Source organism: Schistocerca piceifrons, chromosome X (genome assembly GCF_021461385.2).
Source record: "Schistocerca piceifrons isolate TAMUIC-IGC-003096 chromosome X, iqSchPice1.1, whole genome shotgun sequence".
Taxonomy (NCBI): Eukaryota; Metazoa; Arthropoda; class Insecta; order Orthoptera; family Acrididae; genus Schistocerca; species Schistocerca piceifrons.
Window position 1 is genome coordinate 759,440,499 of NC_060149.1, and position 247,715 is coordinate 759,688,213.

General features: G+C 43.3%; 1 protein-coding gene across 1 annotated transcript; it reads left to right on the forward strand.

The window, feature by feature from the left end:
* Positions 1–118,516: 118,516 nt before the first annotated feature.
* On the forward strand, positions 118,517–235,397 carry LOC124722697 (heat shock 70 kDa protein 14-like). Its single transcript, XM_047247835.1, has 3 exons — positions 118,517–118,740; positions 188,769–188,967; positions 235,232–235,397. Exons 1-3 carry the CDS (start codon positions 118,713–118,715, stop codon positions 235,395–235,397), a joined length of 393 nt encoding a protein of 130 aa, XP_047103791.1. The 5' UTR covers positions 118,517–118,712.
* The last annotated feature ends 12,318 nt before the right edge of the window (positions 235,398–247,715 follow it).

A 247,715-nucleotide genomic window follows, 5' to 3' on the forward strand; every position in this document is an offset into this window, starting at 1 on the left:
TTGCAAGAAGTGCTATTTGACAATTTTTCTCTTCCCAGTTTTTCTACTTTCTTTAATGTGGCTCCTGAACTATCTACTGGTACAGCGTTATTTTACATACAGAAAAACCCATGACTGACTGATTTCTAAGTTCTTTATATTGGACGAAGAATAAGCTGCATTTCTTGTGACCTTAATTTAATTTTTTATTCCCCTTAGGAATATGATAGTTCCACAGATCACGCTCGTTTTCATAAAAAGGATATACTTCATTTATTTCGTAAAACTCCGCAGAAACTTCTGTTACGCGAAGATTTTGTTTTGCGTCCTGTGGATGAGACCCACAATTTTAATTTCAGGAAAGTAGACGATTTGGTCCGTTCTTCGCTAATACGAAACGGGTGGATCGGTCAACATTCCACTCTCGTGTACGCACTTTACAGCTACTTCCCGCAGCCGATTCGATGGCTTTTATATTTCTGACACTTCATGTGGACAGCTGTTAGCGATAGACGTGATACAAGCTTGTTTCACTGATCACTGTGCCGAAGCTGCAACTTTAAATAATGTGCTGCAACCAGTAAAACTATATGGCCTGCTGTTGATGCTGAACACATCCCTCATAAAGGCCCCTTCCATCGAGATCATCGTTAGAGGTTTGAGCTCGTAGCTTTCGTTCGCAGGACCGTTACCCTTGTCTTACGGAATGGCGGTCATGGCATGCCAAACTTTTGCTCCGGAAAGCATTAATGCATTACGGCGCTGAGAGAGCGAGGTATCTCCGTCGGACGCAGGAATTTTATTACTCCGTCTTGCGTCAACTTTGACGGTGCCAGACAAACTCCCTTACGGGTTATGAAAGTCCATGTTAAGGCGAAGCATTTTCGGTTAAATAGGCAACAACTGGAAGGACTCGGGGTGCGATCAAAATCCCGCTCCTTCCCACAGGATGAGCTGACCACCTTATATCACCTTACCCGGTGGCGGAAGCGTCGAAAACGAGCAGGTATCACATCCTTTACAAAAATTGTCACATACTGACATCCCGATGTTACATTTCTAAAGCGATCTATAATTACTTAAGACCTTTACGATATCCGTGCTACTGATGAGTTTCTCCCTGATGGATTTAGTCCTCTCCTGGACTGTGGGGTTACTATCGCATTAAATGATGACTTTCTAAGTAATTTTACTTGTGTGGTGTCCAAAATTAAAGCGACAAACGGAAATAATTATGAGCTTCACTTCACAAGGCAAATCACAGAACCTTAAAAATAATATCTACTTGCGAGCCTAAGAGACCGAAAAGACTAAATCTGGTCATTTAGAATTCCAGACTGTCGCTATTTGACAATTTTTCAGAAAATTGTCACGTAAATACTTTACGAAGTCTGGAAGCCTCTCTGTCTCCGATATTTCGTTCGTTTTAATGTTACGTAGAAAAAAGTGACTTCTTGCAAACCTTTACGATTTTCTCTTTTCGTTCAGCGATGGTATTCTACACGCTGCAGTTGCAGCCGATAATTGTCTGTTACACTTAAAACGTTCCTTTCGGCCGTGCCTCGTAGTTTCCGCAGCGTCGCGCTGACTCTCACGCAGTCGTGTGAAGTTAGCACCCCTTTTTCGAGAAATATACATTTTTTTCAGAGTTCTTGATAGATATGGAATAGTTCTAGAGTTCTTTGTACAAAATTTCAATAGTTCTGCAGAATTTAGCGAAGAAAACAACAATATTTGAAAAAATTTTCGTATCGAAAACGTTCTTTGGCAATTTCCGCAAAATGTAAATAAGTACAAGAGGTCTGAGCACAGTTCTGAACAGAGCTCCAAGAGTTCTTTCGAAAATCCAAGTAACGTTTTTTTGTGCAGCTAATAGTTTACGAGATAATTGCATTTTAATGAGAAAATCTTTTCACTTACTGTGAAGTTGGCACCCTTTTTTTCACAAATGTATACTTTTTTCAGATTTCTTGATAGATATGCCATAGTTCTAGAGTTCTTTGTACAAAATTTCAATAGTTCTGCAAAATTTAGCGACGAAAACAATATTCGAAAAAATTTTCGTATCGAAGACATTCTTCGTCAATTTTCGCAAATTGTAAATAAGTACAACAGTTCTGAGCACAGTTCTGAACAGAACTCCAAGAGTTCTATCGAAAACCCAATTAACATTTTTTTGTGCAGCTAATAGTTTACGAAATAATTGCAATTTAAGGAGAAAATCTTTTCATTTACTGTGAAGTTGGCACCCTTTTCTTCAGAAATGTATATTTCTTTCACAGTTCTTGACAGGTATGCCATAGTTCGAGTTCTTTGTACAAAATTTCAATAGTTCTGCAGAATTTAGGGAAGAAAACAACAATACTCGAAAAAATTTTTCTATCGAAATCATTTTTTGTCAATTTTCGCAAAAATTAAACTGGTACAACAGTTCTGAGGACAGTTCTGAACAGGACCCCAAGAGCTCTATCGAAAATCCTAATGACATTGTTCTATGGCGATAATAGTTTGTGATAAATTGATTTAATGTGGGACACACTTTCTCTACAGAAAATATAAATATATTCGTACAACAGTTCTGATGACAGTTCTGGACACCACGTGAAGAGTTCTATCGAAATTCCTAGTAGAATTTTTTAGTGCAGGTAATAGTTTAAGAGGTAATCGCAACTTAATTAAGAACCCCATTAGAGCTCCTACTGTGAAGCTGGCACCCTTTTTTTCAGAAATATACATTTTTTTCAGAGTTGTTGATAGATAAGTCATAGTTATAGAGTTCTCGGTACAAAATTTCAATAGTTATGCAGAATTTAGCGAAGAAAACAACATTGTATAACAAAGCTGATTCAGGAACCCTTTCCTTTTGATACAATTCTTCCTGTTGCCACAGTAAATCACTTGTGCATAGATTCCAACTGTACTGATCATTACAAAAATACAACCATTGACCAGCGGCGCACATTTCTTGCAGCGTTGTACAAAGCATTCGGCTTATCCGCTGTGAAAATACTACACTTAACGCTATTTTAAAATTTACGGTGGATGGCTTCCGTTTATCTACAATGTCAGCATCTATCGAATTATCTTCATGCAAACGTGATGCCTGGATCACTCACTTCCCCTTTTAGGTACGGAGGAAACTAGAGTTCAGTCTTGTGGAAGTCAAAAAAGGAAATGTGGGCAGCCCTTCTTTTACTGATAGCAAACTCTAGAGAAATCTCCACACTTGTTTTTCTTCATCATGCCAACAAAACAAAAACTCTCCCTTCATAGCTCTATTATCATTCCAGGACTAGTAAACCATTTGTCCGCTTTCACATTTCGACCTGACTGATATATAGGTTTACACAGTCACAGAACAACATCAAATTGTTTATTGCTCAGTTGGTAAATCCTTCTGGTTGCAACACAGCGTATATTTCCAAATTGTACAGGTAAAATACTTAAGAATCCACACTTAAGAATCCATACTCGTTTGTTTTGATTGATACATATTGGCGAAAACTGTACCTTCCACAGAATCCTTCCAGCTTCTTGCCTACTGTAACATTTTCTCCAAGGGTGTAAGATTTGTGGTAGTTGCGTACAAACACAGTAAATATTTCCCGAATAGCTGTTAGCTTGTCTAATTGTCTCCTTTCATCACGAATGGCGCGACTGTAAAATCTAAGGCTCTCCAGAATAAATTTGAAACGTTTTATGTTCGTTTGCGAGGTGAAATTTTTCAATGCCATCGCCATCAGTTCCACACAGATCTTCCAGGCTTTATCTGTTACTTTTGTTAACAACAATTAAAAACAAGAGACTGATGAAGGCTTTCAATTCAATATCATCTATTGATTTTACCCCTCTCTCACGCTGAAATGAGGCTTTGATGCTCTCAAAATTCTGATTGGAATACAAAACTACAGTAGACAAATATCGTTATCTATGAGGTAATTACAGCATCACAAATGCTGCTTTGGCTGCACCTATTGGTACAGGTAAATTTCGAATAATATTATGCTCTTCGAACAATATGCTTCGAATTTCTTCAACATTATCTAGTACTTCCCACTTAAAATAATAAAATTCCTATAAAATAACGCAACCAGGCGCAGTGTATTAATCTGATATTTGACGTTCACACCGGACACTGACTATTAAACAGTTCAAACAGAATTTAAGTGCAGTTTACATTCTGGATTAGTTTTGTACTACTTACTACGTTGATAAACAAATAAACTAATCGCTGAAATGAAATACGAAAGGGCACAGTGGATAAAAACGAGCAATCGGCTCATATCTCATCAAGAGAGCATTAGCGTCGATACTGAATCATACATACAACAATGAAAGGCACACATGAAGTGTATATTTTTAGAATCAGGAAGAACCAGATGAATTTTATCACGTAAAACAGTAATTGTTTTGAACTCTCATGACATCCAGGACCCACTAACAGCTAAAAATATGCCCAGGACCCTCATGGATGAAAGTTATATTGCAACATCACCAGCCGCTAGGATACATAAAAACATGTGCTGTGTGTAACGAATAAATTTGAAATTGATGTCGTTAATATTGTTGCAAACATTTGTTCTAGTTAGAAAGGAAGTGTGGAAGTTTGATGAGTTACACTACAGCGAGAGTTAAAAGTCTTTACAATGTATAGAAATGTAAGTATATTTACTGAATATATCGTACAAACGAACTAAGTAGTATGTTTAAATCCTAATTCAATACATGACTGATAGAGGTGTTATAATGTTGAGGGGATACAGTATTAAAGTTAATAAGAAGTTCGAAATTTGTAAATAAGAACCTCGTTTATTTGGTCCTCAATAATCCGGATTTCCGGTTTATCCGGATTCATATTTTGTGTCCCTTGGTATTTTTCTCTTTTTTTTCTTATAACACGAAGATGTGTAGTCGGTGAGGTACATAGGCTGCTTATCACCAGGCCGGTAATTTGGTCTAGTACTGAGTGATAAGGAACTCGGAGTGTGTGAATGACATTGTTTCTCAAGTATTGTACATTAATATAACGGTGCATTGATGCCCATCAAGTAAGTTGCATAGTAACCACGCCAACAGCACTCCACCACAGCTCATTGTACCTCTGGTGCGATTCTCGACAGGTGTGACACCATCTGGTTAGTGGCGCGTGTGAATGTATCTGCTCTCTCAGCCATCTGTTTGTTTTGCACTGACGAGCCTTCTCTCCTTGAATCATCTAAGCGTGCACATCCCACGCTTCCACCTACAGTTACTACAGTCAGTCTTAAGAAGGTGTACTGGCATTTGTATAGTGCTGAACATTTAGACTTTTTGTATTTAGTAGAATATACATCCGGTTTTCGATTTTCGGTTTTCCAAAATAAAAGTGAGAATTTACGATCGTACTCATAGCTGTACTTCCAGCAGTACTTCATCTCCTGCGTTCCCAATTTCGTAGAAGTTGTCCTACGAAAATTGCAGAAGAAGCGCTCCTGGACGAAAGGATATTGTGACGATATTCTTTGGTCACAGCCTGGGGTTAGAGACCCGGTCCGGCACACAGTTTTTATCTGCCAGTAAGTTTCACATCGGCGCACACCCACTGCAGAGAGAACACACAATCTATTTCATAATCTACTGGCACCATAAAAATGTTATGAGGGTTTTTAAAAGAACTCTTTCGGTGCTATCCAGAACTGGCAGCAAAAGGGTTGTGCCAATTTATTATAATGTAGACCAAGTGGGTCTCTCGAAAATGCTATTATCTCATTAACTGTTATCGCCACAAAAAATGTTATTACAGTTGTCGGTAGAACTCTTAGGGTCGTATTAAGAAATGCCGTCAGATCTTTTGTACGAATTTATTACTTTTACATGACAAAAGTGAGTCCCACATTAATTATCTCATATAATGTCATCGTCACAAATAATGTTATTATAGTTTTTGGTAGAACTCTGTGGGTGATATTCAGAACTGTCATCAGAACTATTCTACGAATTTTGCTATATTAGATAAAGTGAGTATCAGATTAAAACAATTATTGTATAAACTATTATCGCCACAAAAATGTTCTTATCATTTTCAATGCAACTCTTCCGGTGCTATCCAGAACTGCCAACAGAACTGTTATACAAATTTATTTTTTCCAAACTGACAAATAATTTTTTACCATACCAAAATTTTGCCGTGTTATTGTTTTCTTCCCGAAATTCTGTAGAACTATTCGTGTTTTGAGCAGGGAAATCTAGAACTATTGCATATATATCAAGAACTGTGAAAAAAATTTATATTTATCGTAAAAGGGGTTCAAACTTCGCGGAAAATGCTCATAAGCATTCCTTAATAATGGCAGTTACTACGTAAACAATTACCTGCACAGAATATGTTACTAGTTTTTTCGATAGAACTCTTACAATGCTATCCAGAGCTGGCATCAGAGCATACGAACAGACATAATTTTTTTTTTGAGTAAGAGTGCTCCACAATTAATCAATTACCATACAAACTATTACAACCACAAAAAATGTTATTATGATTATAGATAGAAGTCTTGACGTGTTAACCAGAACTTTTCATCAAAACTGTTGAACGAATTTACTTTTTCTGTGGAGAAAGTGGGTCTAACATCAAAGCAGTTGCCATATAAACTATCATCGCCACAAAAAGATGTTATTAGGATTTTCGATAGAGCTCTTGGTGTTCTGTTCAGAACTGTTGTACGAATTTACTTTTTGCGAAAATTGACAAAGAATGTATTCGATACGAAAAATTTTTCGAGTATTGTTGTTTTTTTCGCTAAATTATGCAGGACTATTCAAATTTTGTACAAATAACTCTAGAACTATGACATTTCTATCAAGAACTCTGAAAATATATATATATATATTTCTGAAGAAAAGGATTCAAACTTCACAGTAAGTGAAGAGGTTCCCTAATTAAATTGCAATTATATCGTAACGTGTTAGCTGCACAAAAAATTGTAATTAGGATATTCTATAGAACTATTGGGGTTCTGTTCAGAACTGCCCTCAGAACTGTTGTCCGAATTTACTTTTTGCGAAAATTAATAACGAATGTTTGCTATACGAAATTTTTTTCGAGTATTGTTGTTTTCTTCGTTAAATTCTGCAGAACTATTGAAATTTTGTACAAAGAACTCTAGAACTATGCCATATCTATCAAGAAATCTGAAAAAAGTATACATTTGTGAAAAAAAGGGTGCCAGCTTCACAGTAGGAGCTCTTATGGAATTCTTAATTAAGTTGCAATTACCTCTTAAACTATTACCTGCACAAAAAAATTTCACTAGGATTTTCGATAGAACTCTTCACGTGGTGTCCAGAACTGTCATCAGAACTGTTGTACGAATATATTTATATTTTCCGTAAAGAAAGTGTGTCCCATATTAAATCAATTTATCTCAAACCATTATCGCCATAGAAAAATGTTGTTGGGATTTTCGATAGAGCTCTTGGGGTTCTGTTCAGAACTGTACTCAGAACTGTTGTACAAGTTTAATTTTTACGAAAATTGACAAAAAATGTTTTCGATACGAAAATTTTTTAGAATTTTGTTGTTTTCTTATCTAAATTCTGCAGAAGTATTGAAATTTTGTACAAAGAACTCCAGAACTATGCCATATCTATCAAGAACTCTGAAAAAAATATATATTTCTAAAAAAAAGGGTGCCAACTTCACAGTAAGTGAAAATATTTTCTCATTGAAATGCAATTATCTCGTAAACTATTAGCTGCACAAAAAAATGTTACTTGGATTTTCGAAAGAACTCTTGGAGCTCTATTCAGAACTGTGCTCAGAAGTCTTGTACTTATTTACATTTTGCGGAAATTGCCAATGAACGTTTTCGATACGAAAATTTTTTCGAATATTGTTGTTTTCTTCGTTAAATTCTGCAGAACTATTGAAATTTTGTACATAGAACTCTAGAACTATCCCATATCTATCAAGAACTCTGAAAAAAATGTATATTTCTCGAAAAAGGGGTGCTAACTTCACACGACTCTCTCACGCACGGCCGCTGCCAGGATACCCGCGCTCATAACGTACAGCGCGCGGAGTAAGTTACGCGATGCACAGAGTGCCAGAATCCTGGAAACTTAGCCAAAAGTTTAAAATCTGGTCCAATATGGGCATGATGGGGTTTTGACCCTTCTGATAACGATTTTTATATCAAAATTGAAAAATTCAAAATAGCGTATCCAATATGACGAAAATAATCTGGAATAAATTAATGGACAGGCCATGTAAGCGCCAAACGGAAAGCGCCACCGCAAACACTAGATGGGAAGCGAAAGCACTCTGCCTGGCGCGCTTTTCGAAGAGCCGGACACAACTACACCTCAACCTCCCTCCCACCCCCCTCCCCCACCAACCCCCGGCCAAAGGTGACCACGCACTGGTAACCGAAAGCAAACTTAACCGGACTTAACCTGCCGCCGATTGCGATTACATCTCAATGCCTGTCTACCACGAGCGGCAGCAATATTTCGGCGCGCCCCATTCCAATTCCTCTTAATCAGACATTGGGTTACCCGCTCGGGGATTAGGTCTTGAATCGGCCACAAGTTCGACAAGCGGGAATTGACCAGATAGGCGAACAATAAAGAAGCTGAAGAAACTTTCAACGCCTCGTGTACCGCCCTATTAAGTGCGAAAAGTTGATCTGCGGTAAATTGGAGTCCCACCTACTCGGACTACCTTGATGGTAAATTATGAGGGCAGATTTCAAGTTCCTACTCACCCGCGCTTTAAAAGATCCCTGAGGGTAGTATGGGGTAGTGGTTCACCATACGAATGAACTTTGCCACTGCCCGCTTATCCTCATGAGGGGGACAAGGCGCGCAAGGCTTTCGTGCGATCCTGATCGATCCGGAATGACTGCCCCGAGACGATATGGCCCAAAAAGGAAATTTGTGGTTTCGCCTGCGTAACCTTAGGTGGTTTGACTGTTAGACCGGCCGTCTGGAGCCTAGCCAGGACCTGAAGCAAATGTTCTTCAAATGACCTACTATAACTAGATCGCCTAAATAATTGCAGACGCAACGTAACTTTAAATCGCCCAACAATAAACGGGTCAAAACAGCAGCCCCAGTACCAAGACCGAATGGAACGCGATTGAATTCATACAGATACCAATCGGTACAGAAGGCAGTAACATGCTTACAATTTTCAGTCAAAGGAATCTGATAATTGGCCTGATTCAAGTCAAGTACAGTAAACCAATTCGCGCCAGCAAACCAACTAAAGGAGTTGTGGAGGTCGGGAAAGGGTACTGATTCCAAAATGACTTTCTCATTATAACGTCGGTAGTCTACTACTGGCCTGAAATCTCCCCCCCCCCCCTTTTTATGTTTGGGGACCAGAAATATCGGGGAGGCATACGGAGATGTGGAGGGACGAATAACCCCCTGGTCTAACATTTTACGTACCTTCCCTCGTAGTATTTTCATTTTGGGAGGAGACAACCGGTACGGGGACTGCCTAACAAACGTCATCGGTCAAACGAATGTCATATTCCAGAATGTTAGTCACCCCCAGTTTATCTCTCAGTAAATCCGGAAGCTCTCCTAATAACTCACGCACCTGCCGACCTTGCTGGGGCGAAAGGTGGCTAATATCCCCTTCATCAACAGAAGCTACCGGAAAGGCAGGGACCACCGACGACAACGCCTCCCAACATTCACAGAGACCAAACTTCTGCAGAGGAGCAAACTTACAAATGAAAAGCCCACCAAAATAACCCAACACCAGCTGCGTTTTAGAACTAAAGTCACAGCCAAGTACCAGGTTCACTTGCAAAAGAGTCACGAGAGCGAAGGTAATTGGCCAAGAAAACTGCCCTACCGAAACACTACCCTTGTAAGTAGGCTGTTTGTTTCCTTATTGGCAACGTTACGTAGCAGTCTGTGGCTGCTTTGCATTGTTGTAATACTCGCCATTGTAGTGTTAGGCAGCTGGATGCAAACAGCGCGTAGCGTTGCACAGTTGGAGGTGAGCCGCCAGCAGTGGTGGATGTGGGGAGAGAGATGGCGGAGTTTTGTACTTTGTCATGAACTGCTATATATATTAGGACTTTTGATGATATTAAGGTAAATACATTGTTTGTTCTCTATTAATATCTTTCACTTGCTAACTATCCCTATCAGTAGTTAGTGCCTTCCGTAGTTTGAATCTTTTATTTAGCTGGCAGTAGTGGCGCTCGCTGTACTGCAGTAGTTAGAGTAATGAAGATTTTTGTGAGGTAAGCGATTTTGAAATGCATAGGTTGTTAGTCAGTGCCATTCTTTTGTAGGGATTTCTGAAAGTCAGATTGCGTTGCGCTAAAAATATTGTCAGGTTAAGCACAGTCCTGTACAATTGTTCTAAGGGGACGTTTCATATGTCTACCCTTAGCTGAGGATACCTCACTGGAATCTTCTGATTTTTTCTTGTAGTTTGTGTAATTAGTGTAGCTATTGTTTATTGCTAGCGCGTAATTGTAGAGAGAATCTCCTTTGTAGTTGCAGTCTTTCGTTGTTGTGCAGTAAAACAGTTGTGGCATGCATGTGGATTTGCACCAAGTATTTCGCAGCTGCAATTATCTAGATATTATTTTCAGTGCTATGTTAATGTGTTCCCCTATTTTTGCTCTTCAAATTGTGTTTGTGTTGTCGTGTGAAATATTGTGACAATAATGGCGTGTGAAAAACGTAACACTAGGCTCCAAAGTAAACTGAGAAATAATAGTGACGACGAGCGTAGTTTATCAGCACCACTGTGTAGTGAATTAACAGACATTCGAAGTAGTAATTTGGTAATTGTGCATAGGGAAATGGAGCGGGCGGCAAATAATGTAGACAGTGAAACAGGTAGTGAACAAGGAAGCATTATCGATCGATCGGTCGGCAACAGCTCGCCTCAGGAATCCGAAATTACAGAACACAATATTGCAAAAACTGTAGACTTAGGTTTTGGGTCCTCACCGTTTTCTCAAATGAGTCGAGAGACATTTTCTGCTTGTCAAAGTGTGCATGTTGCCGGTGAAAATGCACTGCCAAAAAGCATAGAGAAACAGATTCCAGACACTAATACATTATTATTGCAATTAATGCAACAAATGCAACAAAATCAGAGACAAACACAGCAAAAGCTTCAAAAGTTACACACAGTGGAACAAAATCTTAAAAAGTTAGACACCACGCTTGAACACACACGTGAAGATTTAACTACTGAGTTACATAACATCGAATCGAAATGTCAAAAAGTCTGTAATGACGTAAAAACACAAATTTGTGAGGATTTCCAACCTATTTTTTCGCGTCACGAAAATGCATTACAGAGTCACGAAGCAGCCATAAAAGAACTGCAAACTATTGTTCATGAAAATCACGACACCTTGCAAGCTAAATTTGACTCGGTTGCATCTACCGATTCGGCTACGCAACTTGCAAAAACTCAAGAAAACTTAAAGGACACAGTAGATTAGATTTCAACACAAATGGACACTCTGAAACTTGGTTCAGAAAAACACACTGAGGAAATGTGTTCACTATCGGAGAAAGTAGCCGAACATTCGGATCAGGTCACTAATTTATCTACGAAGGTAGATGATAATCTGAATGACACAGAAGAGTGCAAACAAATAAGGAAATTCAAACAAAATCAGAATCAGATTAATACGCAACACCAAAGAGAAATCCGGGAAGTAAAAGATCAGCTGACACAGTTAATACAAGAATTACGTATTTCAGAGGACACTCGCACCCCAATACAGAAAGAGGGACATAGAAATACGGAACAGCCACAAAATAACACAGCGCATTTCGGAAATTATGAAAGAAATTGGCAAGGTGCACCGAGTTTTGAAATGGAACCGCCGAAACGACGTAACAATGACCGATATGCGACTCGCCGACATGATGACTTTGACTATAAGCTGTTCATTACTACACGTAAATTCAAAACATTTAAGAATTCTGCCAATGACATTCATCCAGAAGCGTGGCTCCATCAATTCTCTCATTGTTTTCCTCCCAACTGGTCATTAGAGCACAGATTAGAATTTGTGTGGCTACTTAGAGAATGAACCAGCTGTAAGAATGCGATCGGTCATTCACGATTGCCACAGTGAAGGAGAGTTTTACCATGCCTTCCTCTCAGCATATTGGTCTCAAGCCACACAAGACTGAGTAAAACATGGCATCATAATGATGAAACATTTCGAACAATCTGAATTTTCCAGTCTTGTGAAATATTTTGAAGACATGCTGCACAAGAATCAGTACCTGTCAAACCCATACAGCCCCTCAGAACTCATCCGCATTTGCTTAATCAAATTACCTGAACATTTACGACATATTATTTTGGCAGGACGTTGCAAAGACGACATTGAAGCTTTTCAGGGACTCTTACAAGAATTAGAAAGTGACACGCAGTTGCGGGATGCGAAAACAGGAAAACAATCACTACAGGTCACATCCGTCGCAATTCCGTGACGACAGAAACGATAACTGGACGCGACAAGGCTATTCTCACCACACAAATCCTGACCAAAACAGACACCACCCGTATGACAATCGGTGGCAGAGTAGTAATAATTACAGGGAAAGATCACCTCTCTGCGGTAATGACTATCACAGAGACAATCAGAGAAACAGACAATATGGGAACCAAAACAATTATTATTACGGGAGACAGAATAACTTTAGACGCAACGGTCCACCGTGCAGTGATAATTCAGGGAGAAATTCTCCACCACTTAACCGAGAAGAAAGAAACTACAGGAACTACCGACATGACGACAGACGATATGATCGTAACGACAGACCTGAATTGCATCAGAACTGGCGGGATTCAAACAGAGCAGGGCCCTCTCGACAAAGTGAATTTGTAGAAGTTAGGTCTCCAAACCCCAATAACGACGCGCGCCAACAAAGAGACAATAGGCAATGACTCATACCGCCGGCAGCCACAAAACGTACGTATGAAACTAACGACGCAGCTGCCGTAGCTAGTAATTACGTAAAAATGGAGGACATTAGGGACATCTTACGCCAGGAACACGACATAAAACATAACATTGCATATCCTGTGATTCACATTACTGTAAATAACGTAAAATTTACGGCAGTACTTGACTCTGGCAGTCCCATTTCAGTAATTAGTGAAACAGCTTTTAGCAAATGCAACAAATCGAACGATTGCCCCACACTTCCGGTATGTAAGATTAAATTACAAGGTGCAATCTTTGGAAAAAGTGTAGATGTACCCCAACAAACCAATTTAGAATTCCTTTGCCAAAGCCACAGCTTCTCTATGAACTTTCTTATTGTTCCATTATTGTCGACGGAAATTATATTGGGAGTAGACTTTTTGAATGAATACAAAGCAATCTTAAACTTTCACAATGCGGAAATAAGTTTAGAGAAGGAAGGTAAGTCAATAGCTTTGAAATTTGAAGATTGGCTCTCAAACCATGACGAGGAAATTAATCGGCTTTACCTTCTGTTAGACAACAGTTCGGAATTTTCTACGGAACTAGACACCAACAATCACTCTGCAAGTACTGACAGGGATGATATCGACGGAATATTTGAAATTAATGAGTTAATTCAGAATAAAATTCAAACAATTGAGAATTGTAATGACACTCATAGGCAGGACCTTTTTGAGATTTTACAAGCACATTCCACTGTTTTTACTCATAAAACAGGAACAATCAAGGGATTTCGATACCAATTTCGTGTTCGTGAGCATACTAAATTTTGTTAGACCATATGTAATTCCAGCACATTATAGGGACCGTGTTAGAACAGAAATACAATCTATGCTTGACGAGGGTATTATTGAGCCTGCAGTAAGCTCATACAACAATCCATTACATGTTGTTGAGAAGAAAAATGGATCGATCAGGCTTCTTAGATTCGAGACAAATCAATACTATCATTATTCCTGAAACAGACAGGCCGCAAACGTTGGAAGAACTTCTTCAAAATTTTAATGGTGTAAAAGTGTCTTCCATTGATCTCAGATCCAGCTTTTATCAGATCGAACTTCATCCAGAATGTAGAAAATACACGGCTTTCCTTTGTTTTGGCGTCTATCAGTTTCGGAAACGTCCCTTTGGTTTGAACATTTCTTCAGCCGCATTCATTCGTGGGCTAAATTCCATATTACCTGAGTTCTTAAAACGTCACATCACCTTATATGTGGACGATATTCTAATAGCAGAAGCTTCATGGGAACAACATAATCGCATCCTCAACAATTTGTTACGTATTTTTGCAGAATCTGGAATTAAAGTTAACTTGGAAAAGTCTGAATTCGGCAGGTCAAAGGTGAGGTTTTTGGGACATATTTCTTCTGAAGGCATTCAGCCGGATCCTGAAAAGTTAGAAGCAATCAGAGCCATTCCAGTTCCATCCACAAAAAACAAGTCCGCAGTTTTCTAGGTCTCGTAAATTTTTACTGTCGTTTTCTGAATATGCAAATTCTTGTTACACCAAAACTTTGTTCTCTCACTGGAAAAAAATACTATTTGGAACTGGGACGGACAAGCACAGTTGGAATTCAATTCTTTGAAAGAATCGCTACTTAATGCGCCAATACTAGCACATCCAGATCTGTCACAAGATTTCTGCCTTAGCACGGATTCTTCTAAAGTCGGTCTTGGTGCCCATTTATTTCAAGAAGCCATAGAAAATGACACTACCGTTCAGAAAACCATTGCTTTTGCTAGCCGAGTGCTAACAAAATCTGAAAAAATTATTCCGTTACTGAATTAGAAGCTTTAGCTATCGTTTGGGCATTTAACAAATTCCGTTTCTTTCTTTCTGGTAAGCACGTAAAGGTATACAGTGATCATCGTGCATTACAATTTCTTATGTCTTCAAAATTAAATCACGACAGGTTAAAACGTTGGGCATTGTTTCTGCAAGAATTCCACTTCACAATAGTCTACATTCCCGGGAAGGAGAATATTGTTGCGGACGCACTGTCAGGCGCACCGGCTGGGCTTGAGAAAAGTAACACAGAAGGCAACCTCGAGAAAAATTTCAGTATTCTTTACATTCAGAAAGTCGCCTTTGAAAACTTAATCACCACATCTTTAAAGGACATTGCTCATGAACAAGATAAAGATCCGATTTGGAAAGACATCAAAAGCAAATGGCATGAAAAGACACACACACACATTCGGCATTATTATCTGGTTAGAAACAACATACTGTTCAAACGCTACACTGTTGATGACAAGCTATGGGTACTTTGCATTCCTGGCGATTTTGTTAATAAGCTCATTTGGTACATTCATTTCAGCTACGCACATTTTGGTCCACGAAAATGTTATCATATTCTTCGAACGACTTGTTACTTTAACAATATGGAAAAGAGAATTCGAAGAGTCCTGTCTATTTGTAAACTTTGTCAAAAGGCTAAACCATCTACTATCTCACATCCTGCTCCGTCCCCCTGTGGGTCCGGGGTAAGAATAGGCCCGAGGTATTCCTGCCTGTCGTAAGAGGCGACTAAAAGGAGTTTCAACCGTTTCGGCCTTCCATGTGATGGTCCCCCTTGGGGTTTGACCTCCATTTTTCAAAATTCTACAGAAGTACGAGCCTTTTGGGGAAGGACACCTTACGTGGTGTACCACTGGTCCTAAGTGCACTAAGACCTTGGCACTCAGCATTGTACCGGCATTGTAACCATGCCCGCTATTCCTCAAATTGGGCCTAAACGCCTGATGGGTTGTACAAGTTACGCCGATAGTGCGTCCCCATCTGCACCAGCGATCATGATGGACTTTCCATGGCACCAGAAATCCAGCACGGTAGCCAGCCCGTTGTGGTGGGGTCGTCATGTACCCTCTAGGTTGTAGCCCCCTGACAACACAGGGATCGTACTGCCGATACCTGAGCTGCACCCTCCCCACGTCGGCCAAGGAGTAGATGCCCGTCCCCTTGGGGCATCAGGACTCCTGGCAACGGTCATCCTGCCAGGTGGCCCTTGCTGAGGCTGGGTGGCGCCCGTGGGGAGAGCCCCTGGTCGGAGTGGGTGGTATCGGGGCGGACGTTTCGCAGATGAAACGTCAACACGTATCAGGTCGCTCTGCGGCCGAGTCTTTCAAAAGCAAAGATACCGTTTCTAGTTGTGGTTCTCCTGCCCTTTCCCCCTTGGCCACTCCCTGGGAGGAGGGACAGGCCCGCCGGCTTGGGGCAAAGTATTTCCCTCGCTATTTGGTCTGTTCCCGAACCGATGGGGGGACGTTCGCCACCTCCAAGCCCATGTTCTTTGTTCAGCACTTTGAGGACATCTTCGGGGAAATTGAGGCTCTCAGCAAGATGCGTTCAGGGTCCGTTCTTATCAAGACCACCTCTGCCACACAGTCGGCAGGCAGCGCTCCAGGCGTGCGACCGCCTAGGGGAAATCCCAGTGTCCATTGTCCCGCATCTGGCACTAAATCGGACGCAGGGGGTTATTTTTCATCGTGGCCTCCTGCTACAATCTGATGAGGAGCTCAGGGCCAACCTGGAGTGCCGAGGCGTGCATTTTGTCCGGCGAGTCCAGCGCGGCCCCAAAGACCGTCGCATCAACACCGGGGCCTTTATCCTCGCCTTCGAGGGGGACGTTCTCCTGGAGAAGGTAAAGGTGATGTGCTACCGGTGCGACGTGCGACCTTACGTCCAGCCTCCTATGCGCTGTTTTCAGTGTTTGCGCTTTGGGCACATGTCGTCACGGTGTGAGGCTGAGCCCCTTTGTAGCGATTGCGGATGTCCTCTTCGTGAGGAACATACATGCACCCCACCACTTCGGTGCATTAATTGCCCTGGCCTCCACTCGCCTAGATTCTCAGACTGCCCCGCATATCAGAAGGAGAAGAAGATACAGGAACTCAAAACTTTGGATCGGCTCTCTTATTCTGAGGCCAGGAAGAAGTATGACCACCTCCATCCCGTGCCGTTGACCACTTCGTTTGCCTCCGTTGTGTCCACTCCTTCCGCGGTATCCTCACCCCTATCCTGCCCCCCTCCCCCGCCTCCTCTGCCCATCAGGGGGCTCTGCCTCCGCCTCCCAAATCCCTCCCTTCCAAATCATCCTCCCTCGTGGCCCCCGCCCCCTCTGCCCCAGGGGCCACCCTTCCTCCTCCTCCTCCTCCTCCTCTCCCCCTGCCACATGAGAAGCGATCCTCTTCTCAGGCGTCCATTGGGGAAACGTTCCGGACCCCAGCTTCCGAGGTCCGGCGTTCCAAAACGGACCCCACGCGTGGGGACCTTCTTCGGGTCCAGCCCACCATCCCTGTGCCTCCTCGGCCTTTGAAGAAGGCCTCAAAGAAGAAGTCTCTATCCCCCTCTCCACCCCGGCGCGTTTCGTCTGACGCTCCATCCGTGAGGCGCTGCTCCCGGCCGTCCTCAGTTTCGCCGGGACGCTCTGCTGCCAGGTGCTCAGCTGGCCTCTCGTCGGCAAATGATGCTGCCCCTCCTACACAACCAGGGACAGCGGCCGCAGCTGGCGACGAGTCGATGGAACCGGATCCGCGTCCCGTCGGTTGTAGCGTTGTTCCCTCGCAACCTGGCCCTCCGCGGCCGTCGAGGTGACCAGCTCTTCCCCGTCTCGTTCCCCCAACTTTTTGACTAGCGGTGGCGTTGTTTCATTGGAACATAAGAGGTATTCGATCTAATCGGGAGGAATTACAACTGCTCCTCCGCCTGCACTGTCCGCTCGTCCTTGGTCTCCAGGAAACCAAGTTGCGCCCGACTGACCGTATTGCCTTTACCCACTATACCTCAAAGCGGTATGACCTCACCCCTGTGGACGGTATCCCAGCTCATGGTGGGGTCATGTTGCTCGTTCGGGACGATGTCTATTACCATCCCATCCCATTGACCACCCCACTCCAAGCAATAGCTGTCCGCATTACTCTTTCTGCTTTTACTTTTTCAGTTTGTACCATCTACACTGTCATCTGCTGTTAGTCGGGCTGACATGATGCACCTGATCGTTCAACTTCCCTCGCCGTTTTTATTGTTCGGTGACTTCAATGCCCATCATTGCCTTTGGGGCTCTCCTGCATCCTGTCAAAGAGGCTCACTCTTGGCGAATGTCTTCAACCATCTCCATCTTGTCTGCCTCAATACCGGCGCCCCGACTTTCCTCTTGGACTCTACTCATACCTACTCCCACTTGGACCTCTCGATCTGTTCTACCACTCTTGCCCGTCGGGTCGAGTGGTATGTCCTTTCTGACACCTATTAGAGCGACCACTTCCCCTGTGTCGTTCGTCTCCTGCACCACACCCCATCCCCACGTCCTTCGAGCTGGAACACACCGAAAGCTGACTGGGGACTTTACTCCTCCCTGGCGACGTTTCCGGACCACGAACTTCTCAGTCGTGACAGTCAGGTCGAATACCTCACGGCTGTTATCATCAATGCTGCCGAACGTTCCATTCCTCGTACTACCTCTTTTTCACGTCGCGTTTCCGTCCCCCTGTGGAACGAGGCTTGTAGGGACGCTATCCGTGCTCGACGACGTGCTTTACGCACCTTTCGCCGCCATCCTACGTTGGCGAATTGTATTGAATACAAAAGACTCCGAGCGCAATGCCGTAGAGTCATCAAAGAACGCAAAAAAGCTTGTTGGGCCTCTTTCACCAGCTCCTTTAACAGTTTTACTCCCTCTTCCGTCGTTTGGGGTGGCCTGCGCCGGCTGTCGGGCATTAAGGCCCACTCCTCGGTACCTGCCTTACCTCAGGTAATGAGGTCTTTGTTGATCCTGTGGCTGTCTCCAACGCCTTTGGCCGCTTTTTCACGGAGGTTTCAAGCTCCGCCCATTACCACCCTGCCTTCCTTCCCAGGAAAGAGGCAGAAGAGGCTCGGCGACCTTCCTTCCACTCGCTGAATCTGGAAACTTATAATGCCCCCTTTACTATGCGGGAACTCGAACGTGCGCTTGCACTGTCCCGGTCCTCTGCTCCGGGGCCAGATGCCATTCACGTTCAGATGCTGGCACACCTTTCTCCGGCGGGCAAAAGCTTCCTTCTTCGTACCTACAATTGCGTCTGGACCGAAGGTCAGGTCCCCACGTGTTGGCGTGATGCCGTCGTTCCTATACCCAAACCCGGGAAGGATAGAAACATGCCTTCTAGTTACCGCCCCATTTCTCTTACAAGCTGTGTCTGTAAGGTGATGGAGCGCATGGTTAATGCCTGGTTAGTCTGGATTCTTGAATCTCGATGGCTACTTACTAATGTCCAATGCGGCTTTCGTCGCCGCCGCTCTGCTGTTGACCACCTTGTGACCTTGTCGACGTTCTTCATGAACAACTTTTTGCGAAGGCGCCAAACAGTAGCCGTGTTCTTCGACTTGGAGAAGGCTTATGATACCTGTTGGAGAGGAGGTATCCTCCGCACTATGCACAGGTGGGGTCTACGCGGTCGCCTGCCCCTTTTTATTGATTCCTTTTTAACGGATCGAAAGTTTAGGGTACGTGTGGGTTCCGTATTGTCAGACGTCTTCCTCCAGGAGAACGGAGTGCCTTAGGGCTCCATCTTGAGCGTAGCCCTTTTTGCCATCGCGATCAATCCAATTATGGATTGCATTCCACCTAATGTCTCAGGCTCTCTCTTTGTCCATGACTTCGCGATCTACTGCAGTGCCCAGAGAACATGCCTCCTGGAGCGCTGCCTTCAGCGTTGTCTAGACAGCCTCTACTCATGGAGCGTGGCAAATGGCTTCTGGTTCTCTGAAGAGAAGACGGTTTGTATCAACTTTTGGCGATATAAAGCGTTTCTTCCGCCATCCTTACATCTCGGTCCCGTTGTTCTCCCATTCGTGGACACAACTAAGTTTCTAGGGCTCACACTGGACAGGAAACTTTGTTGGTCTCTGCACATCTTTTATTTGGCTGCCTTTGTACACGTTCCCTTAATGACCTTAGAGTTCTTATTAGTTCATCTTGGGGAGCGGATCGCACTGTCCTGCTTGACTTGTATCGGTCCATAGTCCGATCGAAGCTGGATTATGGGAGCTTCGTCTACTCGTCCGCTCGGCCATCCCTCTTATGCCGGCTCAACTCCATCCACCATCGGGGGATACATCTTGCGACTGGAGCCTTCTACACTAGTCCTGTTGAGAGTCTTTATGCTGAAGCTGCCGAGTTACCATTGACCTACCGGCGCGACGTACTGCTGTGTCGGTATGCCTGCCGGTTGTTGTCTATGCCCGACCACCCCGCTTACCAGTCCTTCTTCGCCGATTCTCTCGACCGTCAGTACGGGTTGTATGTCTCTGCCCTGCTGCCCCCCGGAGTCCGCTTCCGTCGCCTGCTTCGACAATTGGATTTTGCCCTCCCTACCACCTTCAGAGAGGGTGAGAGCCCGACACCACATTGGCTCCAGGCTCCGGTTCATATTTATCTTGACCTCAGCTCACTCCCGAAGGAGGGTAGTCCGGCTGCAGTGTATTGCTCACGGTTTGTCGAACTTCGTGCTCGACTTGCCGATCACACCTTTATTTACACCGATGGCTCCAAAACTGACGATGGTGTCGGACGTGCCTTTGTCGTCGGGGCCGCCACCTTTAAATACCGGCTCCTCGACCAATGTTCGAGCTTTACGGCTGAGCTTTTTGCTCTCCATCAGGCCGTTCAGTATGCCCGCCGCCACCGCCATTCATCGTACGTACTCTGCTCTGACTCACTCAGTGCTCTTCAGAGCCTTGGAGCTCCCTATCCGGTCCATCCCTTGATTCAACGGATACAGCAGTCCCTCCATTCTTTCGCCGCTAATGGTTCTCCTGTCAGCTTTCTGTGGGTTCCCAGACATGTAGGAGTGCCTGGGAATGAGGCTGCGGATGCTGCAGCCAAGGCTGCAGTCCTCCTGCCTCGGCCAGCCTCCCATTGTGTCCCGTCATCTGACGTTCGTGGGGATGTAAGAGGCTTGTGTCGTTGTGGTGGGATGCTTGGTCATCCCTCCAAGGAAACAAGCGCCGGGCAGTAAAACTGCTCCCAACTGCTTGGACAACCTCCTCCTGACCATCTCGGCGAGAGGAGGTCCTTCTGACCAGGTTGCGGATTGGGCATTGCCGGGTTAGCCACCGCTACCTGCTCTCCGGTGACCCAGCCCCGCAGTGCCCTTGTGGTCAGGCATTAACAGTGTGCCATGTTTTATTGTCGTGTCCCCGTTTTAGTGTTGTCCTGTCCCTGCCATCTACTTTACCAGATGTTTTAGCTGATGACGCTCGAGCAGCTGCTCGTATTCTGCGTTTTATAACTTTAACTGGCTTGTCCAAAGACATTTAACCTTTTTACTTATTTTATCTGCATCCTTGTCAGGTCCTTCTGGTGTCCCCCCCCCCTTCCCCTTGAGTTTTACTAGATTCCATGTGCTCTAACAACAGTGACTGGGCGCTAATGACCTCAGCAGTTGAGCGCCTGTAAACCCCACAAAAAAAAAAAATCGTGCTCTGTTGTTTCCTATCATTCCTTCTGAATTAAAAGAATTTGCTGCAGTTGATCTATCGGGACCCCTTGTCAGAACATCGAATGGATTTTCGTACGTTCTAGTCGCTGTTGACCTTACTTCAAAATTTGTTTCTTTCACTCCGTTACGTAAAGCCACTGGACGATCTGTATCCAACGCCTTTGTTAAAAATTTCTTACGTGAAGTTGGCCACGTTGCTAAAGTCATTTCAGATAACGGACCGCAATTTAGATCTGCTGTTTGGTCACGCATGCTTCGGAATCATAAAATCAAACCTGTTTTTATTTCATTGTACTCACCACATTGCAACCCGTCTGAAAGGATTATGAAAGAAATCAATAAGCTTTGCAGACTGTCACAGAAAGTATCAGCATTGGGACACATATTTACAATTATTTCAAAATGTGCTGAATGAAATGCCTCATGATTCCACTGCTTTACCACCTATTCTTGTACTGAAGAATGAAGAACCACCGAACAGAATCAGAGAGTTTGTATCTTTCCCGAATACCCGTAAACTTCGACACAAAGACATAATTGATTTGGCTCTTAAAAATATAAAATCTGCAGCAGACAAAAGGAGAAAACTACACGGTAAAGCAAATGCAAAGAAATTGTATATTAGTCAGAAAGTTCTCATTAAAGCTCATTCGTTGCCACATAAGAAGAAACACTTGAGTCACAAATTCTTTCTAGTTTACTATGGACCTTACAGAATCCGACGTATACCACATAATTGCGTTGAAGTTGAAACTCTGCGTACTAGGAAGAGTAAAGGTTTACACCACATTTCACATGTAAAACAGTTTATTGAAAGATAATTTGCTTTTTAACTTTGTCTTTGCCATATAACTTTTCACTTTACATTACTAGTATGCTTTGTCAGACTTAGAATCTGTTAATATGCAACAATGTTTGAAGTTAAATATCCAGTCAAGAACCAAGAGAACTTATTTAAACAGAAATTACGAATGCATTGTGAACAGACGACACAGTGTTACTGTTTGTGTACATTCTTGCTTGTTAGTTCCACGTTTACGTAACGACTATAAGGCTCACATACTTAGAACATTTACCAGTACTGCTAATGAGATTTTAATGCAACATTTTCGTTTACTTGAAAATACATTATGGATTCAAGGTGCTTTCTGAGAGATACCAGGTGACAGTGGTTAGTTTATTTGACAGCTACACGACTATATCCCCCTCAGGGGACTCAGCATTTCTGTGCTGGGTACGGGCTTGGCGAACCCGGGATCCCCAAGCAGGGGACTGTTGTGTGCCGCCAGTCCTCTGACACCGTAAGCTCTGGGCATGCTTCAGCGACCACCGTGTGGCGCAACGGTGGAACGTTGTGTGTCGCAGGGACCGGGGATCTTCGCTTGATTGCCTGGATCGCGAGGATGGTACATACCTCTCTAAAAAACCCTTCAATCTTAAGCTGTGCTGCGCGCCGATAAGATGCATGGCTGTTGAGGTGGAACAGTCGCTAGCGGGCGACCTCTGAGGAACCTGCCGCACCTCAGTTGTATAAGGCTTACCCAGGCATGCGGGGCTCTGTCTGGGCTGACGTTTCGTTCCCTAGCTGCTCGTGGGACGCACATGGCAACCACGTATTTCCCTTCACCAACTTCGCAATCAGTCAAGCGCATGAGGGAGGCTAGTCCTCCAGATATGCAGATGGAAAAGAGTAACAGGGCTCATGGAGTCGTAAATGACAATGTTTTCATCGTGATTAAGAGGAAGGAGAGCTCATTTGAAAAAGTGTCTCCTTTCTACATACATAAAGGTTTAGGACTCGCAGGTACACTGAAATCTATCAAACGCCTGAGGAATGGTACCCTGTTAGTTGAGACTACTAGGGCATCGCAAGTGGAGCTGCTTCGGAAGTCACCCAAGTTAGGCGAGTATGATGTTACTGTCGAGTTGCACAATTCCCTCAACTCCAGTAAAGGCGTTGTCACCTGCCGTGATTTAATGGATATCGATGTCGACGAGCTGAAGCAAGAATGGGCAACACAGGGGATTGTAGACGTGGAACAAAGCACACGTAGAAATAATGGAGTCACTGAGAAATCTGCCACTTTCATTGTGACTTTCAATTCGCCTGTCTTACCTGAATACGTTCTGGCTGGTTTCCTCAGACTTAGGGTTCGGCCTTATATACCTAACCCTATGCGCTGTTTCAAATGTCAGCGATTTGGCCATACGACAATGAGTTGTGGGGGTGAACCAACCTGCGGTATCTGGCAAGGCAGCTCATGAAGCTGGGACCAACTGCACATCTCCAGCGCTGTGTATAAACTGCTCTGGGAGCCATCCCGTCTGGAGCAGAGACTGCCCCGTCTTTGCGGAAGAACGAAAAATTCAGGAGATCAAGGTGACAGAGGCTACCTTATGTGGAAGCCAAAAAAGAGTATAGGGCTACAAAACCCCCTGTCTTTGCCACATCCTATGCCTCCTTGGTGCACCACCGTGCGTCGCGAGCAGACGCTTCGACGCAGACCATGTCCAGCGTCGCAGTATCCTCCACAAATACCTGTACCTGTGTTTGTACCTGCCAGAGCACCCCCACTAACGATATAGCTATTCAAGCTGCTCCGCCTGCACCCACCGCTATTGCAGAGAAAGCTCCAGTGAAGCCTTCGAAGGCCCTCCAGAAACAGAGTGCCTCTCCACTTCCCCCAATCCCAGCTTCCACAAAGAAAACGGGACCAGGGAAAGGGGCACGGCGTTTGACGTCACACATGCCAAAGGCACCATCGGATGTCATGGCATCCCTGACTGATGAGGACATTGTCATGGATTTTGATACCTCTTCCCCAGAACCTGGCAGCCCCTCTGCTGCCACTCGCTCTAAAAGTGCCTCACCAGCGCGGCGCAAAGACAGGGGGAAATCTAAACCGAAACGCTGATATGGCTCCCATACTTCAGTGGAATCTGAATGGAGTCAGACCTCGCCTTGCAGAATTGCGGCTGTTAGTACAGGCAAACCCCATTTGCATCTCTTTGCAAGAGACACATTTTAAAGAGACTGACACGCCTGTACTTACGGGATATCACATGTACAGGAAAGACGACCTGACTGGTAATAGGGCTCAGGGTGGGGTGGCAGTGTTCATTAAGGACACATTCCACTCCTCACCTGTGACCTTAACCAAGACGCTACAAGCGATTGCAGCTCGGATCCTGGCCCAGGTTCATGTTACAGTGTGCTCCTTGTATTTACCACCTGCTGAGCTCATTGACAGTGAAGCCCTCGCACGGCTCATTGATCAGCTACCCCGTCCCTTTCTAATTTTAGGAGACTTTAATGCTCATAATGCATTATGGGGTTCCAACAAAACCTGCCCCAGAGGCCAGATGATTGAGCAGTTGCTCAGGACTTCCGACGTCATACTGCTGAACACAGGTCAGGCCACGCATTTTAGCACCGCTTCAGGTTCGTCTTCTGCCATAGACCTCTCTATTTGTTCGCCTGTGCTTGCGGACATTGCTCAGTGGGTCGTCGACAACGACCTTCATGGCAGCGACCATTACCCTATCTGGCTCCATCTGCCAGTTGAAATGGGTCGTGTCGCACAGCCGCCGAAATGGTTGTTCCGGAAGGGAAACTGGACGCTCTACCGGCAGTTGGCTGTTTTTGAACGGTGTGAAGGCGTCCAGGATTGGGTGGATCACATTACGGCGGTGATGCACAATGCCGCTGATGTATCCATACCAAAGTCAAAGGGAACACCTGTGAGGCAGCCTGTCCCTTGGTGGAATGACGACTGTCGTACCGCCATCAGAGACAGGCGGGCGGCTTTGAGGAGATTCCGTCGGTGCCCCACTGCTGCGCGTCTGACAACTTTCCGGATAGCACGGGCGCGGGCGAGGAAAATCGTTAGGGAGAGTAAACGGAGGTCTTGGCGTGAGTTCCTGAACTCCATCAATAGGTCAACATCTTCAAGCAAAGTATGGGAAGCCATTAGGAGGACCTCAAGGCGATACTCTTGACCGCCACTAGCCGCTATACGTGAGCGGGGGTGTCTCCTAACATCTCCGAGAGACATCGCCCGGGCGTTGGCAGAATCTTTTCAAACTATTACGGCCGATTCTAGCCAGGACCCAGAATTTCTGCGCTATCGGGGTACACAAGAGAGGGCTGGTTTTGATTTCCGTTCACAGAAGACTGAGGAATACAACCAGCCTTTCTCTTTGTGGGAGTTGGACTCTGCACTGTCCATATCTCGGGATACCGCACCTGGTCCAGACCTGATATCGTATAGCATGCTGCAGCAGTTGGATCTGCGGTCAAAGGAAGTCCTCCTTCAACTTTTTAATGAAATTTGGAAGACAGGCGACTTTCCTAGTTCGTGGAAAGAATCGATTTTTAATTCCGCTTTTAAAACCAGGGAAGGGTCGGACCGAACCCAGTAGCTACCGTAGCATTAGTCTCAAGAGCTGCGTCGGAAAGACATTTGAGCGTATGGTCAATAGGCGCCTGGTGTGGGTTCTCGAATCTAGATCCTTACTTACCCGCTGCCAGTGTGGATTCAGGAGGTATCATTCCACCCTAGATAACCTGATCCTACTCGAAACAGCGATACAAGATGCTTTCCTACGTAAGCAACACCTTATCGGGGTTTTCTTCGACCTGGAGAAGGCGTACGATACTACCTGGAGGCATACCATTTTGCGGCAGCTTTATGAGTGAGGTTTCGGTGGGCGTTTACCCACACTCATCCGATCCTTTCTGTCAGACAGGTATTTTACGTATAAGGTTGGGAATGTCCTGTCTGACCGTTTTAAGCAGGAGAACGGTGTCCCTCAAGGAAGTGTCCTCAGTGTGACAGCTTTCGCAATTGCCATCAATAGTATTGCGTCCACAGTACGACGGCCCGTGCAGTGCTCCTTGTTTGTGGACGATTTCTCCATTTTCTGTGCGTCTTCCTCAGTCACAGCTGCTACACGCCAATTACAGCTGACACTCGTGCGATTGGAGAAATGGTCTAAGACCACGGGCTTTAAATTCTCTTTGGAGAAGACCGTTTGTGTAGATTTTAACCGTTCCCGTTCTCTTTTTAATCTCCCTGTTTTAAAACTAGGAGACACTATTCTCCCCTTTATGGAAAAAGTGAAATATCTCGGGCTTATTTTTGATGAGAAGCTCACATGGTTGCCACACTTAAAGGATCTAAAGGTCCGCTGTTTCAAGGCTTTAAACGTCCTTAGATGCGTCAGTCATAGATCCTGGGGCGCTGACAGGGCACGTCTGCTCCAACTTTATAAGGCCTTTGTGCGACCTCGACTGGAATACGGATGTCAAGCTTATGGCTCTGCAAGACCTTCATACCTCCAAATGTTGGATGTGATTCACCATGAGGGTATTAGGCTTTCAACGGGGGCTTATCGCACGAGTCCGGTTGCTAGTCTGTGTGTCGAGGCGGGAGAGCCTCCGCTGTCCTTTCGGCGTCTTCTTCTCGTGGTACGGCACGCGTACAGGACCAAGTCCACTCCTCTTTCATTGGCGTCCGACACTTTTTCCCAGCCGGCACTGGCACGTCTCTTCCGCCACCGTCCGGCGGCAACAAAGCCGTTTGGCAGCTGTGCAAAGGAGTCTCGAGTCGGTACACCTGGAGGGCATTAAGGTCCTCCACCAGGGATGGAGTAGGGGATCTCCCTGGCGACTACAAAGGCCAAGATTACTTCTTGATCTGGCTGCTTACAGGAAGTATTGTACCCCGGACCGCCTTTTTAAAATTAAACTTACTGAGATTTTAGAACGCCATTCCGATTTTACTACTGTTTACACGGATGGTTCTAAACAGGGGGATTTTATGGGCTGCTCTGCTGTGTTTCCCGATACTGTCCATCGGATAGGGCTCCCAGAGCAGTTCTCAGTTTACTATGCAGAACTGTTTGCCATTCTGCAAGCATTAGAGCATATGCGCCGACATCGTGGCACGAAATTCATCATCTGCTCCGATTCCCAAAGTGCTCTACACGCTCTTCAACAAATGTACCCAGCAGATCGGATGGTGCAAGAGGTGCAGGACGCACTCCTGCTCTTGCAACAGCAGGGTAAGGATGTGATTTTCTGCTGGGTTCCAGGGCACATAGGGATTCCTGGAAATGAACTTGCAGATGCGGCTGCCAAGGAGGCTTGCTCCATCCCACCTCCTGCTCGCTGTTCCGTCCCCCTGCAGGCCATTATGTCTTTCGTGACTCGGAAGGCCATGCGTTGGTGGGAGGCTCAGTGGCTGGACGTGAGGGATAAGAAGTTGCGAGCGGTGAAGGGTTCTGTCCGACCGTGGCTCACCTCCTTCCGACAACGACGCGCTGAGGAAGTAGCCCTTACACGGCTTAGAATAGGACATTGTCCTTTGACACATGGTTTTCTGTTATGTCGTGAGGAGCCACCAACGTGTCAGACATGTGGGACACAGTTGTCGATACGGCATATTTTAACTGAGTGTGTTTTACATGCAGGTTTGAGGGAAGATTTCAGTTTCCCACCAGACCTACCCTCTCTTTTAACTAATAATGAGGCGAGTGTCACTAGAGTTGTACGTTTTTGTGTGATGTCTGGCCTTCTTCCCAAAATATTGGGATTGAAGTCTTAATGTGCTGTCCAGTGGTTTGGTCACCCATTATTTGTAAGTGGTCACTCAGCCACCGTTACTTATTTTTCCCTGTTTGTACTGCTATTTTATTTTTAGTTTTATCTCCGTTTTGATGTGCTGTGTCCAATCTTGCAATTTGAACAATACCACTTCTCTCACGATTCGGCTCTGATTTGAACTTTTGGGAACGGGCGCTGATAACCTCGCTGTTGTGCGCCCTAAAACACTAATAACAATAATAATAATCATAATCATCATCATCATCATCGACTATATCACGACGCTACTAATGTGTGACATAATTTACCTTGTTGCTTTTGCGGTGTATCTGTTTTATATCTGCACAGTTTTTCTGAATTCTTCTGGGAAGTAAAACATGTTTTAGTAGTACCTTTGTGGTATAGCAACAATGAGACAGCCTTTTTCGTGGCACAACAATACGTTACTGTACAGTACTTTCTTCATCACGCCAATAAACATAATAACTAAGATACCTATTCGCAAAGCATTTCACTTTCGTTTATGATGAGGTAAGTACATTGACTTCAGCAGAACTTTGCTTACAGAGGACGATAACTATGACACTTCCACAGAATTATCTTACAGCAAGACGCACATTTAGCGCTACAGGACATGCATTTGAGTGATCAATTTTGTACTTAAGCCATTTATTTTTCAAGATTTTTGAATTACAAAGAAAGTTTTCCGTGATACATTTCATTCCATTGCTGTAATCTGTAACACTTGAGGATATAATTACATTTATCCTCAGGGGTTACATGCGTACTTTGTGTACCATGCGTTTGGCAAGCACAAGGAGCCCAAGCTAATATGGTATTTGCTCATACAACTTTACACATCGGTACCATATTTCTCTAACACAGAATTACACAGCTATCTGATCATTTAACTGAGAGATAAACATTTTTTTTTACTACATCAGTGACACATGTTTACGCAATTACACAATTGGGTAACTTCACACTTATGAAATTGTATTTTGTCTGTACTTTGTAAACTGTTCATATTTTTTCGGAATCATTGTGATACTATGAGAGCTTTGAATGATATATTTGGTAAGGGAGCATGATTTTAAAGTACGTTTGAGGTAGATGACACTATTGAAATGAGCAGAGAATTTTTTTTAGGTTTTGAAATTATTGCATAAAGCTACGACGTTTTTGAGATGTGACTGAGGTGTTTTGGTGTTATTTTTACGACGACGAATATGTATATGTGTAATACGGTAAGGAATAATGAGTAGTGGTTAGGGACTCTGACTTGTGAAAAAGGATGTTGGAAACCAAGAATTGTACTTTAAGAGTTATGAAATGTGTGTAAATGCTTGAATGTACCACAATGCCGACGAAAATTATTCGGACACTGTTATATTTACAGGATTTTGTTTCTACACATTTGTAACGTAAATTTTCGACCTGTGAAATTTCTATGAGACGGTCACTGTAGCGGAAACTGGTGTAAACATAGCGTTTTGTCATTTGTTTTCATAATGACGTAATGACAGATCGTCACATTGGCCGCTTTGCTCTCGGAAACATATACATTTATCGTCTGGCAATTAATGCCGGCTGCTGAGGTATGCAGTCGCACCACTCTGTACGAAATAGAAGCTTCTAAGTTTATGCAGTCGACATGTAAGGAGTAGTAAAAGTCATGTTTTAGCTATCGAAAATACAATTATTGGCCACATTAGGTGCCTTGCAGTTGACCTACGACCTTAAGATTTAGCATGAACCGAGGTATCTCGGCCAAAATACACGAGGAAATGCGAGAAGTGTTACTGTGTAGTAAAAACCGAAGTAAACAAAGCGTTTTGGTCATTTGTTTTCATAAAGCTATGGATCGTAACACATCTGAAATGTAACGTCCACTGTTCAAAGTGCCGTCAATGCAAACAAGAGGTGACAGACGTGTAACCAATGGCACCAAATACCATCACGCCGGGTGATACTCCAGTATGGCGATGACGAATACACGCTTCCAAAGTGCGTTCAGCGCGCTGTCGCCAGACACGGATGCGACCATCATGATGCTGTAAACATAGCCGGGATTCATCCGAAAAAATGACGTTTTGCCATTCGTGCACGCAGGTTCGACGACGAGTACACCATCGCAGGCGCTCCTGTCTGTGATGCAGCGTCAAGGGTAACCGCAACCGTGGTCTAAGAGCTGATAGCCCGTGCTGCTGCAAACGTCGTCGAACTGTTCGTGCAGATGGTTGTTGTCTTGCAAACGTCCCCACCTGTTGACTCAAGGATCGAGACGTGGCTGCACGATCGGTTACAGCCATGCGGATAAGATGCCTGTCATCTAGACTGCTAGTGATACGAGGTCGTTGGGATCCAGCATGACGTTCCGTATTACCGTCATGAACCCACCGATTCCATATTCTGCTAACAGTCATTGGATCTCGACCAACGCGAGCTGCAATGACGCGCTCCGATAAACCGCAATTGCGATAGGCTACAATCTGACCTTTATCAAAGTCAGAAACGTGATGGTACGCATTTCTCCTCCTTACACGAGGCATCACAACGACGTTTCACCACGCAACGCCGGTCAACTGCTGTTTATGTATGAGAAATCTGTTGGAAACTTTCCTCATGTCAGCACGTTGTAGGTGTCGCCACCGGCGCCGATGTTGAGTGAATGTTCTGGGAATCTAATCATTTGTAAATCACAGCATCTTCTTCCTGTCGGTTAAATTTAGCGTTTGTAGCACGTCATCTTCGTAGAGTAGCAATCTTAATGGCCAGTAGTGTATATAGGAGTCACTTTTTTCCAGTCACTTGGGACTTTGCGTTAGGCGAGAGATTCGCGATAAATGCAATCTAAGTAAGGGGCCCATGCCGTAGAGTACTGTTTCTGAAACCGAATCGGTATTCCGTCAGGACCTGGCGACTAATTTGTTACCAAATCTTCCAGCTGCTTCTCTAGGCCATAATGTCCATTACCATGGTGTCGACACGAGAGTTGAACGACTGTATGTTTCTACGATCCTCCTGCGTGAAATATTTCTTAAACATGAAATAAAACTGCGGCATTCGTTTTGTTGTTTTCTACTAGCACACCAGGCTGGTCGACGACTGGGCAAAAGCTTCGCCCTACTTAGCAGTTTTACGTAGGACCAGAGTAGTCTCGCGATCTCTTCAAGATAATTTGTTAAGGTATAACGGTGACAGCTTTATGCTCGAGCATCGATCATTCCACAGACGCTCGAATCTGTACTAACCTTTACTTGTCGTTAGCCCGCTCTATTTTGAACTGAGAGTGCAACAGTCTTTGTTTCCTCATCATTTTCCGCAATGTATCTTTTCCATCCTTCATTCACTTACTAGGCACATACTTTTCCACAGTACGATTTACAATCTGTTCAAACTTGACCTATAATTACTCTTCATCCATCATACTGGAACTAAATAATGTCCATTCGCTGTCTGAGATTCTAACAACCGCTTTTCTGCTCTTTCTAGCAAAACTACTCTCCTAGCTTTCTTGATTGATTTAATAACTTAAGTAACCATCGTCGCTATGATGATGTCATTATCACTAACGCCTGTCTCTGTAGTGACACCGTCGGTGAGTCCAGGCATCTTTGTAGCTACATGCTCTAAAATACTTACTTCAAAAAAAAGTTTTGCATCATCTCGGTTCTTGGAGTTCCGGAACCTGCACAGAAAATTGGAATGTAGATCAACATAAACATAGTTTCCACCCTTTTTATTGCTCATAAAAACCACACATTGCATGTTGTACCACCATACAGCGAGACCTTCAGAGGTGGTTGCCCAGATTGGTGTACACACATGAACCTCTAATACCCACTACCACATCCTCTTGAATTAATACAGGCCTGTATTCGTCGTGGAATACTATCCACAAGTTCATCAAGGTAGATCGCCCCACTCCTAACGGCGATTCAGCGTAGATCACTGTGTGGTTGGAGGGTCACGTCGACCATGAGCAGCCTTCTTCAGTCTATCCCAGGTATGTTCGATAGGGTACATGTCTGGAGAAAAATGGTTCAAATGGCTCTGAGCACAATGGGACTTGACTTCTGAGGTCGTGAGTCGCCTAGAACTTAGAACTAATTAAACCTAACTAACCTAAGGACATCACACACATCCATGGCCAAGGCAGGATTCGAACCTGCGACCGTAACAGTCGCCCGGCTCCAGACTGTAGCGCCTAGAACCGCACGGCCACTCCGGCCGGCACATGTCTGGAGAACATTCTGGCCACACTAGTCGAGCGATGTCGTTATCCTGAAGGAAGTCAGCCACAAGACGATGGGGCCGCGAATTGTCGTCCATGAAGACGAATGCGTCGCCAGTATGCTGCCGATATCGTTGTACTAAAAATTAAAAAAATTAAAAAAATCGGTCGGAGGATGGCATTCACGTATCGTACAGCCGCTGCGGCGCCTTCCATGACCACCAGAGAATACATTGGCCCCACATAATGCCACCCCAAAACAGCAGGGAACCTCCATCTTGCTGCACTCGCTGGACAGTGTGTTTAAAGGGTTGAGCTTGACCGGGTTGCCTCCAAGCACGTCACCGACGATTGTCTGGTTGAAGGTATATATGAGACTCATCGGTGAAGAGAACGTGATGCCAATGCTGAGAGGTCCATCCGTCATGTTGTTGGGCCCATCTGTACCGCGCTGCACGGTGTCGTGGTTGCAAAGATGGACCTCGCCACGGACGTTGGGAGTGAGGACGTGCAGGTTATTGTGCACAGTTTGAGTCGTAACACGACATCCTGTGGCTGCTCGAAAAGCATTATTCAACATGTTGGCGTTGCTGTCGGGCTTCCTCCGAGCCGTAGTAGCCCCCGGGCAGCTTGAGCGAGATATGTCATCGACAGTTCCCGTGTCTCTGTATCTACTCTGTCCGAACAACATCGCTTTCGTTTACTCCGAGTCGCCTCGACACTTCCCTTGCTGAGAGCCCTTCCTGGCACAAACTAACAATGCGGACCGCTGTATTGAAGGTCTAGGCACGGTTGAACTACAGACAACACGAGCCGTGTACCTACTTTGTGGTGGAATGACTGGAACGGATCGGCTGTCGGACCCCGTCTGTGTAATAGGCGCTGCTCATACACGGTTGCTCACATCTTTGGTCGGGTTTAGTGACATCTTTAAACAGTCAAAGGGACTGTGTGTGTGATACGATATCCACAGTCAACGTTTATCTTCCCGAGTTCTGGGAACAGGGGCCATGCAGATTTTTTTGTGTGTGTATTTGCATTGTATGTGCACTCTAGAACTAGCTGCTCAAGACACGTTTTCGAAAAAACGTGTTCAACGGTACTTCGCAAGGCTACTTATGTGGAAACCTTGTAACGAATCCATAGGTGTCCTAGTCTGCACGATTTGGGTACTTCCGCACTACTGAGCGTAGACCTTCTTTGAATAACTCTGTCTCGACGGAATCGGGAGGCCGGTAATAACATCCAACATTACCTTCTTTTCACCTAGACCTGTCATACATTACCAGATAACTTCACAGCCACACTCAAATCCGACTGGAGTAGAAACAACGTTTTTGTCGCAATCGGTAAACGCTTCCCCCACAGTGGCATTGAATATGTCTTTTCGATACACGTTTCACGAATCGGTAAACATTTCAGAGCTTTATACTTGGAGTCTGACAGCTCTCGGTCCCGAGAATAATTTGAGTGTGACTAATTTCCGAGAGGGTAGTAAAGGCGAAATATTAGGGATACGCGATGTCTGTTCTTTCTGACATGTTTGAATAAACAGACAACACGCTTTCATATAGCTGATTCGCCTCTACGAGCAATGAATCTACCACATTGAGTGCGGACGCACAGTTGCGTTCTCAGAGTAGGGAGAGTGGAGGGCACAGCCGGTAGGGGGTGTAGGCGGGCTCGGGGGGGGGGGGGGGGGGTGCCGAGGCAGCACTCGGCGCCGTGTCCGGCTGCCACAGTGGTTCACGCGACGGCTTGTCAGCAGGAGACCCCGGGTTCGAGTCCCAGTGTGGCATACATTTTCCCGCATTGCCGCTGATTCCGCGTAAGGTCCCAGGGCAGCTTACCTTAATAGTTCCTTCCGTTTCGTTTCTCCTCACTTCACCTTCAGTCTACATAAAAAGGCGAAATAGCGTGCGGCTGTTTGGCGTAGCGAAGATGAGCCGGAAGACACAGACGACCTCCTTATACAGGTTGCACGAGAAATATTAGGCACTGACATAGGTAAAGTAGACATTGGTAGGAGTTATTGGATGGTGCGTAGATTATAAGGTGCTTCGAAATCTCGTCTAATAATTGTCAAGTTTGTCTCACACCGAAAAAGGACGCAGATCTTCAGCCACAAGAAGAAAAAGATAGCAAGAACAGGGCTTGCAATAAGACAAGATCTTACAAAGTACCGTCTAAGGATTTAAAACAGCGCCACACCCTATTTCGGCCTTCAGAATGTACGGACTCTGGACGGCAGCGTAATTAAGACAGCCCCTGAAAAGAATGCATTTACAAACGTGTCAGGACTGAACAGCATTAAGAGAAACTAACGCGAGCCAAAGCGAAAACGTAACACCTCTCACCTTAATTTAAGACTAATCTTTTGCAACATCTCTCCTTCTCTGAATACTATCTTGAAATTATCAACTCTGCAACTATCTCTGTTTCTGTGCCTTTACCTATTGTTCTTGTAACTGTAACTCCGCAATTGTCTTCCTACTAGTGTCTTCGACTGTTACCATCAACTGTAGTATTACTTAATCTGACACTATCTGCCTGAAATTCTTTACATTGTATGCTATGGCACAACTGCAGTTATTTTCCTGGTTACCTTACTCGCTCACCTACTTGGTTTAAACTGCCGACAGAAATATCGCAATCACTATTATTGTAGTAATTTCCAACTTGTTAACATTCTTCGTTAATTTTATACCGAACTGCTTTTCATCCCCTGTCACAGAGGACACGTCGTATCTGTAGTCGTCGTTATTCTCAACGGTACCCCTTCACGACGAATACTCTCTGCTCCCCGCTACTCCGTATTGTGACTGGGTTTTCTCTGTTGGCGCTGGTCAACTGTCAGGAAGAGAATTACTGGAAAGGGCATTTGATTCTAAAGCATTATGTCAGTGTGAAAAACACTAAATAAATTACTTTTCCTCTCTTAACAACATTTGTGCAGGGTGGGTTCTCCCTTGGCTCAGGTATGAGATAGAATCAAAAAGCATTTTTACATAAGATAACTTTTATGGAAAGTTTTGTACAATGGTTTCCTTACTGGATTGTTTTGGCTGTGAGAGCGGCAGCTGTGTCGTTTGCAAAGCCTTCTGCTTGCGTGAGCGGCGGAGTCTGATTACACACGGTGGTGTGTATCTCGTGTCGCCGTTTCGCCCAGTTGACTGGAGACGCGCATCGCGAGGTGGCCCGTTTAATTATTGAGGACGAAGTTGTGAATCGGACGGTGATACCTCGGATGTGGCGTCCCAGTGTTTCTCTTCTCTAAGCGGCCGCGTGTGTCGTGTGTCGGCCAGCGGAGCGGCGCGAGAAGGCCAGTGTCCCTGACTCGAACGACGGACTCCCGCTTGCCAGTCTTCGGCTGTCAGATCTTCGTCCGAGGTCACACGTGACTGCTGATGTGAGGCAGTCTCCTTCCCGTCCTCAAGAGTCACTCGGGTACATAAAAATCAAGCCTCAAATACCTTCTAACTTCTGTCTTCTGGCGCCGAGGCTGCTGCTCGCTATTCCATTACAGCGGCGGACTCGGTGCTTCTGTGTACGATGTAGTCTCTTCCTGCATGACGGTCTTCAGCACCGACTGTACCGGAACTGAACTGAAAGTTACTACTGTCGGGCCCACTGCGTCTCGCGTATTCATTCACTTCAGTTCACTGGAGGTGAACGACTTCACGGTCATTGCCTCTTCTGTCACGCCGAAAAGCTTCGCGAAGAATCTTCTTAACGTCGGTCATTGGCTCTCGGAATGTAGGCGAGGGCCTTTGATCACATGTGACAACTGAGAAACACGTGAGCCGGACGGGCGACAGTTTCCGCTTCTGTGGGGAGGGCGATGGCTTCTCCTGAACGTGCTGACTTCACGGTCATTGCCTCTGCTGCTCTGCCCGCTGTTTGCCAGTGTGTAACTCTTCTAAGCTAAACTAAGTTTTTCATTTATTTTCTAATTTCCACTTCACATTGATTTCACTAATTTATTTACCTGTAGTATCTGTGGACGTGTTATAAGGCAGAAAGAGAAGTGTTAAGTCCAGTCAGAAAGGACATCAGCTTCTAAAAGTTCGGTAACAAATAGCGCGATTAAAAGTCTTATTTTACAACCGTTCCTATTCAACAGCAGAATCTTCACAACATGTGAAATAAGAAAACTTATAACAAGAGTGTGAAATATCTTACTGCAAGTAGTGCAATCTGTCTTGTAGATTAAACCATTCGAACAAACTCCTTCCTCAGATGGAACGTACTTATACTTATGTAACATCGAATATTAGAGAATATACTTTTATTGCACTGAAGAGAAAGTATCAGATCCTAATAGAAAAAGGAAGACTAGTAATAAAAATATTCGGATCCGCTGAGGCGCAAACAAGAATCACATTACCAGCTACCTCGGCGCGCGCTTTAAATCGGTGGCGACCCCGTGTACATATACGGCCCGGCAGAGTTAATTTTTAGACAAATGTTTTAATACCGTAAAGAATACAAAAGACGATAGCTTCTTCCGAAACACAACGCTATAGAGTAAATAATAACATATGAACGTAAGTCAGGGTTCTTCTGCAAACATGGGAACCGAATGCCTGTTCATGTGAATGTATGTTCCTCTACTGCTACCCCATAAAGCGCAATGAATCTGTAGAATTTAAGAATTATTCTCACTTTGTGTTTCTACTAAAGGATAGAAGTTTTCTTTAAGGACTGCGTTGAAACTTAACAAGTCTTGCAACACGATCAATGTTTAAAAAGTAACAAGAAATTTACAATTTCGTGTGTTGTACTAGTCCGATTTGCACTACAATTTTTGTCACTGCCTTCGTAAACGTGTCTGAAAAGTATGTGTACAACGTTATACACATTGGCTATTTGCTCTATTGTCTGCTGTCAAAAAGTATACATGTGTTTTGGTAGCATCAACGATTGTTTTGTCTAAAAAAAGATTAGAAAGTCTTTAATAAAGTTTGTTTTAAGAATAAAGTGTATGGAATTTTAGGAAAGTTAAATACTCCTTTTGGTGAGTCTATTATGAGTAAAACTGGTTTAAACACGGAAAATGGATTTTTTGTTTCACGGCAATAAGTAGTTTCCGCAATGTCGGCACTATTTTTTGGTTTATGTAAAAGTCCTCCATCGTTTGTGGAAGGATCGATTTTATGAAATTGTCTACGACGACGGGTTTCCTCCCAAAATTACTAGTTTTCCTTCGTGGCGATCCCTGTAAACCACGCGGTTTTTCGCGTTCCGTCCTTAAGCGTCCTATTGTGGCGAGGCTGACGTTTCCATAAATTGGAGCACTTTGCTTGGAACGGTTAACAGTAGCCAACAGTTCTTTTCGTGTCACCTCCTTAACACACGCTGTAACATAACATTACAGACGATCGAACGCTCGTTAAATCTACACCTACATCCATACTCCGCAAGCCACCTGGCGGTGTGTGGCGGAGGGTACCTTGAGTACCTCTACCAGTTCTCCCTTCTATTACAGTCTCGTATTGTTCGTGGAAAGGATTGTCGGTATGCCTCTGTGTGGGCTCTAATCTCTCTGATTTTATCCTCACGGTCTCTTCGCGAGATATGCGTAGGAAGGAGCAATATACTGCTTGACTCGTCGGTGAAGGTATGTTCTCGAAACTTCAACAAAAGCCCGTACCAAGCTACTGAGTGTCTCTCCTGCAGAGTCTTCCACTGCAGTTTATCTATCATCTCCGTAACGCTTTCGCGATTACTAAACCATCCTGTAACGAAGCGCGCTGCTCTCCGTTGGATCTTCTCTCTCTGTCTCCTATCAACCCTATCTGGTACGGATCCCACACTGCTGAGCAGTATTCAAGCAGTGGGCGAACAAGCGTACTGTAACCTACTTTCTTTGTTTTCGGATTGCATTTTCTTAGGATTCTTCCAATGAATCTGTCTAGCATCTGTTTTACCGACGATTAACTTTATATGATCATTCCATTTTAAATCACTCCTAATGCGTACTCCCAGATATTTTATGGAATTAACTGCTTCCAGTTGCTGACCTGCTATTTTGTAGCTAAATAAGGGATCTATCTTTCTATGCAGCACATTACACTTGTCTACATTGAGATTCAATTGCCATTCCCTGCACAATGCTTAAATTCGCTGCAGATCCTCCGGCATTTCAGTACAACTTTCCATTGTTACAACCTCTCGATATACCACAGCATCATCCGGAAAAAGCCTCAGTGAACTTCCGGTGTCATCCACAAGGTCATTTATGTATATTGTGAATAGCAACGGTTCTACGACACTCCCTTGCGGCACAACTGAAATCACTCTTACTTCTGAAGACTTCTCTCCATTGAGAATGACATGCTGCGTTATGTTACCTAGAAACTCTTCAATCCAATCACACAATTGGTCTGATAGTCCATATGCTCTTACTTTGTTCATTAAACGACTGTAGGGAACTGTATCGAACACCTTGCGGAAGTCAAGAAACACGGCATCTACCTGGGAACCCGTGTCTATGGCCCTCTGAGTCTCGTGGACGAATAGCGCGAGCTGGGTTTCACACGATCGTCTTTTTCGAAACCCATGCTGATTCCTGCAGAGTAGATTTCTAGTCTCCAGAAACGTCATTACACTCGAACATGATACGTGTTCCAAAATTCAACTGATCGACGTTAAAGATATAGGTCTATAGTTCTGCACATCTGTTCGACGTCCATTCTTGAAAACGTGGATGACCTGTGCCCTTTTCCAATCGTTTGGAACGCTACGCTCTTCTAGAGACCTACGGTACACCGCTGCAAGAAGGGGGGCAAGTTCCTTCGCGTACCATGTGTAAAATCGAACTGGTATCCCATCAGGTCCAGCGACCTTTCCTCTTTTGAGCGATTTTAATTGTTTCTCTATCCCTCTGTCGTTTTTTCGATATTTACCATTTTGTCATCTGTGCGACAGTCTAGAGAAGGAACTAAAATGCAGTCATCCTCTGTGAAACAGCTTTGGAAAAAGACATTTAGTATTTCGGCCCTTAGTCTGTCATCCTCTATTTCAGTACCGTTTTGGTCACAGAGTGTCTGGACATTTTGTTTTGATCCACCTACCGCTTTGATATAAGACCAAAATTAGGATTTTCTGCCAATTCAGAACATAGAACTTTAGTTTCGAATTCATTGAACGCCTCTCGCATAGCCCTCCCTTCTCACACTACATTTCGTTTCGCGTAATTTTTGTTTGTCTGCAAGGCTTTGGCTATGTTTGTTTGCTTCCGCAGCAGTTGCGGTACCATGGTGGCTCTTTTCCATCTCTTAGTATCTTCTTTGGCACATACTCATCTAACGCATATTGTACGATGGTTTTGAACTTTTTCCACTGATCGTCAACACTATCTGTACTTGAGACAAACCGAGCGAGGTGGCGCAGTGGTTAGCACACTGGACTCGCATTCGGGAGGACGACGGTTCAATCCCGTCTCCAGCCATCCTGATTTAGGTTTTCCGTGATTTCCCTAAATCGTTTCAGGTAAATGCCGGGATGGTTCCTTTGAAAGGGCACGGCCGATTTCCTTCCCAATCCTTCCCTAACCCGAGCTTGCGCTCCGTCTCTAATGACCTCGTTGTCGACGGGACGTTAAACACTAACCACCACCACCACTTGAGACAAAACTTTTGTGTTGAGCCGTCAGGTACTCTGAAATCTGATTTTTGTCACTTTTGCTAAACAGAAAAATCTTCCTACCTTTTTAATTTTTCTATTTACGGCAGAAATCATCGATGCAGTAACCGCTTTATGAACGCTGATTCCCTGTTCTGCGTTAACTGTTTCAAATAGTTCGGGTCTGTTTGTCACCAGAAGGTCTAATATGTTATCGCCACGAGTCGGTTCTCTGTTTAACTGCTCAAGGTAGTTTTCAGATAAAGCACTTAAAAAAATTTCACTGGATTCTTTGACCCTGCCACCCGTTATGAATGTTTGTCTACCGGGTGATCAAAAAGTCAGTATAAATTTGAAAACGTAATAAACCACGGAATAATGTAGATAGAGGTAAAAATTGACACACATGCTTGGAATGACATGGTGTTTAATTAGAACAAAAAAAACGAAGCTCACATAATGTCCGACAGATCTCTTGCGCGCGTCGTTTGGTGACGATCGTGTGCTCAGCCACCACTTTCGTCATGCTTGGCCTCCCAGGTCCCCAGACCTCAGTCCGTGCAACTATTAGCTTTGGGGTTACCTGAAGTCGCAAGTGTATCGTGATCGGCCGACATCTCTAGGGATGCTGAAAGACAACATCCGACGGCAATTCCTCGCAATAAACTCAGGACATGCTTTACAGTGCTGTCCACAACATTATTCCTTGATTACAGCTATTGTTGAGTAATGATGGTGGACATATTGAGCATTTCCTGTAAAGAACATCATCTTTGCTTTGTTATGCTAATTATTGCTATTCTGATCAGATGAAGCGCCATCTGTCGGACATTTTTTGAACTTTTTTTTTGTTCTAATGAAATCCCATATCATTCTAAGCATGTGTGTCAATTTGTGCCTCCCTATCTACATTATTCCGTGATTTATTCAGTTCTCAAATTTATACTGACTTCTTGATCAAATGTCTCTGAGCACTATGGGACTTAACAGCTGAGGTCATCAGTCCCCTAGAACTTAGAACTACTTAAACCTAACATCACACACATCCATGCCCAAGGCAGGATTCGAACCTGCGACCGTAGCGGTCGCGCGGTTCCAGACTGTAGCGCCTAGAACCGCTCGGCCACCTCGGCCGGCTGACTTCTTGATCACCCGGTATATCTGGCAAATGAAAATCTCCACCCAGAACTATAACATGGTGGGGAAATGTAGTCCGCAAATAGCTCCTCTTCGTTTTCTGCAATTTTCTTGCAATGCAACATGGTTGTCCAGCACTTCCGGATACCGAAGTATGTCAGTGAGTAGGGCCTACACAACGTTAACTGACTGACACTGGCAATTAAGACCTCACGAACAGAAACGACGTATTGTACATCACTGCACGCCGATCTGCGCCGCTAGACAGGTAACGGGCAACTGATTTTGGGTGCCCCTGTAGGCCAGTGGCAGGGTTCTTCCGGAAAATGCCACTTGCACCACGAAAAGCGCTGTTCGCTCTCGAGTTTACAGACAGACTATACCTTGAAACCAACATGAACTGAAAGCCAGTATGGCGTATGGCGAGTCTGTACTGAAGAAAGATGGCGTGCATGTGACGTACGCGGCGTTCTTCCATCTCGTTGGTCGACATTCACACACACTTTCAGAATATCTGTCTTGCTAGATATTGCTCCGCACGTTTGGAAAGACTCCCCAGCGTGCGTTTTCCATGCTATGACGGTAGAAACTCGGCATTCTGAATGCTCTACGTTCGAATGAACAGTCTGTGTGCCGACGGCATAACCGACACGTGCCCTTAGTGCCAGGATTTCACCCGGATTAAGTCCGGCCCAAAGGGCCTCCCCTAAACAGCCGCCAGTTCCGCAAACTGGAAGCTGTATCAAAGTTGTTACCGTATCGTCACAGTCCAACACATGTTAGACTGTGTTGAAATTCAGTAATGATAAGAAATTAAAGTTTTTCTGGATATTAATATAATATGAATGTGCCTGAAGGTCTCTCGGGCATGCAGTTATGATTAAGTTATGCTCTGTGCAAAATTCTACCAGGCGGCTTCCTCTTTCATTTCTTAACCCCAATCCATATTCACCTACTACGTTTCCTTCTCTTCCTTTTCCTACTATCGTGTTCCAGTCACGGCGTAGCGTGCCATCATCGTCAGGTTACTCCTGTTGACGGACGTCCTAGGCTGGCGGGTGGTGTGGTATATATACCAGTCGCCTCTCCGCTCCACTGACTCCGCGTATGGACCAAGGGATGTGCAGGCTGCGGTGGTCTTTCAAATTTCAAAGCTTTTTGGTTCAGCTTTCATCAAAAGTGCAACAATGAAAACCGCTATCAAAGGTTTCGAAGCTACTGGAGTATGGCCCACGGACCCGTCCGTATTCACCGATGCAGACTTCCTCCTGGCAGACAAAACTGACATCGGACTCGATACAAATCCTGCTGTAACCGGTAAAGTTAGGATTGATCAAGACGATAGTATTAACCGACAAAATACCGCTAATATAGGTCATAGAAAAAAAGAGGGAAGTACGGATAAGTACACCTGATCAAAAGTTCGACAAGCTACAAGATCTACTAAAATCCTTCCACAAAACTTTGTAAGACAAGCAGAAAGTGTCTGAGGCATTGTGGGTAGAGGGAATCGAACAAAACCGGGAAGAACAAGTCGATAATGGAGAGGAAAATAAGAGCCAATATTTCGTCTGGATCGGAAAACGAACAAGATAGTAAAGTATGTGGTCTGATAACTCAGATCCAAATGTATACAATTTTGGGACATATGAGGACATAGTACGGTAGTATTACCCAGACTATGTAATCACCACACCAGACATAGAAAACAGCGTCGTAATAAATGACAACACAGCTGAAAATATGAATCTGCAACTCACAGTGGCCGATAACAAATATAACGAGTAGAATCAGGGTGCGAGTACACATACACTTAATATACAATGAGACGACTCCCCAGAATCTCAGCGTGAAGTACTGTCACACTTAAAGAATACTTGCCAAGTTCTAAAATCCAAATTAAACACGATTACACAGATGTGTGACGAGGAGACAAACCTAAAGGAAGTAGCAGGGTGGATGTTAATCTTGCAAGAGTATGATTTCTATGTAAAATACGTCCAGGGCCGACAAACACCTTAGCAAATCCTTTTGCCCGGTGTCCACATGGTGCAAACCCAAGTAAAACGAAGTTCGGGGCAGATGAAGACCAAATTGGTATGTACTACATAAGAGGACTTCCTTTTGAAAACTACATAAAACAGCTTTCTCAAACATTTCAAACGAACAGAACAAAGACCCAGAGGTGTTAAGGGTCAAACATAAGTGGAAAGATAAAAACTCGGTTAACATTTGTCACCATTATTTGCTGAAGAATGACGTGATGTTCTACAGACGAGAGCTAAGTACAAGTTTATGGACATCATGTAGTCCAGAGGTTCCCAAACTTTTGTTTGTCATGCCCCCTTCTGCTGAAAAGAAAACTTCCCTGCCCCCCGCCCCCCCCCCAAAAAGAGATTTTTATTAATTATCAAGAAACTATTGAAAAATTTGTGATGGTGACGTCAAGTAACATGGTGGGCTGTTAATGTATCGAGTCACAGTTATTACGTCATCAGTCTAGTCTAGTGATTATAAGCCACTCCTAAAGCAAAGAAAGTCCTTGGTAAACAAGGAAAAATAGTTGCGACCTTTGCAGACTAGTGGATGCGGGCCGTTATTTTAAGTTGAGTGTAGCTTATTACTTTCACTCATTATCAAAAATAGTCACTCAGTCACAGTGTTAACGAACATCACTGATTTGTACGCCTATAGCGCTCCCCATTGTCATTGCGCATAGGTTGGCATTTATGTCAACGACGACAGTTACCGAACAGCGACAAAGGCTCAGTTCCCAGAACCAAAAAAAAAAATAAAAACAATATAAAAATAAGTTTTACGAAATAATTTTGCAGACTACACAACTTCAAAAAATACGAATATAACAACTTCCTTACCTTGATTATATTCCCTTGCTGCACACCATTTCTTCACCAGTATACGATTTTAGGACTACGCTTGCTATATCTAGGATAAACTTTCGCTGTGTCTTCATCCAGAAGAAATAGTATTATTAGTTGAAATAATATACCACACGTTACATCAGAATCCATAGGGATGATACGCAGTATCTATATTTAAATCAGAATCACTATGTTTATTTTATATTGTTTCTTCGAAATAGTTTTTTGTAATTTTACAGTATTACCTGCTTGTAAGGATAGTTAGGAGGAAAATAACAAGTTCTCTTATGTGACGTATTTATTATAAAAATATTATTTCCACACACATATGGCAAGAAACAAACAAATAAATCAATGTGAAGGATGAGCTTGCATATTTTTGACAAGATTTTGAATTCTTGGCTGAATAGCAGAAACTGCGCAACGTAAATCATTGGCAATACTGAGTTTGCTTCTAAGCTCATTTTTTATCGCCACTATCTCTGAAAATGCTCTTTTGCACAAATAAGTGCTTCAAAATGGTAAATACAGTTTCAGTGCTTGTTCTGCTGTGCTGGGATACACCGTGAGATATTTCACCCAAAATAAAGGCTTATCCATCTTATTAGTCATACTTCGCTGTGGAATCATTTTTAATTTCTAAGACTTCCTCTTGTAGTCTGTCGGGCAACACATCCACATCCACGTCAACGTGAAATGGATCTGTCGCTAACCTATAATAAATTTTATCATCACAACTGTTATGGAAGAGGTTTATTATATCTGGAGCTGAACGATTGGAATTGCCTTCACCTAGCACACCAGCTAAAGACCACGCCAACAGGTTGGATGATCAAGCTGGCAGGTTTCAGAAAATTGTAACAATGAACTGCCGCCTAAGAATGACCAAGTTATTGAGGCTAATTTTTCTAGTCCTGCAACCGCTAGATCGTACATTTATGGGTGCACTTAAGACTCACTACAGCGAGAATGTTTGGCAGTGGATGCTCCATGAAAGCAAACATGTTGGATCCTATGATATAGTGTCTCTCTTTGGCAAGGGAAGGAAATACAGTAGAAGAAGAATGGGTAGCTTTGAAGGATGAAGTAGTGAAGGCAGCAGAGGGTCAAATAGGTAAAAAGGCAAGGGCCATTAGAAATCCTTGGGTAACAGAAGAGATATTGAATTTAATTGATAAAAGGAGAAAATATAAAAATGCAGTAAATGAAGCAGGCAACAAGGAACACAGACGTCTCAAACATGAGATCGACATGAAGTGCAAAATGGCTAAGCAGGCATGGCTAGAGGACAAATGTAAGGATGTAGAGGCTTATCTCACTAGGGGGTCTTTGGCAAAGTTCTTTTCCTCTTTTTTCTTAATAATGGCTTCTAACTCTTTTATTGTACAGCAAATCAGTTGAAACAATGGTCTCGCCCCCCCTCTTCCGTTCTCGGGAATATGAACATCAGGGCAACATAAGGACCTCCTGCACTCAGCAAACAGATATCAGATGACCATTACTAGAGACCCACACTCTGCAGCTGTCAGAGAACAAATTTGGCGTTTACCTCTGCTCGCAATTACTTGTGGTATCTTAGTCTGAACTACACTAAGGCCTGTTTTGTCAACGTTCCATACACGATCTTCTGGATATTTGTTTCCAGTATTCAGCTTATAGCAAGTCGTAGAATGGGAAAAGCCTTTTGCTCGAGCATATGATGTTCCAGTTGGCTTTCTAATTGAAAGCTTATCTTGATGACGTCGAAGAAAATGGTCAAGACAAGCCCTTCCAGCAATTTCATTTCTGAGGTTTGTTGCAATTCCATTCCTAACTGCAAGTTGGTAGGCCATTTTTCTAACATCCATACTAGTAAAAGCATAGAATTTTCGTCTCTATATACTGTAAGTAAACCACTAGTTCACTTTCTAGGGCTGCTGATAGAGCTGGTTTTCTTCCAAGCTATTTGGTTTCAACATCTGCCATCTGTGAGGTATTAGCCTCATACACATACTGGCGCAGAGTTGTTTTTGGGACAGCAAAATGTTTCGATGCTTGCTTTTTTAACTCCCATCGTTTTTCCTACAACAGCAGACACTGCCTCTCACATTTTTTCATCCCACACCTGCCTTGTGGGGGTTCATTTAGGTGCCAGATTTAACGGTCTGCTTATAATATGGACCCTGGGGTCCATATTACAGTCACTTACACCTTGTAAACTAGTGTAAACAGCTTAAAAATGCAATAATACCACACCTTCTACTCTATTTGAAACTGATGCCAATACTTACTAGGTTGTATGCATGGTGCTTGCATCTAAGTATTAACCAATAATGGTTCATTAATAAAGTGAAATTCACATACCTCTCAATTTTGAACAGGAGCTTGAAAAATATAACCTCAGTCACTCAACCACTGTACTGACCTGCTTCCAGTGCTCCTACAGGCTAGTGAGCATACTAGTACACTAGTTCCAGCTATCAACACTACAGTTCAGCTAAATGTTATTAAGATATTAAGGGGGGCATATTTGTTGCAGGGTCCATTTTACCACCAGTTCCTCTACATGGTAATGCAAAGCCGGTGAATCATTTGGATAAAGGTATATTTGCATTCACGTTGCTTGTAACAGCAAATCTGTTTGACAGGCTCATTGTCATTGTGAAAGAAAAACTAACAAGTAAAATGAAAATCATTCACCATAAGCACAAATTCAGTATTTTGATGAACAAGGACTCAACTAGAAAGGTAGGCAGAGGTTGGGAAGCACCAGCCACAAAATCACTTGAAGTTTGCCTTTTGGAAGAAAATATTATCCACTGTAAGCCAAATTAGTGGGCACTGACTGTAAAGTAAGCATTCATAGATATTACTACGCATGTATTGATTATAGCATTAAGTTAAATATGTCCAAGCATATACATAATGTTTGCCATGTAGAGAGTACAGAAGAAAATCCGTTTGAAATTTCTGAATTACCAGATGTACTAGTTACAAATGTTGGAGGCATTTCTTTCATTAATGAGAGAGAAGAAAATTCTGAAGCCAGTCAGTTCCTGTGACACAGAGGTACTGGCAGAAATTGTTTCTGGTATGTTAGTTACTCAAGTTCAGCTGGCCAACAAAATGGTAACTTCATTGAAGGCTAGTGTAGATGCTGTTCATGCCAATAGTAGTATCTCTTTCATTAGCACACAAAGGAGTCACAAGAGAAAACGTGCACCACAGAGGACTGTTTTCGGCAAAGAAAACAAATTCCTCAAGCTGCCTACCCATGGCAGTTCCTGATACAGAATAAACAAAGTTACTGAGAACACTTCTGGATGAAGGTTTACACCACATTATTCAGGAACATGATGGCTTTATTCCGTGTCCTGCCATCCAGTTTTAGGTTTTCCATTATTTCCCTAAATCAATCAAGGCAAATGCTGGAATGGTTCCTTTGAAAGGCAAAGGCCGATTTTCTTCCCCATCCTTGAAACCATCAGACCTTTTGCTCTGTCTCTGACGACCTCACCATTGACAGAATGTCAAATGTCGATATTCCTTCCTTCTTCACCAGCCTCTGATACGGCAGTTCTGCTGACACGTGGGATCACCAGAAACTGATGGGGCTTGTGCCACCAACCTAGAATGCTAGCATCGCTGGGTCAATCCCCTCCCAAGCCGTTATCACTGTGATTGAGGCTCAGTGCACTGCTGGTGATGGCCACACATTTGACAACCATCCCAAAATTACAACAGAGTGAGTTGCAATCATCAACTTGTTATATGTATTTATTTTTGATCTAGTAACACTAGTACAACTGTTAAACAGATTAAATATTTTCATATTCTAGCAAGGAATATACTAACACCTGATTGTTCACAATAAATTTTCCTGATAATGTAACTCATTTACCAAAAAATAAATTTTGCGAATAAATAATAATTTCAGTATCAGTATAAACACATGCAGTTGGAATTAGTAATGAGTAATTCTGAATGTAGCAATATAACTCAACTGAAAGCCTTTTTTGTTCCAATTTGCAGTATAATTTTACTTTTTTTTTTAAAATCCCCCTATTTCAAAAGTTATCTGTAACCAAATAACTCTTATTCCAGAATGTTCTGTTTTTAACTGGTCATTATTTCCTAAATTTAGGCATATAGTTTTGTAGTTCTAATTTATCAGGGAACAAAAATGCCTATTTGTATTTGGAAACACGTAATAATTTCAAACTTTTCATTAATGCTAGTAACACCCTGACACAGACGCTAACAGATCAGATACCTAGTCTGCTTGCCTGCTGGCTGCAGATGCTGATTGATTGTCTGAATGAGGAGAGGGACCAAACAGTGACATCATTAGTCCCAAGATCCAAAGTGACAGACTGTGGGAGCAGCAAACCAACAGCACAATCTAGTCGATGGCAAAGCAAAACAGGCAAATGAAGATGCTGACGGAACACTTGGGTGGCAGGAAGAGTAAAGAACTGGAGGGCGGAAGGGGAAGATTATAAGACACCCCAATGGCGCTGTGTGTGACATGGTGCTGGAATCGCTGCTAACCCACCCCAGTTCCCACTTCACACCATGACTGCGACACAATGGGGACAACACGAGGGGGAGACGACACAAGAAGAGTGGGCGGGGATGAAACAACTCAAAATGGAGAGGAAAACCTGACCAGCATGAAAGCAATGATGAAGGCCTTCCAAACTGAGGGCCTCCAATTGTGGAAGAGAATTCATGTACTTAAATCTAGGGGACAAACCACTTTTATGATGAAAACCAAAGACAGATGTAAGTATGTAAGGTTGTCGGCTACCATCTGTGACAATGGAGAATGGAAGAGCGTATTTAGTGCAAAAGGCGAAATGATAATGGAGTTTCGTAAAATATGGTTGACAGTGAGGGGTGGGGGAACAGATCATTATGGAGTAAGAGGCTATGATTCAACCTTGTATGACCAATACGAAGATAGCAGAGGATGGTAGATCCCCAGTGGGCCGTGCGGCGAGTCCCCTTATCGCAATAAGTTTATTGGGCAGGAGGTTGGCCTCCAAGAATCAGCTCAAGGCTGAGCAAAAAGGAATCTGACAGGAATCTGACATGAAGCTGCAAACCCAGCACCAGAGAGGTCACAGAAAAGGGCTACACCCCCAAGCCACAGGATCATCAGCTCATTACCTGGGATACCCACATGAGTGGGAACCCAAAGAAAGTCAATTGAACAACCAGCATGGTCAAGATGTCATAGACCAAGAAGAGGGAGGGAAAACCACTGTCTGATAGCCTCAAGGGCACTTGTTGAGTCTGCACATAACGTGGGTGAGAGGGGACTGTTTAACATACTGAAGAGTCTGGTAAATGGTCATTAACTATGCAGTACACATGCAACATGTGGCAGGTAAGAAATGGTGTTACTTGCCAGCAGAAGGCATGAAGGCACATCCCTTGCGATTAGCAGATTTAGAGCCTAGAGCCATTACATTAAAACACAACAGCAGCCTGAAACTCCCATAAAATCTGGCAGAACAACAATGAAACAAAGACCCCCCCCAGGAGAGATCCCTCTGAATCTGGGATCAAGGAACTAACCAAGGGGAAGGAAGTGTTTGGAGAGAATGGAGAACAGGACAAAGAGGGAAGATAAAAATCGTGGCAAAGAGCAGCAAGGTGGAGCCCAATTGCTAAACTCACCTGAAGGGTGGGCAATGTCCTGGAGCTGCTAAAATATAAAATAGAAGGGGTGTGAGGGGAAAGAGAAGATGATGGCATAGGAAACAAGAAGCTTAGACTGTTGAACCAAAAGGGCAGCGAGTGGGGGATATCGAGGGAGGGGAAAGCTGTAGGTTGAAGAGGGGTACCATGAAAAGTAATTCCTGACTAAAGGGGCAGCCATAGAATGGCAGTTTTAAGTCTGATGCGTTTGATACACAGTGTACACCCTGATAGCACCAAAAGCAATAAGGGGCTATCCCCTTGTGCACTACTCAGCCACACCAAGGGCCACGTGGCATAGGGGCTGTTGCTGGGAGTTCCAATGCTCCAGAATGACAAGCCACTACTCCTAGGCATACACAGGGAGGTAGCAGCTCATGTATCAGAACTATCATCCCTGTGTTTTCAGAGGACTCTATCAAAAGAGTACATAACACCCCAAGCACACGAAATGACTACTATGCTTAGCACAAAAAGGACAATGGCGTCAGGTAAAAAATGGAAGAGGTGGTAAGCCCACATGCCAAAGACTTCATGTATGGTGGTGTTCCCCAGCTGGCTCACACCATGGAGACAAAATTTAGAGGAGTTGAATCCACAAAGAGGGACCAAAAACTCCAAAAAGGAAAGTGTAAAGCAAGAAGAATAATACTGTAAGGGATAGAAAATAAGATAGCCAGGCCAATGTAAGCAAGGAAACAGAGATCTAAAGAAGGGGAAGAGGGGAAGGATTGAGGACAGGGATGGACGAGCACGGGAAAGTTAATGCAGATAGGATCCAATTACTAGAAGCCTCATGTGCTGCATACACAAACTCACAAAATAATTGTGACCCCCTTCCACTGGGGAGTGGGGAGGGGGTATGGAGCATATATAGAAACATGATTCCGTGATGTCAAAGATAAACAAATCTTCATATCTGAGTATTAATGGATTTGCTCCAAATACCCACTGGCCAACATGCAAACCTGCGGTACTGAGGTCAGACTGGCCATCGTGACAACTCTCTTTCTCATGCACCACCATCCAGTGAAGTAGATAACACCACCCAGTGCTGTTGACACCGTTACAGTCGCATGTTGTATTGCCATGCTAGGCGTCACGACAATGGACCATAGTGCACACAACTACACACTGCTTACTCTAGAACCTTGCAAATTAATATTAAACTGACTGAGCATATACTAATTCAGAGATGACTCTCAATGCATTTCAATAATGTGCATAACAGAGAATCAGTTTCATACCTAGCGTGAAATGAAATGACAGTATGGCATTTCTGGCCAGGAGATCGTATGCAGGAGCAATCGGCCGCCTACTGCAAGTCTACATCAGTTGATACTGCTTTTTTTTTTTGCATCTAAACAAAAGGTAAAATGGTGATAAGCGCAACACAACACCCAACGTCTGAGAGGATAAATTCTCCAAATCGGCCAGGAATTGCCCAAAGAACTTATTTGAGAGGAAATAGTGTCAAATTTAAATTTCCTTTGTTTCGTATATTTGCTATAGTGTCTATTCTTGTCACACAACCGAAAATTTGCGTCCCCATAGAGCTTATTCTTGAAAAAAAAAAAGAAAAGCACCTTCGTGTAATCTGAAGTCCCGATAATTGCAACATAACGTGAAATTTTGCATGCCAAAACACAAAAAATTCTATTCAAGTTTTCTTGATAGTGCAAAATTCGTTTAAGAAAGACAGCTACTAGTTTCATCAGTGTCTATTGTCACAATAAAAGAATAATTAAAAGTTTTTAAATTGTATTTAACTAACACATTTCATATTGTTAACTAGTTAGAGGTGATCAAGGCATACATTTTTGGAGTTATAAACATTTAAAGCCTGACCAAACACTAAAGTAAATTCTCTAACAGCAACGTAATTACTAATACATTCTTCTGTCATTGTATCTCTAAATCAGTACAAAAACAACAATAACGGCACGTAAGACCTTCGTGTTGTTTTTGTTTACATATAGCCAATCTAGTGTCCTTGACAAATTTAAAACTTAATTATTCTTCCGAAACTGATCACGAGTGAGAAATGTCGAAGCTGTTATAGTGTTGAGAGTAGAGGGATTTGTTGCTAATCTTGTAGGAAATATTTTCACTGGGGGAGGGAGAGGTGGGGGGAGATGTAGTGCGGAGAATGTTGGGAGAACAGAAGAGGCTCTCTCCTGGAACAGCAGAGTATGCAAGGAACATATTGATTGGGGTACACGAAAGGAAAATCTGTGCCCTTGAGGCACAGTTGAAGGAAGCAAGGATGGAACTGATAAAGATCAAGAGAGATAGGGAGGAGGAGGGTGGTTGCGAGCTGGCAGCTTGTAGGAGGATAGGAAGAAAGAGAAAGTGATCTGATAGTTTTATCATCAACCCCAAAAACATGCAGTCTACCACTGCCAGAGCCTCTGGTAGAAAGAGGAGCAAGAAATGTGCAGCACACTTCAAATGAGGCCAAGAAGCTTAGAAATATACAAAATGTTAGGAAGAAGAAAGTGCTGCTGCTAGGTAGTAGCCATGGGTGAGTTGTAGGCCCCGAGTTACAGGAAAGTTTAGGGACAGCATACCAGACCACCAGTATCTTCCAGCCAAATGCAGGGCTAAGTCATGCAATAGAGGACTTAGGGTCTTTATGTAAGGACTTTACAAAAGAAGACCATGTAGTGATAGTGGGTGGGGTGGGAAACAGTCTGGACAGGGATGGGGCATGTGACATAGGTGGTGACCTGGGAAAGATAGCTTCCCTGACTCGTGGCACCAACGTACACTTTGTTGAGCTGTTCCGGTGTCACAGTTGGCCACACCTTGATGGAGATGTGAGGCGAATCAATGTGGGGTTGGGGATTGCTCTGAGGGTAGCCAACTTTGCTCACATTTCTCTGGTGCCTGTCGGGACTATCGCCAGACGGGGTTTCACTAGGCGTGGCCTATACCTAAACAGGACTGGCAAGGAAAGATTGGTACAGCTGATTCGTGAAAGTATAGGGGGTGGATCTCAGGCCACACATGGTCAAATACCTGTTGACATCAGTATGAGGAGTAGGACTTTTTTAGGATAAATCCAGACAACAGGTTCCCCTGCCTAAAGAGTATCTCCAGCAGTTTGAATTAACAGGGCTTGATATCACCTAGATATTAATAATTTTGTGTGTGTATAGATCTCCCAGTGATAGTGTGGACACTGTTTTTCAATAAATTAATAGAATTTCTAAATAGTCTCAAGTACAAAGCTCAGTACAATTCTGTGTGGGGACATTAAAATCAACACGAATATCATAAATGAATCCAGCAGCACCCTCATAAATATACTTCAAAGTTTTGGCCTGTCCCTATTGGTCAATAGTGCAACAAGGGTTACTACAATGACTTCATCAGTAATTGACCATGTGGCCACAAATATGGACAGGGAAAAATGTGATGTAGCTGTAAAAGATCTCGGATTATCAGACCATCTCTGTCAAATAACAACAGTAAAATGAGACATCAAATCATTCCCTAAACTAAAAGCCTACAAACGACATCCATCAGAAATGAAAATAAAAGATTTTTCAAAGGAACTAGCAAAACAATGCTGGGATGAAGTGTATAAGGAAACCAATGTGAATAAGAATCCACATTATTTAAATTGAACTTTGAAAAGGCATTTCCAAAAGTGTGCATGTCTGTATCAATGTCACACAAAAGTAGATGGATAACAGCAGGTATTAAGAAGTCCTCCCAAACACTTAAATACCTCACTTCCATGAAAAAGTCACAATGATCCAGAATTCTTCAATTTCTATCATAGATACAAAAAGATCTATAGGAAGGTGCTGATAGCTGCAAAAAGTCGTTTAATGAAACAGTAATATATAATGCAGGGAATAAAAGCAAGGCAGTCTGGGATGTTATAAAAATAGGAATGGGGAGAGGCAAGGAAACACAGAATAACATACTGCTAAGGGAGGGGGATAAGGTAATAAATAAGCCACAACACTTATCAAACTATGTAAATGAGCATTTTTCAAGTATGGCAGGGAAGTTACAACAAAAATTCCCCAAAACAAATATAACCCCTGTAAATAATGTTGCACTAAATACAATGATGTTACTTCAAATCAGAAATAATGAAGCCAGTAAAACTGTTCAAAAATTAAAAAATAAAGTCAGTAGGCTTAGATGAAGTACCAATGTGTGTACTAAAACAATGCATAGACGTTATACAAGGTCCCTTAACACACATAATAAATGAATCATTTACATCAGGGACATTTCCAGAGCAGTTAAAACAGGCAAGAGTTGTGCCTTTGGTTAAGAAAGGTAATGCAGAAAATTACCAGCCGGTTTTCCTGTTGTCACCATTCTCAAAAATAATAGAAGCAATTATGAAAAACAGATTAATGAATTACCTGAATAAATACAATCTTTTAAGTGAATCAGTTTCATTTCTAATGTGGCAAACATATGGAGTCCGCTGTGGTAGAATGCACAAAAGTTGTACTTGATGCTCTTGATAAAGAAGAGTCTGTCAGAAGGTTCCTTCATGATCTTTCTAAGTCCTTTGATACAGTCGACCACAAGATTCCATTAAATAAATTAGAAGCATTAGGAATAAGAGTGGTAGCTAAGGACTGGTTTTGATCATACCTAGCAGATAGGGTACAAAGAATAGTGATAACACATACTTCAAATAGATCTAAACATTTAGTAAAACACTTATCAGAACAAACCTAAGGACATCACACACATCCATGCCCGAGGCAGGATTCGAAACTGCAACCGTAGCAGTCGTGCGGTTCCAGACTGAAGTGCCTAGAACCGCTCGGCCACAACGGCTGGCCAAAAATACTTTAATATGCGATTTCCGCAAGGTATCAAATTATGACCAATACTATTCCTGATATACATCAATGACTTTCCCAGTAGTGTTTCTCATGGCGAAAAAATTCTCTTCGCTGATGACAGCAATATTATAGTCACTGAGAAAACAAGAGAACTACTCTCAGAAAAAGCAAATGAAACTCTCACGGAAGTTTACAATCGATTGATTTTTATTGTCATAGAGACCTCAGAGGGCATTACAAAAGTCAATATTAGATAGTATAAATGTTACACAAATAATTACAAAAACAAGAAAATGCTACACAAATAATTATGGTACCTTCACACAAAAACAAAACAGAGAAACTTCCGGTACAAATTGATATTGCATAGTAAATTTAGCCAATTACAGACTTACTCATATATAGAAGCATATAAAAACTGATCACAAAGTGTAGTCATACCATATTCTTTGCCTCCCTTAAAAATTCATCAGTTTCATAAATGCTGAGCTCAAGAAGAAATTCTTTATTTTGGTTGACACAAAGGGAATTAGCTTTACACCAATTTTCAACTTTGACAGTGCTCTGGTCTGCTTCATATTTCACCTTCTGTGCTGTTTCTGCAGTTATACAGACTGCAAGATCATCTGCAAATAAGTACGTCCTAGTTGACGGCCCAACTATGTTACATGGTAAGTCATTTATATAAATAATAAATAGAATTGGGCCAAGTACAGAACATGCCCACAGGTAAGTAATCTGATTCTGCACCATTAAAAACCACCTTCTGCACTCTATTACTTAGATAAGATTTTATCAATTCCAGAGCACTTCCTGTAAAGCCATAGAATTGCAGTTTGTTCAATAAGATTTCATGAGACACAGTGTCAAAAGCTTTTGATAAATCAAAGAGTTTATTCTGAACCACTAGCTTGCTTTCTAGTTGCTTCACACACTGTGTTAAAAGTGATAAGGCAGATTTAACAGTTCCTAACCCTGATCTGGAGCCAAATTGACTGTCAGTGAAGATTTTGTTTTCTTCAAAGTATTTTACTATTTAATTATTTAATATAGCTTCTATCACTTTAGAAAAGATTGGCACAATTGAAACAGGCCTAAAATTATCACAACTTGAGAGGCTGCATTTTTTGTGTATTGGAGTGACTTTAACAAACTTTAGTGCCTTTGGGAACTGAGCCTCCAAAATACATGTATTTACTACATGTGTTATCAATTCTGGCAGTTGAACTGAATCACACTTTAACATGGCTGAACTTAAACCATAAAAGTCATTACTAAAACTGTTCATTTTCCTCAGTATATTAGTAACATCCTGTACCTTGACCAGTTTAAAGCTAAATATACTTTCAGGCTTTGTGGTGTTTCTCAGGTAGTATTTATGGCCAGTGGCTATATTGGAAGTGCCAATCACCTTTATTATATCCTGCACCTTCTCAGTGAAGAATGTATTATGTATTTAACTGTGCAGCATTCAGATTACTGCCTTCAGCCTGTGAAGTCATTTTCCTGTTGCACTGACTGTTAATGATATTCCACATTCCACGTGTCTTATTTTCAGATGTTAGTATTATATCTTCATTTTTTTACACCTAGCTTCCCTTAAAGCCTGTCTTGATCTTTTCTTTTTCACTGTGAGCATGTCTTTAAATACTTCAGAACCTATACTTCTATACCAGTCACAATATTCATCACACTCCCTCTTGATCTTCAACACCTTTTCATTCTTGACCTTATTTACTCTTAGTGCCTTTTTATTATTTAGTAACTTAATGGGAAAGGACATCTTAGCATATACAGAAAGAGTAGATACGAGTTCTTCCACCTTTCTATCTATTGCATGTTCTCGATAAACCTGCAACCAATTACTTTTATCAATATGAGACTTAAACATATTTAGATTATCATAATTGACCACACATACTTTCTTTCCTGCCATGTGCACTGAGTCAGTGTTACAATTTCTTGTTATATCTGTTCTAAGAAGTAGTGGCCAGTGGTCAGATACTCAGGTCTTAATTATCTCTGACTTCAGATGCATTAACTAATTTGATACAAATATATTGTCAATACAGGTACTAGTACCTTTATAATGTGGCCTTGTTATTTCAGTGGTTGGAATATAAAGACCAAAAGAATTTAATAAATTATTTGCATATGAGTTATAGATAGTGGACAACTGAAAATTCAAATTGAAATCTCCACAGATTACTTTCCTACACTTATACTTACAGACTGTCTCACATAAAGACACTAACTTGTTAATAAAATCATCTGTTGAATTGCCTCCAGTCTTAGTTGAGTACAAAGCTACAACTATTAAATTTAAATCTGTTAACCTAACAGCTGCAATTTCACATAACATTTCTGTAGATAATGCTTTAACTTTTGCTGTTGGTTCATATTTAATCCCTTTTTTAGAAATATCACACCCACCATGATTTTTTAGTTCTACGATATTTGTCAGCTAGGGTGTAGCCCTCAGGCCAGTATAGATCTATTTCATCAAGCTTTAACCAGTGTTCTACGAGACAGACTACATCTAAGTGATAAGTCTCTATGACATCTTCCACTACTTCCAACTTATTAGATAAACACTGTACATTCCAGTGAAGGACATTACAATTGTCTAATCTGTGCCTTGGTCAATGAGCAACAAAGTGACATTTAACATAACGAAAATGAATGCCATGAATTTCAGTTTGAAGAGGGAAAATGACAACGTTAAATTAAATGTAGATTTCACTTCTATAGACTGTCTAACAAATGCAAGATTTCTAGGAATGAATATTGATTCTCAGTTGAAGTGATGAGAACACACAAAGATACTTGCAAACAAAAGTCATCAGCATGTTATGCCCTTAGAATCCCATCATCAGTGTATAACATGCCAAGTCTTCTAGTTACATACTATTCATAAGTACAGTCAGTTATTAGCTATGGCATTCTGTTTTGAGGAAAAAATGCACAAAATATGAACACAATTTTTGAACTTCAGAAAAGAGCCACAAGAATGATAACCAAAAATAGTAGTTGTCATTGCAAAGATCTGTTCTAAATACTGTGGATTCTAACTGCACCATGTGAACACCTTTACCAGCCAGTTGTACATATCAAAAATAACATTGGTAATTACTGCGCAAACCTTTCTGTCCATGACGATGGAACAAGAGCAAGACTCAAGTTGTATTTACCAAGAAAATATAAACATAAAACAAAAAATAGCATTCAATTAAACTTAAATCAAAATGCAGTCATTGTGAATTGGAACAGAAAAGTGACAATGAGGATATTTGAATTCGTAGACGTATCACAAGGCATTTCAGTTTTGTGCATAACACAGAATTAATCTCATACCTAGTGGGCTGTGTGGAAGCTCTTGCTGTCATGCTATGTCAAAAGCTTGCCCCTCTTACTCAGTGACAGCCACTGTGAGTAAGCAATTAAACATTAAATCAAAATACAGGCATTGGGCATTGGCACAGAAAAGTAACATTGAGTGTATTTAAATTCATTGATGTCTCACAAGGAATTTCACTACTGTGCATAAGGCAGAAATAATCGCATACCTGGTGTGATGTGTGGGAGCTGTTGCTGCCTTGGTTGGCTCAGTTTGTTGCCCACATGTACTGACACTTACAGGCTTTTAAATCATGTTCCATACATAGAACAGAAACATGGCATTGAGTATGTGTGAAATAAAAGATAAATCACATGCAGTGTGGTCCACTTCACAGAATTACATTCACATACCAGGTGATAAACGTTGCATATCTCACTGCCATGTATGCCACTGAGTTTTCACCCAGTAATTCTATCAGTTCTGCTGGAACCTGCAAATACTTAATCTGCCATACTTAGAAAGCACTGGATTCTCCAAGCATTCACTCAATATGCTGAGTTGTGATAGGCACAACAAAAAGGATTCACACAATTATAGCTTTCGGCCAATGAGGCCTTTGTCAGCAGAGGATATATATACACGCACACGCACACGCGCACGCGTGCGCGCCTGCAGTCTCAGCAAACTGAAACCACACTGCGAGCAGCTGCACCAGTGGCAACTGGGTGGTGGTAAGGAGGAGGCTGGGGTGGGGAGGTGGAAGGATATTATGGTGGGAGTGGCAGACAGTAAAGTGTTGCAGTTTAGACAGAGAGCAGAAAAGAAGGTGAAGCGGGTAAGTACGGGAAAGGAGAGAAATTAAGAGAGACTGTCAAAGAGCTTTGCTGTTACAAGCAACATGTATGCAGGTATACCTTTATCCAAATGTTTTACCTGCTTTGCGTTACCATGTATGTATTTCAGTGTCTTATGCATACTAACCAGGTGCATGTCTGTGTTGAGCCGGTTTGCATCCTATGACAATATGCCCAACACTTCACATCTTTTTCATAATACATCTGGAAGTAGTAACTATATTGTGATGTTTCTGAATCGCTGTTGAGTTTCTGAAGTGCTTTTATCAACGATACCTGAAACACGGCAATGTCTCTTACCTGCATTAACGTCTTAAGGAGTTTGTACACCTCATTTCTCTTGTCAAAATTTTGAATTTTGCTCTTAATATTGGTTCTCCAAGCTCTGTCGACATGCCAGGTACAGAAAAGTCTCATTTCAGGAGATCCCATTGATTTGTTCCAAGCAATACTATACGATTCAGCCAGAACTGTCATGAATACTTTCGGGGAAATATGTTCAAACTGAAACTTGACACAATTGAAAAATATACTCAAAACATCAGTCATTCCTGTTAGATATGAGGAAAGCACACAGAAATCCTTGCCTCATATCACCCAGTACAAGTAATGTTGTAACTTCAAAATCGTAGCCATTTAGGCTAGGAGTTCCATCAACACAAATACAATCACTTCTATATTTTGCTTATGTCATTCATTATAATTAACACAGTCTTCACTTCTCAGTGCAGGGTGTAGATCATTGTTTCTTGAGGCTTATAGAACAATACACATGGATTATCACTTTGCTGCACTTCTTGCACCCAAGCTTCAACACTGATCACATCATTTGTATGTCTGACTGACTTTGAAGACAGTTTATATGCAGCTGCAAATTATGCAAATCCTGCATCATTGCAAGATGCACTTTCTCCAAATTTGAATTGTGCACTATTTCTTCAATTGTTTGGAGGACAGTAGGAAATGAGATTCATGCAGCAATGTCTTCAGCTATCTTCATCCATTCTTTTTCTGTCAGATTCAGATGACCTAGGTCCAGATCGTGACCAACATGAGTTGACACAAAAGTAACATGGCATTTTGTTTCCTTGTATTAGATTTTAATGTTTGCAGGGCACTTTTCACTGATTTTGTTGCTCCCTGTCAATTTTAGATGTCTGCTCCCATCACCTTTGGAGATTGACCTGAGCGATGGCAAACATGACAACATTTGGTGCCATCATTGTAAAATTTAGTGCCACAGCTTTTAATGAATTTGGAATGTGTAGCACATTCCATTTCTTCTTTCCATTTTAAAAATTCTTCTTCACTGGAGAATTCTAAAGCTTCTGGTTTCACATATAAGGCATGTGCAGACTAGAAATGATCCATCCAGTACTTTTTAGAATCGGTTTCATAATGTACACATCATGCTGTACAGTGGTTCCACTCATATCTTACATGCCATCAGTAATGTGTAATGACTGAAACAGAGAAGTCACAGAGAAAGAGCTTAGTGTCAAGGGACCCACAAGGATCTGTATTGGGCCCATTACTTTCCTCGTTATATATTAATGATGTGTCGAGTATTGTCTCCCACTGTGAATATGATTTATATGCTGATGACCTGCAGTTATACGTAAGTGCAAGCCAAACAAATCTTCGCTCAGCCATCCAGAAAGTAAATGCTGACCTACTTGCCTTATCATGATGGATGCAGAACACTTCATTCACTACAGAAATACAAAAAGATATTTCCTCTCGAACTTAAAAAGAAACTTGTAGAATCACTAACACTCCCCTCGTTGTTTACGGTGATCCTATTCTCTGAGGATTTTCGTGTGAGACCTCATGTCAGTTGAAACTGACGAGAAATGCTTCTGTGATACATTTGTGACTTACACTATTTTTACCATATCACTCCTATGAACAATTGCCATGCCTGTGTGCTGATAGACATACACTGTGTTGGCTGCATCGTTCAGATGTTCAAATGTGTGGGAATTCCTAAGGGACCAAACCTGTGAGTCATCAGTCCTTAGACTTACACACTACTTAAACTAACAATACACACACCCATGCCCAAGGGAGGACTCGCCCCTCCTGTGGGAGGGGTGTGCAAACCATGCCACGGCGCCTCAAACTGTGTGGCCACTCCACGCGGTTTGCTGCATCATCTTCTCAATCATTGCACTCCTGCCTATTTATCTTCAAGTCTTACACTGCTGTCTGAATAGCACAGCAGATATACTCATTCTCAATAAAATAAACTCCTCTCTGCGTCACAACACAGCACTGCCATTTTCTGTAAATCATTTTCTGTATGAGGATCCTGACTTTGGAACAATCTTTCTCAAAAGATTAGAGAAATAAAATCATTTCAAACTTCAGAAGAGAGCTAATGACTCGCTTTATATCACAACAGTGAAGTATCTCTTCTTGTAACTCACTGTCGTCAACCCTCCCTCCCCCTCCACTTTTCCCTCCTCTTTTTTACAGAGTTCTTTGTTCATATTACCTTCTTTCCCACAAGCCATTGTCACTTTAATTTCAACCCTTTCCTCCTCCATTATTTCTTCCACTTCTTCTAATACCAAGGAAGGCTTCAAACTAATCAATATCATTCATAATGCCTCTGTTATTTTATTGTTCTTATTACTATATCTTTATTATTTCTTTTTTCCTTTCTCAGACGTTATGTCTGGTTAAAAACGGAAAGTGACATGGACCTTGATCAACTGTGACTTCCTTTTAACTGTATGGTATATGTTACATTGCGTTTATGAACTTTTGGGTAATTGAACATGTATCAGTAATTACAGATTTCTGTAGTTGTATATATACGTTTGGATGTAGCTGTATTGCATTGATGTACTGGTGGATATTGTGTGGTATGACTCCTGTAGTTGACAGTATAATGTCAACTATATCATGATGCCACATGTCCTTGACTTCCTCAGTCAGTTGGATGTATTTTTCAATTTTTTTCCCTGTTATCTTGTGTATTTGTTGTATTGGGTATGGATATTTCAATTAGTTGTGTTAATTTCTTCTTTTTATTGGTGAGTATGATGTCAGGTTTGTTATGTGGTGTTGTTTTGTCTGTTCTAATGGTTCTGTTCCAGTAAAGTGTATGTTGTATGGCAAGTTGTTGATGTATTATTTTTGCTACATTGTCATGTCTTCTGCTGTATTCTGTATTTGCTAGTATTGTACATCCACTTGTGATGTGATCTACTGTTTCTATTTGTTGTTTGCAAAGTCTGCATTTATCTGTTGTGGTATTGGGATCTTTAATAATATGCTTGCTGTAATATCTGGTGTTTATTGTTTGATCCTGTATTGCAATCATGAATCCTTCCATCTCTATATATATTGCCTATTCTTAGCCATGTGTTGGATGAATCTTGATCGATGTGTGGCTGTGTCAGATGATACGGGTGCTTGCCATGTAGTGTTTCCAATTTACTTTCCTTGTATCTGTTGATGTTATGTGATCTAAAGGGTTGTAGAAGTGGTTATGAAATTGCAGTGGTGTAGCCGATGTATTTATATGAGTGATCGCTTTGTGTATTTTGCTAGTTTCTGCTTGTTCTATAAAGAATTTCCTTAAATTGTCTACCTGTCCATAATGTAGGTTTTTTATATCGATAAATCCCCTTCCTCCTTCCTTTCTGCTTAATGTGAATCTTTCTGTTGCTGAATATATATGATATATTCTATATTTGTGGTGTTGTGATTGTGTAAGTGTATTGAGTGCTTCTAAGTCTGTGTTACTCAATTTCACTACTCCAAATGAGTAGGTCAATATTGGTATACCATAAGTATTTATAGCTTTTGTCTTGTTTCTTGCTGTCAATTCTGTTTTCAGTATTTTTGTTAGTCTTTGTCTATATTTTTCTTTTAGTTCTTCTTTAATATTTGTATTATCTATTCCTATTTTTTGTCTGTATCCTAGATATTTATAGGCATCTGTTTTTTCCATCGCTTCTATGCAGTCGCTGTGGTTATCCAACACGTAATCTTCTTGTTTGGTGTGTTTTCCCTTGACAATGCTATTTTTCTTACATTTGTCTGTTCCAAAAGCCATATTTATGTCATTGCTGAATACTTCTGTTATCTTTAGTAATTGCTTGAGTTGTTTATTTGTTGCTGCGAGTAGTTTTACATCATCCATGTACAGCAAATGTGTTATTTTGTATGGGTATGTTCCAGTAATATTATATCCATAATTTGTATTATTTAGCATGTTGGATAGTGGGTTCAGAGCAAGGCAGAACGAGAAAGGACTTAATGAGTCTCCTTGGTATACTCCACGCTTAATCTGTATTGGCTGTGATGTGATGTTATCTGAATTTGTTTGGATATTAAGTGTGGTTTTCCAGTTTTTCATTACTATGTTTAGGAACTGTATCAATTTAGGGTCTACTTTGTATATTTCCAATACTTGTAGTAACCATGAGTGGGGTACACTATCAAAAGCTTTTTGGTAATCAATGTACGCATAGTGTAGTGACCTTTGTTTAGTTTTAGCTTGATATGTCACCTCTGCATCTATTATCAGTTGCTCTTTACAACCTCGTGCTCCTTTTCAGCAGCCTTTTTGTTCTTCATTTATAATTTTGTTCTGTGTTGTATGTGTCATTAATTTCTGTGTAATGACTGAAGTTAATATTTTGCATATTGGTAGGCATGTTAATGCTGGGTTTGCTGTGTGTGCTTTATCTTTAGGTTTCAGATAAGTTATTCCTTGTGTAAGTGTATCAGGGAATATGTATGGGTCTGCAATGTAATTGTTAAATAATTTAGTTAGATGTGAATGTGCTGAGGTGGACTTCTTCAGCCAGAAATTTGCTATTTAACTTTTCCAAGGGCTTTCCAGTTGTGCATAGAATTAATTGCTCGGGTGACTTCATGTTGCAACATGATCACTTCAGGCATTTGTGGTATCACCTTGTATGTGTCTGTTTCTGCTTGTGTCCACCATGCATGTCTGTTATGTTGTAGCGGGTTTGACCATATGTTGCTCCAGAAGTGTTCCATGTCTGTTATGTTTGGTGGATTGTGTATTTTAATTTGTGTGTTATCTGGTAAAATTTCTTTTGGTTTGTGTTGAATGTTTGGTTTTGTTTCATTCTATTTTCACTCTTTTTGTATCTTCTAAGTCGTTTGACCAATGCTTGTAATTTCTGCTTATTTTCATCTAATTGCTCTATCGCTTCTTGTGAGATTTTACCTAACCCTTTTCGTTATTTCATTTCTTATAAATTGTGTTAGCTGTCCGATGTCTTTTCTCAGTTTTTTTATTCTGATCTGTAGTCGGTGTTGCCATGCTGGTTTTGTGGGTTTATTGGTTCTGATGTCTGCCTAGTGTGTATATTTAGTGTAGTGAGTGCTCCTATATAAACCAGTAGTTGTAACTCTTCCATAGTTGTATTTTCATTTATTTTGTTGTGTATGATTGTGTTGATAGTTGTTATTGTTGGTTTGACTTGTGGGTTATTTGGTGGTCTATGCAAGAATGGTCTAATGTCTGTATTTGTATTCTATATATGTCAGCTGAAATTTTTCTTCTATATCTAACATGTGTGTTACTTTGTGTTCTATTTGTGCTTGTTCTGGTGGCTGTCTTATTATGTTTCCCTCTGATTGTTTAATTGATGCGTGTTGTTCTTCGTTTGTTTGCTCTGGGATGTTTGAGTCCATTACTGTATTTTCTTCTTCTTCTTCTGATTGCACATTATTTTGTTCCAATATTTGTTGTACTTGTTGTTTGATGTTTTCTAATTCTGACTGGGGTAGCCTCTTATTTTTGATTATTACAAGGATCTGATCAGCTAGTCTTTGTTATGTTAAAAATTGTAATTCTGGGTATCTGGTAACAAATGTTGTGTATACTTGTGGTCTGTATCCAGTTGTGTTGTTTCCTAGGTTTGTTGCTTGGTAATAACAGAACATGAGGTGTCGATTAACTTCATCTGACCATCTCATCCTCTGTCTTCGTTTTCCGTCTAGGGTGGTTGCAGGAAGCATATCCTGCAAAACACCTCTATTTGGATTTAAATCATTTTCCAGTTGCCTAGCAGTGTCGTTACCATTGTGGGCGGGGATATGGTTCAAGCGTCGTCCCCGACCATGACGGCACTTGTCCAAGGCTTCTTTAGTTCTGTCCTGAACCAAGTAATCACACTAAAAGGGGGGTTAGCCATATTAGTGGTTTGTTCTTTTTGTCATCTTTTACGACTGGCGGAACATACCGGAGGCCTATTCTTTTCCCGGACCTCCACGGGGTTTATTATTATTATAACTTTTTATTGTTGTTGTTGTGGTCTTCAGTCCTGAGACTGGTTTGATGCAGCTCTCCATGCTACTCTATCCTGTGCAAGCTTCTTCATCTCCCAGTACCTACTGCAACTTAGATCCTTCTGAATCTACTTAGTGTATTCATCTCTTGGTCTCCCTCTACGATTTTTACCCTCCACGGTGCCCTCCAATACTAAATTGGTGATCCCTTGATGTCTCAGAACATGTCCTACAAACCGATCCCTTCTTCTAGTCAAGTTGTGCCACAAGCTCCTCTTCTCCCCAATTCTATTCAATACCTCCTCATTAGATATGTGATCTACCCATCTAATCTTCAGCATTCTTCTGTAGCACCACATTTCAAAAGCTTCTATTCTCTTCTTGTCCAAACTATTTATCGTTCATGTTTCACGTCCATACATGGCTACACTCCATACAAATACTTTCAGAAACGACTTCCTGACACTTGAATCTATACTCGATGTTAACAAATTTCTCTTCTATAGAAACACTTTCCTTCCCATTGCCAGTCTACATTTCATACCCTCTCTACTTCGACCATCATCAGTTATTTTGCTCCCCAAATAGCAAAACTCCTATACTACTTCAAGCGTCTCATTTCCTAATCTAATACCCTCAGCATCACCCGACTTAATTCGACTACATTCCATTATCCTCGTTTTGCTTTTGTTGATGTTCATCTTATATCCTCCTTTCAAGACACCGTCCATTCCGTTCAACTGCTCTTCCAAGTTCTTTGCTGTCTCTGACAGAATTAAAATGTCATCGGTGAACCTCAAAGTTTTTATTTCTTCTCCATGGATTTTAATTCCTACTCCAAACTTTTCTTTTGTTTCCTTTACTGCTTGCTCAATATACAGACTGAATAACATCGAAGAGAGGCTACAACCCTGTCTCACTCCCTTCCCAACCACTGCTTCCCTTTCATGTCCCTCAGCTCTTATAACTGCCATCTGGTTTCTGTACAAATTGTAAATAGCCTTTCGCTCCCTGTATTTTACCCCTGCCACCTTCAGGATTTGAAAGAGTATTCCACTCAACATTGTCAAAAGCTTTCTCTAAGTCCACAAATGCTAGAAACATAGGTTTGCCTTTCCTTAATCTAGCTTCTAAGATAAGTCGTAGGGTCAGTATTGCCTCACGTGTTCCAGTATTTCTATGGAATCCAAACTGATCTTCCCCAAGGTCAGCTTCTACTAGTTTCCCCATTCGTCTGTAAAGAATTCACGTTAGTATTTTGCTGCAGTGACTTATTAAACTGATAGTTTGGTAATTTTCACATCTGTCAACACCTGCTTTCTTTGGGATTGGAATTATTATATTCTTCTTGAAGTCTGAGGGTATTTTGCCTGTCTCGTACATCTTGCTCACCAGGTGGTAGAGTTTTGTCAGGACGAGCTCTCCCAAGGCTGTCAGTAGTTCTAATGGAATGTTGTCTACTCCGGGGGGCCTTGTTTCGACTCGGGTCTTTCACTACTCTGTTAAACTCTTCACGCAGTATCGTATCTCCCATTTCATCTTCATCTACATCCGCTTCCATTTCCATAATATTGTCCTCAAGTAGACCCTCCATATACTCCTTCTACCTTTCTGCTTTCCCTTCTTTGCTTAGAACTGGGTTTCCATCTGAGCTCTTGATATTCATACAAGTGGTTCTCTTTTCTCCAAAGGTCTCTTTAATTTTCCTGTAGGCAGTATCTATCTTACCCATGGTGATATGTGCCTCTACATCCTTACATTTGTCCTCTAGCCATCCTTACATTTGTCCTCTAGCCATCCCTGCTTAGCAATTTTGCACTTCCTGTCGATCTCGTTTTTGAGACGTTTGTATTCCTGTTTGCCTGCTTCATTTACTGCATTTTTGTATTTTCACATTTCAGCAATTAAGTTAAATATTTCTTCTGTTACCCAAGGATTTCTAGCAGCCCTCGTCTTTTTACCTACTTGATCCTGTGCTGCCTTCACTACTTCATCCCTCAAAGCTACCCATTCTTCTTCTACTGTATTTCTTTCCCCCTTTTGTGACAATTGTTCCCTTATGCTCTCCCTAAAACTCTAAACCAGAGGTTGTACAATCAGTTCATCCAGGTCCCATCTCCTTAAATTCCCACCTTTTTGCAGTTTTTTCAGTTTTAATCTACAGTTCATAACTAATAGATTGTGGTCAAAGTCCACATCTGCCCCTGGAAATGCCTTACAATTTAAAACCTGGTTCCTAAATCTCTGTCTTACCATTATATAATCTATCTGAAATATGTCAGTTTCTCCAGGCTTCTTCCATGTATACAACCTTCTTTTATGATTCTTGAACCAAGTGTTAGCTCCAATTAAGTTGTGCTCAGTGCAAAATTCTACCAGGTGGCTTCCTCTTTCATTCCTTACCCCCCATCCATTGTCACCCACTATATTTCCTCCGGAATATTTTAACCAAGAGGATGCTATCATCATTTAACCATTTGGTAAAGCTGCATGCCCTCAGGAAAATTTACGGCTGTAGTTTCCCCTTGCTTTCAACAGTTCACAGTACCAGCACAGCAGGGCCATTTTGGTTACAAGGCCAGATCAGTTGCCCCTGCAACTACTGAAAAGGCTGCTGCCCCTCTTCAGGAACCACACGTTCGTCGGGCCTCTCAACAGATACCACACCATTGTGGTTACACCTACGGTACGGCTATCTGTATTGCTGAGGCACGCAAGCCTCCCCACCAACGGCAAGGCCCATGGGGGGGAGGGGGGTTGCTTTTTATTAATAATCCAAATTATTAGCATTGAGTTTTTTGTGTCTTAACTTATTGCTATAATATATTATTTTATCATCATTATTAATGTTACTGTTATTATCAGTTATTATTTTTCATTAATAATGCAAATTATTATTATTGTGTTTTCTGTGTAATATTGTTTGTATGTGTTGTTCCTGGTCATACACAAGTTAGGGCCTTGAGAATCTAATCTAGTCAGGCTAAATAAGCCATAAGTAAATAAATAAATAAATTTGGGAATTTTCTTGCAAATACTTCAACAATTAACTGATAAAATTTTTCAAAGTGTCTTCACTCTGAATGCAGTCTGATTTTGTTATCTGCATGTCAACTGATGAGTGTTCATCAGAGTATCTCAGACTACCATCTAGCCTAAAAACCACCATTTGCACCCCGCAAGTACTTACCTGAGTAGCTGCTCCCTTTGTGTAGTGCACCCTGACCTGTCAAGGAGAATCCTACAATTATCCACCCAATAATGCAGGTCCAGCCAAGACTGTCAGACTCAACAAAGCCTCTGGCAGAGATTGTCCACTCGGCTCCAGACCGTAGGACCCCAGTCAACTCTGGAAACAATACTGCACATCATGAGCTGTGCTTGCACTCCATATGTGAGGCTAGCAGCCTCCACCACCTACACCAGTCATCTGTACGAACCGAGGATGACCTCGGAACCCTTGCAAAAGGCATTGTCGGAACTGATGCCACTCCTCGCAGATGACTGCACCCTGCAAGCACGATAGCCACAGGCAAAGCCACCTCATCTCGTATGACGCTCCCTGACAGACATACCGAGTGCATATTGGCTATCTTTCTGGCTCTGAACAATATTTCCCTAAGGATCGCCCTAATGTGTCCAACACTAGTGGTCCCAATAAGTAGTAAACCCCTCCCCCTGTGTGCTTGCTCAGATGCCGTCGGAGGAGTGACTCACAGAGGAATGGGCGAGGCCGGACAGCCAGCCTCCACATTGACGGTCCACATGCCTAACCGAGCAGTGTAGTTAGTCGTTCAAGAGAAATGATTACTTTGCTACACACTGCCTGAATTTACACTTTAAAGTTACGAAAATGTGAGACTGCACCTCTTAAATAGAAGAAAACTAATGGAATTTAAGAATTAATCTACGAAGAAAACAGAACAATCTAAAGACATAACTAGCTGTTCTCATCATCTTTCACAGGTGACATTTGTAACCTGTATGTAACTCAGCTTGGTATGGCGGCCACAATACAGGAGAAAATGCGAAAAGTGTTACTGTGTAGTAAAAACCGAAGTAAACATAGCGTTTTGTCATTTGTTTTCATAATGACGTATTGACAGATCGTCACATTGGCCGCTTTTCTCTCTGAAACATTTACATTTATCGCCTGGCAATTAATGTCGCCTGCTGAGGTATGCAGCCGCACCACTCTGAACGAAATAGAAGCTTCTAAGTTTATGCAGTCGACATGTAAGGAGTAGTACAAGTCATGTTTTAGTTATCGAAAATACAATTATTGGCCACATTAGGTGCCTTGCAGTTGACCTAGGACCTTAACATTTAGCATGAACCGAGGTATGGCGGCCACAATACAGGAGAAAATTCGAGAAGTGTTCTTTTCTCTTCATGATCTTTACTGTGTGCAGTAAAGTTGTTCTGTGGTCTGTCACAGGGGCTTATTCTCTAATTTTTTTCAATAGGTGTTTCATGACAAGAACATAATCTTCCCTCCAGAAAATTGCCAGCACTGAGGATATGAATTCCAAAAGTCATTGGAAGTCACATGCAGAAATACTGAGCCATCCTGCCTCTATACCCATTCTTAATAGTAAAAGAGTTGCTGATGCAGGATTTTTGTACGTGAACTGACCTCTCAATTACGTCCCATAAATGTTTGACAGGATTCATGTCAGGCAGTCTGGGTGGCCAAATCATTTGGTCATATCATCCAGAATGTTCTTAAAATACAAACTACTGTGGCCCAGTGACATGGTGCATTTTCATCCATAAAAATTTTATCATTGTTTGGGAACATGAACTCCATTTATGGCTGCAAATGGTCTCCAAATAGCAAAAAAAACCATTTACATTCAATAATTCGTTCAGTTGTACCAGAGGACCCAGTTCGTTCCATGTATGCCGAGCCCACACCATTATGGAGCCGCCAACAGCTTGCACAGTGGCTTGTTGACAACATGGTCCATGGCTTCGAGGGGTCTGTGACACACTCGATCCCTACCATCAGCTCTTCCAAAGTGAAATTAGGACTCATCTGACCAAGCCTTGGTTTTCCAGCCATCTAGTGTCGAAAGGATATGATTATGAGCTCAGAAGAGGCAATGCAGGTGATTTAGTGCTGTCAGCAAAGGTATTCACATTGGTCATCTCTCCCACAGCCCAATAATAGCAAATTTCATCACACTGTCCTAACAGATATGTTCGTCATATATTCCACATTGATTTCTGCGGTTTTTTTAATGCAGTTTTGCTTGTCTGATTAGCACTGACACTCTACACAAACGCCACTGCTCTCCATCATTAAGTGAAGGCCATTGGAAACTGTATTGTCTGTCATGAAAGGTGATGCCTGAAATTTGGTATTGCCAGAAAACGCTTGACATTGTGGATCTTGGAATATTGGAGTTCACAATGATTTCTGAAATGGAATATCCCATGAGTCCAGCTCCAACTACTGTTCTATGTTCAGTCCCTTAAATCCAGTCATTCAGCCATAATCATGTCGGAACCTTTTCATTTGAATTACATATGACAGCTCCATCAATACACTGCCCTTTTATAACTTGTGTACACAATTCTACTGCCATCTTTACATTTTCATATATTACTATCCCATGACTTTAGTCACCTCAATGTACAACACAATATATTCACTGATCTAACACAAACTGTTATCTACTACCCACAATATGCTCAGATGTTGTGATATGAATGTACACCTACATCATATTTTTTACATGATGTTCTTACTGCTCATATTTCATTAATTTTAATGTTATTACGGCAATGTCAAAGAGAAACTCCCTGTCAGTTAATAAGATGAAATAAGTATGATTATGTGAATTTGCAGCTGCAGAATTTTTCAGCGTGAGCAGTAGAAAGATTTCCACCCTGGAGCATTAATTAAAAGTTAGTCTCACTTTTTCTTTGTGTTAAATTCAAGCAGCAAAAAGTAATATCTCTTACAAAAATTTCACATAAAAACTTTTGTAGATTAATGGTATTCCTAAATTTTTCTCTCAGTTCTTGATCTACTTTGAGGGGTATCCAAAGTTCATTCTAGAACCACTACAGAGCTCCAAGTGTGCCATCATGAGAAATATTGCAGTGTGCAGAGTAGCCTGATAGGCACTGGAAATCACAGGTTTTGTGTGTAGGTCTATTCCATAATGTACGGTGGGTATGTTTCAAAAATTTGGCCTGACAAGATTTATAATTTAACGGAACATCGAGTTCTCAAATGTTGTTAAATTAAGTGTTACTCATGAATGTAATACAATGCCGTAAGAAAAGAAAATGTTTACATTTTTTTTATAGTAGGGAAGAGGGAGTGGTGCGTAAGCTACTATTATTACCATCAAATAATTTGATTTCCAATTCCATGAAAATAAGGATAAATTTGAAGAATTCCATATGAACTAGGAGATAAGTGATAGTTCTACTGCGGTTCTCCCTCATGCTTGCTCCTTATGTGACACCTTTGACTATTCTTGTCAGCTCTCTCAACAGACTGATAATGCTACTGATCTGGTCCAACCAAACCAGAAGATGAATAACAGCTATTCTCCAGGAATGTTTTTCAGTCCAAACCACTATTTTTTAGACTGTGCCTTACATGCTGCCCTGCAAGACAGGCATGTTGTGTAGGGGTAATTTTGGCATGTGTTATGAAGATAATTTTCATGGCAGGCTATAAGTAAGAGGCAAGAAAAGGTTTCCCAAGCCTCAGATATGTAGGCTGCCTCACTCACACATGATACGTGTGTTGTGGGAGTAGTATTGACCTGCTCTTTTGACCTGTTATACAGCAGCCATACATGCGGATGGGACCACATACGGGAATGTCGAAATGAATAGAGGAGGAGATGGACAGAGATAGATAGCAGGAGAGAATAGGTAAGGACAGAGGGAGCAGGAAGGGAGAATGAGGTGGACACAAAGACAGGACGACGAAAAGTTAGAGATGGGAAGGGGGATGGAGGAAATGTATGCAATATATGTGTAAAATGCGAACATGTTGAAAGCCACAGGGGAAAGCCTATTCATAAAATACTTTCATTATATTGCTGCAGCTAAAAATCTAAATTTTTAGCAAGTATTGAGTGCAAATGGTGCACCAGAGTAACGTTTACATATCCTTAACACTGATTAGCCAGAACATTGTGACCAATAACCCACCATCGATATAAACCCTTCCAGGTGACAGCAGAGTGACGTGTGTGGAATGACTACTAGTCAGTCATATACATGGTGCATGTAGTGTCAGTGAGTGTGCTGTCCATGTGCAGAATGAGTAAGGCACACCACCTGTCTGAGTTTGACCAAGGGCAGATTGTGATAGCCTGGAAGCTCAGCATGAGCATTTCAGAAACTGCATAACTTTCAGGTGTTTGAGGAGTGCTGTGGTGAGAGTCTTCAACATGTTGCAAAACCAAGGTAAAACCACATCCAGACACTGTGCAGTTGTGCGACCACCCCTCATTACAGGTGTCAGATGTCATAGGCTGGGCATACTGGTAAAATAGGACACATGGTGGACTGTGGCAGAAGTAACATCAGACTTTAATACTGGGCAGAATACAAGTGTGACTGAACACGCAGTGCACTGGATGCTCCTTATGATGGGAGTCTGCACCTGACAACACATACATGTGCTAATGTTAACATCATGATGTCGACAACTGAAACTGAAATAGATACGTGATCATTGGTACTGGAAGGTGGGACAGTGTCAGAGTGGCACAAGGTCTGATGCTGATGAATCCTGATACCTTCTTCATCATGCCAATGGGAGGGCGCAAATCAGTCATCTTCCAGGAGAACAGCTTCTTGACAGCTGTACCGCAGAATCAAGACAGGGCGGTGACAGCTCCATTATGCTCTGGGGAACATTCACGTGGGCATCCATGGGTCCAGTTGAGCTGGTGCAAATCATCAAGATGGCCGAGGATTATCGTACACTGGTTGCAGACCGTGCACACTGCTTGATGAGGATAATGTTTGCAGACAGCAGTGGCATTTTCCAGCAAGATAATGTACCATGTCACAATGCCAGAAGTGTGACAGAGTTGTCTGAAGAACACAGTAGCAATTTCCAGTTAGCACACTGGCCCCCCCAACTTGCCAGATGTGAGCCCGTACAAACACATCCAGGATGTGATTGAACGTGGCGTCGGAGGACATCGCCCCACCCCATCCCAGTAATTTACGGGAATTAGGTGACTTGCGTGTGCAGATGTGGTGCCAGCTCCCTCCAGCGATCTAGCAAGGCCCCACTGATTCCATACCATAACGCATCATTGTTGTTATCAATGCCAAAGGTGGACATACAGGCTTTTAGGTAGGTGGTCATAATGTTCTGACTGATCAGTATATGTCAGTAATGTCAATTTACTTCCAAAATGGGTGCCTAACAAAATTCACCACTGTAAAAGTAACTTCCATCATAGGGTGCACTTCAACTGAACACTTCATAAAAGTGACTCTCAATTTGGAGTACCAATAAAAACGAAATAACTTACTTTAAGTTGACACATAAAGTTGGTTTTCTAAGTTCAGTCACAGTTAAAAGAAATGATTAAAACCTATGCACTTGTGAAAGTTTGCAAGAATCTACAGCAATTTCTACACTCTCAAATTAGTCATGTTCGTATCAAAAGATGCAAAGCAGTTTTCATTTACTTTAACATCTTTCATTAGAAAAATTTCTAAGGAAATGATGATAAAGCCTCTACCAGATTAATGCACTGTGTACATTGTATCCACATGAGGCTGATAATGGATAGATGAAATGGGAAACAAGGTTGTTTTAGTGGTGATGCTTTTGTCTCCCTGCAAAAAAAATCATGTCTAGTAGTAGAGGCATGAAAATGTAATTATGTCTATAATAAATCTGTTTTAGTAAATTTAAAAAATAATTTTCACTCAATATGCCAAGAACATACTAAAGTTCCTCACATTACACATCATTGGGGGATGCGAACATAAAATTATTTCAATTAAACTTTGAACTGATGCGTATTATCATTCATTCCTTTCATAATCTGCCCTAGGCTGGATAAAGGAGGACATGTATCGTTAGGAAGATATTCAGATGTCATAATTCATACAGTGAAGTGTTGAAATCCACACCAATAAAAGAACAATGCCACACCCATATGTAAACAGCACATAACTGTGTCACAGCAATAGTTTATTTAGAAAGGACCACTTAAGGAACATGTATCAGCATGAATGTAACATAACTGCAGTGAAATCTCTATTTACAGGGTTTAATTAATCTGTCTCATCAAAAATAAATAAGTGAAAACTGTTGATAATCAAATAAACTGACAGAGATTCTGAACATTTCCTTGGGCAGTGTCATCAACACATTGCATTACTTGCTTGAGCAGCACCTACACTAGGTCAGAAGTGCACTTGTTCAATAGTAGATAAGAATGGGGTTTGATTACACGCTACTTACAGTTGAAATTGGTTAGAATTCTCTCACTCCCACTCCTATTAGTGTTGAAAGTAGCCTTTATCATTAACATTAGGCCAATAAAATCAATTATGAAGACACAGATTAGACAGCATCTGATTTTCCATCAGCTTTGAGTGGCATAAAATGGCATTTCTAGCATTCATTTTCCCACATCCATAGGTTAAAATAGGACTGAACATGTAACTGTGGCAAAACTTAGTGGGAAACTTCTATGTCAGTATCTCACACTGAGAAATCTTTCATCCAAGCTATAGTTGATCTCTTTCTCCACGCTTTTACAACTAAGCTGACTCCTTTTCTAATGAACTCGATGACAGTGTGATGCTAAATTAGCTTCTCAGTGTTAGCTGAAATGCTGTTGAAGATGATTTTAGCAATGTTTTGAAGTAAATGACAAATATCAGATTATTAAAATGGAGAGTTAAGAGTCTGCAAGGTATGGTGCTGCATATTAGAGATGGTGTCTGCCAGGGAGTTACCACGTAAAAGTGTATTTCTTAAACAGAAATGAATAAGTGTGTTTGTAAGTGTGTGGGACTGTATTGTTCAAAAATAGTTCAAATGGTTCTGAGCACTATGGGACTTAACATATGAGGCCATCAGTCCCCTAAACTTAGAACTACTTAAATCTAACTAACCTAAAGACATTACACACATCCATGCCCGAGACCGGATTTGAGCCTGTGACCGTAGCAGCATCGCGGTTCCGGGTGGAAGTGCTTAGAACCGCTCGGCAGCAGCTGCCAGCTGGGACAGGGTGAGTGGTGGTAGTATGTGGTGAGAGAAAACTTTATATGCCATTTATCCCCTCACTGAAGGTAGATTCTCATGATATTAAAATAACTCATAAATTGATCTGGATGATCCATATTTGCTCTAACTCCATTGGCTACCTCTGTAAAGCTCACACACTGCTTGGAGAGTAAATAAGTGACGAAATATCATAACAGATATTGGACACCAATAATAAATTAATACTTTTCAAGGCAGTTAAAGTAAATCATAACTTTAAATAATCATGGCAGCAGAATCCTGGTTTGTTGGTATCAGTACTATTATGACAAGAAGTGGCTATTGACATGATCAAATAGTATTAACTTCCATGTCAGAGACAGTAATGAAAAGAATTTTTTTATATTACTGAACAATTAAACAAATATGTTTAAAAACATCTGCATGATGTTCTCTCCTGCTTTTGATGCACTGCAGCTTACTGGCTGTGAGCCTGGTGTTGCATAGTATTTAATATCTGTAGTTAGATTAAAATTTGCGCCTATATATGGGCAGTGGAATTATATGGTACTAAAATCTATATTCATTCTCTGTAAACCACTGCTAACTGCATGGCAAAGGGTATGTCCCATCATACCAACACCAGTTACTAGGGCTTTTGACTGTTCCACTCACACATGTAATGTGGGAAGAATGACTCTTGAAATGCCACTGTGTGTGCCGTACTTAATCGATAAGTTTGTCCTCACGATCACTATATGAGTGATAAGCAAGAGATTGTAGTATATTCTTCAGTCCATCATTTAAAGCCTCTTCTCAAAACTTTGTAAGCAGACTTCTGTGGGCTAGTTGATGTCTATCCTCAAGGATCTGCCAGTTCAGTTCTTTCAACATCTCTGTGACATTCATTCAGAGATAAAACAAATCTGTGACCATTCCTGCTGCCATCAGCTGTATACATTCATTACTGCCTGTTAGTCCCATTTGGTATACAGGCTCCATACACATGAGTAATATTCTATGATGGGCTACACAAGTGATTCATAAGCTATTAGTGTCTCTTTAGTAGACTGACTGCATTTCCCTAGTATTCTACCAATAACCAAAAGTCTGCCACCCTCTTTGCCCATGATTGAGCTTATGTGATCGTTTAATTTCATGTACCTACAAAGAGTTACACCCAACTATTTGTATGATTTCACGGATTCCAACTTTGACTCATGAATGTTAGTGTCATAAACAGTTTCCAAGATCATGATGAATACATGATGAGACTACACATAAACATCTGCAGTAAACAGAGATCCCATAAACACATATCCTTGACGCTTCTGCAACTAGGTGAACTTACCTGGCCCTATTACAAATAGGAAGAGTACTTGAATGTGGGTGAGAAGTACAGCAGAGAATGCTTTACTGACAGGACTGTGTGAATTGTGCGGTTTTTTATAGACATACGTACCTTGCATAGCATAGTAAAAGAAACTCATTCCCTTTTTTTTTTTTTTTCTTCATTTGGATGTGTCTTCTTGAGGCTTTTGGTCCCTTGGCTGACCCAAGAAATATTGGAGAATGATTTTAAATCTTCTGCACGAAAAGAAAACTCCCCAAGCAGTGACAAACAAAGCCATTGCGTACATAGTTATTTCCATAAACATCATTCTACGTTACGTAAGTAGCACCTGTCCCAGCACGAGTACCTTAAGCCTACCACTGGAGTGGTGAATGTCGGTTGGAATTTTGAAACAGTTGACAGCAGTCTGCGATAGTGAAGGGTCAGAGAAGTAAAAACATTTTGCGCGATCGTTGGACTCGAAAGAAAATACTGTTTTCTTATTCATTTAATGAAAAGCACTCCAGATGCTGTTCGAAACTACTGCGTCCACGTTGTCCCTCTGCACAGAATTTTTCCGAAGAACTTAAAAATGGACTGATGCAAAATACGAAACCGGTAGTGGACGCAATAAAGTTCTCAATGCCAACTTGAGCGATATTCATTAAAAAAGGAAGAGGGTTGCGGATTCAGCACATCTTCCGAACATGGAGCACATAATTATTTTATTAGTGTAGACGTTTATTAGTGCAAACTTTTGATGTACCGGTAACATAGTAATTGTAGCCATCTTCCTGAAGCAGCTGTTTCGTCCATACAGCTTGCTTCCATGGCTATTCAGCTCGAGTTCATGCACAATTGTCCCACATGAATATGATTCAAATGTCACATACAGCACTGTAGCCGTAATTCATGAAACAAGAATAGTCACAAACGTATAAGTACATGGTATAACATAACAATCCACCAGTGTGAACGGTATTTGCTTCGTCATACATTACCCGCGTTGAAATGGACCGTTTACCAATTGCAGAAAAGGTCGATATCGTGTTGGTGTATGGCTATTCTGAACAAAATGCCCAACGGGTGTGTGCTATGTATACTGCTCAGTATCCTGGACGACTTCATCCAAGTGTCCGGAGCGTTCGCCGGATAGTTACGTTATTTAAGGATACAGGAAGTGTTCAGCCACATGTGAAACGTCAGTCACGACCTGCAATAAATGATGATGCCCAAGTAGGTGTTTTAGCTGCTGTTGTGGCTAATCCGCGCCGGCCGGAGTGGCAGAGAGGTTCTAGGCGCTACAGTCTGGAGCCGCGCAACCGCTACGGTTGCAGCTTCGAATCCTGCTTCAGGCATGGATACGTGTGGTGTCCTTAGGTTAGTTAGGTTTAAGTAGTTCTAAGTTCCAGGAGACTGATAACCTCAGAAGTTAAGTCCCATAGTGCTCAGAGCCATTTTGCTAATCCGCACATCAGCAGCAGACAAATTGCACGAGAATCGGGAATCTCAAAAACGTCGGTGTTGAGAATGCTACATCAACATCGATTGCACCCGTACCATATTTCTACGCACCAGGAGTTGCATGGTGACGACTTTGAACTTCGTGTACAGTTTTGCCACTGGGCAGAAGAGAAATTACAGGACGATGACAGATTTTTTGCACGCGTTCTGTTTAGCGACGAAGCGTCATTCACCAACAGCGGTAACGTAAATCGCCATAATATACACTATTGGGCAACGGAAAATCCACATTGGCTGCGACAAGTGGAACATCAGTGACCTTGGCGGGTTTATGTATGGTGCAGCATTATGGGAGGAAGGACAATTGGCCCCTATTTTATCGATGGCAATCTAAATGGTGCAATGTATGCTGATTTCCTACACAATGTTCTACCGATGTTACTACAAGTTGTTTCACTGCATGACAGAATGACGATGTACTTCCAACACGATGGATGTCTGGCAGATAGCTTGCGTGCGGTTGAAGCGGTATTCAGTAGCATATTTCATGACAGGTGAATTGGTCGTTGAAGCACCATACCATGGCCCGCACGTTCAACGGTTCTGATGGCCCCTGATTTCTTTCTGTGGGGAAAGTTGAAGGATATTTACTATCGTGAACTACCGACAACGCCAGACAACATGCGTCAGCACATTGTCAATGCATGTGCGAAAATTACGGAAGGCGAACTACTCGCTGTTGAGAGGAATGTCGTTACACGTATTGCCAAGTGCATTGAGGTTGGTGGACACCATTTTGAGCATTTATTGCATTAATCTGGTATTTACAGGTAATCACGCTGCAACAGCATGCATTCTCAGAAATAAGTTCACAAAGGTACATGGATCACATTGGAACACTCGAAATAAAATGTTCAAACGTACCTATGTTCTGTATTTTAATTTAAAAAACCTTCCTGTTATCATCTTCAGCTTTTGTAGTCCTGTCTTCCTCAGTTGCATGTAATATTACGGTATATCGGTAATTTTTACTTATGGACCGTCTGACAGCTATGTCAAGCATTCCCTGTCAACGTGCACAACAGGTTCAAGAAAATACATCTGAAACTCCATAAGACGATACAGCACATAAAATTCAACAAAACATCCAAAAAGAACGATTTAATTCCAAGTTACATTAATTTAAAGGTTAAAAACAGTTCTACAGTGGCACAAAAGTCGAAATCATTTGCAGGACGATATTGGTTACTACATGAAATTAAGATGCTCTATTCGAAAAAACAGCACATAAACATGATGCTCTGTGAGACTCATCTAGAATTGGCAAAAAACGTAGCTAACGCCGCAGTTTTCATGACACTAGTAGAAAAAACTGAACACAACACATACACAGCAATGAAACATTTACAAAACAAACATAAACAGAAGATAATGAAACTAACAGTAAAAAAGACGCAAAAATACATTAACATTTTAAATGTGAAACCACGTGAACACCAACACACATTCCATCCACGCTTAGTTAACCTAACAGAGACAGAATTACACGAAAATGAAAAAAATGCTCTTGGAAAAAGGTTTGAAACACTGCACAAATAGCAAAGTGAACAATCATTACATAGAAAATCTCATAGTAGAAACTGAACACATCCTTACACGTGAAGAACAACAAAATAATTATGAAATAAACATAGGACTGACAAGAGAACTAGTAAAAGAAGAAATAAAATGCGTAATGAAACAAACACAGCAGACACACAATAAGAACAACCAAACAGAAGCAGCCACTATGAAAAGGTTAAAACAAAAGTTAACAAACGATAACATATTAATAACAAGAGCAGACAAGGGAAATGTAACAGTACTCATGGATAAAGAGCAATTCATCACAAAAACCAAGGAATACATAAATACCAATGCCATACAAAAACTGAAGTCAGATCCAACTGAACGATTCCAGGCAAATGTGAAACGAACACTGAAAACCATTGAACACACACTCAAGGACAAACAGAAATACTACTTAACACAGAAAAACCCACAAGCACCAATACTCCGCAGTCAACTGAAAGTACATAAAGACAGAATGCCAATGAGCTGTTGTCAACTTCAAGAAAGTCCTAACATACCGCATAGCCACACCTCCAAAAGTTAGTTACAGAACACTATAAAGTAGAAAACAACAGAACAGTGATAAACACAGGAAACCTAGTAGAAAACATACAGAACATACAGGTACCACATACAGCATCACTGATTTCATTCGATATAGAAAATATGTATACCTCCATCCCTATCACAGAAACAATAGAAATCATAGAACAAAATCTCTCATCCCACAGCAACCTCACCACAGACGCAATAAAGAAAATAACAGATATGCTCAGACTGACAACTGAACAAAACTACTCTCAGTTTGAGAAAGAATATTATCTACAAACTGATGGACTGCCCATGGGATCCCCAATATCGGGAACACTAGCAAACATTTTCATCAGTCACCTAGAAAATCAGATAGGGTGATACCACCAATAGTTGATCGATTAACAATTTGAGTTAACGTTTATATTTTTTATAGAACATCTACTTGGAGTAAGTTGGTAACAACACATATTACAGAGAAAAGTTTCCTGTAGAGAATGACATACATACAATTAACCTTGAAATGCTTATTCCCTACATTTTCTGAATTTCAGTTACAGTGGTCAGAAATTACCAATAGTTGATCATACAGTTCCACAAAATGATCGCCCATAGTCCAGTAGTTGATCAATATGCAAAAATAAAATCATCTGACATTAAATTGATAATTACATCTGGGAACTTAATTTTAACACACTTACATGAATGATTAACATATTGAACAATTTATTTCAATGAAATAAAACAATATAACACAGTAGCCTACACACAACAATAGACTATACACAAGTCTGCTCAGTTTCATTCCAGTTTTCCAATATCAACGGGACGTTGAAACTTGTAACGCAGCCTGCCTCCTGTAGAGATAATAGAGGGTTCTGGAAGTATTGCTAAAATCTGTGAAGAGTGAACAGTGCTTACATCATCATCAGTCTTAAACAGTGTATTTCTTTCATCACAGCTTTTCAAACCCATTACCTCAATGTCCTCTTCTGTGGTAACTCTTTGAACAGTGCACAGAAATTTATACTTATTATTCTTTTGGCCTGGAAACAAGATCAAAGCAAAATCTCCTCCTTTGAATGCAGGCCTTCCAATGTCATGCCTCTTCTCTGTGGTAGCAAGGTTTTTATTACAGTCAGGCTCATTTTCTGATGTGTCTTCACGAGGGCTCCATTCATCACTGGTGGATTCTGACTCTGAACTGTCTTTTCTTACAGGTTTCTTTTTTGGTGGTTTTTCCTTCTCAGCCTCTGGAAACAGTTTCCTTCCTTTTCTTTTTTTCTCATTTGTCTGTTTTGCCATTTTACGTTGTTCTATTCTGGCTCGTTTGGCAGCTTCTGTGTTGGCTTTTAGTTCTTCCTTTGATTTGTTCCAGTCTAGCCACTGTTTGGATGTTGTTGCATATGGTATGTACTCTCTTTTCCTTCCAGCCTTTATAGGGGATTCAGTAGGCCAAGTAATATGATTAGCAAAATGTGGACTGATTCTGTTTTTCTGAGATGATTGGGATGAATGGCGTTTTGGAGTGTCTGCTTCAGGTTTGACTGGATGTGAAGAGGGCTGAGGAGGACCTGAACTGTCATTATCTTGTACTGAGTCTTGATCTCCAGACTTTTCATTATGACATGTGGATGATTCATCTTTTGAGTCACAAGATATTTTGCTGTTAATACACACTTGAGGATCTCCTGCTGGATTTTCTGATGTAGGGATGGATTGTTCTGTACTACACAAATGCAGAGATAGCATGTTAGCGTCTGTAATTTTATTTGTTGAAGGTGATTTACAAGTAGCACGAATTTTACACCAAACCTGAAACAGTTCTTCTGCTCCTGGATCACCTTCCTATCCATTTTTCTCTGCTGCACGGAATTCTTCTGCTCTACCTCTCTTCATTAAAGATTCAAAATGCAAAAGATGTTCAACACCAAATGATGATGGTTTTATTGCATTACCACACGTTATAGCAGGTGCACAATGTCTAGATTTGCTGGACATACATCTAGCATAGTCCACTGCATCAGGATCATAAGGGAAAAGACCACACTTCCTGAAACCATTTTTCACTGTTTCAGGAGTAGCCTTTTCATTGAAAACGGTCTCAAGCAATGGGCCAAATACAGTTTTTGTTACAACTTTGTTCCCAGTTTTGTGTTTCCAATTATATACAGCATCTCTCCATCCAGATTTCAGGGGACGAAATATTGCCACATCAGCTGGTTGAAGCACATGAGTCGCATTTGGGTACAATGCAAATTGTATTATCCCATTGTCGGCACAAAACTTAGCAACTTTATATGATGTATGAGATTTGTGCCCATCTACCAATAAAATAACAGGAAATTTGACTCTCTTTCTTCAGCCATGGAAGGAAAATGTTGGCAATGTATTCAAAGTAGAGGGCTCCTGTCATCCAGCCTTTTTTTGACCGCCCAATGCCCCATTCACTGTTCAAATTCTCGGATATGTCCCTTGAAATTTTCTGAAGTGGAAATACGACCATTGGGGGTACAGTGTCTCCAGCAGCATTGAAATTTGCCATTACAGTAATGGCCTCCTTTTCATTGCCACTTTTGACTTCATACAGATTGTCAAAAGAAATTTGACCCAGAACTTTCCCAGTTTTAGGACATGTTTCAAATCCTGTTTCATCTGCATTATAAATTCTTTTTGGTTCATTTAAAATGTCCAAATTATTACCCTGCTGAAGATGCTGATGAAGTTCATTGAACCACTGCCTGATATTTTCCTCAGTAACAGCTGCTCTGGCAGTATTTATGCTCTCAGCATACCGTTCTGATACATCAGGGTGACGTCTCATGAATGACTTAAACCATTTTTCACCAGGCCTTCCATCTTTGAATGGTGTAGGTCTTCCATCTGCCAAAACTATGTCACTCACAGTTTCATACAGCGTCCTTCGCTTTATTGGAAAGCCTTTTTTAGCGTTGGCATGGATCCAGCTAACCAATAAATTTTCTTCAGCCTCTGTCAAAACTGAACTTGGTCCCATCTTACGCTGCATAGGTACTTTTCCTTTAATTTTGTTATTTAGCGTACTAAATGGGATACCAAAATGTTTTGCAGCTTTCCTCATACTACTGCAACCCGCTTGAACTGCTTCTACTGCACATTGTAAGTCTTCCTCAGAATACTTAAAAAATTCTTTTTTCGACTTATCTTCTTTTGGAGCCATTTATTAATTCAGTCTGCAGATTTCAATCCTGTAAATAGAGGGATGAAACTAATGACTGATAAAAATTTTATCTGTATGCCTCAATACTTGTTGGTTGATCATATGTAAACCAGTAGATGATCACCCCGATCAACTACTGGAAGCCATATAAATTTCACATTTCCATCAGTATGGGACAGAAGAAAGGAAGGCCTACTTGGTCTATGGTTAAAAGCAACTCTTTGAGAGAACATTCTAAAAATTACCAGTAATTGATCATTATGACCAACTACTGGAAAATATGCTTTCATGCACTCCAGTAGTTGATATCCCCCCTTAAAGAAGACTGAAGCAATAATTTACACTTCTTTTATGGTAAATGATAAAATCAATCATTCATAATGAGTTATCTGTTAACACAGTTCATCATATTTCAGTATTTAGTACTTGTGTCAATAAATATCTGTATCACTGTAACCTACCTTACAATTAGTCTAGACGCCCTGACACTCCACTTCTCAGCACAGCACACAAGGAAAGATTTTCTCAAAGCTATCAGTTCCCTCCAATTGTTGTAACAATAGAAGAAATAAGTTTGCCAACATATGTTCTTTATATGCTCTTACATTTTTAAAAGTGTCAGTACTGCCAACTCTTACAATTTAAAGATTAGAGTGAAACTGACCAACTACTGGGTGGTGATCAACTACTGGCTGGGGCACCCTATTTGAAAAGATAACCACAAATGAAAGTTTCAAAATCACATATTGGTACAGATATGTGGATGACATTGTCTGGTAGATGAGCCAAGTGAAAAAATAAATGAACTCCATTCAGAAATAAACAAATCTCATCAGAACATAAAATTCACACTTGAAAAAGAAAATCAAATAAATTTTCTTGACATTACAATTAAAAAAATAAAATGGCAAACATACATTGAACATCTTTAGAAAACCAACAGCCACAGACACAATAATACATTCCACATCCAACCACCCCCACAGCCAAAAACTTGCAGCACTAAGACACATGTTACATAGATTACACAGAATCCCACTCAGCAAGAGAAACTATGAACAAGATGTGAGTATAATCATACAAATAGCTAGGAACAACGGGTATAACACACATGTGGTACACACGATCAATCAAAAAATAAAAACACAAATACAAAACTAACACAACATTTCCAGAATACAAATGAACTCAGAAGCTGAAAACTTACGAACACACTCAACAAACACACACAATGACAACACCACACGGAAAAGAACCAGATGATACACCATGACCTACACACACAAACTAACACACAGAGGTGCAAACATCCTAAAGAGACAGGGTTTCAAAATAGCATATAAGCCTGGGCAAACCCTTCAATCACACCTATGCCAGCCAGCTACCAAGAGGCACAAATTCCAACAATCAGGAATATATAAACTTGACTGTCAAAGTTGTGATGCAGTATACATAGGCATGACATGCAGGAATTTTGAAACAAGATACAAAGAACATATCAGAGGTTGGAAGTATGAAACAAACCATTCCACTTTTGCAGAGCATTTAAAACATTATAACCATAATCCTACAAACATGGAACAAGAAATGAAAATAATGAGAATAAGCAACCATGACAAACATTTTATACAAATGCAAGAAAACTTCCACATCCAGAAAGCCATAGCAGAAAACAAACATGTGATAAATGAACAAATTCACATCAGCACAGGCTCCCTACTATACTTAGTAAAGGAAATAACATAAAACAAAAAAGCTCTTCCCCCCACACACACACAGCCAATAAAAAATAAATAAAATAAATTATATCACACACACACACACACACACACACACACACACACACACACACACACACACACAGATACTTCAGTAGTTACACTCAAAGGGTTGGCAATAACATTCGATCTTTAGCAAAAACATTTGACAGTCGGCAACAGAAACTAAAACATTGGATTAAAACAAGCGTTCAGTTCACAGTGCTGTGGAATGTGGGAAAAAACCGCAAATTGGCGTTCATAAGAAGAACAACAACGCACAAAATGCAACTGGAGCGTAATATGTAAGAAATTGTCCACGCAACCTGTAAGTACAGTTCAAAACATTACTACTTAATAGGAAATACCAACCACCAGAACTGTTTATAACCTATAGGCACAGTGACAAAAATGTAAATTAAATAGCTAACATATGTACATATTCCAGGCCACTGATGATGCCTTGCAGAAAATAAAGGCGAATCGCGTATGGCACTAAAATTGTTTTATTCAGTTGCTGTCAGACGGTCCATAAGTAAAAATTACCAATATACCGTAACTTCCTGTTATCAACTTGTGACTATTACAGCACCATCTATCACAAAGCGAAAAAAGTGGTCCAACTAAAACATTCATATTTCTTTACATACTACACGAATATGTAATAAAAAATGGGGGTTCCTATTTTTAAAAACACGCAGTTGAGATCCTTTTGACCTGTGGCAGCGCCACCTAGTGGGCCAACCATAGTGCCATCTGGCTTTCCCCTTCCAGCTAGACAAGTTTCGTACTTTGTAGTTTTCTTCGTTTGACGCTTATTTCGTGAGATATTTTGACAGGTCACGATCAGTGGAACACCCTGTATATATATTTTTATTTTCTTTCACTTATTTACTTTCTTAATTTTTAAATTTTTAAAATTAAATTAGTCTATGTACCAGAATTCCAGGAGTCAATAACGCCTCTGATTGGCGGAACGTCCAAATGTGTCTTCTTGAAAATTTAACGGAGATTCTGTTTGTAGTGGCTTCAGAATATCATGTCGAGAAAAAGGTATCGGCATCTCATGGCTTGGACGTTTCCGCTGGAAGGCGGGTCATGAAAGGCGCATTGTGCCTTTAGTATTCCATCCCGATGCAATTTCTCTGTTTCAAGGTCAATGTGAAACTCCAAAGGTTACAGTAAGCCTGCAGTGATACATCGGAATATACTAACGGACTCCCAATAAAGGTTCAAGGCACAGGCTGTTTGAAGCGTTACTCTACCTGGACAGAACTCGGTATTGTGCCTTTTGTATTCAATCCCGAAGCAATTCCTGTGTTTTACCGTCAATGGGAACGTCAAAGGATTACAGTAAGCCTGCAGTGGTGCATCTGAATCTACTCCTGGACTCTCAGGTAAGGTTCATGGCACAGACTATTTGAAGCGTTACTCCTCCTGGACAAAAGTTTTCATTGTGCCTTTTGTATATATTCTCGATGCAGTTTCTGTGGTTCATCATAAATGTGAAATTTCAAGGGTTGCAGTAAGCTTGCAGTTTTGCAGCGCAATGTAGGCTAGTACTGGACTCCCAATAAATGTTGAAAACACACTGTTTGAAGTGTTACTCCTTCTGGACAAATGTTGGCATTGTGCCTTTTGTATTCAATCCGGGTGCGGTTTGAGTGTTTCATCGTCAATGTGAAGATCCAAGAGTAACAGTAAAGCTGCAGTGGTGCATCGGAATCTAATACTGGACACCCAGGAACGTTTCAAAGCATGGACTATTTCCAGAGTTACTCCCTCTGGACAGAAGTCGGCATTGTGCTTTTTGCATTCAAATCCGAAACAATTTCTGTGTTACATCGTCAGTGTGAAGGTCCAAGGGCTACAGTAAGTCTGCAGTGGTGCATAAGAATATACTACTGGATTCCCAATAAGTGTTCTATGCACAGACAGTTTGAAAAGTTACTCCCCCTGGAGAGAAATCGACATTTTGACTTTTGTATTTAATCCAGATGCAAATTCTGTGTTTCATCGTCAATGTGAAGTTACAAGGATTACTGTAAACCTGTAGTGGTGCATCGAAATCTACTACTGGACTCCTAGGTAACGCTCAATGCACAAACTGTTTGAAGCGTTACTCCCCCTGGACAAAAGTTGGCATTGTGCCTCTTGTATTCAATCCGGATGCAGTTTGTGTGTTTCATCGTCAATGTGAAGGTCCAATTGATACAGAAATGCTGCAGAAGTTCATCAGAATCTAATTCTGAACTCCCGGAAAAGGTTCAAAGCAAAGACTGTTACAAGAGTTACTCTTCAGGACAGAACTTGGCATTGTGCCTTTTCCATCCAATGCAACGGAATCTACTATTGTACTCAAAGGGAAGGTTCAAAGCAACGACAGCTTGAAGTGTTCCTATTTTAAAAAACGCAGTTGAGGTCCTTTTGACCTATGGCAGCGCCATCTAGCGGGCCAACCATATTGCCATCTGGTTTTCCCCTTCAAGCTAGACAAGTTTCGTTCTTTGTAGTTTTCTTCGTTTGACGCTTATTTCGTGAGATATTTGGCCCGGTTACGATCAATGGACCATCCTGTATATGAGTATCTGTTAGTACTGACTTAAGGGTTAACGACCATATAAACTCGAGCCTTGGGAAGAAAGATGCAAGACTGGTATTTAAAGGAAGAGTTTCATCGATGCATGGGCGTCCGTAGAAATTTACCTAAGTATGAATGTAACGGGGGACGAGTTCAATTAATAGACGTTTCAGTTTAGAAGCGAAGAATACCATCTTCTCTGTGAGAAAATACCGGTAATGAGAGAGTCGAAACAAGGCACTCGATTGTGGAGGGCTGATTTCTTTCCTTTGAGGATCTTTTCTCTTCATTGTTTTTAAACTGACTGCTGTTTATCTTAAGGCTAAGGGTAAGGCTATATGGGCGTTTTTCACTGTAGCAGTTTCAGGAAAAATGCCGCAACGTTTTCTTACCGCAGATACGTGGCTATACCATACGTTAAATAACGAGTTTTGTGCAATAAAGGACACAGGTTAGGGAGCATACCGGCTACACCATGTATTGTTGACGTACCGGGTGGTTATAATTAAACTTTCCCTACTTAAAACGTTATAACACGGAACTAACTATCAATCTTGGCAGCGTTAATGTCAAGTACATGGGAAAGAGAAATAATACAGATTCACTTCAACTGAAACACTTTTAATGTGCATTCGGGAGGACGACGGTTCAATCCCGCGTCCGGCCATCCTGATTTAGGTTTTCCGTGATTTCCCTAAATCGCTCCAGGCAAATGCCGGGATGGTTCCTCTGAAAGGGCACGGCCGACTTCCTTCCCTGTCCTTCCCTAATCCGATGAGACCGATGACCACGCTATTTGGTCTCTTTCCCAAAAACCAACCAACCAACTTTTAATGTGCTGCTATCTTTACATAGCAGCATAACATTCGTACCTGTACCATTACTGCTACAAAAGGATCTCAATATTTCACTATTTCACTGTCACACTTCCCACAATTTGCATTTTTTACGACAAAACTGTAACTTTTTTCGCTTGATCACTATGAACAACCACAGTAGACGCCATCTTGCCTGAGTATGTTGTCAACTAATTTCCAAGTGATTTATTTAATTATTCTGGAGTTTGAGATAAAATATCTCTCAAGTTCATTGTCTATTATATATAAAACTTTATCATATACTAAATATTTGAAACCAGTTGGTTATACAGGTTCCAGACTATATTTATTCAGCAAATCACAAACCTATTAATCACGGTGTTTTGGCAGCTTTCGAATTCTACCAAGAAAAGCAGAGTCTTTGGGAGTATCAGCACCTAGTTTTGTTGCCATATCTACTCTCTCTTTCCATACACAAGTGAAACCTAAGCCTGATCTATGCATTTGGTTGAAATGATCACCTGTAGCTTCTACTAAGTTCATTGCAGCAACAATATCACAGTCTTTGCCCTGAAGGAAACCATATACTGATGCACTTTTCTAGCAAACTTGAGAACAGACATAAAAGAAAAAGAAAATAAAAATTGAACTTTGCACAAAACCCTAATGCTTCTAAATCTCGTTCTGAATTTTCTGCCAGAATGTGTATTAGGGTTACAATGGTACCTTCAACTGTCTTATTCGTAGCCAAACATAAGCCATAGTAACAAGTCCATCTAGTGTCACAAACTTTTTAATTTCATTTCTCCCCTCTTCAGTTTTCTTGTGCGTCAATAAACATTTTCTGCACTGCTCCCCTACTCATAAAAGTTCCTGCAGTGTCATACAAAAAAAATCTGCTGTGTCTTGATCCCTCCACATGTTGCTACTATGATGAAATTCAACTTATGGTTCATACAGCATGTATATATGGCTTGTGTGACTTCCCTGCTTAAGAGCTTGAACAACTACACAAGAACCACTCAGAACTGTAGTTTGTGCAACACAGTAATTTAAATTATCTTCACAGTGTGCTACTTTTTTTTATATGCAGACTATCAAAGGAGACGCGTGTAGTTATTTTGATGGTTCAAAGCCTAGATACCTTCGAGCGTGTTACCATGTAAATACACTCCTGGAAATGGAAAAAAGAACACATTGACACCGGTGTGTCAGACACACCATACTTGCTCCGGACACTGCGAGAGGGCTGTACAAGCAATGATCACACGCACGGCACAGCAGACACACCAGGAACCGCGGTGTTGGCCATCGAATGGCGCTAGCTGCGGAGCATTTGTGCACCGCCGCCGTCAGTGTCAGCCAGTTTGCCGTGGCATACGGAGCTCCATCGCAGTCTTTAACACTGGTAGCATGCCGCGACAGCGTGGACGTGAACCGTATGTGCAGTTGACGGACTTTGAGCGAGGGCGTATAGTGGGCATGCGGGAGGCCGGGTGGACGTACCGCCGAATTGCTCAACACGTGGGGCGTGAGGTCTCCACAGTACATCGATGTTGTCGCCAGTGGTCGGCGGAAGGTGCACGTGCCCGTCGACCTGGGACCGGACCGCGGCGATGCACGGATGCATGCCAAGACCGTAGGATCCTACGCAGTGCCGTAGGGGACCGCACTGCCACTTCCCAGCAAATTAGGGACACTGTTGCTCCTGGGGTATCGGCGAGGACCATTCGCAACCGTTTCCATGAAGCTGGGCTACGGTCCCGCACACCGTTAGGCCGTCTTCCGCTCACGCCCCAACATCGTGCAGCCCGCCTCCAGTGGTGTCGCGACAGGCGTGAATGGAGGGACGAATGGAGACGTGTCGTCTTCACCGATGAGAGTCGCTTCTGCCTTGGTGCCAATGATGGTCGTATGCGTGTTTGGCACCGTGCAGGTGAGCGCCACAATCAGGACTGCATACGACCGAGGCACACAGGGCCAAAACCCGGCATCATGGTGTGGGGAGCGATCTCCTACACTGGCCGTACACCACTGGTGATCGTCGAGGGGACACTGAATAGTGCACGGTACATCCAAACCGTCATCGAACCCATCGTTCTACCATTCCTAGACCGGCAAGGGAACTTGCTGTTCCAACAGGACAATGCACGTCCGCATGTATCCCGTGCCACCCAACGTGCTCTAGAAGGTGTAAGTCAACTACCCTGGCCAGCAAGATCTCCGGATCTGTCCCCCATTGAGCATGTTTGGGACTGGATGAAGCGTCGTCTCACGCGGTCTGCACGTCCAGCACGAACGCTGGTCCAACTGAGGCGCCAGGTGGAAATGGCATGGCAAGCCGTTCCACAGGACTACATCCAGCATCTCTACGATCGTCTCCATGGGAGAATAGCAGCCTGCATTGCTGCGAAAGGTGGATATACACTGTACTAGTGCCGACATTGTGCATGCTCTGTTGCCTGTGTCTATGTGCCTGTGGTTCTGTCAGTGTGATCATGTGATGTATCTGACCCCAGGAATGTGTCAATAAAGTTTCCCCTTCCTGGGACAATGAATTCACGGTGTTCTTATTTCAATTTCCAGGAGTGCAGTATTCAAAAATTGTTCAAATGGCTCTGAGCGCTATAGGACTCATTATCTGAGGTCATAAGTCCCCTAGAACTTAGAACTCCTTACACCTAACTAACCTAAGGACATCACACACATCCATGCCCGAGGCAGGATTCGAACCTGCGACCGTAGCAGTTGCGCGGTTCTGCACTGAAGCACCTAGAACCGCTCAGCCACCGCGGCTGGCAAACATTATTCAATTACAGTTGATAGTTACTCAGTTTTTGAACAGTCTTTTGACTCATCAACTCAGAATACTGGGCTTGTTTTGCTTCATCTGGGATACGTTCTAGCACGATCATGATTATGGTGCTAAGAATTTCATTTTGTAATACGATGACCGGAGCGAGTGTCGTGGTTGGGGTTGTAAGGCGTGGCTGGGTAGGTGACTGTTATTAGCTACCTTCCTCTTTATTGTTGGTTCTCCCAATACATTTTCCGGTAGCTCAACCCCACCGCTCGTGTCGTGGTGGAGACATGCTGATGCGCGCAGTCCGGGGAATGCGACGCCGCGCTCGGTCAGTGGCTGCGCAGGCGTTCTCATGCTACTTATAGGGAGAATTAGACCCAGTTGCTCTTTTGCAATTACTGAAACACTCACTCATAAAACTAACCAATTCTGTTTTTCTGTCTTCAGTTTGGGCATGCAATAATCGATACATACAACAAAATGCAGCATCACGTATGATACTATATTCCAGTCATGGGCGAATTTCGTACCAACCTGGCTGGAATTTTCATTTGTCTCAGTACAAGTGAAAAGGAAAATGCCATAATAGAGGTTTTTTTGATTCATCAGTAGGTTTTGTGGATGTATCACAAACTCAAGCAGATGCTGGGGCTATTGCTAGGAATAGAAAATAAATCGTTAATTTTATTTTCATTCAGATTTTCATTTTACAACTGTTTTAATTCTTCTGCTACTGTTTCATGATCATAAAAAGGTTTCTATATACTTCATTTCCTGGATCGTGAAATTTAAACTCTTCAGTTACAGACAAAGAGATTGTAAGTCCTAATTTGGTTTAGTAACTTTTCGTTGGCGACTCAAGAAAACTGATATGCTAAGCTGTTCTGTCATGTTACTATGATCACATACAATTCACTACAATAAACAAATCACACACCATGATGATACTAAATATGATTATATTGTTCACAATTAATGCAAACTATAAAACTTACGTGCCAATAGAAAACAAAAACTGGGGAAGAACTGTTGGTTCGATAGATCGATCGACTGGTTTGTTAACTTGTAGCTCAGCATGTAGGCATCAATATATAGGTTGACGTTAGCTTTTTTCATAAAATTCACTTCAAATATATTTGTTTCGGTTTACAGCTATAATACGGGACAATACAAATCTGTTTGACAAATTGATGGAGTGCTTTACCTGATGCCTATAAATATGAAGGGCTCGGAGAGATATAGTCATAAGCCACAACTTTCACAAAATTGAGTTTTTCATGTTGCGGCATGTTAACAACGTCTTCTTCACAATGTGTTGAAAAAGTTCTGTGTTACTGCAACAGATGGTAGGCTATGGTGGAGTGCAGTTCCATGCTGTGCCATCTGGTGGTATTTTCAGAAGATACATAGTCACAAGCCGCGGCTAAATGGCAGGTGGGTCAGGAACGTCTGAAGCGTCTTCGGGTCTTCAACGCATATTTGACACAGAGATTAGAGGAAGTGAAGAGCTTTACCCTTTGGATCCTAACAGTGATGAATCTTGGCATCCATCAACCAGCTGTTCCAGCTCAGATGATGTTTCGGTAAGTATATAAAACGGGATATTTCTGGTGATTAATTTCCTGTGGCTTGTGACTTTGTTTCTCACAACATTGCCAACGCATTTGACAGCCATCCTGTGCGTTAATGATGAAACTTGTTGGGCACATTTATATTACTGCTTAATGGTGCAATAATGTAGTTTTAAAGGCAAAAGATGTGTAAAAAATATTTTCTCATTAATGTGATTTTAGCGAAATTTAGCATTTTGTGTGGCTTATCACTATATCTCACGCAAATTCTTAGACTATTTTGCTCTTCATATTATAGCTTGAAATAAGTGGAATAAATGAAGAATCACCCGAAAAACCAAAGCCTTCACGAAAAAGAAAGCGAAATATTGATCAGTGGAAGAAAAATAAAGCAAAGCGTCGACAAAATGCTGGTCAGCGATGTAAGTCTTTAAAAACCCCCAAGACTGTTCAGGCTGCTACTATAGGAAGTCCCTGTACTTGTTTAAATAAATGCTTCACAAAACTGCTTGGAGAGGAAGAAAACATTGTTCATTCATTTTGGGACATAAGAACCTTTAATGCCCAGAATACTTACCTCATGAGCTGTATGAAAGTGGAACCCAAAAAGCGGATGTTTGTTCACTATTTAAATACAAATTGTTTAATATTTTGTATATTTATTTCATTTTGTTATATTTGTCATAATTTCTTTCAAAGCTATCCAAAAAAGACTTCCAAGAAAATATCATCCAGGGATGTTACATTTTCTTATAATGTGAGGGTATGCAGAATAGAAATCATGATCTGCAAGGAAGCTTTCCTAAGGGTTCATGGCTTACAGATACAAGCACGAAGAATGAGGAATTTGCAACATCAAATGAAGCAGGGATTTTCAGTGCCAAAAGAAGATGGAAGAGGTTTTCATGTTCCTCTGTGCTATAAGTTAGGAATGTACTCAAACTGAGTGCTATACGAATATTTCTGTTGGGAAGAGGATATAAGCTCATCTTTTTTCTCTTTCAGGAAAACATGGAAACTACCCACATAAATTTCAAGACGAGGCTGTACAAAGTGTTAGAGAATTTCTCAACGCCATACCGAAATACACTCCTGGAAATTGAAATAAGAACACCGTGAATTCATTGTCCCAGGAAGGGGAAACTTCATTGACACATTCCTGGGGTCAGATACATCACATGATCACACTGACAGAACCACAGGCACATAGACGCAGGCAACAGAGCATGCACAATGTCGGCACTAGTACAGTGTATATCCACCTTTCGCAGCAATGCAGGCTGCTATTCTCCCATGGAGACGATCGTAGAGATGCTGGATGTAGTCCTGTGGAACGGCTTGCCATGCCATTTCCACCTGGCGCCTCAGTTGGACCAGCGTTCGTGCTGGACGTGCAGACCGCGTGAGACGACGCTTCATCCAGTCCCAAACATGCTCAATGGGGGACAGATCCGGAGATCTTGCTGGCCAGGGTAGTTGACTTACACCTTCTAGAGCACGTTGGGTGGCATGGGATACATGCGGACGTGCATTGTCCTGTTGGAACAGCAAGTTCCCTTGCCGGTCTAGGAATGGTAGAACGATGGGTTTGATGACGGTTTGGATGTACCGTGCACTATTCAGTGTCCCCTCAACGATCACCAGTGGTGTACGGCCAGTGTAGGAGATCGCTCCCCACACCATGATGCCGGGTGTTGGCCCTGTGTGCCTCGGTCGTATGCAGTCCTGATTGTGGCGCTCACCTGCACGGCGCCAAACACGCATACGACCATCATTGGCACCAAGGCAGAAGCGACTCTCATCGCTGAAGACGACACGTCTCCATTCGTCCCTCCATTCACGCCTGTCGCGACACCACTGGAGGCAGGCTGCACGATGTTGGGGCGTGAGCGGAAGACGGCCTAACGGTGTGCGGGACCGTAGCCCAGCTTCATGGAGACGGTTGCGAATGGTCCTCGCCGATACCCCAGGAGCAACAGTGTCCCTAATTTGCTGGGAAGTGGCGGTGCGGTCCCCTACGGCACTGCGTAGGATCCTACGGTCTTGGCGTGCATCCGTGCGTCGCTGCGGTCCGGTCCCAGGTCGACGGGCACGTGCACCTTCCGCCGACCACTGGCGACAACATCGATGTACTGTGGAGACCTCACGCCCCACGTGTTGAGCAATTCGGCGGTACGTCCACCCGGCCTCCCGCATGCCCACTATACGCCCTCGCTCAAAGTCCGTCAACTGCACATACGGTTCACGTCCACGCTGTCGCGGCATGCTACCAGTGTTAAAGACTGCGATGGAGCTCCGTATGCCACGGCAAACTGGCTGACACTGACGGCGGCGGTGAACAAATGCTGCGCAGCTAGCGCCATTCGACGGCCAACACCGCGGTTCCTGGTGTGTCCGCTGTGCCGTGCGTGTGATCATTGCTTGTACAGCCCTCTCGCAGTGTCCGGAGCAAGTATGGTGGGTCTGACACACCGGTGTCAATGTGTTCTTTTTTCCATTTCCAGGCGTGTATAACAGTCATTACAGTAGGCAACAGAACCTCAATAAAGTGTATTTGAGAACCTTCAACATCGCAGCGCGTCAGCAATCGTTGATTAATATATTAAAAAACTAGAAACCCGCCTCGAGGTGCTATTTTCGCAATCGAGGTGGGTCTCTAGTTTTTTAATAAAGTGTATTTGGATTGTGATTTCACAATTGCTTCCTTATTTCGAGATAAATACTCAGAATGCTGCAAGGAAAAGCAGGTTCCTGCAGTATCTGAAAGTAAATTCAGAGAAACTATCGTATCTGAATCTAACATTGGCTTCAAACTACCAAAAAGTGACACCTGTTCAGAATTCATGGATTTCTAATTGCAATAAATAACCCAGAACTATGTGCCGAAGAAGTCACAGAAAAGAAACAACAATATGAGCTGCATCTCAAAAAGGCTGACAGAGGACAGAATATGATTGCATTTTTAACTGCTCTGGCTAAAGAAAATTCGAAAGAGCATCATGTGATAGCAATGGACATGCAGCAAACGTTCCCCACACCTAAACTAACAGTTGGTCGAGCATTTTACAAGAGGAAAATATGGACATACGATTATGGTATCAACGACTGTGGATCAAATAAGGTTATACGTTTCTGTGGAGCGAGAAAGATGGAGGACGAGGTTCAGATGAGGCTGGGAGCTGCTTATTGAAGTACTTGAAGATAACTAATCATCAGACAAAACATCTCCACATAATCACAGACAACTGCAAGGGTCAGGCAAAGAACTGGATTATTATTGCTTTGCAAAGATCCCTTGTCGCTACCAAAAGATTTGATTCTCTACAGCATTACTTCCCTGTGGTAGGTCACACCATGCTACCTTGCGGTCGTGATTTTGGTCGCATTGAACGGTATGCAAGAAACAGACGTCCAACAGTGTACACTCCAGATGAATGGGCAGACGTAATAAAATCTGCGAGTCCAAAACTTTTCATTGTAACTAAAATGGAAATAGAAGACTTCAGAAGTTTGGAAAGCCTGGAGACATTGATCTCAAAACGTACAGAATCGACGTCTGTAGATCCCAACCATTACTGTGAAGCTACTCACTTTAAGTTTGAGTCTGAAGATCCCTTCAAGCTAAGTGTAAAGCACTCTTATTCAGACATAGGAGCTTTCATGTCAGTGGATATTCGTGTCAAAAAGAAAGGAAGGCTAGTTGAACCAAATCCATATCAGCTGCCAATAAAGTACAGAAAGTCACTACCAATTAACCAGAAAAAAATTGGTGATGTACTGTCTCTTATGATATACATACCTGCAGCAAATCAAGATTTCTTTCCTTCATCTGCTGGAAATAACGAGTACAATGATGAGGTAGAGGAACTTCCTTGATGTAACTGTATTAAGGAAAAAGTAATTTATACATCTCAGATGCCTGATACGTGTATATTAATGTGTAAAAATTATATATTCTGCTTGCTGTGTAAGAGCAGTTAAAATAAATCCTTACAAATTCATACTTTATGTTTTAAACAATTTTTTGGGAGATATAGTCATAAGCCACCGTTGACTAAATCTTAATTAGAATCATTCTAAAATTAATATTTTATAGCATGTAGAGAGTTGACTATTTAACAACATGCTTCGCAATTATTAAGCAAGTGTTTGCAGTAGAAATAAGGTTTCTATTTTGTATCAAACATTTTCAGACCTCCGTGGAACTTTAAATTCGCTGTATCTCAAAACTAGTTCGATGTGGCTTGTGACTATCTCTCCGACCCCTTCATATATACAGTTTATTTTAATTTTAGCTTTAGTCTTTTATTCTGAAATTTGACCATCTTTTTTGTGTACATCAGAAGGTGGGCCAAGAATATTATTAGTGAGCCTGGGCCCACCCTGTTTAAAGTCCAAACAACACAAATCATCACTTGGGGCACCATCATGAGAGAGGTGCCAATGTGGAAGGGGCATCAGAGGCGTCACAACCAAATATTTCTATACACGAAATATCACAATTAGTCCTTTCGCTGTTGCAGACATGCTCTCTCCATTATATGGCGAGGGTGGCTTTTTTATGGCTCTACTACTCACTAAATGTTGGAATGCCCGTGCTGAGAGGTAGCGTTCTGGCCGATACGAAATAGTTACTCTGGTGTCACGGCCAGACGCCACAGTTGCTAGGTGGTAGCCTTTAAATCGGCCGCGGTCCGTTAGTATACGTCGGACTCGCGTGTCGCCACTATCAGTGATTGAAGACCGAGCGCCGCCACACGGCTGGTCTAGTCTAGAGACCCCTTAGCACTCGCCCCAGTTGTACAGCCGACTTTGCTAGCGACGGTTCACTGACTACATACGCTCTCATTTGCAGAGACGATAGTTTAGCACAGCCTTCAGTTACGTCATTTGCTACGACCTAGCAAGGCGCCATATTCGGTCACTATAATTACTGTCTTCAAGTATGTATTCTGAACAGATCATATTGTGAATCATGTAAGTCAAGAGCGACGTTCATCATTAATGGATTAAAGTATCAAACTAATTACGTCCGCTTTCTGGATTCTCATTCCTTGTCATGTTCCAGACCTCACGTCAGTATAGTTCTTACCTCATCACGCCAGCCTGCGGGAGCTAAAACGCGTGCATTTCGGCCTCCACTCGTAACACGGTGTTGGCTCTTCTGCTAACACAAAAGTTACCATTCGATATTTCGAAAACAATCAGATGAAAAAAATTGATATTTGCGCATCTTATAGTCGGATATCTTCACTCAATAAGGATCTGAATTTCTTTTCGCTATCCATCATACTTACTGCGCGACGTCAAATTAAGTAAAACATTGCACAAAGTTTTTAAGAGTCTGCAGAGGTAAAAGTGCATTGCGTCAACGTTGTATGTGGTTAATTTTAGCCCTAAAATTGCTGAGAATGAAATGTATGTAGGATATCGAAATTTTATTTAAAATTGAGAGGAGAACAATATCTCATTTCGTACACTAGTTATTGGGTTTTATATCCGACGGACGGTCGGGAGCAATGAACTCATTCACATCCTTGCACATCGGGAATCACGTGGTCATAACAATAGTCATACCTCATAAACGATACAAGATAGCGAAACGACGTTTTTTGCGAATGATAACACGCACTAAGGCACATACGTTGTATAATAAATACACCAAACATTTTTATTCAGCAAGACGTGTAAATAACTCGTCCACAGCAGCGGGAACTCAACAGGTCAGGACGCAGAAGTCCACAGCGCAATAGGAAAGCCCAAACGGCGAGCTTATACACGTCCACAGCACCTCGAGATCGGCATAGCAGGATGTGTATACACGTCCTCAGCAGAGAACGGGTTAGTAACGAAAACTAACATGGTCAGATGAGTATGAGAAAAAGGGGAAGTGAGGTGGGGCACCATATCATGAGTCACTTGTGTGAAAAAATATTCTCAAACCAGAGATGGGTGAGACACACTCATCACGAAGTATCACTACAAGTAAGAATTTTCGAATTACTAACATATGATAAATATCATAGCATTTATGAGTAAATGATTTCTATTCGAAATATTGGTCTTTTATCAATGTGACTGACTCCGTACATATTTTTGTAGTTTATCAACAAAACATTCGTTTCCAGACTAAGTTGTCCAGGTCTCACTACCTTCCTACAAAATTGACAGGTGCAATTCTCTAATACAAGACAGCGATTGTTGAACACTGACACTGTATTGAGCTAATAGTGCTAGGGACATCAAAAGTGGAAGTAGGTCACTGCATCCACATTCCTGCTCCCCATAGTGGGAATGCAAATTTTGACAGGGACAGGGATTCCGAACAAGGCAACTGCAGTATGTAAAGAGGCATCTCACACCCTCTTGGTAGGAAGTTCAAAATAATCTTATAGACCAAATTAGCAACTGTGGATAAAATTTTGGCAGGGGCAGGAAAACTCGAAACTAGTTCATGCGTACTTAGTTACAATGGAAGATGACCAATCTCACCAAAACTTATGCCAATGCCTGGGAGGCCCTTGTTCAGTATTAGGTGATAGTATTTTTAAAAATTTTAATTTTTCCTCTATTACCCTATTTCTGGTATTTAACGAATCGTTACGAATGTCGTCTTATCTCTAACCTATCAGGATTGTTTCTCAAATGATAGATTAGAGTCTCAGTAATGGTATTCTACCTAAATGCTATTGGTGGTCTTAAATTGTAGAGCAAAACAATTTCTGGGACAAAATTTTTCTTTGTATGTTACATCACGGTCCAAGAAATTGCTAAGCCACGTCCTCTTCCTAAGCCATGTCCAGCTCCCTCCCCCCTCCAATCCCTATCCTTCTCCTCCAACCACTGCCCAGTATTATACTGGATATTAAAATGGAACAGCCAATGATATTCTAGTATTTTACCAACCATTGTAACGAAATAGCTAGTCCTTATCTTTATTCCCTGTACCTCACAGTGGTCAGTGAGCGTAGTTCGATCTTTATACTACTCTTGGTGCAGGGTATACTGAATGCTAAAGTTAAATATTCTCACATCTAAAATATCTTTATAATATATCAAAATGCTTCTGACACTACCACTGATCAAACTTGCAGATTAAGCTACACTTCTCAAAGACCATATTTCGATCACTGCACCTCACTTGGTGTAAGGCACAATGGACCCCCAAATTAAATATTTACACAACTAAATTGTCACCAAATGAGGTAGCGCAGTGGTTAGCACACTGGATTCACATTCGGGAGGATGATGGTTCAAACCTGTTTAAGGCCATTCTGATATAGGTTCTTCATGATTTCCCTAAATCGCTTCAGGAAAATGCCGGAATTTTTCCTTTGAAAGGGCACAGCCAACTTCCTTCCCCATTCTTCCCCAATTTGATGGGTCTGATGACCTCGTTCTTTAGTCCCTTCTCACCAAATCAAACAACCAATCTAAATTGTCAGTATTATTATTCTGTAGCTGTACAAAGCACATGTTAGATAAAATAATATGCCTATCAAAGGTCATAATGTTAATTTCAAGTCTAAAATATATCTCAAAAGTACATAAGCTTCATTAGCAACATAATGTTTATGATAATGTTATTTCCATATCCAAAATGTCTGTCAAAAATACATAAAGTGTGTAACTTGCAGTACTTCCATGTCTTGTAGTATTTATCAATAATTTCTAAGCACAAACAATGATAATGTCAATATTGTTTCCACGTTTATATCATCTGTATTATTGATCTATAAACACATGCTAGTTAAAATGATGTGTCAGCTACTGCAAGAGCGCAGTTACTGAGTAACTTGGACCTGACGCATAAAACACGACTGTTGGCTCTAAAATTAAGTTTGCAATGCTATTTCTATGTCTAAATTTTTCGATAATAGTACAAAACACATGTGGCTGAAAATAGAATGCTGCAGTAGCCGTTGACGCTTCATCCTACACCTAATTGAGGCTGTGTTGCAAGTATAAACTGAGCAAGCATCAGTTTAGGAGAAAAGAAAATGATGCACCAAGAAAAATATAATTAATGTTATTACCTGGCTACTATAGCTTTTTCAATTACTTTAGCTTTTCAATTACTTTTGATCTGGGATCTATCTTTGGTAGCATGTTTAGCCACCATTACGTTTTCTGACCCTTGAACATACCATACTGTATCAAAAATGGCACAGTTTAATGAGCTCTTTAATGCATTATATAGCTTAAACTGCAACACAAATATAACTATGAAAACTAGATAAGGTTCCATACAGAGCGGAAATTTCGATAACCCAAAAATTCGATTATTGCACCAAAATAAAATGACTTATGAAAATATGTAAAGATTTTTTTGTACATAACAGACACGGACTGTATATCATAATATGCAAGTATAAGTGCAGGTCACTGAGCATGGTCGAAAATTCAGTCTTTGGACCAAAATAAAATCGTCTGTTTTATTTATCAAAATATGTAAAGGATTCACTTACCAAACATACATGTCAGTACTGTCAAACTTTAATTGTTCTATAACATTTTAAAATATCACATGGTTCACTTATTTGGACTACTGACATAAGTTATAGGCAAAACTGCGCTAGGCAATGAGACTAAATCGATTGTTGTATCACACTTTAAAAACATTAAAAATTGTCTATATTATTTATCAAAAATACTAGGGTTTGTTCCATAATATTACAAAACACACTGTCACTGTTGCTGATCTAACTTATAGCTTAAAGTGTGTACTTGTTGAAAACTGCTGTCTCACAGTGGAAAATACATGACACTTTGATGAACTAGCACACTGAACAGACATTCATATAGGTAAAAAAATGAGGGTTGTTAAGCTGTTGACTACCCACTTTCAACAACTTTTGAGTCATCCAAATATTATAGTGACTCCAAGTTAGTGTATCAACTTCATTTTGCAGTACAAAATGTTTGGCATCTTCTGCTGATAATGCTAACTTATGATACTGCACAATGGAGAGTATATGACAATTTGCCCCATACATCGCCATTTTACAGTAAAATAGTAACAAATTGACCCCCTACACTGCTGCGCAGTCGAGGGCGTCTTGCCATGGTTTGCACTGCTCCCTCCGTTGCAGGTTCGAGTCCTCCCTCGGGCATGGGTTCATGTGTTGTCCTTAGCATAAGTTAGAGTAAGTAGTGTGTAAGGCTAGGGACTCCCCACATGAACCATAGACCTTGCCGTTGGTGGGGAAGCTTGTGTGCCTCAGCGACACAGATAGCCGTACTGTAGGTGCAACCGCAACGGAAGGGTACCTGTTGAGAGGCCAGACAAACGTATGGTTCCTGAAGAGGGCAACAGCCTTTTCAGTAGTTGCAGGGGCGGCAGTCTGGATGATTGACTGATCTGGCCTTGTAACTTGCTGTGCTGGTACTGCGAACGGCTGAAAGCAAGGGGAAACTACGGCCGTAATTTTTCCCGAGGGCATGCAGCTCTACTGTATGATTAAATGATGATGGCGTCCTCTTGGGTAAAATATTCCGGCGGTAAAATAGTCCCCCATTCGGATCTCCGGGCGGGGACTACTCAGGAGGACGTCGTTATCAGGAGAAAGAAAACTGGCGTTCTACGGATCGGAGTGTCGAATGTCAGATCCCTTAATCAGGCAGGTAGATTAGAAAATTTAAAAAGGGAAATGGATAGGTTAAAGTTAGATATAGTGGGAATTAGTCAAGTTCGGTGGCAGGAGGAACAAGATTTTTGGTCAGGTGAATACAGGGTTATAAATACAAAATCAAATATGGGTAATGCAGGAGTAGGTTTAATAATGAATAAAAAAATAGGAGTTCGGGTAAGCTACTACAAACAGCATAGTGAACGCATTATTGTGGCCAAGATAGACACGAAGCCCACACCTAAAACAGTAGTACAAGTTTATATGCCAACTAGCTCTGCAGATGATGAAGAAATTGATGAAATGTATGATGAGATAAAAGAAATCATTCAGGTAGTGAAGGAAGATGAAAATTTAATAGTCATGGGTGATTGGAATTCGAGAGTAGGAAAAGGGAGAGAAGGAAACATAGTAGGTGAATATGGATTGGGGCTAAGAAATGAAAAAGGAAGCCGCCTGGTAGAATTTTGCACAGAGCATAACTTAATCATAGCTAACACTTGGTTCAAGAATCATGAAAGAAGGTTGTATACATGGAAGAACCCTGGAGATACTAGAAGATATCAGATAGATTATATAATGGTAAGACAGAGATTTAGGCAACAGGTTTTAAATTGTAAGACATTTCCAGGGGCAGATGTGGACTCTGACCACAATCTATTGGTTATGAACTGTAGATTAAAACTGATGAAACTGCAAAAAGGTGGGAATTTGAGGAGATGGGATCTGGATAAAATGAAAGAACCAGACGTTGTAGAGAGTTTCAGGAAGAGCACAAAGGAACAATTGACAAGAATGGGGGAAAGAAATACAGTAGACAAAGAATGGATAGCTTTGAGGGATGAAGTGGTGAAGGCAGCAGAGGATCAAGTCGGTAAAAAGACGAGGGCTAGTAGAAATCCTTGGGTGACAGAAGAAATACTAAATTTAATTGATGAAAGGAGAAAATATAAAAATGCAGTAAATGAACCAGGAAAAAAGGAATACAAACGTCTCAAAAATGAGATCGACAGGAAGTGCAAAATGGCTAAGCAGGCATGGCTAGATGACAAATGTAAGGATGTAGAGGCTTACCTCACTAGGGGTAAGATTGATACTGCCTACAGGAAAATTAAAGAGACCTTTGGAGAAAAGAGAACCACTTGTATGAATATCAAGGGCTCAGATGGAAACCCAGTTCTAAGCAAAGAAGGGAAAGCAGAAAGGTGGAAGGAGTATATAGAGGGTCTATACAAGGGCGATGTACTTGAGGACAATATTATGGAAATCCCCCTGCGGGTCCGGGGTAAGAATAGGCCCGAGGTATTCCTGCCTGTCGTAAGAGGCGACTAAAAGGAGTTTCAACCGTTTCGGCCTTTCATGCAATGGTCCCCCTTGGGGTTTGACATCCATTTTCCAAAATTCTACGGAAGTACGAGCCTTTTGGGGAAGGACACCTTACATGGTGTCTCACTGGTCCTCAGTGCACTAAGACCTTGGCACTCAGCATTGTAACGGCGTAGCAACCACACCCACTATCCCTCAAATTGGGCCTAAACGCCTGATGGGTTGCATAAGTTACGCCCATAGTGCGTCCCCATCTGCACCTACGATCATGATGGACTTTCCATGGCACCCGAAATCCAGCACGGTAGCCAGCCCGTTGTGGTGGGGTCGTCATGTACCCTCTAGGTTGTAGCCCCCTGACGACACAGGGATCGTACTGCCGATAACTGAGCTGCACCCTCCCCACGTCAGCCAAGGAGTAGATGCCAGTTCCCTTGGGGCATCAGGACTCCCGGCAACGGTCATCCTGCCAGGTGGCCCTTGCTGAGGCTGGCTGGCGCCCGTGGGGAGAGCCCCGGGTCAGAGTGGGTGGTATCGGGGCGGACGTTTCGCAGATGAAACGACAACATGTATCAGGTCGCTCTGCGGCTGAGTCTTTTAAAAAGAAAGGTACTGTCTCTGGTTCTGGTTCTCCTGCCCTTTCCCCCTAGGCCACTCCCTGGGAGGAAGGACAGGCCTGCCAGCTTGGGGGGAAGTACTTCCCCTGCTATTTAGTCTGTTCTCGGACCGATGGGGGGACGTTCGCCACCTCCAAGCCCATGTTCTTTGTCCAGCACATCGAGAACATCTTCGGGGAAATCGAGGCTCTCAGTAAAATGCGTTCGGGGTCCGTTCTTATAAAGACCACCTCCGCCACTCAGTCGGCGGCGCTCCAGGCGTGCGACCGACTAGGGGACATCCCAGTGTCCATTGTCCCGCATCTGGCACTGAATAGGATGCAGGGGGTTATTTTTCATCGGGACCTCCTGCTGCAATCTGATGAGGAGCTCAGGGCCAACCTGGAGCGCCGAGGCGTGCATTTCTTCCGGCGAGTCCAGCGCGGCCCCAAAGACCGTCGCATCGACACCGGGGCCTTTATCCTCGCCTTCGAGGGGGACGTTCTCCCGGAGAAGGTAAAAGTGATGTGCTACCGGTGCGATGTGCGACCTTACGTCCCGCCTCCTATGCGCTGCTTTCGGTGTTTGCGCTTTGGTCACATGTCGTCACGGTGTGGGGCTGAGCCCCTTTGTGGCGATTGTGGACGTCCTCTTCGTGAGGAACATACATGCACCCCAACACCTTGGTGCGTCAATTGTCCTGGCAACCACTCGCCTAGATCTTTAGACTGCCCTGCGTATCAGATCGAGAAGAAGATTCAGGAATTAAAAACTTTGGATCGCCTCTCTTATTCTGAGGCCAGGAAGAAGTATGACTGCCTCCATCCCATGACGTTGACAACTTCGTTTGCCTCAGTCGCGTCCACTCCTTTCACAGTATCCTCACCCCTATCCTGCTCCCGGCCGTCCTCAGTTTCGCCGGGACGCTCTGCTGCCAGGCGCTTAGCTGACCTCACGTCGGCGAATGATGCTGCCCCTCCTACGCAACCCGGGAAAGTGGCCACAGCTGGCGATGACTCGATGGAACAGGATCTGCCTCCCGCCGGTTGTAGCGTTGTTCCCTCGAAACCTGGCCCTCTGTGGCCATCGAGGTGACCAGCTCTTCACCCGTTTTGTTCCCCCTTTTTTCTGACTAGCGATGGCTTTGTTACATTGGAACATAATAGGTATTCGATCTAATCGGGAGGAATTACAACTGCTCCTCTGCCTGCAGTGTCCGCTCGTCCTTGGTCTCCAGGAAACCAAGTTGTGCCCAACTGACCGTATTGCTTTTCCCCACTATACCTGGGAGCGGTCTGACCTCACCCCTGTGGACGGTATTCCAGCTCATGGTGGGGTCATGTTGCTCGTTCGGGACGATGTTTATTACCATCCCATCCCATTGACCACCCCACTCCAAGCAATAGCTGTCCGTATTACTCTTTCTGCCTTTACTTTTTCCGTTTGTACTGTCTACACTCCGTCATCCGCAGTTAGTCGGGGTGACATGATGCACCTGATTGTTCAGCTTCCTCCGCCGTTTTTATTGTTTGGCGACTTCAATGCCCATCATCCCCTTTGGGGCTCTCCTGCATCCTGTCAGAGAGGCTCCCTCTTGGCGGATGTCTTCAACCATCTCAATCTTGTCTGCTTCAATACTGGCGCCCCGACTTTCCTCTCGGACTCTACTCATACCTACTCCCACTTGGACCTCTCGATTTGTTCTACCACTCTTGCCCATCGGTTCGAGTGGTATGTCCTTTCTGACACCTATTCGAGCGACCACTTCCCCTGTGTCGTTCGTCTCCTGTACCACACCCCATCCCCACGTCCTTTGAGCTGGAACACACCGAAAGCTGACTGGGGACTTTACTCCTCCCTGGCGACCTTTCCGGACCACGAACTTCTCAGTCGTGACAGTCAGGTCGAATACCTCATGGCTGTTATCATCCATGCTGTCGAACGTTCCATTCCTCCTACTACCTCTTCTTCACATCGCGTTCCCGTCCCCTGGTGGAATGAGGCTTGTAGAGACGCTATCCGTGCTCGACGACGTGCTTTACGCACCTTTCGCCGCCATCCTACGTTGGCGAATTGTATTGGATACAAACGACTCCGAGCGCAATGCCGTAGAGTCATCAAAGACAGCAAAAAAGCTTTTTGGGCCTCTTTCACCAGCTCCTTTAACAGTTTTACTCCCTCTTCTGTCGTCTGGGGTGGCCTGCGCCGGCTGTCGGGCATTAAGGCCCACTCCTCGGTACCTGGCCTGACTTCAGGTAATGAGGTCCTTGTTGATCCTGTGGATGTCTCCAACGCCTTCGGCCGCTTTTTCGCGGAGGTTTCAAGCTCCGCCCATTACCACCCTGCCTTCCTTCCCAGGAAAGAGGCAGAAGAGGCTCGGCGACCTTCCTTCCACTCGCTGAATCTGGAAAATTATAATGCCCCCTTTACTATGCGGGAACTCGAACGTGCACTTGCACTGTCCCGGTCCTCTGCTCTGGGGCCAGATGCCATTCACGTTCAGATGCTGGCCCACCTTTCTCCGGCAGGCAAAAGCTTCCTTCTTCGTACCTACAATCGCGTCTGGACTGAAGGTCAAGTCCCCATGCATTGGCGTGACGCTGTCGTTGTTCCTATACCCAAACCTGGGAAGGATAGACACCTTCCTTCTAGTTACCGCCCCATTTCTCTTACAAGCTGTGTCTGTAAGGTGATGGAGCCCATGGTTAACGCTCGGTTAGTTTGGTTTCTTGAATCTCGATGGCTAGTTACCAATGTTGAATGCGGCTTTCATCGCCGCCGCTCCGCTGTTGACCACCTTGTGACCTTGTCGACATTCATCATGAACAACTTTTTGCGAAAGCGCCAAACGGTAGCCGTGTTCTTCGATTTGGAGAAGGCTTATGATACCTGTTGGAGGGGAGGTATCCTCCGCACTACGCACAGGTGGGGTCTACGCGGTCGCCTGCCTCTTTTTATTGATTCCTTTTTAACAGATCAAAGTTTTAGGGTACGTGTGGGTTCCGTATTGTCCGACGTCTTCCTCCAGGAGAACGGAGTGCCTCAGGGCTCCATCTTGAGCGTAGCCCTTTTTGCCATAGCGATCAATCCAATTATGGATTGCATTCCACCTAATGTCTCAGGCTCTCTTTTTGTCGATGACTTCGCGATCTACTGCAGTGCCCAGAGAACATGCCTCCTGGAGCGCTGCCTTCAGCGTTGTCTAGACAGCCTATACTCATGGAGTGTGGCAAATGGCTTCCGGTTCTCTGAAGAGAAGACGGTTTGCATCAACTTTTGGCGATATAAAGCGTTCCTTCCGCCATCCTTACATCTCGGTCCCATTGTTCTCCCATTCGTGGACACAACTAAGTTTCTAGGGCTCACACTGGACAGGAAACTTTGTTGGTCTCTGCATATCTTTTATTTGGCTGCCCTTTGTACACGTTCCCTTAATGTCCTTAGAGTTCTTATTGGTTCATCTTGGGGAGTGGATTGCACTGTCCTGCTTCGGTTGTATTGGTCCATAGTCCGATCAAAGCTGGATTATGGGAGCCTCGTCTACTCGTCTGCTCGGCCATCCCTCTTACGCCGTCTCAACTCCATCCACCATTGGGGGTTACGTCTTGCAACCGGAGCATTCTACACTAGTCCCATCGAGAGTCTTTATGCTGAAGCTGCCGAATTACCATTGACCTACCGGCGCGACGTACTGCTTTGTCGGTATGCCTGCCAGCTGTTGTCAATGCCCGACCACCCCTCTTATCAGTCCTTCTTCGCCGATTCTCTCGACCGTCAGTATGGATTGTATGTGTCTGCCCTGCTGCCCCCTGGAGTCCGCTTTCGTCGCCTACTTCGACAATTGGATTTTGCCCTCCCTACCATCTTCAGAGAGGGTGAGAGCCCGACACCACCGTGGCTCCAGGCTCCGGTTCATATTTATCTCGACCACAGCTCGCTCCCGAAGGAGGGTACTCTGGCTGTAGTGTATTGCTCACGGTTTGTCGAACTTCGTGTGCGACTTACCAGTCGCACCTTTATTTACACTGATGGCTCCAAAACTGACGATGGTGTCGGCTGTGCCTTTGTCGTCGGGGCCGGCACCTTTAAATACCGGCTCCTCGACCAGTGTTCCAGGTTTACGGCCGAGCTTTTTGCTATCCATCAGGCCATTCAGTATGCCCGCCGCCACCGCCATTCATCGTATGTACTCTGCTCTGATTCACTCGGTGCTCTTCAGAGCCTTGGAGCTCCATATCCGGTCCATCCCTTGGTGCAACGGATCCAGCAGTCCCTCCATTCTTCTGCTGCTGATGGCTCTCCTGTCAGCTTTCTGTGGGTTCCCGGCCATGTAGGAGTGCCTGGGAATGAGGCTGCAGTCCTCCTGCCTCGGCCAGCCTCCCATTGTGTCCCGTCATCTGACATTAGTGGGGTTGTTTGTAAGAGGCTTGTGTCTTTGTGGTGGGATACTTGGTCATCACTTCAAGGAAACAAGCTCCGGGCAGTAAAACCGATCCCAACTGCTTGGACAACCTCCTCCTGACCATCTCGGCGAGAAGAGGTCCTTCTGACCAGGTTGCGGATTGGGCATTGCTGGTTTAGCCTACCTACTCTCCAGTGACCCAGCCCTGCAGTGCCCTTGTGGTCATGCATTAACAGTGCGTCATGTTTTATTGTCGTGTCCCCGTTTTAGTCAGTCTCGTGTTGTCCTGTCTCTGCCATCTACTTTACAGGATATTTTAGCTGATGACGCTCTAGCAGCTGCTCGTGTTCTTCGTTTCATTGCTTTGAGTGGCTTGTCCAAATTCATCTAACTCCTTCACTTACTTTATCTGCATCTTTGTAAGAACTTTCTGGGGTCCCCCCCCCCCTTGAGTTTTACTAGATTCTATGTGCTCTAACACTTGTGACTGGGCGCTAATGACCTCAGTAGTTGAGCGCCCTTAAACCCCAAACAAAAAAAAAAACAAAAAAAAACAAAAAAAATTATGGAAATGGAAGAGGATGTAGATGAAGATGAAATGGGAGATATGATACTGCGTGAAGAATTTGATAGAGCTCTGAAAGACCTAAGTCGACACAAGGCCCCGGGAGTAGACAACATTCCATTAGAACTACTGACAGCCTTGGGAGAGCCAGTCCTGACAAAACTCTACCATCTGCTGAGCAAAATGTATGAGACAGGCGAAATACCCTCAGACTTCAAGAAGAATATAATAATTCCAATCCCAAAGAAAGCACACATTGACAGATGTGAAAATTACCGAACTGTCAGTTTAATAAGTCACGGATGCAAAATACTAACGCGAATTCTGTACAGACGAATGGAAAAACTGGTAGAAGCTGACCTCGGGGAAGATCAGTTTGGATTTCGTAGAAATATGGGAAGACGTGAGGCAATACTGACCCTATGACTTATCTTAGAAGAAAGATTAAGGAAAGGCAAACCTACGTTTGTAGCATTTGTAGACTTGGAGAAAGCTTTTGACAATGTTGACCGGAATAATCTCTTTCAAATTCTGAAGGTGGCAGGGGTAAAATACAGGGAGCGAAAGGCTATGTACAATTTGTACAGAAACCAGATGGCAGTTATAAGAGCTGAGGGACATGAAAGGGAAGCAGTGGTTGGGAAGGGAGTGAGACAGGGTTGTAGCCTCTCTTCGATGTTATTCAGTCTGTATATTGAGCAAGCAGTAAAGGAAACAAAAGAAAAGTTTGGAGTAGGAATTAAATTCCATGGAGAAGAAATAAAAACTTTGAGGTTCACCGATGACATTGTAGTTCTGTCAGAGACAGCAAAGGACTTGGAAGAGCAGCTGAACGCAATGGACAGTGTCTTGAAAGGATATAAGATGAACATCAACAAAAGCAAAACGAGGATAATGGAATGTAGTTGAATTAAGTCGGGTGATGCTGAGGGTATTAGATTAGGAAATGAGACGCTTGAAGTAGTATAGGAGTTTTGCTATTTGGGGAGCAAAATAACTGATGATGGTCGAAGTAGAGAGGGTATGAAATGTAGACTGGCAATGGGAAGGAAAGTGTTTCTATAGAAGAGAAATTTGTTAACATCGAGTATAGATTCAAGTGTCGGGAAGTCGTTTCTGAAAGTATTTGTATGGAGTGTAGCCATGTATGGACGTGAAACATGAACGATAAATAGTTTGGACAAGAAGAGAATAGAAGCTTTTGAAATGTGGTGCTACAGAAGAATGTTGAAGATTAGATGGGTAGATCATGTAACTAATGAGGAAGTATTGAATAGGATTGGGGAGAAGAGCAGTTTGTGGCACAACTTGACAAGAAGAAGGGATCGGTTGGCAGGACATGTTCTGAGACATCAAGGGATCACCAATTTAGTACAGGAGGGCAGTGTGGAGGGTAAAAATCGTAGAGGGAGACCAAGAGATGAATACACTAAGCAGATTCAGAAGGGTGTAGGCTGCAGTACGTATCAGGAGGTGAAGAAGCTTGCACAGGATAGAGTAGCATGGAGAGCTGCATCAAACCAGTCTCAGGACTGAAGACCACAACAACGACAAGGCAAGGGACCGATGACCTTTGCAGTTTAGTCCCATAGAACTTGACACAAATTTCCAAATCTACCCCATACACAGGCCTGTTACAGCAAAATGGTAACAAATTGCCCTATGCATCGTTATGTTACAGCACATTTGTAACTGATTGCCACAATACATCACCATGTTATATAAAATTGTAACAAATTCCACCATACCCCAAATCTGTGGTGACAGTGTGTGTATGTGATATAACCAGAGAGTGGGTGTCAGCTACTGAATCCCAAATAGTATTCTTAACACTGGCGGCTGCCATTATCCCAATTAAGGTGTCTACCATGAGCTGAAACGCATGTTGGATACTACTGGTGTCATGATAGTAAGTTTACATGATGATTGCTATTATCCTGATCAGTACAACTACCATTACTTTTAATGTACGATTTTACTCAACAATTAAAAAAATAATGCCCTGTCAGTTGGTCTCAGCTACTGGATCTCAAAACTGTATTCTAATACCAAAAGCTTGTAGTGTATGTGGCATAACCTGACAGTGTCAGCTACTGGGTCTCAAATAGTATTCTAACAGCAGAAGTTGACACATGTGGCTATAACCCAACAGTGAGTATCAGCTATTGGATCTGGATCTTAAATAGTATCCCAAACACGAAACAAAATTCAAAAAAATGGGTCCATTCATCAGCACTACTTTACAAAATTGTAACAAATTGCCCCATACATCTACGTTGTTGCACGAAAGTGCAAGTTATCACAACTCTTACACAAAATTATCAAAAATAGCCACATACATCAACATTCTTGCACAAAACTGTAGTATACAGCCCTTTTCATTGTCATTGTTACACAAACTGCTAAGAAATTGTTTCATACATTGTCATTTATGCTGATGTCATTTATACATATTCTTAGTTAGCAACATATGGTGCAATTTGTTACAATTTCATGTCACAATGATGACGTACGATACAATTTGTTAGTTTTGTGAAACACGAGGTGTATTGGGGCAATTTGTTATAATTTCGTGTACCATTGACAATGTATGGGGCAATTTGTACAATTACATTTTTGCCTAATCTATAACTGTCTGCCTACATAAGTGACTGGTCAGCATAAATGGTTGGCACACGGAGGACCTGGGTTCAAGTCCTCCATACTGCCAAGGATTTTTCCTTGGTGGAGGACTGGTATGGGATGTACTCAGCCTTGTGATTGCAACTGAGGAGCTACTTGACTGACTAGTAGTGGCTCCACTGTCCAGAAAATGTGCCAAAAGGCCAAGATAGCAGTGTGCTGATCACATGTCCCTCAATAACACATCTGCTTGACACTGCAATGCAGAGGATGACATGGTGGCCAGTGGATAGCCCTTTGGCATTCACGGCCTGGCCAGGAGCTCGTTTTTTATCTATAACTGTATGTAAAATGGGAGAATTGGTTACAATTTTGCTGTATCATGGTGACATACAGGGTATTACAAAAAGATAAGGCCAAACTATCAGGAAACATTCCTCACACACAAAGAAAGAAAATATGTTATGTGGACATGTGTCCGGAAACGCTTACTTTCCATGTTAGAGCTCATTTTATTACTTCTCTTCAAATCACATTAATCATGGAATGGAAACACACAGCAACAGAATGTACCAGGGTGACTTCAAACACTTTGTTACAGGAAATGTTCAAAATGTCCTCCGTTAGCATGGATACATGCATCCACCCTCCGTCGCATGGAATCCCTGATGCACCAATGCATCCCTGGAGAATGGTGTATTGTATCACAGCCGTCCACAATACGAGCACTAAGTCTCTACATTTGGTACCGGGGTTGTGTAGACAAGAGCTTTCAAATGCCCCCATAAATGAATGTCAAGAGGGTTGAGGTCAGGACAGCATGGAGGCCATGTAATTGGTCAGCCTCTACCAATCCATCGGTCATCGAATCTGTTGCTGAGAAGCGGTCTTATACTTCATCTGCAATGTGCAGGAGCTCCATCGTGCATGAACCACATGTTGTGTCGTACTTGTAAAGGCGCATGTTCTAGCAGCACAGGTAGAGTATCCCGTATGAAATCATGATAATGTGCTCCATTGAGCGTAGGTGGAAGAAACTAAAATGAGATCTAACATGGAAATTAAGCGTTTCCGGACGCAAGTCCACATAAAATCTTTTCTTTATTTGTGTGTGAGGAATGTTTCCTGAAAGTTTGACCATACCTTTTTGTAACACCCTGTATAGGGGCAAAGTGTCAAGTAGCCTCATACCCTAACAGTACCCATCATACATTCAGGGTAATGGTAGTCACCATATCAAATGACCATCATTACGCTCAGTAGTATCAACCATGGCAGTCACCATAATTAAGGTTGTGGCAGTCGCAGTCTACTGTTCAGCATGTTATTTCATCAAAGATTCTTGTAGTCTCCACTATGTAATAGCATAAGTTAGCAATGTCAGCAGAAGATCAAGAACATTTTGTAATACAAGATAAAGTTAATAACTTAGCATGGATGCACTATAATGCCTGGGTGACTTTCTAAAATAGCTGAAAATGGATAGTTCAAAGCATATCAACCCTCATTTCCAACCTGTATGAAGGTGTATCAATGTTGTTTCATTGAGGTGTCATGTAGTTTGAACAGAGTGACAGCATTTTTCAGTCATTGGCAAGTGCACTTATAAGCTGAAAGTTAGGTCAACAGTAATGTTACATGTGTTTCGTAATTTATACAACAGATCTTTAAATATTTTGATAAATAATGCACACACATTTTGTTCTCTTTAAAGCATAGTGCAGTAATCAAACATTGCTTGTTGTGATGTGCACATTAATCTATTAAATATATCAGTAGTGCCAATAATCTGTATTTTTTTAACAATATTATAGAAGAATGAAATTACTTCAGTAGCACCTTTTATGTTTTGTACTTCAGATACACACATAGTTTGATTGCTTCAAAGACTGAATTTTTGTTAACAATCAGAGACCTGTAGCTATACTTGCATTTTGATAAATAACTTTGTTTTGATAAAAAGATCTCATTTTCAATACCTGGAACTTTCATCTTTGTGTGAAACCTTTTCCATCTTTTCCTTTTTACATTATGTATTTGGTACTTCTAACAGAGCAGAAAAGATAGATTACTACTTGCCATACAGATAACCTGCTAAGTTGCAGATAGGCCCAATTAAGACACTTGCACATAAGCCTTCGGCCACAGTCAATTGGAAAAAGAGTAACACACACCATTCATTACTACAAGCAAGCACACTTCACGCAGATATCCGTGCAGTCTAATGCGCTGTTTCCCGAGTGGGAAGCCTCAGCGATTGAGGGCTGGTTCCCCTTATTCCACCTCAGTCACACTATGTCAAATTCTGTCTCCATGTACACGTAAACCATAATTACTCTACCACGCAAACATTTGGGGTTTACACTTGTCTGGTATGAGATGTTCCCCGGGGGGGGAGGGGGGGGGGGTTAAATGGGGGCTGAACTGCACAATAAACCTGGGTTTGGTGTGGGGCGGCAGTGGGGTGGGTGGTCTGCTGTGGTCTGTTGTGGGGTTGTGAACTGTTAGGGCTACGGCAGGACCGAAGCCTCTCCATCGTTTCCTGACTGCCAACTCTGGCAGCACAGGCTGGAGTGCAACTATACTGTAAGATAGAAGCAGTAATTTGAATGGGGTGAGGGAAGGGGAAGTGCTAGCAGTGTATAGGTTAGGGAAGAAAGGAGTGCCATCTTGCGAGGTGTGCAGGTACTAGAACGCTATCAGGCACAGCGTCAGGAGGTTGTGGAGCAGGGAATTGGGGAAAATGGAATGAAAAAGGAGAGGAGCAGAGAAAGATGGGCAGGTGCATTAGCAGAGGATGACAAAGAAAGAGTGTAGGCGATGAGAATGGGGAGGAGGTAATAGGACAGAGAGGGTGGGAAATGTTGGGTGGAGGGTGTGGGGACAGTATGTTACCATAGGTTGAGTCCGGGATAATTACAGGATCACAGAATGTGTTGTAAGGGTAACTCCAATCTGTGCAGTTGAGAAAAGCTGGTGGTGGATGGCTTGGTTGGTAAAGCAGCCATTGAAATCAGGCATGTTGTGTTCAGCTGCATGTTGTGCCACAGGGTGGTCTACTTTCCTCTTGGCTATAGTTTGGTAGTGGCCATTCATCCAGGTGGACAGCTGGTAGGTAATCTTCATGTAGATTGTTCTTATTCCTATGACATTTAACTGGTGAATAAATAATGCTGAAACTTGTAGTGCAATGAAAGATAGATAGCTCCATGTCATGCATTTAAAAAATGTATTAGTCATTTACAATAAAATTCAGGTACAATGTGAGATATACAATCACAGCACATAACGATGCGTAAATACACGGATTTCCTAACCATATACAAATTACAGGGGTCACAATAAACTGCCAGCACATACAAAAATAAGAACTTGGAAAAAATATATATAAACCAGGCCAAAGATATAGCTTGTTAGCCACACTTTAAAGTTCTCTGTAGAACATTGTGTGTGAATTCCCAGTTATAATTTAGTTATCAGAGGAAGACTAAATTATTTTTGGATGTATCTACTTTTGCATGGATGGGTACACATACAGCAACCTAGAGCACTTAATACATTACATTACATTACCTGAAATGTCAGCAGCTGTTTCCAAAGTGGTAGCTTCAATGTGAGCAATGTTTGACATTCAAGTAAATCAGTTTCCAGAGGATTAGATCAGATGAGGGGAGGAAGGTGGGAAGTATTTGCTTGATTCTGTGAGGAATGTAATGAAAAAGGACATTAGTGGATCATTCTATGTAAACACCACAAAGCAATCCTTTCAAGTTAAACATCTCTGATTTCTGCCACATTTTCTATGTTCAATCATCTCGGTAAGAGATGAACAGCTACCGATCTCTGCCATACACTGTCAGATGGCTTGCGGAGTATGGATGTAGATGTAGATGTATATGAGAACCCTGTGGAAATTACAGGCCTGCAAACTGAAACCAAAATTTACTAGACTTGTGATTCTAATCTATATAGAGCAATGGATTTACCACCAGAAAATTAATTTAGTAGGCCCTTGCATTAATATGCAGTATGACTTCACATCCTCCAATTAATCTTTTCCCTGCCTATCCCAGACTGTCACCAGCCAGCAGTCAAGGTGACCCTGGGTGTAGAGGAACCTTTCTTAACTTAAATGTGTTGTCTCCTAGAGACTTCCATAGAATAACATGAAAGTGTGTATATGTGCCACTTCCATTTTCATTTATCAGTGCAATATAATGAAACTATCAGGTTTCTTTCCATGCGGAAGGAGGTGCGCTTAGTAACTGTACTATTTTCAAGTAGTAAAGGGTACCCCTTACTAGTTGACATTGAAACTAAATAACTCAAAATATACCACACACAGAATATATAAATATACTTTTATAAGGATTGGATAGGAAATTTACGTTTGTATTATAGATTTTAATTAAAATTGTACCAACCATCACCACCTCACACATTATCATTGGCACTTTCGTCAGTGAAATTAATTTCATAATTACGTTCTTGAATGCGCAATGACAGAACAAGCAGTGGCAATGGCCAACCTAAATAAGTTTTTCTTTTTTTTGTTTTGTTTATGCCTTCTGGCTGGATCAACGGAAGCGTCCGATTCCACCCGTCTGCTTTGACCCGTGACGTAATGGTATTGTGGTGTGTGACGTCACGACGATGTGGAGTTTTTGAGTTGGTTGTGTTTCTAGGTGCCATGTTGTTACATTTGCTGGTGCCCTCTGCTGGTAAAAATAGACGTGCTGAGTTTCACGGGTAACATTGTGTTCATTTGAGTTTGGGTTGTCATCGTGCTAAAGTAGTTTTGAGTTTATGTAGTTAGTGCGATAACGTGGGTTGTGAAGTATTTTCAGTGAATTATTTAGGCGAATAGCCTAGGAAGAAATTGACTCCTTGCGAGAAAACGTAAAAACTGAAAATTGTGACCGGAGTGTTGCGACATTTTTTGTAACACAACTAGAGAAAAAGGAAGACCTTAAAGAATATGGTACCATTGTCTAGGTGAAAGATACGTATGCATGAGACAATACAAATTTAGGCTGAAGTTCTGTAGAAGCCAAATTATTTTATTGTTGCCAGTGCCACATAAGCTTTCTGTGTATGTGATTCACACACTTTTAACTTTTGCTGCAGAGTTTTAAAGGTGGAAAGAGAATGTAGCAACGCATCAGGAACATTCGTTATGGTCATACAGTGCAGTATTTGTTTCATGCAGTCCCGCACTGCTAGTATGTTCTTACATCCATGTCTCAATTATTAAAGCACGATAAGATGGGTTGGAATGACACTGACGAAATTGCATACAAATAGTGTTTAACAACAGAGATCAAGGTACTGCGGTGTTTGCTACGACTTTAAACAGCTTCTACAACACTAATTTATCACCCAGCAGGAGCTGGAAATCTTTCGGATACTAAAGACGAACGCAAAGTAAAATGATCTCGCGTTCGTAATACGCAGGTATCACAACAGTTCACAGGGAAAAATTCACCCATTACAAATGCAAATACTAATTAAGTCTGTCATATATAGAAATATCCGACTTATTTCATTACACATTTCTACATGATCCCACTCTTTTGTTCTTTAATTTTGGTGAGATGATAACAAATAAATAGGCAAAACGATTTTGGCTTATTTATGCACAGCCTTGACTTATCCGCGTTATTACCGACAGACGTTCCTTTACACAATTAATTATACTAAACGAGTTGATGGAAAATTGCGCTCATTGCAATTAACAAATATCAGATTTTTAAGCTACACAGAAAAACACCATGAAACGCGAAAGATAATATGGATAACAATTTCATTTTGGTTTTTTATGAAAATGTTTTCAATTAACAATTCAGTATTGATATTTTTATTTCTTTAATAATGCGCTATTTCGCTAGTGGCATCTGGAAAAATGAAATACGTACTAATTACTGAATATTTTCGTATTTCTTATTTTTATGACTGACATATCTCCCCTTCTAACATCCTTGATTACGTCTTTGACAGCAGAATACTTCTTTGAACGCTATGCAGAGGAAAACAAAGACGCGTTAATATTTGAGTTTTGGCGGCAGTAGTGTGTTGTTCGCGCATCGTGTGCGGTTTGTTGTCGTCGAAGACTAGCAAAATGGCTGGTGTTTTTGGCATTCATGTGGGTAATTCTTCAGCCTGCTTGGCGCATTGTAAGGTTGGTAATGTTTTTCATATTTGTTGTTCACTGAGAACTTCTAATGTGCCAGAAGTGAAGTCATGAACGATTATTCTTCTAGCCCGAATGTATTCGTGAGAAACGTTCTAATAAGATCATATCAATGTAACTTTGACATTATTTTACGTTTTGTTTCTCAGGATGGGAAAGTTGATATTATAGCCGACGACAGTGGCAACAGAATAATGCCTGCAATAGTCGCGTTTGTAGACGGTGAAGAGGTAAGGAAATTTTGTACTAAGCAGCAGTTTATTTGAATAGTGCCCTCTAAGCTGAAATTGCCTGTTACTTCTTAATTTAGTTGGTTTACCACTGTTCCGTAATTCCGCTTCGTGATCAAAATTTAAGAGATCGAATGTGTTTCAGACTCTTGGACTCCCAGCGAAGGCAGCTCTTGTTAGAAATGCCACATGTACAATCGTTCGCAATAAGAAACTCTTAAATGACAGTATTCCTGACGACGAACTTGAGCATCATATCAAGTCAGTGAAATGTAAAATAGTGACTGAAGGAGGCCTGAAATATGAAATCCGAGATGAAGACAAGATTGCTGTGTATACCCCAGAAGGAGCCATGACGTGCATTTACAAAAAGCTGTTTGGTATGTAGAAATGTTTTTATGCGTATCGCCCCGATCTCATATTCCTACGAGTAGCTAGTATGGTTCATTCCGTGTAATCTCACAGGGGGTGAAAATGTGGCTGTTTCAGAATTTAGTCATATTTGGAACATGGATGCCCACATGTCTCAGTAGTAAAACTGCCAAATAGCACTGTTCTAACTCTTACCATTTTTGATAAATTCAGGTTTGAAGATTCATGGGTGGGTACCCAGTCATTAGTCAGGAACCGGTTTCCGTATTCTCAGACACTTGCTATTCAGTAATGAGGTGACCTACAGACATAAAGTATTTTAGTCATGTACTGTGTGAGTCATTAAGTTGATATATTGCATAAAAAGTAGGATACATCTCTGTTTTTTATGAATAACGTTGAGAATTGCTCTTTCTCCGTGATGTGCTTTACATGTGTGATTTTTTACAAATTATAACTTCACAGAGGGGAAAAAATGCACTCTTCATCGTACGCACTATAACTCTTTAGTGCTAGCATTAAGTATAAATAACAATGACAAGCTTTTGGCATTGAAATTAGTAGTTCTTACCTTCACTTACAGATGACTCCATCACAAAAAAGGGCAAATTTGACAAATTTCAAAGTCCTGTGGGGTACATAGACAATTGAATCACAATATGATTTTTTGCTGAAATGTTTATATATCTGTCAGCAATCTTATCTGCAAAGAATACAGGGCATTAATAATAAAAACGTGTATTCCTTGAAAAATTGACCTGTAGGTCAGAACTATAAACAATTTAGAGCTGAAAACAGTTATGAATCATTTTTCTCAGTGGGTATGTTGTATTTCTCTGTTAAGTGTCTTTCCTGTGTAAGGAATTAAGGGACAATGTGGGTGCACAAATGAGGTGATACATTCATATTCTGTCACTGCAACTTAAAAAGACTAGTTAAATGAAACATAAGAAATGGTGTAAGCAGTAATGAGACACAGTAATAACTTTAAATATGTACTTATATGTACAGATACAAAAATTTTACAAAGAACATTTTGATAAACAAATTCAAATATAAAGAAGGAAACTAACTTTAAAACCCTTCCACTTTGCATATAACTGTTTTCCTCGACATCTTGATGCAGAAGCAAAATGAGTTCACTTAAATGTGAGAGATATTATTTTTTTCCGAAGCACTTGTTGTCATGTTTATACAACTCCTCACTGTGTCTTTGTAATGATGGGAATCTGCCTGACGTGTAGTAGCATTGGAGAAGGGGACCCAAACAGCATCATTCCAAGCTAGCCATGAAGGGAATTGTAAATCAGCAGTAGGCATGCAGTTAATCTCAACATCTTTAAACTCATGTGATGCCTGGGAAATGGGTCCTGTGTGCCAGATTTTGTTGTATTTGAAAGCCACGTTCTGCCTGACTTGCAACCTTTTCTGCAAACCATTTCATGAGCTCCCATTGCGACACTGCTCCTTTTTTATATGTTGGAAGTCTCTTTATTATAAAGGTGTTAATTGCAGTGAGTAGTAATGTGTGGTGCAATCACATTACTGGAAATGTCATTGCTATACTGTACCTGTGTTCTGAGAAACCTTAATGTTACTTGATCTGTGAAGAAGCAGAGCATATTAGCACCCTGTATTGTCTGGAGTGCCCTGTGAACAATGCAACCAATTTTCCGATATAAGGAGCTCCTAACTCAGAAATGTAGAATTCAGCTCGTAATGGACAGTTTAAAGTTTTTATTATCTGCTCCACCTTTGAGTATTGTCAGAGTAACTTCTACTGTTGGTGTCCTAGAGCACATCGGACTTGGAGAAAGAACAATTAAAGAGATGCATGGTTTAATTGCTGCTCCAGAATGCAGGAGTGGTCAAAAGATGTTACCTGGAATTGTCAGAGAAGAAGTAGTTATATCTTACGAAAATGATAATATTTCAAGACTTTGTGCAAGGAATTAAAGACTCCTTCCACAATGGTTCATAACAAGAAGATTCACATAAAATTGCATGAAGGTTTCTTGAAATACAGGTACAGCACAGTGACAGTTCGAGAAACCCAATTGAAACAAGCATTTCTAGTCATTGCTACTATCACCTTTCTAATGAAGAGACTTCCAATGAATGCAAATGGGAGCACTGTTGCTATGGAAACTCGTGAAAATGCTTTTTGGGAACGATTGCAAGTTGAGCAGAATGTGGCTTTCAAATTCCACAAAATCTGGTACACAAGACACATTTTCCACCAATCACGTGAATTTAAAGATGTTGAGATTAACTATATGCCCCCTACAGATTCACAATTCCTTTCATGGTCCAGTTGGAATGATGCTGTTTGGCTACCCTTTGCCATTGTGACGTCTAAGGCAGATGTCCTATCATTACAAAGACATGGTGCACAGTTTTATAAACATGACAATAAGTGCTTTGGAGAAAAATCATATCTCTTACCTTTAAGTGAACTCATTTCATTTCTGCATCAAGATATCAAGGAAAACAGTTATATGCAAGGTGTGTGTGTTTTAAAAATGCAGTTTCCATCTTTGTATTTGATTTTTTTATTTTTTTTATGAAATTTTTCTTTGTGGAGGTTCTATATCAGCATATACTGGTATATATTCAAAGTTCTTAACGTCTCTCATTATTGCTTGCTGCTTTTCTTAGTTTTCGCTGAAGTTTGTTTTTAATTTACAGTAAAACAGAATAGAAATATATCGCCTCATTTGTGCACCAAAGTTATCTATTGTAATTCTTTACACTGAAAAGACAACTAACAGTGAAATAATAATAAAAAATCCGGTGGAGGCCCGGGAAAAGAATAGGCCTTCGGTATGTTCTGCCAGTCGTAAAAGGTGACGAAAAAGAACAAACCACTAATAGGGCTAATCCCCCTTTTAGTGTGATTAGTTGGTTCAGGACAGAACGAAAGAAGCCTCGGACAAGCGCCGTCATGGTCGGGGATGACACTTGAACCCTATGCCCGCCCACAATGGTAACGACACTGCTAGCCAACTGGAAAATGATTCAAATCCAAATAGAGGTGTTTTGCAGGATATGCTTCCTGCAACCACCCTAGAAGGAAAACAAAAACAGAGGATGAGATGGTCAGATGAAGTTAATTGACACCTTATGCTCTGTTATTACCAAGCAACAAACCTAGGAACCAACACAACTGGATACTGATCACAAGTATACACAACATTTATAATCAGATACCCAGAATTAAAATTTTTAACAGATCAACGACTAGCTGATCAGATCCGTGTAATAATAAAAAATAACAGGATACACCAGTCAGAATTAGAAAACATCAAACAACAAGTACAACAAATATTGGAACAAAATAATGTGCAATCAGAAGAAGAAGAAAATACAGTAATGGACTCAAACATCCCAGAGCAAACAAACAAAGGACAACACGCATCAATTAAACAATCAGAGGAAAACTAAATCTTAAGACAGCCACCAGAACAAGCACAAATAGAACACGAAGTGACACACATGTTAGATATAGAAGAAAAAATTCAGCTGACATATATAGAATACAAAGACACAAATACAGACATCAGACCATTCTTGCATAGACCGCCAAATAACCCACAAGTCGAAACAACAATAAAAACTATCAACACAATCATACACAACAAAATAAATGAAAACACAACTATGGAAGAGTTACAACTACTGGTTTATATAGGAGCACTCACTACACTAAATATACACACTAGGCAGAGATCAGAACCAACCAACACACAGAAGAAACCCACAAAACCAGCATGGCAACACAGGCTACAGATCAGAATAGAAAAACTGAGAAAAGACATCGGACAGCTAACACAATTTATAACAAATGAAATGCCAGAAAAAAAAACGAAAAAGGTTAGGTAAAATCTCACAACAAGAAGCGATAGAGCAATTAGATGAAAAGAAGCAGAAACTACAAGCATTGGCCAAACGACTTAGAAGATACAAAAAAAGTGAAAATAGAAGGAAACAAAACCAAACATTCAACACAAACCAAAAGAAATTTTACCAGACAATAGATAACACACACATTAAAACAGACAATCCACCAAACATAACAGACATGGAACACTTCTGGAGCAACATACGGTCAAACCCGGTACAACATAACAGGCATGCACGGTGGATACAAGCAGAAACAGACACATACAAGATGATACCACAAATGCCTGAAGTGATAATTTTGCAACATGAAGTCACCCAAGCAATTAATTCTACCCACAATTGGAAAGCCCCTGGAAAAGATAAAATAGCAAATTTCTGGCTAAAGAAGTTCACCTCAACACATTCACATCTGACTAAATTATTTAACAGTTACATTGCAGACCCATACACATTCCCTGATACACTTGCACATGGAATAACTTATCTGAAACCTAAAGATCAAGCAGACACAGCAAACCCAGGTAAATATCGCCCCATAACATGCCTACCAACAATATACAAAATACTAATTTCAGTCATTACACAGAAATTAATGACACATACAACACAGAACAAAATTATAAATGAAGAACAAAAAGGCTGCTGCAAAGGAGCACGAGGATGTAAAGAGCAACTGATAATAGATACAGAGGTGACATATCAAGCTAAAACTAAACAAAGGTCGCTACACTCCGCATACATTGATTACCAAAAAGCTTTTGATAGTGTACCACATTCATGGTTACTACAAATATTGGAAATATACAAAGTAGATCCTAAATTGATACAGTTTCTAAACATAGTAATGAAAAATTGGAAAACCACACTTAATATCCAAATAATATCACATCGCAGCCAATACAGATTAAGCGTGGAATATACCAAGGAGACTCATTAAGTCCTTTCTGGTTCTGCCTTGCTCTGAACCCACTATCCAACATGCTAAATAATACAAATTATGGATACAATATTACTCGAACATACCCACACAAAATCACACATTTGCTATACATGGATGATCTAAAACTACTGGCAGCAACAAATCAACAACTCAACCAATTACTAAAGATAACAGAAGTATTCAGCAATGATATAAATATGGCTTTTGGAACAGACAAATGTAAGAAAAATAGCATAGTCAAGGGAAAACGCACTAAACAAGACGATTACATATTGGATAACCACAGCGACTGCATAGAAGCGATGGGAAAAACAGATGCCTATAAATATCTAGGATACAGACAAAAAATAGGAATAGATAATACAAATATTAAAGAAGAACTAAAAGAAAATTATAGTCAAAGACTAACAAAAATACTGAAAAAAATTTGACAGCAAGAAACAAGACAAAAGCTATAAATACTTATGCTATACCAATATTGACCTACTCATTTGGAGTAGTGAAATTGAGTAACACAGACTTAGAAGCACTCAATACACTTACACGATCACAATGCCACAAATATAGAATACATCACATACATTCAGCAACTGAAAGATTCACATTAAGCAGAAAGGAAGGAGGAAGGGGATTTATCGATATAAAAAATCTACATTATGGACAGGTAGAAAATTCAAGGAAATTCTTGATAGAACAAGCAGAAACTAGCAAAATACACAAAGCGATCACTCATATAAATACATCGGCTACACTACTGCAATTTCATAACCACTTCTACAACCCTTTAGATCACATAACATCAACAGATACAAGGAAAGTAAATTGGAAACACTACATGGCAAGCACCCGTATCATCTGACACAGCCACACATCGATCAAGACACATCCAACACATGGCTAAGAAAAGGCAATATATACAGTGAGACGGAAGGATTCATGATTGCAATACAGGATCAAACAATAAACACCAGATATTACAGCAAGCATATTATTAAAGATCCCAATACCACAACAAATAAATGCAGATTTTGCAAACAACAAATAGAAACAGTAGATAGCATCACAAGCGGATGTAAAATACTAGCAAATACAGAATACCCCAGAAGACATGACAATGTAGCAAAAATAATACATCAACAGCTTGCCTTACAACATAAACTTATAAAACAACACGTTCCCACATACAAGTATGCACCCCCCCAGGGGGTCCACAACTCTTTTGTGGATACGTGCGTGGCGAGCACGGGGCCCCGAGCCATTGCAGGCTTCTTTCTCTCCCGGGCTGCATTTCCTTTCCCTTCCCCTCCTTTCCCCTCCATACCCCTTTCCCCTCGCCCTCTCCTCTCCCTCTATTGGTGTCCTTGCTTATGTTGGCCCCCGCTATCCTCCTGGTTCTGTTGGTTTTATACTCCGGCTTTGTTGCGTAATCATCTCCTCCTTTTGGCATTCCTTGGTCCCCCTCTGGGGTTTGACCTCCATTCCAAAATTTCTCTTCCGTAGTGTGAGCCATTTGGGGAAGAGCACCTTACCTAGTGTCTCCGACGTGTGCCCTCCTAGTACATTCCACCTTTTCTTTTACGTCGTTGTCTGATGCTAGGGTGCATAGCCAGCACGGTAGCCAGCCCGTGTGGTGGGGTCGCTATGTACCCTTTTGGTTGAGCCCCCTGAACACACAGGGATCACACTTCTGATACCTGAGCTGTGACCTCCTCATGCATGCCTTGGAGTGGTTGCTCGTCCTCCTGGAGCATCGGAACTCCCGGCAATGGCCGCCGTGCCAGACGGCCCTTGCTGTGGCTGGGTGGCGCCCGTGAGGAGAGCCCCTGATCGGAGTGGGTGGTATCAGGGCGGACGCTATGCAGATGAAACGCATATGGGTCCAAAACTCTGTCCGCTCTTCTGCGGCCGTCTCTCTGCGTGGTACTGATTCCCCAAGTGCTTCTTCTCTTGCCCCTTCGGCCTTCCCTTCCGTGGCTACCCCCTGGGAGGAGGGTCAGGCCCGTCGTCTAGGGGCAAAACCTTTCCCCCGTTATCTAGTTTGCACCAGGACTGATGGAGATACTTTCACCAGTGTCAAACCTTTATTCTTTGTGGAACACATTGAAGACAAGTTCGGCGAAGTGGACTCCCTGAGCAAGATGCGGTCGGGTTCGTTGCTGATAAAAACTGCTTCGGCTGCCCAATCTGTGGCCCTTCGTGCCTGTACCCATCTTGGCACAATTCCCGTGTCCATTACCCCTCACCAGTCTCTAAATATGGTACAAGGTGTGATTTTTCACAGAGACCTCATCCTTCAAACTGATGAGGAACTTCGGGACAATCTCGGACGGCGGGGTGTTCATTTTGTTCGGCGTGTTCAGAAGGGTCCTAAAGATAATCGTATTGATACTGGTGCCTTTATCCTGGCCTTTGAAGGGGATACCCTTCCTGAGAAAGTTAAGATTATGGTGTATCGCTGTGATGTGAAGCCGTACATCCCACCTCCTATGCGGTGTTTTAAGTGCTTGCGTTTTGGCCACATGTCTTCTCGCTGTTCTCAGGACCCTCTCTGTGGTGACCGTGGACGTCCACTCCATGAGGGGAGTCCCTGTGTTCCCCCTCCTGTATGTGTAAATTGTCATGGTAGTCATTCTCCACGTTCAGCAGATTGCCCAGTCTATAAGAAAGAAAAAAAGATACAGGAGTATAAGTCCCTTGATCGTTTAAGCTACACAGAGGCCCGTAAGAAATATGCACGATTGCACCCTGTGTCCATGACATCTAGTTACGCCTTGGTTACATCTTCATCCCTTCCTCCCCCTTCCTTACCCCCATCCCGGACCCCTCTCCTTCCCCCCTCCCCTGCGGCTCCCACACCTTCTCCTCTGGGCGCTGCTCCCCCTCCTCAGCCGGAGAAGTGTCCCACTCCTTCGGCATCTGCCGGTCAAGGGCGCCTCTCCCGGGATGCCCCTTCCCGGCACCTTCCAGGTCAAAGGTCTGCTGCAGCGCGGCGACCGCGAGAGCCGCGGTCTATCAGCCCCCAGGTCGCCCGGTCTCTTTCTGTTCCTGATCTTGCTGCAGCTGGCTCCATTATGCCACACAGCCCTCCTCGATCTCAGCCTGAAAAGAAGAAGAAACGTAAGTCCCGGGACAAAGAGCCTCTGGTGTCAACGGAGGTCCCTTCCCCGACTTCACAACCGGATTCTGACCTGTCGTTTATGGATGTCGCCCCCTCCTTGTCGGTGACGGGTGGGGACCCGGCGGTATGACTGGATTTAGCATGTTCAGCCCTCCTTTAAACCATCGTTCTGTGGTTCTCCAATGGAACTGTAATGGATACTATCGTCACCTTCCAGAATTAAAATCCCTTCTTTCGTCCTACTCTGCAGCTTGTGTGGTTCTCCAGGAATCTCATTTTACTGATGCTCACTCACCGACCCTCCGTGGGTTCCGTGTTTTCTGTCGAAATTGGGTCGGATCCTTGCGGGCTTCTGGTGGCGTTTGTACGTTGGTCCGTACAGACATTGCTAGCACGTGGATTCCTCTCCAAACTACATTGGAAGCGGTTGCTGTTAGGGTCCACTTAGACTCTGCAGTCACAGTTTGCAATCTTTATCTCCCTCCTGACAGGACTCTTACACCTGCTGCCTTAACCACCCTTCTTCAGCAACTTCCTCCTCCCTTCCTCCTCCTTGGGGATTTTAATGCTCATCCTTTGTGGGGCAGTGCCTTTCCATCTAGACGAGGTCTTCTTATAGACCAATTTATTGCAGACCACGACCTGTGCCTTCTTAATGATGGCTCCCCTACTCATTTCAGTGCTGGTCATGGTACCTTTTCTGCCATTGATCTTTCTCTTTCTTCTCCCTCTCTCCTCCCTTCATTACACTGGTCGCCACACAACGACCTTTGTGATAGTGACCATTTCCCGTTGATTATCACGCTCCCTTCCCGCTCCCCGATGGAGAGGTTACCTCGTTGGTCTTTCCACTGCTCCGATTGGCCTCTATATACTGCACAGGTCGAGTTTTCTCCCTCTTTGTTGGGTTGTATTGATGACGTCCTACGTGACGTGTCTGACGCGATTGTTCGCGCTGCTAACCTTGCTGTCCCGGGCTCATCTGGACAATTTCGTCGTCGGCAAGTCCCGTGGTGGAGTACGGCCATTGCCATTGCCATCCTTGATCGCCGTCGAGCTTTGCAACACTTTAAGAGGCACCCATCTGTAGCCAGCCTTTCTACCTTTAAGCGCCTTCGCGCTACAGCCCGTTATTTAATCAAACAGAGCAAGCGGATATGTTGGGAACGATTCGTTTCTTCCCTTGGTTCCACTGTCCCTCTGTCACGGGTATGGGCTACACTTCGCTCTCTCCAAGGTTGCCATCGGCAGTCCACCCTCCCAGGCCTTCACCTCCCAGATGGCATTTGTACGGACCCATTAGTTCTCGCAGAACATCTTGCGACCCATTTTGCAGTGGCATCAGCGTCGGCCTCCTATCCAGCTGCTTTCCTTCATCAAAAACAGCAGGCTGAAGCTGTCACCTTATGTTTCACCACTTGTGAGTCAGAATCTTACAACGAACCTTTCACTGAATGGGAATTTCTTTCTGCTCTATCTTCTTCTCACGATACGGCCCCTGGCCCAGATTCCATTCATAACCAGCTGCTTCAACATCTCAGTGCTCCACAACGGCACCATCTTCTTCGGGTGTTTAACCGTATCTGGCTCCAGGGTGACTTCCCTTCTCAGTGGAGGGATAGCATTGTGGTTCCTGTCCTTAAGCATGGTCAGAACCCCCTATCTGTTGACAGCTATCGGCCAATTAGTTTGACCAATGTTGGTTGTAAGTTACTTGAACGGCTGGTAGCCCGTCGGCTCACTTGGGTCCTCGACTCTCGGGATCTATTGTCCCCTTACCAGTGTGGCTTTCGAGAGGGACGATCTCCAATCGATCATTTACTTCGCTTGGAATCCGCAGTTCGGCAGGCTTTTTCCCAGCGCCGCCATTTGGTTGCAGTGTTTTTTGACCTTCGCAAGGCCTATGACACGGCCTGGCGCCATCACATCTTACTAACCCTTCATCAGTGGGGTCTTCGGGGCCCACTCCCGATTTTTATCCGCCAGTTCCTGATCCATCGGTCATTCAGAGTTCGAGTTGGTACTGCTTTTAGTTCTCCACGGACCCAGGAGACGGGCATCCCACAGGGTTCTGTCTTGAGTGTCCTTCTTTTCCTCATTGCTATCGATGGACTTGTGGCCTCTGTCGGTCCCTTGGTCGCCCCTGCCCTGTATGTGGATGATTTCTGCATTTGGGTTAGTTCCTCCTCGATGCCATCTGCAGAACGGCAGCTCCAGGTGGCTATACGGCGTGCCTCTGCATGGACCCTCTCACACGGGTTTCAATTCTCTCCTTTAAAATCGCGAGTGGTCCACTTCTGTCGCCGTACTACGGTCCACCCTGATCCAGAGCTCTATCTCGCTGCACAAAGATTGCCTGTGGTTCCACAGTTTCGTTTCCTAGGTCTTCTTTTCAACAACAAGCTCACTTGGCTGCCCCATATCAGACTCCTGAAGGTAGGATGTTTCCGTAAACTCAATGTCCTTCGCTTCCCTCCCCACTCCTCTTGGGGTGCGGACCGTTCCCTCCTCCTCCGTCTTTATCGTGCTTTAGTTCTGTCACGTTTGGACTATGGTTGTCAAGTTTATGGTTCAGCTGCTCCTTCCACGCTGCACGTGCTGGATCCAGTCCACCATCGTGGTATCCGTTTGGCCACCGGTGCCTTCCCTACTAGCCCTGTTGATAGTCTCCTGGTTGAAGCTGGGATCCCCCCCCCCCCCCCCCTCTTTCTGTTCGGCGGTCCCAGCTTCTGGTGTCTTATGCCCTTACTATCCGTTCTTCTCCCGCTCATCCTTCCTATTCTATCGTATTCCCAGACCATGGACGTCGCCCGCCTGACTCCCGCCCTCGGGCGGGTTTACCGGTTGGACTGCGCCTTGCGTCTCTTAACCGTGATTTTCGGCTTCCTTCTTTGTCCTGTCTTCCTCGCTCCCTCCCCTCCACCCCACCTTGGTTAGTTTCTCGGCCTCGAATTCGGATGGATCTCCGCCGCGGTCCGAAAGATTCCATCCCCCCGGTGGTGTTCCGTTCCTTTTTCCGCCAAATTTTATGGGAGTTTCGGGATGCTGTTGTTTTTTACACTGATGGCTCTAAATCTGCTTATCATGTTGGGTATGCCTTCACGTCCTTTGTTGGAACGGAAAATCATCTACTGCCACCCTCATGTGGGGTGTTTACTGCGGAATTGATGGCAATTTCCCGGGCCCTTACCTTTATTAAACAATCACAACACAACCGCGTTTTGTTATGTACGGACTCGATGAGTGGCCTTCTTGCTATTGACCGGTGTTTTTCGCGCCATCCCTTGGTCTCTGCCATCCATGACCATCTCGCTGATCTTCACCGTGCTGCTTGTTCTATTGACTTCCTATGGGTCCCGGGCCATGTGGGTATCCCGGGTAATGAGCTCGCTGATCGTTTGGCTGGGGGAGCAGTTACTTACCCCCCGTTTTCTGTCACCCCTCCTGCAGCGGATTTACGGCTTCACATCAAATCCCACTTTGCACAGTCATGGGCCAATTCTTGGGAGGCTACTCCACTGTCTAATAAACTTCGTGCCATTAAGGTGAATCCAGGCCCATGGCGTTCTTCCTTTCGCCTCTCCCGCAAGGACTCGACCACACTGTGTCGTCTCCGCATTGGCCATACCAGGCTGACCCATGGTTTCCTTTTGCGTGATGAGCCACCCCCGCTATGTGGTTGTGGAGCCTTCCAGTCAGTGGCCCACATTTTGGTTGAATGCCCCTTCTTTTGGCTCAAGTACAGGCTCCCCCACACTTTACCTTTGATGTTGGCTGACGATTCCCGGATGGTCTCTCTGGTTCTAGGTTTCCTCCGGGAGAGTGGTTTTTATTCTCAGTTTTAAAGTTTTTAATCTCCCTCTGGTGTTGGGGCAGGGCGGTGAGTGTTTGGGTGTCTCCCACTGTAGGCAGTGTTCAGAGATTCCCGATTCACCTCCCTGACCGGAATCCTCTTTTCTTTCCCTTTTACTCTGTTTTTACCCCTTCTTTTTAAGGCTTGGTTAGTTTTTCTATTCCCATACGTACTTTCTGCATTATAGCAGTTGTACCTTTTAAGTAACAGGTGGTCTTGGCTATGCTGCTTCAGCATAGTGTTGGGTTCGTTCTCTTGCCAACTTCCCTCATTTGTTTTTACTATTGACAATGTGACTGCCCTTTTACGTTTCCCCTTTTTCCGTTTTATTGTTCTGACTTTTCTGAGATGTCCCGTTAGCAGAATGGAGTCTATTTGAAACAAGGGACTGATGACCTTGCTGTTTGGTCCCTTTAACCTCAAACAACCAACCAACCAACCAACAAGTATGCACCACAAAATGTACTGGAGAATGATGAATACAAATTATACTGGAACAGAACCATTATAACAGACAAAACAACACCACATAACAAACCTGACATCATACTCACCACTAAAAGAAGAAATTAACACAACTAATTGAAATATCCATACCCAATACAACAAATATACAAAAGAAAACTGGAGAAAAAATTGAAAAATACATCCAACTGGCTGAGGAAGTCAAGGACATGTGGCACCAGGATAAAGTTGACATTATACCAACTATACTATCAACTACAGGAGTCATACCACACAATATCCACCAGTACATCAATGCAATACAGCTACATCCAGACTTGTATAAACAACTACAGAAATCCATAATTATTGATACATGTTCAATTACCTGAAAGTTCCTAAATGCAATATAACATATACCACACAGTTCAAAGGAAGCCACGCTTGATGAAGGTCCACGTCACTTTCCATTTTTGACCAGACATAACGTCTGAGAAAAGAAAGAAAGAAATAATAACAATAATAATAGTAACAATAATGATAGTAATAATTTATTATCATTCAGCTCTTACAGCAATAGACAGTCATAAGCGTACATTTCTATATGAACTACTATATCAATGTAATTTAGTTTACATGAAATAGGTAATACTAGAAATTATATGTTAGAGAGCAGCATTTTCATTTCCAATACATTTGTCAACTGGGTAAAGAGGTTGTTTACTAGTAGCTTATACAGAAGCGTCTGATTCCACCCGTCTGCTTTGACCCATGACGTCACAAGTATGGCGGAAACGACCGTCCACTATGACTCCAATATGGCGCCTATGACTTCATTACGTAAACATAACAAACATGAAAATACATCGAAAAACACACACGCACACACACACACACACACACACACACACACACACACACACCTTCCATGAAAAACTTAATCAAACTAATGGGGCAAGTGTAGCAAATTGGGGGTTTTTGGGTGGGGACAATTAAATATAATCACACGCCACTAACCCAAACGACAAAAAACACTAAAATGACAAGACCCCACAACTTCCACTACACACAAAATCCACTGGAATCGATCACTTCCCTTGGTCGACAGAAACAACTGCTACCACACTATAAATCTCAGAAATTTCACCACCACCACACCTAATCCTACCACACAAAAAAAAAAACACACACACACACACACACACACACACACACACACACACACACACACACACACACACACACACACTTTCTAGGAAATCAAAATTGCAATCAAACACTTCCCTTGACCTGTTATCCTTACGACACATCCACATATAGCCATCCCTGGTCAGAGACGCCAAAACTTTAGTAAGTCTCATTGCTTCACGACACACTGAACACTTCACGACTTCAGCCAACAGCCCGCATTGCTGAAGAAATTCTATTAGAGACAACGCACTGTCCCCCATCATCGCAGGCAACCAAAAACTGTTGACCTTGTCAGTCATATCCATACCTACCAAAGACAAAAGCAAAGAAATTTACCAAAATTTACACATGAACAGAAAAGAAACTACAGTAACGTCAACATAACAAGACCAAAATCATTAATTCATTGAAATATATTCCACTGAAGGCACAGTCACCACTGATACTACACACATGCAATGCTACCACACAAGTGAACCCCATATGCCACATAACACGCTACCCATAAACACACCACCAGAGAGAACCACCGACCGCAACAATACGCCACCTATAAACACGCCACACACACACACACACACACACACACACACACACACACACACACACACACACACACATCCATCCGCACATACACAGACATGTCTGCTGTGTCTGTGTATGAGCCAAGGGAAAGAAACCTGTGTGATAGTTGGGTCAGATTTTACGAGCAGTAGCAGTTTTCTTGCTGTCTGCAACAGGTCACGCAAGGCTAGATTTTGATTCTAGTGGGTATCTTGCAGGCAGATGCCTTTGATGTTGTGCAGTGGTGTTTCTCGGCGGCTGCAGCTTCTCGGTCAGTGTCAGCATACCAGTAACAGTTAGGTTCATCATCATTTAGGGTTAGAATAGGCCCGAGGTATTCCTGCCTGTCGTAAGAGGCGACTAAAAGGAGTCCCTCCCCTTCAAGGGGGTAGTTAGCGCCTTTCATTTAGTAAGAAAACATCGCAGTACCCACATCCTGCGAGGCCTCACTCAGTGAAAACTAACCAATATGCAAAGATGTTTTGTGTTGGCCTTGTAGGTACTGCGATGTTTGCATATGTCTGGTTATGATTAACCAATCATATCCGCTCATCTGGAGATAGTCGAAAGTTGATCGGAAGGCAGCGATTTGAAGGGCAAAAGGGAAAAAAGTGCCAAGGCAAGAGCCAAGGGAAAGAAACCTGTGTGATAGTTGGGTCAGATTTTACGAGCAGTAGCAGTTTTCTTGCTGTCTGCAACAGGTCACGCAAGGCTAGATGTTGATTCTAGTGGGTATCTTGCAGGCAGATGCCTTTGATGTTGTGCAGTGGTGTTTCTCGGCGGCTGCAGCTTCTCGGTCAGTGTCAGCATACCAGTAACAGTTAGGTTCATCATCATTTAGTGTCTTGATAGGTTGTATATTGGATTAACAGTGTAGGGCGGTGTTGGCGGTTTCTTTGTGCGTTAGTGTGCGAGCTTGTCAGCTTCCCTGTTGTAGCCTGTTGGTCGGCTATAATAGCAACTGGCATATCCAGTCAATGTTGCTGATGTTGTCATGTGAGAATTTATAAATAAACACGGATTAGTAATAAAAACAATAAAGGTCTGAACACCGATCCTTGTAGCACTCCAGGCCTAACATAAACCAAATTTGACTTCTCGCTATCAATGCACACAACTTGGTGTGTGCCCCCCTGCGGGTCCGGGGGTTAGAATAGGCCCGAGGTATTCCTGCCTGTCGTAAGAGGCGACTAAAAGGAGTCCCTCCCCTTCAAGGGGGTAGTTAGCGCCTGTGTCCTGAGACGGATGGTTCCACGACCTATATTTGTGGTCATTTTGGTTTTTCACTTCTTCTCGTTTGTTCCTTCCATTGTTGGTTCCTTTCTTTGTTCTTCTCCATCTCACTGTCTTCCTTACTCTTTCCCTTGCCTTCTTCTCCTTGCCTTCTTCTCCTTGCCTTCTTCTCCTTGCCTTCTTCTCCTTGCCTTCTTCTCCTTGCCTTCTTCTCCTTGCCTTCTTCTCCTTGCCTTCTTCTCCTTGCCTTCTTCTCCTTGCCTTCTTCTCCTTGCCTTCTTCTCCTTGCCTTCTTCTCCTTGCCTTCTTCTCCTTGCCTTCTTCTCCTTGCCTTCTTCTCCTTGCCTTCTTCTCCTTGCCTTCTTCTCCTTGCCTTCTTCTCCTTGCCTTCTTCTCCTTGCCTTCTTCGGTCTCCGTCTCAGGGTTTGAGACAGTCTGTCCTCTCTCTCCCTCTCTCTCTTCTTTTTCCTCTTCTTCCTTCCTCCCTGTGCGCGCCTGAAGGCCGACCCACGCGTTCGCACGCGTAGCTAGTGACGGGGTAACGCGTAATTCCCCACCCTGGGTAGACAAGTAAGGCACGCACATACCCCCTGGTAAAGGTCAGGCCCAGGGAGGGGTGATTGCCTGAGCTGATACCTTCTGACCATGCCGATTGGTCCCTCCGTCTGTTTCTCGGGAGGTGTGACCTGAGGTGTAAATATTCACTTAAGGCGGGAGTGCCCTCTGAGAGGGTCCCCACAAGGAAGGAGCGTGCCATCGGAGACGCTGGCAATCATGGGGGATTCCTCCGCAATGGATTTCTCTTCTTCTTCTCTCTCGACTTCTGCCCACAAACGGAAACTTGACCAGCCACCAGTGACAAAAGTACTACCGCCTGCCCCACAATTCGTGGTAGTTTCTCGATTTGAGGATGGAAAGGATTTTTCCTCTGTCAAACCTTTCGTTATCCAGAAGGGCGTAGATTCCATAGCCGGATCGGTCAAGTGTTGTACCAGGTTGCGTAATGGTACCTTGTTACTGGAAACTGAGAGCGCCTTTCAGGCACAAAAACTGCTTCGGGCCACACTCCCGTACACGTTCCCTGTCCGGGTGGAGGCTCACCGCACTTTGAATTCGTCTCATGGTGTTGTATATACTAGATCACTCGACGGATTGACTGACGAGGAGATTCAGTCTTTCCTCGCTGAGCAGGGCGTGACGGCTGTCCGTAGGGTCATGAAAAAGGTCAACAATGACCTTGTACCGACCCGGACACTTTTCTTGACCTTTGATAGTGTTCAGCTGCTGTCGCATATCAAAGCGGGCTACGAGGTTATTTCTGTTCGCCCCTATGTCCTGACACCTACGCGCTGCTACCAGTGTCAGCATTTTAATCACACTCGCCAGTCTTGTTCCAATGCGGCTAAATGTGTCACTTGTGGCAGGGATGTCCATGAGGGTGACTGTCCACCTCCGTCTCCTCGTTGTGTGAACTGTCATGGTGACCATGCAGTGTCCTCCCGCAACTGTCCCATCTACAAGGAAGAACGCTGTATCCAAGAAATTCGGGTCAAAGAGAAAGTGTCCACCTCGGCTGCTCGCAAGCTATTTGCTAGTAGGAAGCCCACGCTGCTCCCAGCGGGGAGATACAGTACTGTCCTTGCCTGTCCTCAGACTACCAGGGAGGTGGCGACACAGGCATGCGATCTGACCTTCAGCACCACGGTCGTCCGTTCGGCCAGTGCCAAGATCGCGCGGTCGATGTCTCCTCTTCCTCCCGTCACCCCTCAGACACAAGCACCTTCATCAGCTTCTGCTAAGACGAAGACCCAGAAGTCAGATGCATGGGCCTTCAAGAAGGAACCGTCCCGTGCAGACTTCCTACGTACCTCGAACTCCAAGCCATCGACCAGTACTTCAACTAAACGACCTTCCAAGAAGGCTCATAGGAAGCACAGTTCTCCTTCTCCGCCACGGCACATTTCTTATCCTGCGCCACCCAGCCGATGCCGCCCCAGGCCGTCATCCCTTTTGCTTGGCCGCACCGCTGGTAGCCGAACATCTGGCTGTTCACCTGCAGAGAAAGCTCCCCCTCCCGGCCATCTTAACAAGATGGTCGATGAACCTATAGAACCAATGGACGATGACTGTCCGCCTACTGATAGCGGTGGCAGAGCTCGCTCGAAGCCAGGCCCTCAGCGGCCTTCGAGGTGACCCCTTCTTTCATCTTCCTTTTCTTCTCACGATGGCACTTATTCACTGGAATATTCGCAGCATTCGCTCGAACCAAGAGGACTTGAAGTTGCTGCTCCGCTTGCACTGTCTGCTCGTCGTAGCCCTCCAGGAAACGAAGCTACACCCATGCGATCAAATTGCCTTGGCACACTACACCTCTGTGCGTTTTGACCTACACCCTGTGGTAGGTATTCCGGCTCATGGAGGGGTTATGTTGCTGGTCTGGGATGATATTTACTACGATCCCATCACATTGCACACCGGCTTGCAGGCAGTTGCCATCCGAATTACTCTCCCCACTTTTACATTTTCCATTTGTACCGTTTACACTCCATCGTCGTCTGCCGTTACCAGGGCAGACATGATGCAAATTATTGCTCAGTTATCTGCACCATTTTTGTTAACTGGAGACTTCAATGCCCACCATCCCCTTTGGGGCTCTCCAGCATCCTGCCCGAGGGGCTCTCTGTTAGCAGACCTTTTCAACCAGCTCAATCTTGTCTGCCTCAATACTGGCGCCCCTACTTTTCTTTAGGACACATATCACACCTGTTCCCATTTAGACCTCTCTATATGTACTACCCAACTTGCACGCCGGTGTGAGTGGTATGCACTTTCTGATACATATTCGAGCGACCACTTCCCGTGTGTTATCCATCTCCTGCATCATACCCCCTCTCCGTGCTAAACTAGTTGGAACATCTCCAAAGCAGACTGGGGGCTCTTCTCTTCCAGGGCGACCTTTCAGGATCAAACTTTCACAAGCTGCGATAGTCAGGTCGCACACCTCATGGAAGTCATTCTCACTGCTGCTGAATATCCCATCCCTCACACTACTTCTTCTCCACGTCGCGTACCGGTCCCCTGGTGGACCACAGCATGTAGGGACGCTTTACGTGCCTGTCGACGTGCTTTATGCACCTTTAAACGCCACCCTACAGTGGCGAATTGTATCAATTATAAACGATTACGTGTGCAGTGTCGTCATATTATTAAAGAAAGCCAGCTGGGCTGCTTTCACAAGCACCTTCAACAGTTTTACCCCTTCTTCTGTTGTCTGGGATAGCCTGCGCCGGCTATCTGGCACTAAGGTCCACTCACCAGTTTTTGGCTTGACGGTCGCGAATGACGTCCTTGAGGCCCCTGAGGATGTCTCCAATTCCTTTGGCCGCTTTTTCGCAGAGGTTTCGAGCTCCGCTCATTACCACCCTGCCTTCCTCCCCCGAAAACAGGCAGAGGAGGCTAGGCCACCTAACTTCCGCTCCTCGAATCGTGTAAGTTATAATGCCCCATTCACCATGCGGGAACTCGTAAATGCACTTGCCCGGCCACGGTTCTCCACTCCAGGGCCTGATTTTCTTCATATTCAGATTCTGAAGAACCTTTCTCCTGCGGGTAAAGGTTTCCTTCTTCATACTTATAATCGTGTCTGGATTGAGGGACATGTTCCCGCATGCTGGCGCGAGTCTATTGTTGTACCGATTCCTAAGCCGGGGAAGGACAAGCACTTGCCTTCCAGTTATCGACCCATCTCGCTTACCAGCTGTGTGTGTAAGGTGATGGAGCGAATGGTTAACTCTCGTTTGGTTTGGATGCTCGAATCTCGATGCCTACTTACCAATGTACGATTTGTATTTCGTAGGCGCCGCTCTGCTGTTGACCATCTGGTTACCTTGTCGACCTTCATTATGAATAACCTCTTTGCGGTAGCACCCGACCGCGGCTGTGTTCTTTGATTTGGAGAGGGCTTACGACACCTGTTGGAGGGCGGGCATTCTTCGCACCATTCATACATGGGGCCTTCGCGGTCGCCTCCCACTTATTATTCGTTCCTTTTTAATGGATCGACAGTTCAGGGTACGTGTGGGTTCTGTCCTGTCAGACACCTTTCGCCAGGAGAATGGGGTGCCACAAGGCTCAGTTTTGAGCGTCGCTCTCTTCGCCATAGCGATCAATCCAATAATGGATTGCCTCCCAGCTGATGTATCAGGCTCCCTTTTCGTGGACGATTTTACCATCTATTGCAGCGCGCAGCGTACATGTTTCCTGGAGCGCTGTCTTCAGCATTCTCTTGACCGTCTTTACTCCTGGAGTGTCGCCAATGGCTTCTGTTTTTCTGCCGAGAAGACGGTCTGTATTAACTTCTGGTGCTACAAAGAATTTCTCCCACCGTCCTTTCGACTCGGTCCTGTTGCTCTCCCATTCGTGGAGGCAACAAAATTTTTAGGTCTTACATTTGACAGGAAACTTAGCTGGTCTCCACACGTGTCATATTTGGCTGCCCGTTGTACCCGTTCTCTACATGTCCTCCGTGTTCTCAGTGGTATGTCATGGGGAGCAGATCGAACCGTCCTACTTCGCCTATATCGGTCGATCGTCCACTCCAAGCTGGATTATGGGAGCTTCGTATACTCCTCTGCACGGCCGTCCATCTTACGCCGCCTCAACTCCATACAACATCGGGGTTTACGTCTTGCAATCGGAGCGTTTTGTACTAGTCTTGTCAAGAGTCTTCATGCCAAAGCCGGTGAATTGCCACTCGCATACCGGCGCGATATACTGCTTTGTCGGTATGCCTGTCGGCTACTGTCAATGCCCGACCACCTGTCTTATCATTCCTTTTTTGATGACTCTCTCGACCGTCAGTACGGGTTGTATGTCTCTGCCCTGCTACCCCCTGGAGTTCGCTTTCGTCGCCTCCTTCAACACCTTGATTTTTCACTCCCTGCAACCTTTAGAGTGGGCGATAGCCACACGCCACCTTGGCTCCAGGCTCAGGTTCGCGTTCACCTTGACCTCATCTCGCTCCCAAAGGAGGTTACCCCCGGTTCGGTATACCACTCCCGTTTTGTCGAACTTCGTTCGAAGTTCATTAATATGACCTTGATTTATACAGGTGGCTCTAAGACCAATGACGGGGTCGGGTGTTCTTTTATTGTCGGGGCACAAAGTTTCAAATACCGGCTCCATGGCCATTGTTCGGTCTTCACAGCTGAGCTCTTTGCCCTCTACCAGGCTGTTCTTTACATCTGCCGCCACCGACATTCTGCTTATGTCATCTGCTCCGATTCCCTGAGCGCCATCCAGAGCCTAAGTGATCCGTATCCAGTTCACCCTTTCGTGCACCGGATCCAACGCTCTCTTCAGCAGCTGGTGGACGACGGTTCTCTGGTTAGCTTTATGTGGGTTCCTGGCCATGTCGGTATCCCTGGGAACGAAGCTGCAGATTCCGCAGCCAAGGCTGCGGTCCTCCAGCCTCGGACAGCTTCTTGTTGTGTCCCTTCATCAGATTGTAGCAGGGTCATTTGTCGGCGCATTTTATCGCTGTGGCATGCCGATTGGGCTGCACTTACGAACAACAAGCTTCGGCCCCCCAGGTGGTCCACAACTCTTTTGTGGATACATGCGTAGCGAGCACGGGACCCCGAGCTAATATGGCCCTCCTTCCTTTCCGGGCTGCATACCTTCCTTCTCCGCATCCTTCCCTATCCCCCGTCTTCACCCCCCCCCCCCCCCCCCACCCCTCACCTCTGGCTCTTTCCTTCCCTTTCTCCCCCTCTGGGAGTATGGTTTGTGCCTACGTCCGGAGACGGACGTTCGTAAATGTAACGCATTCTTCACCGTCTCTGCTTGTATGTCTTCATCCTTCCTTTGTCCTTCTCTTTTCCTTACCTCTTCTCTTTACCCTTTTCTCCGCTGCGGCGTTTGAGACCTCTCTTCTTTCCTTTCCCTTTCTTTGTTTTTCCCTTTCTCTTTCTTCCTCCCTGTGCGTGTCTGAAGGCCTACCCACGCATTTTCCTGCGTAGCCGGTGACGAGGTAACGCGTAATTCCCCGCCCCGGTTAGACAGGTAGGACACGTACATACCCCCTGGTAACAGCCAGGCCCAGGGAGGGGTGATTACCCGAGCTGATACCTTCCGAAAGTGCCGATTGGTCTCTCCGTCCGTTTGTCGGAAGGTGTGAACAATCACCTAAGGCGGGAGTGCCCTCAGAGAGGGCCCCCACAAGGGAGGAGCGCGCCATTGGAGACGCCGGTAATCATGGGGGATTCTTCTGCAATGGTTTCCTCACCTTCCACTATGTCTGCTCACAAGCGTAAGTTCACTGAGTCTCAGCCACAGACAGTTCTTCCATCGTTGCCACAGTTCCTTGTTGTTTCTCGGTCTGATGAAGGTCACGACTTCTCCACGGTCAACCCTTTCATTATTCAGAAAGGTGTCGACGCAATTGCAGGTCTTGTAAAGTCTTGTTCCAGATTACGGAATGGCTCCTTGTTGTTAGAAACAGTCAGTGCCCTCCAGGCACAAAAATTGCTGCGTACTTCACTTCTCCACACCTTCCCTGCCCACGTGGAACCGCACCGTACTTTAAATTCCACGCGTGGAGTTGTTTATACACGCTCCCTCGATGGATTGTCTGACGACGAAATTCAGCACTACCTGTCTGACCAGGGTGTAACGGCTGTTCATAGAGCTATGAAAAGGGTTGACACGAATATCATTCCAACCCGCACTGTCCTCTTGACATTTGACAAAGTTCAACTCCCATCCAAAATCAAAGCAGGCTATGAGATAATTTCCGTTCGCCCTTACGTCCCAAACCCTACGCGTTGCTATCAATGTCAGCGGTTCAATCACACCAGCCAGTCCTGTTCCAATCCGGCCAAATGTGTTACATGTGGCAAGGATGCCCATGAGGGTGCTTGTCCATGTCCATCCCCTCGCTGCATCAACTGTATGGGTGACCACGCTGCTTCCTCTCGAGATTGCCCCATTTTTAAAGACGAAAAATCAGAGTGAAGGAAAAGCTGTCAACCTTTGCTGCTCGAAAATTATTCGCCAGTCGACAGCCCACCATGCCTCAGACAGGAAAATTCAGCACTGTCCTTGCTTATCCGCAGCCAACAAAGGAGGCGGCCACGCGGACTTGTGACCTCACCTTTAGTGCCACGGTCGTCAGATCGGCCAGCGCAAAGATCGCCCGTTCAACCTCACCACTTTCGCCTGCCCACTCTATGGCTCACTCTTCATCGGGTTCTGCTAAGTCTCGAGCCCAAAAGTCAGACACCAAGACTTTGAAAAAAGAGCATACTCGTGAAGATTTTTTACGTACCCTAACTTCACAACCATCGGTTCCTCCTTCATCTAAACATCATATTTCCAAGAAGGCTAATAAGAAACCCAGTTCATCTCCTTCTCCGCCAAGGCGTGTCTCATCTACAGCACCACCTGGCGGAAATCGCCCTCGGCCGTCTTCTGTGTCGCCGAGGCGCACTGCTGGCGACCGATCAACCGGCCGATCGCTGGTGGCAGGAGCTGCTCCTGAACAACCTATGGATCAGGATCTTCTGCCTTCGGCTGAATGCCATTCCATGCTGTCGGTCGCAAGCTCTGAGCAGTCATTGAGTTGACGGCAACCTTGGTCACATTCCTCCATTTTCTGTTCACCCTATGTCCATTATCCACTGGAATATCCGCAGCATTCGAGCCAATCGGGATGAATTGTCGATCCTCTTACGATCCTACTCGCCGGTCATCTTCTGTCTTCAGGAAACAAAGCTGCGTCCCCATGACCGCTTTGTTCTCCCCCATTTTTCAGTCCGTCCTATTTGATCTCCCCTCTGTTGAAGGCACTCCAGCCCATGGAGGACTCCTGATTCTTCTCCGTGATACTCTCCATTATCACCCAATCCACTTAAACACTTCCTTCCAAGCTGTCGCTGTCCGTCTTTCCCTTTCTGGATATACCTTTTCTCTTTGTACTGTATACATTCCATCATCCACACCAATGGCACGAGCTGATCTCCTTCATCTTCTTGGTCAGCTTCCACCCCCCTATTTGCTGGTTGGGGACTTCAATGCCCACCACCCGCTTTAGGGATCTCCACATCCTTGTCCACGTGGCTCACTATTGCTAGACGTCTTCCACCAAGCGGATCTAGTTTGCCCCAACACTGGGGTCCCTACGTTTTTGTCTGCCTCTACGACAAATTTCTCTCATTTGGACCTTTCGGTCGGTACTGTTACGCTAGCTCGGTGCTTCGAATGGTTCGCCCTTGATGATACACACTCGAGTGAACACTTTCCATGTGTCCTTAGACTGCAGCCCCAACTGCCCTATATGCGCCCGCGACACTGGAAGTTTGCCCAAGCCGATTGGACACTTTTTTCGTCTCTAGCGACATTCGATGACCGTCACTTTCCTAGCGTCGGCGATGAGGTCTCACATATTACCGACGTTATTCTTACAGCTGCGGAACGTTCAATACCACGCACCTCCGAATTGCCCCGGCGCCCCCCAGTTCCTTGGTGGAACGAGGCATGCCGTGACGTAATACGTGAGCGGCGACGTGCTCTTCGCGTTTTCCGCCACCATCCTACTTTGGCCAACTGTATCCGCTATAAGCAGTTCCGTGCGCGATGCCGTTGCATCATCCGCGATAGCAAGAAGGCGAGCTGGAAATTCTTTATTAGCTCATTTAACACCTTCACTCCCTCCTCCGGAAGTTTGGAGTCGGATTCGACGGTTATCAGGCGCGCCTAGTTTCTCCCCGGTCTCTGGGCTCACTGTCGCGTGTGATACGTTAGTGGACGCCGTCGCAATTTCTAACTCCTTGGGTAAACACTTTGCTGGGATTTCGAGCTCTTCAAATTAGCCACCAGCGTTTCTCCCGAAGAAACATGCAGCGGAAGTGCAACCTCTTGCTTTCTTCTCTCAAAGTCGCGAGAGCTATAATACTGTTTTCTCCATGCGGGAACTCCAACATGCACCCTCTTCTTCTCGCTCCTCCGCCCCAGGACCGGATGGTATCCACATCCAAATGTTCCTGCATTTATCAACCCATAGTCTGCGTTACCTCCTTCGCCTTTATAATCGAATTTGGACCGACAGTACTTTTCCCAGACGATGGCGGGAAGCTATCGTCGTTCCTGTTCCGAAACCTGGAAAGGACAAACATCTCCCCTCTAGCTATCGCCCCATTTCTCTCGCGAGTAGTGTGTGTAAGGTTTTGGAGCGTATGGTGAATTGCCCTTTAGCTTGGTGGCTGGAGTCCCGGAGTCTTTTAACACCTGCCCAATGCGGTTTCCGAAAGCATCATTCTGCAGTTGACCATCTTGTTTCTCTCTCCACTTATATCATGAACAATTTTCTCTGGGAACGCCAAACAGTAGCAATATTTTTTGATCTGGAGAGAGCATACGATACCTGTTGGAGGACAGGCATCCTCTGCACACTGTTCTCTTGGGGCTTTCGAGGTCGGCTGCCCCTTTTTCTTCGCGAATTTATGACAGAGCGCACATTTAGAGTGCGGGTGAACACTACTCTCTCCCGTACTTTCTCCCAAGAAAACGGGGTACCCCAGGGCTCCGTGCTAAGTGTTGTACTGTTTGCTATTGCCATAAATCCAATTATTGATTGTCTCCTTCCTGATGTCTCGGGCTCCCTCTTTGTGGACGATTTTGCGATCTTCTACAGCTCTCAACGGACCAGCCTTCTTGAACGACGTCTTCAAGGATGTCTCGATTGCCTCTACTCTTAGAGCACCGAAACCGGCTTCCGTTTTTCTCCCAGTAAGACCATTTGTGTTAATTTTTGGCGACGTAAGGAGTTTCTTCCACCCTCCTTACATCTAAGACATGTCAACCTTCCATTTTCGGACGTCGCTAAATTCTTGGGTCTTATGTTTGACAGAAAACTGTGCTGGTCCTCCCACGTTTCCTATCTTTCGGCTCGCTGTCTGCGATCGCTCAACACCCTCCGTGTCCTGAATGGTATGTCCTGGGGAGCAGACCGAGTGGCCCTTCACCGCGTCTATTGCGCCTTAGTGCGCTCGAAATTGGACTATGGACGCATAGTTTACTCCTCTGCTCGGCCGTCTATTCTTCGTTGTCTCGACTCTATCCACCACCGAGGATTACGTTTAGTGTCTGGAGGTTTTTACACCAGCCCTGTGGAAAGCCTTTATGCTGAGACTGCTGAACCTCCACTGTCCAATCGGCGAGCAGTCCTTCTGAGTCATTATGCTAGCCATTTGTCTTCCATGCCTGCTAATCCAGCCCATGACATTTTTTTCGACACCTCCTTTGATGTAGGGTATGCAGGCCGCCCCTCCTCCCTACTACCACCGGGAGTCCGCGTTTCGTCAACTGCTCCATTCTCTTTCCTTCCGCTTTCCTAAAACCTTCCTGACAACTTGGGGTACAGCACCGCCTTGGCTCCGTCCCCGGATCTGCCTGCTCTGTGACCTTTGTCAATTTCCCAAGGATGGTACCCCTTCACTTGTTTATTGCCGGGCATTTGCTGCTCTATGTGCACAAATGAAGGAAGCCACATTTATTTACACTGATGGCTCGAAAACATCGTTAGGTGTAGGGAGTGCCTATATTGTTGGCAACACCCTAAATCAGTTTCGGCTTCCTGACCAGTGTTCGGTTTATACTGTAGAACTTTACGCTGTTCTCCAGGCTGTCCACTACATCCACCGCCATCAGCGGATACAGTATGTTATCTGCTCAGATTCTCTCAGCTCTCTCCTCAGTCTCCTAGCTCTTTACCCTGTGCACTCTCTGGTCTACCGGATTCAGGACTGTCTGCGCTTGCTCCACCTGGGGGCATCTCGGTGGCGTTCCTCTGGCTCCCGGGACACGTTGGTATCTGTGGAAATGAGGCGGCTGATATTGCGGCCAAGGCTGCAGTCTCTCTTCGTCGGCCAGCTATTCAATCGATTCCCATCGCCGATCTACGGAGCATTTTATGTCATCGTGTTGTTCTTTTATGGCACCCAGATTGGTCGACACTTCCCCATAATAAATTGCGGGACGTGAAAGCTCTTCCTTGTGCTTGGACCTCTTCCTCCCGAACGTGTCGTCGGGAGGAGGTAATTTTAACTAGACTCCGGATAGGGCACTGTCTTTTTAGCCATCGACATCTTTTAAGCGGCGATCCTTCCCCACTCTGTCCCAACTGCTCTCAGCTTTGGACGGTAAGACACCTTTTAATTGAGTGCCCCCATTTTACTCTGTTATGCGCCTGTCTACAGCTGTCGCCTGATATATCGTCAATTTTAGCAGATGACACGCGCTCGGCCGATTGCGTTCTCGAGTTTATTAGTGCCAGTGAAATGACGTCAGTCATTTGAAGCTTTTTTTTTTTTTTTGGGGACAACCAACCCCTTTCTGTAGTGGATTTTTAAGCCTTCCTTCTGCTTTTAGTTTCTCCAAGTTTTTGAGTTTCGTTCCCACTGCTGCTGGTTTCCATTTTCGGTTTTTACTGTTTCCTAAGTCACGGACCGGGCGCTAATGACCATAGCAGTTTTGCGCCCTAAAAAAAAAAAAAAAAGCTTCGGGCCTTGAAACCTCTTCCCGCGGCTTGGACGTCCTCCTCACGCCCTTCTCGGCAGGAGGAGGTCGTTATGGCCCAGTTACGAATTTGACACTGCCGGTTCAGCCATCGCCATCTGCTGACGGCTGCGCCGGCGCCGTTCTGCCCATGTGGGCAATTGCTGACGGTCCGCCACATTTTAACGTCCTGTCCGGATTTTAATACACTGCGTCTTGATCTTGGCCTGCCATGTACTCTAGATGCCATTTTAGCGGATGACCCAGGAGCAGCTGCTCGCGTTCTTCGTTTTATCAACTTGACAAACCTGTCTAAGGGCATTTGATTATGCTGGTTTTTTTTTTTTTTTTAATCCTATGCCTGTCAATCTGTCTTTTATCGTGTTTTCCCTTTTAGTTGCTGTTTTAAACTTGTGCCTCGCGGTGCATTCGTAACGTAGTCTGGGCGCTAATGACCTTTGACGTTGTGCGCCCTAAAACCACCAAAAAAAAAAAAAAAAAAAAAACTTGGTGTGCAGTTCTGTAGCAGAGATTGAAACATATTTAAGCTGTTGCCATCAAAACCATAGTAGAATAACTTATTCAACAAAGTATCATGCTCTGTGCAGTCAAAGCTCTGCTCAGGTACAGAATGTAGCTTGGGAATACCCCTTAGCCTCGAACACATCTAGGACAAATTTTACTAGAGAATCCATTGCATCAGTTGTGGATTTACTTTTTCTAAATCCAAATTATTTGTCACTAATTGTATCCAATTTATCCAAGTAAACACTAACTTGGAAGAAAGGACAGATTGCTGCTTACCATAAGGAAGATACATTAAGTTGCAGACAGGCACAGTTAAAAGACAGCCTTCATCAGTAAGAGAGACACACAAACATCGTTCACACACACAAGCAAGCACACGTGACCGCCAACTCCAACATCTCGAGCCAGAATGCTGGAGTTGGTGACGGCGGTGTGTGTGTGGTTTTTTTTTTTTTTTTCCCTACCTGCAGTTTCCATTGTTTGATAAGTACTAACTTGATCATAAAAATTTTTATAGAGTACAGGGATTATGGATATAGGCCTACAACTAGCGAGACTGTTCTTTTTGCCTTTTTTATATATAGGCACAACTCCAGAAATTTCTAGTAGATCAAGAAACTTACTATCACCTAGACATATATTTTCACAGTAAGTTAGGGGATAAATTATACAGTCAATAACGTCTTTCAACAAATTGCAAGACAGTTTATAGGTATCAACACTAGCTTAGCTTTTGAAATTTTTCACTATTTTCGGAATGGTTTTTGGACATTCTTCCGTGTAAGTAAACATGCCCAGGGGATGCTTTTCGAACCAGTTATCCATTATACTAAGTGCATTTTCATGGAGGTTTATTTGTGGTACTACTAATATTTTCTGTAGATTGGATGCAAAATTTATTAAATTCTTCTTGGGTTATGGCAATATCATTTTGTTTGGTGTGTACAATAGAGTTGATTACACTCCTGGCTTTTTATGTTTGTTATGGGACTTTCCAGTTTGCTATATTATGTAGTTCATTTGCTTCATCGATTACCTATCTATACTTGTATATAGGCACAATAAAAAAACACACACACAAAATTTCGAGCTTTCGCAATCCACGGTTGCTTCGTCAGGAAAGAGGGAAGGAGAGGGAAAGATGAAAGGATATGGGTTTTAAGGGAGAGGGTAAGGAGTCATTCCAATCCCGCGAGCGGAAAGGCTTACCTTAGGGGGAAAAAAGGACAGGTATACACTCGCTCGCTCGCTCGCTTGCGCCCCCCCCCCCCCCCCCCCCCCCCCCCCCCCCCCCCCCCCCCCACACACACACACACACACACACACACACACACACAGACATATTTAAAGGCAAAGAGTATGGGCAGAGATGTAAGTCAGCCTTTAAATATGTCTGCTTGTGTCTGTATATGTGCGGATGGATATGTGTGTGTGTGCGCGAGTGTATACCTGTCCTTTTTTCCCCCTAAGGTAAGTCTTTCCGCTCCCGGGATTGGAATGACTCCTTACTCTATCCCTTAAAACCCACATCCTTTCATCATTCCCTCTCCTTCCCTCTTTCCTGACGAAGCAACCGTGGGTTGCGAAAGCTCGAAATTTTGTGTGTGTGTTTGTGTGTGTTTTTTATTGTGCCTATTTACCAGCGTTTTCCCGCTTGGTAAGTCATGGAATCTTTGTTTTTAATATATTTTTCCCATGTGGAATGTTTCTTTCTATTTTATTTATACTTGCATATACCTTTATACCTATATATACCTTTAGCATACAATACTTTATGCAGTTGAGGATAATTTTTATATTTGCACCAGAATACATTATGACAGTATTTTTCAATTGCTCTAACTCTGGAGTACACCAATCCTTTTTTTTTTTTTTTTTTAAGCTGCTACTAATATTCCTGTAATTTTTCCAGAGGAATGTTGCTTTCAAACATATTTAAAAATGCAGAGAAAAACTCAGTGAAAACAGTATCAGAGGAACAACGTTGAAGCCTACTGAAAAGGGAGTCCCAGTTTTAACAAGTGAGGGCATGTCTAAACCTATCAATCTTCTCTTTACTAATTGCTCTAGTAGTCACAGTTCTAGATTTTGGTTTGGAGGTGTTGGAAGTTACAATACTACATCTAATAAATACTGCATCATGATTGAGAAAGAGACACTAATTACATTAGAGGACATAAAAGTTCTCTTAATATTTGTAAATATATTGCCAAGACAGGTAGGGCCTCTTGTAGGTTTACAGTTAACATACAAAAGGTTAAATTGTTGAAGCACATGTTTGAGCTCAGTCACAGTTTTTTTGTGCTGCAGTATGTCAAAACTTGAACTGACATCCCCACTGATGAGAATTTGTCTGTTTCCCATTTTGGTATAGTACAGATGTACATTAAGAGGTCATCAGTGGCCTGTACACTACTCCTACATCTAGCTCAAGACTCTGTTACTAGATGTGATATTTCCAATTGCATTAATGCATTTCAACACAAAGGGTGTTGAGATATGACCTACCACAGTTTGGCCCAAGAGATGTTTTTATGTGTGTTGCTACCTCCTCCTCCCCCCCCCCCCTCCCCCATGCAAGTGATGAAGACGAGTCCTCTATTATACCAACTAGGTAATGTGTAATCATTCAGTACTTTGTACCTAAGCCCTTCCTTTTTACACCAATGTTCACTTAAATATAAAATGTCCAACATGTTTTCATTTGAAAAATCATTAACTATTAGATTTGTATCTGCCATACCTTGAACATTGAGGTAGCCTGTCCTAAACTGTACTTTTGGCATTACTTTTTTCATATATACTTAATTGACGTAGGCCAATGTTACTATGTAAAAGTTGATCAGGTTGTGTTCATGTGGCACTGGAACATCCAACCTGGTCTAATCCTGTAAGTTTTTTATCATCTCAGTTGAAACATAACCCAGAGTATTGATCTGTCTTCCTACCTAAGTTTATCCAATAATATTCCTAGACTTGCATCACTTAAAACACATTTACCTAGTTTGTTGAGATGTTGGCCATGCTTGGTATGCCAAACTCTGCGGTAACTACTAGTGTTAGGTAAGGAAACATTCCTAAAGTGTTTACAGATAGCTTTGTACTTCTTCTTGGTTTGCTCCACTTCCTTAGTCACACATGACTACTGAGGCAAATCATGTTGATGAAGCACATCGATGATAATCATATTGGTGTGGGTTAACACTTAGTGTCTTCTTCAGTGTCAATGTAGCTGTCTTCCTCTCATTTCCGCTGATGTTGATCGCTCCAGCCATTACTACTACAAATTCTTTGTACTAGGGGGCTGTGCCGTCTTTCTTAATAGATGTTGAAACATCTTGCAAACCAGCCCCTAATTTAACAATTCCTTCTATTTTAAACTCTTCCGGCACAGAAGGTCCACTTTCCATTAACATAACTGATAATCCTCGCGCATAACTGTCTGTGTTAATCTTGATTTTACATTTCTTCTTATATACTAGTTTGCTATTTACTAAGTTTTGAGTGTCTTGCATTGCCTTACCAGATGAGCATGCTGATGCGATTTCAATATCATCCATGTTTTGGAATGAATTGTGTTTGTTGTTAATTGATAGAACAAAATCCTTCTCATGTTGATGGGTTTGTAAGGACTCCTCTTTGATTTCATAGTTTCGCATGCTCTGCTGGACCTGTTATTGTGAGTTATTAAAGTCCTACCCTTGCTTTCTGGCAATCCTTCTGGTTTAGATATATTGAGACATACTTGATAATTACTCTCTTCCAAGGTATGCTGGAGTCTTTGGTTTTCATCACTCAGTATTTTTAAGTACTCTTGTAGCTCAGCAATAATTCATAACAAAGAAGTTTTATCTTCATCAGATAAGTTTTACAATGTTACCTAGGACAAATCCACTCTGTGCTTTCTTCAGGTTGGTCATTTGTGGAAATGTTTGCACAAGTGAAGTGATTCCAATGATCCCACAAATCACCCAAGATACCATTTCTTACATTTCTGTTACATTTTACACACATTTTGGATCAACCTGTTTTTTACGGTAGCTGAATCACTACCTACTACTTCGATCAGTGCCATGTTGTGCAACATATGTACTGAGAAAAAGACTGATAACTGTTTTCAGCTCTGAAGTGTTTACAGTTCTTATCCACAGGTGAACCACACATATATTTGGGGGAAAAAAACAAAGAATACACGTTTTTATTTATCGGTGCTCTGTAGTGTTGAATGTGGATGGCATGTGTAAGTGGCATTTTCATTTTCTTCTTTGCACCTAACGTTGTTACCCGATATGTAAAAATTTCAGCAAAAAATAAAGTTGTGATACAGTTGTCTATGTACCCCACAGGACTTTGAAATTCGTCAAATTTGACTTTTTTGTGATGGAGTCATCTTTAAGTGAAGGTAAGAACTACCAGTTTCAATTGCCATGTATACTTGATACTAGCACTAAAGAGTTACAGTGCATAAGATGAAGTCTGTACTGTTCCCCTCTGGAATGTTATGATTTTAAGAAATCACAAATGTAAAGCACATCATGGAAAAGTGTGTTTCTCAACATTTTTAATAAAAAACTGAAGATGTATCCTACTTTTTATGCAATATATCAACTTACTGACTGGCATAGTAGATGCCTAAAAAACTTGAGGTCTGTAGGTCACCTCATTAGTGAGTAGCAAGTGTGTGAAAATACAGAAATTGGTTCTTTACTAATGACCAGTACACACCATTGTGTCTTCAAACTTGAATTTATCAAAAATGGTTAGAGTTATAACAGTGCTATTTGGCAGTTTTCTATTAAGATATGTAGGTACCCATGTACTGAATATGACTAAATCCTGTCATGGTCGCCTTAGGAGCCACCAAACTATAATTTTAAAGGAATGACCCGTACTGCTCTTGGATCACAGAGATGTATTAGTTTTCTCATCTTGACATTAAGATTTATAAGAAATGTAATTATCAGCTTGAGCTAAATTTTCTTCTAGGTATGGCTGCTTCACACTATTTAAAATTAGATCACCAGCTGCTGGCTGGAGTATGGTAGTGCCACCTATCCCGAAACAGTGATTTTCATGACAGGTTTACATTAATTTGGAAGGCTGCAATTTGATCGTGAGCAGGAAGTCAACGAATGTGTATCAAACATAAAGATTTTGATAACAGATTTATATACGGTGTAGCCTGATGTGTACATTTCCACCATATCTAATGCACTTTGGCATATTTGATCTTTCTTGTCATGCAAACTAGAACTGGCGGCTGAAGTCTAAATACCTTTATTGAGTAATAGACATATCTTCTCCTAGTATTCTGGTACGTACAGTGTGGGGCAAATAAAAGTAGCTTGGGCAAGAATATATGATTAGACGACCATTTGTGGCAGCATTGACAGAGAGGGAAAAGACATACAGTTACTTCCAGCACGATGGAGCAACTCCCCATACAGCCAGCTGAACCTTTAGAGCACATTTACACAGTCTACATGCCTTACTGAGTTGTTAGGAGAGGTCAGTCTTGTTGTGGCCCTGGCTGGCCAAGCAGGTCACTTGATCTATCATTGTGAGATTAATTTGTGGGGGGAGCCCTCAAGTCTAAGGTGTATTGCCACAACCCTCGTTGTCTTCAAGAACTGCAGCAGAACATATCAGATGATATTGCAGTAATTCCAGCAGATCAGCTTCGATCCATCTTCAGCACCTTGCTGATAAGGGCCCAAAAGTGCCAAGAGATAAATGGTGATTACTTTCAAGATCTGCTGTTTTCTGTTAGTACTGTATTTCCTTTTCTCTGCTGTGTTTCATTGTACACTGGAACTATGTTCCCAGTGCTACTTCTGTTTGCCTCACCCCGTAGATTGTAAATGAAATTTTAAAAAAATTGCAAGAGAAGGGGTAAGTTATGTTTCCTGAAAATTTTTGATCCAGTTTAATTCTAATGCACAGGAAAGGGAGGGAGGGAGGGTGGGTATGGGTAATGTCTGACACTGCAAATTTTGTTATACTAGTGATGCCAGTTAAGGGAGATTTGGCGAAGAAAGTTTGATCATAACCAAATCCCTCAAAACTAACTGAAGCTTCCCCACATTTGATGGTTAATCAACTGATTCAAAACCATGTGGTGTTCTGGATAATGTATCACTACCACTCCAGTGTCTGCCAGAAAAGTCTTCTATAGTAGCATAGCTAAGTTGGTGGTGAGGAGGAGGAGGTCAGTTCTCCCTGTGCTAATGTCCTCTTCTACATGAATTGCCAATTAGTCGTTTGCTCATCCTCTGACTATGTATGCACACTGTTGCCGCAACTTCATTTTTACAGTGATTGCTATTTAAATATCGCCATAAGGAGACCATGCCTTTCAGTGGCATACTTATGTGACACTACTTCATCTGATTCATACAGCTGTTAGTGGTACAGTTTTAATTATCTGTTGTTGGTGATTCAGTCATATGTGTGTAGACTGTTTGCAAGTGTTCCTTTGCTGTGATAGACCAAGTGATTTGAACCACCATCCTCCTGAATGCAGGTCCAGTATTTATTACTGGGAAAGACCAAGTGGAAGTTGAACTTTCTTTCTGAAAGATTGTGGTTCACACAATCATCCAATCATTCAGATACAGATCTTCTGGGGTTTCCCTAAATTGTTAAAGACAGATGCTTGGGTTGGTCCCTGTAAAAAGGATGTAGCCAACTTCCTTCCCCACCCTTCTACTTCCAAGCTTGTGCTTCATCTCTTCCAAGCTTGTGCTTCATCTCTAATGACATTTTATTGTGAGACTAAATCCTACTATTTGCACAGAGAGAAAAATGTGTTCCCTCTCTTAATGTCCCAAATTCTCGGTTGATTACAGTTTGCTGCACTTTCTTAAGAGAAAGCTAACTTTCCAAACTTGTTCATGTATTCTATATTGTTTCTTAATTTTGAGTTAGCTTGAATCAGTCCCAAGATAAATGTACACAAAGGGAGAATCACATAGGAAGTGTATGAATTTATTTATTTATTTTTTATTTTCACCTCAATCTCCGTATGACCAAATTGAGGAGGAAATCTCCAAGGTCATGGAACATGTCAGTACATGAAATTAAAACATAAAAGTAATAACAGATAAAAATAAATGCTTATGAACCCGAAAAAAGTTAGTCCGTAAATTTGAGTAAACGCAATCAACAATACAACAAGAAGCAGCTTAAGTTTTCAAGGAACTCCTCGACAGAATAGGAGTAGTGACCCACAAGGAAACTCTTCAGTTTTGACTTGAAAGCTCGTGGATCACTGCTAAGATTCTTGAATTCGAGTGGTAGCTTATTGAAAATGGATGCAGCAATATACTGCACACCCTTCTGCACAACAGTTAAGGAAGTCTGATCCAAATGCAGGTTTGATTTCTGCCAAGTATTAACTGAGTGAAAGCTACTTATTCTTGGGAATAAGCTAATATTGTTAACAAGAAATGACAGTAAGGAATATATATATTGAGAGGCCAATGTCAAAATAACCAGGCTCGTGAACAGGGGTTGACAAGAGGTTCGTGAACTTGCACCACTTATTGCCTGAACTGCCCATTTCTGAGCCAAAAATATCCTTTTAGAATGTGAAGAGTTACCCCAAAATATAACATCATACGGCATGAGTGAATGAAAATAAGCAAAGTAGACCAATTTTCGTGTCGAATGATCACTCACTTCAGATACAATTCGAATAGTAAAAATGGCAGCATTAAGTCTTTTAGCAAGATCCTGAGTGTGGGCTTTCCACGACAGCTTACTATCTATCTGAACACATAGAAATTTGAACTTTTCAGTTTCACTAATCATATGCCCATTCTGTGAAATTAAAACATCAGGTTTAGTTGTATTGTGTGAGTCTTACTGTGATTTCTACAAGCCATGAACTTACGTCATGAACTGCTCTATTTGAAACCAAGCCAATGTTGCACACAACATCTTTTACTACCAAGCTATTGTCATCAGCAAACAGAATTATTTTAGAGTTACTCGCAATATTAGAGGACATATCATTTATATGAATAAGGAACTAGAGTGGCCCCAACACTGATCCCTGGGGCATCCCCACTGAGACCCCACATCACAGCCATTCTCGACATTATGAATAATGACCTTTTACTCTCTGTTGCTAAAGTAAGAGGTGAACCAATTGTGAGTAAATCACCGTATTCCATAATGGGCCAACTTCTGGAGCAATATTCTGTGATCAACACAGTCAAATGCCGGAGTTAAATAAAAAAAATATGCCTGGCATTCGAGACCTTCTGTTTAACCCATCCAGTACCTCATAGAGGAAAGAGAATATAGCATTTTCAGTTGTTAAACAACTTCTAAAGCCGAACTCTACATTTGATAGCAAATCGTGTGATATAAAATGATCAATTATCCTTACATACACAGCCTTTTCAATAACTGTAGCAAACACTGATGGCATAGAAATAGCTCTAAAATAATCTACATTATCCCTTTCTCCCTTCTTATAAAGTGGCTTTACTACTGAGTACTTTAATCGTTCAGGAAACTGACCATTCCTAAAGGAAAAATTAAGAATATGGCTAAATACAAGGCTAACACGTGCAGCACCTTATGGAATTGCTGTCCGTTCCTCCCCCACTCATCCTTCCTTTCCTGTTCTGTTCCCAGACCAAGGACGTTGCCCACCTGATTCCCGCCCTCAGGCGGGTTTACCAGTTGGGCTCTGCCTTGCGTCTCTTCGCCATGATTTTAATGGTGTTCCATTGTGCTTTCGACCAAATTTTATGGGAGTTTTGGGGTGCTGTTGTTTTTTACACTGATGGCTCTAAATCTGCTGATTGTGTGGGATATGCCTTCACGTCCTCCGTTGACATGGAAAATCATCTCCTGCCAACTACATGTGCCGTGTTTACTGTGGAATTGATGGCAATTTCCCAGGCCCTTACCTTTATTAAACAGTTCCAACTCCACCGTGTTTTGCTATGTACGGACTCGAGTGGCTTCTCGCTATTGACCGGGGTTTTTCCCACCATCCCTTGGTCTCGACCATCCACAACTGTCTCGCTTATCTTCACTGTGCTGTTGTTCCGGTGACTTCCTTTGGGTCCCTGGTCATGTGGGTATACCAGGTAATGAGCTTGCTGATTGTTTAGCTCTGTGAGCAGTCACTGACGCTCCCCTTCTCTGTAACCCCTCATGGGGCGGATTTACGGCTTCACATCAAATCCCACTTCACACAATCATGGGCCAACTCTTGGGAGGCTACCTCCCTGTCTATTAAACTTCATGCAATTAAGGTGACACCTGTCCTGTGGCGTTTTTCCTTCCATCTCTCCCAAAAGGACTAGACCACCCTGTGTCATCTCCACATTGGCCATACCAGGCTGACCCATGGTTTTCTTTTGCGTAATGAGCCACCCCCACTTTGTGATTGTGGAGCCTTCCAGTCAGTAGCCCACTTCTGGTGGAATGCCCCCTTCTTTTGGCTCTGCGTACTAAGTACAGACTTCCCCACACTTTACCTTTAATGTTGGCAAAAGATTTGCGGATGGTCGAACTGGTTCTGTTTCCTCCATGAAAGTGGTTTTTATTCTCAGTTTTAAGGTTTTTAATCTCGCTCTGGAGTACCGAGCGAGGTGGCACAGTGGTTAGCACACTGGACTCGCATTCGGGAGGACGACGGTTCAAACCCGTCTCCGGCCATCCTGATTTAGGTTTTCCGTGATTTCCCTAAATCGCTTCAGGCAAATGCCGGGATGGTTCCTTTGAAAGGGCATGGCCGATTTCCTTCCCAATCCTTCCCTCACCCGAGCTTGCGCTCCGTCTCTAATGACCTCGTTGTCGACGGGACATTAAACACTAATATCCTCCTCCTCCTCTCGCTCTGGAGTAGGGGCAGGGTGATGAGGGTTGGGGTGTCTCCCACTGTAAGCTGTGTTTGGAGATCCCTGACTCCCCTCCTTGGCCAAGATCCTCTTTTCTTTCCCTTTTACTCTGTTTTTACCACTTTTTAGAATTGGTTAGTCTCCTTTTACAATACACACTTCTACATTCTAGCAGTTGAACGCTTTTGAATAGCAGGTGGTCTTGCCTGTACTGCATCAGAGGTGGAATATTTCCTGCCTCTAGCATAGCCTTAGAGTTGCTCACTTCTTGACTTCCCTCATTTTGTTTTCACCATTGACAACACGACTGCACTTCTATGTTTTTTAGCCTTTTAGCTTTTCTTGTTTTCACTTTTCTGAGATGTCAGTCTGTCTCAATGGACAGCATTTGAAACAAGGGACTGATAATCTTGCTGTTTGGTCCCTTCAACCCCAGTCAAACAACCAACCAGTTTTTGCATAGTTTTCTGCTTGTTGAGTTCCTTCCCAGATGTGAAATCCTCAGTGCAGTTCAGTTCTGTGGAACATGGAGGAAACTTTGACGTGCAATTAAAAACAAAAGGCATGGAATGCTCAGTCCAGGCATTGTGTTGCTTCATTAAATGCATGTCCCCATTCTGCTGGTTTCACACAAAACCTTGTTCAGAAATTCGGTTGGGAGCGGTTCAATCACCTTACTGTACAGCCCTGACCTTGCACCTTCTGGCTATCATTTGTTCTTGAATGTAAAGCTCAAGTTTGGAGGAAGGTGCTTTGACAGTGTTGATACTCAGAAAAACTCTGTTCATCATTGGCTGTCTTCACTGGCAACATCTTTCTATGAACTGGACATAGAAAAGTTGGTTTCCCTCTATGACAAATGTCTGAACAATGGTGGCAACTATGTAGAAAAATAGTCTAAGAAATGATCTTTCTTGTAAAAATAAATTTTAGTTTGAAAAAATGTTTTATGAGGTTTTTTATTTTTCCCCCAAAACAATACTTACATTCCGGACATGCCTCATAAATTAATTTATTTATGCAATAATATATCTTTAATAGTATAATTGATATTACCTATCCCATGTGCGAGTTTGTCCTCCGCTATAGCTTTGTGCTCTATTCTGTAAGTTAAACAGCCAGATTAAAAAGGGGTGATTTCCAGTGTACTGATATTTCAGTGAGTGTGACCACCTTATTGCAGCAACTTTCCCAATTTCTTATTCTACTTGGGTACTTCAATCCACACTACCTCCTTTACGGGCATACCACTTCTTCTGGTAGGATTCTTCTGACTGACCAACTTCTTATTGACCGTGAACTGTGCGTCGACAGTGAACCCACTTCTGTGCCCCCATGACATCTTTTCGCCTGTCGATCTACCATCTCTTCCCCCAATCTCGTGGCTTTTCTGTGTTGGTCACTACATGATACTGCCAGATAGATTGACTACAACAGCGGCTGCTTTGAAGAGCCAACTGGCAGATGTATAACTATACTGTTAACTTCGCCCCCTCTCTATTAGACTGCATTGATAAGGATGTGCAAGATCTCTGATGCGATCACCCATGCTGCTGGAGCTGCTGTTCCCCATTTTACGGGTCCCCTCCATCACCGACTGGTGCCATGGTGGACTAAAGACATTGCAATAGCTGTTCAGGATTGCCAAAGTATGTTGCAACATTTCTAGCAACATCTTTTGCAGACGATCTGTATCACCTTTAAGTGACTTCATGCTAAGGCTTACTATCTAATTAAACACAATAGTAAGAAATTCTAGGAGTGCTAAGTCTCCTCCCTGGGAACGTATGCCTCTGTACCTCAGGTGTGGGCCAAGCTCTGTAGTTGACTGGACTGCCAAAGATTTACAACTTTCCGTCCCCCTTCATGACGATGGTGGTGACCTCTTCTTATGCGATTGCTTTCAAGATGAAATGAAAACATCCCCTTATTGTTCACATCTTGGCATGCCGAATTATGTAATGAACCTTTCACTGATAAAAGTCTGACTGTTACTCAACTGCTGCCTTTTCTCAGGATATTAAGCCGTATTTGGCTCAATGGTGTCTTCCCTTCACAGTGGCAAGTTAGTGTCATTGTTCCATCATTAAGCTGATCAAAATCCAATTTCCATTGATAGTTACTATCTGTTTAGATGGACCGATGGTCTCTGCAATCTGGTTGAAAGGTTGATTGCCTGCCAGTTATGCTGGGATCTTGAATGTTATAACAGCTACACTCCTGGAAATTGAAATAACACTGTGAATTCATTGTCCCAGGAAGGGGAAACTTTATTGACACATTCCTGGGGTCAGATACATCACATGATCACACTGACAGAACCACAGGCACATAGACACAGGCAACAGAGCATGCACAATGTCGGCACTAGTACAGTGTATATCCACCTTTCGCAGCAATGCAGGCTGCTATTCTCCCATGGAGACGATCGTAGAGATGCTGGATGTAGTCCTGTGGAACGGCTTGCCATGCCATTTCCACCTGGCGCCTCAGTTGGACCAGCGTTCGTGCTGGACGTGCAGACCGCGTGAGACGACGCTTCACCCAGTCCCAAACATGCTCAATGGGGGACAGATCCTGAGATCTTGCTGGCCAGGGTAGTTGACTTACACCTTCTAGAGCACGTTGGGTGGCACGGGATACATGCGGACGTGCATTGTCCTGTTGGAACAGCAAGTTCCCTTGCCGGTCTAAGAATGGTAGAACGATGGGTTCGATGACGGTTTGGATGTACCGTGCACTATTCAGTGTCCCCTCGAGGATCACCAGTGGTGTACGGCCAGTGTAGGAGATCGCTCCCCACACCATGATGCCGGGTGTTCTCCCTGTGTGCCCTGGTCGTATGCAGTCCTGATTGTGGCGCTCACCTGCACGGCGCCAAACACGCATACGACCATCATTGGCACGAAGGCAGAAGCGACTCTCATTGCTGAAGACGACACGTCTCCATTCGTCCCTCCACTCACGCCTGTCGCGACACCACTGGAGGCGGGCTGCATGATGTTGGGGCGTGAGCGGAAGACGGCCTAACGGTGTGCGGGATCGTAGCCCAGCTTCATGGAGACGGTTGCGAATGGTCCTCGCCGATACCCCAGGAGCAACAGTGTCCCTAATTTGCTGGGAAGTGGCGGTGCGGTCCCCTACGGCACTGCGTAGGATCCTACGGTCTTGGCGTGCATCCGTGCGTCGCTGCGGTCCGGTCCCAGGTAGACAGGCATGTGCACCTTCCGCCGACCACTGGCGACAACATCGATGTACTGTGGAGACCTCATGCCCCACGTGTTGAGCAATTCGGCGGTACGTCCACCCGGCCTCCCGCATGCCCACTATACGCCCTCGCTCAAAGTCCGTCAACTGCACATACGGTTCATGTCCACGCTGTCGCGGCATGCTACCAGTGTTAAAGACTGCGATGGAGCTCCGTATGCCACGGCAAACTGGCTGACACTGACGGCGGCGGTGAAAAAATGCTGCGCAGCTAGCGCCATTCGACGGCCAACACCGCGGTTCCTGGTGTGTCCACTGTGCCGTGCGTGTCATCATTGCTTGTACAGCCCTCTCGCAGTGTCCGGAGCAAGTATGGTGGGTCTGACACACCGGTGTCAATGTGTTCTTTTTTCCATTTCCAGGAGTGTATTTCCGTGTGCCGCTCTTTCCGTGTGCCGCTCTTTCCGTGTGCCGCTCTTTCCGTGTGCCGCTCTTTCCGTGTGCCGCTCTTTCCGTGTGCCGCTCTTTCCGTGTGCCGCTCTTTCCGTGTGCCGCTCTTTCCGTGTGCCGCTCTTTCCGTGTGCCGCTCTTTCCGTGTGCCGCTCTTTCCGTGTGCCGCTCTTTCCGTGTGCCGCTCTTTCCGTGTGCCGCTCTTTCCGTGTGCCGCTCTTTCCGTGTGCCGCTCTTTCCGTGTGCCGCTCTTTCCGTGTGCCGCTCTTTCCGTGTGCCGCTCTTTCCGTGTGCCGCTCTTTCCGTGTGCCGCTCTTTCCGTGTGCCGCTCTTTCCGTGTGCCGCTCTTTCCGTGTGCCGCTCTTTCCGTGTGCCGCTCTTTCCGTGTGCCGCTCTTTCCGTGTGCCGCTCTTTCCGTGTGCCGCTCTTTCCGTGTGCCGCTCTTTCCGTGTGCCGCTCTTTCCGTGTGCCGCTCTTTCCGTGTGCCGCTCTTTCCGTGTGCCGCTCTTTCCGTGTGCCGCTCTTTCCGTGTGCCGCTCTTTCCGTGTGCCGCTCTTTCCGTGTGCCGCTCTTTCCGTGTGCCGCTCTTTCCGTGTGCCGCTCTTTCCGTGTGCCGCTCTTTCCGTGTGCCGCTCTTTCCGTGTGCCGCTCTTTCCGTGTGCCGCTCTTTCCGTGTGCCGCTCTTTCCGTGTGCCGCTCTTTCCGTGTGCCGCTCTTTCCGTGTGCCGCTCTTTCCGTGTGCCGCTCTTTCCGTGTGCCGCTCTTTCCGTGTGCCGCTCTTTCCGTGTGCCGCTCTTTCCGTGTGCCGCTCTTTCCGTGTGCCGCTCTTTCCGTGTGCCGCTCTTTCCGTGTGCCGCTCTTTCCGTGTGCCGCTCTTTCCGTGTGCCGCTCTTTCCGTGTGCCGCTCTTTCCGTGTGCCGCTCTTTCCGTGTGCCGCTCTTTCCGTGTGCCGCTCTTTCCGTGTGCCGCTCTTTCCGTGTGCCGCTCTTTCCGTGTGCCGCTCTTTCCGTGTGCCGCTCTTTCCGTGTGCCGCTCTTTCCGTGTGCCGCTCTTTCCGTGTGCCGCTCTTTCCGTGTGCCGCTCTTTCCGTGTGCCGCTCTTTCCGTGTGCCGCTCTTTCCGTGTGCCGCTCTTTCCGTGTGCCGCTCTTTCCGTGTGCCGCTCTTTCCGTGTGCCGCTCTTTCCGTGTGCCGCTCTTTCCGTGTGCCGCTCTTTCCGTGTGCCGCTCTTTCCGTGTGCCGCTCTTTCCGTGTGCCGCTCTTTCCGTGTGCCGCTCTTTCCGTGTGCCGCTCTTTCCGTGTGCCGCTCTTTCCGTGTGCCGCTCTTTCCGTGTGCCGCTCTTTCCGTGTGCCGCTCTTTCCGTGTGCCGCTCTTTCCGTGTGCCGCTCTTTCCGTGTGCCGCTCTTTCCGTGTGCCGCTCTTTCCGTGTGCCGCTCTTTCCGTGTGCCGCTCTTTCCGTGTGCCGCTCTTTCCGTGTGCCGCTCTTTCCGTGTGCCGCTCTTTCCGTGTGCCGCTCTTTCCGTGTGCCGCTCTTTCCGTGTGCCGCTCTTTCCGTGTGCCGCTCTTTCCGTGTGCCGCTCTTTCCGTGTGCCGCTCTTTCCGTGTGCCGCTCTTTCCGTGTGCCGCTCTTTCCGTGTGCCGCTCTTTCCGTGTGCCGCTCTTTCCGTGTGCCGCTCTTTCCGTGTGCCGCTCTTTCCGTGTGCCGCTCTTTCCGTGTGCCGCTCTTTCCGTGTGCCGCTCTTTCCGTGTGCCGCTCTTTCCGTGTGCCGCTCTTTCCGTGTGCCGCTCTTTCCGTGTGCCGCTCTTTCCGTGTGCCGCTCTTTCCGTGTGCCGCTCTTTCCGTGTGCCGCTCTTTCCGTGTGCCGCTCTTTCCGTGTGCCGCTCTTTCCGTGTGCCGCTCTTTCCGTGTGCCGCTCTTTCCGTGTGCCGCTCTTTCCGTGTGCCGCTCTTTCCGTGTGCCGCTCTTTCCGTGTGCCGCTCTTTCCGTGTGCCGCTCTTTCCGTGTGCCGCTCTTTCCGTGTGCCGCTCTTTCCGTGTGCCGCTCTTTCCGTGTGCCGCTCTTTCCGTGTGCCGCTCTTTCCGTGTGCCGCTCTTTCCGTGTGCCGCTCTTTCCGTGTGCCGCTCTTTCCGTGTGCCGCTCTTTCCGTGTGCCGCTCTTTCCGTGTGCCGCTCTTTCCGTGTGCCGCTCTTTCCGTGTGCCGCTCTTTCCGTGTGCCGCTCTTTCCGTGTGCCGCTCTTTCCGTGTGCCGCTCTTTCCGTGTGCCGCTCTTTCCGTGTGCCGCTCTTTCCGTGTGCCGCTCTTTCCGTGTGCCGCTCTTTCCGTGTGCCGCTCTTTCCGTGTGCCGCTCTTTCCGTGTGCCGCTCTTTCCGTGTGCCGCTCTTTCCGTGTGCCGCTCTTTCCGTGTGCCGCTCTTTCCGTGTGCCGCTCTTTCCGTGTGCCGCTCTTTCCGTGTGCCGCTCTTTCCGTGTGCCGCTCTTTCCGTGTGCCGCTCTTTCCGTGTGCCGCTCTTTCCGTGTGCCGCTCTTTCCGTGTGCCGCTCTTTCCGTGTGCCGCTCTTTCCGTGTGCCGCTCTTTCCGTGTGCCGCTCTTTCCGTGTGCCGCTCTTTCCGTGTGCCGCTCTTTCCGTGTGCCGCTCTTTCCGTGTGCCGCTCTTTCCGTGTGCCGCTCTTTCCGTGTGCCGCTCTTTCCGTGTGCCGCTCTTTCCGTGTGCCGCTCTTTCCGTGTGCCGCTCTTTCCGTGTGCCGCTCTTTCCGTGTGCCGCTCTTTCCGTGTGCCGCTCTTTCCGTGTGCCGCTCTTTCCGTGTGCCGCTCTTTCCGTGTGCCGCTCTTTCCGTGTGCCGCTCTTTCCGTGTGCCGCTCTTTCCGTGTGCCGCTCTTTCCGTGTGCCGCTCTTTCCGTGTGCCGCTCTTTCCGTGTGCCGCTCTTTCCGTGTGCCGCTCTTTCCGTGTGCCGCTCTTTCCGTGTGCCGCTCTTTCCGTGTGCCGCTCTTTCCGTGTGCCGCTCTTTCCGTGTGCCGCTCTTTCCGTGTGCCGCTCTTTCCGTGTGCCGCTCTTTCCGTGTGCCGCTCTTTCCGTGTGCCGCTCTTTCCGTGTGCCGCTCTTTCCGTGTGCCGCTCTTTCCGTGTGCCGCTCTTTCCGTGTGCCGCTCTTTCCGTGTGCCGCTCTCTTTTTCCTCTGCTGCGGTGTTTGGGGCCATTCTTTCTTTCCTCCTTTCCTTCATATCTTTTTTTCTCCTCCCTGTGTGTGCCTGATGACCACCCATGCGTTTGTCGCATTGCAAGAGACTGAGTAATTGGTAATTCCCAGCCCTGAGTTGGAATATAGGCCCCCCATGTACCCCCTGGTACAGGCCACGCCCAGGGAGGGGTGATTGCTTGAGCTGTTACCTTCCTCCTCTGCCGATTGGTCCCTCTGTCTGTCGTTCGGGAGGTGTGACCTGAGGTGAGGACAATCACGTGAGGCGGGGAGTTCCCCTTTGGAGGGCCCCTGGCTGGAAGGAGCGCACAATCGGAGACGCTGGCAATCGTGGGCGACTTTTTCCCAATGACTGACTTTCCTTCTCTTTCTCTGAGTGTTTCCCGTAAACGAAAGTGGAATGAGGCTCCTGCCTCAATGTCTCTTCCTGTTGCGCCTCGATATCTAGTGGTCTCACGTTTAGACGAAAACCAGACTTTTACTACTGAAAACCCCTTTGTTATACAGAAAGGCGTTGATGGCATCACCGGCCCGGTGAAGTCATGCTCTCGACTCCGCAGTGGTACTCTGCTTTTGGAAATTGATTGTGCTCTCCAGGCCCAGAAACTATTCAAGGCCCAAATCATCCACAAATATCGTTTAAAAGTGGAGGCTCACAAGGACACTTAACTCGTCCCGTGGTGTTATCTACAACTGGCTGTTGGATGGTTTGACAGAGTGTGAAATAACTAATTATCTATCGGATCAGGGTGTTAATGCTGTTCATAGAGTTATGAAAAAGGAAGCTGCCTCGCACATTGTTCCTGACTTTAGTTCAGTTAACGCTTCCTACCAAGATAAATGCAGGCCCCGTGCGCCTGTAAATTCCCAATCTGTTCAGATGTTATAAATGCCACCAGTTCAATCATACCAGAACGTCATGTAGAAATGCAGCCAAATGTGTCACTTGCAGCAGGGATGCACACGAAGGCACCTGTCCACCTCCTTCCCCCCACTCGTTAATTGTCATGGAGACCATGCTGCTGCTTCTTCTTGTCTTGTCCCGTCTATCAAGACAAGCGGGCTGTTCAGGTGATAAGGGTGAAGGAGAAGGTACCTTTTCCTGTTGCCCGGAAACTGTCGGCAAGCCGTAAATCGACTGTCCCTTTGTCTGGAAGCTACAGCACCGTGTTAGCCTCACCCCATCCCATGAAAAACACGGCTACGCAAACTTGTGACTTACAGTTCAGTTCGATGGTGGCCTTCAAGCTGACACTCCATCTCCCGCTTCCCTGGCTGCGGATTCTGCTACCCGTTCTTCACCCTCACCGACGAAGACAGTTGCAATGCAGCCAGTGAACCGTCAATTCATAAAGGAATATTCCCAGGAAGATTTCTTGCGTACTTCGAGTTTGCAGCCGTCTGGCCATTCTGCCAATTGCCAAAAGCTAAAACAATCATCTAAAGGCAAACAGTCTTCCCCCTCTTTGACTCGTCAGCCCTTTTCAACTGATCGACACCGGGGAAGCTCCATTGATCCTGCTGAATTGATGGACAAAGATCCTCCACCCGTGGATTCCAGTGGCCATCCTCCCTCGACGGCTCACCCTAAGCGGCCGTCGAGGTGAGTGTTTCTTCTTCATTCTCCAGTTTTCCTAAATTTTATGGCCCTTTTACAATGAAATATCCATGGCCTTCAGTCTAACAGGGTGTACCTCCAGCTGCTCCTGCGATCGCAATGTTCGCTTGTAGTTGGGGTCATGCTGCTTCTACGAGATGATGTTTGTCATCATCCTATCCCATTGCACACCCACCTGCAAGCAGTTGCTGTCCGAGTTTTCCTTCCCGAATTTACCTTTTTCCTCTGCACTGTTTACATCCCTTCGTTTTCTGCTGTCACTAGGGCAGACCTGATGTAGCTTGTTGCTCAGCTTCCTCCACCCTTTCTACTCCTCGTTGACACCAGTGCCCATCATCCTCTTTGAGGCTTGCCTGTCGCCTGCCCGAGAGGTTCTTTTTTTGGCAGTTCTTCTTAATCATCTTAATCTTGTGTGCCTTAACGGTGGCAAAGTCACGTTTCTCCCTGATTTCACGCACACTTATTCCCACTTAGACCTTTCTTCACGCACACTTATTCCCACTTAGACCTTTCGATCTGCTGTGCTCAGCTCGCTCGACTTCTCAAGTGGTGTGCTCTTTCCGATACTTAATCGAGTGACCACTTCCCTTGTGTGACTCGCCTGTACACTCATACCCCACCACAGCTGCCCATTCATTGGTAATTCTCTCTTGCTGACTGGAGGTTATATTTCTCCTTGGCAGTCTTTGACAAACGGCCAATTCCAGCTGTGATTATCAGGTCGAGCACCTCATGGATGTTATTCTCTCAGCTGCCAAATCCTCTAGCCCCCATACTACTACTTCTCTCCATTGGGTCCGGGTCCCTTGGTGGATTGTGGAGTGCGGCAATGCGATTCGTGTCCGACGACATGCGCTTCGTGTCTTTCACTGTCGTCCTATGTTAACGAACTGCATCCGCTACAAGCAACTACGTGCACAGTGCCGTTGCACTATTAAGGAAAGCAGGAAGGCATGCTGGGTTTCCTTCACCAGCTCGTTCAACAGATTTACTTTACTTTACTTGGGGTGTCCTGCACTGGCTTTTTGGGACTACCACCCCCTCCCTGATTCCTGGTCTGACTGTGGCGGGAAACGTCATAGTCGACCCTGTCGATACTTCCAGTGCTTTGGGCCGGTATTTTGCGGAGGTTTCTAGCTCCACCCACTACCATCCTGCCTGCCTTCCTCGGAAGCAGGCGGAGGAGGCTCGTGCAACCTCTTTTCTCTCTTTGAATTGAGAATGCTACAATACTCCTTTTACCATGAGGGAGCTCGAGTGTGTTCTCTCCTCATCCTGGTCTTCTGCTCCTGGGCCCGATACAATCCAAGTCCTCATGCTGCAGAATCTTCCTCCTGTGGGAAAACGCTTTCTCCTGAATACCTACAACTGTATTTTGACTGACAGTGTATTTCCCACACTTTGGCATGAAGCTACTATTGTTCCCCTACCTAAGCCTGGTAAAGATAAAATCTCTTCCTTCCAGCTATCGTCCAATTTCCCTTAGCAGCAGCGTTTGTAAGGTGATGGAACCCATGATAAATGGTCGATTAGTGTGGTGGCTCTAGTCACACCATCTTCTTACTAATGTTCAGTGTGGGTTCCGAAAGCGGTGCTCAGTGGTTGATCATCTCGTCACCCTGTTGATGTTCATCATGAATAATTTTCTGCAGAAGCGATAAACAGTGGCCGTTTTCTTTGATTTGGAGAAAGCCTATGATACGTGTTGCCAGACAGGCATTCTACGTTCTACGTACTATGCACACATGGAGCCTGTGTGGTCGTCTTCCCACTTTCATCTTGGAATTTTTAACGGGTATGTGTAGGTTCCTCCTTATCTCACACCTTTTCACAAGTAACAGGGTGCCTCAGGGCTCCTTACTGAGTGTCGTCCTCTTCGCCGTAGCCATCAATCCTATTATGGACTGCCTTCCAGCTGGCATTTTTGGCTCTCTTTTTGTTGAAGACTTTGCTATCTATTGCAGCTCCCAGTGGATGTGTCTCCTGCAATGCTGTCTTCAGTGTTGTCTGGACCATCTCTATTCGTGGAGTGTCATAAATGGTTTCCGCTTTTCTACTACCAAATCCATTTGCGTCAACTTCTGGTGGAACAAGGCATTTCTTCCACCGTCCTTGTGACTGGGCCAAAATGCTCTCCCGTTCGTGGATGCAATAAAGTTCTTAGGGCTTATGTTCGATAGGAAACTCAGTTGGTCTCCCCACATGTCCTACCTGGCCTCACGCTCCACCCAATCCCTCAATGTCCTTCATGTATTGAGTGGTACCTCTTGGGGAGCTGACTGGACTGCCCTCCTCCGCCTCTATCAATCTCTTGTCTACTCCAAGTTGGATTATGGATGCATTGTCTACTCCCCTGCACGGCCTTCTATCTTAGGCCGTCCGAATACACCATTCGGGGATCTGTCTCTCCGCCGGTGCCTTCTGTACTAGCTCTGTTGAAAGTCTCTACGCAGAAGCTGGTGAACTACCACTGTCATACCAGCATGACATCATACTCGGTAGGTATGCGTATCGGCTTTCTTCCATGCTGCCAGGCCACCCAACCTTTGACCTTTTCTTGACCGCCAGTACGAGATATATGTTTCTTTTCTGTGGCCTCCCGGTGTCTGCTTTCGTCACCTGCTTCAGCAGCTGCAGTTCACACTTACTGCCACTTTCCGAATGGGGGAGAGCCCTTCACCACCTTGACTTCAGACACAGGTGTGTTTCCATTTTGACCTCAGCTTGTTCCCAAAGAATTTGACTCCCCAGCTGACCTATCGCTCACAACTTGCCGATAGCATATTTTTGTACAGTGATGGTAGAACGGGCCACAACAAGAAAAAAATTGTCAGATAAACGTGGACTCTAAATTGCACATCTTTAATAGCTTTGCTACTGTGAAAGACATCTTTTCTACTGAACAAGGGTTCACAGCTCTTAAGGTATGAATTTTAGAGCCTATGTTTACTACACAATTTTTTTTTTGGTTTGGTCCATGCTACCCCCTACCAAAATATGGAAAGCAAAGAGCTCATGGTAGAAGAGATTTGGTTCACAGTATCGAATATGAGGTGTTCATAGCTCTTAAGACATGCGTTTTGGAGTCCATCTTTACCAGATTATTTTGCTTCGAATGATCGTTCCTTTAATATCCCTGAATATAGACCATTCGGTGTTGGCTGTGCTTTTGTCGTCGGGACCGATAAGTTTCAATACCGGCTTCTTGACCAGTTCACAATTTTTACAGCAGAGCTTTGTGCCCTGTATCAGGCTGTTCACTGCGTCCGTAGGCAGCAGCTCACTCGCTGTGTGATCTGCTCCGACTCTCTCAGTACCCTTCAGAGTCTAGATGATCCCGATCCAGTCAACCCCATCGTCCGGCGGATGCAGAACTGCCTCCATTTGTTCCCGGATGGGAGAGCCCAAGTGATGTTCATGTGGGTTCCTGGTCATGTTAGTTTGCCTGAGAATGACGCAGCTGATGCTGCAGCCAGGGCCGCTGTCCATTGTGGTCAGCCCGCCTCTTACTCTGTTCCCTCGCAAGATATTTGTACTTTCCTCTATTGGCGCATCATCTCACTTTGGCATGTGGTGCTCCCTTCATGGGAACAAACTAAGAGAAGCCAAAGCTCACCCACCAGCCTGGTCGACTTCGTTCTGGCTGTCTCGACGTGAGGAAGTACTGTTAGCTTGGTTACGAGCAGGGCACTGCCGCTTTAGTCACCACCATTTGTTGAGTGGTGACCCTGCAACCAGCTGTCCTTTCTGTAGCCAGCCATTAACGGTCAGACATTTCCTGGTCCTCTGCCCATATTTTAGCCACGTACATCTCAGGGTTGCGCTACCACCGCTTTGCCAGACATTTTGGTAGATGACGTGCGAGCTGTGGCTTGCTTTTTAAGTTTTTTAAAAAGCAGTAATATGACAAGAGATTTGATTTCGACCTGGTGACTCCGGTGTCTTGTCGATGTCTTTCAGATACTCTTCCATAACGTCTTGATGTTTTAGATTTTTTTTTTTCACCTCGCAACGATTTTTTACCCTTGCGGTCCCAGCATTCTGTGGTTCTCTACTGGGTGCCCATGACCTTAGATGTTTTGTGCCCTAAAACCCCACAAAAAAGAAAAAAAAAGACAAATTGGTTAACTTCTGCTGAAATTGTTTTCTTTCCACCACAAACAACAAAGCAGTTTAAATCATTTTTAGGACTCTGTAATTACTATAGGGAATTTGTTGAGGAGTTTGCCAAAATTGCTAAGCTGTTGAATCATTTGTTGAAAAACGATGTGGAATTTCCGTAGTCAACTTTCAGGCAGCATTTGAAAAATTGAAGGGAGCATTGACAACGAACCAGGTACCAGTGTTCCCAAACTATGAGTGAGAATTTATTCTGTCGTGTGACATGAGCAGTCAGGTGATTGAATGTATTCCCAGTTACGATGTAGATGGCAATGAACACTTGGAAGAATATACATTGACACAGATGAATAAGCAGAACAGAACTATTCAACCACAGAGATGGAAATGTTGGCTGTTATTTATGCTATTACGTATTTCCATTGTTATTTGTACACGAAAAAGTTCAAATTTGTGAAGTGATTGCTGGGACCACAAGAGGCTCGCAAGTATGTCAACGTATTGTGCTCTGAAATCAAGTGAATTCAACTATGAAGTCATACACCAATCAGGAAAGAAAAACAGAATTCTGAGAGCCCAAGAAGGAAGATTTGATTTAAAGTATTTAGGGCACAGCTGCAGTCCGCAAAGCACTATGGCCTGTTGTGTAGGAAAATGAAATACAGCCCCAGTGTGGTGCCAACTGCGCTTGACATGATTAACGACTATCATATGACCTTATACATGGTATTTCATTACGAATGGTCTATATCCAGTGATATTAAAGGAATGATCACTCGAAGCAAAAAAATCTGGTAAAGATGGACTCCAAAACGCATGTCGTAAGAGCTGTGAACACCTCATATTCGATACTGTGAACCAAATCTCTTCTACCATGAGCTCTTTGCTTTCCATATTTTGGTAGGGGGTAGTATGGACCAAACCAAGAAAAAATTGTGTAGTAAACATAGGCTCTAAAATGCATACCTTAAGAGCTATGAACCCTTGTTCAGTAGAAAAGATGTCTTTCACAGTAGCAAAGCTATTAAAGATATGCATTTTAGAGTCCACATTTACCTGACGATTTTTTCTTGTTGTGGTCCATTCTACCTCATCCCAAAATATGGAAAGCATGTTTCATAGAATCAAAGATGAAGAAAGCTCATAACTGTTGCAGTATGCATTTTAAAGCAAGTGCAGTGGCAAAGACAATGGTGAAAAGCTGGTTGCTGAAGTTTAGTGTTCCTGATACAATAATTACAGATCTACATCTACATTTATACTCCGCAAACCACCCAACATTGTGTGGCGGAGGGCACTTTACGTGCCACTGTCATTACCTCCCTTTTCTGTTCCAGTCGCGTATGGTTCGCGGGAAGAACGACTGTCTGAAAGCCTCTGTGCACACTCGAATCTCTCTAATTTTACATTCGTGATCTCCGCAGGAGATATAAGTAGGGGGAAGCAATATATTCGATACCTCATCCAGAAATGCACCCTCTCGAAACCTGGCGAGCAAGCTACAGCGCGATGCAGAGCGCCTCTCTTGCAGAGTCTGCCACTTGAGTTTGCAAAACGTCTGCGTAACACTATCACGGTTACCAAATAACCCTGTGACGAAATGCGCCACTCTTCTTTGGATCTTCTCTATCTCCTCCGTCAACCCGATCTGGTACGGATCCCACACTGATGAGCAATACTCAAGTATAGGTTGAACGAGTGTTTTGTAAGCCACCTCCTTTGTTGATGGGCTACATTTTCTAAGGACTCTCCCAATGAATCTCAACCTGGTACCCGCCTTTCCAACAATTAATTTTATATGATCATTCCACTTCAAATCGTTCAGCACGGATACTCCCAGATATGTTACAGAAGTAACTGCTACCGGTGTTTGTTCCGCTATCATATAATCATACAACAAAGCATCCTTCTTTCTATGTATTCGCAATACATTACATTTGTCTATGTTGCCACTCCCTGCACCAAGTGCCTATCCGCTGCAGATCTTCCTGTATTTCGCTACAATTTTCTGATGCTGCAACTTCTCTGTATACTACTCCGCGAAAAGCCGCATGGAACTTCCGACACTATCTACTAGGTCATTTATATATATTGTGAAAAGCAGTGGTCCCATAACACTCCCCTGTGGTACGCCAGAGGTTACTTTAACGTCTGTAGACGTCTCTCCATTGATAACAGCATGCTGTGTTCTGTTTGCTAAAAACTCTTCAATCCAGCCACACAGCTGGTCTGATATTCCGTAGGCTCTTACTTTGTTTATCAGGCGACAGTGCGGAACTGTATCGAACGCCTTCCGGAAGTCAAGGAAAATAGCATCTACCTGGGAGCCTGTGTCTAACATTTTCTGGGTCTCATGAACAAATAAAGCGAGTTGGGTCTCACACGATCGCTGTTTCCGGAATCCATGTTGATTCCTACAGAGTAGATTCTGGGTTTCCAAAACCGACATGATACGCGAGCAAAAAACATGTTCTAAAATTCTACAGCAGATCGACGTCAGATATATAGGTCTATAGTTTTGAGCATCTGCTCGACGACCCTTCTTGAAGTCTGGGACTACCTGTGCTCTTTTCCAGTCATTTGGAACCTTCCATTCCTCTAGAGACTTGCGGTACATGGCTGTTAGAAGGGGGGCAAGTTCTTTCGCGTACTCTGTGTAGAATCGAATTGGTATCCCGTCAGGTCCAGTGGACTTTCCTCTGTCAAGTGATTCCAGTTGCTTTTCTATTCCTTGGACACTTATTTCGATGTCAGGGCACTAATTTTATATCCAGTATGATTAAGCACCTATGTCATTTACTAAGCACTCACAAGCTCAGGACTAGCCCTTGGCTCCCTCAGTCTATCAGGAAAACAGAATAAATTCACTGTACCGTTGGTAAGATGTTGAGTAGTTGTTGTGAACTTCCATCACAATGATTGGTACATTTACCTTCCATATGTCATGTCAGCTTACAATTCTGATGTCCAGTGTAGTGTTGGTCTATCACCATGTGAGGTAATATATGGTACAAACCTGCCTTCTCTTTTTGAGGTGATTAAGCCTAAAATTGGAAAAACTGGGAATCAGTTACGAAGTTTGCAAAGACGTTACATGATGTTTGTAAGAAGTTAAAGAAAGCAAACACAGAAGCAATCGACCGTCAAGAGCAAGCAGGAGGACATATCGGCCAATTACTGCAGTTTGGAGTTGGCCAGTGGGTCTTAGTGACGAATCCCTGCTCACCTAAGGACAAAGCAAAGAAATTCCTGACAACACCACGGACCATAGCAGATCATAAAAATGAATTCACTCATTAATGTAAAGTTGTAATTACCAACAAAGACCCCCTCATTGTTCACGTTGGACATGTTAAGCCATTTAAGGGAACTGTGATGCTCCGCTGCAGATGCTGACATCACCGCCAATAGAGGGCACTAAATCTAAGAAAGCAATGAAGGAAGGATCAGCAAAGTGTGCATCAAGTGCCTTACGCAATTAGATCACAATGAGGAGTAATAATGATTGTTTTGTTTTGTTTTGTTTTGTTTTAAGGTGCTAAAACAACTAAGGTCATACACGCCCATGTCAGAAGAGGAAAAAGGAGTTAAATGCGACTACAAGCCCAATTGATGGACAGACATTCCCTTGGAGAAACAGCCATCAAATATGGAGGTCCTAAACTAAAGATTAAATGTCCTTCGCCATACTGCTACAACAGATAAAAAGTAAAACACGGTTGACAGCTCCCTCGCTGCTCACTAAAATGGCCGATAATTCAGACAGCAAACATACAGTAGAACATAGGTGGTTAAAAAATAGGGACATTCCATCCGGAAATGGCGAACCATAAAAGTTTGATGACAATGAGCATACAGTGGTGAGGGATTCCACTTAACAAATGGTGATGGTTAAAAAGACAATGCCCAACATGCAACCTAGCTAAAATGATCTTATCATGGTGAGATGACCAAGAGGAGGTCGGCCAAGCTGCTGGGAGAGTTTTAATTCCCCGGATCTTGTTCGCATGAAGGGAAGACCAATGGTCTTACCAAAGTGACACGACTTGCTGACAGATGGCAATAAGGAGATCATCAGAAGGAATGGAAGAACTAGCTAGTCAAGATAGGAGGACTGCAGCCTTGGCAGCAGTAACAGCAGCGTCATTTCCCATCAGACTGACGTGACCAGAAACCTACATAAACATCACAGTGGCCCCATCAAAAGTGAGGAAGTGAAAGCGTTCCTGGACCCACTGCACTAAGGGATGGATGGTGTGCAGCACGCAAGAGGCTCTGACCCAAGCGTTCCTGGACCCACTGCACTAAGGGATGGATGGTGTGCAGCACGCAAGAGGCTCTGACCCACCCAGGGGGTCCACAACTGTTTTGTGGATGTGTGTGTGGCAAGCACGGGACCCTGAGCTAGTGTAGCTCTTTTTCCTTTCTGGGCTGCATACTTTCCCTTTCTGCATCCTCCCCCCACCCCGCCCCTTCCCTTCCTCTTCCCCTTCTCCCTCTCTTTGGAAGTATGTTTCACATTTACATCTGGAGACGGACGCTTGTAATTCTATGACGTGGTTTCTCTTCTTTCATCTCTATAATGGAAAGTCTCTGTCCCTACTTTGTCCTTTTCTTTTCCATGATTCTCCTCTTTATCTTCTTCTCCACTTGAGCTTTTGAGAATTCTTCTCTTCTATCCTTTTTCTTTGTTCCTCCCTTCCTGTTTCTTTCCTCCGTGTGGGTGTCTGAAGGCCGACCAATGTGTTCTCACGTGTAGCCAGTGATGGGGTAATGCGTAATTCCCCATCCCGGGTAGACAAGTAGGACATGTACGTACCCCCTGGTAAAGGTCAGGCCCAGGGAGGGGCGATTAGCCGAGCTGGTACCTTCCGAACGTGCCCATTGGACCCTCTGTCAGTTCTTCGGAAGGTGTGATCTGAGGTGTGGACAATAACCTAAGGTGGGAGTGCCCTGAGAGAGGGCCCCCACTTGGAAGGACTGCGCCATCAGAGACGCCAGTAATCATGGGTGATACTTTCGCAATGGTTTCTTCTACTTCCACAAAAGAAAGCTAGTGAGTCTCAGCCACAGAAAACTCTTCCCTCACTGAGAAAGTTCCTAGTTGTTTCTTGATCTTGTGAAGGTCAAGACTTCTCAACAGTAAACCCTTTCATTATTCAGAAAGGTGTCCTGTAAAGTCTTGTTCCCAGTTATGCAATTGGGACCTTGTGGTTAGAAACAGACAGTGCCCTCCAAGCACACAAATTGCTTCGAACTACACTGCTACACACCTTTCCTGTCCGGGTGGAAGCACACCATACATTAAACTCATCGCGTGGGGTGGTTTATACCCGATCACTTGACGGATTATCAAATGAGGACATTCAAAATTACCTGTCTGATCAGGGAGTAATGGTAGTATATCGAGTAATGAAAAGAGTTGAAAAGGAATTGGTACCAACCCACACTCTCTTCTTGATGTTTGACAGAGTTCAACTTCCATCGAATATTAAAATGGGATATGAGGTAATTTCACTTCACCCGTACATCCCCAACCCTACGTGTTGCTATCGGTGTCAGAGGTTTAATCATACCACCCAGTCATGTTCCAATGTGGCCAAATGCGTTACCTGTGGCAGGGATGCCCATGAGGGTGATTGTCCACCCCCCATCCTCTCACTGTGGCATTCCTCTGGATCCCAGTGCATGTTGGTATCTGCGGAAATGAGGCAGCCAATATATTGGCAAAGGCTGCTGTCTCTCTTCCTTGGCCCACTGTTCACACGGTTCCCTTTGCCGATCTACAGAGCATTTTGTGTCATCGTGTTGCTCTTTTATGGCACACACATTGGTCTGCACTTCAGGATAATAAATTACGGGACATAAAACCTATTTCCTGCGCTTGGACCTCTTCCTCCCAGCCTTGCTGTTGGGAGGAGGTAATTTTAACTAGACTCCGGATTGGGCACTGTCTTTTAGCCACTGACATCTTTTAAGTGGCGATCATCCCCCATTTTGTCCCCACTGCTCTCAGTTGTGGACGGTGAGACACCTTTCACTTATGATGCACGCTCACCTTATCGCATCCTTGAGTTTATCAGTGTTAGTAAGAAGACATCGGTCATTTGAAGCTTTCTTTTGGAGAAAACAACTCCCGTCAATAGCAATTTTCTAAGATTTCCTTCCGTTTTTAGTTTCCCTCCTACTTGAGTTTTGCTCCCATTGCTGCTGATTTGACATACGGTTTTTTACCCTTCACTAAGCCACAGAATGGGTGCTTATGACTGTAGCAGTTTTGTGCCCTAAAAGATGATGTGACTTACCAAACGAAAGTGCTGGCAGGTCGATAGACACACAAACAAACACAAACATACACATAAAATTCAAGCTTTCGCAACAAACTGTTGCCTCATCAGGAAAGAGGGAAGGAGAGGGAAAGACGAAAGGATGTGGGTTTTGAGGGAGAGGGTAAGGAGTCATTCCAATCCTGGGAGCGGAAAGACTTACCTTAGGGGGAAAAAAGGACAGGTATACACTCGCACACACACGCATATACATCCACACGCATATACATCCACACACATACAGACTCAAGCAGACATATTTAATATATATATATATATATATATATATATATATATATATATATATATATATATATATATATATGGCCAGCTCTGTAAATACTGAGTAGTGTTCTGAAAGCTGATATCAAAAATGTTTAGTGCCAGTGATGAAGGCATACCCAATATCGTGGTCAGTCAGAGAGCCATCAATGGACACAAAGGTACTACCATGAAGTTCCGTGCGAATATCAAGAAACTTATGGGGACAGAGCAAGTCCTTAGGAATCCAATGAAGTAAAAGGTGAACACAGACCACTGCACGAAGCCAAGGTGGTAAAGGGTTCACACCCAAAGAAAAAGTAGCAGGTAGCATGAAGTTAAGCTGCTGTGCATTAGCCGAAAGCAAACTCCAGGAGGTATTAGAGAAGAGGGGCATGCCCCATGCAGGTGGTCAAAGGAGTTATTGGAGGAGGCTTCTTCGGGACAGCAAAAATACTAGCTAGATTCCATTTACTTGTTTTCTCTCTTGGACCTAGGTCCATTCCCCAATTTCCGGCCTAACAGTAGCAGATGGTGTCGTCTTGGACCCCACAGCTGTTTCCAACACCTTAGGTCGCTATTTTCTGGAGATTTTGAGCTTTACCGACTATTGCCCTGCCGTCTTCCATCTGAAATGAGTGGAGACGGCTCGGGTGATACCCTTCTCCTTTCATAATTGTGAATCCTGCCACCTTTACTGTGAGGGAGCTAGATCACACTCTTGCTTCATCCCGGGCTGGACGATGTTCACATTCAGATGTTGCAGTACCTTTCTCTTGTGGATAAGGCATTTTCTCCTCCATACATACAATGACATCTGAGCAGATTTCCAGCGACTGCCCCATTTCTCTCACCAGCTGTGTTTGCAAGCTGATGGAATGTATGATTAATGCCCGGCTGGTATGATGGCTTGAGTCTCGCAGTTACTAACTACTGCACAGTGTGGATTCCTAGCCTGCCGTTCGGCAGTTGACCATCTCATGACTTTGTCAATCCATGTCGTGAATGGTTTTCTGCAGAAGTACCAGACTGTGGGATGTGTTTTTTGATTTGGAGAAAACTTATAATACCTGCTGGAGGACGGGTATCCTTCATACTCTCCATACGAAGAGCTTCAGAGGCTGCTTGCCCCATTTCCTTCAGGAATTTTTACAAGACAGAGTTCTCAATGTAACTGTGGTTTCTGCCTTGTTGGACGCTTTTAACCAGGAAATTGGAGTGCCTCAGGGCTCCATCCTGAGTGTCATCCTTTTTTGCTATAGCCATTAACTCTATAATGGCTTGTCTCCCACCAGGCATCTCTGGCTCCTGTTTCAGTAATGATTTTGTGATTTATTGCCTTCAGAGGCATCTTCAGCGATGTTTCAATCGTCTTACTTATGGCACATTGACAATGGCTTTTGATTTTCCACTAACAAATCCGTTTGTATGAATTTGTAGTAGCGCATTGGGTTTCTTCCACCATCTTTACATCTTGGGCCTGTTGCTCATCCGTTCACTGGAACAATGGAATTCCTCGGGCTTGCACTTGATGGGAAACTTTCATGGTTCTCCCATGTGTCTTGCCTTGCTGCATGCTGCACCTGGTCCCTCAGTGTCCTGTGTCCCCTCAGTGGTACTTCCTGGGGAGGGGATCGGACGTTTGTACTGATCCCTTGTCCATTCAAAACTAGGCTATGGGTGTTCCGTTTATGCATCTGCATGTCCATCCTTCTTACACTGTCTAAAAACTCCCCTGCGGGTCCGGGGGTTAGAATAGGCCTGAGGTATTCCTGCCTGTCGTAAGAGGTGACTAAAAGGAGTCTCACATGTTTCAGCCTTTGTGATGGTCCCCTGTTGGGTTTGACCCCCATTTTTCAAAATTTTCCTGAAGTGCCCCTAACATGGTGCATCGTGTCCATCGTGCGCTGATACCCATCACATCCTTAGTTGACGTGGATTTGCACTTCTGCTCATTCTCCAACTGTTGGGCGAGGTCACCCTCCTGGGTACGTATTTTTCCATCAACTGTGTAGTATCGTTTCTATGCTGACAATGATGATGGACTTGTTTGCTTGGTTGCACCTGATGTCCAGTACCATAGCCAGTCAATTGCGGTGGGGCCACCATGTTCCCTGTTGGTTGTAGATCCCTGACCACACAGGGATCTCTCTGCTGATCCCTGCGCCATTAACTCTCCTCATATGCCAGGGGTAGATACCCATCCTCCTGGGGTATCGGGACTCCTGGCAATGGCCATCCTGCCAGGTGGCCTATGCTGTGGCTGGATGGCACCCGTGGGGAGCCCCCCTGGTTGGAGTGGGTGGCATCAGGGCGGATGACACCCGATGAAGCGTAGTACATCATCTCTTACTGGTGGTCAAACACCAGTAGTCTTTCAGCGTTCACAGGCTCAATTCAACACACAGAATTAAGACCCCAAATTGTTCCCCTCCCTGACCACACCATGGGAGGGACATCAGGTTAAGGATGGCAGCAGCTCTTATTCGCCCCGCTACTTTATATGTTTGAGAGCTGATCGGGAATCTTTCATGATAATGAAGCCTCAGTTTTCTGTTGAGCATTTAGAGGAGAAGTTTGGGGGGGGGGGGGGTTGAGGGATTGTCCAAGATGAGATCTGGGTCAGTCTTGATCAAAACAGCATCCTCTGCCCAGTCACGGGTGTTACTCAGTTGTTGTGACAAGCTGGGGGATGTTTCTGTAATCATCGTGCCCCATAAGCGCTTAAATATGGTCCAGGGTATCATAATTGACAGGGACCTTCTTTTGCAGTCCGACAATGAGCTGTGCACCAGGTTAGAATGGCGAAGTGTACATTTCGTTCGGCGTGTCCATCAGGGTCCGAGGGATAAGCAGGTTGCCACCGGTGCCTTCATCTTGGCCTTCGAGGGAGATACATTACCTGAGAAGATCAAGGTGATGGTCTACTGCTGTGATGTGAAGCCCTATATCCCTCCCCCAATGTGGTGTTTTCAATGTTGGAAGTTCCGTCGTATGTCCATCCAGGGGGCCGACAGTCCCTTTGTGGGTACGTGTGTGGCGTGCACAGGACTCCGAGCTATTTGCAGTCTCCTTCCTTTTCCCAGACCTGCATTACCGTCCCTGTTCCTCTCCTTTCCTTTCCTGTCCTTGCTCCTTTCCCCGTGGCCCCTCCTTTCCCTCTTGGTGGAATTCATGTCGACTTGGCTTTCCTCCCGGCTTTGTTTTGGTATGTGCAATTGTTTAGTTTGCTGTTTCCATCTCCTTTTCAGCGTTTTGGTCCCCTTGGAGTTTGACCTCCATTTCCAACATTTTCCGTCAGTGTGAGCATTTGGGGATGAACTCCCTACCTAGTTTCCATGTTGGAGGCTCATCTCAGCCTCCCCTCCCCACCCCTCCATTTTCCCCCTTGCACCCTGGCCCCCCTTCATGCTAGGTCACCAGCATGGTAGCCAGTCCGTGTGGTGGGGCTGTTAAGTACCCAACTGGCTGAGCCCCCTGACAACACAGGGATCACACTGCTAGTACCTGAGCTGTTAACGGCTCGTGTATGCCAAGGAGTTGATGCTCATCACTTTGGGGCATCAGAACTCCCAGCAATGGCTGCCGTGCCAGACGGCCCTCGCTATGGCGGGGTGGTGCCCACTGGGCGAGCCCCTGGTCAGGGTGGGTGGTACTAGGGCAGACGCCTTGCATATGAAGTGGGAAAGGCTTCAATATCCTGGCCATTCTTTGGCCATTTCTAAGAGTGATAGTAGACATGATAGTCCTTCTGATCCTTTGGCCTTCCCCTCCCTCGCCACCCCATGGGAAGGAGGTCAAGCTTGCCGACTTGGGTTGAAACCTTTCCCTCGGTACCTGGTTTGTATCAGGACAGGTGGTGAGAGTTTTGCCATGACCAAGCCTTTGTTTTTTTGTTGAGGCGATTGAAGATAAGTATCATGAAGTGGAATCCACGAGTAAAATGCAGTCCGGTTCTTTGCTCATAAAGACATCTTCTCCTGCCCAGTCTGCAGAGGCCGGCCGGAGTGGCCGAGCAGTTAAAGGCGCTACAGTCTGGAACCGCACAACCGCTACGGTCGCAGGTTCGAATCCTGCCTCGGGCATAGATGTGTGTGATGTCCTTAGGTTAGTTAGGTTTAAGTAGTTCTAAGTTCTAGGGGACTTACGACCACAGCACAGTCTCCGTCGCTCCCCACCAATCTTTGAACTCGGTACAGGGTATCATTTTCTACTGGGATCTTCTTCTCCAAACTGACGAGGAGCTCCATGCAAACCTCGAGCGGCAAGGAGTCCGATTTATCCACATTGTACAGCGAGGCCTTCAAAACAATCACACTGATAGAGACTCCTTTTTTCTGGCCTACGAGGGGGATATCCTCCCAGAGAAGGTAAAAGTGGTGGTGTATCGGTGTGATGTAAAACCTTACATTCCACCACCGATGAGATGCTTTAAATGCTTACGGTTTGGACACAGGTCTTCCCGCTCCACCAGTTATCACCTCTGTGGTGACTGTGGGCGCCCCCTCCATGAGGGGAGTGCCTGTGGTCCTCCGCCTGTGTGCATCAGTTGTGATGCGCAGCATCCTCCGCACTCGCCAGCATGCCTGGTGTATGTGAAAGAATGACGGATTCAAGAGTACAAGACTTTAGATCGACTTACCTACACCGAGGCTTGTCGAAAGTATGACCGTCTCCATCCTGTGCCTCTAACTTCTGCTTTTGCTTCAGTTACGTCCACTCCCCTTCGTACCCCCTCCTCTTCCAAGCCGCGCCCAAATTCCCTTTCACCCTCACCCCTTTGGGTGCTAATCCCCCTCCCCCGCCACAGAAGCGCTCCCCTTCTTCGGCAGCCGATGGTACTGGAGCTCTCTCCCGGGACTCCTCTTCCCGGCACCCCCTGAAAGGTGATCTGCAGCTCCACATAGGCCGCATGATCTGCGGCTGGTGGGGGCCGCTATTGTCAGGTGTAATTCTGTGTCCTACCACACTGCAGTCTGCCCTTCTGTTCCATCACAAGAGAAGCAGCAGAAACACAAGAACAAGGGAACAAGCGCAAGGCCCCTCAGGTACCCCCCTGATGTGCCACCTTCCCCTCCTCCAGCCAATGAACCAACAGTCTGACCCCACCTATATGGACATTACTCCATCCTTATCGGTGATGGATGGCGACTCGGTGGCGTGACCGGTTCCGGTCCGTTCGCTTGCCATTTGGACTCCAGCTTGAGAATCCTCCAGTGGAATTGTAATGGCTATTTGCGTCACCTCCTGGAGTTGCAGCCCCTTCTTTCCTCCTACTCTGCTGCTTGTATTGTTCTCCAAGAGACCCATTTTGTCAATTCTTACTCACCCACCCTTCATGGGTTCCATGCTTTCTGTTGAAACCAGATTGGCCCTGTGCAGGCTTCTGGTGGTGTTTGCACCTTGGTGCGGAAAGACATTTTTAGTAAATGGGTTCCCCTCCATACCACTCTGGAAGCAATTGCTGTCAGGGTCGATCTGACCACTCCAATCACAATCTGTAATCTCTACCTCCTGCCTGACAGGCCACCCACATCCCTTGCCCTAACCACCCTTCTTCAACAACTCCCTTCTCCCTCCCTGCTTGTAGGGGACTTCAATGCCCACAACCCTCTTTGGGGTAGTCACCCGACTATTGCCCTGGGCAGGACAGTTGAATCTGTTCTGGCAGCGCTTGACCTCTGTAACACCGGTACTCCCACAGACTTAAGTGTGGCACACGGCACTTTCTCTTCCATTGGCCTCATCATCTGCAGTCCCAGCCTTCTCCCCTCCATTCAGTGGGGTGTCCACGATGACTTATGCGACAGCAATCATTACCCGATTGTTTTGACCTTCCTTCAGTATGTCTTGCTCCGTCACCCTCCCAGGTGGGCCTTCTCTAAAGCTGATTGGGGTGCCTTCTCCTCTGCTACCATCCCCCCCCATACTACCACACCGTAGTATTGATGAGTCTACACAGACTTTAACTGCCGCCATTCTTGCCACAGCTGTTTCAGCCATCCCTTCTTCCTCGGGGTTCCCCCCTCCCCTGTCAAATGATGGTATGATGGTCCCATAGTGGACTCTGGAAATTGCTGCAATCAAATTTCAGAAACGGATTTGCTGGTAATGGTATGTATCTGCCATAGGACCACACACCTGCTCTTCACAAGACTGGGCAAAACTCAGGCAAATTTTTGGCTAGTGTCCCGTTGCAGGAATTTCTGTGCATGGTGTTGTCCTTCCCATCTGTACTTTGTCGCAGAGTGTTTCGCTCAACACTTTGCCCAAGCCTCTGCGTCGACTCAGTATCCGCCCTTGTTCCTCCTCCTCCTCCTCCTCCTCAAACAGCGCTCATAACGACTGCCTTTGTCTTTCATTTCTCGCTGCTTGGAGCCTTGTAATGCCCCATTTAGCGAGTGGGAATTCGCCAGCACCCTCACCCTTCGTCCTGACACGTCTCCTGGACCGGATTGGATACATAACCAAATGCTCCATCACTTATCGGTGGCTGGCCACCGTCATGTACGGACCCTTTTCAACCATCTGTGGAGTGAGGGGGTATTTCCTACCCAGTGGCAGGAAAGCATTGTTATTCCGGTGTTGAAGCCTGGGCAGCCACCTCTTCAGTTGGATAGCTACTGTCCAATTAGCCTTACCAACACCCTCTGCAAGCTCGTTGAACGCCTGGTGAGTTGGCGGCTGTTTTGGATCCTCGAATTCTGCGACCTTTTGTCATCGACTCAAGGTGGTTTCTGCCGTGGCCACTCTACATTGGATAACTTATTCCACCTGGAGTCTGCTATCCGGTCGGCTTTTGCCCATTGGCAACACCTCATTGCAGTCTTCTTTGACCTGCATACAGCCTACGGCACCAACTGGTGCCACCACATCCTCACCACCCTTCACGACTGGGGTCTTTGTGGTGCTCTGCCCATTTTTATCCATAACTTTCTTTCATGTCGCTCTTTCCGGGTCCAAGTTGGTTCCTCCTACAGCACTTCCCGTCGGTAAGAAAATGGGGTTCCACAGAGTTCTGTACTGAGCGTCCTTCTTTTTTTCATCGCCATTAATGGACTGGTAGTGGCTGCTGGGCCGACAGTGTTCGCGTCTTTGTATGTTGACGATTTTTGTACGTATGTCGCTTCCTCTGTCGTGGGCGCTGCAGAAAGCCGTCTACAGGGGGGCAATCTACCGGGTGCAATCTTGGGCTCTCTCCCATGGCTTTCAGTTTTTGGTGACCAAATTGTACGTCACGTATTTCTGCCATCGCCATATAGTCCATCCTCATCCGGACCTGTTCCTCGATGGCCAATCCCTCGAGGTGGTGGACACCCGTCTCTTCTTGGGTCTGGTCTTCGATGTCCGGTTGACACGGCTCCCTCGTCTTCGCCAGCTGAAGAGGATGTGCTGGTTACATCTCAATGTTCTCAGATGTTTGTGCGATACCACCTGAGGTGCAGACCACTCTATTCTCCTGCGATTGTACAAAGCACTGGCCCAGTCTCGTTTAGACTACGGGAGTCTTGTCTATGGTTTTGTGTCACCTTCAACATTGCAGATACTAGATCCCATTCACCATTGTGGTGTCCGACTTGCGACTGGTGCCTTCCGGACTAGCCCCGTGATTAGTCTTCTCACAGAGGCAGGGGATTCCACTTCTGCAAGTTTTGCACCAACAACAGCTGATATCTTATGCGCTCTGCATTTGCTGCACCCCAAAACACCCTAATTATGGTCTCCTTTATCCAGACACTCCAGTGCTGTAATTCAAGAAAAATAAAATACACTACACCTGTCCATCCCTGGCCAGCACCACTGCTTCCACAACCCACCACTTCACAGCCTCTGTACCTTAGAGGCCCCAGTGACCCCAGGTCGCTATAGTATCGTGCACACGTGTGACCACATTGACGTAATCACTAATATGTTGGCCACTACTGACCTTAAGCAGCTAGTTGTTTCTGGGTAGAATCATGTTCTGTGCCAAGTTTATTCCCTAGGTGGCACAAATCACAGATCCCCTAGATCGACTATGCAAGAAGGGTGTCAAATTTGTGTGGTTGACCACCTGCCAATTGGCATATCAGAACATTAAGTACAGTTTCAAGGTGGCATTGTGACTGACACTATATGCATTGGACCTGCCCTTGACACTCGAGACACACACTTCCCGATATGGTATAGCGGTTGTTTTGTCCCATAAGGTGTCGGGTAGTCGTGAATGGCCAGTTGCTCTCACCTCTGGAATGTAGACAGTATGGCAGCAAATTACACCTGTTGAGCGACTGCAAAGCTCAAAGCCTTGATTTTGTTGTTTGTGCATTGTTCTAAACTCCTGGAAAAGATGATGCATTGTCTGCAGAATTGGGCATTGTTTTTGATTGGTTATCAATTGAAATCCACTTTCACCCAACTCACCAACGTGAACACCCTACCCCCAATTCCTCTTGGTGCCAATGTGCAGTTCAACCACAAGGAAACAGTTTGTTTCCCCTGGACCAACATCCACAATAAATCCTGGTTCAATTCCTTCTGACTGCACGTGAGGTATCCACTGTGTTGTTTCACGATCTCGTCCTGTTGAAAGTTTTGTCTGAGGTACTGGAGAGGTGTCCAGAGAATGTTTTGAGCCTTACTGATCTAGCCTTTCACAATTATTTCATGTTATGCTACTGATTCAATGCTACAAATGATGTTTTAATGATGGCTGCAGAGGACTCTCGAAAACCTGACCATCATTCTATCCTCGCTCTGTCCCCGCATCCTCCAGCTCCTTTGTGCTTGTCATTGGTGGAGGACATGTATGGAGGCACTAGCCCCACAGCACGTGTACTGGCCCAACATCAATGCAGACATTGAATGCGCACACGGCTCGTGTCATGCCTGATCTCTCAATCACTTGTCCCACGGTCAAGGTTCCTCGTCGTGGCCCCATCCTGATAACTTGTCGGAGAAGGTCCTCGTTGATTTTACCGTGACATTTCAGGTTGTTATGTGGCTTTTGGTGGTGGCCACCCTCTCAAAACTTCCCTTACGTGGCGTGGATGCTGTTCATTACCACCATTTCTACCACTTGTGACCTCATGATGGTATTCTACCTTGAGGGAGTGCCACTTATTCCCTGGTGTTGGATAATTAGCCCCCATTTACGTAGATGCAGCTTTAGGCTGTCTGTGGCTGTAATGCGATAACCACCCTGTTTCACTGTGCTCCTAATGGGGAGATTGAGCAGATGGTCCATACATTTAAAACACAGCTGCTGAAGACCTTGCAGACATCATCTGGCTGAAATACTGCATTTGAGTTGGTATTGTACACCATTAGACCTCCTGCATCCTGTGCTGTGTGCCAAACCTGCCTATAGGCCTGCATGTGGGTGGAATGTCTGTCTGGGCATGCATATGCAGTTGGTGTCTGGGATGGACCCAAGGGGTCATCATTGGTGACAGAGAGCATCAGTGGCTTGATGTTAAGGCCAGACATGACTGTCTGACCCACCAACACGAAACAGCTCTGGCTGTGACCACAGTCGCATTTGGCACCCTGTCGTCACTTCCGATGCTCAGGCTGGAACTAAGATGACCGCCACCTGTGCCTCATGTCCCTTCTCACTGGAGGATGGTTGAGAGGATCACAGTGTGTGTGCCTGTGGAGGTGGGGGACCAGTCCCTCTGTCCTGACCTTCCATCACTCTTGTAACTGTGCAATCTGCTGGCCTCTGCTACCCATGCAGTCCTCGGGCCTGGGTTTGTGTCGTAAGAATGAACAAGAAGTAATAATTGCTTTGCTACTTTTTTTTCCATTTGAAATGGCTGATATGATTACATGTGTTTAATAAAAATGAATCTTTCACTTTACATTGGAGTGTACATGTAATGAAATTTTCCTTCAGAATAAAACTTTTCACTTGACTGAATCTCAGACTTGAACCTATGCCTTTCGTAGTCAATACTTCTACTCCCTGAGCTGTATGACCACAGGTGCAGTGTGGCTCTCACAGTTTGTCTGCGAATACCTATCCGCTCATTCACATGCTGTAATAGTTTAATTTCTGTACCTCGTGCTATTTCTGCTGAATTTATTTAAATTTACGTAATACACATTTATGGGAAGAAATGTGGAGAACTGCGGGATGAACCACTTAAAGTTTCCAATATTCATTTTCATCAATTTGTTGACATATTTCTCACAATGTCTGCCAGATCACATGTGTAGCCTCTGACTTTATCAGAGCTTCAGTCACTCACCCCAGATGGTTGAGGAATATTCCATAGTAAATTTGTAAGGATACCACAGTTTTCCAATATTTTACTAATAAACTGAAGCCCACCATGGACTATGATCATGATGGGACCTTCAGATTATTGCTTTGCTTTGCAGTTGTTATCCCCCATGTGACTTGCCGTGAAATGCTTGTTACTGACATAACTCTGGTTAAATATCTGAGATGAATCTGTCTTTTTAAGTATGACTACAGTAATGAATCAAATAATTACCTTGGGAACTTACTGAATTCAAGCATAATTTATCTGTTCAACAAACAGTTATGATCAGGAGTGGTTTTAGATTTGTACATCAAAAACTGTATAGGGAGTGTAAAGAATAAGATGGAGTTTTACCAAAAGTGTGTGTAGACTTCTTTAGGCTTCACTGATGGAATGTGGTGGTTAGTGATCAAGAATGCTGTTCTTGTATTTTGGAGGAAAGTTGTTTGGATCCCAGTCCAGCCAGCCTGACTTAGGTTTCCTGTGGTCCCCCAAATTCATTTTAGTTGTATACATCCAAGTGTACCATGGAATGGTTGTTGACACCATCTTTGGCCAAATAAACTAATACTTCACCTTTTATGACACAGAGGGGTGATGACTTTTCAAACTTTCCATTCTTTACAGTAGAGCTCACCAATGCCGCTACTAAACTAAATTCACAGAGATTGTTCTTTTGTTAGAAAGTAGTGCAAACTTGGTTTTCAGTTAGCAAATTTGTTTCTTGATTAAATGTATTAAGCTACTCTAAGAAATGTATCAAACTGCTTTGCTCCAAAGTAGAAAAATTGTAATTACATTTTATACTGTCTAGTGTTGTAAGAGTTGTAACTTGCGTGTGTGTGTGTGTGTGTGTGTGTGTGTGTGTGTGTGTGTGTACACAACTTGAGTAGGCAATACAGCTTACTCGGACATCACTGATCACTGTCCACCCTACCTTAGACATTATTTTTCCTTCTTTTCTTTATCTTTGTCTGAAAACATGGTTGACTGGATTTCCATTATTCACTAATTGCTAGTGTAAGCATAAAAACTACAGACAGAAGCTACAGACATTATTAAGAAAAGATACTAAGAGCACTGACCTTCAGGCACTTATATATGTCGTCTGATAGTTGTTTTCAGAAATCTGTAGCAGTATATTTACTCATATTATTATGATTCTTTGTTTGTCAGTTATGTATTAATACTGTCTGTTTCATGTTTTTCTTATAATACAACTAGTTTATAAACTGACAGTAGGATCTTAACTACTTAATGATCCATTTGGGCATCATAGGAGATATTCCTCAGAGTATAAATTGTATCATTCGACACTTCATTCTTAATACTATACCCGCTTTGTTAGATTGTGAGTAGTAATTACTTAAAATGATTCTGTTGTTCAACACACTAGCTGGAAAAAATTGCAACCTATCTCTGTTGTAATTAATCCAGAGACTGACAAAGGTGTTATGCACAATCCAGTAACAGTAGTGTGACCACTGCCTATGTTTGGAATCAGCATGAATAACCACTCACAAACAGCAGGTGGCAGCGCCAGCGGGGGAGGGTATATAAAGTGTGTTGGGGAACATGGAAAACATCGCAGTCGTTATAATGTGGAAACAGAGCGGTTTATCTGACTTCCAGAAGGACATGATCATTGACTTTCAGGCCAAGGGTGGAAGAATTTCCAAAACAGCTACGCATCAGACTGCCCAGATAAACCCATGGCTACCAAAAATGTCTCCTCAATGACCGTTCAGCAAACATTGCTGTGTATGGTTCTCTGCAGCAGGTGCCTGGTTTGTGCACTCTTGCTAACTGGTGTTCATCGGCAACAAAGACTGGAATTAGCTCGCCAGCACTGCAGCTGGGTGTCCACTGAGTGGTGACAGGTTGCCTTTTCAGATGAATCACGTTTTATGCTCCATTGGACAGCTGGCCATTGGTGTGCACGGTGTGAATCATCTGAAAGCAAAGGGGTCCAGGCTGGGGGAGGCAGCTTTATGGTCTGGGGAATATATTCGAGGCATTACCCGAGTTATTTTGTCATTCTGAAAGGCACAGATGATTGATATAAGTATGCATCTAGCCTTGGTTACCATGTTCACTCCTACATGCAGTTCGTTTTTTCCTTCACACAATGGCATTTACCAGCAGGGCAATGTAATGTGTCACAGAGTGTGTGTGTGTGTGTGTGTGTGTGTGTGTGTGTGTGTGTGTGTGTGTGTGTGTGTGTGTGTGTGTGTGTGTGTGTGGTATGAAGAGCACCAGGATGAATTTACTGTACCCCCCTGGCCACCAGACCCTCTGGATTTAAACCCGGTTGATAATCTGTGGGACCACCTCGATCGAGCTGTTCTCGCGGTGGATTCTCAAGAGAAACCTGTCACATTCTGGCCATGGCACTGGAGTCTGCATGGCTCCATATCCGTGTTGTTACCCTCCAGAACTTCACTATCACTATTCCTGCATGTCTCGCAGTGGTCTATGCAGCAAAAGGTGGTTATTCAGGCTTTCGACTGATGGTCACATTAATGTGACTGGACAGTGTATATGTAACATGTCAAAATTACAATCTTACTTTGGTTGCTATCTTTGCGAGCAATCTGTACAGAATTGGATCCTGACAAGGCAGCCAATTTGAAGAAGTTTTGGGCTTTAAAATTTTATACACATTTTTTGTGCAGGATAAAAAGACATAGCCACCAAAGAGTGGCTACAGATTTTATCAGGTAGTGCAATGGTTAAATACATCCATCCTGTATTATCACAGATATACTTCTATCTTCTAAATGCTGACTTCCTTTGGTGTAGTGCTTTGACATGTTTTGCTTGTAGAAGCTGTCAAGTGGGAATATGATTGCTGAAATAGAGAGAATGATTTGGTCTCGGTGACTTTTCACTCATTTTTTCACACTGTCCTATTACACAAAATGATTAAACTATTAGAGTTTTCCTTTTGAACATGTAACTAATAAGTACTCTCACAGTGGAATCAATACTTTGCAGTAACAAAACTCTTTGGCCCATTCACAAAATGTTCCTGCCCCTAAAAAAAATGAATTACAAATTTTTGATGCAGGTACCGAACTAATCTATGGGTAGCTTTTCTGATTCTGTAACTTTCGAGGAATTTGGTGGTAGAACAAAGCAATTTACAGGAATACTTATGTTGCGAATGCAAGATCCTGCTTTTAATGGGGTCGCATGTCAATTTAACAAGTTTTCCAGTGCTGCATCATATTTGTACTGTGAGTTTTTTAAGTGTTTCAAATTATTTGATGGAAAAGAATAAGCTGTAGGCATTGACTCTACTGACGACCAGCCAGCTAGCTGTCAATCAACAATAAATATAGTGTTTGTATACAAATATGAAGCTTGTGGTTTGGTAGTAATGTAAAGCATTTCTTTATTTTTTTGTTATTTGTTTCAGGCTTTGCTTCCACATGTGTACCTCCAGATACAGATCTGCGCACAGTCCTGTGTGTCCCCTTAAATTTTTCAAAGTGTAGTCGCCAGGCACTGGCACATGCTGCGGAAGATGCAGGATTCGATGTTCTGCAAGTAATTAGTGAACCTATAGCAGCCTTGCTTGCTCAAGGCTATGGTGTTGAGTCCCCAGATGAGAGAGGGTGAGTGCTGTAATGCAGTATGTTATTCTTGGTGTTGGTGATAAGTTATGAAACAATCTGCATGATCTTTAGCTACGAAATGAGGTGTTCAACATTGTTAACATATATTTTAGGGCGAATATGCTGCTCATTATTGAAATTGTTTTTTTCCACTATTGACTAGCCTAAATAAGATTGGAGGAATGCATGTTTTCTCCTTAGACTTTAGTCTGAGGGCTTTGGCCCCAAAACACTGCATAGCATGTGCACATAGGCTGATGTTTTCATCAATAGAGCTGATAAACATTCCACAGTGATACGTTTCAGTGCTGTGTTTTGTGGGTTACATTTCTCCAAATAAATTATTAATTTCTTATTAACAGATGAAACTTTTATGTTAAGATGTCAGTGGTTCAGTTTGTTGAGGAAATCTGCATAAATAGCAGTAAAATATTATTTTATAGTGAAGTGTATATGAGAGAGACATGTTTACTGTTGTTACATGAGCCTACATCAGTTGCTTTATCTTTTGACCCTGAGGTCAATGATCCTGCATGATCTAGACTACGGTCAGATTGCTCATTATTAGGTGTTCCAATTTAACGCAGATGATGGATCTCCTCAGGGAAATAACAATCAGATCATAAAGGAAGTCCTTTGGATATCCCATATGTTTACTATGGGAAGGTCTCGTCTGAGATACAGAAGCAGCACTGCAGCCATCTGTTTAGTGCAATGGTTACAGCTGGTTGTAAGTAATGCTTGTCATCATCTTAGTTTCTTCTGGTGGTGAACAGGGTTATTGTCACTCGTCTAATGGAATCACAGTTCACAATTTGTTATTTCATGCCCAGTATTGATTGGAATCCTTGGTTAGGAGCCAGGTTGATTTAAACTAGAGGCTCCATTGATTTTTTGGTGATCTTGGGTGCAGATTCCTTGACTTAATCTGTATTGGATGTAGAATTTTAAAGTGCCTCTCTGAATTGGTTAGGCATGCAGTACCCGCAGAAAGAATTTCCTCCAATAGCGCAATATGTCTAGTTTGCAGTATAGTTTGCATCCTTTTTCTTTTTTTAGATAAATTACTTTGTAAGCCTGTTTACCTTTAGATGTTGAACACCAAAGAGCCATGATCACTTCACATGTATTTCATATTGAGGAGATCAAATAGCCATATAAGTCAACTGTGAAAATGAAAACTGAATATTAGGTAACTGGACAAGTGTTCAAGGCAAGATCACTGAATTACTGTGACTTGCTTAAACAGTGCTTAAACAGCTAGTGTAGCAAGTGGAACAGAAAATTGGGTAAAACTAGAAACAAAATCTTAAATTCTGACTGGAATATATATGTGACAAGTCTCTTTTTGTGTAATGAGATAAATGCAGTCAACAATAGATAATTTGGGTAAAGTTAAGCCTTAAAGGTGGGCCAAAATTTCTTACTAAAACTATCTATTGGTGACACACTACATCAGTTGAGATGGCATGGAATGCTACGGAAGATTTGTGGAAAAATATTTCTGATAAATTACCTGATCGTGTTTTAGCCATAGGAGAGGTTCCTGTTAGCCAGCCGTGCATGACACAGATGGCAGGATGGCGGTTCTAGTGAAATTGTACTAAATATCTTATCTGAAAATTATCTTGGACAGCCAACTAAGTAGAATACATACGATGTAAGTATACAATTTATGCTGTCAATAAAAAAATGTGAACTTTTCAATTCAGTGAAAATAAGTGGATGAATCAACAAACACAGAGCTGCAGCAGCATCATTGATCAGTGGTGTTGAATGAAAAGTTGTGCATGATGTGTCAATAAAATGACAACAAACTATCTGAGCAACTATTTACATCTGGGAAGGAGAATATTGATTAATGGGAGAAATTCACAAGCCTTGTCAGAAACATGCTGGTTGAGTTTGTGTGATGGGATGTGTGAGATGTGGGGAAGGACCCACCAAGGTTCAATGACAATATTATTCATTTAGCCCCTGAGGGCTCACAACTCTCGTGTCAGTACCTACCTGCTAGGCTACCATGGGGCCCCATGCTTTGCAGCATTACTTCATTTCTGTCCTGCAAGCTTATACTTCCACTGTCACTTTCTCCCTCTGCCTCTCCATTGTATGGTTTTCTTGATGCAGACCCAGCTCAGATCTCGTTTGTGACTGGGATTAGAGTTTCTGCTTTTTTTTGTTTTCTACAACTTTTCATTAAGTAAAGACATAGTCCCCGTTGTTAGGTTTGACCTGCCATCAGTTTTCAGATTCTCCAGAAATGTTTACCATGCAGGGAAGGTCACCCAATGCAGTGTAAGCTCCAGCATGGTGGCCATCCTGTCATGGTGGTCATCAAATAGCTGCACAGTGGTAGCCCCCTGGCCACGTGGGTATTGTATTGTTGGTGTCTGAGCTGAAAACTTCCCATGTATGCCAAGGTTTATGTGCATGTGCCCATTGTGACTGGGACACGGGGACTCCGAGCAACGGATTACTGGCCACGTAGCCATTTTCTGCGGCTGGGTGGCGCACATGGCAAGAACCCCCATTCGAAGTGGGTGGCACCATGGCGGATGAGCCGCAAATGAATCGGATGAAGTTATCTTCCGCCGGTAGCTGTATGATCCCAGCAGTCTCTATGGAAGGAAAGTACTATTTAAGTGCAGAGAGATATGACCATAAAATGTTTCCTTCCATAGGGCTAAGCGGCAAGCAGAGAAATATCCCCCCCCTGTCCCCCCAATAATTAGTTTGCTCAAGGATTGATGGGGATTCCTTCTTGACCACAGAACCCTTCTTCTTTGTGGAGAACATAGAAGTCAAGCTTGGGGAAGTGGCAGCCATTTCTAAAATGAAAAGTGGGTCAATTTTGACCAAAACAGTATCCTCTGCTCAATCACGGGTGCTACTAGCTCTTAACAAGGTGGGTGACATACCGGTGACTGTCACTCCCCATAATAGTCTAAATATGGTTCAGGGACCTGCTCTTACAATCTGATGCTGAGCTATGCACCAACTTGGAGTGCCAGGGTGCACACTTCGTTAGTCATGTACATTGGGGACCAAAGGACAACAGTGTCGCTACCAGTGCCTTCATGTTGGCCTTTGATGGTGATTCATTACCTGAAAAGGTCAGGGTGACATTATACCGAAGTGATGTGAAAGAAAGCGTCACTCCCATGGACGCCTGCCCAGATGGACTCTCAGCCATGTTGACTGGGATGCTTTTGCCTCTTTTGTTGTCCTTGGCTCCCCACTGCATGGAGATATTGATGAGGCAGTCCAGAATACAACTACAACCATTATTTGAGCAGCTGATTTTGGCGATTCCCTGTTCCTTCTGTGCACCCCGACAGAAGACAATACCTGGATGGTCATCAGAAATTGCAGAGGCCGTTAGAGATCGTAGGCGAGCTCTCCAGCACCATAAGTGGCACCCATCGATGGAGCACGTTATTGCCTTTCAGTGGCTCCATGCCTGGGTCTGCCATCCAATAAAACGATGGAAACAAGAATGCAAGGAACAGTACGCTTCAACCATCAGACCGTGAACCTTCCCTTCATAGGTTTGAGCCAAGGTCAGATGTATCTACAGATACCAGGCACCTGCAGGTGTACCTGGTGGTGTTCCGTTGAATGGTGCCATCTACACTAACACAGATGCCACATTTTTCTCTGTATTATGCTAGAGCCTCTGAGTCTGAGAACTGTCAACCCTTTTTTGTGTCCTAAAAAAGTGGGTAGAGCAAAAGCAGTTATCTTTTACTGCACACCACCTGGATCCGTATAATGCTCCATTCAGTGAGTGGGGATTTGTCAGTGTCCTAGCCCACTGCCCCAGGATCGGACCACATCCTCAACCAGATGATCAAGCACCTATCTGTGGATTGTCAGTGTCACATCCTTGCCATCTTTAACTGCATCCTGGAGTGAGGGCGACTTCCCATTGCAACAGCGACAAATCATCGTCATCCCAGTACTGAAACAGGGCAAACACCCTCTAGAGATGAATAGTTATTACCCAGTTAATCTCACCAGTGTTCTCTACAAGTTGTTTGAATGCTTGGTGAGCTGGCGGCTGTGTTGGCTCCTTGAGTCTCGGGGTCTTCTGCCTCCATCCCAGGGCGGTTTTTGCCGAGGTGACTCTATACTGAAAATCTGGATTGCCTGGAGTCTGCCATCCAAACAGCTTTTGTCCAATATCAACACCTTATAGCCATCTTCTTCGACCTGAAAAAGGCTTAAGACACCACATCCTAGCTACTGTACACATCTTCTTATCCCACCATACTTTGCAGGTTCAACTTGCTGCTTCCCACAGTACCACCCTCACCCCCCTCCCCTCCTCCCCCAATCCGACGAGAGAATGGGGTACCACAGGGCTCTGTTAGTATGCATGTCGCTGAACATCGACTGCAAGGTGCCATAGGAAAGGCGCAGTCATGGGACCTCACCCATGGCTTTCACTTTACAGTGTCGAAACTCATGTTATGCACTTCTGTCAACATTGTAGTGTTCAACCAGAACTTTACCTCAACAGCCAACTACTCAATGTGGTGGGAACATTTTGGTTTTTTGGACTGGTCTTAGATCCTAAGTTGACGTGGATTCCCCATCTATGATAGATTGATCGAAAGTGTTAGCTGCACCTTAATAGTCTTCACTGCCTGAGTAACACCAGCTGGGATGCAGATCGTACTACCTTTCCACAGCTTTACAAAGCCCTGATACAATCCCGTCGAAACACCGGAATCCATCCCCCGCAACAGCAGTCCAGATCAAGGATTACAATCGCAATCCACATCCTGTCTCTCCTCTCTGAACTCCAGTTGTTTCCTCTATCACCTCTCCTCCAGGCCCATTCACTACACATTCGTGGTGCATCCCTCGGCCACAGCGTTGTCTTGACCTATCACCAGATCTGAAAGACTCGGTTCCTTCTGAGGCCGTCTGCCACCAATTTTTAGCCATTCTTGTCATATCTTGGGGTTCAGAAGTAGTCTGTACTGATGACTTAATGGGTGCTGGTCACGTGGGCTTTGCTTATACTCGCATGTGACACTGACCTGTGCTCCCTGCCAAATGGTTGTAATGTTTTCACTGCGGAGTTGGTAGCCATCTCTCGTGCTCTTGAACATATTAGTTTCTGCACCGGTGGATCCTCTCTCATCTTCAGCAACTCCTTGTGCAGTTTGCATCTCTTGACCAATGTTACCTTCACCGTCCCTTGGTAATTGCTATCCAGGGTTCCCTGTATGTCTGGACCCCAGGCCACATCAGGATCCTGGGAAATGAACTTGCTGGTAGCCTGGCCAAACTGGCTACCTGTAAACTGATTTCTGATGTTGGTATTCCAGTAATGAACCTCTGATTGGTATTATGCCATGAAGGTTAGGGAATCAGGAATGGCTCACTCTGACTTTGCCAAACAAAGTAGGGTGATGAAGGAGACTACAAATCTGTGGAGGTCCTTCATGTGGGCCTCTCTCAAAGACTTGATCGTCCTTTTGCTGGCTGCGTATTGGCCATACTTGGCTAACTCTTGGTCATCTCTTCTGTCGCAAAGACCCACCTCTCTGTCATTGTGGTTCCCATTTGCTGGTGGTCCACATTTTGCTGGACTGTCCGAACTTAGCCACCATGCAGTGGGCTCTTAATCTCCCTCACGCGCTGCCTCTGGTGTTAGGAGACAGTGCCTCAGTGGCTGACTTAGTTTTACGTTTTATTCTTGAAGGGAGCTTTCACCGCTCTCTTCAAGGTAGGTCCACTTCCCCATATTGGCCCATTGATGGGTTGGCAGAACACTCTTTGCCTCCTCTGCCAAGTCCGTGCTGTGGCTATCTGGGCATTGTGGTGCAGCCTGGTCCTCACCTTACCTGCTCTTTTACTCCCCCCCCCCCCCCCCCCCCCCCCCCATGGTCTGTTAGACTTGTTCGTCTTTTGTCTCTCTGTACTTCTCTCGTCGTGTCCATGTTGCTAGTCTTTCCTAGGTGATTCCTGAGTGGGCTAAATCTGGTAAGGGGGGGGGGGGGGGGGGAGGACTGGGCTGTATGTTCCCTCATTGCATTGCACTGTGCTTTCGGAGGCTGGCTGCTCCCTAGAGGGAACACATTCCTTGTGCTCTCTCTCTCTCTCTGTCTTTCTTTCTTTCTTTCTTCTTCTTGTCCATTATCTCACCTTCATAGACCTTATGGTTTTCCTCCCCTGGGTTTTGTGTGGTAGGCTATCTGATCTACAGGCATGTAGACCTGTCTGTCTGAGGAAAAAGGGACTGATGACCTAGTAGTTTGGTCCCTTTAATCATCCAGTCAACCAACCAACTCCTCTTAAGAATGTTATATTCTGAAATATAAACTGCCGATTGAATAGGTCATCATCATGAGTCAGAAATTGTGAATCTAGCATACCTAAAATACATAAAACCATGTCAGTATTATGAAAGGGATAGAGTGCTACTCTCCATGTAGCAGAAATGTTGAATTGCAGATAGGCATAATTAAAAGACTGTCAAACAAGTAAGTTTTCACACACACACACACACACACACACACACACACACACACACACACGCGCACACAGAGATAGAGAGATAGAGAGATAGAGAGAGTCAGTCACACACAGTCTCTGGTTGTCGAGACCAGATTGCGACTCAAAATCTCTGCTATATGGTGATTGGCAATCTATCTTTTTCATAATACTGACATTATTCCATCCTGGATTTTCCATTGTTAGATGTTATAATGTCATCATTAATTAAATAAGAATGGTAGTGTTTTTATTGTAGTCATAATTAAGAACAGATTATTTAGAATAGTAATCCACCAGTCACAAGCTGTGAACAGTTGTTACAAACTACTTGCAAAAAGAGAAAAAAGAAATAATTTCTGTTGGCACTCCTGTCCCGCATACAAACTGTAACTTCAACAACATACTAAAGTCATACACGCCCATGTCAGAACCTTTGAACACCAAGATGAAAAAGGAGTTAAATGTGACTGCACGTTAAGCCCAATCAACGGAAGGAAAGGCAGGCAAAACAAGGACTTACTCTTGGAGAAAGGTACACGAAATATGTCATAGAGACTATGAAGACCATGAATTAAATATTAAATGTCGTTCGCTATATTGCTATGATGGATAAAAAGTAAAACACAATCAACATCCAATGTGCCGTTTGCTAAAACGGCCGATAACTCAGACAGCAAGCATACAGTAGAACGTAAGTGGTTAAAAGAGAGACATTTGGTCAGGAAACAGCTAATGGTCAAAGGTTGATGACAGTTAGCACAAAGTGATGGTGGGTCACCACTTGACAAATGACGATGGGTAAAAAGACAGTACCCAGTACGTAACCTAGCTAAAATCAGCTCCTTGCGGCGAAAGGGCTGAGAGAGGAGATCGGCCAAGCTTCTGGGAGATGTTTCATTCCCTGGAGTTTGTTCCCATGAATGGAAGACCAATTTTAATGTCAAAGTGACACCACCTTCTGATAAAAGACAACATGGAGATCATCGGAAGGAATGGAAGAACTAGCTGGATGATGTAGGAGGACTGCAGACTTGGCAACAGTGTCAGCAGCCTTGGCAACAGTGTCAGCAGCTTTGTTTCCTGTCAGACCATCCATCAAGACAGAGCAAGTGGAAGCTTTCTTTGACCTGTTGCACTAAGGGATAGACAGTGTACAGCATACAGAGGCTCTGAAAATCACTGAGAGAATCCGAGCAGATGACGAAATTGAAAAGCCTGTGTCGCTGGATGTACCGTGTGGCCTGATACAGAGCAAAGAGCTCTGCTGTTAATACTGAGCAGTGTTCTGGAAGCAGATATCGAAAATGGTCGGTGGCAATGATCAGGCATACCAGACACCATGGTCATTCAGAGAGCCAACAGTGTACACAAAGGTAGTATCACTAAGTTCCGTGCAAAGGTTGAGAAACTTACACCGATAGATCGAATCTGGAGAAGTCTCCTAAGGAAGCGAATCAAGTTCAAGGTGAACATGGGCCACCACAGAAAGTCAGGGTGGTGAAGGGTACACATCCTTCGGGAAAGTGGCAGATAGCGTGAAGTGAGGCTGCTGGTGCAGTAACCAAAAGTGAACTCCAGGAGGTAACGGAGAAGAGGGACACACGTACTGGCGGTCAAATGAGCCGTTGAAGGAGGCGACATAAGATGAGTGGCCAGGTATGGCAGACAAATGGCATGTGTATCTGCTGAGGAGAACATCATGTCGTTATGACCGCAGTAGTTAGGCAACTTCTGCATAGAGACTTTCAACTGGGCTGGTGTAAAAGGTGCCAGTGGCCACATGGATTCGATGGTGGTAGATTGTATTTAGACAGTGTAAGATGGATGGATGTGCAGATGCATAAACGGAGCATCCATAGTCTACTTTCAAAAGGCCAAGGGATCTGTACAAACGGAGGAGGGTGGTCCAGACCACTCCCCAGGAAGTACCACTGAGGACCCGTAGAACACTGACGGACAGGGTACAGCGGGCAGCCAGGTAAGACATGTGGGAGGACCAAGAAAGTTTCTATCAATCATGAGCCTCAGGAATTTCGTAGTTTCAACAAACGGTAGAGCAACAGGCCCAAGACCGGGTGATCAAAAAGTCAGTATAAATTTGAGAACTGAATAAATCACGGAATAATGTAGATAGAGAGGTACAAATTGACACACATACTTGGAATGACATGGGGTTTTATTAGAACAAAAAAAAAAAAACCAAAAGTTCAAAAAGTGTCAGACAGATGGCGCTTCATCTGATCAGAATAGCAATAATTAGCATAACAAAGTAAGACAAATCATAGATGATGTTCTTTACAGGAAATGCTCAATATGTCCACCATCATTCCTCAACAATAGCTGTAGTCGAGGAATAATGTGAACAGCACTACAAAGCATGTCCGGAGTTATGGCGGGGCATTGGCGTCGGATGTGGTCTTTCAGCATCCCTAGAGATGTCAGTCGATCACGATACACTTGCGACTTCAGGTAACCCCAAAGCCAATAATCGCATGGACTGAGGTCTGGGGACCTGGGAGGCCAAGCATGACGAAAGTGGCAGCTGAGCAAACGATCATCATCAAACGACGCGCGCAAGAGATCTTTCACGCGTCTAGCAAAATGGTTTTTTTTTTTCTTCAGTTCTTATAAAACCCCATGTCATTCCAAGCATGTGTGTCAATTTCTACCTCTCTATCCACATTATTTCATGGTTTATTAAGTTTTCAAATTTATACTGACTTTTTGATCACCCGGTATAAAGAAGGTGGAAGAAACCCATTGTGCAGCCAGAAATTCATACAAATGGTTTTGTCAGTGGAAAAGCGAAAGCCATTGTTGACGCTGCATGAGTAAAGACAATAAGACAATGCCGAAGACTTCGCTCAAGGAGACAAGTCCATGGGGAACTGCAATAGGTGGCAAAATCGTCAACAAAAAGGGACCTGGAAATACCCAGCGGGAGACAGGCCATAATAGGGTCAATGGCAATAGCAAGGACAACGAATGTCAGGATGGACCCCTGAGGCATCCAATTTTCATGGATAAAACTGTCCTACAAGTCACATTCCACACGTGCTTTGAGAAGTCTGTCTTTTAAAAATTCCTGAAGGAAACGTGGCAGGCAGACTGGAAAGCCCCACATGTAAAGAGTACAGAGGGTACCGGTCCTCCAGCTGGTGCCGAAGGATTTCTCCAGATCAAAAAGCACGTCCACAGTCAGTTATTGTTGCAGAAAACTGTTCATGACATGGGTTGCCAAAGTGGTGAGATGGTCAACTTCAGAATGGCACGCCTGAAATCCACACTGTGCAGTCGTTAGTAATTTGCGAGACTTGAGTCACCATACCACCCGGGCATTAATCATATGTTCTAAACCTTGCAAACATAGCTAGTGAGGGAAATGGGGTGGTAGCTAGAAGGAAGGTCTTTGTCCTTACTGGGCTGAGGAATGGGTATGATGAAGGCTTCATACCAGTGTCTGGGGAGCATGCCATCTACCCAGATGTGGTTGTATGTATTAAGCAGAAAATGTTAGCCCGCAAGAGAAAGGTGCTGCAACATCTGAATGCGAACATCATCCGGCTGTGGGGTGAAAGATGGGGATACAGTGAGAATGATCAGCTCCCACATAGGAAAGGCTGCATTGTAGCATTTAAAATTCTAAGAGGAGAAGGGTATTACCCAAGCCTCCTCCATTTGTTTCCAATGGAGGAAGGTAGGGTGGTAATGGGTGGAGCTTGAAATATTTGCAAAATAGTGGCCCTAGGTGGTGGATATAGCAATGGGTTCCACAATGACATCATCTGCTCCAATCAGGCCAGAAATTGGTGAATTGACCTTGGGCCCAGAGAGTCGTTGGAATTTAGCCCACACAATGGAAGACAGAGCGGAACTGTTAAAAGCATTAGTAAATGAAATCCAGCTAGCTCCTTTGGCATCCCAAAGAGGGTGATGACACTGCGCACGCGACTGTTCACATCAAATGCAGTTCTCCAGTGTTAAAAACGCTGAGAGTGTGTCTCTGCACATGAATTGTAACGGTACGCGTCAGTCCACCAAGGACTGTGACATGATGTGGTAAAGTGGAAGTGTGAGGAATGGAACATTCTGCAGCGGTAAGGATAACGTTTGTAAGGTCATCACAACTGGGGAAATGTCGTTTGTCAAAGGTCACCAGGGAGGAGTAAAGCCTCCAGTCTGCCTTTGAAAGCTGCCAATTAATTTAGTAAGTAGATGAGGGAGGAGTCGGCAGATAGGATGTGGTGAAATGGTTGCTCAAGTATGTCTAAAAGGGAACACACCACTCGAGACGACGGGCAAGCTGGGCAGTGCAGAATGATAGGTCCAAATGGGAATAAGAGTGTGTCGAGTCTGAAAGGAACGTTGGTGCTCCAGTGTTAAGGCAGAAGAGGTTGAGTTGATCGAGAAGGTCAGCCGAGAGGGCACTTTACGGACAGGTTCACAAAGAGCTGCAAAGGGGGTGATGCGCATCAAAGTCACTGAGCAGCAAAAAGATTTGGGACTTTCCCAACGAGCTAGAGGAAGTCTGCCCTGCTGAAACCGAATGACAGGGATTTAGGCGGTACAAAGAGAAAAGGTGAAGCGAGGAAGGATAATGCGGACTGCAACAGCTTGCAGCCGGATGTTGAGTGAGAGTGTTTGACTACGAATGTCATCACGAATAAGCAGCAAGACTCCACCACGAGATGGGTTGCCGTCCTTGGCCATATGTTCCTTTTTTCATAAACATTTTCTTCTCCGGAGAACAAAAAAAAAAAAAAAATTACTGATAGAAAGAAAATTGCCTTGATATTGTCTACATAAGTTATAAAGTGATTGAGTCCCCTGTTCAGCATGTCTTTGAGACAGAGTACCTCTAACATAATTTGTACAGGTCATTTCCAGCCTAATTGATACTTTTTATTTACAGATGAGTCTTGCCACTATTTTAATAACTGATTAAATGTTCATGCTTTTGTTGGGTAGCTGCAGAAAAGAAGGCTGTCTCAAAACACGAACCATGATGAGATGTAATATGATGAGCAGGCACCTACTACTGTCAAACTTCTTTCACTACTTGCATTATAGTTTTAATTTTGTTTAGAGGTCTACTTATTGTGTTGATGCAATGAATTGTTTTATCTTGTATTTTTGTAGAGCTCTTGCCAGATATGCTCTGCAGTATTAGATTTAAATGCCTATGTTGCAATAGGACCCATATCTCTAAATCTGTTGTTTGCTGTTGTGGAATGTGAGTCCGTTTCAGTGTTGGGGCCACTCCTGTTCCTTATTTATATAAATGATATGCCGTCTAGTATTATGGGTAACTCTAAAATATTTCTGTTTGCTGATGACGCTAGCTTGGTAGTAAAGGATGTTGTGTCCAACATTGGCTTGGTTTCAAATAGTGCAGTTCATGACCTAAGTTCATGGCTAGTAGAAAATAAACTAACACCAAATCACAGTAAGACTCAGTTTCTACAGTTTCTAACACACAATTCAACAAAACCTGACATTTTAATCTCACAGAGTGGGCATATTTAGTGAAACTGAACAGTTAAAATTTCTAGGTGCTCAGATAGATAGTAAACTGTCGTGGGAAGCCCACATTTAGGATCTTGTTCAAAGACTTAATGCTGCCATTTTTACTATTGGAACAATATCTGAAGTGAGCGATCATTCGACACAAAAATTAGTCTACTTTGCTTATTTTCATTCGCTTGTATCATATGGTGGTATATTTTGGGGTAAGTTCTTGCTGTATTGTAGATTGCATTTACTTAAATTTATGGATAGACTTTTTTTGGGTTCATATACATTTTATTTTTATCTATTATTACTTTTATGTTGTAATTTCATGTACTGACATGTTCCATGACCTGGGAGATTTTCTCCTCAGTTTGGTCCTATGGAACTTGACATGTAAATAAAATAAATAAAATTAATTTGAATGTTGATTTTTGTACATCATTATCTGACAGGCCATTACTAAATTTGATCACAATGTGCTTCTCAATTTGAGGACAAGCTATTGAAAACAATACGTATGATCCTGCGACTATTTCCCCACGCTCTAGTTGCAAAGTGTGACATCTTTATGAGATTGGAAGTTTATTAATGTTATTTTTGCTGTAAATTAGTCAAAAATATAATATTGAAATCTTTACCAAATTAATTTGATGTGTATCTTATAAACTGAGATTGACAAAGTCCTAAGTCTGGAAAGTAAAGTCATCTCACTGAACTGAGAGGTGAAGTGGAAACTATACTTAAAAATAACCCATCTTTAATCCAGTTTCTAAAAATATGGATTGTACCTAGTAAGATGTCCTAGGTCTTTGAGGCATGTGGTTTACAATATATCATGTGAGTTTGGTGTGAATTATTACAACAGTGTAATCACATTAATAATGAACAGTGCAAGAAACACTCCAAAATGTATAACTAAGACGTTGTGAGAAACCATTCATTGCAAAGCATGGTGTTACCTACTGAAATCCTGACACACACCTTGTGTTACTGGGATTCATTTATCAAGAAAGCAGTGGAGATCCACAAGTGTCCTAAATTTTTTAATGGAGTTGATGGCATCACCTGAATCCCAACATGGAGGAAAGATCTAGAAAACAATATAAACCCCATACTAATGTGAATGGCTGATCTGTTTCCTTATCATTGTTGTGGTATTATTGGTAAAGCGAGCATAAGCATGAGCATGAGCAGTACTAAAGAAAGCATGAGAGCTTTAAATCTGACATATGTGTTGACTAGAGTTTGTTTGCATATTACAGTTTGTCATACCAAGGTATTAAGGAGACATTTTGGGAACTTGCTTACCTGTTTTACCTGTTTTGGTGAATTTCAGTAGTTGTTTCTGTTCGAGTGAGTGTATGTTCAGTGAATTCTGGAAGTAGTCAAAGTTACAGGTTTTTAGTTATTCCAAGATAGATACCAGAGACTTTATGCTCATTTCATTAATAATGTATCAAGTTACATCTTCATTTTAATATTTGGTGGCTAAAATCTGCTTCATTTTAAATGATCAAGACTTTTTATTAAAAAAAAAAAAAAAAATACACGGACTTGATCAAATCTGGTAGAAGTAATATTACTGAATATATTGCTGTGTTAGTCTAGAACAAAATTAGGTAAGTAGAACCCAACAACGTACAGATACTAACTTTATATAAATTAATCCATTGAGTAGGAGGAGTTGTCAAACAGAAATTATTTCAGTTGTTTTTAAAACTTTTATTATGTGCCTGCACCCTTAATTTGTAGGTGATGTTTTCAAATATTTTTACAGCTGAGTAAGTTAAGTTGTGAATAGTGGAGGCAATTTTTGTTCCAAGTGTTAGACTTACAAACAATACTACTATTTTTAAATTGTGCCTGATGCCTCACAACAAACTTCATAAGAGAGGTTGTTAGGATGCCTAAATTTTTAAACAATTGCCTTCATGAAGTTTGAGGATGACCACCAGATATCCTTACAGAATATTTCTGTATGATGAATACTTAGTGTCTGTGTGTAGAACTGCCTCAAAAAACTATTTCCAGTCACATCAATGAATGACAGTGTGCAACGTAAGCTGGTTTTTTAATGCTATCATTAAAAAAATCAGCAATTACATGTAGAGAAAATGTTGCTGAATTCAAGCATTTTAAGAAATCTGTAATATGTGATTTTCTATTCAAGTTTTGGTCTATATATGCACCTAGGAATTTTGAACAATTGATTTTACATGCTTCCCATCTCCCTGTGCTCAATTATTGTTGCTGGTGATATATCTTGCCTTGTACAGATTTCAGTGAAGTGTATGTTTTCTAAGTAATATTCCGAGAATCAATATTTTTTAGCATTTCTTTTATTGATCAGTCTGTTGTCACACCTCTGAAGGTCTTGATTGTGATTGTTGCATTATCATCAAAGAACACCATTTCTGCTTTATTACTGTAAGGTGGAAGATCATTTATACATATCATGAACAGGAGTTTTCCCAGAATTGAACTCTATGGAATGCCTGTAATAATTTGTCCACACTCAGGGGGAGATTCATCATTAAAACTTCATGAGCTATCTAACATGGCCATTTTCTTCCTGTCAGTGCAGTATAAATTCAACCACTTAAAGCATTGTACCTTGAAAACTGAACTTTTTAAGTTTATCCAAAACAATGTTGTGATTTACAAAATCAAATGTCATACATACATCACAAGAACGTCCTGGTAGGTATTGACTCGCCAGTCAGATATTTCAGTATGTGGTCAGTGAAACGGTAGAGGCCATATTTAGTGGAGAGACTCATCTGGCATTCAAATTTTGACTGACAGTATATTTGTAGATAGGCATGACCATTCTTCAATACATTACCTTTTGCAGCAACTTTAGAAAATGAAGTTCATAGTGAAATTAGTCATTAGTTATTAACGTCTGTCCTATTACCTTTCTTAGAAAGTGTTCTAATATTGTTGGGCTTTGGCTGGTCTTGAAAGATACCTTGTGAAAGTGATGCATTAAAAATATGGATGTAAACATCAGCTGTAACTGAAGTACATGCTTTTAATATTTTGCTTGAAATACTATCATCCTTATGAAAAATTCTTACTCTTGAGAGTTAAAATCCTGGTATCTATTGAAGAAGTTGGAGTGATCTGAAATTTATGCTTGTGATACTTGTTATTGCATATGCTGCAATGCTTTTTCCTTTCTTGAATTTTATGTGATTGGCTGTTCGAGAACTGACAATAGTACTGATGATGTATAGGATAGGTGGGCAACCAGTTGCCTGCAGGCCGGATTCGGCCCATCATTGGTTTCAGTTTGACCTGCAGAAGAAATTTTTGGGAAGAGTGTGAGGCGCTCACATTGTACTCCATCCAAGACCTATTTTTGGATATTTCTGCTGATGCTCACCTTGCCTCGGGTTTGCAACTCGTGACACAGACCACTGTCAGTTTTACTTACTCTGCACATGCATAATGCAATTATACCACCGCTGACTCCCCCACATGTTACTTATTGCGTACTGCCTACATCTATGTTATACATTGATGGATTGTAAACATTGGTAACAGGTGACAATGACATGAAAACTACTGACTACTCAGGAAATGTGCTGTTTTAAATGGCAGCAGGGTGCCATTCATAGTGGTGTGTCACTCCCATAAACATTGTCACAGGTGCTACAGTTGTCACTTCCTGCACCTGAAGCACTACTATTGCATCACTTGAAAAGTGGTCTGTGAGCTTAAGTAATTATGTGAATTAGGCCCGCAGGTTACCCGTGCCTATCCTACAGCAATGTAGGAGTGTCTGGGGGTGGCACCTAGTAGCTCGAATTCGATTTCCTGTCTATATGGACGAGAAAATTGAAAGCACGAGTTTCAACTTTTGATTTGTCACAATTAAGTAATTTTCATTTCAGGAAAACCTTGTGATCAGATGTGCTGTGCAGTTCTACACTGTTGCATAGTAAATAAGCTATATGCTTTTAAAATATCGGAACAGGCATGAAGCAGGATTGAAGACTTGCTTGCAAATAAGAGTCCACTATGTTGTTAGTAAAGGGATCCACAGATAGAAATAAAGTAGCATCCTGTGTACTGAACGGAAGTACAGTAGGAATATTATTAGAACTGTGGGGGGGTGGGGGGGGGGGGGGGGTGTTGCAAGTCGTTTCTGGATAACTCCCTTGGTAGAGCATTTACCCATAAAAGGCAAAGGTTCCTACCAGTTCAGATCTTAATTTGGCACACAGTTTTAATCCACCAAGAAGTTTCAGTAGGATTACTGTTCACTTTATTGTGTTATGTTGTGCCAGATAATACTGACATTAGAAAATTGTTACAAATTCCAGAAAGACTTGTAATTTATCAGTACTTGGTGCAAAGACTGATTACTGACTGTCAGTATAAATAAATCTAATATTGTGCTTCTAGATAAATGAAAAGTATAATAATGTTTGAGTACCCAATCAGTGATCAGTCATAGAAATCAGGATGTAGAGTTCATGTGCTTAGTGATATAAGGTGGAATAGACACAAAAATCTGACTTTGGGGAAATCAGATGCCAGCCAGGCTTTTATTTGTTGAAAGGATTTGTAGGAAGTGCAATTTATTCACAAAGGAGCTCACCTATGAAACCTTCATTTGACCAATTCTTTGGCAATTTGGTGTCCTTACCAAGTTGGGTTAATGGATGAGATTCAAATAAGAGGTTTACAATTTACATTTGTTTAACCATACCAAGAACATCACAGAAGTGCTTAATAAATTGTTCCAATACAGGGTTGCCCTCAGGAAGTAGTACTTTTCATTTGGTTATTACGAAGTTTAGCTTATATTTAGACCAGTATAACTTATAGGTAACTGTTCTACACACGTTACCATTATTGAAAAGCCAAACAAAAGTTTATTTCATAAAATGTACATCATTGGTGATACATTGCTAAAGAGGTTTGTGGAAGGTCCTTGTTGAATTCTCAACTATTTCTTGAAGAATTTTCTCTGTCTCTTTATGTATCATGGCTTTCAATTGATCAGTATTGTGGAGCCATGAAAAAAGCTTTTTTCTTAAGATGATCCCACAGAAAAAAATTTGCTGCCGAAAGATCAGGTGCTCTCACTAGCCATGGGATAACACTGAATCATAATAGTAATCGATGTGGAAAGTGGCACCTCAGTTTAGTAATTGAGTTAAAAGCCCCATCTTTCTCAAACCATATTGTGTTTAGATGAAAACTTCCCTGCACTGTGTGGACTGAAGAAATTATTGATAAAGGCCGCATACTGCTCAGAACTGACACGTACTGACTTCCCATTGTTGTTGTCTTCAAAAAAATATGGCCCAATGATTCCAGTGAACTGTCAAAAAGCACACCAGATGATGACATGTGAGCTATCCTGCAACTTTTCATGAATGAGCTACAGATTTGTGTCTAGAGTAATATTGAAAGATTGATTTATTGATAAAACCTATTCAAATGAAAGTTTGCTTCATCAAACATCACGAGATTCATCAGAAATACCTCTTACTGGTCAATTCTATCCAGTAACATTGCGTGGAAATTGTACCAACTCACTTTTATCTCCCCGCTGTAACTGTTGAGCCACTTGCATCTTATAAGGAGGAAACTTCAAATCCTATTTCACAATCCCCAGCAAAGACGTGTGAAGGATCTGTGATGGTCTGGAATGGTGACAGACTGATCACTGTGGGCTTTGTTGCAGAGCTGCATGAAATCATTGGATATTTACTGGCATTCAGATTGTCATTTCAGGTCCCTTATGTTTCACACTGGCTCCACAGTCTGTCTTACACCATTGTTTCATCTGTCTGGAACATGGAAAAGGCAGACTCTACCATGGAGCATAGACTGCTGCAATGCTCTGCACGTGACATAACTCCCCTATTGCCTCAGTATGCATATGCACTGGCCAGCGTTCCATACTGAACTGAATGGCATATGATGTGGACCTGATTAGATCCAGTAGATGGTGTGAATAATCTACACCTTTGCAGGGTGGCCAATTGAAGATATACTATTTCCTGTGGGCCAACCTTTATAAGTATTTCATAGAAAAAAGAAGTTAAACAAATTTTCTTTAAATATCTGAGCTAGCAGGGGGAAAAAGTGGCTAATATGGTGGTCTGACATTCAAGAGGTCAGTTTTTCAAATCCCCATATGGCCATCCAGAGTTTTATTTTCTGTGGCTTCCCTAAATCTCTTAAGACAAATCTCAGGATGGTTCCTTTGAAAAGGACACTGCTGATTGCTGATTTCCTCCCCCCCCCCCCCCCCCCCCCCCCAACCAATCCAAGCTTTTGTTCCTACTCTGATGACTTTGCCCTTGAGAGGACATTAAATCATAATTTTTGGTCCTCTTAAGTATCTTCACAGAGATTAAAAAATGTTACTTGCTCTTTTCATGTCAAAAATTGTGCAGTGGTTGTAGGTTGTGGCACTTGAATAGATGGCATATTTCTTGATTTTTGGAAACTACAATATATTAACAATTTTGCATGTAATGAATAGATGAGATCATGGAATGTGTTTCCAACAATTGTCTTTTCACTTTTCCTCCCTTACGGACATTTTAGCATATTGTACATTTGATGAGTTTATTGGAATATCATTTATTTTTTTCTGTGTGTTTGGTATATGTGATAGACTGTTTCTGTTTATACTGCACATGAGAATCTCAATAAACAATTTAAGCAGCACTTACAGACAGTCCCTTGCTTTGTAGTTTATCAATAAATACTTTCCTTAGAAAACAGAAGTGAAATTGTGTATCTATAGAAGATTATTATTATACACATTGTCTTACGATAGTCTGTAAATGAGGATGAATGGACTGCCTTGAAACATATTGTTGATAAATTCCTGAGTTCAGTTTCCAAATACTGATCTAAGAAGCAGTTTCAGGTAAAAGGGCATATGAAACTACTAGTGTATAAAACAAATTACAGATTGCTATTCGTTGAGAGAATATTGAAAGTGTTGATTCGCCAATGGTGAGGCTGGATTTGAAATCCCAGTGCTGCCCATGTCCCATTCTAACCAGCTCTGATAAATGTTTAACAAATTTAGTAATTACTGCCATGTTACAGTATTTGAAGTGGTTGTGCAGTTTGCTTATACTGTAATACAGTGCTAAAATTTGGAGATGTTTTTCTATTGCTTTGTTGAAATTGTCGTGAAATGTACTGCTTTCTCATCCAATACTGTTTAGGGGGAAAAAAATTGGAACACACCAGAAAGCAGGTATCTTACTGTGAATGGTCAGTCCAGTGGAACTATAGAAAGGAACTAAAAATTATCTGCATTCTCAGCCAGTTCATAATGAATCATTTGGTTTTGTTTACCTGGGCTTTTAACCTGGGAATGCATATTCAATTGTTGCTGTTTACGCTAGGTATTATCAGAAATAATTGGTAGGCTTTGCTGTATTGTTGAAATTTGCAATACTGCCTGTATTTACTGTGTGGCTGTAAAAGTGATAACTGCACAAACAGTCATGTTGTATATTGCCACAGTTAGTTACTTTAAATTTGCTCACACTTTTCTCAGTCCACAGTTGTGGAGAATATTATATGGGAGGATCAATGCAAACCTGGATGAGCCAAGTATTAAACAATGCGTGGTCTTTTGTGTGACTTTACTTCTTGACACAGTCTCTTAAATCTCTTAAATTCAGTGAATATTTCCTGCACTGCTCTTGAACTTCAAATTTTTTGAATGGAAGCTCTTCAAAAGAGTGATGTGCAACAGTCACCAAATTGTAATATGGCAGAAATGTTTTTAGGAGCTGGGATTTTGTGCAGATTGTGGCACATAACAGGCAAAGGTGAAATTAAATTCAGCATAATGTTGATGCTATAATGTGTCTGTAAACTGAACAGTAACAAAGTGAGTCCCCACTCTGTGTACACAGCAACATCATAAGTCTGTTTTGCAAAATCATACTGCTCCTGCCAGATTGTCCCTTTGAATTAGTGGTGATGCAGATGGACCCAAGGAGTGTTCATTTTATATTAACACTATATGTTTTTTTGTTGTTGTTGTGGTCTTCAGTCCAGAGACTGGTTTGATGCAGCTCTCCATGCTATTCTATCCTGCGCAAGCTTAATCTCCCAGTACCTACTGCAACCTACATTCTTAACACTATATAGAGTATAGAAATTAATAACTAATATAACTAACACAAGGAACACACACAAGTAGAATATACATTAATCACAGCGAACTTCACTGCACTACTAGGATTCAAATGTCACTGCACTACTGGGATTCCAATACAATTCTAGCATTTTCTGGCATTAGCACCCCCCCCCACCCCCCCCCACCCCCAAATTGAGAGTTGAAATAATGGTAACGATGATTGTAATGGCTCAACAGCATCCAAGGGAAATATCTGTAGAGTTTTAAGTGGGCAGTACCAGTGCATATTGTAATGACCACATTGGTCGACTGTTGAGGTCCCTGTCAGTGATGGGTAGATCAAGGTCAGAAGGTCATTATTAGTCACCCAGGTCAGGGTGAGCAGCTGTGAGGTGAGTGGATACCTGGCAGATTCCTTTTGGGATGTTACGAAAACAGTATTGACAACGTTAACATTTGTTATTCAGAGAACAACAGTAGTCGGGACTTTGCTCCAGGCCAATAGTGCTTGTAGGTCGAGCAGTACGCGCCCAGTCGAGGGATGCTATTGTCAGCTCATGGCCAGTATTGTCGTGGTGATTGATGTCAGAAGCAGCAGGTCATTCTCCTGCTTGTCTGCTGCACTGCCTAGTTGTAGCAGAACATCTCGGCACAGGGTTCGCAGAGACGTACCAGACCACGTTGCGGCTCCCAAAACAGGAGATGCAACCCCCAGCATTGGAGTCTGCCAACAGAAGCAGAAGTGGGTAACAGGAAGCCCACTTACCCTTGCAATGGTGGAAGTCTGGCTGCAAGTCTCCACGCTCATACTGTAGGCCACCAGGAAACCCGCCGGAAGAGAGGCACTAATATTGTTACATCAGACACGGCACGAATAGTGGCACTGTGACTAGCAGTAGTAGAGTTCCCAGGATGGGATTTATGATTCTGTAGAAGCTTGCAGACTGTTGGATGAGTAGACAGCAGATCAACATAGGTTGCTTTTCGTAGCTGGGTGTCAGTAGACTTAGCATGTCTGGGAACATCTGAGAATAGGGATCCGATACAGGGGCGGTGAAGGGACTACGAGAGTCTGCTGGTCACTTCAGACAGCGGCACCCCAAGCCTGGAAAAGGCAACAAACCGTAGTAGCCTGACACCACTTTTGACTGGTGATGAATAAATTCGTTCTGCCGTTCTTGTTTTGTCATCTCCTGAAGGAACATAACCAGAGCGGTAATATTAACCAACTTCACTCTTTGGAGGCACTGGCTAACATCTTCTGCTTTGTCAGATCCCTGAATGAATGTTCTTACACTCTGAACAAGTTTTTTTTTTCTTCATAGTTTGTGATCAACAGAGTGCTGCCACGTCTCTCCATATGTTGTCGTTTTACAGAATTGGCGTCAGACTAGGGCATTGCTTAACACTCGTGCTTTCTATGGCTTCTTGCAATACCAGGAAAGGTGTCTTAATTTTTACCTGGCTACACCAAGTACAATATTTTGTGGTGCCACACACCCCTCTCCTTTAAAAAGTATGCCCCAGATTTTGTTTAAAGTGCTTCTGTAACTCTTGATATATATTCACAAAATGACCTTTGTATGTGGGACACTTTGTTTCTTCCTTATTCTAGTCTGGTCTAAATCACAAGTTCATTGACCATATTCTTAATGGTGAAACATCTTAACTAAGGTCAGTCCTCTGGACAATCTTGTGCCCCCACGAAAATGTCTTCCCACTGAGTTATTTACAAACTAGTACAATCATTTGATCCCTTTCTCGCATCTTAACACATTCTCTCAAACATTTTACAATTAGCAATCACACTTATTCCTTGTCATTTAAAAAGTAGGTTGTACTTCTATCTTACTTGGGTAATCCTTAATTGCTACCAGTTATCCAGTTGATTGGTGTTTGATGTACTTCTCAGTTCAAGGTTGGTGTTTGGGTTTCTATTTAAGGTAGATATAGAGAACAGAAAATGCTGTCAGAATCAATACAACACTAGAAACTGATGTAGTTAAAACACTGTGGTGTTGCTTATTGCGATGCTCCCATACATACTGTGCCATGTGTTCAGTGGCTGTCTGTCCCCCTTGTGATGCTGTCAACTCATCTAATGAATTGAGGAGATCCTGGGTGTTTCATTCAGAAAGGTTAGGTTCTTAGTAGTCAACATGTCTGGCTGTATCTCCAGCCAATACAATAAATGCTGGGTCAGATTTCTCATCGTTATTCCAGTGATAGTAGCTGGAAGCCGAAACATTGTCCCTGCTACATACCATTGACTAGCATTCCGTCGTCCTGTAACTCTAACCTTGTGATTCCCTTCGGCCTTTCTTGCTCTTAGCAGTTCACTATTGCCACCTGTGGGGGAAAATACATAGTGAACCTAATTTTGGAAAATATGGGTGCAATGTTAGTGCTCCCTTCTGACATCTGGCTACTTCTGGCTCCTCTGAAAGTAGTTGTATTTCACATGCCAGCACACTAGCCTGAACCCACCTCTTCAGACATACTGTACCGTTCCCTCTTCGGCACGATCGTATGCCAACATCAGTACGTAGGTTTCCTTCCGGTCTAAGACTAGTGACACTTCCTCTGCTTTACCAATACAAATTGTCCTATGGCTCTCCATTTCACTGAGCGCAGATGAACCGTGTATCCCCACTCAACAGTGGGAACTACACTGATATTTGAACCGTTACCCCATCCTTGTTAATCTCACCAATGCTCGTCGTGCTAAGTCCGTTACCTAATATAACTGTTCTCTCTGTCTCGTACAAAAGTCATAACCGCTGGTATTCTCCCTGTATTTTTGTTAATACTCCTTTTTCTGCTTCCCAATGCAATTCCACAAATGTTTCCTGCAGTCTTTGTATTTTGTTCCTTATCTCTTGTGCATCACGTCTCAACTTCAGTGGCAAGAGGTTAAAACTCTTGTTTTGAATTGTCTGTTTTGTAATGTGTCCACTACACCTCCCGTGAAGGGATGTGGAATCACGAGGGTTATTGCACCCGTTTGAATGTTTGTGAAGGAAGCCCCAAAACACAACGAGCCCCCACCCACCCCCCAGGAGTGTCGTCATTCTTTGGCGAGTTCATGCTTGGCTGCCACGAAGCCCCAGCCTTTGCAGCATCTTTTCCCTTTCGTGCTGCACGTCTATCCTCTTGCTATTCTTTTTCCTCTCCCTTGCGGAGCATGTACGGGATATTTTTGGGAATGTATCCTGCATTTTCAGTAGCCTGATATCATAACAGTCATTCCACTGTGTTTTTTTCCCCATTCTCCTATCTTTCCTCCACTTCAGTGTTTGAGAATCCTCTTTTTCTTCTTCCTCTCTGCGCCCTCCTGAAGGCTGGCTCATGCATCTGATGCATAACAGATGACTGGCTAATGTGTAATTCCCATCCCCGGGTTGACAGGTAGGGTTCACACCTATCCCTTGGTACAGGCCGGGCACAGGGAGGGTTGATAGCCTGAGCTGTCACCATCCCAAATTGCCAATTGGTCCCTCTGTCAGGCATTTGGGAGGTGTGAACAATCACCTAAGGTGGACGTGCCCCCCCCTCTGAGGAGGGCCACCACAATTGGAAGGAGCGTGCCATCAGAGACGCTGGCAATCGTGGGGTATTTCCTTCAGTTAGCCAACGTCATCATCTCAGTACACAAAACATAAACTGAAAGAATCTAACGATTCAATGACCCTCCCAGCTGCACTGCAGTTCCTTGTGGTTTCGTGTACTGAAGACGTCAGTCTTTTGCTACGATTAATTCAGTCATCATTCAGAAAGGTATTGATGCAACCACTGGCCCTGTAAAACCCTGCTCTCGTTTACATAGTGGCACTGTACTTTTGAAGACTACTTGTGATTGTTAAGCACAACCGTGACGAGGCCCGTGGAACACTGAATTCTTCGTTGGCGTTATTTACAGTAGGCTGATCGATGGTCTGTCTGAGGCAGAAATCCAAACTTACCGATTTAAGGCTTCATTGAAGTCCATTGGGTGACACTCGACTGTCCTGTCGACACCTGGCCAAATGTTTAACCTGTGGTATGGATGCTCACAAGAACAAGTGTCTGCCGCCTCCTCCTCCTCCTCCTCCTTCTCCTCGCTGTATCATTCCAATGGCTACCACGCAGCCTCCTTCCTTGATTGTCCCACGTATCTTGATGAGTGGGCTGTCCAGGAGATCTGGGTGATGGAAAAAGTACCTTACCCAGTCAGTCGTAAGTTATTGGCTAGTCAGAAACCCTGCATTTTACCATCCGGCAGTTAACGATACCATTCCTGCTGCATCTCGTTCCACAAAAGATGTTGTAAAATCGCCCTGTCATGGTAGCATCCCAATCTCTTTCTGCTCCAACTGTGCAACCGGCCACCAAATTTTTACCTCACTCGGCGAAATCACCTGTTCCACAACCAGCAGGCTGGAAAGAACAGAAGGAATACTCCTACAAAGAGTTTTCACGTCCCTCCAGCCAACAAACACCTGAATCATCATCTGCCAACCACAAAGACTCCAAGAAGTAAAACAGAGGCAAACGGTCTTCTCCTTCGCCTGCATGGAGATCCTCATCAATGATTTCACCATGTGGCACCCTCACCTGGCTGACCTCCGTGTCACCAGTGCGCAACACCAAATGTTTTTCTGCCCTGGACTCCACAGAGTGACTGTGGGAGAACGTCGATGCCTCTGTAGATCTCGTGGAGCAAGATCCTCCAGCCTCTGCACCATTCCCTGTAGCAGAGTATCTTCGAAGGCTGGCACTTGGCAGCTGCCTAGGTGACACCCCTTCACTTTTTCTCCCTTCCCCTTTCCCCGTTAAGACCTCTCATCCAGTGGAACATTCACGGCCTTAGATCCAACAAGTAGGAATTATGGATGCTCTTGGAATAGCAGCGTCTTCTTATTCTGTGCTTCCAGGAAACAAAATTGTGTCCTCACAATCACTTTGACCTTTTGCATTTCTTTCTGGTCCAATTTGACCTCCCCCATGAGGTGGCATTCCATCTCGTAGGAGAGTCATGCTGCTCATCTGGGATGACCTTCATAGTCACATCGTCTCCCTGAACACCTAGCTGCAAGCTGTTGCAGTCCGCATTTTCCTTCCTTGCTTCACCTTTTCCCTTCGTACTGTTTACATTCCTCCATCTTCCGGTGTCACCAGGGCAGACTACCACCAGCTGATTGGGCAACTCCCTCACCCCTTTTTGCTGCTCGATGACTTTATTGCACATCATCCCCTTTGGGGCTCTTTGCAAACCTGTCCTTGACATGCCATCTTGGCTGACCTCAATTAACTCAACCTCATCTGCCTTAATGCTGGAACACCCATGTTCCTGTCAGACTCGACACCCACTGATTCCCATTTGGACCTCTTATTCCGCACTGCCCAGTTTGCCCGTAGCCTCGAGTGGTCTATTCTCTGTGATAAATACTTGAGTGACCATTTACTACTGTGCACTATCCATTTGCTGACTCCTACACACTCCCCACCACCCGCCCCCCCCTCCCAATGTGCAAACCAAAATGGCTGCTTTCTAAAGCCGACTGGCGGCTTTACTCCTCCCTAGCGACCTTTGGCAAACAACTTTTCCACAATTGTGATGACCAGGTAGAATCCCTTGCCAAAGTTATCCTAACCACCACAAAATATTCCATTCCTCGCACTTCGTCTTCACCACACGATGTCCCTGTCCCATGGTTGACTGAGGTATACTGTGATCCAATTCGCACACGGAGACATGGGCTCCTCATTTTTGACCATCATCCTATGATGCAGAACTGTAATTGTTATAAACACTTGCATGTGCAGTGTTGTCGTGTTCTTTGGGATGGCAAAAAAGACAGCTGAATACTAGTTCTTTTGACAGTTCCACTCCCTCTTCCATCGTGTGGGCCAAACTCGGGCAGCTCTCTGGGACCAAGGTCCATTCCCCAGTTTCCGTCCTGACCATAGCAGATACTGATGTTGTGGATCCTATTGCTATCTTCCAACACCACTATTTTGCGGAGGTGTTGAGCTCCACCCACTGTCACCCTGCCTCCGTCCATCGGAAACGAGGGGTTGAGGCTCAGGTGATACCCTTCTCTTCCCAGAATTGAGTGTTACAACACTGCTTTTACTATGAGGGAGCTCAATCATGTTCACATTTCATCCCACTCCTCCACCCCAGGGCTGGACGATGTTCACCTTTCTATTTCGGGCAACCACTTTCTCCTTCATATGTACAATCGTATCTGGACAGTGGGCATGTTTCCCAGATGCTTACGTGAAGCCACTGTCATACACGTACCTAAGCCCAGTTAGGACAGATGCCTTCCTTCTCTCTATTGCCCTATTTCTCTCACCAGCTTAGTTTGGAATGTGATGGATTGTATGAGTCATGACAGGCTGGTATGGTGGCTTGAGTCTCGCAATTTACTAACCACTGTACAATGTGGATTTTGAGCACGCCGTTCTGCAATTGACCATCTTATCACTATGTGAACTCATACGATAATGGTTTTCTGTGGAAATATCAGACTGTGGCAGTGTTTTTTGATTTGGGCGAAGCCTGGGACACCTGCTGGAGGACTGTTATTGTCTCTACTCAATACATGTTGGGCTTCCAAGGCCACTTGCCCTATTTCCTTCAGGAATTTTCAAAAGGCAGGGTTTTCAAGGTATGTGTGGGTTCTGCCTTGTCGGAGAACTTTATCCAGGAAAACGGTGTGCCTCACGATTCCATCCTGTCATTCTCATTGCTGTCGCCATTAACCCTGTTACGGCGTGTCTCCCAACAGGCATTTCCGGCTCCCTTTTTGTTGACAATTTTGCCATCTATTGTTATTCTCCATGGACTTGTCTGCTTGCGCTGTGTCTTCAGCACTGTCTCGATCTTCTTTAATCATGGAGTATCGACAATGGCTTTCAGTTTTCCACTGACAAAACTGTTTGTATGAATTTCTGGTGGCACAATGGGTTTCTTCCACCATTTTTATATCTTGGGGCTGTTGCTCTTCCATTTGTTGAAACTACGAAATTCTGGGGCTCATGCTCAATTGGAAACTTCCTTGGTCCCCCCCCCCCCCCCCCCCCCACATGACGTACCGGGCTGCCCACTGTACTCTGTCCCTCAGTATCCTGTGTGTTCTCTGTGGTACTTCCTGGGGAACAGATTGGATCACCCTCCTCCATTTGCACCGGTCCCTTGTCCTTTTGAAAGTAGACTATGAATGTTTCATTTATGCATCTGTACATCCATCCATCTTACGCCGTCTAAGCACAATCCATCATGGTGGCATCCGTTTGGCCACTGGCGCCTTTCTCACTACCCTGGTTGAGAGTCTCTATGCAGAAGCTGCCAAACTGTGACTGTCTCACAATACATGACGCTCTCCTCAGTGCCCCCAGGGGCTCAGCATTCATGTGCCTGGTACGGGCTTGGCGACCCTGGGGTTCTGAGCTGGGAACTGGTAAATGCCGCCAGTCCCGTCACCGTAAGCTGTGGGCATATTTCAGCGACCACCATGCTGTGCGGCAGTGGAATGTTGTGTGTCTCAGGGAATGGGGATCTCTGCTTGACCGCCCGGATCGTGAGGATGGAATGAACCTCTTATAAACAACCCCTCAGTCTCAAGGTGTGCTGCGCGCTGATAAGATGCATGGCTGTTGAGATGGAACACTCGTTAGTGGACAACCTCTGGGGAACCTGCTGCACCTCAGTTCTATAAGGCTTGCCTAGGCACGTGGGGCTCTGTCTAGGTGGGCTTCTAGTGCCCTAGCTGCTCATGGGACCGAAATGGATCCTTCGAAATCCTCTTTTCCTCCTCCCAGCAGAAAGGGTGGGCTGCTGGAAGGTTCTAACACCCACTCTCTTAAGATGGCTTGTGCACGCAGTCCCCCTGACTCTGGCACTTCTTTGACACGTAAAGTCTTTGGTAACAGAATGCGTTCTGGTAATCAGAACGTGTTTCTCATTGTGAAACAGGAGGAGGGTAGTTTCGGGAAGGTTTCGCCCTTCTATATACAAAAGAGATTGAAGAGAATCTGTGGCTCCTTAAAATCGATGAAGCGTTTCCGTAATGGGACCTTGCTAGTGGAAACTTCCACTTCCTAGCAAGCAACTAACCTCTAATCTGCTAAATGCCTTGGGGAGTATGCCGTAGACACTGAAATGCACAGCGCCTTGAATTATAGCAAAGATGTTGTGACATGCCGGGATCTAGTCGACATTCCCAGGGAAGAACTGCAACGTGAGTGGCCTTCAGAAGGTATCATTGATGTACAACATATCATCAAGAGAATTGATGGCAATCTTAGCAAATCCAACTCCTTTATTCTGACCTTCAGTAGCACGAAACTTCCTGACCATGTTGAAGCTGGCTTTCTTTGCCTTAGTGTGAGGCCTTATTTCCCAACCCCAATGCACTGTTTTAAATGCCAGCGTTTTGGGCATACCACCTTAGGGTGTAAAGGCGAAGCGACATAGGCAACTGCGGTAAGGCTGCTCATGAAGGAGTTGGGTGCTCGTCTCCAACCAAATGTATAAATTGCTCTGGAACCACCCTGTTTGGAGTAGGGACTGCCAAATATTTTTAGAGGAATGCAAAGTCCAGGAAATGAAACAACCGAGCATATCTGCTATGGTGAGGCCAAGAAGATGTAAAAGTCAATGCAACCTGCCACATTTGCTACATCTTTTGCATCCATGGTTCAGAAGTCTACTCCAATGGCCGATGCCTCTACGCAGACAGAGGTGGTGAGTGTTAGCACTAACACCTGCAGATGTCAGTGCACGTGCAACGCAGCCAGTGTTTGAGCCTGTAGTCCCAACTCGAACGGCAGACACAGGTACAGTGGTGAACTTGGGCCAGCCCTTGGCGCCTCCGACAGCTGAGGCTGTTCCAAAGCCCAGTACGTCCATTACCATTCCCACGTCGGCTCCCCCCAAAGCCCACCAAACCGCAGAAAGATCCTATACAGCAGCAACAGCGGGTCAGATCATGTGGTAAACCGTCCGACCATGCAGATGTCTTTTTATGTGATGCTTCTTCTGTCTCTTCCCCAGAGCTGATGGAGTATAACGTATGTGTGGGGCAATCATCTCGCCTCACTCCTGCTGCTCCACCTGATGCAGTCTCCCCACCCCATCGGAGAGCCAGGATGAAGGTGCTACCACCGTCATAGGTAGCGCCCATACTTCAGTGGAACTTGCCGGGGTTCAGGACGCATGTGGAGGAACATTGTCTACTCTCTCGGGGTAGACCACTATGTGTGTGTCCCCAGGAGACTTATTTCCATCCATCATACTCCCTTGAGCTATGAGGCTATACACTCTACGAAAAGGACAGCCTTCGTGGAGAGAGAGCTGGAGGAGGCGTAGGTATTTTCGTCAGGATGGACTACCACTCCTCGCCTCTCTCTCATACGACGACTTTACAGGCCGTCACTGTGTCTGTGCACGTGCGTCATCCATTGACCGTATGTTCTCTGTACTTGCCTCCACATGATGCACTTGATGAAGCAGCCCTCACTGACCTTCTTACACAGCTCCCCCAGCCGTTCATTATTTGTGGTGATTTTAATGCCCACAATGCACTTTGGGGCTCTGCCATTACCTGTCCCAGGGGTAGAGCAGTTGAGAGGCTTCTCCTGTCATCCTGTGCCTACTTGCTCAATGGAGGACAGAGCACTCACTTCTGCACAGTGACTGGGTCATTCTCTGCCATTGACCTCTCGCTTCGCTCTCCAGCTCTTGCCGCCAGTGCTCAATGGGAAGTGGTCACTGACTTGCACGGCAGTGATCACGTCCCAATCTGGATTCACCTGCCAGATGGCGTGGGCCCCAAATGGAGACCACCGCGATGGGTGCTCAGTGGGGCCGACTGGACACTTTATAGCCAGTTGGCCCAGTTCGAACACTGTGCGAATGTTGAGGCGTGGGTGGATCATATTACAAAAATGGTCCACCATGCCACTACAGCATCCATTCCACAGTCCACAGGCCACCGGAAGAGGCAACCAGTCCCTTAGTGGAGTGCCGAATGCTGCTCTGCAATCAGGACCAGGCGTGCGGCTCTGCGCCAGTTCCAGTGTCGGCCGACTGCTGAGAATCTTGCAACCTTTCAGGTGGCGAGGGCAAAATGTCGCCGCATTATTAGAGAGAGCAAGAAGAGGTGGTGGCAACAGTGCCTGAACGCCATTAATCGTTCCACCAATAGTTCCATTGTGTGGGAGACCATCAGGAGAATTTCTGGGAGAGGAGGGAGGTGACCCATGGCTGCTGTAATGAATAATGGCACTCTCCACACGGATCCACGAGACATTGCCCACACTATGGCAGCGTATTTTGCCACGGTTACTGCAACAGCCAGTCAGGATCCGGGTTTCCAGTGCCATAGAGCGTTTGCTGAGAGGTATACTCTGGACTTCCAGTCCACTTCTAATGAAATTTACAATTGCCCATTTTCCATGAGGGAGTTGGATTCTGCATTATCGTGACACATCACCTGGTCACGACAGGATCCATTACAGTATGCTACGGCACCTCACAAGGCGCAACAAAGAAATTCTCCTCGCACTTTTTAATGCCATTTGGGCGTCATGTCACTTTCCTGACTCGTGGCATGAGGCAGTTTTAATTCCCTTTTTAAAACCTGGAAAGACCGCACGAGCCCAAGTAGCTACCATAGTGTTGCCCTCACTAGTTGCACAAGAAAGACCTGGGAGCGGATGGTCAACCAGCGCCTTGTCTGGATGTTAGAATCCCGGCAAGTCCTTAGTCGCTTTCAGTGTGGGTTCAGGAGGGTTTGTTCCACCTTCAATAACCTTGCTCTCCTGGAGGCGGCTATACAGCAAGTTTTCCACCACCATCACCACCTTCTAGGTGCATTTTTTGACATCGAGAAGGCCTACGATACCACTTGGAGGCGTCTCATCCTGGAGCAGCTAAAAGGATGGGATTTTCGTGGTTGTCTTCCTCTTTTTATTCAGTCTTTCCTCTCGCCACGATATTTTAGATACCAAATTGGTGACGTCCTGTTTGACTGCTTTGAGCAGGAGAACGGTGTCCCTCAGGGTAGTGTTTTAAGTGTGACTGTCTTTGCCATCACTACTAATAGCATTACCTCCATAGTGAAAAGTCCTGTCCAGTGTTCCTTGTTTGTGGATGATTTCTCTTTGTTTTGCTCTTCTTCAAGCCTTGCAACAACAACGCATCAGTTGCAACTTACTTTTAGACATTTGGATGACTGGGCGCAGAAGAGTGGTTTTAAGTTTTCCACTGACAAGTTCACATGTATTCTTTTTCACCGTTCTCGTTCGTTTGTAACCTTTTACTGAGTTGAGGATGAGGGACACTATCCTTGCTTTTAAAGACACGGTGAGATTTGTGGGGCCCGTTTTTTGCTCGAAGTTTACGTGGTTACCTCATCTTAAAGACCTAAAACGACTGTCGCTTAGGCTTTAAGTATTTTAAAATATCTTAGCCACAGTACATGGGTAGCCGACAGGACTTGTCTGCTCCAGTTTTACAGGGCGTTTGTGCTATCTCAGCTCGATTATGGGTGCATGGTGTATGGGTCTTAGAGGCCTTCTTACTTAAAGATGTTGAACGTTGTGCACCATGAAGGGCTTCGGTTGGCCACTGGGGCATTCAGAACTAGTTCCATACCAAGCCTCTGTGCAGAGGCTGGTGAACCGCCACTTCATATGTGGTGGCGGCTACTTATGGTGCGCCAGGCGTGTAAAACTACATATCATACACACCTGCATGCCATACCATTGCTCAGCTTCCTCTGGCACGGCTATTTCATAACCGGCAACGAGCGATGCGGCCCTAGGGGATTCATGCACGGGATTGCCTCTCTGCGATGGATATGGCTTGTCTTCATGTTCTCCGTCACGGTTGAAGCAGATTTCCACCTTGACTCCTCCGGAGACCCAGACTTATTTTAGATTTGACTAATTTTAAGAAAGATAGTACACCAGATTTTACATTCCAATCTCTGTTTTTTGACATTTTAGGTGTGCGTCACGGTTTTACCGTCATTTACACTGATGGCTCCAAACAGGAGAATTTCATTGGCTGTTCTGTAATGTTACCTGATATGTTACCCGGATTCGCCTCCCTGATGAATATACTGTTTTCGCAGCGGAGCTCCATGCGATCCTGAAGGCAATGGAGTGGATGGATCATGTTTGGGGCAATCGATTTCTCCTCTGCCCTGATTCTCTTAGTGCCTTACAATCACTGCAGAATCTGTACCCAACTGAGGAGATGGTTCAGCTGATATATGACCAACTGTACTTGCTCCAACGGCAGGGTAAGGAGGTGTCCTTCTGCTGGGTGCCTGGTCATGTAGGAATATGGGCCAATCGGGCTGCCAAGGAGGCCTGCAGAGAGCAGTCAGTCATTTCTGCACTCCACAAGAAGTGCGTGGAGTTGTGAGAGGAAGAATTGCTGGCGGTGACTGCCAATAAACTGCTGCTGGTGAAGTCAACAACTCGGCTGTGGTGTTCCTCCTGCCGGTTGCTGAGGTGGGAAGAAGTGACCCTCGTGCGCCTTCGGATTGGGCGCTGCCCTCTCACACATAGCTTTCTATTACGGGGGGAGGATCCCCCGTTTTGTGATGCTTGTGGTGCGCACATCTCTGTCTGGCACGTTTTAACAGACTGCATTTCATACCGTGATGCAAGGGCAGAAGCACAAGTTGATGGGGATCTGCCCTGTGTTTTAGCTAATGATGAGATGTATGTGTCTAGGATTTTAAAGTTTTGTGAGGTGTCTGGACTCTGGTCTAAACTTCTAGGCTGGAGGTTTTTGTGTCTTGCAAAGTGGCTGGCTCCTCCCTTTTTTCCTTGTGGTCAGCTAGCCACTCCCATCTGCTATATTGTTTTAGGTCCCTCTACCACTTCCTTCCTGTGTTGTCCAAGTTTCACTGCTGACAGCATGCTTCGTCCCACACTTCGGTGTGGGTAGGCACATATTTTTCCAAGCTTGTTACCTGTATTTTACGTTCTGTTTTATCTTACTATTCTGAGTATTTTCTTGACACCCATCTTAATCTGTTACTGGGAGTGGGCGCTGAAGACCTTGCTGTCGTGCACCCAAACAACCCACTACATACTGTACATACATGCTCTCCTCAGCAGGTATGCATGCCGTTTGTCTGCCGTGCCTGGCTACTCATCCTATGCCTCCTCCTTTGACCGTCAGTATGGTGCATGTCCCTCTTCTCTGTTATCTCCTGGAGTTTGCTTTCGGTTATTGCACCAGCAGATTAACTTAAAACTACCTGCCACTTTTCCTTTGGGTGTGAACCCTTCACCACCTTGGCTTCATGCAGCGGCTCACGTTCACCTTGTACTTCATTTGATTCATAAGGAGACTACTCCAGACTCGCTCTATCCCCATAAGATTTTTCGATCTTCGTACGGAACTTCGCGGTAGTACCTTTTTGAATGCTGATGGCTCTCCGACTGACCTTAGTATTGGGTGTGCTTTCGTTATTTCCACAGAGCATTTTTGGTGTCAGCTTTTGGAAGACTGCTCGGTATTTACAGCAGAGCGGTACCCTGTATCAGGCCACATCATACATCCAGTGACACAGGCTGTTCGATTGTGTCATTTGCTGTGACTCTATACCCTCAGAGCCTGTGTGTGATGCACATCATCCATCCCTTAGTGCAGTGGGTCCAGGAAAGCTTTCACTTCCTCACTCTTGATGGGGCCACAGTGATGTTTATGTGGGTTCCTGGTCACATTGGTCTGATGCGAAACGAGGCTGCTGATGCTGCTGCCAAGGTTGCAGTCCTCCTACCTCAGCCAGCTAGTTCTTCCATTCCTTCCGATGATCTGCTTATCGCCATCTGTCAGCAAGTGGTGTCACTTTGGCATCACCACTAGTCTTCCCTTCACAGTAATAAGCTGCAGGGAATTAAACCTCTCCCAGTAGCTTGGACAACCTTCTCTTGGCCCCCTTGCCACGAGGAGATCATTTTAGCTAGGTTGAGTGTTGGGCACTGTCTTTTTAGCCATCATTTGTTAAGTGGTGTTTCCCACCACTTTCTTAATGCTCATTGTCATCAACGTTTAACTGTTCGGCATTTCCTTATGGGATGCCCTTTTTTAACCACTTAAGTTGTACTGTATGTTTGCTGTCCAATTTATCGGCCATTTTAGTGAACAGTGAGAGAGCTGTTGACCGTGTTTTGCTTTTTATCCGTTGTAGCAGTATGGCGAAAGATATTTAATCTTTAGTTCAGGACCTCCATTGTCTTTATGGCTGTTTCTCCAAGAGAGGCTGTCCGTTGATTGTAGTTGCTTTTAACTCCTTTCTCATCTTTGTGTTCTACTGTTCTGACATGGACGCATATGACCTTAGTTGTTTTAATGTCTTAAAACAAAACAATCATTGTTACTCCTCATTGTGATCTAATTGCGTAAGGCACATAATGTACACTTTGCTCATCCTTCTTCCCTTGCTTTCTTAGATTTAGTGCTCTCTACTGGCAGTGATGTCAGCACTTGAAGTAGAGCATCACAGTTCCCTTAAATGGCTTAACATGTCCATCATGAACAATGGGAGTCTTCGTTCGTAATTATAACTTTTCATTAATGAGTGACTTCATTTTTATGACCTGCTATGGTCTGTGGCGTCATCAGAAATTTCATTGTTTTGTTCGTAGGTGAGCAGGGATTCATCACTAAGACCCATTGACCAATTCTGAACTGTGGTAATTGGTCTATATGTGATCCTATTTGCTATTGACTCTCTAGTGCATCTGTGTTTGCTGTCTTTACCTTCTTCCAAACATTGTGTAATGTCATTGCAAACTTCGTAACTGATTCCCAGTTTTTCCAATTTTAGGCTTAATCACCACAAAAACAGAAGTCAGTTTTGTACCATATATTACCTCATATGGTGATGGACCAACACTACACTGGACATCAGAATTGTAAGCTGACATGACATACAGAAGGTAAATGTACCAATCATTGTGATGGAAGTTCACAACAACTACTCAACATCTTACCAACTGTACAGTGAATGTATTCTGTTTTCCTGATAGACTGAGGGAGCCAAGGGCTAGTCCTGAGCTTGTGAGTGCTTAGTAAATGACATAGGTGCTTAATCATACTGGATATAAAATTAGTGCCCTGATCTGTAATTATTGTATCAGGAACACTAAACTTCAGCAACCAGCTTTTCACCATTGTCTTTGCCACTGTACTTGTTTTAAAATGCATACTGTAACAGTTATGAGCTTTCTTCATCTTTGATTCTATGAAACATGCTTTCCATATTTTGGGATGAGGTAGAATGGACCACAACAAGAAAAAATTGTCAGGTAAATGTGGACTCAAAAATGCATATCTTTAATAGCTTTGCTACTGTGAAAGACATCTTTTCTACTGAACAAGGGTTCATAGCTCTTAAGGTATGCATTTTAGAGCCTATGTTTAGTACACAATTTTTTCTTGGTTTGGCCCATACTACCCACCTACCAAAATATGGAAAGCAAAGAGCTCATGGTAGAAGAGATTTGGTTCACAGTATCGAATATGAGCTCTTACGACGTGCATTTTGGAGTCCATCTTTACCAGATTTTTTCGCTTCGAATGATCGTTCCTGTAATATCCTTGAATATAGACCATTCGTAATGAAATACCATGTATAAGCTCATATGATAGTCATTAATCATTTCAAGCGCAGTTGGCACCACACTGGGGCTGTATTTCATATTCCTACACAACAGGCCATAGTGCTTTGTGGACTGCAGCTGTGCCCTAAATACTTGAAATCAAATCTTCCTTCTTGGGCTCTCAGAATTCTGTTTTTCTTTCCTGATTGGTGTATGACTTCATAGTTAAATTCACTTGATTTCAGAGCACAATACGTTAACATACTTGGAGCCTCTTGTGGTCCCAGCAATCACTTCAACACAGCATGGTCTGTCACAACTTTAAACTTTTTCGTGTACGTATAACAGTGGAAATACGTAATAGCATAAATAACAGCCAACATTTCCATCTCTGTGGTTGAATAGTTCTGTTCTACTTATTCATCTGTATCAATGCATATTCTGTCAGGTGTTCCTTGCCATCTACATCCTAACTGGGAATATATTCAATCACCTGACTGTTCATGTCTATTTAGTTTATTTATTTATTTATTTATTTACATGTCAGGTTCTGTAGGACAAAATTGGGGAGCAAATCTCCAAGGTCATGGAACGTGTCAGTACATGAAATTAAAACATAAAAGTTATAACAGATAAAAATAAATGTTTATGAACCCGAAAGTCAGTCAGTCCATAAGTTTAAGTAAATGCAATCAACCATACAAAAAGTATCAACTTAACTTTTCAATGAACTCCTTGACAGAATAGGAGTGAGTTATGAGGAAACTCTTCGGTTTCGATTTGAAAGAGTTTTGAATTTTTGTGGTAGCTTATTGAAAATGGGTGCAGCAGTATACTGCACACCCTTCTGCACAACAGTTAAGGAAGTCTGATCCAAATGCAGGTTTGATTTCTGGCAAGTATTAACTGAGTGAAAGCTACTTATTCTTGGGAATAAGCTAATATTGTTAACAAGAAATGACTTTAAGGAATATATATATTGAGAGGCCAATGTCAAAATACCCAGACTCGTGAACAGGGTTCGACAAGAGGTTCATGAACCTACACCACTTATTGCCTGAACTGCCTCTTTCTGAGCCAAAAATATCGTTTTAGAGTGGGATGAGTTACCCCAAAATATAATACCATATGATATAAGCAAATGAAAATACGCAAAGTAGGCTAATTTTCATGTCGAATAATCACTCACTTCAGATATGATTCGAATAGTAAAAGTGGCAGCACAAAGTCTTTGAACAAGATCCTGAACTTGGCTTTTCCACAACAGTTTACTAACTATCTGAACACCTAGAAATTTGAACTTTACAGTTTCACTAATCATATGCCCATTCTTTGCAATTAAAACGTCAGGTTTTGTTGAATTGTGTGCTAGAAACTAAAAACTTAGTCTTACTGTGATTTAGCGTTGGTTTATTTTCTACAAGCCACAAACTTAGGTCATGAACTGCACTATTTGAATCCGAGCCAATGTTGCACACAACATCCTTTACTACCAAGATATTCATCATACAGAAATATTCTGTGAGAATATCTGGTGTTCATCCTCAAACTTCATGAAGGCAATTGTTTAAAAATTTAGGCATCCTAACAACCTCTCTTATGAAGTTTGTTGTGAGGCATCAGGCACAATTTAAAAATAGTAGTATTGTTTGTAAGTCTAACACTTGGAACAAAAATTGCCTCCACTATTCACAACTTAACTTACTCAGCTGTAAAAATATTTGAAAACATCACCTACAAATTAAGGGTGCAGGCACATAATAAAAGTTTTAAAAACAACTGAAATAATTTCTGTTTGACAACTCCTCCTACTCAATGGATTAATTTATATAAAGTTAGTATCTGTATGTTGTTGGGTTCTACTTACCTAATTTTGTTCTAGACTAACACAGCAATATATTCAGTAATATTACTTCTACCAGATTTGATCATGTCCGTGTAATTTTTTTTTTAAATAAAAAGTCTTGATCATTTAAAATGAAGCAGATTTTAGCCACCAAATATTAAAATGAAGATGTAACTTGATACATTATTAATGAAATGAGCATAAAGTCTCTGGTATCTATCTTGGAATAACTAAAAACCTGTAACTTTGACTACTTCCAGAATTCACTGAACATACACTCACTCAAACAGAAACAACTACTGGAATTCACCAAAACAGGTAAGCAAGTTCCCAAAATGTCTCCTTAATACCTTGGTATGACAAACTGTAAGATGTAAACAAACTCTAGTCAACACACATGTCAGATCTAAAGCTGTCATGCTTTCTTTAGTACTGCTCATGCTCATGCTTATGCTCGCTTTACCAATAATACCACAACAATGATAAGGAAACAGATCAGCCACTCACATTAGTATGGGGTGTATATTGTTTTCTCGATCTTTCCTCCATGTTGGGATTCAGGTGACGCCATCAACTCCATTAAAAAATTTAGGACACTTGTGGATCTCCACTGCTTTCTTGATAAATGAATCCCAGTAACACAAGGTGTGTGCCAGGATTTCAGTGTTGTCAAATAATAATATGTGTGTGTTGGTAACACCATGCTTTGCAATGAATGGTTTCTCACAACGTCTTAGTTATACATTTTGGAGTGTTTCTTGCACTGTTCATTAATAATGTGATTACACTGTTGTAATAATTCACACCAAACTCACATGATATATTGTAAACCACATGCCTCAAAGACCTAGGACATCTTACTAGGTACAATCCATATTTTTAGAAACTGGATTAAAGATGGGTTATTTTTAAGTATAGTTTTCACTTCACCTCTCAGTTCAGTGAGATGACTTTACTTTCCAGACTTAGGACTTTGTCAATCTCAGTTTATAAGATACACATCAAATTAATTTGGTAAAGATTTCAATATTATATTTTTGACTAATTTACAGCAAAAATAACATTAATAAACTTCCAATCTCATAAAGATGTCACACTTTGCAACTAGAGCGTGGGGAAATAGTCGCAGGATCATACGTATTGTTTTCAATAGCTTGTCCTCAAATTGAGAAGCACATTGTGATCAAATTTAGTAATGGCCTGTCAGATAATGATGTACAAAAATCAACATTCAAATTAATTTTATTTATTTTATTTACATGTCAAGTTCCATAGGACCAAACTGAGGAGAAAATCTCCCAGGTCATGGAACATGTCAGTACATGAAATTACAACATAAAAGTAATAATAGATAAAAATAAAATGTATATGAACCCAAAAAAAAGTCAATCCATAAATTTAAGTAAATGCAATCTACAATACAGCAAGAACTTACCCCAAAATATACCACCATATGATACAAGCGAATGAAAATAAGCAAAGTAGACTAATTTTTGTGTCGAGTGATCGCTCACTTCAGATATTGTTCCAATAGTAAAAATGGCAGCATTAAGTCTTTGAACAAGATCCTAAATGTGGGCTTCCCACGACAGTTTACTATCTATCTGAGCACCTAGAAATTTTAACTGTTCAGTTTCACTAAATATGCCCACTCTGTGAAATTAAAATGTCAGGTTTTGTTGAATTGTGTGTTAGAAACTGTAGAAACTGAGTCTTACTGTGATTTGGTGTTAGTTTATTTTCTACTAGCCATGAACTTAGGCCATGAACTGCACTATTTGAAACCAAGCCAATGTTGGACACAACATCCTTTACTACCAAGCTAGTGTTATCGGGAAACAGAAATATTTTAGTTACCCATAATACTAGAGGGCATATCATTTATATAAATAAGGAACAGGAGTGGCACCAACACCGATCCCTGGGTCTGCCCCCACTTGACTGTACCCCACTGAGACCCCCACATCACAGCCATTCTCAACATTGTGAATAATAACCTCTTGCTGTCTGTTGCTAAAATAAGAGGTGAACCAATTGTGAGCTACTCCCCTTATTCCGTAATGGTCCAACTTCTGGAGCAGTATTTTGTGATCTACACAATCAAAGGCCTTAGTTAATTTAAAATACATGCCTACTACAGTAGTACAAGCTAGCTCTGCAGATGACGAAGAAATTTAAGAAATGTATGACGAAATAAAAGAAATTATTCAGATAGTGAAGGGAGACGAAAATTTAATAGTCATGGGTGACTGGAATTCGGTAGAAGGAAAAGGGAGAGAAGGAAACGTAGTAGGTAAACATGGATTGGTGCTAAGAAATGAAAGAGGAAGCCGCCTGGTAGAATTTTGCACAGAGCACAACTTAATCATAGCTAACACTTGGTTCAAGAATCATAAAAGAAGGTTGTATACATGGAAGAAGCCTGGAGAAACGGACAGATTTCAGATAGATTATGTAATGGTAAGACAGAGATTTAGGAACCAGGTTTTAAATTGTAAGACATTTCCAGGGGCAGATGTGGGCTCTGACCACAATGTATTGGTTATGAACTGTAGATTAAAACTGAAAAAACTGCAAAAAGGTGAGAATTTAAGGAGATGGGACCTGGATAAACTGACTAAACCAGAGGTTGCACAGAGTTTCAGGGTGAGCGTAAGAACAAATGGTAGGAATGGGGGAAAGAAATACAGTAGAAGAAGAATGGGTAGCTTTGAGGGATGAAGTAGTGAAGGCAGCAAAGGATCAAGTAGGTAAAAAGACGAGGGCTAGTAGAAATCCTTGGGTAACAGAAGAAATATTGAATTTAATTGATGAAAGGCGAAAATATAAAAATGCAGTAAATGAAGCAGGCAAAAAGGAATACAAACGTCTCAAAAATGAGATCGACAGGAAGTGCAAAATGGCTAAGCAGTGGTGGCTAGAGGACAAATGTAAGGATATAGAGGCTTATCTCACTAGGGGTAAGATAGATACTGCCTACAGGAAAATTAAAGAGACCTTTGGAGAAAAGAGAACCACTTGTATGAATATTGAGATCTCAGATGGTAACCCAGTTCTAAGCAAAGAAGGGAAAGCAGAAAGGTGGAAGGAGTATATAGAGGGTCTATACAAGGGTGATGTACTTGAGGATAATATTATGGAAATGGAAGAGGATGTAGATGAAGATCAAATGGGAGATATGATACTGCGTGAAGAGTTTGACAGAACGCTGAAAGATCTGAGTCGAAACAAGGCCCCAGGAGTAGACAACATTCCATTAGAAATACAGATGGCCTTGGGAGAGCCAGTCATGGCAAAACTCTACCATGTGGTGAGCAAGATGTATGAGACAGGCGAAATACCCTCAGACTTCAAGAAGAATATAATAATTCCAATCCCAAAGAAAGCAGGTGTTGACAGATGTGAAAATTACCGAACTATCAGTTTAATAAGTCATGGTTGCAAAATACTAATGCGAATTCTATACAGACGAATGAAAAAACTAGTAGAAGCCAACCTAGGGGACGATCAGTTTGGATTCTGTAGAAATATTGGAACACGTGAGGCAATACTGACCCTACGACTTATCTTAAAAGAAAGATTAAGGAAAGGCAAACCTACGTTTCTAGCATTTGTAGACTTAGAGAAAGCTTTTGACAATGTTGACTGGAATACTCTCTTTCAAATTCTAAAGGTGGCGGGGGTAAAATATAGGGAGCGAATGGCTATTCTCAATTTGTACAGAAACCAGATGGCAGTTATAAGAGCTGAGGGACATGAAAGGGAAGCAGTGGTTGGGAAAGGAGTGAGACAGGGTTGTAGCCTCTCCCCGATGTTATTCAATCTGTATATTGAGGAAGCAATGAAGGAAACAAAAGAAAAATTTGGAGTAGGTATTAAAATCCATGGAGAAGTAATAAAAACTTTGAGGTTCGCCGATGACATTGTAATTCTGTCACAGACAGCAAAGGACTTGGAAGAGCAGTTGAACGGAATGGATAGTTTCTTGAAAGGAGGATATAGGATGAATATCAACAAAAGCAAAATGAGGATAATGGAATGTAGTCGAATTAAGTCGGTTGATGCTGAGGGTATTAGATTAGGAAATGAGACACTTAAAGTAGTAAAGGAGTTTTGCTATTTGGGGAGCAAAATAACTGATGATGGTCGAAGTAGAGAGGATATGAAATGTAGACTGGCAATGGCAAGGAAAGCGTTTCTGAAGAAGAGAAATTTGTTAACATCGAGTATAGATTTAAGTGTCAGGAAGTCGTTTCTGAAAGTATTTGTGTGGAGTGTAGCCATGTAAGGAAGTGAAACATGGACGATAAATAGTTTGGACAAGAAGAGAACAGAAGCTTTCAAAATGTGGTGCTACAGAAGAATGCTTATGATTAGATGGGTAGATCACATATCTAATGAGGAGGTGTTGAATAGGATTGGGGAGAAGAGAAGTTTGTGGCACAACTTGACTAGAAGAAGGGATCGGTTGGTAGGACATGTTCTTAGGCATCAAGGGATCACCAATTTAGTATTGGAGGGCAGCGTGGAGGGTAAAAATCGTAGAGGGAGACCAAGAGATGAATACACTAAGCAGATTGACAAGGATGTAGGTTGCAGTAGGTACTGGGAGATGAAGAAGCTTGCACAGGATAGAGTAGCACGGAGAGCTGCATCAAACCAGTCTCAGGACTGAAGACCACAACAACAAGAAGCAACTTCCCCACCCCACAAAGAACTCCTTGAAAAACAGCCAGCTAATCTGTATCCTGGTAAAGGAAGCCCCTGAATTGTCAAATTATTATGTGGTACTCCAGTATACCAATAATTCCAGAATCACATCTGTAAGCAGTTCACTAACTTTATCTCTAATACCTTTTATATTTTGATGAAATATGCTAATTCCTTCTCTTCTTGGAAACATGACTTCCTCTGAATATAAGCCTTTAGTTAGAGGGACTTCCTTTTAGCAGGTATACATATCAGCTGTCTTCACACTAAAATAGGTGCAGCTTCAACATCAACTACTACAGGAATTTTTCCATGAGTGATCCTACCAACACCCACTACACTGTCGTCTATAAGTTTTGCCAGCTTCCCCTTCCCATACCTTCTGAGGTGGAGGCCATGCCTAGTGAAACATGACAGAATAAATTGTCCCTCATAGTTTGGGAATATCAGTACCAGGTTTGTTGTCAATGCTCCCTTCAATTTTTCAAATGCTGTCTAAAAGTTGACTATGGAAATTCCACACCTTTTTTCAACAAATGATTCAATAGCTTAGCAATTTCGGCAAACTCTTCAATGAATTCCCATTATTAATTACAGAACCATAAAAATGATTGAAACTGCTATGTAGTTTGTGGTGGTAAGAAAACACATTCTGCAGAAGTTAGGCGTGCGTCAATATTCACATCTTTCTCTCATTACAGAGTGTTAACTGTGCTGGATTTAGCCTCTTAAAGAATTCTTCTGACCATTGCATGTGCTCTTCCATATCCTTAGAAAATGCAATTATGTTGTTGAGATAAAAAACAGTCTTGATTTTAATCCTCTGAGCACTCCATCGGATACTAATAGCCTCCGAGATAGCTGGCACATTCTTAAGACCAAATGGCAGCCTAAAATATTGATAGTGACTCCAAGGGACAGTAAATGTGGTCTTTGGCCGCCTTTCCAGAACCACTTCCAACAGTGATAACCACTCCTCATACACATTGTGAAGTATTTACATTGACTTAAGTTCTCTCTAATCTCCATTATATTTAGTACAGGATGTCTGTCCATCACCGCTCATGCAGCAAAATCTATGCTTTTTTGTTCCATTCTATGATTTTTTTCAGGACTATTACAATGGTAGCTGCCCATGGACTGTAACTTTGTTTCAGTATTGCCCTCAGCCAGCAGTTGATCAATAAATTCTTCCAGTATAGGTTATAGCTGCCTAGGTATCCTGTACGGCTTCTTATACACTAGAGCATTGTTAACCGTTGGTATGGTATGGCGAGTTACCAGTATTGCAGGTAATGATTGACCGGGATTGAACAGGTTGACAAATCATATTAACAAGACTTTCATTGTTGACTTATCTCTTCCCTCCAAATTGTTTTACCTTCTCGCATGATGCAATTGTGTTGATGGTCTGGTTGTGGCAAAGGTCCTCACACGACCTACCCAGATTATACTCGTCCATGATCTCCAAGTTTGCAATCTATAAGCTCAACTTATCAGAGCTAAAATCATCCACACTTTCCAAAACCATACAATCCCCATCTATTTCCTTCACATGTACCAGGCTTCAGTGCACAATATAGTGCAACATGTCCATCTTGTTATTGCATTCCAGTACCTCTGCAACACGCATCATCTGAAGGTCAGTACCCACCCACATTTGTAACACTGAAGTTTTCTGCATTGCTTTTTAACATGGTCCATATGTCCACAGCTGTAGCATTTCACCTTTGTGTGGAAAAAGAAACACACAACCCTTATCTTGTCCTCAGGCCACAATATTGATCTCTTCCACTTGCTTAGCAGCCATAATGGTGGCAGCAAAATCCTTCGGGTTTTCCATTGTCGCTCTCCTTGACATGTCTGCTGGAAGTCCTCTTAAAAACACATCTGATTCCTGTTCTCCTCTTCTTGTGGAGTAATTCTGTCTGCTTCTACTTTCTGTGTAAGCTCGTACAAGTTAGCATTGATTTTCCTAATTCTGCCTATGAATGCCTCTACCAACTCACTTCACTTTTGAGACAACCCATTAAGCTGTTCTCTAAAAAAGCCTTGCAATATTCTGCTTGCGATAACGTGGTTAGTGGGCCTTCTTAAGCTGCTTAAATGTCTGTGCTTTATCCAGCACTTGATGGTACTGATGTATGCTGCTTGCATCACAACCAACTGTAATTTAGACACATCCAAGGATGTCTTGTCTGACCAACTGCCCAACCTAGCGGCAGCTTCCAGGTCATCACTGAACATTGAGACGTCCTCGGTTGCCCTATCCGAAAAAGGAGTTGCTAGATTAGCTGTGACAGGATCCAGAGAAGGGATAGGTGAACTAACCAAAGCTTTTGCTTCCACTACATCCACTTGTTTATGCTCATTCTCGCTATTAAAAGTCTCCCTCTCTTTGCAAAGCTTCATTTATCTCCTTTAGCTCGGCAAACTGCCTTGCCAAGAGTTCATCCATTTCCTGGATTGTCATTGTTTCTGTTTTTGGCATTTGTGCAAACTCTTAACACACCACTCTAATGAAAGCATCAACCACAATACACACAGGCACGGTTACAAGAACAAACTACACTATTCCTTATGAAGGATAATAGCCCAGTGTTATTCAGAACACTGATGCACTTTGTGGCCATTGCTTTGTCTTGTGCTGCACACAGCTGGCACCACTCACATGCATAGGAAGTCATTCCCAGCCAAATTACAATACTGGCACCTCACTGGTTGTAAGTAACATTCCTTATAATTACCCCTATACAACAGAATCCCAATCCCTGAAAAGGCAGCAGGTCATAGTTATCGGGCAGTGCCATTGGCTGGTGATGACTTCATTCATTTCTGGTTGTTTGGTTTAGTTGGCTCCGGAAGTAACAGTTTAGAATCGCAGACAGTCTAGTACCGGCTGTACAGCTGTTCTACATTCTGAGGCTCTGTCTCTTTTGCATTTTATGCTAAGGAAAATTCAGTAACAGGGTGTAATTTTTCAGAACTGTAAAATGCAGATATTTGGTTATGTTATCTATGTGAACCAAAGTGTGTTTGCAGACACTGTGGTAGATGTTATAGATCTTGATAATGATCTTAAACCTATAAATTATATAAATATAATATAAATTATATAAATATAATTTAGGTGCAAATCCCCATGTCCTGTATGGGCATCCATTGTTCAGTGTGTTTATGGTGGTGAGGTATGTGGAGGCTTCAGACTTTTATTGAGAGAGAGAGAGAGAGAGAGAGAGAGAGAGAGAGCTGCAAAAAGGGACATAATTGAAATGTAATCATCAAATGATTCTCTTAAATTTTTTCAAATTGAGTTGATATAACAAACCAAAATCTGAACTCACTTTCAAGATGAGTGAGGTTCAAATCTCCACCTGGCCATTTTAATTTAAGTTTTCTGTGATTTCCTCTTCTCACTTCAGAGAAATGCAATAATAATTTGATTCCAGTGCCATTTCCTTCACATCTCCTCATGAGCTAATGTTCTGTTCCTAATGTTCTGGGTTGACAAAATGTTAAACTTTTATATTTCTTCCTTTTTATCTGATAAAATAAAGAAACCACATACAGAAATATGTGCATGTGTTATTCAGTTGTTTCTGCTTGGACTGTAATATAATGAAATATGTTGTTTTAATGGTGACAGCATCTTTCAAGAACCTAGAGGACAGATGTCATGTGAGAAAATTTATGTATTCTTCTTGTTATTTTGTGTAATCCTTAATTTGGATGGTAGGATGTGGAATCAAACCTGTATACTCCCATATATAAATTAGTCAGTTCTTGTAAATAATTACTGGGTTTAATTTTTTGTGTTTTTTTATCCAGAAATTGAGTAATCGTTGTTTAGTATAACATTGTTTGTAATTATATAATTTGTATTTATAAATAATTTATGAGTAATGATTACATACCTCCTGCAGGATGTGCCTCGTTTATCGCCTGGGGGGAGCTACAATGGATGTTACAGTTGTATTGTGCTGTGCAGGAATGTACACAGTGAAAGGCCATGTGTATAAAGCAAACTTCGGAGGGGACAAGTTCACAGAAATACTTGCCAACTTCCTCGCCGAAGTATTTCACCAGTGAGTTCAATTGGTCTCTGTTATTACAAGATGTCTCTCTTTTTGACACTGTGTTATTGTAATATTGTTGATAATTACCCTATGTATGATTTGTGATCAAAAAGTAATGGAAATTTTTATTTTCCTAAAGAATCTTTGTTTATTCATAATCATCAGCCTTTTCCGCTTCAAAGTAATCCCCCTCAGATATGATACACTTACGCCAGCACTTTTTCCAATCTTGGAAGTGCTTCTGAAATTCACTTTTCGTTATGATGTTCAGCTCCTTCAGTGATTCTGTTTTTATCTCATCAGGGGTGTCAAAACAACGTTCTCTCATTGTTTTCATCGACCTCAGGTATAGGAAGAAGTTGCATTTGGCCATGTTTGGTGAGTATGGTGGCTGAGGTGACATAACGTTTTTGGCTTTTGCCAAAAAATTGTGATCAAGCATTGAGATGTGAACGGGAGCATTATCGTGGTGCAATTTCCACGAGTAGTTTTGCCACAGTTCTGGCAGGTTTCTTTTTAGGACTGCTTCATGCAAACAGCACTTACCTTACAGGTAGTGTTCCTTATTGACTGTACAACCATAAGACAAGAACTCTTGATGCACTATCCAATTGTCATTGAAGAAAACAGTGAGAAGAACCTTGGCATGTAATCGAATTTGTTGAATTTTTTTCAGTCCTGGCTCTTCAGGCAGTTTCCATTGGGATGATTGGGTCTTGGTGTTGGTGTCATACCCGTATACCCATGTTTTGTCACCTGTTTTAATCTTATTTAGAAGTTCTGGATTGTTGTCAACTTTGTTCAGCATTTCCTGAGTGGAGTCTAGGTGGTGACGTTTTTGGTCAAAATTCCATGATTTTGGAGCAAACTTTGCTGCTGGTTCACGTTTCATTCCCAAAACACCCACAAAAAAAAAAAAAAACCTTGGCATGAGCCAAAGGATACACTGACATCATCAGCAACGTCTCTGATGGTGATTTGGTGGTTTTCCAGAGCCATTTTCTTTACTACTTCCACTTTATAAGTAATGATGTGCTAGGGCATCCAGAACGGTTACTGTCTTTGTCTTCTCAACCCTCTTTGGAATGTTCATACCCCTCATAAATTCTTGTCTTACTCATAGTAGAGTTGCCAAAAGCCACAGTCAGTATTTCAAATGTTGTGCTACACTTTATTCAATTTTTCAAGCAAAATTTAGTGCAACAATGTGGGGAAAACATAGATTGCTACTTACTGTAAAGATAACACACTAAATTGGAGACAGGCACAGTTAAGACTCAAATAAGCTTTTAGCAATGGCCTTCATTGGAAAAATAGAAACGCACACCATTCATTCACGCAAGCAAGCACACCTCACGCACACATGACCACCAGCTCCAGCATCTTAGGTCTGACCCCAGCTGCCGGAGTTGGCGGTCAGTAGTTCATGAGGTGTGCTTGCTTGTGTGAATGAATGGAGTGTGTGTCTCTTTTTGCAATGAAGGCTGTTGCTGAAAGCGTATTCGTAAGCATCTTTTAATTGTGCCTGTCTGCAACTAACAGTAAGTAGCAGTCTATCTTTTCCTATGTTGGATATTCCTGCCTGGAGTTTCCATTGTTTAAAATTTAGTGTAAATTCTTTGATCCACCCTTTTCGAAAGTAAAACATTTTCCAGGGACTCTGAAAACACATATAACCTTTTTGACTGTGAACAATAAAATAAATATTTAAAACAGCTGAAAATCCCAAACATATATCAGGAACATGTGTATCAACAAGAGAAAAAAAGGAAAGAAATTGAAGATCAGATGTATGAAGCCCACGAAATAAAAAAATTCCTATTACTTTTTTTATCACACTTTGTATTATGTGTAGTGATGATTGTTGTCCCGCTCCTAGTAGTTGGTCATTTTGACAATATGTGCAAAATGCACCTGTCTCCTTTGAAAATATAATATTTTACTGTTAATTCTTTTCCAAACACTACAGAAGACTGCCAGTGGTGTATGAAATACAGTAATATTGTTGTTGTGGTCTTCAGTCCTGAGACTGGTTTGATGCAGCTCTCCATGCTACTCTATCCTGTGCAAGCTTCTTCATCTCCCAGTACCTACTGCAGCCTACATCCTTCTGAATCTGTTTAGTGTATTCATCTCTTGGTCTCCCTCTACGATTTTTACCCTCCACACTGCCCTCCAATACTAAATTGGTGATCCCTCGATGTCTCAGAACATGTCCTACCAATCGATCCCTTCTTCTAGTCAAGTTGTGCCACAAGCTCCTCTTCTCCCCAATTCTATTCAATACCTCCTCATTAGATATGTGATCTACCCATCTAATCTTCAGCATTCTTCTGTAGCACCACATTTCGAAAGCTTCTGTTCTCTTCTTGTCTGAACTATTTATTGTCCACGTTTCACTTCCATACATGGCTACACTCCACACAGTAATATTAAGAACAGTAAATTGTCTTGGGTTTATTAATGAGTTTTCAGTGATGATGAAAAGTATAAATTGCCTTGAAATAGAATACATGTATGATGCAATTTGAAACAGTATTGAGATGTATTCATAGTCTTACGTTTGTTGTGTAAACTGTGTTACTAAACATCTAACCCACTATTTGGCATATGGTTCATGATTCCAGTTACAGATTGCCTATCTGATGGCTTCCAAGGGCAACAAAAATTTGACTTTCAGTATTTCATTTAATTATTGACCAAATTTAAAACATTAAAATTCTGTCATAATTTACTCATTAAGAGGTATAAATCTTATGTTAAAAGTCGGGCACAGTAATAAAAGTCTTATAGTTAGAAATGATGTACGTATCTTGAGGCAGTGTAACTCAGGGCGTGCAAGTTGTCCAGGCTATATCCACCCAGAATTTGAGAATGAGAGCACTTAGCAACTTCCAACTAACTTTACACGTAATTTCAAATCTTTTCTAAACTCTTCTCACTTACATGTTTAATGTCAAATATATTTAACACATTAACTCGTTTGTAGAGTAATCATACAGTCTGAAACTGTTTTATACATGAGTGTTAGATTCTTTAAAGAATCTTCACTGAGGTTTACTGTTAATTATTAGGATGTGATCAGAAAATTGGCTATAGCAGTTGTCAATGCTAGTATTGCAAACCCATGCAAGGTTGCATTTATATGGTGAAATGTATTATAATGTGAGATAATGTAATGGAGAAAAACTGTGTAGCTTTAATACAGGGTGTACATAAAGTCCGGGAACACTTTCAATTATTTATTGCGTAAGAACCAAACATTGTACAGATATCATACATGTCGTCTTGAAGAGAAATCCTGTAGGTTTTTTTCCATGTATACCATGTAGTTTGGTAATTTGCCGATAGTCAGGGCTAGTCGCAAACGTGGCAGGTTTTCTGTGTGTTGGAGTTCGACAAAAACGAGTGTACTACAGCTGTTCAATGGATGCTTAGAACCAAGTATGGTAAGAAGCCACCAACAAGGAAGGCCATTTAGCACTGGTACAAAAAATTCATTAGGATGGGTTGCTTGTGCCCAGAAAAGAGAAGCATGTATGAGAGACTGGGAAGGCAATTTAATCAACCAAGATAGCATAACTCTTGTTACAGATCCTTACCATTTTGAAATGATGGGAAATATTAGATCAGAAAATAACTGGATATGTAACCAAATATTTGCTAAGTAAATGTTGATAAATATAAATTTAAAGATAGAAGGAACCAGGGCATAAACAGTGGAATTACATCTTGATAGCAAAACGGACAGTGTGTGACATAAATTTGAGCCCTGTGCATGATTACCCGTAAACACTATTTCTAAGTTTTTCTTTGGTTTCCTTCACTGCTTGCTCATTGTACCAGTTGAATAACACCAAGGATAGGCTAGAGCCCTGTCTCTTTCCCTTCTCAATCACTTCTTCCCTTTCATGCCCTTCAACCCTTATAATTGCTATTAATCTTTCCTGGTGTTGGCTTCTACCAGTTTTTCCCTTTTGTAAATAATTTCAGTATTTTGCAACCGTGAATTACTATACTGATATTTTGGTGATAGTCACACCTGTCAGCAACTGCTTCCTTTGGAATTGGAATTATTCTTCTTGAAGTTTGAAGGTATTTTGCCTGTTGTCTCATATATTTTGCACCCCAGGGTGCGTAGTTTTGTCATGACTGGTTCTCAAAAGGACATCAGCAGATGTTACTGATAAAAATGTACCTCAGGGGCCTTGTTTTGGCATAGATCTTTTGGTCCTAGGTCAAATTACTCTTGCAGTATCATAGCTCCCATCTCATCTTCATCTACTTCCTTTTCCCCTTTCTATAATATTGCCTTCAACTTAATTTCCCTTGTATAGCTCATCTATATATTTCTTCCACATTTCTGCTTTCCCCTGTTTGCTTGGTACTGGTTCTCCATCTAAGCTCATGATATTCATACAGCTGCTTCTCTTTTTTTCCAAATCCCTCTTAATTTACCCGTAGGCAGTATCATTCCCTTGCAAACATTTGCTCATGTCCTGGTGGAATGTCCGCCTTATAAAAATATCGTAATCTAGTCAGTTACTTTATATTTTAAGATTAAAAAAGAAATATTTATAGATTTTTAATGAATTCTTCTACCAGATTCTGCAAATGCCTTAAAATTTTCAATTAAACTTACCCCAAAAATTTAAATCTTAGGATTAGATGTCACTTTCCCAGTGAATGTCATACTAAATATTTTCAGGTTTAGGTCCATACTTGCACATCAGTAACTATTTAAGTAGTATGTTGTAAATAAAAATCTTGATGAAATTTCCATTTCTTAAATTATTTTTATGGCGGGCTTAAAGTAGCACTCATTGATAGCCCACATTACTGAAAGTGCGTTGATATTACTAAGAGTTTGGTAAAAGATATTTTTAGGTTCTGGACCTTACTTACATATTAGTATGTATTTAAAAAGTATGTTGTTGATGCAAGTAAAGAACAGATAATGAATATTTCTGTTTAAAAAAAATTTTTTAGCGCAACTGTCGGGAAAAATGTGTTGGTATTGCTAGAGTTAAACAAATGTCTTCAAGATGATCATGAGTGAACATTACATAATATTCTGGGCCCACATTTTTGAGCAACGAAGACTTACAAAAGAGAGACGAGTTACCCTAGGACATTATTCCATATGACATTATTGAATTAAAGTATGCAAAATATGTCACCTTACTGATTTGTCTCCCCAAGGTTTACAATGATTCTAAGTGCAAATGCAGCTGAACTAAGCTGTTTTAAGAGTTCCAAAATTAAATCCCTGGAATATATTGCTAGACTTACTAAGTACAACATTCTGCAGTCTTTCGTGTAGCTATGGCATTGATTGGTTGATTATACCATCAATCCCAACAAACTTCAATTTATCTAAGAGAATGCTGCGATTCACATAATCAGGTGCCTTACATAAGTTGCAGAAAATACCAGATGGCGCTATTTTATTATTTAGTGCTCGTAAAATTTGGCAAGGGAATATGTAAATGGCTTTCTCAGTAGAGCAACTCTTCTGAAACCCAAACTGTGGTTCGTTGAGGATATCAGTGCTGCTAAGGTGAGATAATATTCTAGAATACATCACTTTCTCAAACATTTTGGAAAATGGTGTCAGCAGTGAAGCTGGTCAGTAGTTATTGAACTGACATCTCTTTTTATCACCTTTCTTAAAGAGAGGTTTGACAACAGAATATTTCAGCCTCTTTGGAAAAATGAGTTATGTTAGTGATACATCACATATTTCAGATAATACCATGCTTTTTATATTGGAACAAAACTTTATAATATTGTATTGGAAACATTATCTAAACCAGATGAGCTTTTATTTTCAAGAGTATGGATAATTTTCTGAATTTCAGAAGGAGAAGTTGGTAATACATTCATATGATTGAATTTTATGAGAGTTTCAACACACTGCTGTGATTTTCCCCTTTAACTGTATGTCCCTATACTTTCTACCAATTATTATATGTACTTACTACCTGTGACTCATCATTACATCACTGCCATTCAGTTCAGTAGTGGTGATATCCTGTGCCTTGTTGTCCTGTCTCTCGTTTCACTGCATTCCATAAAGCCCCAAGTCTGTTGTCAGAATTACTGATTTCTGATGTGATGTGAAGGTTTCTTGAATTTTTAATAAATTTTCTTAGTAATTTTGAGTAGTTTTGTTGTGTGCAACTACAGCTGGATCAATACTTGTTCTTGCTAATAGGTACATTTTCCTTTTCCTTGAAGATGATATTTTAATCGCTGTAGTGATCCATGGTTTTCATATGGCCATTTAATATTCTTTCTAATTAGCATATATGGAAAGGTATCTTCAAATAATTAAATGAATTTATCATGGAATAGATAAAATTTAATTTAGCATTTGGTTCAGCATAAATTTCATCTCAGGTTATCTCTTGTAAGCTGTTCTTAAAAACATCTGTTGTGGAGGCATTAATTATTCTGATTTCCACTTAAGTGTATCCATACTGTAAGGCACTAGGTAATTTATCCTAACAAACAGTGCATCATGTTCAGAGAGAGCATTTGTTACTGGGTAAACGGTATTTTTCTGGCTTTGAGCTTTAAAACCAATTAGGGTCCTACAGTCTTTATCCATCTGTGTTGGAAAGTTAATTACTGGAATCAAATTGTGTGATCCAAATAAAGTTCCCTATTTTTCCTATCAGGATCCTTTAGAAAATGTGCATTGAAGTCACCACAGACCATTAACTGCTTGCTGCTGCCTGACAGATAGCACAGTAAGGAATCCAGATTCCTTATAAATAGTTTAAAATTTCCTTGTGGGTATCTATATAATTCACAGATACACTTCTCTGTATGCTGATCACTTCAAAAACTACTTGCCTTAATGTTTTTGAACTTGTGTTCTGTCTTAATATATGTAACAAATCTTCCTTTTCATATATTATTTCTGCATGAGTAAGCTGCTGGAGTTAATGTTTTATACATAATAATAACAAGGAGCATATTAAGAGTATTAGAAAATAGTCTTGCTGCATATAATGTTAATTTATAGCAGTGCACTTTAGTAGTATCTTTACACACCTTGTGATCACATGGTTTCTTTGTCAATGAAAGTCTCTCTATTGTATAACAGATTTGTTTTCGTGACCACTCACACCATTAATCCTCACATAAATCCATATTTTATGATTTTAGTCTCATTCTCCATTTCTTAATAGCTGTACTTTATTTACATGTATCATCTTGAACATGCTAATCTGAAGTGTCCTCCAGTTTCCCCCGTTCGTGTTCTGTGAAAGCCTACACTCATCTACTTTGTCTTATTTGTTGCTGACAGCCACCTTTACCTGTGCACTCTAATATGCATAACAAGAAGTTACAAGCAGAGGATTTGAATGTAATTTTTAAAATATTAAATGTAAATCACACCATTTCACATAGTTTTACACTTCCAATTATTATCTCTCTTATTCCGTCGTCATTCTATCATTTACAAAATTCAAACGAATAAAGAAATGTGTTGATGAACTGCTATGATAAAAATGTGTCTTTGCTTACAGTATGAACGTTACAACAGCTACTAGTGATAGTTAGCGATCTAATCGACCTACCGTATGCGGCCGATCACTACACACACTCCCCCCTGCGGGTCCAGGGATTACAATAGGCCCGAGGTATTCCTGTCTGTCCTAAGAGGTGACAAAAACGAGTCTCATACGTTTCGGCCTCTATGGGGTGGTACCCTGTAGGGTTTGACCTCCATTTTTCAAAATTTTCCCAAAGAGTGAGCGAATTGGGGAAGGGCGCCTTACATGGTTTATCCTGTCCATTGTCTATAGAGATCTTTAGCCCACTTCTTCGCCGTTGCATTGCAGTCCAGCTCATCCTCCATATCTTGGGCAAGGAACCTTCCTGAATGTGTTTTCCACCATGCACTGTGCAGTGTCGCTTTCTGCACCAACGATGACCAGGGACTTCTTTGCACCTCATATCCAGCATGGCAGCCAGTCCGTTGTGGTGGGGCCACCATGTACCCTGTTGGTTGTAGCCCCCTGACAAAACGGGGATGGCTCTGCTGATGCCTGCGCTGTTAACTCCCAACATATGCCAAGGATATGCCTGTCACTCTGGGGCATCAGGACTCCCGGCAATGGCCATCGTGCCAGGTGGCCTTTGCTGTGGCTGGGTGGCGCCCGTGGGGAGGGCCCCTGGTCAGAGTGGGTGGCATCGGGGCAGATGATGTGCAATGAAGTGTACCACATCATCACTTGGCGGTGATCAGCCACCAGCAGTCCCTAAGAGTTCCACGTCTCAGTACAATGCAAGAAATTCTGACCCTAAATCATTCCCCTCCCATGGGGGAACGCCAGGCTAAGGATGGCAGCGAACCTTATTCACCCTGGTACCTCGTACGTAAGAGAGCTGATGGGGACTCCTTTGTTTCGATGAAGTCACAGTTTTTTGTAGAGCATTTACAGGACAAGTTTAGGGAGGTGGAGGGCTTGTCCAAAATGCGTTCTAGGTCAGTCTTGATAAAAATAGCATCCTCTGCCCAGTCATGGGCTTTACTCACTTGTAAAAAGTTGGGGGATGTTTCTGTTACCATCACACCACATAAGAGCTTAAATATGGTGCAGGGTACTATATTCCACAGAGGCCTTCTTTTACTGTCTGAAGATGAGCTGTGCGCCAATTTAGAGCAGCGAGGTGTACATTTCGTCCGGCATGTCCTCCGGGGTCTGAGGGATAATCAGGTTGCCACCGGTGCCTTCATCTTGGCCTTCGAGGGTGATACATTGCCTGAGAAGGTCAAGGTGGTGGTCTACCGCTGTGATGTAAAGCCCTATATCCGTGTCCCGATGCGGTGCTTTAAGTGCTGGAAGTTTGGCCATATGTCTTCCCGCTCTACTTCCAACGTCACATTGAGATTATGGATGTCCATCACATCCCAATACTTCATGTGCCCAGCCTCCCATCTGTGTCAACTGGGGTGAGCATCATTCACCTTGCTCGCCAGACTGCAGGATTTTACAGAAACAGAGGAAAATTGTGGAATACGAAACCCTGGACTGAGGCTAAGAGAAAATATGAGCGCCTACACCCTGTGGCTATGACCACCTCACACGCTGCCGCTATGAGAACAGTTGTAGCTCCATCAGTTCCATGAATTCCACTCGACTCTTGGAGCCAGAAGGCTACGCCTGCCCCCTTGGTGGGGAGGGGGGAGGGGGCAATTCCCTCCTGTTGCTCCCGCATCGCCTATTTCGGGAGCACTGCCCCACCAACCATCGGGGACACCAGCCCCACTTCTCAGCTGGAGAAGTGTAAGTCTTCTTCGGCTCCTCTCGCCAGGAAGGGATCCCTTGGGTCACTCCCTTCCCAGCTTTCTGCTAGTGGGAAAGATGATGCTGCCAGTGGCCCAAGTGCCCAAAAGTAGCTGGTTGTAGGGTTTCACAATCATCCTGAGTCCCGGAGACTGAATTAGTGAAACCCTCTCAGCCAGAGAGACCCAAGGAGCAGAGAGAAAAGTCCAAAAAGAAGACCTCTATGACCAAGGAAATTGTGGTGGCACCCACACCACCGCTACCTACAAGGTCTGCATCTGGGGATGAGGTGGAGATGCTCGCATCTGCTGAGGACCTACAGTACTGGCCATAAAAATTGCTACACCACGAAGATGACGTGCTACAGACCCGAAATTCAACTGACAGGAAGAAGGTGCTGTGATACGCAAATGATATGCTTTTCAGAGCATTCACACAAGGTTGGCGCCGGTGGTGACACCTACAACGTGCTGACATGAGGAAAGTTTCCAACCAATTTCTCATTCACAAACAGCAGTAGACCGGCGTTGCCTGGTGAAACGTTGTTGTGATGCCTCGTGTAAGGAGGAGAAATGCGTACCATCACTTTTCCGACTTTGATAAAGGTCGGATTGTAGCCTATCGCACTTGCAGTTTAGCATATTACTACATTGCTGCTCGCGTTGGTCGAGATCCAATGACTGTTAGCAGAATATGGAATCGGTGGGTTCAGGAGTGTAATACGGAACGCCGTGCTGGATCCCAGTGGCCTCGTATCACTAGCAATCGAGAAGACAGGCATCTTATCCGCATGGCAGTAACGGATCATGCAGCCATGTCTCGATCCCTGAGTCAACGGATGGGGACGTTAGCAAGACAACAACCATCTGCATGAACAGTTCGACGACGTTTGCAGCAGCATGGACTATCAGCTCGGAGACCATGACTGCGGTTACCCTTGACGCTGCATCACAGACTGGAGCGCCTGCGAATGTGTACTCAATGACAAACCTTGGTGCACGAATCGCAAAACATCATTTTATCGAATGAATTCAGGATCTGTTTACAGCATCATGATGGTCGCATCCGTGTTTGGCGACATCACGCTGAAAGCACATTGGAAGCGTGTATTCGTCATCGCCATACTGGCGTATCACCCGGCGTGATGGTACGGGCTGCCATTGGTTACACGTCTCGGTCACACCTTGTTCGCATTGACGGCACTTCGAACAGTGGATGTTACATCTCAGATGTTTTACGACCCGTGGCTCTACCCTTCATTCGATCCCTGCAAAACCCTACATTTCAGCAGTATAATGCACAACCGCATGTTGCAGGTCCTGTACAGGCCTTTCTGGATACAGAAAATGTTCGACGGCTGCCCTGGCCAGCACATTCTCCAGATCTCTCATCAATTGAAAACGTCTGGTCAATGGTGGCCAAGCAACTGGCTCGTCACAATACACCAGTCACTACTCTTGATGAACTGTGGTATTGTGTTGAAGCTGCATTGGCAGCTGTACCTGTACATGCCATCCAAGCTCTGTTTGACTTAATGCCCAGGCATATCAAGGCCGTTATAACAGCCAGAGGTGATTGTTCTGGGTACTGATTTCCCAGTCTCATGATGTCATCCTTCATTGGAATCACGGTGACTTTTTCCACCGCCTGGCTGAGCTACGGCAACTGTTAAGCTTGATACCTGCTATCTGCATTTCACTTCAGGAAACCTGGTTCCCGGCAGTGCGGATCCCATCCCTCCATGGCTATAAGGGATATTAAAGGAACTGTAGCAACTATAATAGTGTGTCAGCTGGAGTTTGCATTTATGTCCTAAACTCAGTCTGTAGTGTAACAGTGCCCCTTCAAACCCCTCTTGAAGCAGTGGCCATCAGCATAAGGGCGACACAGGAAATAACTGTCTGCAATGTATATCTTCCTCCAGATGGTGCAATACCCCTGAATGTATTAGCTGCACTGATTAATCAACTCCCTAAACCTTTCCTACTTTTTGGATATTTTAACACCCATAACCCCTTGTGGGGTGGCACCGTACTTAGTGGCCAAGGCAGTGATGTCGAAGCTTTACTGTCTCAGTTCGACCTCTTCCTCGTAAATACTGGGGCCACCACACATTTTATTGTGGCTCATGGTAGTTACTCAGCCATTGATTTATCCATTTGCAGCCCAGGACGTCTCCCATATATCCACTGGAGAGCACATGACGACCTGTGCAGTTGTGACCACTTCCCCATCTTCCTGTCACTGCCCTGGCATCAGGCCAACGGTCACTTATCGAGATGGGTTTTTAAATAAGGTGGACTGGGAAACTTTCACCTCTGTGGGCACCATTGACTCTCCCCCACAGGGTAACATGGGTGTGATGGTTGAGCAGGTGACTACAACAGTCGTTAATGCAGAGGAAAACGCAATCCCTCGCTCTTTTAGATGCCCCCTTGGTGGTTGACAGAAGTCACTGAGGCAATTAAGGAGCATCAGCGAGCTCTACAGCAGCATAAGTGGCACCCTTCCCTGGATCACCTCATAGCCTTTAAGCGGCTCCTTGTCGGCGTTCGCCAGATTATCAAATTATGGATGGAGGAGTGTTGGGAGAGATAAGTCTCTTCCATTGGATGCCGTACGTCACTTTCCCAAGTCTGGACGAAGATCAGACGTCTTTTTTGTACCAGATCCCAAGATCCCAACAGGTGTCCCTGGCATTAACATCAATGGTGTGTTGTCAACCGGCGCTAACGCGATTGCTGAGCACTATGCTTGAGGCTCTGCTTCGGCGATTTAACCCCCCCCCCCCCCCCCCTCCCTTTTGCACCCTGAAACGGTGGATGGAAAGGAAAGCCCTCTCGTTCGCTACACCCCACAGTGACCCCTATAACGCCCCATTTACATAATGGGAGCTCCTCAGTGCCCTTGCACATTGCCCTGACACAGCTCCTGGGCCAGATCAGATCCATGGTGAGATGATTAAACATCTCTCATCTGACTACAAGTGACATCTCCTTGTCATCTTCAATCGGATCAGTTGCGTC

Bases quoted from the DNA above. Each gene is read 5' to 3' on its own strand.
- LOC124722697 (XM_047247835.1), top strand. From the start codon at position 118,713: ATGACGTGCATTTACAAAAAGCTGTTTG. The intron at 118,741-188,768 runs GTATGTAGAAAT...TATTTGTTTCAG, and splicing joins CATTTACAAAAAGCTGTTTG to GCTTTGCTTCCACATGTGTA. The intron at 188,968-235,231 runs GTGAGTGCTGTA...TACCTCCTGCAG, and splicing joins GAGTCCCCAGATGAGAGAGG to GATGTGCCTCGTTTATCGCC.